The sequence below is a fragment of the Anoplopoma fimbria genome, chromosome 24 (assembly GCF_027596085.1).
Source record: "Anoplopoma fimbria isolate UVic2021 breed Golden Eagle Sablefish chromosome 24, Afim_UVic_2022, whole genome shotgun sequence".
Lineage (NCBI taxonomy): Eukaryota > Metazoa > Chordata > Actinopteri > Perciformes > Anoplopomatidae > Anoplopoma > Anoplopoma fimbria.
The window spans coordinates 19,808,682-20,078,699 of NC_072472.1; the positions used below are offsets into that span (position 1 = coordinate 19,808,682).

The 270,018-nt window shown below is 40.0% G+C and overlaps 5 protein-coding genes across 17 annotated transcripts in view; 3 read left to right on the forward strand and 2 right to left on the reverse strand.

Annotated features, from left to right (window-relative positions):
- The window catches only part of cblb (Cbl proto-oncogene B, E3 ubiquitin protein ligase), a 60,228-nt gene extending 37,548 nt beyond the window's left edge, over positions 1 to 22,680 (forward strand). The window contains exons 8-19 of the mRNA XM_054625543.1: positions 3,426 to 3,513; positions 5,305 to 5,436; positions 8,791 to 8,991; positions 9,564 to 9,758; positions 10,853 to 11,239; positions 13,250 to 13,341; positions 16,289 to 16,402; positions 16,499 to 16,554; positions 16,936 to 17,049; positions 17,772 to 17,942; positions 18,156 to 18,272; positions 18,677 to 22,680. Coding sequence (XP_054481518.1) covers positions 3,426 to 3,513; positions 5,305 to 5,436; positions 8,791 to 8,991; positions 9,564 to 9,758; positions 10,853 to 11,239; positions 13,250 to 13,341; positions 16,289 to 16,402; positions 16,499 to 16,554; positions 16,936 to 17,049; positions 17,772 to 17,942; positions 18,156 to 18,272; positions 18,677 to 18,930 — 1,921 coding nt within the window. The 3' untranslated portion in view covers positions 18,931 to 22,680. The remainder of the gene's footprint in view (positions 1 to 3,425; positions 3,514 to 5,304; positions 5,437 to 8,790; positions 8,992 to 9,563; positions 9,759 to 10,852; positions 11,240 to 13,249; positions 13,342 to 16,288; positions 16,403 to 16,498; positions 16,555 to 16,935; positions 17,050 to 17,771; positions 17,943 to 18,155; positions 18,273 to 18,676) is intronic.
- Positions 22,681 to 29,414: 6,734 nt separating this feature from the next.
- alcama (activated leukocyte cell adhesion molecule a) lies at positions 29,415 to 84,882 on the reverse strand. The gene is made up of 16 exons (XM_054626052.1): positions 84,615 to 84,882; positions 55,149 to 55,255; positions 52,951 to 53,170; positions 51,634 to 51,698; positions 46,715 to 46,802; positions 46,015 to 46,185; positions 43,139 to 43,263; positions 42,701 to 42,833; positions 39,910 to 40,022; positions 38,026 to 38,149; positions 37,678 to 37,799; positions 36,455 to 36,584; positions 34,528 to 34,554; positions 33,205 to 33,319; positions 32,776 to 32,894; positions 29,415 to 29,451 (listed from the first exon to the last, which is right to left on the reverse strand). Exons 1-15 carry the CDS (start codon positions 84,673 to 84,675, stop codon positions 32,810 to 32,812), a joined length of 1,686 nt encoding a protein of 561 aa, XP_054482027.1. The 5' UTR covers positions 84,676 to 84,882; the 3' UTR covers positions 29,415 to 29,451; positions 32,776 to 32,809.
- Positions 84,883 to 99,239: 14,357 nt separating this feature from the next.
- On the reverse strand, positions 99,240 to 111,135 carry zpld1a (zona pellucida-like domain containing 1a). Its single transcript, XM_054626527.1, has 11 exons — positions 111,128 to 111,135; positions 110,496 to 110,609; positions 110,147 to 110,367; positions 109,334 to 109,515; positions 107,723 to 107,795; positions 107,102 to 107,199; positions 102,776 to 102,856; positions 102,503 to 102,674; positions 101,624 to 101,726; positions 100,142 to 100,185; positions 99,240 to 99,506 (listed from the first exon to the last, which is right to left on the reverse strand). Exons 2-11 carry the CDS (start codon positions 110,599 to 110,601, stop codon positions 99,345 to 99,347), a joined length of 1,242 nt encoding a protein of 413 aa, XP_054482502.1. The 5' UTR covers positions 110,602 to 110,609; positions 111,128 to 111,135; the 3' UTR covers positions 99,240 to 99,344.
- A 10,516-nt stretch (positions 111,136 to 121,651) lies between these two features.
- picalma (phosphatidylinositol binding clathrin assembly protein a) lies at positions 121,652 to 159,817 on the forward strand. 12 transcript variants are annotated; one of them, XM_054625123.1, is made up of 22 exons: positions 121,652 to 121,731; positions 121,927 to 122,176; positions 136,778 to 136,920; positions 137,142 to 137,217; positions 137,327 to 137,429; positions 138,010 to 138,103; positions 138,256 to 138,367; positions 139,378 to 139,484; positions 139,565 to 139,606; positions 142,192 to 142,277; positions 142,618 to 142,741; positions 143,471 to 143,604; positions 144,802 to 144,887; positions 147,265 to 147,345; positions 148,611 to 148,721; positions 150,613 to 150,678; positions 151,732 to 151,866; positions 152,133 to 152,163; positions 152,248 to 152,347; positions 157,559 to 157,618; positions 158,089 to 158,193; positions 158,449 to 159,817. In XM_054625123.1, the coding sequence occupies exons 2-22, from the start codon at positions 122,047 to 122,049 to the stop codon at positions 158,461 to 158,463; spliced, it is 1,941 nt and encodes a 646-aa protein (XP_054481098.1). In that variant the 5' UTR covers positions 121,652 to 121,731; positions 121,927 to 122,046; the 3' UTR covers positions 158,464 to 159,817. The 12 variants fall into 12 exon arrangements, with proteins under 12 accessions (XP_054481098.1, XP_054481102.1, XP_054481101.1 ...); XM_054625127.1 differs by having other exon boundaries at positions 151,741 to 151,866; XM_054625126.1 differs by having other exon boundaries at positions 143,477 to 143,604.
- A 30,413-nt stretch (positions 159,818 to 190,230) lies between these two features.
- dlg2 (discs, large homolog 2 (Drosophila)) overlaps positions 190,231 to 270,018 on the forward strand; it is a 175,941-nt gene continuing 96,153 nt past the window's right edge. Inside the window, exons 1-4 of one of the 2 annotated variants that reach the window (XM_054625181.1) lie at positions 190,231 to 190,315; positions 192,479 to 192,610; positions 215,497 to 215,648; positions 222,418 to 222,483. In XM_054625181.1, the coding sequence (XP_054481156.1) occupies positions 190,297 to 190,315; positions 192,479 to 192,610; positions 215,497 to 215,648; positions 222,418 to 222,483 (369 nt within the window). In that variant the 5' untranslated portion in view covers positions 190,231 to 190,296. Of the gene's footprint in view, positions 190,316 to 192,478; positions 192,611 to 215,496; positions 215,649 to 222,417; positions 222,484 to 259,307; positions 259,407 to 270,018 lie in introns of those variants that run through there. The other variant, XM_054625182.1, reaches the window with a different exon arrangement.

Genomic DNA, 270,018 nt, shown 5'->3' on the forward strand with positions numbered 1-270,018 from the left:
TTAGCCAGTTTTTGCTTTAGCGTGCCATTTCATGCTTAACAGCACCTCCAATTGCTGTGTGGTAGGCACAGTGGTGTCTCAAATCCATGCCTAGGTACTCACCGACTTGTTTGATGGCGGTGTTGACAAATGGGAGCCATTGTCACTAGAAATTTTAGTCGGTATTCCCCACCTGGGAATAATTTCTGTCATCAGGGCTTTAGCCACAACGGCTGCTGTTTGATGTTTTGCAGGAAAGGCTTCAACCCATTTGGACCACATATCAACTATTACCAAGCAGTACTTCTTACCCTCAGCTGGACTTAGCTCTATGAAGTCCATCATAAGGTGTTCAAATGGTCGCGTTGGAGGAGGATATGCTGCTTGATGTGTGAACATGTGTTGCACATGTCATGCAGCTCTGGCAGTGTTTTTGAGCAAATACTGAAAAGCCTTTTGTGAACCAGTGTTCAGTCATCATAGATAGCATCCCCCTTTTGACGCATGGTCTAACCCATGAGTACATGGTCAGAAACAACAGCGAAACAACAGCGTAACCAGCTCTGGAGAGGCCAGTGACTGGGTCACGTGATGCAGATCCATCCACATAAAAGACAAGGTCAGGATTAGGCAATGGAACATCAGAGAGATCAGTTCGAGGAGAGCAAACATGTTGGAGTTCAGCAATACAACAGTGAGGTTCACGTAGGTGGGTGGTTTCCCATCTCTGCACACTCCATTCTCCCCCCTTCTACAACAGCCTGATGTCAATCTGCCTTTTCATGGTGGCTGCCTGTCCCGTCTCCTCCTTGGCCTTGTTGTCTATCAGGGCAGTCATATGCCCAATGCCCATAACGTCTGCAAATGTAGCATTGGTCTTTTGCAAGGGGAGGGGCACTTTGGTTTTGAGCCCTTCTCCCCCTTCCCTTTCCTCGTCTTTGCCCTCGTCCCACATGCCATGGTTGATGCTGATGCTGTTCTTGTCGTTGCCATCTTGTCAGTTCTTGTACCTGGTGATGTTGTTGTCCTTGAGGCAGCAACTTTATCTGTTCCAACTTGGCCTTGGATGGAGTTGTTGCGGGTGCGGGCCCTCCGCAGGCTTCACCCTGCCCTTTAGAGGAGGTTGAGCCCCCTCCATGGGAGGATGAGCTGGAGGGTCCTGCTTTAGGGGCTGAGGCTTTGCTTTGGGAGACGTTCCTTTCATCCTCGGCTTCGGCCTGCTGTCCTGTCGGTGGAGGGCTGTATGGGGGAGGATGGGTGTCCAGATCAGGGTCCACACCAGACAGTTCCTTAAACAGAGAAGCATAAGGTGATGTATCTAGATTTGTGTCTGGAGATTCTTTATTAGGAGTGACTCTAGTGATTCTAGACATTTGCTTGCGTACTTTCCTTCTTTCCCTACGTTCCGCTTCATCCTGCCACATTTTCAAACACTTTCTTTGTTCTTCTGCATTTTTTAAATCCTTAGTTCTGATTTTCCCTCATTCTTTTCTCCACTTCATTCAATTTTGTTTCTAATTTCTCTAGTTGAGTTTTGCTAAATGATCCTCCTTGAGGAAACCCATATTCTTTTATCCATATCCCAACACCTTCTATACTTCCTGCTCCATATTTGGACTTCATGGCATCAGTGCATCCCCCCTCAGGAGGAGAAACCTGAGCCTTGCTTTTACCTGAACCCATAATCGACGAGTTCTGGTGTGTGTACACAACTTTTTCTTATTTTTTATTTTATTTTATTTTTTTAACACTGCGTCCCAGTGAGGCCTAGGTTACTATAGCTTAACCAAGATAAAGCTAAGACAGACAATGAGTTACGCTTTCCGGCGCAGTCACCTCTCTCTCAAACACTGTGTGTGAACAACAGTCACTTTTACACCAATGTTTCTTAGGTCAAGAAACTACCACACTCAGATTCTAATTAATCTGAACGTCCATTTCTGTTTTCCAGTTCTCCTTTTAACTTATTACTCTCATCAAAAGAATAGAATTGTGTTATACCTTATCCTCATCAAAAGGATAGCATTACTCTCATCAAAAGAATAGAATTGTTTATGACTATTCCATAAATCAAAGATCAGAACTTCAACGTCTCACCCGGTTATCTGTTGCTTTGTGGACTCAATCAGGTTCTTTGGATCACAGTAGAGATGGCCCAGGGTCGTCGGTGGATCGGTCCTCTCTCTCTCAAAATGTCAAGGTAGAGGCAGGAGTGTTTTTCCTGGATCATCAGTCACCGTTCCTCCGTCTCCTCAGGGCGATCTGCTATGGATCCTGTTCGTGACGCCAAAGCTGTGGTGGAAGTTTTCCAATACAATTTACTATACTAATACCCAATTTGTACTAGTACTATCTATGTCCCGAGATGAGTCCCAATGAGCGTTGAAATAATGATCCAATGACAAATGAAATGTCCTTGCGGTATTTTATTTCTTTGCATGAAAGAGCCAGAAGTTTACAGAGTCACCGGGAGCCTGCAAAGTACTGAACTCCCGAGTAAGGCTGCTCACCCCTCTATATATGGGAGCCGGGGTGGCCAGGCTCAGTTCTGAGTTAGCATCTCCTGACAATGAATGTGTGATGGAGGGGGGTATGAAGAACAAAAGGGGTGCATGAATATCAAAGAAGAAACAAAGGAGAGGAAAATGACCAAAAGGTGGGTATGAGTCTCAGGTGGGGAGGAAGGACCAAGGTGTGAGAGGGCCAAAAGGTGGGGGCATGAATGACAAAGAGGTGAAGGGACATAAGGAGAGACGAGGTTCTTGACCTTTAGAGTACACATCATAGTACATTTCATTCAAAACCTTTACACTATATACTTCCAATTTACACTAATATAATTTTCCATTACAAGCCCCAGATCGAGGGAGATTATCAGTGGTCTTGTATGTCTTCCATTTTCTAATAATTGCTCCCACAGTTGATTTCTTCACACCAAGCTGCTTACCTATTGCAGATTCAGTCTTCCCAGCCTGGTGCAGGTCTACAATTTTGTTTCTGGTGTCCTTTGACAGCTCTTTGGTCTTGGCCATAGTGGAGTTTGGAGTGTGACTGTTTGAGGTTGTGGACAGGTGTCTTTTATACTGATAACAAGTTCAAACAGGTGCCATTAATACAGGTAACGAGTGGAGGACAGAGGAGCCTCTTAAAGAAGAAGTTACAGGTCTGTGAGAGCCAGAAATCTTGCTTGTTTGTAGGTGACCAAATACTTATTTTACCGAGGAATTTACCAATTAATTCATTAAAAATCCTACAATGTGATTTCCTGGATTCTTTCCCCCCACTCTGTCTCTCATAGTTGAAGTGTACCTATGATGAAAATTACAGGCGTCTCTCATCTTTTTAAGTGGGAGAACTTGCACAATTGGTGGCTGACTAAATACTTTTTTGCCCCACTGTATCTTGCTGCCTGTTTGTTATTTCAAACTTTTTTTTCTCATTCACAGCTACTTGTTTCCTGATGGTCGCAGTTACAATCCTGACCTCACTGGTTTATGTGAGCCAACGCCTCAAGATCACATCAAAGTAACACAGGTGGGTTTGTTTGTGTGTCTAAAAATCTTGCTCCATCTGGATAAGCAGAGTAATGTTCATGGTAATCACTGGTCATGGGATTTCTTAGACTCCAAAAGCCAGAATACATCATGTAAACTCAGGGTTTCTTTTGACATTTATGTGTGAAACTCTTTGAGACCTGCCTGAACTTGACCAAATGTGTTGCAGATCAAAAAAAGAGACATGAGATGTGTTGTGAAATTATTTGACATTTTTTAATGTGCCAGTTCAGCCATGTTGGCTAAGTTTCAACTCTAATTTGTAATGACATCTACAAACATGTGCACATGAAATCCTCCAACTCAGGAACAGCATAACTTATGTCAAAACACACTTCACAAAAACACAAAGAAATAAGCAATCGTCCTATTCCAGTACTTTTTTGTGTATTCAGAAAGGGATTTCTGTCTATAGTGAGGCTTGAACATGATCATCTTTCCTGAAGTGCCATCACAGTTTAAAAGTGACCAGTGATTGCTTAGCTAGTGGTATGTACATCTAATCAGATGTAGTGTTGATGTTTCAGAGAAATCATCAAGTGTTTTACTGCTCGACTACTATTAATTATTAATGATGTCTGTCATAAACGTATTTTTTATAAGCCTGACCAGATAATGTGTGAAGAGAAAATGTTTGGCTAATGTTGTGTGGCTGAGAATTTCAGATTTTATGACATTTTGTGAAGTGTATTCCAAACAGAGCGAGTCAATTTTAAAGATGGGTACATAAATTGTTTACATATGATTTGCTTAACTGAGATGAAAATTAGACCATTTTTCCCTTTTGACAGCAGCATTAACCTCGACAATTTAAGGTTATGGAATTAGGGACGCAAAAGTGAAGAGTAACAGCTCAATGACGTACAATCCAAACCGTGAGCTTGTTGAGACGTTGCACCACTACATGAAATATTTCAGCACCATACACTTTAGGCGGTGAAGTATCAAATATGTGTATATGGATTCTAGTTTTCGAGATAAGCCATGATAAGAGCTAGTTGAATTCTCAAAATGCTTCCTTACTTATCTCTTTTAGCCTTGGGAAAACTGGACCATCTGTTAGCAAAGGAAAAGAGTTAATGCCTCAAACAATTCCTTGCGTCAGCAACATTTAAAGCGACCCCCCATTCGTCTGTTCATGAAAACAAACGATCACCATGACACCCAATTAGGTTCTCTTTGGTGACAGTTAGTCTACATTCCTTTTTTGATTTAAGTTCCAACATGGTTAATGAGGTAAATCAAATAACAAATTAAGTGCACATGGTACAAGTGCCTTTAGTTGTCCATCTACAAAACATTGTAGTTTCACTATGGCAGATCCACATCAACAGCAGCCACCTTTGCATCTTAATTACGTAGCCTAGTGTAAGTGCTGTTGCATTCTCTCATCGGAACGGTTGTCTTTTCTTAAGTCCTTGGATGAAATACATTAAGCGTTCATCATTTTAACTCTATGGTCATAACAGCTTAACCTTTTGTGCTAAATTATTTAAATTGTCTAGGATTTGTGTTTCAAAATGTTTAAAATGATCAGTTAGTTGTTAAGTTCCTAAACATTTCTCCAGACCTCCCTGAAAGGTTGGGTCCGGTCCCTTATTATTGATGGAAAGTCTTGAAAACAAAGTTTAACATTAGGGCGTGGGTTGGTGGGAAACTTGCACTGTATCTATACTATTTTTGTGTCTTTATATTTTTTTGTGTGTTATCTTGTATAGTTTGATATGTGCATCGTTTGATGACTAACAGCCAATTTGCTCTGCTTGAACAGGAGCAGTATGAGCTGTACTGTGAAATGGGCTCAACCTTCCAGCTTTGTAAGATCTGCGCTGAGAACGACAAAGACGTCAAGATCGAACCCTGCGGTCACCTCATGTGTACTTCCTGTCTAACGGCCTGGCAGGTATCGTAATGAACCATACTGCATAAACTCATTTCCAGATGTAATATTTGAACAAATAGATGCATGGCACAGGTGTTATTTTCTGCAAATATCAAAGATGATTATTAATATTGATAAAATGTATATGAATGAAATCAGCAATATGTATTGATAATATTGTGTTACCAAAATGATGTTGGTGCTTTAGCCCAAAAAGGCATTCAAATGCATTGAAAGTTAGCTCTGCTGCCATTTTAAGTGATGAGTCCCAACGGTGGCTTTTGGCCATTACACATGATCGTGGGACACTGTGGGTTAATGCCAGTTACTCTACATCCTCTTCATCACATCCTCTCTGTCTCTCTTTGAAATATTCTGTTCAAGAAACCCTCACATGTAATATATGAATTTTTTCCTGCTAACAGGGTACTTTTTAGATTTACATGTAGGAATGAATCTGGTTTGACAATTTAAGAGCAACTGCATATAAATGAGAAGAGAGAAAATAACTCTCTCCGTCCCTCAATTCCTCGCAGTGTCCTTTCATCTGGCCTATTCAGATTTCCCAATCATTGAGTAGCGGATATGAAAACTGAGCATGTGCACACAGTATATTCTGGTAATTCTGCATGTCCACAACTCAGGACACAAGCCTAGGAAACCTGCAATTACTACTCTGTATCAAGGTTTTTGGGGGTTGGCTGACAATCCATTTTTTATAATTCTTAGAGCTGTTTATATCAAAGACTTCTAGTCAGCAGACATACAAGGCCTTATTTTGAATCCTTGTATTAGTATTGAGTATGTATGGAAGTGTTCAATGGAGTCATTCTGTTTTGTAACTGGAATATTTTCAAGTAGAGACCAACAGTGAATCTTGCATTATTTATATGTTTGGTGTTTTACACATCTACTTTAGATGTTTGTCAGTGGAACTTTTGCAAGAGAGGACATGGAAGATGATTCATAGGACAATGACTCAAGGTTTTCTACATATTTCAGTCAGTCAGCGCTATAAAAGTTTCCATTTATCATGAGCCTTTAGTTTGCATTGTGTTAGTTAGAGGAGCTGATGTATAAATGAGCAAACAATGAAATACATTTTATACCATTCAAACATGTTCAAATGGATTGCTATATGTTTTACTCACCAACGCAATAAATATGACGTTTTCTATTAATGAAAATGTGACAAGTCACTCCAGTAGCTTCTGTGATAATGCAGTCAGGTTGTGCTCAATGTCACAGGAAGTCATCCTCAGGGGTATTTTTATATTTCTGTAGACGTTTTGCTTCTAAAAAAACAACAAACGTATACCTCAAATTTTAACACAACTTTTGGGGGATTTATTACCCCTGATCAAGTGTTTTTGGTCACAATTATCACAAGAAGAAATCCTACAGGGGCTGCAACGCATTAATTAACTGGGGATATAAGGTCCAAAGAACTTAAGTCAAAAGGTCTGCAACGTGAGAGGTCTTGAAAAACCCTGATTTAAGTGTTTGAGCAGCTTTTGGAACACACACACATTAGTGTTTGGCTTGCTGCTCTTGTTTTCAGGTTCATTTTCATGCCTACAAAGCTGGAATGCTTTTTTTTGGGTGGCTTCACTCTGAACATAGCTGTAGGTTAAGTAAATGAACACAGTCCTTCCAGAGTTCAGTCCTGTGCTCTGTAAACTCTGGGACTTGGCAGCACCCCCATTACAAGTGTTTGTTTGTAATACTTCCTGTTATGACAACTCAACGTGACCATGCCTCCTTCACAACCTCAGTGGTGTTTGTGTGTGTCTATGTGTGCTTCAAGAATGAAGTATTTTCCTCCACATTAATGACATAGTGAGTTCTAGAGAGAGGGAACCCTGCTACCCTGTGACAGTGAGTAACCCAGCAGTGGTCCGTTCAGGTCATTGACTCAGTGATGGTTCCCTATCTTCCCTCTCAGTCTGTATATTAGTCAGCTGGGGTGGATCAGACATACGCTCCTCACTCACAGCTGGCTGATGATCTGTGTAATTCTACATCCTGTTTGTTTTTGGTCTCTGCACAGTATGAGATGGTTCCCTTGTTTTAGCTATTAGTTTATCCTGAATCAATGGAGTGAGGCATCACTGAGTGATTCACTGGGGCTAATCTGTCTTTTATTACCAGACTTTAGGTTCTGTTTGTGTATTTTAAGTGTGAATTCAACATTGTCCTGATGCCAATAGAGGCACATTTTTTTTTTTAACCCAACCTCTATCAATACCTTCATTTTAACAATGGATAAAATATCTATGTAAAAAGCAGGGTGTCTTATCTGCCAAAATAAGCAGCGGATGTCTGTTAATACACTGTGTTTCAACAACTTTCACCATTCACATAAAATCTACAAATGAAGACCACATTATATTGGTGGTAAACATTTCAAATTTTTACAATGACAACGAACATTAGCCAAAAACGAAAATCAATCAATGCAGGTTTAAGTGTTTAGACATCAAAGTTACATATGATAGTAGGCCACTAAAGTATATTTGAACATGTTAGTGTAGTCCCTTTGAAACAATGGTTATTTTAAAGTAGACATCAAAAAAATGATTATATTAATTGCTTAACCAGTTTAGCCGAGTTTTATACTGGACATCTAGACACGTGCAAGTTGCTAAATCAGGGAAGAGTATATCAACACCCTGTTGAACAAAAGGAACGTTTTTTTCTTTATTTCAGAGCAAAAGTTAAGCTGGAGAGGATTCCCCTTCACCATGACAGAAGCTCAGGATAATTTTTTTTTAGTTTGTCTCTTCAGTTGAGTATGTTGCTGACACAATGGCTTCCTTCAGTGTCTATGACCATCATACCATCTCCTCCCGTCTGGGTTCCCTTCCTTTTAACCTCCCACGCCTTCCCTTCTCCACCCAATCTAATTAGGATTCGATTTCAAACATCCCTTTGGTGCGTCACGCGCCAAGTCCCTTACCATATGGCCACCAGAAAAGCAGCTCTGTTCTCTGTAAATATGTTCTGCCTTTGATTGTAGCCCCTGACTCAGTGGAGAGAGATGCACTGAAAACCCAAACCTCTTTCATCCTCATCCGCATGTGGTATGTGTACATGTGGCCAATGAATTGGCAAAACAGTGGAGAGGATCCACACAAACATGCGTCCAGTGTCTGGGGAAATGAGAGTAAGATACAGGGCAGTAGTGCAGCGCATAACCTTAACCAGGCGTGTCCCAGCTGTATGCAGCCTTCCTCCTTGACGGCCCAAGTGATTCCTCATGGTGTACGTTTAAGGGGTCCAATGTCACCACCAAAGCCGCGTTTGTGTACGTCTGTGTGTGTTTGCTGCAAAAATATCCAGTGTCATGCTAACTCTTTCCCTTATCGGTTGCAGGAATCGGATGGTCAGGGTTGTCCGTTCTGTCGTTGTGAGATCAAAGGCACAGAGCCCATCATTGTGGATCCATTTGACCCACGCAATGAGGGCAACAGGTGCTTTTTCCTGGACCAGCACAGCTGCCCCATGCTGGAGCTTGACGATGAGGAAGATAGAGAGGACTGCCTGGTCATGAATGGTCTGGCTAACATCAGGAAGGTAAAGACTTGTCGTTCTAGCTGGTATTTGATCTATTGAAATCAGATATGCCTTTTCTCTTAGCTGCTTGTTATGCAAGAAAAAGTCTGGGGCTATATTTGTCAAACTTCTAAGTATTACAAGGACTAAAAAACTATGAAATAATATATTAAGGAGAAATTAGAAACACATGAAAAGTGATACCATACAAAATCAGTGCCATCTTTATTTTTGTTGTTTGCATTCCTGATGAATGAAAAAAGAAATGTAGTAGCCTCCCATAAAATGTTAAAAATCAAATAGAAAAACTACATATCTCGTCAGTCCAAAACATGTATTAAATGGTTTGCTCTCATCTCTCTTTCTGTACTAAAGTGATCTTGTTCTGCTCCTATTTAAGACACCTTTGGAGCTCTCTGCAATTCGAGATAATTAGTGGAAGATTTCTGCTTTTATCTCTCAACTAATGTGTGTATTTAAGCAGTTTGACAAATACGAACAGATTATTTAGTCTCTAACAATGCGTCAACAAAACAACAGCTGGTCCTAAATGACTGAACACCTCTTTAAGAGAAAATGTAATTTTCTCTCAGCACTGTGCAGAGCGTCAGAACTCCCCAATGGTGTCTCCCAGCTCTTCACCTGTCAACCAACACAGAAAGGTCCACGGAGGAGACCTCAGCCACTGTGTACAGCACCTCGGCCTTCCCCCTGTCCCACCACGACTTGACCGCATTCACAAGGGCGCCATCCGCTCCCCATCTGCCAGTCCCACCGTCTCCCCGAAGGTCAGTCACACCATTCGCAAGATACAGAGAAAAATGGTTTACTATTATTTCCCCTCTGATAGTCACCTAAGTCAAGCGTCCGTAGGCTTTCACATAATAACTTACAACTCATTTTATATCAAAGCAAAGTTTAGAAAGTGCTTTACAGTATGGTTTGAAAACAAGACTAATTTACATAATAGTTGACATCCGGATGATTTAAACACAGGACACAAACACAATTGTAGGTAAGAGGAAAAAACAACCCAGCAATAAGGCTGCAAAATAACTTAATATATCATATTTGGCTTGTTTTTTTTTGTTTTAATTTTATTACCAAGACATCATGGTATGCGAAAATTGTTAAGATATTCTGTATTGCTGGTAGAGTTGGAGATGGTTGGGGAAAACGTTTTCACACAAGGTTGAAGGCCAAAAGTTAAAGATAAAGTTTCATATCTCACTTGCACATTTTTCTTTGGCAGCTCTAGCGTGCCATGACGACCTGTGACGATATAAAATAACATAATGTGTGGTATCGTTGCATGGTCATCATATCTGCATATATGTATTGAAGATTGGTACATTTTTCTGTATTCATATTTGTAATTTTTGGTGGGATAGATTATTTTAGCATTTGAGCATTTAAAAACAGGACTAAGGATCATTTGTGCACTGAATGTACTTTACCAACTCTTTGGTTGATGCAATTTGCTGGTTTGTTACTCTTCTTAGTAAAATTTGTTATGTTTTTTATTTTTAACTTTTTGCTGTTTGGTTTATCTCGTAGACTATTTCTGTTTTAATGTGGTGCTTGCATGATACTTTTACACTGCGATCTTGGCCAGAACCCCTTGTAAATGAGATTCAAAACCTCAATGGAATTATCCTGGATAACTAAAGGTTAAATAATAAATAGATAGATAAATAAAACATTTTTATTCTTTATTTACATCCTCAGTACTTGTAGCTTCCACAAACAGTAGCTTGCTAGTCTTCCTAGACTCCACACAAAAACAATAAGAGAACAAAAAAAAGTGTGATGTGACTTAGAAATGAGAATTTAGATTGTCTTCTGTCTTTTTAGTGAACATACCATGTCTCCACCTCTCTAGTCTTCACCAGGAATGTCCAGGAAGCAGGACAAACCTCTTCCAGCACCACCTCCTCCACAGAGGGACCCGCCTCCACCGCCTCCCCCTGAGCGTCCTCCTCCCATCCCCCCAGAGTTGCGCCACTCTTGGCTCCCCGCTTCCTCTCCCTTGACATCTTCCATTTCATCTTCTATGGGCACGCTGTTTGACTCCCAAATGGCCCCGGAGACAAGATGTCCCAAAGACAGTCACTTTTCAGATGCCTACAGGACTGGATCTGACCACCCGCTCCAGCTGGAAGCCACATGCCCCTCCCACCTGAACAGCAGACCACTCAGTTTTCCGTCAGCTGGATTTGGGAGGTTACATCACAGAATGGAGGGGACAGGAACCTCAGAGTGCTCCAAGGTAAGGCTTATTTATCAGTTTAAAAATGTAAGGTGGAGACTAACGCTGAGTATCTAAAAGCCTGTTTCTTTTTTTTGTAAAAGCAAATAACCTATTACCATGAAATTTTGTACAGACATTCATGGTTCTGAGAATCTTAATGACTTGGGTGACCCTCAGCTCCACTTGTGGTTTTAAATGAAACTAATGCTGTGCCCATGGAGAATGGACCGAAACGCTTGGCTTCTCTTTTCTGGAGCTCCGCACATGCAAACAACTTCACTCTCAACACTGTGCTTCCTTTAGTCCTCAGCAACACACCGGCTATGACATTGTTCATTCACACACCCAAGTTGCAGCTACTCAAGATCAGACACACCGGTGAAATACACTCTGGTTCAAGTCCAAGAAGACCAGGGCAGATTTTAGCATTTAGAGGGTATGCAACAGTGATCTGTGGCCCCCAAATGAATAATTTCATGATCTGACCCTGGATGAATAATTAACCACAAGTTGCTCTTGCAGGCTGTACCATTGGTGTGTGAGTGTGTGCGAATGACCATTTAGATTAGATCCTGATAGGCAGGCAGGCAGGTCGTATGTCAGCCTCTGCCATCTCTGTACAAATGTAATAGGCGGCGTTGACATGTAGTATAAAGCAGTTTGACTGGTCGAAAGACTACAAAGGCGAAAGGCAAGTCGACTTACCAAGTACATTCATGGTTAAACGTTATGTAATATCAGGAGACGTTACTTTCTATGTAAAAACCTGTGGAGCTAACATTACATTAGCACATGTACTAGTGTTAGCACATCTATGCTACGCTAGTAAACAGGGGCATACTGAATATATACACATGCTGGTTTTGCTTTGAAATGATTGTAACAGTGAATAAAGATCTACTCGGCTTTACTGGAACAGTGTTGTTACCTAATTTTATTGTCTTCTGTCTCTTTTACCGGGTTATGTAATGGTTCACTTTTACACTCTGTAGGTTTTAGTGTCTCTCTCTGCTGAATGAGTTTGACATCCTGGATATATCCTTCAAACGCATATCATAGACCCTGCTGTCTGCTTCTCTATGACATCGCTTATTCGTTCTTAAAATTTATATTTCTTTATCATCATGCATGACCATCATTAATGGTCATGCACTGCTGCATTGAATTCCTTCTCAGCAGCATTGCTTTTCCGTGACATAGTATGTATACTATACTAATCCCAGATCGTAATTCATCCTGCTCAGAGGATTGGAGAAAGCATCCTTTATTACCAGCAGCAACAGGGCCTCTGGTATTTTTTCCTCCTTGTGAGCCTGTTTGTTAGTCATCATGGTAAAATGTGGTCCTAGAGACACCTGTAGAGAGAACTACCACATAAGTGGTTTTGCTTACTTTTCCTGGTGTTTTTACCAGCCACAACGCTGGTGTTGTTTTCACCTTGTGAGTGTGTGTGTGTGTGTGTGAGAGTCATCACGGCAAAATGTTGGAACTACCTCAGGGTAGGTTTTGAGTACTTTGCCATGTGTTTACATTTCTCTCTGTCTGTCTGCCTGCCTATGGACATATTTTGCCTCCTGGATAGTGCAACAACAGTGTAATATGCAGCCATGAAACTTTACAGGTGTGTTGTTGAGATCAAAATAAAGGAGAAGATCGGTGTGGTCTGAGCCAGGGCATTAGAAGTAGAAGGGTATGAAGTGTAGAAGAGGCCATTGGCCTCCCCACACAACAGCCCTGGTCCGATTTGGCACTCTGCTGGTGTGATCCCATCACAAGATGGTCTGTAATTTGACATGTATCAGGTTTGATTGAAACAAATCATTTCCATATAAATAGTCTGCATCCTTTAACCCACACTGCATTTTGTTACGGTGTCCCAGGACTGCACTACCCCACCAGAATCAGGGAAGAACATGACATATCGAAAGCATCGCTTAAGTTTATTTTAGTTTATCAGTTCAGTTTACATTACCTTTCCAGGTGTTCTGTTGCTCTTTTTATAACTCTCCCCTTCTCTTGTGTGTGCAGCCCTTCTCTAATGGTGTGCAAGTCAGCGATGAGTATGACATCCTTCCCTCTCGGCCCTCGCCAACGCAGTGCACACTTGCCAGTAGCCAAAAGTGAGTACACACACACACACACACCCCTGCCCAAACACACACACAGGCACACACACACATGCAAAGTTTCATTGGATATATCCTGCAAAAGTTTGGCCAATATTTAAATTATTTCTCTGAACAGCACATCTGTATAATACAGGCAGGACAGAGTGCAGCATAAATGCAGTGGTACATTACTGCAACCAGTGAGCTCCTGCTCAACTTGTTTATAGTTCCTCTGATGAGGCTGTTTTAGAAACAGTGTATGAAAATGAATGTCTGTGTAATCAATACAGCGATGAAACATGCTGGACAAAAGTCTGTTTAATCAGTGGAACATGCATGAAAAATCTTTTCGAGACTCAACTAATGACAAAGTTCTTTGATGTTTTAGATTTGAGTAGCATTCAGTTTAACACCAGCCAGTTACTATTTGTGTAAAGCCTTTCCTTTTATTCTAAAATTCCATCTGATCTGAACCTCTTTTCTTTTCTCTGTGGTTCATACTCAGGGATCTTCTACCAATGAGGTCTATTAGCCTTAGGGAAAAGTCCTGGTTAGACACAGCTTTGAAGAATGATGGCTGAACCTCTAATAGCCTTTTAGCTTCAGCCAGAATTAGATTAGGTATTTCTATGTATCGGGCTGAAGTGGAGTCAGGGGATAGAGCTGTCACTTCTGATGAAGCTTGAGCTAAAGAGGGAAGCTCTGGTCCTGCTGAAAACAATTCAGTGTTGTAAAATATTGTAAGGTTGATAGAGTGATGTACAGACACTTCCCTTACACAAGGGGAAATGAAGCTGCTCGCATTTTGAAAGCATAGGTTATATTCACAGGTTCACATGTTTGTATTACTATTTATATGATCATTCCAGAAAAGCCCTAACCTGAACCTGAATGTTTATTTGGTCATTTCTGCATCTACTGGCTCAGTATACATGCTCATGTTTAATATGTTACAGTGGTTATGGTTGGATATTAGGCTGCATAGGTGTTTCTTGTAACTGATTAGCCAATGAAGGTCTTGCATCATTCAACAGTTCTCTGTTTAATCATTACCTACTGAAGCGCAACTATTATTGTACTCTGTACTTTTGCAGCACAATTACATTGTACTGTATCATAACTGGTGGGCAACTGGTGTGTACTGTACACCTGTACTGGTGTACAGTACACAAAATGTAAGTCTTACTGAATTTGGCCTGATGGCTGTGGTCTACTGTCTGTTTTTGTGGAATCATAGAGACTGAAGTGAGGATTATTGTGGTTTTGGGATCCCAGCTGACATAGGTCGAAGGCAGGGTACACCCTGAACAGGTCACAAGGCTATCACTCACATTTACATCTGCGGGCAATTTAGAGTAACATATCTTTGGACTGTGGGAGGAAGCTGGTGAACCCGGCCACACCGACATGAGGAAAACATGCTCCACGCAGAAGAGCCGACCAGCGAGTCTGGGTCCACAGTGCTAACCACTACACTACTGTGCCTACTGTGAGTCTGATTGACTTCATTTTGCTACAAGAATGAAGAAGTCAGCTCAAACACATGATGTCAAGAACTGCACTACCACACAAACTACAGTGTTGGACAGTGATGGATGTTTGTCCCACAAGCAGCTAAAACTTGTCCTGTCTAGGGGCTCTAAGTGTTCAATTCAATTCAATTCAGTTTATTTTGTATAGCCCAAAATTACAAATTTGCCTCAGAGGGCTTTACAATCCGTACACATGTTACATCCTCTGTCCCGGAACCCTCACATCGGCACAGGAAAAACTCCTAAAAAAAAAAATACCTTCAACAGGGAGAAAAAAGGAAGAAACCTATGGGAGAGCGACAGAGGAGGGATCCTTCTCCCAGGATGGACAGAATGCAATAAATGTCATGTGTACAGAATGAACAGCATAACAGAGATACAACACATTCAATGTATATGACATAAATGATTCATATAACAGTAGTAAGCAGAGTAACGAAGGAAAAATTAAGAATACTTATAAAAGCAGCAATAACTATAGTAGAATTAAAATAATGATATAGGGAATAGTATTAGTAATGTAACTAATAATAATAATCGAAGTAGCAGTGGGTGTCAGCCGGGTCACAGCAGGAGGCACGACCACGGTCCAGGTACAGCCACGATTTATGGAAACCTGCGAGGCGAGAAAGTACAAAGACTCCAGGGTAGAAGCAAAGCCAATAAGCGTAATAGTACAGGGAATAATAATAGTAATGTGACTAATAATGATAGTGGTAGTAGCAGTGGGTGTCAGCAAGGCCACAGCAGGTGGCACGGTGACACCAAATATAACCCAGATTCCTGGGAACCTGCCAGGCGAGAAAGCACAAGGACTCAGTAATGTGCATAAATAGGAGATTAATACATAAAGATGGAGGGAGAGAAGAGGAGAGAGGAGCTCAGTGTATCCTAGGTAGTCCCCCAGCTGTCTAGGCATATAGCAGCATAGCTAGGGGCTGGACCAAGGCGAACCTGAACCAGCCCTAACTATAAGCGCTATCAAAAACACTTCAAGTGTACAGCCTGATTTAAGTTCTTTAGTTCAGCTCAGATTCAGTCAATTCAGACTGTTGAGAGTTGAGATATCAGCATTTTATGGGCTTTATTTACAGTGATAAATCTTTTCAGTTGTAATCTGGAACACTGGCGTGTATCTGGAAATGTTGCAAATCATAAAACATGTTGCCTTACTTACAACAAACAGCAAGGTTATTACATGATGTTTATTTTTTCCATTTGGACAATAAAATTAACAATGCAGTTTATGTGACCTTGTTGTTTTTAAGTGGTGAAACATTGTTAAAATGTACAATAAGAAATGTAAAATAATGAAACGCCTCCTAATGGGACTGTGAAAATGTCAGAGATTGCACTTTTAAATGTGATTACTGTACGAGTGAAACTAATGGAAAGGTTGGGTTGATATATCATGGTCATTTTTACAGACCCTGCAACCCTTTCAGCAGCCCTGTGGTGGAGAGGGTGGAGGACGACTATCAGATCCCTTCATCCAACCTCTGCTTGAGCCAGGCTCCCATCTGCATCTCTGTACCCAGCAGGTACTGGCATTCTTTCAATGTTATAAAGCTGCTATGCTGATACAGCAGTGATGGTTCCATTAGATTTTAATTGATTTAAGATTTCTTCTCAATCAGGCATCCAGAGAACGGCTCTCCAGAGCCCTCCATCGACGAGAAGCCCCTGGAGCCTGGTGAGTCCTGAAACCAGCAATCATCTGACTGATGATCAAACATCTCAAGTTCTAAATCCCATCTAAGTGAACGTTACAATTAACGGGGTGACTATGATGCCCACAATTAGTTTGTACAAACTGTAAGATCATATTAAGACACCTTGCTTAATCCACACTTGAGTCTTTTTATACAATCAGAAAGAGTCATTTAATTTGTTTCCAATACACATCCGTCTTTTGTTGAAATAAAGGATCTTGATAACGTTAGAGTGTCTACTTCTGCCTCATTTATTGAATCAGGTGAAAGTCCATAACAACCATGAGGAACTATCTAATGCCATCGGCAGCATTCTTTCTTATTCACTGAAAAAAAGTATGTTCTCTGCTTCTGCTCCTCAGGTGGACACTCTGATTCGGTCAGGGGGTTGGTCTCACAGGTGGCACATACGGCCCTCTGCCCCTTCAACGCCAGCAAGATACCCTCTGACTATGACATCCTGCTGCCCCTGAAAGGTAGCCCACCTCGACCTGAACACATCCCCTCACCCAGCCACAGCTACCTGTCTGTCTCAGCCCATCTGTGTTGTTGTACCTGTCTTAACTGTAAAATGTCACTCTTGTCACGTTAAAATCACCCAGTGTCAAACATATATTATTGACTGCATCCAATCAATCTCAGGTGATACATGAAGGATATATGTCTCTCTTTTTTATTCACATGTCATTTTATGTTGTGAAGCTCAGTGTGATACGTTACAGGAAGAATATCAGAAGATGATTAGATAGATTCATATACTCCAAAATATCATTAACTTTGTATCATTTTATTAAAATTCTATTCTGCAGTTGGTGAACAGCACTTTTACATCTTCATTCCAGTAACAGCCCCTTAGCAGAGTTCACATGCTACCTATTTGAATTGGAATGAATGTAAACTATGCTAATGTGTCGCTGTAGACAAATAGCACAGCTATATTTGATGTCTAATAAGCACCACCTCTGGGTTCTGTTCAGCCAGAATGCCCACAACAAGTTTTCTATTCAGCCTTCGTATACCCACTGTCCCAGTCCTAGTTCCCCTCTCAAAAATATCCTCTCTTTACTTTTCTCTTAAGGACAGCATGTCAGCTGCTCTTTGACATTGTTTAGACTGTATAGCCGCATCAGGCAGCTCCTCGTGGAATTAGAAGGAATTGTGAATCAGAGCAGAGAGTTCAGTCTTGTCTGTGTTTTAGCGTTAGAAGACCCTCCGTCCCAGCCTCCTCCTCCACCGGCGAGACACAGCTTCACCGACCTCTCCTCCTCTTCTCCGTCCTCATTCTGCAACTCCTCCACGTCCTCCTCTTCTGTCATCGCGCGGCCACACAGACCATCCTCTGGACACGAGCACTTGCTGTTAACCCCTGGTACGCTGGCAAACTCTTGACATCTCGTTCCGATCATCAAAAATGTTGTGCATCTCCTACAGGATAAAGCCAATCTAATGATTTTTCTCTCACAGGGGAAGAAGTGTTGATTATGCTCACCAAATTGTGGAAACATCCACATGGCACACAGCATTACTTTGTGTATCAACAGATAGCAACAAACTCCTTTACCTGAATGTCTCTGTGTTCTAGGCACGGTGTTTGACATGCTGAACAGTGCTGCTCCTCTGCCTCCAGTCAGACGACACGAAGAACATGGTAAAGGCTCCAGGGGCTGCCTGGATTACGACCACTTACCAGCCAGTCAAGGTAGGCACCTCAACCTTATCAACCTCAAGTATGACTTATAACATGAAATAAGATGACCATAGAAGTTGCTTTGTGCAGACATGCAAAGTTGTGTGAACCTTTAAAATCCAGATCAGCTTAATTGTGTTGGTTTCAGTTTTTTCATTTCCCAGAACATATCCTGTTTCCTTTGAAGCAGGCAGACCATGTTTTACCATCTGCAATATCTGCAGTGAATACCTGAATATCTGCTTACTAACTTTGTAGGACAATGATTACTTTATAATAAAGGTCTAAAACTGTTAAAGCTCTTGTTCTGTGAAATCTTCAGACTTCTCCCTAACCACTAATAACACTCAAGTTTCTCCGGCGTGCCTAGGGCATTTTTTCCACTGACATGATTTTTCTCCTTCTCTCTCTCCAAGTATCAATGGACTGTCCTCAGGCCCCTGCCAGGCCGCCCAAGCCACTGCCCAGGAAGATCCCCCCAGACATAAAGCCCGGCAAACCCCACAGCTTGGAGTCAGAGAACGTCGACGCCAAAATCGCCAAGCTAATGGGGGAGGGCTACTCCTTCGAGGACGTGAAGCGGGCATTGATGATCGCCCAGTACAAAGTGGATGTGGCCAGAAACATTCTGCGCGAGTTTGCCTTAGTGCCCCCGAGACTGAACCTCTAGTCCAAGAGACACAGCGAAGCTGTGCCTCTGAATGGACCGACTAAAAAGGGCTCCTTCATTCTGCTTGGCCTGGAACTGTTGGAACTACAGTGTTCAACAGAATTATTAGTTTTAACAGATTTGTCTTTTGTTGCTGAACAGAGATGACGATGCACAACAAAGTGGCTAAAACCCAATCACAGTAGAACACAGAGAATTAAAAAAGGGAGAAAAGACCATCTGTGAATGATTTAAACCTGTGAAAAAAAAGGACCCAGGCTTGGTGTTGTTTACAGTGAGCTTTCTGCCAGTGCTGGCCTCTGGTTTTAAAATGCTCCTGTTTTTCTCCAGGCCAGGAATGTATGCCTGTTTTAAAGCCCTGATCCTGCTTCTGCTGCTACTGTCCCTTCCACACCATTCCACCCTTCACATTTAGTTTGAAGGGCCTTACAAAAGAACACAACATCTTCAGCTCTTTGCAGCTTACATGCACAACCAATTTGTAGGGAGTCATTTTTATTTACAACCAGTGGGGGGAGCCAAACTCCACTGTTTCTCTTCTCTTACTACTTTTGTCACTTTCTTCTTTTCATGTTTCCTGTGAACCAACTCCCTTCTCTTCCCTTGTCAATTAGACTGTCTTCAGTGTTTTTCCACTGTCTGGCTGGCTTATCAAGATCTGGTGAGTTGGGAGCAGTTAGATGGAGCCAGAGGATGCCTTATTGATTCACTTGTTTCCCCCAAGACCTGGAGAAAACTGTACCACAGCTCCAGAGAAGCACTTTTTGTTAGACTTGGTATCTTACTCGGACAAAAGAGTGACGATTAGAGAGGGTGATGTGCTTAGTTTTGCTCTTTGTTTCTGTTCCTAGACCAGGGGTTTAATCAGCTTTCTTCATCTAAGGACAGCAAGCCTATAAATGTATTTGTTCTGAATGAATGAGCTGTACCTTTGTAAAATTTCCCAGGACAAAAGACGAACATGCCTGCATTTCAGCTCAAGCATTTTAATGGTAGAAGCGGACCTGTTGTGTCGATCAATGTGCTCTGCAGCCATCACACTGCAGCCTCCTGTCTCCAATTCAATTACACATCTATCATATGTCCACATGTTTGAGGAATCACTCTCAGTCGGATTTGGAGTGAAAGTTACTTGATGACTCTGCATCAATTGAACATTTTTAGAGTTGTAGAGTGATCACAGTAGAGAAAAACAGAATACTGCAGAGCATTCAAAGTACGAGATGAGATGAGATAGAGTTAAAACCCCCTTACCTCAGAAACTGGGGTAAGGGGTATTTCACCACAAGAAGTCTTACCAATGCATGATCAAATGCAAAAAAAAAAATGTTTTGTGCCTTTTTCCTTTAACATAGTATGCAAGATGTTGCCAGACTTGTTACAGTGTAGTTTGCCATAAATCGGCTGTGTTTACTGAACTATTATTCAAAGAAAGATTAAAGGATCATTCCAGTTTAATATTTGGGCTTTATTTTATTGTTTTGGCCGTAGGTTAAAATAACATTGTTTTCACCTAAATCATTTCTGAGATCTATTAGGAACACAGGAACATCACTACATTTCTTTTTTTCCTCCACATAAGTTTGTCTAACCTGGTTTGTTTAACCCAGGCTGCAACCTCCACTTCTGAAAAGTGAAGCCAATGTGGAACATGCATTCTTTCTACTGGCCATCAGGGGGCGTGACTCCTCTGGTTGTATAGAAATCTCTGAGAAAAAAATTCATGTTCTCACTCTCTCACTTGTTTCAAGTCTTCTTCAATACAGCATGATGTCCATTTTGTAAATGATGTTCCATTTAGAGTCAAATAGACCATAAAGTAGGGTATGCTTTAGGGCGGGGCTACATTTTGATTGACAGGTTGCTACCAGAGTCATATACGGCGTCACTTCTCTATAGTTTAACCAAGTTTGTTTAAACCCTGTCTTACACATGATCGCTCCTGTAACTTGTCCCATCCGCTATCAATGTTGCTTGGTTTCCAGATCTCAGCAATTTGTTATTCTTACAGATAAAAAATCCCAATTATCCTGGTTAAATCTGCAATTAAGATTGCTACCTGTAGAGTTTTAAATGTGATGATTGATGACCGCTTGAGTCCCTTAAGAGTATTTGCTTTCATGAAAGTCACCTAAACGGCGCTACTTCCTAACTAGTTACAGCTAGATTTTTTTAGTAAAGACATCTTTACATACCCAAATGTATTGTGGGAAACGCAGGGCCAACAGAGGTGGATCCGGACAGTACAATGTGATTTGTCAATATGATTTGGTTCTACCTTTTTATTTATTTATTTCATTAACAGTTGATGCACACTGAGCTAAGCCTCTGGGTCTGTGTGTGGGTTTGAACAAACAAGCAGAGTAAGTCTTTTTATTTCCAAGCTATACCAGGGGACGAGCCTAGTAAACACAGGGATGCATGGCATTGACCCATTTCCACCTCCAGGCTCTCTACACTCTGCTGCTATTATTAGGTTATCAACATTTATTTGAGATAATGTATTGTAGTTTTCTCCATGGAGGAGCATAGACATGTTCATGTTATGTCTACTGTGATTAGGTTCCTCACAAAGCAGATATTACAGTGTTTCTGGTCAACAATTTCACAGTCTGGCTGGAAAGGAGAAAGCTCAGTTTGAACATCTTGATACTACAGCAGGAGGAAATGATTAACCCATACCTAATGATAGAGTTACCTTACTTTTGTTTTTACATCCACGTGTATTCATAATGAGAGAGTGAAACCAAACTTGAGTTGTGTTTTTGTGTGTTGTAATAAGTCAGCCATTTTAACAGGTTCCATTTTCCCATAGCAACCAGGTTGTCAAAAGTTGCTGTGTTCATGTAGAAATAGTGAGTAGAGCTGTCTGTGCTGCATGGTCAACCATGGGAATAAAATGATGCTTTGTGAGCGAGAGAAAAATTCCTTGAGCAGTACTATAAAGTGGAACACCACAGTAATTTGAAATGAACGTATGTTAATCTCGGGGCTTCAAACAGTATATAGAGAATTAGTGATAACAAGCAGAACCAAGTCTCTCATTTCTGTTATCATCCACAGTGCAGACAGATTCACAAAACGTTTTTTACCCCATGCAGCAAAGCCATAATAGTACGTCAGTTAAACAAAAACACACAAATGAACATATAATTAAGCACTTGGATAATGCCAAGTCATCAGCTAAGCAGTTTTATCTGCTCCCCTAATCACCATAGTTATTCACATTTCAGCATCTAGTTGATATTTTTTGTCAAAATTGACAATCCTTTTCGTATTGAACCAGAAAATCCTCAGAATCAGATCTGCAAGACTGCTCTTCTTTTCTAACACAGATTAGTGTATAGTTAATGTTACAGATTAGACAATGATTTAACCTTGTCCGGTTTATTTTCATTTAAACCAGCAACGTCCGTCCAGATATGAAATTCAGTGGCATTCCGTTTTTAACTTGAGGCTTGATTTTAGCACTATTCTGTTCTCAAACTTGAGCTACTCTGATCTGAGTATTGTCCATTCCATTGGACTTCCTTGTGAAGGGGGTAAGTGGCCTTAGGTTGCAAAGTAAGCAGTTTTTATTTTCTAATGCCATTTACGTATTAAAGTGCTCTGGTGACAAAAACGTGATATGATGATAATATGTAAAGCATAGAGTAATGTGCAATTAATTTATACATTATTAATGCTTTTTTTCTTGATATATTATTTTCATGGATAACTAAATAAAAAGTCACTATTTGTTTTATTGAACGTTTTGTTTGTGTCTGTGTGTGTGTGTGTGTGTGTGTGTGTGTGTGTGTGTGTGTGTGTGTGTGTGTGTGTGTGTGTGTGTGTGTTGTGTGTGTGTGTGTGTGTTGTGTGTTGTTATACCATGGGAGGCTTCTAGTGAGTCAAAAGAGGTTTTTATTTGTAACAGTAATGAAACAGAATTATTAACAAGTGGTGTCACGCGTGATTATGACTTCAGGGAGCTTCACACTGCCCGCCAGCTACTGCAGTCAGAACAGGAGTAAGCTCTTTGAGGTACTGAATAAGGAAGGAATGCTGAAATGAACTGGAAGTTATGAAAGAAAGTGAGAAATTGTCCCATCGGTGAACTCATCCAAGACAGAATGCTTGTGGTGCTCAATGCTACTGTTAACACTCCCTGTGGACTGATGGTAACCAAGAGTCATTTTTTATCAACCAAAAAATCTCTGTGTTTGTCTGTACATTTTATGAGGGCATTTAAGAGTTTTTTTTGTGCAGTTCCAACCCAATCCTGATTCTACTTGATTAGGTGTTGTGTGTGTATTCGAAGCCTGATATACTGTATCTTCTTCCTCTCTGCCATGTTTATTATTCCTCACTGTCCTTCTGCCAGAAATACTCACTAGAGCACCAAATGCCGAACAATCCGCCGCTGAAAATAGTCCCCAAAAGTGCACTATTTCGTCCTGTTTGAGCACACGTTTGCTAAAGACTACAATAACCAACTACTGAGCAATTCTTTCAATCTGAGCAATTCTTTCAATCTAAATCAAACTAAATATTTCTGAACAGTTTATAAAGATTAACAACATGAGTAAAGACAAAGATGATACTTTATGAATGTGTCATTTCATGCTTTGTTGACATTAACAAAGATTAGAACATCACATATATATCACATTATAAAAAAAACACTTAATATCCCAGTAAAGTAAAATCTTAAATAATTCCTGAAAACGAGACAAGACCGGGGAGGAATATTAGCTGGCAGAAGTCTCTGGTACACAAGCTCTGCCCATAGAGAAGGTGCTTAAACATTCTGCAATAGTAGCATGCAGCAGTGGGATGGCCAACATATCATATAGACCTTTTTGCAGCCGACGTCATAATTACGTCACCGACGTGCAAATCACCTCAGAGTGGGCCAAAGTTACACTTCGAAAGTGCCATTTCGATTTGTGTATGGTGACAATCAATATTGCATACATTTGGGATGATAAATTGTGATTCTAGCTATAAGCGTTTTAGAGATGAAAGAAAGTTTTGCTAATACTTTACCTCCTCAGCCGTCTCGCTGCTGCACCACTGCTCACGCTGAAGGCTAAACAATGAGAGAGATAGTAAGAAATGTGGCTCATAGGCTAAACTATTACAGAGATGAAGAGATGGCCTGCTTTCGAGCTCATCCTCTGCAACCAGTCGCCAAAGCGTGGTGGAACCAGTAAGCCAACCAGCGGATGTCTGGTTATTTAGCTGGCCTGCTAATTCTGCCATGCTTCCACACAACACTGGTCTCAGAAAATGATCCATACAAAGTAGCAATTATCTTGCGATATCAATGTGCTTTCCTGCGTTGTAAAACTTTACTTATTTTGCAACTGGCCAGTTTTTCCAGCTACCTTGCTAATTCCACCATGCGCTGGGTCTAGGGTCCCTGTGAAGGACCAGGGTACACATAAAACGGGGACAGCAGGTAAAGGTGGGTCAAAATTGGGATCATATCCACCCAAAGTATTTACAAAACTTAAATGGGTATTGAATTGAATATTAACCATAAGGTGTGCACTCAATCTAGAAAGATAAAGTGGACCAAAAAAAGTGTCTGTGTGTCTTGTATCCAAATGATGTTACACAAAAGTAGTGCAAACATCTCTTTCAATATGCCAGGTTGATGGTGAAGCAAGTAGTTGCAGCTGCCACGGTCTAGCTAGCCAACTAGCCATCTCTGGAGTTGGACAAGCTATCGAGCCAATCCTGATTTTATCCATCCATCCATCCATCCATTTCCTTCCGCTTATCCGGGGCCGGGTCGCGGGGGCAGCAAGCTAAGGAGGGTCCTCCAGACGTCCTTCTCCCCAGCAACACTTTCCAGCTCCTCCTGGGGAACCCCGAGGCGTTCCCAGGCCAGACGAGATATATAATCTCTCCAGCGTGTTCTGGGTCTACCCCGGGGCCTCTTACCAGTTGGACGTGCCTGGAAAACCTCTAAAGGGAGGCGTCCAGGAGGCATCCTGATCAGATGCCCGAGCCACCTCAGCTGGCCCCTTTCGACGCGAAGGAGCAGCGGCTCTACTCCGAGCTCCCTCCGGATGTCTGAGCTCCTCACCCTATCTCTAAGGCTGAGCCCAGCCACCCTACGAAGGAAGCTCATTTCGGCCGCTTGTATTCGCGATCTCATTCTTTCGGTCACTACCCAAAGCTCATGACCATAGGTGAGGGTTGGAACGTAGATGGACTGGTAAATCGAGAGCTTTGCCTTTCGGCTCAGCTCCTTCTTCACCAAAACGGTCCGGTACAACGCCCGCATCACTGCTGACGCTGCACCGAACCGCCTGTCCATCTCCCGCTCCATTTTACCCTCACTCGTGAATAAGATCCCGAGATACTTGAACTCCCTCGCTTGGGGCAGTGACTCACTCCCAAATGATTTTATATACTTGCCTTTTTTTTTTTTTTTTTTAATGATTCAAATTTGGCTTGGTGGTTAATAAGACATTGTATTGTGGTGTGTCAAAATCAGAAGACATGGTTTATTACTTTTGCTTGGACTTGCATGCTGCACGGTGGTGTAGTAACCTTGAAGCCAGCGGCCTAGGTTGGATTCTGGGAATGGTTGGCCCTTCTCTGTGAGGGGTGAAGTTTGCATGTTCTTTCCGTGTTCCCTCTGGCTTCCCCCACAGTCCAAAGACATGCAGTTTAGGTTAATGTGTGAATGCATGAAAGGTTGTCCAGGGTGTATCCTGCCTTTGCCCAATATCAGCTGGGATCGACTCTAGCCCCTCCACGACCCTGAGAAGGATAGGTTGTTACAGATAATGAATGGATTAATGTACCTGTGGTTTGGTGACTTCTTCTTTTGGAGTGAAAACCAAAATAACATCTGTAAACACTCCCAACATGATGCTCAGTGTCCCCTGTCTCTCTTTGCAAAAGCTCACATACTACAACTGCTAAGAATGGATTTGATCCCACTCTGGCCTGTTTTATGTTCAACAGCACACTATTACCTAATGCAATGCCTTGGACAGTATGGTGGTGTTGCAATGCAAGAACCAAGAAGAGCCAGTCATTTTTTCCAAAGTGAGCCAAGCTGCATCATCCATGGAATGTGTCTGATCAAAATAACTGCTTCCTGGGGCTGCTGGGTTGGTGCATCTATATTTGAACACAATGCCTTTAGAATTCCATGCAAAGGATGCAGGGGCTTAAGGAATAGATTCCCCGAAAAAAAGAAGACGCTAAAACATGGATTAAAGGGGCTTCAAGGAATCAGTGAATCTCTGAAGCAGCAGGAAGCTAAACAACAGGGAAGAAGCTCATCCCCTCCTACACTCAGATCTACCAGGGCTGGAACGTCCTGCAGTTGGCACAAACAAAGTTGAATGTCATTCATGTCTTCCCATGTGTCTTAATGTCTATCCAGCTGGATACTTGGACACCAATTGGTTTAACTCTAGGTGGTGCTAGTGTGGTCTTCCTGCTGGGACAGACACAGGGCTAAAACTGGCTCACTGTGGTAGTTCTGGCTGCATGTCTACTGTGGCTTGAAAAGACAAGAATACTGTGTACAGCTCATTAAGTCCAGTATTGTGATACAAAATGACAACCCAGGTGAATAGGGTAAATATGTAACTAATAGCTTCCTCCATGCCACTTCCCCAGTTGCTCACTTACATTAAGCATTATCTCACAAATACACAATGTGTTCAAGAGTGTATTTGGATACACTCTTGAACACATTGTATACAGGAAGAAAACCGACCAAGGGTGTAATGTTTCTTTATTTATTATTTTCTTATTCTGCACCTGCACCTCAACTTTATGTATGGGTTCAGCGATGCTTTTTATATGTGCTCTCCTGTTCATAATTTGTGTATGTCACCAGGAGGGATAAAATGGGTTTATATATATATATTTTTTTTTTTGTGTGTAAATCTTTGAATCTGAAAAGTGCTATTTAAATACAAGAAGTATACACTACTTGGCTACTTATCTCTACTTTCTTTATGTTCGATGAAAAAATAAGCAGTTAAACAGTAGCCTATAGGATTTCTTTAAATCACTGCAGGCTCTGAATGGGAATTAACCTCATGTGTTTAATGTGGCACTACTGGCCTGTCAGTAAATTGTAAGTCTGTAAGTTGCCTATACCTGTTGCCAGAAGTACTTGGCCTGGCAGGGAGCCTTGCAGTGTTTGAGTAATCTTGTATCCCTAAATTTGTGCTGTTTACATGTTAAATTGATCAAGATAAAGGTTCTAGTAATGTCATTAAGTCATGAATCATTTAAAGATTACAGTTATTTTTTTTGTCTTTAAGTTACAATGAGGAACTTCAATTTTGTGTTGCTTTTGGTGGTCCCTGTAGGCAGAAGTGGTTGTGTTTCAGGGCACCAGGTTCCCTTCAGAAAACCTTCCATTTTACTGCAGCAGGGTCTGTCAGTCTGTCCCTCTCAGTCGTGGTTCTGGTTCTGGTTCTCCTGGGCCTCCCAGCATACGGCCTGGGCCTCCAGCAACATGCTGTCGATGTTGGCTCCCAGCAAGGAGAAGCTCAGCTACAGCACAGTACAAATCTGTCTCATTGCCTCTCGACACTCAAAAATGCACTCTCTTTTGTGTCCTTGCATATAAATATAGATTTATATGTTGTAGTATTTATTGACAAAAACCCACATACATCAGACAAAACACTCTTATTTGTTTCAAAATGTACACTTTATTGTCAACAACGTACAAAAACAGAAGTCTGTATTTACAACACCACTATGGCCTTCTCATCTTACCATCTTTGGTTTCACTGCTGACCTGATTATTTGAAAAGGAACAAAATGCATGAGGACTATGTACTTAAAGTGTTGATTGCCACCATCCCACAATATGATTACATTGCTGTCATACTGTGCGGGGGAGGTGTGTTACATTGCTAAATTCTACACAGTTAAACAAAAAGTGGAAGAGAATGGAATGTCATCCATTTGCTTTAGTTCGGACAACTGGCAAGACAACCAAAAGATCAACTGGTAGATGGTTCCTTCAAGTTAACGTTTATTGTTTTATGTTCAGCTAGCTTCTGATACTGGAATTTATTTTTCCAGGTGCTGAAAATCACTGCAGTCTACAAACAGTTGCACATGTCCGCAGTTGCTGCAAGATGAAGACTCACTTTATTATGAATCTGGCTATTGGCGACAGTCATAATCCACTGGTAAACTCGCTAATATGAACATATGGTTTCGGTGAAAGATAATTATATTTATCCGAACACCTTGAGTCATACATTATAAATGTATTCAGCAAGTTTACATGATGTGAACTGAACTATAAATGTTACCAAGGTTTATGTTTCTTCTTAGACTGTCTTATCAACCCTTTGTCCTTGGGGGGGTCAATTGGGTGAGCAACCATCTGTATGCACCTGATCTGATTTGCCAATCATAACCACTGTCTTCAGTATGGGTTATCCTTCAAACCACTGAGCTAGAAATGACACAATATTAATAACAACAATACAGCAGAGAATAAGCACAGGTACTGTATAACCTTGTTCAGGCTCATGTAACTCCATACCAAACAGTACCTTTTCAACACTTGATGATGCCTTCCACGCAGGCTTAAAAAAATTATTATCTTGCATGCTGCAGCTTCAAAATCCAGGGAGGGTGCACACAGAATATAAATACATCAAAAACACAAAAACAGATTTCTGAACTGGCATAAAGTGAAGCTCATCAAAAATGAAAGCAAGGAAAAGAAAATATAGAACAGGAATTGTTGAGGTGAAGACATGGAGATAACAATGTAGTGTATTAAACTAAATCAGCATGAGCTATTAAAATAAGCATAATGGCAAAAACAAACATTTGCATTTCTTACATTTTGTTTCACTTTTCTGAGGACAGATAAAACAATTTGCAACATAAAGGAATTTAAAAGTCTCTCATTCAAAATAATGATTAGGAGTCTTGTTGTAGAGGGCATCCATTCACTAGACGGATGATCTATTTGCCAGTGTTCGGAGGTTAAGAGATGTTGAGGTTATCTTAACGTTTGAGAACAGATTCAGTAGGGTTATACAGCAGTAAGGTGTTTTTTTTTCTCTGAGCACAGCCAAACCAAGGCTTTTCACAGACAGCGCACAAAAACATAGAAACAAACAATCAAAATGAACATTGGCATGCTCAGCGAGGGCAGACATATCATTGCAATTTGTTATACAAAAAGTGTACAAGAGATTTACATTTCATTGAAGAAATTCAAGAACGAACAAGCAAACAAAAAATCCTAAAAGAAGAATTAAGCGGTAAAAAAAACCCCCAAAAAACACCACACAGCCTGAGAGGAATTGCTCAAAACAAAACATTACAGGGAGCATTCACCAGGAACACAGAAACACAAAATGAAACAGTAACATGACTGACTTCATACAGTGAGGTGGGACAGAAGGCTGGGGGCAGGAGTGTTGCTGCTTTTGTGGAGCCTGATGGAGCATGTCAGCAGCCAACTGGAAGTCTGTATATTTATGTTGCATGGCTGCCATAACTGCTTCTTCCCCACTAAGATATACAGAGAAATACAGTCATTATCATCTCAATCAGAGAGAAAAAAACACCTATACACAATATAAATTCACATCATCTAAAAGGACAATTCCAGTTTATTACAACATACAGTGGGTACAGAAAGTATTCAGACCCCTTTAAATTTGTCACTCTTTGTTTCATTGCAGCCATTTGCTAAAATCGAAAAAGTTCATTTTTTTTTTCGCATTAATGTACACTCAGCAACCCATCTTGACAGAAAAAAACAGAAATGTAGAAATGTTTGCAAATTTATTGAAAAAGAAAAACTGAAATATCACATGGTCATAAGTATTCAGACCCTTTGCTGTGACACTCATATTTAACTCACATGCTGTCCATTTCTTCTGATCCTCCTTGAGATGGTTCTACTCCTTCATTGGAGTCCAGCTGTGTTTAATTAAACTGATTGGACTTGATTAGGAAAGGCACACACCTGTCTATATAAGACCTTACAGCTCACAGTGCATGTCAGAACAAATGAGAATCATGAGGTCGAAGGAACTGCCCAAGGAGCTCAGAGACAGAATTGTGGCAAGGCACAGATCTGGCCAAGGTTACAAAAGAATTTCTGCAGCACTCAAGGTTCCTAAGAGCACAGTGGCCTCCATAATCCTTAAATGGAAGAAGTATGGGATGACCAGAACTCTTCCTAGACCTGGCCGTCCAGCCAAACTGAGCAATCGTGGGAGAAGAGCCTTGGTGAGAGAGGTAAAGAAGAACCCAAAGATCACTGTGGCTGAGCTCCAGAGATGCAGTAGGGAGATGGGAGAAAGTTCCACAAAGTCAACTATCACTGCAGCCCTCCACCAGTCGGGGCTTTATGGCAGAGTGGCCCGACGGAAGCCTCTCCTCAGTGCAAGACATATGAAAGCCCGCATAGAGTTTGCCAAAAAACACATGGAGGACTCCCAAACTATGAGAAATAAGATTCTCTGGTCTGATGAGACCAAGATTGAACTTTTTGGCGTTAATTCTAAGCGGTATGTGTGGAGAAAACCAGGCACTGCTCATCACCTGCCCAATACAATCCCAACAGTGAAACATGGTGGTGGCAGCATCATGCTATGGGGGTGTTTTTCAGCTGCAGGACGACTGGTTGCAATTGAAGGAAAGATGAATGCGGCCAAGTACAGAGATATCCTGGAAGAAAACCTCCTCCAGAGTGCTCAGGACCTCAGACTGGGCCGAAGGTTCACCTTCCAACAAGACAATGACCCGAAGCACACAGCTAAAATAACAAAGGAGTGGCTTCAGAACAAGTCTGTGACCATTCTTGACTGGCCCAGCCAGAGCCCTGACCTAAACCCAATTGAGCATCTCTGGAGAGACCTGAAAATGGCTGTCCACCAACGTTCACCATCCAACCTGACAGAACTGGAGAGGATCTGCAAGGAAGAATGGCAGAGGATCCCCAAATCCAGGTGTGAGAAACTTGTTGCATCATTCCCAAGAAGACTCATGGCTGTACTAGCTCAAAAGGGTGCTTCTACTCAATACTGAGCAAAGGGTCTGAATACGTATGACCATGTGATATTTCAGTTTTTCTTTTTTAATAAATTTGCAAAAATTTCTACATTTCTGTTTTTTTCTGTCAAGATGGGTTGCTGAGTGTACATTAATGCGAAAAAAAATGAACTTTTTCCATTTTAGCAAATGGCTGCAATGAAACAAAGGGTGAAAAATTTAAAGGGGTCTGAATACTTTCCGTACCCACTGTAGGTCTTATTTCATTTGTTCTTGGCCATCAGTCCAATTAAATATGGCAACCTTGTACTCACCAGAGTGATTGAGGAGATCTGGGAACATAGCAACGAAGTCGAGCCACATAATGAAATAACTAATTTCTTCATAATAAAATGAAATTAGTTATTTAATTTTATGAAATAACTAATAACAATTTCTCAATGCAAGTTACTTATGCTTCCTAGAGTATATAAAAGTAGGATGGGAGCCAGAGCCTTCAGTTATCAAGTTCCTCTTCTGTGGAACCAGGTTCTAGTTTCAGTCCGGGGGGCAGACACACTCACCACTTTTAAGAGCAGGCTTTCCTTTTTGATAGCGCTTATAGTTAGGGCTGGTTCAGGTTCGCCTTGGTCCAGCCCCTAGATATGCTGCTATATGCCTAGACAGCCGGGGGACTACCTAGGATACACTGAGCTCCTCTCTCCTCTTCTCTCCCTCCTTCTTTATGTATTAATCTCCTATTTATGCACATTATTGATTTTGCTTCTTCCCCAGAGTCCTTGTGCTTTCTCACCTCGCAGGTTTCCATGAATCGTGGTTATATCTGGACTGTGGTCGTGCCTCCTGCTGTGGCCCTGCTGACACCCACTGCTACTACCACTATTATAATTAGTCACATTACCATTACTATTCCCTATATTATTATTATAATTCTACTATAGTCATTGCTGCTGTTATTATAAGTTGTTTTCATTTTTTAGTGAGCCACAACCACATTGATTTGAATAACTGAAGAAATCATGACGATGGTGATTCAGCAGAGATGTGGAACCAGGCTACACTTTATCAACACAATCTAAACCAGTTGTTCCCAACCTGGCGGAAGAATCGGAGGGCTTGCAAGGTGATTAATGGGGTAAGATAGAAAGAGCTGGCCTTTTTCAGCAACGCACTATTGTGTGTCATTGGTTGAATTGGTCTGTGAAGAGGGTCCAAAGTAAAAATATTTTTGTTCAAGGCTGACAAGGCAAGAAGGCAGGAATCCACTGATTTAAAGCGCTTTATCTGGAGAGTGCACCTGAAATGTCAGCAAGAACTCCTCATTACACAGGAAATTCTGAGGCTTAAGATGAAGCAGGGGGTCAGTCTGCAATGTAAGATGGATGTCTACAATGTAATATTTTATCATTCTCCTTTGTTTACTCTTCCTAATAAGTTTCACTAGCTTGTTTATTTGATCTGTCTGATCACCCGACAGATCGTATTTTGTAATGTTGTGAGATCCCAGCAACTTATTTGCGGAGGTGTCTCCCTTTTTTCCCCGTTTAAGTTTTTTTTTTAGGGAGTTTAAGGTCAGAGGATGACAGAGGATTTGTGATTTGTGATGTTAGGCTATATTAATTAAATTGAATTGAAATTGAACTTGAAAGTACTAAAAGGAATGATGACCAAACCTACAGAACGATACAAATATAAGACCCATGTTGTAATAAACTGAAATCATACTTGAGATGATACTAAGATGTATATTGACATTTAAATTAAAGCTGAACTGAAATGTAACTTGATTACATTCACTCTGCCTTCCTTTTTTGTGTGTACAGATTGTCTCACCTCTGTCATCCCATGTAGCACAGCCTGAGTTCCTTTAAACAGGGTGATGATTCTCCTCCAGTTTCTTGCTCTCCTCAGATGTCCCCACCTCCTTCTCACCAGTTTTCCAGCTTCCTTGTCTGTGTTGAATACAAAATTCCAAATAAACTTCACATCCTTCTGCAGTCGTCAGGCTACAGCAGGCCGCTTACGCTGTTCAACATCCACCCATCACATGCTTACGTCTTCTCCCTCTGCTACGTGATCGCTTCTTTGACATATTGTGATCTTTTCAGGGCAGACAGGAATGTTTGCTCAATCTATTGTGAGTGTGGGTGAAAACCTTGGCCACCTTCCTTATGATTATTATTTGATTGATTGTAATCCACCAAGCAGAAAACAAATTCAGGTTTGCCTACCAGCATGTGTTCGAGTGTGTGTTTTTTATACCTTGCATTCTTCATGTAGAGCCAGTAGATGAGTCCCAGCAAGGCAGCACCTATGAGGAGCCCTACCACCACTCCCACTATGAGTTTAGCCTGGTCATCTGAATCCTCCGGAGAGCCTGACAACATACAGCAGCACTGCTTTAGCTGTGGGACTAAGACTCACACAGAAACATTTCTAAAATAATTATTTGAAAGACTGTTTAAACCTAGCTGTGATGAGAAAAGAGAAATCGAAGTCAACACATGTAAGAGACAGCCAGGGTCCCACCACCTCTTCAAACTCTAGTTTATACTAAAGCAATAAAGTGACACTTCATCAGCCAACACGTCATTGCTTCGTCTTGTGTTAGTAGTTGGACAACGTGTTCTCGTTGTTACTATAGCTACATGAAACCAGACAGAGTAAAGCTTTGCTTACATTCCAAGAATCATGAGCAGCACTTGATGTAATGTTAGATATTTTGGAGATGATGATGTGTTCCTTTTATAGAACAGGAGAGGTTCATCAGTGTGTCAGGGGAGACGAGAAAATATAACAACTTACTGTGACTAACATTCTGCTCCATCACATTTAGCAAACACCCAAACTGTGTTAACTTTGTTCAACACAGCTGTTCTATAAATGCTAAAGGGCCACTGATATGTGTGCATAGTTTCTTTGTAACACAGTATAATTGGAGGTTACAGTGACTTGTTTTGTTGACAGGAATTAAAAAATGTCAGGTGATGAGAGACTGTGCGCAGCTACAAATCACCAGAGAACATGATTACTCATCTAACAGTTTTAAAAATGAACCATATGTATCTACACCAGCTATGCTGAGTGACTAGTGAATATTCTGTCTAATCTACTGATGTTTAATTACCAGGGGACCATATAATGTACTTTAAATAGAAAATGCTTTGACTAAATAATTGCCCATTATCCATGTGTATGTAGTACAGTGGCACATAGATCTGACTGTCTGTTGTCGTCATTTAACACAACTATGCACAGTCCTTCAATTATCTGACACTGCTCATAGTCTGTCTAATTTCATGCTAATCCTCTGCAGGACTAGGCCAGTTTGAAGAAGAATAATGAAGATGGGAAAGCTGAGACAAGGAAGACAGTATGTCTGCAGATAAAATGATGAAAGAGGCTCAGTTTATGCATAAAGAGAAAGAGGTGAGTGTTGGGCGCATAATCGGAAAACAGTTAAGTGAACTTTGCCAGGATAGCAGGTTTTACCCCAAGAAAGTAGTTTGATATATATTTTTCAACAGAGCCTCCTAAGAAAGTCTAGAAAGTAAAAGATAAGGGCAAAAGAAAACAAAATCTTACCTTTTTCCTCATTTTCCTCCTTAAAAACTGAAATCAAACATAAATAAATTAGAACTCATAAAAACAAAAGGCAAATCAAACATGTAAAAACTGTCTGTCTAAAATCTGAACAAAACTGTGAACTGATCAAAGTGGAGTAAGGCCTGGCCAGGCCTCCCAACAAGCAATATATACCTTGGAAAGAAGAAAGCAACAATACATTCTTAAAGCAACAATTGACTATGATTTCAGAGCATATTCCAGGCAGTGGCTCTTAACTGCAGGGAGACAAGGGGAGATGGGTTTAAAATCCCAACAGGAAATTCAGCCAAAGACGGTGAAGGAGGAGAGACAAAGGAAATTACTATTATCACAGATAGAGAGAGAGAATGAGGAGGAACAGCAATAGCACAGAACGAATGCATGACATGATACTGCTGTAGCATTTAGCCTTTCCTTAAATAATCCTCTTTGTTTTCTTTCATTCGAGTATCCACAAAGTAAGGATTCTGTGGAATAAGTGTGCCTACACTGCCATCATTTAAATGTTCCACATAGGCCAGTTTGACTATAAATAGGTATATATGAATTGCAGGAAATAGAGCAAGTGTTCTCAAAGGAAGAAAAAAGAACTTAAGGTGTCTCAATTTTCAAGTGCTGTCTTTAACAACAACAACAACAACTCTGATGGTATCTTCTCACTCAACCCAGGTGATGCATCATTTACCACCAACACCTGCTTAAATTGACTTCTTTACAAGGGACTATGTACAGACACAGTGTGGTTCTATAGTCCATGTGGATTCATTACAATATTAATCCATCACGAATGCTCCCTGATGTGTTTTTTTCTTAACTGAATGGCTTTTTGATCACTTGCCCTTGATCTTTGGTCTCCTTTATAATGACAAAAAGAAAATCTCATTTGGACTCATTTAAGCTAAGGTATCCATTGGATGATTTATGGTGGAGTCTAACAAAATGTATATGTTGTCAAACTGACAACAGAAGGAGGAAGGAAACCCAGTAATATAAGACTTAAAACATATGTGAATTCACTTCTTCATGGGAGTAAAGCTGCAAACAATAGCAGTGTGATGCAGAAAAACATCAATATTTTAGCTATTTTGACAGCCTTGTAGCGCTCACTCCCCATTGTTCAACCACAACGGCGCTCTGACGGGAGATGAAAATGTGAGAATACTGCTGACCACAATTTAAAGTTTTCACTGCTGACGTGTGTTCCCTGCCAGATGTACAAATATCTCTATACTTCTAATCCGATCCATATATTTAATATCATTATATTTATAAAAGCCCTCATATATACTCTGTTCTTGTGGTTTAGATTCAAGATAGACGATAACAGAGCTCTCACCCGAGCAATTTGCATTGCAGTGAGGCTTTGAGTTAAGATGTTGTCCTGTTTCATGCAACGCTTTTTTTCTTTGGAACAATGATTGCAGTGTTATAAAAAGCAGTCATTAATAAAATGAGGTCAAGTCACACTGGCAGTAAGACAATCATTGAGTCACCAGCAGCAGTTTGTTTCCGTTTGTTTTACAGAGCAGAGCTGCAGAAAAACTCTGTGTGTGTATGACAACGAGGTTATTGGCTGAGGAAAGCTGTCACTATCCAGCACATTTCTTTGATTCCATGCTTTACTTTCAAAGCCTTGCACAGAGAGTTAAGCTTTCATTTTTATTTGACTAATGTATCTCTCTCTATTTGCAAGTAATGCTGCCTCATTAGCCTGATTAGCCCCATGCATGAACTCAAAACAAAAAAAGGCAGTACCACAGCGAAGCATGTGAAAATATGTGATTCGTCTCTTCAATGCTGTATAACGTCAGTTTCTCCGCTACACAGAAGTTTCACCGCGTCTCTCATTTCCAACAATTGGGAATATAAAGCCAGCTAACCAAACTGCCGACATGTCTTAACTTACCAGAGGACACATTGATGGTCATGATATCTTCTCCCAGCTTGTTGGTGACGCTGCAGGTGACTGTCAGATTCACCTTGGGGATCACAGTGATTCTACGGGTGGCCTTGCCGTTAGTGTAGGATCTCTCTTCCTGGAGGCACAACGAAACGCAAAAACACCGGTTTCAAACATCTCAGGGAGATTAAAAAAAGCGCTATACAAGTACAGTCCATTTACCATTTATAGGATATTATGTATACAGTTTGTTGCTCAACAGGTGGGGTGATGGGAAGACAGATACTGGGAAGAAAATACTGCAAATGTCCACATCAGAGCGGAGTACTGAGCTCTGCTGCTAGCAGTGAGTGCCAAATGCAAACTTATTGTGAATGCAGACAAAACCTGAATCTAACAGAAACATAATGCTGCGTTGTTAGAGCATGACCTGCTCATGAACATCTTGAGAAGTACATTATTCAATAGAGGGAATCACGTTCTGCACTGAGGCTGAACCCACACAGTGTTGAGAAGTTGTCTCAGAGACTTATTCTCACTCAACTGCAACTGATTGCATAATGGCTCCAGCTGTTGCCTGTCAGAGAGGTTGCTCTCAAGTTGAAATACATTACGGCTGCTAATACTAATCTGCACTAATACAAAGCCTCAATGAAACAACACTGTGCGGATGGCTGTCATGATGGAGCAACAGTAGAAAAGAGGAAAACCTCAACAGGAGCTCTCTTCAGGCACAGGATCCTTGGAGAACACTGCACTGTTTGCTGTTATCAACAGCCACGACAGCCATGATGGTGATGTGTTCACCTAGTGAGTCTGTGTGTGTGTCGTCATGGCCAAATGTGGGAACTACCACAGAGGAGGGTTGGAGTACTTGCCACGTGTTTATATGTCTGTTGACAGCCTTTGTGACCGCGATAGTGTCACCAAGAGGAAGTCACAAAGACTTAGACAACTTCACGAAATGTAGTTGAGATCAAAATGAAGGCTGAGTTTGAAGATGGGTGTGGTCTGAGCCTGGACCCTGTAGGGGGGTAGGAAGTGGGGAAGGGGCCATTGCACCCCCCACCTTACGCTTCAGCGTGGAGGCTGGTGGGATCCCATAACAAGATGCTGCTTTATTTTCTCTACTAGGGATACTAATCACACACACACACACACACACACACACACACACACACACACACACACACACACACACACACACACACACACGCTCCAACACTTACATTTGTACTATTGATGCTCCATTGGAAGTTGGGTTCTGGAACCCCCTCAGCCTCGCAGGTCAGAACTTTGTAATTGGCATCATCAGCACGGTGTTTGGTCAGACTTGTGATCACAGGCTTTCCTGATGCAAACACATAACAAAATGTTATGAGCACCAGCATTTTCCAGAAAAAACCATCTGAAAACAGGAGAAAGCAAGCCCCTGTGCACTTTTTAACAACAAGAAAAGAAGATTAACTATAAAAGTTAGAAGTTAGTGTTCCATTCATTCCACCCAGGAGAGGACAGCAGTCTGACAATGACACACACACACACACACACACACACACACACACACTCTAACTCACCTTCTACGACCAGTTCAAAGCTCTGATGTCGTGTGAGGCCTGTCATGGAAACCTCACAAATGTAGAGTCCTGCATCAGCGTAGGTCAACTTGCTAAACACCGGCTCCTTCAGTGGCTTCCCATTCTGAAACCAAACAAAACATCTGCAATTTAAATGCCACAGTCACAAACAATGAGTGTCATTTTCACTTATCTGGCCTACCAAGTACAGCCTGAAAATGTAGGAACACAAGATGTCAGTTACATCTATCCGTTTTATCTCTCCTACGACCACTTCTCCTGTTCAGGATATACAGTAACCATATTGCCAATATTTCAACAGCTTTTTCTTGTATTAATTTAAGATAGATTTAATTGACCCAATACATCTACTATATTTTACTACTACTTCTACTGCCGCTCTACTTTTGGTTTTAGATGAGCCTTTGAAGCAATAGTTTCCTGTTAAGAACTGTGACGTTGTTGTGAATTGCATTGTGAACAGTATTCAGAGGATTAAATAGTAATTTGCCCAATAATATAATCACTTTGCTTGCTTTCCTTGTCTTTTAAAATAACGTATTTTAATTATTGTAGTGTAAATTTGCAAGAGGTTGGCACTTAATAGGTTAGGTTATATAATTGTTATATATTGGTCTTCATTAACTGATGACTTGTACAGTTCGGACTGTAAGGTATTGGTTTGCCGGAAAATATGACCACCTTACCTAGTCATTATAAATTTCCTATATCACTATTTTGATTCTAAGAATCTAACTGTACACCCTTCTTGTTAAATTTATAAGATATGATATTATAGTGGTACAACTGTTTGTTCTGCGATCTGGAGGCCAGGGTTCATGCCTGACTTTTACTTTTATAACTTTTTGTTGCTATAGAAACGTTGTTTTAGTCATCTTATTTATTGTAATAGGTTGATGATTTTACAAGATCACATCTTAACAAAAATCCCCTCAAACTTTCTAGAATAAATATTTTGGTATGAAACCATACAAAACCAGGCTGTGCCAAATATGCTTTTATTCAATTCATCTTGATCATAGATTCAAATTCAGTGTCTTTCAGACCACCATTGTAATAGCCGTAGACTGTATTAATGGAAGTAATAAATATTGGCGTCAACAAAAGGAGAAAGTGGTCACAATTCATATTTTTCTAATTTAAATACACTGTAAATACAATTTGAATTACATTCATGTTAAAACTGAAATTAAATACCTAGTTCTGATGACTATTCTTCACATTACATCACAAACATCACAGATCACATCCTAACTATGGTAGACACTCGCAGCACTTGCACTGCTTTGATCTGGCTTGACTCTTGACCGATTGGTCACAGAAATTTTGGGCTTACTGGCTATGCAAAACAGAGGGAGGGGCTCATTATCATAAGGAAAAACGACTTTAAAACGCAGTTTTTGACTGCTTTGAAACGGCATAAAATACGGCTTTTTAAAGTCCATGGGTAAAGCATCGTAAACAACGGCACTTTCTATGGTTGGAACAGTTGTAACATAAATCATGTGAAAATAGAGGCGTTTAATGGCACTTTCAGCTTTCCATACCTGTTAAATGCGGCGCGTGGCACAAGAGAGGAGCGCAAAGCCAGGCTGAGGAAAACAATGGTTTTGCGAGACATGTTTCTACCGACACATCTCGGTGTGATCGGCCCCAAAATCTATCACCCCCTCTATAAATGCAGTGTTAGGCTGAGCTCTCATTCAATAAATGTATTTACAACCACCGTCCAGCTCCTGAGGGGCTGAAGGAAAAATGAATCATTTACAGTATGTAAGAGTTCAGAGTGAGGTTAGTTACTGGCTTCACTTTGGTTTCATTGCATCACTTCTCTCCCATCGATGTCAATCTCTGGACCATTACCTTTGTCCAAGACACTTTAGCGTCCCCCGAGGCGCTCTTCTCCATCGTCACGAACAAGGTGTCCCCTACTGCCTTCACAACCTTCCCATTGGGAGTCAGACTCAGGTCCATGTCTGAGAAAGGAAGACAGAAAGAGGACGGATAAAAAAACTGAAGTTGAAATGGGGTTATGATTAAAATTGACAGAAGAACCAGCGGTAAAAGAGATCTCTGGGGTTGTGGGTGTGTACGGAGAAGTAAAAGAGAATTTACACAAATATACATATGTTAAACTATAGGAGATAATCTGGCCACTGGTTTCTGTCTATGGCAGGAAGCTACGCTAACTAGAAATTCGGAATAGGTGTTACAGAATTCTAAGTGAGCAGAAAAAAATTATCTATGAATAATATTCAATACATAACTGAATAGAGTTTTCAAAAACTGAATAGTTCATGAGTAAATACAGAAGGCAGTATAAACAGCATACATTTTAACGACAAACTGAGAATTAATGATAAAGGAATTGAGATACTATACACATCAGACAGATCCACATAAGATACATTTATGGAGAATTAAGGTACAGACGAGAAGGGCTGCGGTCGTATTTGGATCCGTTGTGTTTTTTGTTTTTTTAGTAATACTAACAGCTCTGATGTGGTGGATGCAGATTGTTGACATAGATAAAAGCAGAGTACAACGAGCGGCTGTGGCACATGAGGTAGAGCGCTTGTCCCGTAACCACAAGGTTGGTGGTTCAAACCCCTCTACCGGCAACATGCCGAGGTGTCCTTGAGCAAGACACCTAACCCCAAGTTGCTCCCCGGGCGCTTCATTGCAGCCCACTGCTCCTCCGGGATGGGTTAAATGCAGAGAAATAATTTCCCCATTGTGGGACTAATAAAGGCTTAATTATTATTATTATTATTATTAAAATTTCTAATGTCTCATTGTTAAAAGTGGATTACTTGGATTGTGCCTGAAAAATATGTGTTTAGTGAAAATACGTTTTTAGTGTCCCACTCATTAGTACCCCATCTATAAAAACAATAAACGAGTGTGCATCATAATATTGCCATATATGATCATATTGTTGTAAAAGAGAAGCCTGCTCAACCCTGTTGAAGGAGAGACTGAGTTACCCTCCCCCTCAGAATCACTGCTCCTGAGCTGCCTGAAATGGCTCGATTGAATTCTCCCCTTCACTTCCGTAACTTTATGAGGTCATAATGTTACAGAAGTGACGTAAAACTCCTTCCGGCTAGTTTGGCCCTCAAACAACAAAGAGAGAGATGGAGCTGGAGCTCCGGAGGAAGAGTTTTTTGAAATGTGAAACTTTGACCAATCACAACAGAGCGGGCTAGCTGACCAATCAGGGCAGACTTTGTTTTCTGGAGGGAGGAGCAAGCGCTACAACGGAGCATTTGAGAGAGGGTGAGAAGAGGTGCTGCAGGACAGCCAGGATGAGAACAACAGGAGGATTATGAGCATTAACGCATGTAAACGTGTTGTAACTGTAACTTGAGATAAAAATATTTACTCTGAAAATAGCATAATAGGGCCTGTTTGAGATGTGTAAAATGCACTGAAGCTGCAATATGGGACCTAGAGAAGGGACTTATTCTTTATAACAGGGGTCTTCAACGTTTTTCAGGCCAAGGACCCCCAAACTGATAGAGAGATGGAGCAGGGACCCCCTACTATATATATTGTATACAATTGTGTTTTATATTAAACTGGCCTAGTGCCATGTATAAACATACCTTGTTATTGTGCATTCAGTGCTATTCAAATAATACACAGGTTCATATATTCATGTTTTTAGTTTAAACATGTGCAAGGTACAGTGAGTAAGGTGGCCGTGCCACTGCCATTTATAAACATACCTTGTCAACTAATACCAATGCCAATATCAACATTGTCTGTCAATTGCATGATAATCGTTCATACAAGCTATTCAAATTGATGTTTTTATTTTAAACATAAATGTGGAAACGAAAATGAGTGATGGCCTATTAGTGCCACTGCCATGCATAAACATACCTGTTATCTTGCATACTGAACTATTAAAATAATGGACAGATTCATGTTTTGTTTTTTTAAACATACATGTAGGGGGACAGTGAATCCTCAAGCCATGTGGATGGCACACATAGGCCTAGTCCCACATTAGTGAGATGTCTGACCCACACAACTTATCTATCCTTGGATGGATGGAGGCTGCAATCTTGACCTGTATTTGTTTTTCAGGTAGGTGAGTGAGGAAAATCCACTTTATGTTGTTAATGTGTATTTAAAAACATTTCAATTTGTGGGGAAAAAATTGTGGGGGAAAAATATGAAAAATTGTCTTATCAACCAAAAAATTCACGACCCCCTGCAGTACCTCCGCGGACCCCCTAGGGGTCATTTCTGGGACTGTGTGTGTGTGTGTCTTGAGGAAACGTGCCCTCGCAAATTTCTTATTAGTTCTCCTCCTTCCAGGCTGGGCTCTCAAAGTTTAAATTTGATTACCATTACCCTGCTCCCATGACTTTATTTACAGTGAACGAAAGTGCCTTGTTATTTAGAAGGAAATAAATTTAAATCAGGGTGCGGCGGCTATGGCTCAGTGGATAGAGTTAGTTGTTTAAACAAAATTCCTGTTTGAACTTGACGATTGTAATAAAAGTTTAAGAGTATGGGGGAGTTTTGGAGGAGCAGCCGTGGCTCCAGTAAAGGGCAAAGCGAGGACGACTGTTGGTGTTTTTTGTCTTGCCCTTGTTGTGGTACAATGTGCTAAGGCTCTGCATATGTCACAAGTACTCACAACTAACGACGATGTTTTGGGAGGCCTCCATTTTCTCGTTGTTAGCCAGGGAGCATTTGTATTCACCCCCAGCTTCTCTACTGATGGCGGCCAAAGTGTAGGTGTCCGAATTTTCCACCAGCAATTTCTGGCCCTGGTGCAGAGAGAAGAGCAGAAGGAGGGAGAAGAGAGAGACACTGTTAGCTTCTGTCATTGTGATATAATATCTAGAAATGAGAAAGAAAGGAAGACAGAAGACAGGATAAAGACAGGAGTTATTTCTTGTAGAGATTCACTTAATAAATGAAAATGAAATACTTTTATAAAGTCAGATCGATATTGAACCATCATATCTAAATTCTAGCTTACTATCTGAATAGTATCCTTTCCACGTTCAAGACAACTTCAAAAGAGGAAATTCAAATTTGTGGTAAGTGGTAATGAGTGTCTCTGACTGACCTTGATGTGGAAGTTGAAGGAGCTGGGTGGGGGGTTACCATCAGCGTGGCACTTCAGCGTCACGTTATCTCCTTCTACAATGGGTCCCTTGGACATAATTTGGAGGCTCACCTTTTCTGAGGGATCTGAGGGGTTCCGAGGACAGTTGAGGGGAAATGGAAAGGAAGAAAAGCACGTGTGTCAAAGCTTCACAGACAATAAATAAATCACTTTCACACTGGATTAGTTCAACCTTCAAGCAGCTCAGATACACTAAACAATCCAATAATCTTCCATCACATTTCTCTCAGTCTTCTGATCAGCCAAGTGTGGAGACCACTCATGCTTCTGAACAGTGAGGCCAATGCAGGCCGGTGCCTTATAATTGCATTATTTCTAATAGCCAGCAGGGGGAGACCTCTCTGGTTGCATAGAAGTGTATGAGAAAATGTCCTCCAACCAATGGGTGACATCACAGTGACTATGTCCACTACATACTACGTCCACTTCTTATATACAGTCCATGAGACCACCCTGTTTAATCAGGACTAAACTACAGTCGCCTTAGTAGCTTACAAATGGAAATTCCCCCATGAACTTGCTACTGCCAAGGCTTCCAAGATCCCTCCTTTAATTTAGTGAGCCGAGCTTCCCACTCCACCTGCTCTTCAAAAGGTCAGGGATGTGCGTATGAGCATAGAAGGTTAACTGCCTTGAATTCCCCCAAATCCTCAAATTATGAAAATCCTTTTGCCAACCGCAGCGAAAGCTCAGCCAGCACATGGTTCACTGCGTCGCCATTATGTGCAGCTTCCAGAGCCGTTGTTCAACCCTACACACCTCCATGTTCTCAACCTACAACTATTTCGAGGTAGCACTGGCCGAGACCGTTCCACATGTGGTGAAAAGAAAAGTCATCCACACACCAAACGAAGCACATGGCATTTTTCTTCTCATGTTCCTTTTCTATACAGTACTGAATTCTTTTTTAATGCATTAATATCAAATCCGGCTCGTCATAAAGCTGTCTGACACCAAACAGTAAATTAATACATGTTATATTATATGCAGTCTATTGTAGCTTGATGTCTTGCAGCGTCCTACGTCAATATAAATGTATTATTTATAGTCATTAGCTATGATCAAGCATGGAGGGCTCCAGGTTTATTCTTTGTGAATACAACAGCCAGTTGATTCTGCATTAGATTTGTTTTGTGTTTTACTCATGACGTCTCTGTGGCTACACTGAAGGTGTCTTGGAAGAATCCCCTATTTCAGAGCTTAAAGTTCTCTTTACAATATATATGATCAAACAAGAATTAACGCTGGGGATCGGTTGTATGCTCCTGCCAACCAGTCAAGTTTCAATTTACATTCCGAGGCTGTCCAAAATCATCATTACTTTATCATTTTAACTTTTAGGCATTTACGTGAAATTGTCATAATTACTATATGAATCCTTTACTAATAGCTAGGTCACAGTGTCTTAGACCTTTGAGCACTAAAACCAGACAATCTTTGACTCCAGGTGGATGTTTGTGACAAATTTGAAGAAATTCCCTTCAGGTGTTCCTGAAATATTGTGTTTATGAGAGTGGTACGGCAGACAAACGACCCAGAATCATAATTTAAAATGATTATGCCTCCAGCCCCAGCTGTCGCCGGCGCTGAGGCAGAACAAAAAAGTAATTCAAATTGTCCTACTGTTCTAAGGCAGATTCATACTGAAACTTCATTAAACATCTCACAACTGGACTAGCTACGTTCCTGACCGACTTCCTTCTCTATAAAATTGATTTGGCTAATCAGAGCAGTTTGCAGGGTTTAATCGGAATGTTGCCACTCACAGCAGGTACCACATCTGAATTAAGGTAGCTGCTATTGTCAGCCAATCAGCCCAGAACTGAGAGGATTTTATTCTGTTCATTCAATTGAACAAATTCAACTCAGCCTTTAAGTGCATTAATCTGAAAGAAGCTTGAGCATTTTTCTTGTCTTGAATCGCAGTGTGTTTGGTGTGTGAATAATTTACAGGGAAGTCTATCTGAAGCATTTTACTTTTGTCCATTTCAGACATTCAGCTGTTGCTGTTTGACTGCTGACAGTGAGTGTGCTACAATTGTCATTGTCTTCCTCAAGAGCATGCTAACATTCATGGACACAACTTGATAGACTGCAATTTTCTTTGTGAAAATATGCAAATTCTAAATAAATTATATTTCTATCAACTTTTAATAGGATGGTTGTAGCCACTTCTTTAAAAAAAAAAAACATTAAGGAGGAAAGGAAGTGTTTATCTTTTACTGAAATTGGAATATTGGTTGAAGAAACAGTTGGAACTGTTAGCTTGTCCTCATCCTGAACAAGAAAGGCTGTAGGCTTATGTGAGGAAATATTACTAATATTTTATGGTGTTGTCAACAACATCAAAAAATCAATGTGGGAATTTTTTGGGTTTAACCTTTAAACTTCTTTGACTATATTGTTGCAGTTAACATTTAAAAAAATATAACAGGCTGACTTCCAGAAATACATTTTTTGATTGGCATTTCTGTGTGCACACAAATGTGTGTGTGAGTGTGTGTGTGTGTGTGTGTGTGTGTGTCTGCAGTGGCTGTTGGTATAAATCTTCATTCCCTCCTGTGCAGCGGTGCTGCTTCTCTTCCATTTCAATTGCATATAACCTTGGTGCAGACCTTAATTACAAAAGGACAAATACAGCTAAAAGTGCTGTAAAACCAATCAATATTCAATAGTGTCAGATCATAAAACAAGTATCACTCTACAACAGATAGAACACTCAATCCTCTCGACAACTTTTTGTGTTTCGGCCGGTAGAACAGGCAGAAGGTGTAATACAGCTATGGAGCCTGGGTGCGTCGCTGTTTGCCACTTACAGTGAATGGGAAAGGGCTCCAGCTCTGTGTTCTGACTGCCCAGTTTATGTGTGGACACACAGGCAAAGACTGCCACAGCGTCCTCCTTCGAAGATGCATACTGGAGGGTGGAGGAGGTGGTTGACAGGCCTGTGGCTGGATCCAGCTTCATGCTCGGGTTGATCACAACGGCTGAAGAGAAAGGGAGGGCCGGTCAGATGACAAACACACACAGGAACACAGCATAGCTAGTGTTGTAAGCGTAGCATTCAGACAACAATGTTGCAAAACAGCCTTCTCTGGTTGAGCAGCAAAACCAGAATTGTTGTATTAAACCATTCCAGGTGATGGAAAGTTAGCATGCACAGAAAAGTCTTGAAGACCAAGTTGCCTTTTAGGAACACTTCTATGATCTTTACTTTCAGGCAAACTCACGAGCCAAACTTTTACATAATGTTTATTCCATCTGTTAATGTCTGCTCCAAGAGTTGGTCCAGTACAAATGAAAACAGTGATACAAGATGCTGTATCATATTATTGCATAATTCAGTGACAAGTCAACATTAAAATACAAATTCTATTGTCTTGGGTAAATACTATACACTATGATTTTGTTTTCACTCTTCTGCCGCTGTACAAAAACACCCAGGGGGATCTCTGTGTGACAGCATCTAGTGTGAATCTTGGGTAGTTTCTGTGTGTGTGTGTGTGTCATTGTTACCTTTCCCATCCGCTACCAGGAGCTTTCCATTCTTTGTCCATGTGATTGTAGCTGCAGGGTTTGCATCGGTCACAACACATGTTCCCACCTGAACAAAATGATAAAACAAAGTCTGCACACTTCATTTCATTTCATTTCTGCTTTGAACTGAAAATGAATCAAGAATGCAGGAAGACTTGAAAGTCTCATTTATTTTATTTAAACTGCTTTTTATCAGTACAGAAGCATAGATATGTTTAAAATAAAAAAGGAAATCAGCTCAAAATACCTGCCATTAGCAGCTTCACTCTAAAACCCATTTCAGTGAAGCCCTAGAGTTGTATAATGTAGCGCCTGCTTTCCAACATTAGCAGGAGTAAGTTGGACGTAAGCCATAAAAGACAAAAAACCTTCTCATTTAGGAATTAATTTGTTTTTGTGTTCACAAGCACGCTGTCCCACTATCTCAATTCTGCATCTTCAGGAATGAAGGTCACCCACGGTAGCAGAGATACGCTGTGTGTGAACCCGACGATGAGTGAGTCATAAGAACATTCTTTCTCCCTATCCAGTACTACCGCCTGCACGTGAGTCACTACACGTGTCTCTGAGTCTTCTATCAGGACATTATACAGAATATAATATGGTTCATAAAAGGTTAAATTACATCTAGTCCTTCTCTCTCATTGAAATATCCAGAATCTATGAATGTGCATATTGCATATGCAATACTAAAAAGTTTAACTGCTGGAGATAAAGTGTGTTCTACTTCACTGAAAGTCCATTATTAGTTCCACATCACACTTGTGGTACCAACGTGTTAAACAGAGATCATAGAGAAACAGAAGAAGTGAGGGATCAATAAGAAAAATCTATTTCTGTCCATCTTTTCAATCAGCTTGTGGCAATTTCTTGAAATGTATTGAGAACAATTACATTTCTAGAGATAAGGTAGCATTTCATTTATCTTGTACTCAAATTCATTGTTAGCCAGTATAACCAGTCTTCTACTGTAAGTACAGCAGCTCCACATTATCAGGACTGCTGTCAGTAACGTTCACGACACACAGATGTAGAATTGCCATGTTCAACACTTGGAAATAATGTTTTCACGTGCTGTAATGGATGTGTACCGTAGTAAACATGTTTATCACCAGGTATGATACGTCACCTGAGCCAAGTTGCCCCTCAGCAACATTAAAGCTTCACTCAACTGGTACTGGACTACAGATCAACATGCTGACTGGCAGTGCTACAGCTTTACAGCCAGCTGATTTCTGGTTGAGCTTTGACTAGTGATGGGATGATATGGGATTTTATCACAATAAAAAACGTTTAATCTTTAAGAAAGTCACACTGCTGGTATTTTTTATATTTATTTATCCTGTATTTATGCAGAGGGAAATTATGAGTGATGAATTTCTGTTTTTCACTAAGCAGGACGTTCAAAAAAGGAGTCCTCTGTGATGCAATAAAAAATAGTTTACATAAATCTATGTTGAAGTGATTTATGTTGAAATGATTAAAATTAATCCATTCATTCTAACAGAGAATGACAAAGTAGGTGGTATGTATCTATGCCTGTTCAAAACACTCGCATCAATAAATTCTCAAATGCTTTATAGCGAAGCCAGTTACAGAGCAACTTACAAACTCATAGACCCGGAGTTACAGCAAGTAACTACCAATAACAACTAAATAAACCCCAAAATGTATGTTTAGTGTCATTTTAAGAGTTTTAGCCATATTTTGATGTTCATGGGGCTAATATCTTGAATCCAAATTAATTTGGCCAAGATAATAATGACATGAAATATTTATATGGTCCCATGCCTAGCTTTGAGCCAACCAAATGAACATCATCAGCATTTCCATTTGCACAATAACAACAAGTAATAAGGTGAATCAGCATATGTTTTGTAAAGAGGTTATATATCTCCATTCTGAACATCAGAATGGTATTGCTTTTTTCAGCTTGGGTCTTTTCAGCTGGCCGGCAGCACTGATCAGTTGAAAATGCCAGTAGGTGCAGAGCTATTGTAACTCAGTGTCTGGAATGCAGTGCACGGTGGAGCTTTATGTTCCGTAGACATCCCTACAGGTACATTATGATAACTATTTAATGTGAAGTAGAACAAGTCAGGAGCGTATTGCAGATTTAAGAGAGAAGTGTGTGTGTGTGTGTGTGTGTGTGTGTGAATATATGTGCATGCACTGTGGCTTTTATTGTCGGCTGGAGAAGTGCAGGAGCACCTCTTCAGCTTCCCTCCGTCGACAAATTACAAAGGCTTAAATTCCACAGTGTCAGTTGTGCTGCGCATTCTTTATTTCAACAAAATGCACTGACTTCAGCCAGTGTACTGTATAGTCTGATCTAACAGGCCAGGCTGGAGAGTGCAATACTATTCAACATGACCACGGGAGGAAAATAGATGAATGTGCAGTCTGAGTCAGACAACAAAAATTCCCCTGACAACCATCCATCATCAGATAGTGTACAGTAATACAGACTAAAGAGCTTTTAACATACTGTAGCTTCTGGAGGAGAGCTCTGTTTAAATGACTTACCATCAGGCGAGCACAGGCTCCCATCCAAGTTCAATGTGTAGCTCCTCTCTCCCACTCAGATCAACCTGACCATAACGCTGACTTTGTCCTAATGCAATATCCATCACATTCAAAGGAAAAATAAATGCTCCATCTACTCCTTCTTCACCCCCACGCTCTTTAAACGTTTTCAAAACAGTCTGACTGTGTGTAGTGAATGTAAGTGTAGAATGCACACACCACTCCTTATACTAACCCATAGTGGCGCTTAATATGTACTAAGGGTAACTGTGAAGGAGTAAATCAGAACACAGTAACTGTTGGAAAACATGACCCTTTGTAAGTCATTACAACACTGTAATAACCCTTGCAGGTGTCACACTGTCATTTTCAACCTAGCTTGTGTCTCAGTGAGTACGTGAATAGAAGAGTGTAAAATAACACAAAATTCCCAGACGTACGCTCATAGCCGCTGTGTCACTTTCACTCCATTAGCTTGGCACAAGCACTACGATAGAGAAGCTGTCTGGTGTCTTATGGCAAACCACATATCACATAAGAGAGATACACACGCACACACACAAGTAGTTAGCACTGTTAGGTTAGCTGCAAGCTGCCGGTTGAGACCGGATGAGAGGCAATAAAAAATGCGTCCACTCTTGTATATAGCATCTTAGACCAATTTGTTTTTAAATCCCCCAGTTTAGTATTTACAATCAGTATTTGAGCCAGTAATAAATGGTTTATAACACAGTATAATGTCAGTGTATTTGAGCCAGTAATAAATGGTTTATAACACAGTATAATGTAGGGGGAAGAAGATGTAAGGCTTAATGAATTTGTCAATAACTAACCCTCATATAAGCAACATTTGTGAAAGATAATCTATGAAAACATAGTAAAACAGTTGTAATAATATAAAATGTCCTCTTAGGAGAAATTATAATTGATGACATATACTGTACATCAATAAATATATTTTAAAAAAAATATCTTTATATCTGCATAAAATCTCTAAAAAGTAAGTGATAAACCATGTAATAAAAGTTTATGTCCTTATTATAAAAACTAAATGGCCAAGATATAAGTGTTCTAAAAGGGTTTAAAAATATATAACATGTCATGTCTTTAAATTGTTCTTTTGAACACATAAATTGTAGTCCAGGTATTAAGAAACATACTGGTTTTGTTTTTTTACCTGAAAATGAGCTGTAAATGCATAGTAAACTTTCCCTATGTCCTTGAGACACTGCAGAAACCGCCCGCCTGATTTTTAAGAACAGAATTTTGTACAGTATCTCCCATGAAGCGTCTGATATTGACAACTGAAATCAGCAGCATGGCTTACTTTACGTCTGTATAAAAAATATACACGGTCTGACTTTTGTGATCAAATGAAAATGTAACCTTGCCTAATCCACGGCTGAGACAGTTCAGACTTGCTGCATTCTCCACCACTCAACATGACACTTCCCACTAAATTGGAATTCCACTTGAGTATGAAGCAGCCGTGCCCTTCATCATCCCTCCTGCAAGTTATCAAAACTGAAATCCCTCTCTTCCACACCCACTTTTTTTCTTCCTCTAAATCTCTCCTTGTCTCTCTTCCCCTCACCACAAAATGCTCAAAGCTGTTCAACAGAACCAGATTTCTTAGGAGGGAATACAGATGGAGGCAGCAGCACTCCGTTGATCCATAATGAATGTGTATATGTGGTGGAGTAAATGTGCGCTGCTTGCTAGAGAGAGAAGGCAGATGACCACTGTGAATGTGTTCCTTTCATAAGTTGTCCCCTTTTTTTCAAAAGATACTTATCCAGTGTGTGTGTGTGTGTCCAGATTTGAAAATAAACAGCAAAATAAGGAGTGGGTGTTTGACTATGGATGAAAGTTAGTGCAGATTTTTAAATGTATGCGTTGTTCTTAAAGCACACATTTGTGCACATGCTTGTCACAGTCTGACATGTGTAGCGGTTGTGCATTTCAGTGGTGTCCAACAAAATAATTTGAATAGCAAACAAGAAGAGTCATTTTTATAAAGAGTTCAGTCAACATTACTCTGACCGCAGCTGAATCATAAATCTCATATCAACTACTCTACCAGACTTCCTCGAACGCCTCAGGCTGCTTGGACTGTGTATTCTCCAACATGTCAGCATCTTTCGTGTCCCTGCCGCCCTCATGGCAACTCATTCAATACTCTTAACATGTTTTCACAACACTTTCTGAGCAGTGTGCACTCAATTTTTACATTCAGCACATGACACTACAGGGGAAAAAAAACCACAGCCTTCACACGCATTCACGTGTGCAGAATTCATGTGGTTGGGCAGGACGGCCTTGCAACTCCACAGCACAGAACATTAAAATGTAAAGGCTGTAGTGAATCTTACCGTGGTCGTCTTGTTCTTCTGCAGTACTCCAGACTTGTCCATAATCTGAACTGAAGACGGTTTCTCTGCAAACACAAACGTTTTCAGAAAATTCATGTTTGGGAATCACAAAGAGTGGCTCGGGAGGATTCTCATGGATGTCCTTCTTCATACTGTCTAACTTCTAAAATGTACAGTACTGAGGGGCACAGTGAGCACAAATATGTAACCGTCAACATTCAGCACCTGGCTACTAGAAACCCTGGTTCAACTAGCTGGAAATGTATTGTGTTATTAATATTCAAGCTGTAGGACAACATTTCAGCTTGTCCTCCATTAACTTACACCTTATTCTCTCTCTAAGACCTATTGAGCCTCTTTCGCGCTTGAGATGGCAAAGCCCATGAGCAGGTAATGGGCAGTCTTTGAAATTCTAAAACTGTATCTTCTAATGCACAGGGGGTAAAAACAAGAGACAAACCCACAGTAGACAACATTGAGTTTTGATGCAATTTAAACCAAGCTGCTTGTTAGGAAACTGCTTCAATATGTCTGCATGCATCTTTAAATACGTTTGACAATGTAATTGTTTTTGGTTATTTGAGTCAGTGCTATTGATTTTTTTCTCTATTTACATCTTTGTAATTAAACCAAACAATTTTTGGTGACATTATTCACAAAATGTAAAATATGATCAGTCTGCTTGAATCTATTTATTTGAAAAGGACTAAATATTTACACAAGATCATTCTGATGAATGCATTGAATAAATATTAAAGTATTTGTAGCCCTGCATTCCCATTCTAGAACATAGAAGTGTACTGCAAATGCATTTCTACAATACAATGCTTCAAAATGTGATCTATCAATGTTATATATTTGCAGGTTTTGTATGATGAATATTGTGACAGTTTGAGTGCTTCTTTTATATATATATTTTTTTTTTTTACCTCTTTTGGGACATTTTGACATGAGTGAAATCTCCTTAACAGCGTTAAATTGGCTCATTTGCAGTGTTTCAGTTTTGAGCTCAGGAGATTATGAATAAGTGATACTGCTGCAATCATTACATTCATCTGACAGCATTCCATTCAGATTCATGCAGTGTTGGAGTGTAACAGAAATGTCACAGGTTGGCCCTCATCAGACTGCCATTGTGACTTTGAAGTAAAATCTCTCTAATGAAACGGAACCTTCAGATAGGACGAACGTGTAAAATTGCCGGAGCATTTACGTAACAAGGTGCATTTTGAAAAAAAGACCTTCAGAAAAACTCACACACATGCTTAGTTGTAGGATAGACATTGTTTTAGTGTTTAGTGCCAATATTGAGCTTACTGTAAACGACGACAGGGATGGGGTACTCCATGAGGTTGGAGACCGACACCATCATGCAAGTGAAGATCTTTTGGTCTTTGAGCGAGGCATTGGTGATGAGCAGGCTGAACTTGTCATCAATGCTGACCCGCTCGGCGTAATCATCCGTGGCCTGAACTGTGGCTTGGTCGCTGCGGGCCTGTTTGATCAACAGATCGCCAGGAGTGCCGTCATCTTTCTCCTGAAGAGACAGAGGACCAACAGGTTTGGTCATTTTGTAAATCTAAACATCACAGTTCCTCATTCCTCAGTTACAATTTAGGATGCATTACTCAACAAAGATGTACAAAATGAAACTAGAGTCATTCAACAAACCTCCAAAGAACATCTAACTGTGATATAACTGACAGCTTTAACTTAAATGTTAATTTGAGGATACTGCCAAGTCACATTGTCTCTTCAATAATCAGCAGATTCATCACCACCGATCATTATTTATATCATTGTTACTGTTTAATTACACTGCAGATTAGGTTGATCCTTGTTAACCCAACATCTTCGATATGACATGGAAACATGTTTTATTAGGGACACAAACCATTAAACCAGCTCATGTCATCTGTTGTAGTTTCTCTCTAAAGTTACATGAGCATGTCTGGCACTTTCTCACAATCTGCTCTCCGTCACACTGTAAGATCATGTTTGCACAGTGTTCTGGCTATTGTAGCAGTGCAACACAGTTACATACATTTAGATTGGGCTGGATAACTGCACACTACAGGCCTATTAAAGATGACACTTGAAGCAAATGAAGAATCAAAGACCCACCTCTTCATTTTCACTCCAATGCTGATTCTGAAATTAAATTCTACGTTTAAAAAAAAAAAAACAGAAACTACTTGAATGTCCTTTAAATTCAAAATAACTTTTAGAATATCCAATAACTGGATTTGAACAGTAGTGAATAATCAAAGAGGCAACCTTTAGGGCTGCATCAAATGATTCTTTTTTATAATCAATTAATCTGCAGATTTCTTTTCATCGAACAATTACTAATTTGGTCTATGTCAAAACATGCCAATCACTAAAGCACAGAGTCACATGACATCTTTAAATGTCTTGTTTACTCTGACCATAAGTCCAGAACCCAAAGATATTCGGTTTTCTATGATATGACAAAGAGATGCAGCAGACCCTCCATTTTAAAGGCTTCAACCCGAGAAACTACAAGCAAGACAAGTACATTTAGCTAGAACCTTGGTTGATAAATATTCACCATCTTATTAAAGCTGTTGTGTCCGATGTTAAGGTGATGACATAAATAATCTCTGAATTTTAAAATTTGCCAAAAAACACCAAACGTACCAGTTTAAGTTTTTAGAGGAGGGCAGGACTCAAAATGCTCACTTCCCTGTACAAGCCAGGTTGCACCTACATTATTTTACAGCACCATTTGGTGTTTTTTCCACGATGCTGATTTTTTAAGATGGTTCACATATAAGGAAAATCATCAATGTGTTATTATATAAACCAAGTTTTCTTTTTTAACTTTACCTTTAAAACTGTTTTGTAAAATAATTTCAAGTGGTACAAAACTTTGTAGGAATACATATAATATAATTTAAGAAAGTTTAAAATGAGGAATTTCAACATAAACAGTGTTACAACATAATTTGTCCCGAATACAACATGTTGCATATGGCTATGGGAATACTTTGAACGGAACGCCCTCGCTTTTCTCAGCAGACTTAATATGAGACCCGTTTTTAATCATATTATGACTTGTTTAGTGACGTCACAAATTCAACAACACTTATTATATGATGTGTAATAAGTTATTGTTGTAACAGTCTTTTTCGTCCTTTTTTGGCGCTCCTTGTACTGGTACTGTAACATCACGAATAGATGCACATCACAACCCAATGGATGTGCTTATTTATTAACGTTGCCTCTGTGATATTTATCTTCTCAATCTTGATGGTCACTCAGTTGTGATGAAACTGATACACCAAAGAAAAGCCAAATGTATTATATGGGCCTCCTTATCCTCTTTTTCCATGTCAGTGAAGGTCTTTAAAAATTTTATTTTTATGTGTCTCTTCTACTATGTAAACCTCCAACACGTCACAAGATATTAAAAAAATATTAAAAAAACAAATAGAGCTGTGACACTGTTTACACAAAAATGTTGGTAAAGACAGTATTGAATTTTTACTTACGTATTTCCACTTGACGAACATCAGATCCTCTGGTGCCGGAGCTCCACCGTTGCATGGTACAACAATGACCGCTCCATACACGGCAGTCACACCTTCTGTAGCCCCAACTGAAACAAAAAAGGTGACAGACTGTTACTATCATCAAACACATTCTCGACTATCACCTTTGCTATGGCAACGGCGGCGCATGTATGACTGTTTAGCCAACATCTTCACCGAGACCTGGCTCGGTCGTTCATCAAGGATCAAGCTGCACTTGATGGGTCGGACAGCAGGACAGAGAACAGGACTCCAGGGGACCAGAGGAGCTGGACTCTGGGTTAAAATCATGATGCTTGGTGCTGAAACACAGTGAAAGGATGGACAATTTTTTACCTCATGTTGAATTTTTAATGTGAAGTTGTCGGCCATATTACCTGCCCAGAAAATTGTTTTTGTTGCTGCTGTTTACATTCCTTATGATGGCAAATAAAAAAAAATGCACTACAGTAATGAACTACTGTGTTAGTCTTGCTTGTTTGTAATGTGTTTGTTGTTACAAATGGGCTACAACTGATATTGGTTGTGCATCTCTGTGTTGCATAATGACAATAAATTATCCTTGTTTCCTTGTATCCTTGGGGAGAGCAACAATCCTGACTTCTTGACTCAGTATTAGGTGTACAACAACAGTGGGAGTTGTAGTCCTGAGTGCTGCAGGTCGAGAGCCTGATCAGCCTTGTCTGAGCAGATGAGGTGAGCAATACGTACTCTCCCCAACTTCGAGTGGTGTCAAACCTCAAAAGTTACAACAGATGTTACAGTCACAGGGTGAGAGAATAAGAGTGCTTGTGGGATTCACAACTTTGTCTGATGAGGAGAAGCCTGATGCTTTGATCAGAGTGGGGCAGGAAGAACAGAAGAGTCAAATTTAATATGGGGCTTGTTTTCCTGTGAGGTTGGACTGGGCAGCTCCTCCCAAGTAGAAATATCTAGAAATGGAGGGTTGTGAACAAAGCAAATAAAGCTACACCACACTTTGTTGACACTCCAAATGTCACATCACCGCAATTTAAAGCATGCATTCGTTGGCGCCCAGCAGGGCCAAGCTCAGTGCTCAGTGTGCAACGCGAAGGAATGGTTTCCTCTGTCCACAGAAGTGAGGGAGCGCTGAGGTGGAGTAGTTGCTATGGCGGCACAGCCCAGTCATGTGCAACATGGGAGGAGGCAGAAAAAGGGATGGGGAGAAGATGGATGGGTGGAGGTCAGGGCAGAGTTGAGTGACACCAAGGTCTCCACGCTCCAACTCTTTCTCTTTGAGATTTTAGCAAAACAGGCAGAACAAAAATCGCCTCAGATTCTGGTCATTCCAGAGTGATGAGGCGAGAAAATTGCAACTGCTTTACCAAAGCCATGCCTGTTGCTCATCTTCTCTGACTACCTGATTTTTGATGATAACAACACAACCAAGTATCAGTTTCAATTCAAAGTAGATACTGTCGACAGTAATAAGAAAATTACCCAAATAACAAAACATAAAGTCATTTTTTCTCTATCATTATCAATAGATTACTCCAGCATCAGTGAATACATCACACATTCATCAATCCTGCTACTTGAAATCTACCAGCCTTGTGAAAAAGTGAGCGTATGACTTTCCTTATCCAAGATTTGTTAAATTGTACCATATTCTTTCCTTCCATATGATATAATGAGTAATGTCAGTTTTGATGGTTCTGTTTATTCAGAGAGCAGCCGGCGTTCTTTGAAAATCTAAAGAAACACAGAGAACTTCCAATAACACAAAGCTCCATTGTTTGTTTGTCTTTCTCTAAGGAGATCATGCTGAAAGCTGCATTCAAATGAAAGCAACCACATACACACAATACCCAAGACTATGATGATTGAGACCAGTGCCCCCCCACACAGGCAGAGCATGGTTGTAGTTTTTTTAGTTGAGCATGTATACACTCCCAGCTGTTTAGTTTGTCATACAGCTTCTAGAGAGAATGTGAAAGTTTGTTTCAGTGTAATGTGAAATATATGAGTTAGAAATGAACCACAATGACCTAAAGCTTTACATGGTCCAAATAAAGTTGTTCAAAGCAGTTATGACCTGTGACACTTTGACATAAATAATTAAAAGGTATATTCATGTACATTCAGATCACAAAGCTTTCATGCGGCTATAATCAATAAAAATACCAATGTGTTAAATGACAATGTGAAACAGCAGACACAATCGTATCCTCTTACAACGGTTCGCGTGATATCTTTTGAAAAGCTACTCCTCGTTTTTTTTTTGGGTGTTTTCATACGAAAGTCCAGCAACGCATCAATTTCTGGTCATTACAGGATTACGGTCTTTAAAAGTCTGCTTCTGTCTTCACAGGAAACAACTTAGTTAGGTTTCCGCAGCAAAACTACTTAGTAGGTTTAGGAATAGATCGTTGTTTGGGTTAAAATCTACTAGAGCTAGAGGGAATTTCCAAAAAGACGGTCCTAAGCAATTGCCCATTATCTTATTTTGGACAGTTTAACACAAGTTATGTGAAAAATACTTCAACATCTACTAGAGCTACAAGAGAGGGAATTTCCCAGAACGTACGTAGACGGGTCCTAAGCAGAATTGCCCATGATCCCCTATTATATTTTGGACCCAACAATGTGGTGCTCTGTAAACTCTGGACATTAGAAATGGTTCCTCACAGCAGTACAACTGCTATGTGCCAACACTTGAAGCCAAAGTGTCCCGGAATGATGTGTCCAGAAGGCAGCGGCAGCAAGACGGCACCGTATCCTGTTTCCTTTTTGTCACAGCCAAAGCATGATATATTTGGATTATCAACACACATAGTGTTTCTGTTAGTAGTAATCACTTGTAATTATTTTTTCTAAATGTTTTTTCATCGCCCCCATGTTAGAAGTAATTTTGGTACCTCTGCTGCTGGCCAAACAAATCTGTTTTTGCAGGATTGACAGCTGCAGATACTTTACGCCTTTCCTGGAAAATCTCAACAGCAAGAAAATGGTGTTTAATATCTGGAATATATAAAAGGAAGGCTTGTATTAGCACGAGCAGTAATCAAACTTTATCAACAGAAAGTCCAAATAATGAACAGAATCTCACAACAGAGGGAAGATCTGGAGACAGACACATTCAATCTGTAAAAAAATGTATCATCATGCACTATGCATACCAAACAGGCCATTTACTGATCACACATCAGCCCACCAAACAATAAGTATATGAGTGAGTGAGTGAGTGAGTGAGTGAGTGAGTGAGTGAGTGAGTGAGTGAGTGAGTGAGTGAGTGAGTGAGCCAGAGATTGTTTTTGTCTGTGTATGGATGCCTATCCGCATGAGTCATCACAGGGGTTTCTGCCATGGCAGTGATCAAAGGCAGACTGGGAGTCAGACTGTAGGGGGGATAAAAATGGAAGCTTGGTTGGGGGGGAAGCAATGATCCTGCTGTCTGTTGACTCTGTGTCTGTCGTCAGCATACGAAGGTAGGACATGTTAAAACGTCCCCCACACAATGTCCGTCGGCAGATATGAACTACAGACTTCCCCTTGAGAGGCCTCAGACCTCCTCCCCACCTCGTGGTAACATGTGTCCTGAATGAGGACTCTTAAACACAAACCTGAGAACCTAGTTTTCATACTTGATTGCCTTTCTTTTCCCTAAAGATGACGAGGTTCCCCACCGAGGGACACTGGTTAAAACTTCAGGGATTTTGGATAACTCTAAGAGGTAAATGATGGATTCAATGTCAGCACTTAAAGAGGACAATCCCGCACCATCTGCAGGGATCCTCACCCCCGTGTAAAAGTACACCTCTGGAGGCCTGCAGCCAAGCTGTTGGGGTCAATGTCAGTAATGGATCGAGTTGCTGGCACTTAAAAGATAATTTGTTGCCAGCATAAACGGCAATCAAAAGGCCATATGTACATCAATGCTTATGTCAATATCTCCCAGCAGCACCATCTGTCTCAGGCTGACATGAAGCGAAAGGGGAGACACTCACGTATTGTGGTCACACATTGACAACCATCATTTGTTATAACACCTCCTATGATATATCAAAAGGCCCATTTTTGATTGGCTGGCATTGTTTTCTCTAAAAACTAATTCACAGTTCACAAAAGCTTTTTAAATGACCAATATAGTTAAACCTCTTGTGGGACATGAGTGTGTGTGATCGTGGAGAGTGATGATGTGAAGGTCATGTAAACGTGCCTCTACAATATCCAGCAGAAGAGCTCGACACTTCCTCAGAGCGTTCAGCAAACGGGCCCAATAAAAGAGCAGCCTACAAGTCTGCTCAGCCTTTTATTCAAAAATACATCTTCAGTTCATAGACAAGGGAACATCATCTACTCTATACATGCCATCACTGACACATATTTGTGGTTTAAATTTTTTTTTTATGGAAATAACTAATAAAATACAAAACGCACATACAAAGAAATTATGCATTTTTTTTCCTACTGTTTTTTTTTTTTTATTATTGCTTATTTATAATACTTGTTTTATTTTATTTTTATTTTTCATTTTTTATTTTATTTATTTTTTATCTTATTTTTTATTTTTATTTTTAGCTTGTCTTCTTCTGCTATGTCTCTTGTGTGCACTTTACTCTGCGCTGTTGTAAGTCTGCAAATTTCCCCGCTGCGGGACTAATAAAGGATTATCTTATCTTATCTTATCTTATCACAAAATAGTATTACCAGTAAATATTTCTAAAGAGTCACATTAGCCAAACAGAGAAAATAACAACTTGCAGCACCTCTAAGGCAAGTTAGTGTGTGCTACTAATAAAATAGTAGCACACACTAACATAATATAATAAAATCGTACTAGAAGGGTGTGGCGGAGGCTGATTCTAGTAGCTGCCTGCAGGGTTAGGCTCACTTAGTGGTCACTCAGTGGCTTAACAATCATCCCTACTCTTCCATCTGCCCTTACATGTCTCACAACATTTTTCTCTATTCCACACACACACACACACACACAGTTTGCTGCATTCCAGCACAGGCTTTAAACATGGGAGCTGCTTGTTGGTTTAGGCACGTCTCAGCTCAAGATTTTAAACACCATCACTGCATACTGAGACATGCGAAATGAAAAATTAAAGCAAATTGATCTTCTTTTGCATGGCGTTGACAGGGGAATATTAAGTATAATAAAGCCTGGGTAGTCTGCAGCTGCACAAAGGGAGCACAGGCAGTCCTGAAATACACTTTGTTTACCTTTGCATTATTCTAATCTGCCACAGCGCTACCACTACAGAGAAATCCATCGGGTTACTTTTGGCAAGACAGCTCAGGTTTATGCAGAGAAAACAAAACAGTCAGCATGGCTTCCTGTTGCCAGCTGGATCTGAAGAATAAGGACAAGGCCAATGACTTGTGGTGTGGAGGTCAGAAGAGGCCTGGTGAGTCCCAGTGGATTCCTCTGGCAGAGTTTAAATTACTACCTGCCACCACCAGCATGTCTTGAAACAGAGGTTTGCTGTTCAATGCATTCCTGCCTGCTTTGTCTTTATCATGCACATACACATACTAAGTTTTGCAAAGAGTGCCATATACCTCCTCAAAATGCCGTTATGGATTTACAGGAGCAGTTTTTATAGCAGTGTCCTCCTCTAGCCCCGTGCTAATTCAATCCAGCACTCTCAAAAGCCTCTTAGCAACACTGCTATTGTTATTAAGATTGTGTAAACCTAACCAACCAGTGCATGGACTCATTTCTCATTTCTCTTTCTACGCCTCTGGTGGTTAGGGGCCGTATTTCTGGGGTTCCAGTGTAGCCAGCAGATATCTGGACCCTGACTCCTTTTTTTTTTTTTTTTAGATGTGAGACTGAAGTTGAGAGACAACGTGTATGACTAGATTGTTTTAAAAGTAGCCAGTTTACAAGCTAAAACTAATTATAAGCTAAATCATTATCAGACGATAGCCAATGGTTTCAGACATTAAACTACACCAATGCGTACTGCTTTTGGTCGTATAGTTTTGTGCACTCTGCTAAACTACCTGCGACACCAAAACAAAACAACAAAGTTGCCATGTCCGTAACTTGTCATGTAAAAATTCCACCGCATATTACCTACCAAATTTTGCCAAACACAGAGGACATGTGATAGTATTAGTCCCATGCAAATCGGCATCCCTCAAATTTACAATAGTAAATATTCCCATACTCATAGGGCTTCACTCACCAATATGGAAAAAAGTATTGAAAGATTTCTTATTCTCCACCTTGAAATTTGATCTTTTGATTCACTATGGACTTCACTAATGATGTGATATTTGCTTCAAGCTATTAAGTCACATCACCATCAATTTATTACCATTGTAAACTGACCCTGAGTCAAGATACTGCATGATACTTTCATAAGACACAGGCCTCTGTAGAAGCATAAACACACCTTGGCACATCCTATGAGTTCATAAGTAACAGTGCCTGCTAAACTTGAAACCTCAACTACCTCAGTCTCTAACCAAAATGTGAGCATAAATATCAGAGAATCCAATTCGCTTCAGTGCCATGTCATTCTTTTTCCAGTTACACTTACCCCTTACGTTTTTCTTGCTGTTACACAAGGTTGTGATTGTGATGATGATCATGACCCCAGTGTCCTTATAGTGTAGCAATGAAGTAGAATTCTAACCATCAGTAGCTAAACCCTGTCAGACCAACAGTAAGCCATTCTTGGTAAAAAAAATAATTAACAGATTACAGAGTACGAGTGGGCAGCCCTGAGCACAATACACTTTGTAATCTCTTCTCTCCACTCACACTAGCAGTGGATAAATACACTGCTTTCAGAGAGAAAGGCAATGGGAGAGAGAGAGAGAGAGGTTGAACAAGCATCAGTGTACAGTTATTGTGGAAAACCTTGTACGGGCACGTTGCCAGATGGCGCGCTTATCAAATGGCCCTGCAGTACAACACACAACCTGTGTTTCGTCAATGGATCACTTAAACGACAACAAATCCAATACGTTCATAAACCTTAGCTTCAGATGCACAGAAAGTAAAGAGAACGTTGGTAACAGAGATATGTGCATGAATTTATTTGACTTTCTACAAAAAGACATATTTCCACAGAGGGTTAGGCTCTAACATCCATTCACACGCAGACGTGGTTTCTTCTGCAGAGACATGCACTTCATCTGGACACTGACTGGGGCATTAAGTTGTTGAGAACAGCTCACCGCCTGCAGCTTCTGTGAAAGATTTTTCCCAACGCTGCAGGTGTTAGAGCACAGTCCTATCATTATCCGGCTGCCTCTGACCCTCCCTCCTGCTTCAGTCCCCCCCCTCTTTTGGTCTCTCCTGTCGGTTCCTAACCGAGTCTTACAGCCTGAATGAGTGCTTTGATCCGGCTCTAATCCTCCACCATGCTGCTTGAGAACTTTACAGTCGGGAGCAAATTGATTGACAGTTCATAATCCCCTTCTTTTGCATGCACTAACACACACACACACACACACACACACACACACACACACACACACACACACACACACACACACACACACAAAGTGCCTGCCTTGTCCTCACCCCCCATTAATCAAATCAAAAGTCCTGCACAAAGCAATATGTATTTTCTTTGGTATGAGGTTTGGAGCAGCTGGACAGCCAAACAAGTAGGGCTGGAGGTCGAGATAAGGCAGCACTCTTTGTGTTTGCTTTTGCCTTTGGTACTGAGAAGTAGACCTGACTCACACACATTGTGCTGAGTTAACACTCCCCCGGGCCTAACTAGATAACACAGGTATCAGGGCATGAATACACTCTTCAATTGTTTTTGTTAGGAGGTGTGTGTGTGTGTGTGTGTGTGTGTGTGTGTGTGTGTGTGTGTGTGTGTGTGTGTGTGTGTGTGTGTGTGTGTGTGTGTGTGTGTGTGTGTGTGTGTGTGTGTGTGTGTGTGGAAGGGATGTAGGAGGTCTCCTTATCTCAAAAAAACGTTCTTGAAATTTCAGATGTGCTTCTCATCCAAAAATGTAGCAAAGTGGTGAACTTTTAAACATGACAGACTTATTTCTTGTATTTTTCTTGCGCTCTATATACGTAAAACCAATTTTCCTTCTGGCACAAATAAAGTTGAAGTTGAAAGGTCAAGAACAATAGAAAAACTGTTCATGGTTGTTCAATATGTCTTAAATATTATCTTTAAGCACTATCGATAACACAGCTGAGACAGAGCAAGCCATCAATAACAGCACATAAAGCTCTTTGTTCCTCACAAGGACAGGAAGAGGAATGCCAGGGAGGACACGGCCTTGACTTGATTCAGGCTCTGAATGTAGCATCCAACCCCCCGCCCCCCCCAAAAAAAAAAAAAAAAAAAAAAAAAACAGCACTCCTCTGCTACAAATCATCAGGACCCAGCATACCAGGACCGTAAGCAATGGGACAACAAGGCTGGACACCAGGGATGTTTGGAGTCTTTTCATTCCTACATCAGCTACTATTGTTTGAGATCAGATTTCCTTCATTCCCACATACACCTGCCACTGCCAAAAAGACTCCTGGTACGCCACTAAGTAAATAAGACATGGGTTAGCTTGGTCAAAGAGAATGATTTAAAAGCTGCATTTTCAAATCTTAACTTGTTGTCAGATTTTAATGCAACTGGAGATATTGATATGAACCTTCTCTAACTGTCTTCAGGCTTGGTGATTTGACTTTGTCATCACATATCTGAGAGGCTTTTTTTTTCACCGTTTTATGAATGTGGTTATCCTCAAAAGTATTTCAGAAATTTTCTAAAGTATGATAGTATTCATGGAATGTAATTTGCAGAATATGGATTCATCTAGGATAGACTGCTGTACCACACAATAAAATGCTTTGTCGTCTGCTTTTTTTTTTTTTTTTTTCGTGTAGCAATTACAAAAACATCACCCTAGTAAATATTTACACCAGTAATTCAATTTGACTCCAGTGGGGAAAATATAGTATTCATTGAACATGAAATTGTAGCACTATTTTCTCCCCCTTTAGTCTGAGGAAAGAAAGATGTAAAAGTCAGGGTCTTTTACCATTCTGAGCTGAAAAGGTGTTGATTTGTTTGCTGGTAAAACCAGAACATAGGCTATGCAAATATAGCATGTGTGAATATGCACACACACACACACACACACACACACACACACACACACACACACACACACACACGCTGGATAAAATGTTGAACAGGTGGCTGCGAGCAAAACATCCCCATTTCTCTGTACGTGTCTCCCTCCAGCCAGGATCCAGCCAGGAGTCCCCACAAATAGAAGAAGTCACGGAGGTCAAACGAACTCTTCCCACTGCCTCTGAAGTGGCTCAATGGGGGGGGGATCTGAGGGGGTCGGCTATTTATGACAGAGAGAGAGAGAGAGATTGATTAAGGGACGGCCGTGGGTTCAAGTAAAGCCAGAACAAAAGGCGAATGTGATTTAAAAACCTATTGACCCAAGCAGAAATAGGTAGGATGAAGACAAAGAGACTCCTTCTAAAAAAGTACATTAAATATAGAAAATAGCCCAAACAGAAACCTGTAATCACTACCTCCAACACCAGAAGAAATAGAAAGTGTCCAGTGATTTTAAGATCTGGACTTTAAAAGCTTCTGAGACTATTTTTTGGGGGGTTAAATTCTAGAAAAGCCTGTAACAGATTTATGATACCAGTTGCGAGATGCTTGAAATCTTCAACTGTACTCAAAACAGAACATTGCAGGTCAAATAACAGATGATTGCTTCTGCAAGTTAAGCAAACAAATTGTTTTACATGAAAGAGATACAAATTTGATCTGATTTGACTTCAAATCAGTTCATTTTCACAATTTAAGCTCGTATTTCTGCTCCAGCTGGCTTTTCATCATATTATTTTTGTCATATGTCATCATCTATTTTATTGTTGAAAAGGGTTGTTTTGTTTGCAACAAACCTGTCGTTGGAAACACAACTGAGCTGCTTATTGAGCCCCTGTTCAACACTGAGGGCTTCCTTCTGAGACCAATTGGATGTGGATGTGGTTTTGTTCTTGCTGATGTTCTCATGGTTTACATTTCTCACAGAGGCCCCTGTTTTTAAAATCACATGAAATGTGCACGTCAGTGGCCACAGCTTTGCGTTATGGAATGGCAGACCACTATGCAACAGGAAGGAACAAAGACCTGCATCTCATGTTGATGTTGATGTCGTGTTCAGAACTCAGCTTCTACGTTTTTTGTAAATTTCCCCGCTGCGGGACTAATAAAGGATTATCTTATCTTATCTTTTCCTTCTGCATCTCTGAGGTGACCCCATGTTACAGCTGGCCTGCACTCAATGTAAAACACACACCCTTCATATGAACTTTCTCATCAGCTGTAAACTGGCCTCTGTGTGCCCTGCACGAGGTGCCTCTGGTAGGAGAAGGAGATGGAAAGACAAGTACCCTTGAGAATTGAGGCTAATTCATTCTCTATGGAAAAATGCCCTCTGCTCCTTCAGCAGGCTGCAGAGGCACCAGCATGTCTGGAGAGCAACATAATGCTCGTCAGCGGAGGTGGACGCAAACATGAGAATGCCTTTTGTTTAAAAAAATAAACCCTATTTACTTACTAACCACCTAATTTGCCAAAAAACAATGAGCGCTGCGAGCATTTGTTTCCTTAGCTCAGGAGTAAGTCTGAGTACTGCAATTAAGAGAGACAAAGAAATGTTGACCTTCAGCAGATGCCCTGCCATTATACCAGTTAGCGTGCGTGCATAAAGCATGCCTACTCAGCCAGCCTGTTGTCTCTCCCACTGCGTCAGCTAGCGACGCTTGGTCGGTGCTCCTTGGTGTCTGACATGACGCACTGAGGCAGCCGTATTGTCTGTATGCGACCCACCAGGCTGTCAACCAGCACCAACGTAAACACACCGAGTCCATTACCAGAAACACAGAGGGAGACAACGCCCCATGGTTATCAGAGTGGGTATTAATGGACACCGCCTGTCAAGAGATGCTCTCTAGCAAATGGTTAACAAAAGCGTCCATCAGCAGCTAAATGCTCAGGAGCTCCAAGCTGGGCTGATATGGAGGAAAGAGACACTGAGCAGAGCTGTGGAGGGGAACTTTATCCTGACAAGGTCTCTGGACGTTATCAGGAAAATACTAATCTAATCTAGCCCAGAAAGTAGGGGACTCAGGCCTATCTCAGCCTTATCTAGGAACTATGTACATATCAAAAGGATTAACTATTAAACACCACGGAAAGAATAGAATAGTTTGTGAGACGCTGACAATTAAGAGGGAAACCACAAACGGCTGCAGTAACGCTAGGTTTGAATAAACTTTTGGCTCACCTATTATGGACTGTAACACTTAAAAACAAAAATCCCCTCCTTGTTTTCTTTACTGTATCATTTATATGCTTCTATATCAGAACCTTTGACATACAGTGAAAATGATGTAGGCCACACTCTCATTTCATCCTCTTGCATCGGCCCTTCCCTTTGCCTCTCTCTCCCTGCTTTCCCTTCAGAAATGTGAACAAGGCAGCGGTCAGAAGCCTAATCTCCTTGATTCAAAATGACAAGCTGGAAACGATGCTCACTTCATGCACCATTACTTCCAACTGGAGTGTCAACTAAGGGACAAATTTGGTCCTATTTCACAATGCTAAATAACTAAAATAATAAGAATTACATTTGTAATTGCTACAGATATATGTTAAGGTGTTTTAGGACCTAAAATATGGGGTTCAAAATAGTCAAGATAGAAAACAATATGCAGATAAGGGATCAAACAATCTACAAAGAATGTAAGAACACAAACGTAGTTATAGTGAACTGTAGTGTTTGATGATAGTTAACTTGTTTTGTTCTTCAGCTCTCATCCCACTTTAACCTAATTATGCAGGCACACAGGCATGAGTATGTAACAGCCCCAGGTCTGAAATGGGACAAAGGTCAAACAATGGGGCCTTTAGCTGCAAAGGGGAAAACAAGTTTTAGTCATATGACATGTAAGATGTGAGACAGTTGTGACTAGAACAATACTGCCTGGAATGTAGCAGCCTGTGTTTTTCAGGTTTGTCAGTGTGTGAGTTAAGATGAAATAATGGCAAGAAACGCTGACAGCAATCTGTTCTGTTGAAAAGATGTATCCTCAAGGTGATGGCACCAATTTATACAATGCCAACAGCCCATTAACGGGAAATTAATAATTTAGTCGAGTGTGATTATGGGCGTCTGATTGTAGGCCGTCTGTAGCGCCAGACATCGCTTGAAGAGTAATTTGCCCCGAAGCACTGCATTTTACAGGAAGAGCAAGAAAATAAAGTTGTTCATGCATTTTTTATTTCTTTATATACATTGTATAATTTTGTGGAGCCAAGCAAACCTGATGAATGATGACATTCAAATGTTTTTTCATATTCTATGTACTCCTGACTGTAGAATATGTCACCATAAAATATATGAAGGCCAACTCATGCAATGGAAAAAAAAATACTGTGATAAACCATTAAAAAAAACCCAGAAAAACTGTGCTTACATCATCCACTTACTGCTCAAACCCTGTTTTACAATCGTCACAAACCTGAGAGTTCTCACTGTGAGAAAATACTCATTCTAAGTGTATTTAGTGTATGAAATAAAGAAACTATAGGTGGGGGTCTACTCCCTTTCTCTGTTCAGTCTTCCAAAAAGGAGTTGGAATTTTTGCCCCCAAGTACTCAACCGTTTTCTTTATATGATCAGCTCCCAAAAGAACTCTGCAAGTTTTAACTTGACCAAAATTCTCCAGGCAAAAAGAACAGACTGTTCTACTCAATATGAGTAGTCCATGCGCAAAATGACTCCTCATAATTTCTTCAGGTTGCCACATACAGTGCAGCCAGAATTGATCTTTTGACTGGGTTTAGATTTGTAGCAAAACCAGCTTTTTTTTCTTACTCTGTGGACACAAGCAATCCTTTTAAACTTTAAATATGTGAAATGACCGTTCTGTCACCGTCCCCTTCACGGCAGTTCTAGGGAAGATATGCAAAATGTGGATACTGTAAAGAGCAACAAACTCAGAGGTGGAAGGATGAAAATCCACTCATTACACCACCCATGCCACTGATGGGATGAACAACTTGACAGGTTAATTGCTCCTTAATCTTAATAAAGCATACATTTTTGATAGTTCTAAACAAAGTCTGCACTTTTTCACTCTTTGGCTCAACATTGCTAATCTTAAAACCTTTATGGACACAATTGTGAGTATTAAGTGACATTGGTGTGTCTCAACCAGAACTCTTTACTGTCCAACTCGTACTCAAGTCAACATCATTATGTTAGTGCACACAAAACATGTGGGTACACGCAGGGGCGCCGAAAAGGGGGGGTAAAGGAGACGGATTCTAGGGGCCCATGATGGAGGGGGGCCCAGAGAGGCCCCTAATGATGATGAAATTATAATACAGAAAAAATTCAGAGTTAGTGAGTTAGTATTCAGAGTGCTCAGTTCTTCCCCTACTGTACATGTCAACTGTCATGCTGTTCTTCTTTCACAAATATGGTAATGATAGTCAAAAATACCATTAAAATGCATAATTGTATGTAAAATAGCATCAAAAAATTTTGCAAAATTCTTTTCATGGGGCCCAAAATCCCTAGCGGCGCCCCTGGGTACACGCTCACTCAATAGTCCATGTACATAGAATCTGTTTTTTCCAAATAAGGACACTGGTGCCATCATACAGAACAGGACAATGTGAAAACAATATTAAAGAGTAGCTTAACTGAATGGCTGCACTTCAATAAAAGTGAGAGAAGTATACTGCATGTGACTAGTCAGAGAAGAGAGAGCTAAAGAAAGGCCAAGTGCAAGCCAGAGCAGTGAGGTCTGGAAGGGGGTCGGGCTTGAGATGGGCCAATTCCTCAGTGGCCTCAGGTTAGCTTTAACAGTCGCTGTGTATGTCAGCAAGAGACGTGTGCGTGTGCTGCACTTTTGCACTGCAGCTGTGTGGGGAGCCTCATAAATGAGAAAGGGGTACCTTTTCTCTCACAGCACGTTCTTATATTTGGGTGGCCATGGCAGAAAAACTGCACAATTGGTTTCAGTATCAGACAACTGTGAGACTGTTCTTTGTCCTGTTTTACCAGGAGGACAGAGAGATGGACTGTTCCAGAAGTATCCCTCAAAACAGAAATACCACCCTGCTTTCTTATCAGTGGTAAACATGCTCAGGAAAAAAAACTTGGCGTGGCTTTCACCGTTGAACGATACATAGCGAGAAAAATAAATGTCAGAAAGATTGACTCACAAGCCGCTGCTGCTACACACTGCTGTTGAATGTTGTCTCAAAGAGGCGGTAGTCCAGGATGAAATACCTGAGTGCTGAGACTATCCTGAGAGACAGCTTGGTGGTGGTGAATGTTATCTCTCACTGGTCCATGGGAGATCACCCTGGTATTTCCTCAATAAGGCCAAAGGAGGCAGAGCTTCCAGTGGTTCTCATCCAGTCCAGAGTTAAAATTAGACCTTAATACCCCTTGCCTCAGAGCAGAGAACAGCAATGTACAGCAGGTCAGGACCAGATGGAGTGGGGTTCTGACCTTAAATATATATGTTTAAGTATAACTTTGTATGGTGTTCCTCGATTTCCAGTTCAAGCCGTTATCTAATCTTTGGTGGGTAAATAGTTGATACGTTGAGAGCTAAAGCAGAAGGAGAGACAAAAGGAGGGATAAGGACAGTATGAGTGTGGGTGAGAGGGGTGTGTGTGTGTGTATGTGTGTGATAGAGAAAGAGAGAGAGAGCGAGAGGACAGTGAAAAGGGTTGTGGCCCTTTCAGCTGTCTCACTTGTCTTTGAACTTGTTCTTTTTGTTTGTAGTGCTCAGATTCCAGTTTAATCGGCAGTGTTCGGTTGTTCAGTCCCAGTGTGCACAGTGGACGGCTCTCTGCATGTAGTTTGAGCTGTGTGGTCATGGATTCAATCATTGATATTTCAGGGTCGTCTTGGGTTTGTTGCAGTGAAGGCTAAATAAAATCTCATGCTGCATACTTGTCATTCATGGCTTTGTTTTAGGAGGTTACAGAGCTGAGCTGGGTTATATGACTGTTAACGGAGTGTTGTAGTGATTTGTTTTCCCTGAGTATTTTGTCCTGACTGAATTCCAGTTTTTGGAATTCCCTGTTCTCTATTTAAATGAGTGTGATCCTGGGGTCAAGTCCGACAAGTGTATTTTCAATGGAAACAAGAGTGATGCTCACCTCTGTGCAGCATGGTGGCCTCGGAGATGCAGGTGGTGTTGAACCCAGGCGGGAGTCTTCAAGGACTTGGAGGGGAGCTGGCTTTGCCCTTTATTGTATCACCTGTTTTGCCTTTGTTCATGATTCAAAGCCTGTTAAAGGACTAGTGAATATATATCGTTCAAAGGGGTCCAGGTCGCTTGAGGCCATAGTTTTGAAATGGAGAAGAAACAAATGTTTCATGTCCAGGGGGAGATGTGTTTTAGGATCAGCAGACATGGATATTGAACCATCTCATGAGAGTTGCGTTCACAGTGGTATCAGTGACTCCGCCCCTCAGCAATTCATTCACCATGTACTGTTTACAGTGGGCGTTGAATATTTTAAATTATTGTAATACAGTAGTAAAACATATAAACTACAAGCTGTGCCTTTAGACTGCGCGTCGGTTAGCTAGCACATACATACAACACATAAGTTCTGTGTGATTATATAGATGTGATGAGTAAAGGGAGCCGGAAGTGATGTAAACAGAGCGTAGTATTTTTTCAGATGTCTGCGGCTTAAGATGGGTTAAAGTTACAGTAAGTAAATAAAAATAACGTTTTATCATAGTATCTCCCAGTTGCAAAGAGACAACTATCTAGTCTAGCCCGTCTCCAGGAGTTTGGCTCCAGAACCATTGCTATGCTTGGCTTAGCAATGGCTTAGGGGCGGCTGTGGCACATGAGGTAGAGCGCTTGTCCCGTAACCACAAGGTTGGTGGTTCTTAACATGCCGAGGTGTCCTTGAGCGAGACACCTAACCCCAAGTTGCTCCCCGGGCGCTTCATTGCAGCCCACTGCTCCTCCGGGATGGGTTAAATGCAGAGAAATAATTTCCCCATTGTGGGACTAATAAAGGATTGATTATTATTATTATGAGCCTGACTGTTGGTACCACTCTGCCTCTCGCACCAGCCCTGGTTCCTCACCCGCCAGAGAGGCCAGAGTTAGCTTTTTCTTGGTTTAAATTAGCTTATTACAGACTCTGACAGAAACTGTCAACAATGTCATCTGTACGCTCAACTGGAAACAAGATGAGAACCAACGAACCATGCTTCTCTCTGGACTGATCTGACAACATCTCACATTACAAGCATCTCATGCAGGTAACAGTGTATTGTGCGGTTTGCCTGGATCACAGACCTTAAGGCTGTTTTGGTAGGTTCTTTTGTTTCAGCATATTTGAGAACATATTTCTTTATTTCTGAAGCAAGAGGATGAAAGAGAGGAGCGAATAACGGGTCTCATTATTTATAGCATTGAGTCTCCCCTACAGGTGCAGCAGTGTGTTTGACAGCTCTTGGGAAAGTCATGCTGCAGAGCATTTACAGACGGGCCTTTGCTGCTTAAATTCAGTATGCTTAGAGCAGCTGATTCTTCATGTATTTGCTACATCAATATTTATAAGACAAACGCCTCTCTGTCACCTATTTGTTCCGTAAACTTTTAATCTGGAAAGGAAAAAAACATCTTATTTGAAGATGAATTGACACTCCTTTGATCTCAATTTGAACAACCTTATAGCACCTTAGGAAACTCAACGGGTGCTAACTAAAACTGTCTCTGAAAAATAGCCGACGTAAAGAAATTCCTAACAAAGAGGACAGTGGGACATAAATGTGCAAGACCATCTGAAAGACAAACTTGGGCTTGTGGAGCAGCAGTATTATGAGATGTGTCCCCTCATCTCATCTGGCAGCAGCTACCTGTCTCTACTGAGTCGTAGCAAGGACAAACACAGCACGAAACATCCCTAGACAGTCGTCTGGCAGATATTTCTTTCAGATAAGTGTTTCCTCAATATGAATTAAAGTACACACCAGTTTAACGTGTGCACAACAGAGCAATCGAGTTGTGAGCTTTTGAAAGATTAGACAGTACAAATTAAATCTACTGATAAAAGACTCAGTTTCATTCATGAGAACATTGATAGAAGATGTCAATACATATTGACTTAAAAGTTCCTTTTAGACCACATTGCTAAGCATATTGTCAAGCACATTGTTGTCTGCAATCTCATATGAAGTGCAAAAGCTGCTGTCACATTTCCTCTGAGTTACTCCTCAGTTACATTACATTACAGTCATTTAGCAGATGCTTTTATCCAAAGCGACTTACAGTCAGTAGTATATTACATATCATTCACCCATTCACACACTGATGACAGGCTACCATGCAAGGTGCCACCATCAGACTCTAACTAACATTCATTCACATCCAGTCCACACCGACAGCAAGCCTTCAGGAGCAACTTGGGGTTAAGTGTCTTGCCCAAGGACACATCGACTGCCGAAGCCGGGTATCGAACCACCGACCCTCTGATTGGAGAACTACCTTGCTCTCCACTAGGCCACAGCCAGTTAGAGAGGATCAGTGGCAGGGGGTGCAGTAACAGACAAACCATGTCCACAACAGACAGCATCCACTGCCCCGAAGTGTCCACCAGCAGAATGCTGAGTCCCTTCTGAATCACTACAGCACAAGGGCAGCTATTCTGTAGCTGAGCTGATATAATCAGAGGATCTTCCTACAGGAGCTAATAAAGAATGAAATGATTATGAGCGAGGTGTCACAGTTCTTCCTCCATACAGTCAGTAGCTCCATACTCCCTGTCACTCTGTCTCACTCTGTTCACCTGCCTGTCACTCTCTCTCAGTTCACTCTGGCCACTCCCAGTTCCACTTCCAGCTCACAGCCCCGCCCCCTCTCTCTCACCACACTCTCCCTCACTCACCCTCATGCAGTGCACCTGTCTGCCACACCCACCTCATCAGCACAATCCCTCTCACCTGCTCACTCTGCTGCACCTACACCCTGCAGTATAAATGCCCCACTCATTCACACACTCGCTGCCAGATCGGGCGTTGCATTTATGTCAGACCTTCCAGCAATTTCCCGTGGACTGATTTCCCGTTGCCGACCCTGCCTGCCTGTCTGGACTTCCCTGCCTTGCCTGTGCCCCGGTCAACGACTCAGCCTTCTGTCCCCGACCACGAGTTTAGCCTCTGCTTCCTCTGGTTTCCGTCTGCCTGATCCCCTGCCTGTTTCCCAATGTGAGTCTGACCCTGTCTGTCTGCTGTGTGCTCAGCTTTGAATAAAGCTCCAGAACTTTATCTGTCTCCTGGTCGTACTGCTTTTGGGTCCACACCACAATCTGTGACATGAGGGGAAGCAAGCTTTGTTTGCAGTGTACTCCTGAGACTGTGGCTCTGATGCACAACAAAAAAGAACAAAACTAGTTCTATGTTTTTAAATGCAGGAAACACCATGTACCAAGTAACCCTTGTCCTTATAAGATGATGCCGGTCGTGCACGGCTGGACTGACTGAGTTATAATTGGGTGCATGTAAGGATAAGGGAAGGGCAACAAAAAGCAGACAGAGATTATAGTCACATAAAGTAACTTTGTCTAGTTGGGTGAATTTAACCCAATGCCCATAAAAACTGAATTACTGCTAAGTTTGTGAAACTGTATTTCTCAAAGGGCTTTACAATTAGGCAAATTTTAATCATAAACACAAGTGTCGCCACAGTAGCATAGCAACCACCCTCCGGTTCCCCCCATGTAAGCACTGTTAGCTCCGTCAGCAGTGGCACTGTTGTCTGCACTGTTAGCGTTGTTGGCATGTTGATAGCCACTGAGAGGCGATCAAAATGCTACCAATCTTGTATCTTCTACCTTTTTAAATGAACATGTTCGACTGTAATATTCCACTTCACATCAAATCAAGCGCTTCCCAAACTAACATAAGAAGCCACCAGCAGGAGATGGAGCTGTCTTCACTTCTGGGGAACTGTGATGACTAGTCTTATCTTGATGCAAAGATTTGTATTTTAGCAGGAATGTAGCACCGCATGGAAGTGAAATCAATGCTTGGTTTATTTTAATGTGAAATTGTAAAAAGAAAATTGTCCCTGAAATCAATTATAATCGTGCAGGTCCTATTTTCTCCTATCAGAAAAAAGCCTGTGATGCAGAATAAACACCAGAAACAGGGCCAGAGGGAGAACCACAACCCTGGAGCTAGAAAAGCAGATTGACTGAGATAAGCCCACGGCAGTAAACATAAGTTTAAGACAAGCATAATGCCGGCTTTTACTGTGGGTCTTAGCACCATTCAATAGAATAATCCCTCAATTACTGTTCAGACTGTGTAAACAAACAGTGTAGCTCCAGCAAAGTGACGAACACAACTCATTCTGGTTGGGCATTGAAAGTGGGCATTGAAAATCAATTGTCCCATGGAGCTGTTGGCTGGTGTATTGAGATTAAGACCTAAAGACCTGTAAAGTTCTCATAGTGCGACGTGTTCCAGTTTGAAGTGTGTGTTGTCAGGGCTGTTAATTAAAATGGAAAGCTTCAAGACATTGAAGAGTTTGAGTCCTTCCATAAAAGAGTAGCACTCGCTTTCAGATTCATTACTTCAATATGATGCGTTGAAGTTAAAACATTAATATTGAAGACACTCAGCCACAGCTTAAAACATGAAAGCAAAAACAGACACAAGGCCAGTGACAGAGCCAAACTGCTGTCAACATTTCAAGGCTGCAGATTCTGTTTAATATTCAGCCAAAACTGCACAATAACAATACTACAGTATACAGCTGCCAGCACAGGTGTCCTGAAATTAAGACTATTCCACGAGCACACAAACGCACCACAATAGTTATGGAGGAAGAATAAAATATGTCAAATGAAATCCTAGATGTAGACTCTCAATCCAATATACCGTATTTTCCGCACTATAGGGCGCACTGGATTATAAGGCGCACTGTCAATGAATGGTCTATTTTCGATCTTTTTTCATATATAAGGCGCACCGGACTATAAGGCGCATTAAAGCGAAACAAAACAGTCAGTCAGTCAAACTTCCTCCACTTCCGTACCATTGATTCATTAATGTTGAATTCTCTCGCAGCTGCTCTATTCCCATGTTCTCCTGCGTGACTGATAGCCTTGAGTTTGAAGTCCGCGTCGTAAGCGTGTCTCTTGACAGGAGCCATGTTGGGTCCTTATACACACACACACACTGTAATATTATGGTGAAGCACAGTGTGTATTACTCCGCGACGCTCCTGACTACGGTGGCCGTGATGCTGCTGCGGTGCGGCTTTGTAGTTTACTAAGTCTACTAAAACATGTACAGAGCGCCGTGTACCACACAAAACCGCTTCGAGGTCAGTAAGCACAACCAGAATTAATCCATATATAAAGCGCTCCGGATTATAAGGCGCACTGTCGTTTTTTGAGAAAATTAAAGGCTTTTAAGTGCGCCTTATAGTGCGGAAAATACGGTAATTAACAGATCTTTCTTCAGACCCTGACTGTTGTCTGTCCTGAAAATGACGCAGTAACAATAACTGACAGCGAGAATAAGTAATCGGGTATGGTGCTATTAGCAGCTGTGACAGACACCTTTTCCTTCTTTTCTGCCTTGTTCTCTATAAAGCTACCATGTGTCCTCACAAATCAGAGGGAGGGACAAACCCTTTCTTTAATACTCGATAAATACAGATCTAAATGTTCTATGAATTGTAATGGCAGACTTCAAAGCAGACAGTTCAGTGATTATCCCCTTTAGATGCATTAATGTGAAACTCCTGTAGATTGGGTGAACATGAGGATGAGACCAGGCAGCATTCCTCCATCACAGGACTGAAACCTGAGAAGCTCGACAGCGCTGGAGATCCACAGCTAAATTCCTGTATGAAGCATTGTGTTGTAGCAGCAACAGCAGCCTCACAAGCACAGAGGTGGCTGTCAGCCTTCAGACCAAAAGCCTGCAGCTTCGGGCTGCGTGAGGTTTAGGATTACCAGCAGACACAGCGTGCTGGAGGGATAACAGCAAAAATAACAGCCGCAAGATTTTAAAGGAAAGTAAAGAGGAGCAGTGGAAAAATGATTGCAAATCTTGTCTTATGGAAATCAAAATGCCTCATGAATTCTAATACATTTAGATTTTAATTTTGTGACCATGTAAATACAAGGTTCTATCTGACTTTTTTTTGTCACAATTAAATCATGGACTTTTGACATTGCTTTGTGTTTTGTTTTAAAATCCTTGTGGGTTTAGTATTCCAAAGGATAGGGGGTACAGTTTTCCTGCTGGGATGACAAATCTCTCATGTTCAATATCTCAGGAGCGTTCTAAAAAAAAAAAAAATATCACAGTGAGAAGCTCGCTGTTCCTCCAAGCTCATGTAAGAGCAATTTGTAAAGTGGCCTCAACAGAGCCAGATCTTAAGTCATGGCATCTGACAAATTCTTACGGACTGTATCCCACTGACTGTGCATCTGAAAGCTTTGCTCATAAGTTGTTCGCCGATCTCTGTATTTGCTGAGGTTGCAGCTTTCCTTTGGGAAAGAGGAGACACATACATGCTTATGCAGATGAAACTTCCTTTCATCCTGATGTTAACTACCCGTGCATCAAGGTGTGTTTATCATTTGTACCGAAGGAACTGAAGAATTTGATTTGCATTTCCACTCACACAGAGACCTTGTAAAAAAAACAATGGCCACTTTGGCATCAATGCTCTCCTCCACACACATTGCTGTGTTAATTAAACAAAAGACTTCAATCCAGAATATAGTTGTACGTTTTGCCACCCTGTACTTTATCTCCCAAGTAGTACAACGTAAGAAATATTTCACAATAAAAGGAGTCCAAAATAATTCATCATGTCATCAGTGGCACATCCTGATTAGGAGAACATGAGGTTGTAAGCTGTGGTTCAAACTCCTGCAGGCTCATTCAAGTCAGTCTATTGAGTCCAAACCATCTTTGCTGTTGAATGACAACATCCAACAGCAGCAGCAGCACCATTATTTGGACTCTTACAAAGAATCGGGGAGCTGAGGTGCTGGGGACTAGGTAGGTGCTGTTAACTTTAGCTGGAAGTGCTTCAACACAAACAGGGTGATGTACAACTGCAGTGCTTTCATCGGGAATTAGGATCCTTCAGGGGAAAACATGAGATGAATGACTGCTTTGTGAAGCCACTGGGAAGTACCAATTAAAAGCAGCAAACAATGTCAACATGACCCACCTTCCTGTCTCCTCTGCTGCCCGTGTTGTCAGCCACCGCTCTCTGTCAGCCAGGCGGGGTTGCAACACTGCTCCACATCCCAGTGTACAGTATTAGGCCTAAACTGTACACTGTAAACTGCTGTGCCCTCTGCCCCTCCTGCATGTTTGTTCCCTACGTACATATACAATGTGTAGCACAATATTTTGGCAAGAGGAGAAATGCTTCTCTGTCAAATCCAGCTGTCTTTAAGGTGATCAGGATTAGTCGGCAAACCGACAGCCTGCTTGTGCCGAAATGAAATATTGTGAAACCAAAGCTGGATGGAGTCCCCGAGCAGACTTTGACCAGCTTAACAAACAGAGAAGAGACTAATAACATTTGCACCCTATGCACACAGTTTTCAGTATATCTGCATCAGGTGGACTTGAAGTTTCTTATGGCAAGAAAAATTAAGCAGGCAATGACTTCATTATCGTATTATAGAAGTATTTCATGAGGCAGCTCGCATAGCTTCATTTTTTAGCTCAACAGAACCCAGCTGACCTGAACCTCTTATTGACTGTCGGTCAAGTATGTTTGTTTAGTTTACAGAAAAACCTGACAGTCTGTTGGGCAATGAATCCATATCTGAGAGAATACACAATTCACTTTCTCCGGCTGGTAGCAAGTGTTTTCATATTAGTCCGTTGTACGTTTATGCACCTATGATCATTATCAGGCTGTTCAGTCTGGATTTCATAGATTGGAGTTCCCTGGCAGTATTCTTTCATGGATTTGTTCATCATTCATCTTTCTTATGTCCATTGGGTACATGGCTGGTTAAATGTCTATTCAGTGGAGTAATCACATACTTAAGGGATCACTGCTAATCGTGAGACCTGCATTTTTTTCCTGAACTCATAGATTAAGATACTGAATGCAGTGTCTCCATTTAGTTGGCAGCTTCCAAGTTCATTTTACCTGTGAGGCTGTAGAATACAGCCTTGTGAAACCTCCAGGGAGGGCCCCGCTGCTGAAGGCTCTTTCTCCAGACCTCCTTCTACTCAGTGGTAATGGAGCCTTTTCCCCTCTCTGGTTCCTTTTAGGGGCCACTCTAGGCTGCATACAGCTAACTGACATCTAAGGCTGCAGTAATGACCACTGGTTACAGGAGTCATCTCATCTGACATCTTTCATTGCTATGGATTTTCTTTGTGTTTTCGTGACTTATAATAGGATCCCGGAAGGTTACTTCCCATTCACTTTAACAACAAGAGAGGAGTCAGTCAGGAGCAAAGGATGATGCTGATCTGGATACTTGTATGTTAGCGCACTAAGTTAAAGCTTTCAGTCCTCAGTATCAGAGTTGAAGGTTTAGTTTCAGTCCAGAATATATCAGATGATAAGCGTTTGTGTGCCTGTCCCCTAGGGCGGCCCAGCGAACAGATCAGTCTTCACATTGCAAATACATTTATTCTATATTTTATTTAAAGCCCCTCTCTGCGCCGCATGGCTGGGGCTTCTGTGTAGGAATAACCTTTTATCTACCTACATAAATTATAGTGTTTGAGTGCACAGCATGCTCACTCTTACTCATTCATTCAGGAGCCCACACACACACACACACACACACACACACACACACACACACACACACACACACCAGCTTCTATACAAATATAAGAAAGAAAATATGTCTTTGAAACACCACATTGATACGCTTTTCTTCATTGGCAATTAAAGCTATTGCTGATAAAAACTTTCATTTTAATTTCCATGTGCATACAGTAGGGAGTTTGGTTCCAGTGGGATTAGGAAGCTCATTTAGTTAAGTCTAATAGAAGGCCCCATCTCTTCCTGTAAAAGGAAAAAGAGACCTTTGAGTCCAACCTGTGGACCACCAGCCACCATACTTTCCTGTCACTCTCTATTACTATCTAATGACATTCCTTTATACATAATTGTATTATTCCTCAGTACCTAGTTTCATTTTTACGGGGTATTCCTGAGCTTGGCAGAACAATTAAGTCTCAGCCTGTCACCAGGGAAAGTTCCTCCATCAATGAGCAGAATTTCCATGTCACAATCCTATGGGGGATTTAAAACATTACTTGCACACATGGTTAAAAAAACCCTCACTAGATTACATTCAAAACAGCTTGACTATTGTTTTACCCGACAGTAACTGAGTCAGTCAGAAACACAAATTTTCACATTGAACAAAGCTGCATCCCCCGCGCAGATGTTTCACTTCTTGTTTTGATGCAGTCATGCTGTCATTGACCTGTCCACAACTTCATTACAAATAGGGAAACAACCTAACGCTCACCATGTGGAGAAAAGTGCAACATGAATCATACTTCCTCATGTGAGAAGTGGTGTGTGAGTGGGCATGGGTTTACCCATGATCTCATTTGGTTTCAGCTACTGTTGTTGCTCCTCCCTGGATGTTTCGATGAGTAAGGTGCATTTTGTTGCAATAAAATGTAACTTGATATAGGGTTAGGGTAAGGGCTAAAAATGCTTTCTAAAGCAAATAAAGGAAAGTATAATTTTAATTTAAATATAATAAAGTTCATGATGTTAAAGTTAATGATGAAGCTGTGTAAAAAATCATCTTGCTCACAAATGTAGTTTTGCAGCTGTGAGAGGACAGGTTATTAAAGAGGTCTGCATTCCAGCCACCATGTGTTTAATTATTCCACAGTAGTTCTCATTAAACAAGTGAATGAATTCAATAGAGACATATAATGCCTGCCTGATATGCCTGCTTGACTGAAGCATTAATCCAGCTGGAGTGAGGAAACCATACAGGGCTCAGCAATAAGCATCAGCCTTTGGTTGACCATAAGGAAAATATGGTTGCCATGTAAACATGTCATGTGAATGTTGGCCATGCTTTGCGGTATGATGATCCTTCCAGCTCAAAGATGCTGATACTTCACAACGTCCTGGCAGTCCAAAACATTTGCATTTGATTGTGATGTTGATGCGTTTGTTGAACTTGTCACCTGGTTCTGACTGTAACAGCAGTATTAAATATCACTCATGCAACAAATGTTAAAATGTATTTATTTTGGAAAGCACATTTTGCTGTCCCTATTTTGATATGATATTGCACTCGTATTAGTTGTTGCTGCACTCGTATTAGTTGTTGCACTTACTGTATTTGTATCAGTTCGCTGCACTTATTGAATTTGTATTTGTTTACTGCACTTATCCTATTCGTAGTAGTTTGTAGCACTTACTATATTCGGATTAGTCTGTTGCAATTATTGTTTTCGTAGTAATCTGCCTCTGCACTATACTTTTGCTCTGGTTTATGCTTTAAGATGCTTGTTTAAGAAAGGAGATGCACTTATGACTTCTGGTGACTAGTAGTTCTCTTGAATACCTATGTTGAATACACTTCCTGTAAGTCGCTTTGGATAAAAGCGTCTGCTAAATGACTGTAATGTAATGTAATATGTTACACACTGATGGGAACCAAAGGCCAAGAATTGGTTGCCAATGGCAACCCTTATTGTTGAGCCCGGCAATAGTGCTTTGTCACTGATGTATCACCCTACTGTAGACTTGATACTATGACTACTTTTCATCTGATCAGTGATATTATCATGCTGACATCCCAAACCGCCTCAGCTTTTTCACATGTCCTTACCAGTGGAGGTGAAAACCTTGTTTCACCCAAATGTCAGCTTTTCAGACTGCTAATAACACACCGTTGCATTAAGCTAAAACTCTGAATGAATTTCATTCACGGTTTTGCATTGATTTCACCAGCAGCTCATGTGAGGTGGAGTTTTCTTAACCCACTGAGGAACCTTGTAAACCTTCAAACCCTTTCACATGATAATAGCTATGTTATGGGATGTTCATGTGACGTGTCTGAACAAGGCTTTCTGAACAACAATCAAACTCAAACTGAAGCCATCTGACAGAAAGATTTAGGAGGGGCTTCAAACACTCCATGACCTTTCAGAACTCGGCTACTGGGATAGTAGCCGAGCCCCCGTCTTCTCATATATCCACCCCTCCCCCCTACCCTCCCTTCCCTCACCACCACCGACCCCAACAAAGGTATTTTCCCTCCAGAAAGAAACGAGCAGGGCCATGCCGGGGCAGATGGAGATAGCATTTCAAACCGCCCCGTCCCCCAAGCTAAAGCAACTAGAAATGCAGCTGCATAGCCCATCCATTATCTTTTCTGGCTGACCCCACTTTCAGCAGCAGCCTACTTATAACCCCCTTTTTAAAAATGATTTTAAAGAGAGGACAGTTTGGTTTAAGGGAAATTAACCTCTGTGAATATTTGGTACTCAGGTACATTTCAAAGCACTTCACTGGCATGAATTATTATCTGTGCTAAGAAAGGATCAAAGCTTGACACTAGAGGACCAGGACTGTAATGGGGCTGAGCCCTCTCAGAAAAGTGCTGAGATTCTAATGAAAAACTTGAGATGATGATACTGCGATAAGATGGAGAAACATCATTCTGTTCACTAGCTTTCGCTTCTCCAGGTGCTTTGCCAGTGAAGGTTTCTATCATTGATCTTTAAGGCAGAAACAGGCCCATTTCTTATTTAAACTGTTTATCTACTGCTCTATTGGACAGTAAATATAAGCACCATGCAGTTTTAACCAAGATGAAGGACAGAAAACCACTATATGAAAGAAAATCACGGCAGACCTGGACGTTCTGGTTATTGAAACAAAGGCCATCTTATAAAGGGGTCAGGACTACAGGTCTCTATTATGGGGTACAGATGTTGCCTTGAGGTGCTGTCAGAAATATGGTTACTCTTAAATCCTTGTGAGGGTCAGCAAACAAAGCCAAAGGCTACAGTTAAAAGTCTCTGTTGTTGGGGGATTTTTCAGAGTATCCTGAACTCACATTGCGGAGAGCTTTGAGGCATTCACTTAACAATAAAAGTTATGTAAAGTAGACTACAGCAACTTTGGCACCAGGGCATAATTATCACAAATCACACCTCTAGCTTGCATTAAACAAGCAGAATCTCAACATGGGAACAAAGTGGAGGCTCATCTGATGATTGACAAAGTATTATAGGTTGAAGTGATGGATTATGCAGGCTATAAAGGTAGGACAATGCAAATGAACCCCTATTTGTTCTGGATAGAATCCATTTCCAAAACAGACTGCCAGTTGTTTCTGTACTTTTGCTGACTATTGCTTAAAAGACACCTAGGCTGTTTGATGTGGAAATGCATTAACCAGAGTTTTTAGACCAAAAAACAGCAAGGGGCTCCACTGGTTTCCCCTCTGGTAATGGTGAAACATGAAATATGATCCAGGAAGTCCATATTGAATAAAAGATGAGTTTGTAGGCTTATAAGACACAAAACACAGAACAGCAATTTATATTACTCTGAGACAGCATTTCACAACTCTACAAAGTTACCACGTTGACAATCAGTCACAGGTAGACATATGGCATTCATCTAACCAGGAATGTGTGCTTGTCTGCATGCCTTGCCCAATGAAGGAGCTACAATGAGTGTAAACACAACAGGGAAGCTGTTGAATTATGTGAAAGTGCTCTGGATTATATACATAACACACCTAATATGAATTTATCTATTTTAAAATGCCATTCTCTGTCAACAATTAGGACTTTTCCAAACAGTGTTTACCAGCATTCACCTCTTCTTTTTTTTCAACAGCCCACACTTTGTATCTGCTCACATCTGGGCTGGCAGCTCACCCCTCTAAAGTCACCCTGAAAAGCCTCCCATGGCTTCAAACTTCTGAGCCTGAGAGTCCCTTTGAAAGCATTCCCTCTTTGATGTGAGGAATGCTACAGATCAAGCTGGAAACTGACTTCAGCCGCTATCTGGAGGATAAATATGGATTTGATCATGATCGTAATGTGAGTCCCGCACACAACACACAAACGCACACAAATTGATGCGTTCCCTCCTCCTGTGGAGTCACTGATCCGGAGACAGGCCAGATAGTATCAAGTGATGGAGATGGTGACCAATCACCCCCTCCCACCACACACCCACTGAGCCACCAATCCCCCCCCTCCATCTGCTCTGACAGAGAGCAGCTCTGTGAACTCCCAGAGACGTCCAGTGACACAAACACAACTCAGAGATAAGAGCTGGGGGGATATTTATTCTGACTTATCCTGTGTAAGTGACACGAGACGATGTCAGCGTTGCCAGCGCTGCTGATAGTGTTTGAACTCTTTCAAAAAAGCCCGGCCCTGTTTTTTCTCACCACGAAAAGCCGTTCACTATCAGCATCAGAGATCATAGGCTACAGGACCCAACCACAGATTCCCAAACTAGGACTTTGCTAGCCCCAGGGACCTTTAAAAAAAAAAAAAAAAAAAAAGATTCCAGGTGGCACCCTTCAGTGCGATGAATATTCAGTGGCATTGTAAACGGATGACTCAACAACACTTAGATGGTGCTGCTGTCACACACAATAAGGAGGAGTGCCTATCTTCTATTTAAATAAAAGTCGACAGCATTCAGACACTGAGAGGGAAAGTGTGTGTGTGTGTGTGTGTGTGTGTGTGTGTGTGTGTGTGTGTGTGTGTGTGTTGTGTGTGTGTGTGTGTGTGTGTGTGTGTGTGTGTGTATCTCTGGCCTCTTATTGGCCCATTCAAAACACACAGACACAGGCTAGGATTACACTGAATTTAAACAACTACGTCATTAATTACAAAAAAAGAACTGAAGGCAGCACCCACATTCTCCCCCAGGGGTCCCAATCCAGCTCCAGCACAGTGATCTACGTGATCTACGTGGGGGGGGGCTTTACGAAGTGATCGTGGAGGGTACGCCACCTGTACTTTTGTCAACACGAGTTTGTCCAGCTGTTTAAGCACGCAGAGCTCTTCATACATGTATAGCTATAAAGTGACAATAAGGCGAAAGATGTTTTAGTTTAGCCCTTTAAACGGTAGGATGACATTGATCTTGGAAAAGAAACCAACGATGGGATTTCCCAATTTGATTCATTCTCCGCGGAAGTACGCCAGCGTAAAACAGAAGTGGATATGACGAAGCAGAATAACTACACACAGTCATTTACAACCTGCAGGTATACATTTAGGCGAAGTTACTAGTAGACTAAAGGAAACGTAACGTAGCTGCAGGAGGCTATCCACGTCGGTAGACCCCGAGTCCAGCTGTTCCCACAGGTTGATACTTTACATTAACGGGGGGGGGGGGCTTACCTTCGAGAAGCGTCCCGGCGGCGCTCAGCAGAGCCAGGAACAGGAGAGCAGCGGGATCCATCCTGATAAAAAAAAAGCAGCGCTGTGTTTCTGTGGGAAAACCTCTGGAGGTCTTGTAGGAATGAGAGGCTGAACTCGGTCTGGACTGTAAAAAAAAAAAAAAATATGGCCCGCAGATATGTCACTGTTGTTTGAAAGAGGAGTGGAAAGTCCGGAACATACCACAGTGTCAGTGGGCAGAGCAGGTGAAATACGGAGCTCTGACTGCGAGGACAGGAGGAGGAGGAGGAGGAGGCGGAGGCGGAGAAGGAGGCGGGGACGAGGATGCGGAAGCTTTTCGGGGTTTTGTTTTTTTTGCTTGTAGACTCCCTTGAGGTGCTGTCGGAAATATGGGGACTATTAAATCCCTTTGAGGGTCAGCAAACAAAGCAAAAGGCTACAGTTAAAAGTTTCTGTTGTTGGGGGGTTTTTCTGAATATCCTGAACTCACATTGAAAAATGGAAAGTACTTAGAGTATTCAATCATCTAATTAAGAATTTTTAGTGCACTAATTCAGATTTCATGAGAAAATTGAGTTAGTATATCCTTTGTATCAATTCAGACAACGTAATTGCGAAGGCTTTTTTGCTTTCTTTGTGTTATTCTGGTCAGGGACAGGCTTTCGGGATCTCAGGTGTCTCTGAGAGCATTACCAAACATGGAAGCAGCAGCACAACCTAGCAAACACACAAACTCAGCTGTAGGCTATGACAGCAAGGGGAAGAGAACAGGTATGTGCGAAGTTACAGACTACTACTCTTCTACTCACGACTCCTCTGAAAAGTGTACGAGCGGCACCCGAAGGCAGCATTGTTGCCTTGTTTGTCCCATCCTCAAGGCAACGTTTTCCATAGAGCATCAGTTAACTATTATTAAAAAAGCATCTCCTTTATCCTAAAAAATCTCATTGGTATTAAACAGACGTGCTGTTGAGTAGCTCCTTACCTGAGGTTATGTTAAACTACTTGTATTATTATCGTTATCAATATATTAATGGCCTCCAGCTGTGCTTTGGTATTGATTAGCCTTGATAAACTTCTCCCTAAAACAGCTATCAATTTATTTTGGAGAAGCAAAAACAGACACTGGGTCCTGAATACAAATACTATCATATAAAATATCCCAAATGCATGATGGAGTTTCTGTAAATAAGCTACCACTGAACAACTGCAGGGTAAGTTTCATTGCATCAATATCACAGGATTGTAACAAGTGAGTGGCGACTTATTAGAGGAACATTATAATTATTTTGTTTTTTATTAGGGGCAGCAGACAAAAACACTAACAACATAAATTAGATAACCTTTGCCACCAGAGTTTAACTTTAAGAAAAAAATGATATTAGGCAATGAAGTTAGTCTAACCTAATGCAAGGTGCTATAGCACAGATTCACGTAATTATTTTCTATCGTGGACATAATATGAGATTTACAAAAGCTAAACCCAGTAGCTTATACTGCAGAGTATACATTTATATTTTATTTTCTGGTAAAGCTCACAGTCAGTAAATGTATTATAAGCGCGTTACACCTTTCATGAGCTTTTTCCCAATTCTAGCAGTGATGGTAGATTTCAATGTAATCTTATTGATGTTCAATGGAATAGATTTTCTCTGTTCTTTTCAGCTTCTCCACACTGTAGAAATAATAAAATACTTTAATGATTGCTGTATTTTGCAGGCATATTTCCACAGAGAGGCCAGAGTCCATTTTAAAACTGCAGTGCTTGCTCAAGGACTCATCAGCAGGACCCAAGACATTCAGTTGAAGAGTGGTCTTTGACACAAAAAGCAAATAATATCAATGAATTAACTACTCCCAAGTGGAACATTTGGGTAAATTTAGCAAGAAATTCAGCAGACTGATAACAGTCATCACACAGCTTTGGTCAATAGTATTCAGAGTTGTCATGGTCAACATTTGGAAGAATGTGAACTCATGAAAAATCATCGGCATATGACATACATATAATATGATTCCATAATCTACACAGTAGTTAGAAACCAACAGCCCTGTAGGCTGTTACAAGTACACAGTTCACAATGCTTTTAGTGAATATTCAGTAGCATACTTTTGTTTTATGTAAACCTTACTAAAACTGGAAGAAGTACATTTATTAAGAGCAATTTTCAGCTGAAGATTTGGTGAACTACTTCCTGGCAACATGGTGATGTTGAGATGTTGTGTTGACAATAAGTCATTTTTTTAATATTACCAGACTTATATTTTGATTTAATTATTAGGTTGTTACTTTATTTTTAAAGGACATAACAATAACACTTTCTAAAGTTCTGTTTTAAGAATACACCATTGCTATTTATTCCTTCTGTTCAGTGACTCTTAGTGGCTTTGTCCCAGCAGAAACACATTTACACTATCCAACTTGTTTTCGTTTAGTGTTTTCAGATGCTTCCAATCCCAGAACTAACAATTACATCAACATTTCACTTTGTATGTCTATCAATATTTTCATCACTTACTGTAAATGTAAATCCTTAATGTGGGAAAAACACATAACACATGTTAATTCTCCTGATGTGTAAATTCTGTGTGACCAAAGACCTGTCTGTGTATGAAAGGTGATTCACAGAGGCTGTTGAAAGCCTCATTCTTGCAAGAAGGTAATCCAAAAAGATAACAGACAGATGTAACAACAACCAGCCTGGTCTCAACATATTGGAAACTGTCCACTATAGAGGAGCTCAAGAGCAAATGAGAAGCAGCTGTGCAGGAGGGCCTGATAAGGGGACAATCAGGTGGTCAACAGAGGACAGAAACTCACCAGTGACATCTAGTGGACATGTGTGGCATGACTGGCTTTGGGCAATTACACACAGAGGATGCATCTTGTTTTTTTAAATCTTTATATTTCCTCACTTGGACCTCTATCTTACCTCCTACTCCTCAGACAGACATTAAAAACATTCCATAATGATGGCACACCCATTCTATTTCCATATCAAGTGGGAACAGGTAAGACAAAGATTGCAGTGGACGGAGATTATATATTCTCTAACTCTAACCATATTCTTTCATTCTATATTTGTGTTAATTCTGTTATATTGAAATCTTAAATGTATCTTTGGGTGTGGTCCTCCTGGCAACCAGCTAATCAGCCTTCCCAGACTACATGCCTGCTTCTCATCAGCCCGCAGTACTTCTACCCTGGTTTTTCAACCCCTCCTTTCTCACCTAAGATGGTATTTTATGCTTCAATGATCACCATTTTTTTTATGTTTTCCTTGTGTTTCTTTGGAGCCTGACTCAAACTGTTCTCCTCACCTGTCCCTCAGGATCATCCTGCATGCTCCCCCTATGTAACCTCACCCAGCCTGGTCTGCTGTCTACCACAACTTGGCTTCATAATTAAACCTTCTTATCACTTGCCCATCCTGCATTTCGTTACTCTGGGCATTTGGTTTCCAACACAGTTAACACAGTTGAAAATCCGGTTCATACATAAACTCAATCCATGTATACTAGCTCTCCTCCACTGGCTGTTATACTAATCAATACGTTATTGGTATGTGCTTTCAGTTTTACCAACGTTCTCCTGCTGCTCTTTCTGTTTGTGACCAAAGTATCACACACAGGAAGCAAAAGCTTCTTCTCTGACAAGCCTGCAGTTTTCCTGGAGAACCACTCCATGTTAAATCTAAGATTTTTATTTTCTAAACGTTTGGTTTATTAAAATATCCTGCAGCTTGTGGGCACAAGGTTTTGAATCTCAAGTTTTTCATCAAAAGGCAGACTTTCAAATGTGCACTGTGTAAGATAATTTAGGATTCAAAATAAGTTCCACTGGAAGCTTTAACCCAGCAATAAATTAACTGAGAGAGAAAGCATGCAGGGCATTCTATGCAATGAAAATTGAAATTTCCAATCAAATTACAATTCAAATCTGGTTCAAATTATTTGACTCGTCATTTAAACAATTCTCCTCTATGGTAGTATGGGGTGCCCTTTACCAGAATTTGGCCAGGTCCATAAGAGTCAACCAAATTATATCACACATGAGAAACAAAACTATATCACCAATTGGAACGCACAAACAAAAACAAACAAACAAAACAAAATGCAGTGCTAACTGGCCCTTTAATACAGTACAGTGTGGAAGGTTATCTGAGCACAGGGACTGACTTTAATCATAGAACAACCTTTACAAAGTACAGACTTAGACTTAAAACAGGCTTTTACATGTTGACACTGTGTTTGCTGATTCCATCTTGGAGACTGTGCTTTGTCCTGTTTGAATTGCTGTGTAATATTACGGTCATGATAATGAAGCCTCGTTGAATTACATTTTATTGAATTGCTAAACCACATCCATCATGGTTTCCGTAGCTACTATCTTCTTTAAAGGAACTGTATTGAACATTCCGTCCGGCCGTGTGTGCTTCTTTGTGTGCCCTTTGTATGGCTCTCACACAGCGGTTTCGGCTGATAAACCCGTCCGACAGTGTTGGGAGTTGCATAGCACCCACCTTCCTGTTCCCTCTCAAGTAAACACTTTTAGCTCTGTTAGCACTTTGTTGTTTGTGTAGTGGTAGTATTTTGTTGATATGTATTGAATAACAGTAAATTCCCGCAGCTACTAAAGTAGACACTGTTATTTTGAAGGGGGGGTCGGCGAGTACTGGCGGAAGTGGAGTGGGAGTTTTATTTTGGCAATGACATTACCCGCGCTTCCATGGGTGGGGCTTCCTCTTTGCCTTGAACTCCCTTGGGAAGGTACGCACTTTTATCGCTCTTCTGACTTTTATTAGTTTTAAGTTGTAAATAACATCAGAAGTTAGTGTACGTGTTATATAATGTTGTTTTAATGATTTCATGTTAGTTTGTTGTGTTGCCAAATATTGTATTTGTGTAAACCTGCATGTGATGAAGAGGTGTGTCTGCTGTAGCGTGTTGCTCGTATAGGTACTGTTAGCATGCTTAGCGAACATTGTGTTTGTTAGCTGAAAGCTAAGGAACGCTATGTATATTGTACAGGCGATGAGCAAGCAGCCACTTCATCCAGACATTGTTTTGTTTCCACAATTGCAGGTATGTGAGTTTATGTATGTCTTGTTGTATTATTTTCTTAATGTCCAACACGTACGTTAGATTGTTTAATCTATGTAAAGTGTATTGTATTTACTTTATTTAATCTTATTTATGTTAATTACTTTATTTAGTTTTAGTGATAATTAATGTATATATGTTCATTGGGTGGGGCTTCCTCTTTGCCTTGAACTCCCTTGGGAAGGCGATGAGCAAGCAGCCACTTCATCCAGACATTGTTTTGTTTCCACAATTGCAGGTATATGTTGGAGGTCAGTGTGGAAGACAAACTCTGAAAAGCCTGTTATCGGTTTAGCTGTTGCTGGACAGACAATAAAAACAATTGTAAAGACGTATTCGAAGTGTGTCTTAAAAATACATTCACAACGCAGAAGTAAAGACATTTGCACTATAAGTGCTGTGAGCACCGTTAGCTGCTAAGCTGGCATCCGCTTTCATTGCCAAAATCTTGGTGCATGCGTTTTTTTCCCACTAGCCAAGTGTGAAGTCAATCATGTTGTATAGAAAGTTAGTGGTTTCATTACATTACATTACATTACAGTCATTTAGCAGACGCTTTTTATCCAAAGCGACTATCTAAGCCACCATCAGACTCTAACTAACATTCATGCAACATCCAGTCCACACCGATGGCAAGCCTTCGGGAGCAACTTGGGGTTAAGTGTCTTGCCCAAGGACACATCGACTGCCGAAGCCTGGTGTCGAACCACCGACCCAACTACCTTGCTCTCCACTACGCCACAGCCGCCCTTTCAGTGTTTGTGAATCTCTTAGGTCTGCTGTAAAACTATGCCTAATGGTTTTTATAGGGATTTCAATGGGTCATGGGCTAACTCATAGGAGTGGAGAATAGATACATCTCCTCACTCATTATCATTGTACTGGATTGCAACATCATCTAAGGTTGCTTCTTTGAGGAAATCCTTGAACATCCATCCATTATCCTATTTAGGATATTGAGGGGGTTTGAGCTAATCCCAGCTGACATTGGGCGAAGGCAGGGTACACCTGGACCGTTCATGCATTCATGCTCACATTCACACCTACGGGCATCAATTAACCTTAGCTGCATGTCTTTGGACGGTGGGAGGAAGCCGGAGAACCCAGCAAGAACATTCAAACTTCACTATGAGGGGCCATCCATAGCCGTGATCGAACCCTGGCCCTCTTTTCTTTACATCACTGGTAGATGAAATAATGAACAAGGGATGACACAAAGATGTAGTGGAACTATTAACATGAAATTAAGTTAACTAATGTTCGGGTGCAGGGCTATAGGCCTCAACCACATCTCTCATCACCTAGTCTGACCCACCGGACGTAGACTGTGGGCCTAAGTGTTCCATTAGCGATGTATCTCATTACCCTCCCCTTTCACTTTGTATGCCATCAATTTTGCAAGGTTACCATTGCTGCATCCTGTTAATCCATTCTCCCCCCGACCCCATCCCTCCCCCTGCGCATATATTTGCAACCACCCACCCACTCTTCCCTCCCTTCATCCCAGCGCAAACCTCTTCCATCGCTCTCCGTTTTCCTCGGTACCAACTGTGGCTTGTAACTGGATTACATAGAACCATCCCTGTCCGACCTAATTGGACAACTTTCCATGTCCATCCCCTTCCTCACATCTGTTCATCCATCCTCAACCTCCTATACTTTGTCACTTTATCAAACCTTCTTAATGCAGGGTTGTGTTGTGGTCCTTGCTAGTGAAACATCTATTAAAGGCTTAGTTCAATAAGATCAACAGATGGTATGCCATTTCACACATTTTAAACTGTACACCTGATAACATGATATGATAACACATGATAACCTGCATTTAGATACAAAGATACATAGTTTGTGTCTATGGAAACCATACAAGCACTGCAGGCAAGATATGTAAAGACAGTTTGTGTCATCATTACAGTCCAGTGGAAACAAGACTACAGCAGTTTTTACATTCAGTTGATATCAGAGCCGAGCCTCGACTGCAATGCTACCGTCATCTATCTCTGCAACAAATGTTAACATTTTAGAAGTGTCCGGACTCTGTCTGTGGAAGTTGTTCTGAAAGCACGTTGTGGAGAATTTGCAGCAAAGCTCTAGTAAGTAACAAACATTCAGTTATTTGTTTCTGTTTTTCCATAATGTATCTGAATTCACACTTGGTAGATTATCTCATGTGTGTGCAAATCTGTGTTTATCCTAGTGTTTCTTACCCTGTATTCTTTTATACGTCTTAGATTTGATCAACATATAGTTTTTATATTTAAATTTTAAATGTGCATCATTTACCCCCTTAAAATTGAATCATCGGGTTGTCTTCTTTGTCTTATTGTTTTCATCATTGTAACTGAGGAAATGAATGGGAAACAGTAATTATTTCAAGGTTACTAGTTATTGTATATGACATTGAGTACATTGAGTACATTGATGTCAAGAGCTGTTCGCAGAATTTCAGAAAGTAGGAGTGGTTGGAGAGAGACTGCAGAGGGCATTGGAGAGGAGAGCATGCAACACAGTGAACTTAGTTAGCTCAACAACTCCACCAACACCTGTAGACACATTTGCTGAGACAATGGGAGTGACCTCCTCACACATTCTGCACTTATTTAGCTCCTGATTTACTATATCATCAGCTCATTATGCACTCAGCTCCTGGGACCGACCTTTAGGCCCATTCTGCCAGTGAAGGACAGCCCTTAGACACAGTTTAATATGGTTACGCATTGGTGCAGGCCCGCTGGAAGACATCAGAAACATCCCATCATGTGAACACGGACAATGCACAACACAACATATACATTGGTCCAGACAGGATGTAGCCCCCACACACACAAACACAAATAACATCCAAAACATTCCTCATGATGAGGATATGCCACAACATGAGAAAAGGATTATTGAAAGTATGGAAATGGATGTTGAAAAATCTAAACATGTTATCATTAGCTGTGTTTATAGACACCAGATACATTCAAGGATAGATTGGGTGGTATGTTTGTGAATGACAAAAAGGTGCACATTACTTGCTATGATTTTAATGATGATTTCATTTGTTAAACCCAACTAGGCACAAAAGAACAACCGACCTTATTAACTAATTTGTGGCCACGACTAAAATTTTCAATATGCTTTAGTGGAAGTGTTCTGAGGCTTATTACAGAATGGGTCAATTGGCTAAAAAGTAAGTTTTTGTAATCATAGTCTTTGTGAACATGGGACTACTGTTTTACTAGTCAAAAACAGACGCTTGGTCAGTGCCCCTTTGCTTCGGAAATTGATTCGTCAATATACGAGGAGAGCCAGGAGGACCACACCCAAAGATACACAGATGGGGAGGGGCTGGAAACCACCCCGGCAGGGGGTTTGAATTTTAAATGAAAATCAGCAACTTAATTGGTTTATACTTTTAAAGTCTAAACTGATGTGTCAATATACGTTTGTTACATGCATAGTGTCATTACATAAACTTCTGTCTTTAAAGGAAGATAGGTTTAGTCAACAAAACCACTTAGGTTTAACGACTAGCAACTGACGAGACTAACAACACTTACAATACTAACGACTTTACTTTCAGTTTTGCACGGGACATAACCGCGTCCTCTTGGACAAAAGTCCTGTGTTTTTTGTATATATTCCATATAAGTAAAAGATCCAAAGTACTAATAAAAGTCATACAGCAGGCTAACACAGTCGCTTGAGGAGCTATTCTCCATTAGTTTCAATTGGTTTCAATGCATATTTAACGAGTATGTCTGCTTCTATGTCTATGTTTGTGTCACACACACACGCGCACACACACACACACACAAAGTCATGTTTTTATGACTTTTGGGGACATAACAATTGACCTTTCACACCAGGCCTTTTATGTCTGTTTATTTCACAGACAATAAAAGTTATGCACTGTGACACAATCATTGATTCATAAGTTGTTTTTACTATAATATACCCACATTCAACTTTACACATTGGAGACGGGCCAAGTTTGCAAGACTGCATAGAAAAATGTGGTCGCACTTCCTATCAAGCACTTTATTGTAACAGATGTAAATGCTGAGCTTTATTGCACTTGTTTTTTATCATTAATGACCTGACTGAATCATATTTATATGTGTTTATTATTTTGTGATACATGGCTTATACAAGGCTTTATGTTCAGTTTATAATGGTCAGCATAGAATACCTCCAGGGAGATCTATGGATTTCTGGAGGAAAGACAGTGAGCTCATATGTTCTTATGTCTCCATTGCCGGTAATAACATGAGGGCTGTAGGCTAGCGAATAGATTTGAAGCATCATTCATAACATTGACATAGGAATTATTGTTATCTATAACTTACAGAAACATGTTGTGCAATAGTCCTCCTTCTCTCTCTCTCTCTCTCTCTCTTTCTGTCTCTCTCTCATACATAGCAGTGCAGCATTAATTTCACTTCTCTGTAATTGTCTCCAGCCAAATATATTGAAAACATATGGATGTAATCATTTCCAGAATTCACAAAATGTTTAAATATAAATAAATATTCTGCTTAAATCCATATTTGTTGGCGTTTAGCCATGCAAAAAATATTTGTTCACTGTGGTCAAAAAACGTTTTGCTCTCTGACTTGACAGCTGGCACGCACCTGGCTGTTGTCTTTAATAATAATAATGTTGTGAGATGGTATGAGCAGATACTGATGTCCCAACAAATTTGATTGCATGAGCAAAAGTCATTATTTTATTGGTTGACTTGTTTTTAACTCTCAGACGCCTAAACAGAAAGAAAAACTCCACTGCACTGCCAAATACAAAAGTTTCATATTTAGTGTGGACAGGCTCAGAGATGGGATCTGGTTTGTAAATTGCTGTATGATTTATTCGCACAGATTATTCCTGTTAGGTCTGAAATTACCTTAAGGAAGGTGAGTCCCCACAATGTGACATGCTACAAAACCTAAAACATCCAAAATACACTTTTTGACAGCTGAAAGAGCAGAATACATCATTGTAGATTCTCACGGCAAACTACTTGTTTCTTTTTATGCTTTTCAAAGCCAAAGAGCACAAGTGCATAACACTTACGCTTTTAATCATATCATGCAGCATTTCTACTATAACATCTCTTTGTGCAAAGGTTCTCGCTGTTCATCTTGCATTCCAGATGACTCTATACAGTACATTTCTAGTACAGCTACAGCCACCCAGGTACATGCTACACGAGAGAAAACACATTAGGAGCAATATAAGGGTGAGCTTAGTTTCCTTTTCCAGGTCTTGTGGGTAAAGTTGCTGTGCACCAATTCATCAGACAGGTTAGTTAGTCCGCTTTAATAGTGTATTGATCACTGATGGTATCACTAATTAATAAAGGATTTCCACTATCATAGAGATATGACTTAGATGGAGTAAATGGAGTTTTAATGCAGAATTGATTTGATTTTGAAAAAAAGTCAATTTAATTTATCGGATTTGATAGTATAAATGAATAAAATACATGTCTGACTTTTTCCCTATTTGTTACAGATGTTAAAATAAAATACTTGCATGAATGCCACTTTATTTATTGCCTGTAACAAAACAAACTCATGTGGACATGCAACAGGAAAAACAACTTACCAAATGTTGATATAACCAGTTACACTGAATTCCTTTAGATAGAACATGGGAATATGAAAGCTTTAGCGGTGTTAGACTAACTTTACAGCCAGCACCTTATCATAAAACATCTCTGTCTCAACTTACACTGAATAGTTCCATCCTTAAAGTACTGATGAAGCTTCCATTGTTGTCCCTTACTGCAATGGAAGATGCTGACCTAAATGGGACAAGGGGTGTTGTCAGAAACAGTGTATACCAGCACAGGCAACCACACACTTGGTCACAATTGTTCAAGTGACCACAGTGACACATAAGAGAATAGTTTACTTTTTTAATTTTGCAACCTTTTCCTATTTACTATGCCTAAAGCCAAACACATGCTTTTGTTTGTCCTGTTAATGTTGTATGTTGAACGGTTGGTTAAGCAGCATCTCTCAAAAGCAGATGAATACACCTTTTACAGCTGAGGTTATAATTTTTTGCATGTTTAACATAAAGATATACATTTTGTTAGTAAACTTTATAAATATAAATAAATAAAGTAAAAATCCTTAGAAATGATAGTTTGTTTGTTTGTTACTAATTTTGTTATAAACTCATTTATTTGCTTATAGCGAAATAGGTTACCTCATAAGTCGGATTGTGTATTTCCTGACTTTCTTGGATAATGTTTCTTCATCGTACAGAGAACCAGAGATTGAGCCAAACTAAATTAAATTCATAATTTATCTTGCTTTTAAACTGCAACTTCCTCATAAATCCAAAATATCACAGCTGCCATTGAATAATTAGCATCAGAATGGTCAGAGACAAGGTCGATTTCCCCATGTTACAACATCGGATAAAAAGTAATTTGGAAGATATAAGCAGGGATTTTCAATTGATTTTGAAGGTGATCTGGGCCTTGTAGAATAACTTCAGTTTTGTCAGAGTTTAACATCAAGAAGTTGCAGGTCATCCAGGTTTTTATGTTCTTAAGACATGCTTGAAGTTTAGTGAACTGGTTGGATTCGTCTGGCTTAATTGATAGATATAACCGGGTATCATCTGCATAACAATGAAAGTTTACTGAGTGTTTTCTGATAATATTCCCTAAAGGAAGCATAAGGTGAATAAAATAGGTCCAAGAAGAGACCCTTGTGGAACTCCGTGACTGACTTTGGTTTTCATCGAGGTTTCATTGTTTACATATACAAACTGATCGGTCTGATAAATACGACTTTAACCAGCTAAGTGCGGTTCCTTTAATGCCAATTAGATGCTCCAGTCTCTGTAATAAGATTTGATGGTCAATGGTGTCAAACGCAGCACTAAGGTCTAACAAGTACAGAGACAAGTCCTTTGTCTGATGCAATTAGTAGGTCATTGGTAATTTTCACCAGTGCTGTCTTTCGCTATGATTCACTCTAAATCCTCAAATAAACTATTGTTATGAAGAAAATCACACAGCTGATTTGCGACTGCTTTCTCGAGGTTCTTAGAGAGGAACGGAAGGTTAGATATAGGTCTATAGTTAGCAAACACCTCTGGATCAAGAGTAGGTTTCTTAAGAAGAGGTTTAATTACAGTTACTTTGAAGGCCTGTGGTACATGGCCGGTTAGTAAAGACAGATTGATAATTTCTAATAAAGAATTACTACCTAAAGGTAAAACTTCCTTAAGCAGCCTAGTTGGAATCGGGTCTAAGAGACAGGTGGAAGGTTTAGACTTAGAAATAGTTAAAGTCAATTGTTGAAGGCCGATGGGAGAAAAGCCATCTAAATATATTTCAGGTTCTACAGCTGTTTCTAAGGTTGCTGTATTTGAGGATCGATCGGTACTGGTTGAGGGCAGGAGATTATTCAATTTCTCGTAAATAGTTAGAATCTTATGTCATATTTTAAGACTGTCCCGCCAGACTAACCGAGATTCTTCCAAATTGGTGGAGCTCCATCTGCTTTCAAGTTTTCGCGATGTTTGCTTTAATTCGTGGGTGTTAGGGTTATACCATGGAGCAAACCTCATTTATTTTATTATCTTCTTTTTTAGAGGGGCAATAGAGTTTAGTGTCATTCGCAGTGAGCCTGCAGCACTATCGACAAGATGGTCAATCTGGGATGGACCAGGTCAGTGGGTTTATGTACACACTGACAGAAGCCAATCGAATCTAATAATAAAATAAACGCAGTACTGAGGTTATCATTATCGACATCCACATTTATATTTGGACTGTCATCGTGCCACCTGCTGTGGCCTTGCTGACACCCACTGCTACTACCACTATTAGTATTAGTCAAATTTGTAATTTGTGATTTTGGGCTCTACAAAATAAACTGAATTGAATCGAATTGAATGGACAGCTCCTCAGTAGATGAAAAATTTGGGTTTGTCTCCCAAAATCCACCAAAATATAGTTTATTTGAAAACCGTATAATAACACTTGTAAACTCAAAACACAAGGTATTTGTCATAGTCCACTAATGCAGGCTAAATAGCCACCCGGTGTGGTGGAAATGTTAATATAATCTCTGGCAATAAAGCAGCCCTGCTGACAGAGCTGGTGGATCTTCTTGAGAGAGAAGCAATCTCACACGTCCCTCCAGGAGAGTAGAATTAGTGGTTTTTGCAATTTTTTTACACCAAAGAAAACAGGCAGGATGAGGCAGATTTTGGACCTGGCTCTGTTCAACAAGTGCATTATGAAGCGTCTGATTCACATGCTAACAATCAGACGTGTTGGAATGTGTTCGCCCCAGCGATTGGTTCGAAAGTTCGATTGGAATGAAAGTTTAGGACCCTTTGGATTGGCTTCACTCACACACAAGGGTGCAAAGAAAATTTAAACAACTGTGATTGATCGCTGGGATAAACCCAATCACTAAAGCTCTTAGAGGGCTAGGCCTATATTAGATTCCTTAGTTACAATACCTTACTAAAGTTCTGGCCATATAGTACACCTAGTGAAACTTTATGTCCCTTAAACTGTATGTGTTTTAGGACTTAATCTATGTTTTTATGTTTGTTAACCCAAATGTGTTTTAGGACTCAATCTTAGTGTTCCTTAGGATTTATAATCGTTTGACAAATTTAGTTTCTCACAGGTACGCTAGCTAACTAGCTCTTGTAGCATTTGTCTTTATTTTATATTAGAGGCCAATCTCAAACTAAAATCTATGATGAACCTCTCCCAAGGTGGAGATCTGGACTTTTCTATTTTTATTGAAATACCTCATTGTCTTTCTCCCTGTTGTCTTCACTAAAATTCTCCAGTCGGGTTTATGAGTAAATTCATACTGTATGTTTAGAAATATGACACCGGGCATGTTTTAATTACAAGTCAAAGTGAAATATTTGCAATATGCACAATTTGTACATTTCAGGAATAGATAATCAATGGCATTTTAAGAACACAGTTTGGGAACGTTATACACAATTACATTGGGTACTTTAATTTCTGCCACATTGCATAAACTTTAAAGAGTGAGTGAATTACATATTTAGGTAGAACAGACCTCTGAAATGATTAATCACAAGACTACCTATCTAATATGTAGCAATATTAATAAATTAAAGATGTATTCCAATTATTATATAAATACACTTTTAAAAGTACGATTTTATGTTGAGAAAACTTTAAGCTTAATATCCAAGCCTTTCTGTTAGTTCACTGAAGGCAGGAGGTGTTAGTTTTACCAACAGATCATGCACTATTATAATGTACTGTAGGCCTTTTTAATTGATCCTATACCCTGCAATTGAAAGCTGTATAGCTGAGGTATTGAATTTAGTTATGAGTCTCCCCGCTATGTGGGTCAAAGCTGCATGACAAATAATTACAGGCAGGTTGAGGCCTGGCCTGCTACATGGTTGAAACACAAAGTACAGAACAACATATAAAAAGTCCTGCTTTATTTCTACACTAATGCACATTGCACAGACCTATGTCAACATTTAGCTTTAATTCTCCTGTAAAAATGACTACATGCTATAACATCATGTTACATTATGTTCTCTGCCACTCGCTGAGCATTGTCGGTTGTGGAGGAAAGTCTGCAGTGAGTTGCTTTTATGTGCTCAGTTGAAGGCAGGGTTGCGGACTCCAGACAGGGTGCTGACAGGAGCACTTTTGCCTTTAAGGAGAGTGAGGGAGAAGATGAAGAAGCAAACACTCATGACGCCCAGGATGATCACGCCGGAGATGAGCGCGCTTGTCACTGTGTTCATCTGAAACACTGGAGCTTTCAGATTGGCTAGAGCAGCAAAAACACAAAGAGGCAATTAAATCTGATGCATCTGCATTTCACAGTCCAATTTTTTTTTACGGTTTGTTTTTCTTGTTCCTGAGATATTTCCAGCTCAACTACAGTGGTGCTTGATAGCAGAAAATGATTCAGTCAACTTAAACACCAGGAATCAAATGCTAAAACATTCAACAATCAGGGGAAAGAAAAATCCATCATCACAGCAGATATACCAATTTCTTCATTGACAAAGGACTAAAGTTGACCAGAATATAACTAAGTGATAATACATGCTACATTTGGAGCACAGCAGCAACTTCTGCACCTTTTTTTTCAACCAAATAATAACTACGCTTACTTGCAATCATGACTCTTGTCTGAATGTAATAGTTTCTGGTATAGTGTAGCAAAATAACTAATTTAAGCACAATAAGTAAAGGCGGGGGAGAGGGGCTCTTAATGTAACTCACGAGATGCATCAAACATGACAGGATGATAAGATATAATTGTACAGAAGAGAATGTGAGACTTTTTCCTTTTTTGGAGACTTTTACTATTTTAAATGGCTCACTTCCATATCAGTGAAAGACAACACCCCTTTAAAAGTTATCTTGCAACATAATGCACAAATTGTGAGGGCTTACCCAGTTGAGAGTTGTTGGTTGGCGTTTCATCTGTGAAAAAAAAAGTAAAGGGCTTTAAGGTTAACAGCAATACAGTACCTAACTGTCCAATTGTGTGTTGTTCATTTCTTGTACAGTACATGAGTCAACAGGATGCCTTCCGGAGCACTCTAAACATCTAGGTCCAGATAATTTATCACCATCAATCAACATCCTGAGGTTTGACACACTCTTAAGATATACATTCTGAAAATCAATGCAGATATAAATAATTCATAGAACTGTTAAAAATCACAAAAAGAAAAAGACTTGTGAAGTTTGAAAGGATTAAAAGGGCTCAATCTGGGCTCAGACTACAGGAGAGTTCAAATCCAAACAGATTTTGAGATCAAGCATCAAAATATTATTAAGATTATCGTGCCATATGGAGCAAAACGGAGGTTGTGTCAAAAAGGACATACTAACATGCTATTTAGTATGTCCGATGCAAACTGCATACTATTTTAAGAGAAATATCATGGTACGCAAACACTGGACACCATGCAGTCATAAACATCCCACAATGCAATGTGGTAGTGAGGACAATGCTCATAACAGACAATGGCAGACAGCTCTGTTAAGTCAATACCTCTTCAATGTAAGTAAGTATAAGATTAAACTTAGCGAGGTGTTATATATTTCAGCTCACAAATCATCCTTTTCTCATAGTAATTACAGTGCAGTGTCCGAAAAGATACATACTACTGTGTATTCACACCAAAGTATGTTGATTGATAGTACACAAATTAAGTTTGTAGGGCGCAGTATGCGAGGAGTATGCGATTTCGGACACAGACTTGTTGCTAGAACTTGTTGTAATGATGCTTTTTAGTGATAAAAAAACAAAAGCAAAAGGTAAAACGAGTATGGGTGAAAAAAGATTCTGGGGACACACAGTCAACATGAGGCGTCTCTTCTTCAGCAAGACTGTCTGTTTGAATATCTGTCAACGGTGGAAGCCTAGCTAAAGTCCGCCTCAAGGGCTGTAAGGATTACCGTTGCTGGAAAACACCATCAGCTACAGTTATTATGAATCCCACTGCTCTTCTGGACAAGAACTGCCCCGTGTAGCTGGTTGATGCAGAGATGATTGGTTCAGGTCAGGCATTGACCTTGAGTAGTTACCAGGACCTCGGCAGGCAGGGACGCCTAGCCAATGCTAACGCTTGATTTGGCTGATTTGGGATATTAATGGGACTTCTGCGATAAGGCTGCAAACACTTTGGGAAATTTAAGACTGGATTTGTAAAGCACTCACATTAGCAAATAATCTGGTTGGGTGGGGTAAATCAGGGATAAATCGGTCCTGTTATCTGAGCCTGGCTTCGTGTATTGGGTTTCACGTAGGAAGAAAAAGGCCCCTCAGGCAGTAGCAGTGCAGTTTGGATTATGTCAGAAGGATAAAAGTGGTTGTAGGAAACAGACAGTGAGAGAATATCAGAAACTGTACCACTCCGAGTGATGATTGGCCCCGCAGTCAGGATGGCATTCCCAGATGCAGCGTTTGATTCCTTTCCCTCTATGACATCTCTCTTTTTCCTGCTGCCACAGATCTGTGAAAAATGGTCAAGAGAGAATGTGTTGCACTTACTCATTCTTTTTTTCTCAGCAATGTCAACAATTAAGAAATTAAAGAGGGATAAGTGGAATATGTGCTGATGAAGGATAGACCTGTTACAATATATCATGCCATTGCTCTGGCTTTTTATAGATTCCAATTAGACCCTAGCTGCTATAAGGAATATAAGTGGCCTGCTCTGTACTAACATCTGATAAATATATCAGACGTTTTTGTTTTTATTGGCAGAAAAAATCTGAAGATTTACTCAATGGAAGGTACATGTTTCTATAAGAGTTATGTGCAATTAAATAAATGATATCCGACTGTAAATAAATGTCCAGAAAGTCAGTAAACACCTCAAGATAATATATTAGTCCTGGTAATCATGTTACCAGGACTAATATGGTAATCAGTTTTTCCTGTGCCGATGTGAGGGTTCCGGGACAGAGGATGTCGCATGTGTACAAATTGTAAAGCCCTCTGAGGCAAATTTGTCATTTGTGATTCTGGGCTATACAAAATAAACTGAATTGAATTTAATTATCATTACCTGAATGATTACTTCAAAATTCATATTTTGTTGTCCCTAGAAACTTATGGGTGGCCTGGCATGCTAACTTGGTTATTGATTTTGTCCAGTTATCAGTGGTGAAAGAATTGAATGGAGCTGTAGATTGGTTTAAAATGCATACTGACAACATATGTGTGTTATATTTTATCCTAATAGTTTGTCATGCTATGTGTGAAAGTGTCCTTCATTAGTCTCACTGGCATGAGCATTGGACAGTCATCTGCTCGACACAGTTTGGTGACACAGTGTAGGAAGACAGTGGACATCTTCTGATTCTTGTGCTTTACAAAGCGGAATACTTCAAAGGCGAAGCGGCCCATTTGGCTCTTCCCATTTTCAAAGACGGCGGTCTGGGGGTCTTTTTCACAGCTGGCTCAGGGAGGCAAAATCATAAAGAGTAATTAGAAAGGAGAGCAACACAAATTTAAGATCTGAACAAAAGCATAGATCTGTTTTTAATTTTGAGTTACCTAAAGAAAAGATCATAGCGGAGGTCATCGTTGGGGTTTCCAGAGGGTGTGGTGTAGCAGTAGTCCATTAGAACATTCCATCTATTTAGCATTAGAGATTAGTAAATCCAGAGTTGATGGATTTAAATGCAATCAAGATCATGTAAATGTAGATGTAAAGGGCTACTCAGGCACTTTTTTGCTCACCCCTCCTGCATATTAATTTTGTATTGTTTCAATGGATAGATCTATTACAACCCTGTCTCCTAAAAACTATATCTATATATTACTTATTTGTTTTTCCCAAGTATGTATTGCATAGAAATGTACTTGCTGCCTTGAATACTTTTTTTTGTGTAGGAAGCATTACATGTATATATCATTAGTTCCACTAGAAAGGACCACACAACCAACAGGTCGCGTTAAAAAAATGATTAATGAAAACAACCCCCAAAACCCCAATTACTTAAGACAAGACTGAGCTGATCTGAGCTCTTTGAGATCTGAGCGGATGTAGCGATGGTATGCTTGAGAGGACCAGTGACCCTGGATTTGAATAGGGTGTTCTCGGACACCATTAGGGGAGGCCTAGATAGCAGCTCTAATCTTAAAGGAGTGTCCAGAGTAAAGAGCAGGAGAAATGCTAGATGAGAAGAAAATGTAACAGAAGTGCTGATGGAACCAGAATCTAATAGCTACGTGACTGAATTCTGAGATGAAGAGAGGATCTGTTGGTAATAAGCTCTGCGATTTCCAGAATTACAAGTAGTTAGCTCTAATGGAGTCAGGGATGACTTATTTTGGAGTAGAAGACAGGTGTTAGTTGGCTGGTTTGATTGGTTTTGGTCTGATATGCAGGCATGGCGGTGTACGTCGAACTGTAGGGTTGAGGCAGGGAACTTAGAACATCTGAGGAAACCAAAATAGGCCCAGTGAGAACCTGGCTTCCAAGGTTAGAACAATGTGAGGATTGCTGTATCTGGAGCGAAGTCAAAAGTGAGGGGAAGGCGCCATTATTTTGTGTGGGCTCTTTACGTAGAAGACCTTTAAGAAGAGAGGCTAATTGAGGATGGCTTGAGGCCGGGCATGGACTGCCGTTTAAGAGTTTGGAGAAGAAGCTAATGCAGGTGTGTTGATGGCCAATGAGCCAATGTAACAAAACAGGTCATGGAGACCAGATCGAAACGACGGGAAGGTTACATTGTACTGGTCATGGAAGTACTAGAAGCTCTTCCAAGCTGTCCAGTAAGACGAGAGAGTTGAGGGCGATAGGCTATCGATGAATGAGTTTTGTGAGTTTACAATCAGCGGTGAAAGGGTGGGGTTTACAGGTTGAACGTCAGTGCCGAAATTTGAGGATAGAAGGACAATGAGGTTGAGCTTTTCGGTTGGCTGTAAAAACCTAAATCGACTTTATGTCAAGAGTGATTCCGAGAAATTCAAGGGATGTGGATGGCCCTCTGTTTTCTCTGCACACAGTGGAACTCAAAGTTCGGAAAAAAAGCTGAAGTCAGGGTGACCAAACTGGAGGCAGGTGGCGATGAGGGAGGGCAGATGATGAGGCAATCGTCCAAAAGATGGACAAGGAATGGAATTTTATGGTTATAAGACAGGATCCAGCAGAGGGCTTCTGACAGGGTGTCGAAGGTTTAAGGACTGCTTTTAAGGTCAGGGTGGATAGGGAGAACTTTGAAAGCACTGGGGATGTCAGCTTTCGATAGCCATAACCCCTTTCCGGCGAGTTTGATGAGGGAGATATCATGATTAATGGTGGAGTAGTGAAAAGGTGAAGTCTTCGCTCAGAATCAAGCTGTTTGCGTTATGGTACTGCCGTAGGGTGCAGATAGATAAAAAATGATAGGTTTCTTTCCTAGTTTCCTGTTTGCGATACAGATGGGGCTGATACAGTAGTTAGGAAATAGAGGTTGAGCAAATGGGTCAATCATAAAGTGTTCTTTCACTTCCTTAGCAAGTCAACGGACCCAGGTTAGTTTAAGGCCTACTAGTGATTTTTTAATTGGAAAGGGATGGATGGTTGTGTGAAGAGTCCAGGATGGCAACATATTTACCGGTTGGGACTAAGCTTCGGAGGCGTAGGTGGTGGAGAGGCCAAGGGTGGTAGGCGAAAAGAAAGTTGAAGTTCTTTTATGAGCTAGCTGTGGCATAGCATGGGCGGGAATAGAACAGAAACTGGCTGGGGGACATGGGGCACTGCAAAAAGAGCATGAAATGGCTGCACGGGCAGCAAAGAGGCAGTCAATCTAGTTGTCAAGCGCCCAAGTATGTGTCCTCGATGAACTGCAACAGACGGGCAGCAGCTTTTGAAGCAAAGTGGATATGGGATGATAAAAAAACATCTCTGAAAAGAGACGTAACTCTCGTATGGAAGGGGTTGTGTCAACAAAGTATTTCACGGTATTTTCTTATATCTGACTAAGTAGCTTTGTTTCCGAAAACTAACATATGAATTTCATGATCTTTTCTTAAACCTGACTAGGTAGTTTTGTTTTCCGAAACATAACTAAGTATTATATGATTTTTTCTAAAACCTGACTAAGTAGTTTTGTTTTCCGAAACATAAGTATTTCATGATCTTTTCTTAAACCTGACTAAGTAGTTTTGTTGCCTGAACCTAACTAAGTTGTTTCCTGTGAAGACGGAAGTTTATTTTTAAAGACATTGTGCATGTTATGAGTACAAATTGACACGTGTTAGTGGCTTTGGTAGGAAAATGCACAACAGATGAGGAGTAAGGTTTCATAAGATATCATACGAACCGTCTTATAATGATAAGTTGAATAAAGTACATAACGGGACATTTATTTACTTATGATTTTTTCAATAAAAGTCCCCATCCACTCAAAAAGGTTTTACTGAACCTTCCTTCACTTGGATTGTGACACTTAAAGGCTGTTTTCCCATCTATCCGCCGAAGGGGGAAATATTTGCTCATCTTAAATCCCAGTTTAAAAGCTGTAAGTACCAGTAGGGTTTCTGTGATGTTTGTGGGAAAATGTGCAATTTACAAATGTGTAATGTGGAAAATTGAAGCCTCTAGAGCACATACACTCAGAGTGCCCTTTTCAATGAAGAAAGTATTGTTTCCAGCAATACAATTTATGAATTGAGCAATACTTGCATATTCATAGATTATTAATTAACAAGATTTTGTCATTGTATTAATAGAAAACATAATTTGCAATACTTTCATAAGGGATTTGCTGTTGCAAATTTGTAGTTTACCAACATATTTTTAGGAGACAGGGTTGGAAATTGGCAAACAATAGACATAGCTTATTTATTACTGGTTACAAAGGAAGTAAGGTTGAGTTTATAAACAATGAGCCATTTCCCCTAAAATCTGTGTAGTACCCTTGTGCTGACTCCCACCCTTCAGGCAAAGTCACTCGCCCAACCACCATCAGATCGAATGACCACGATACAAAGGCTTCACATAGTCAAATCATGTCACGTTCAAAACAAAAGGGGAGATAAGTCTGTCTGATAGAAGTCATTTTTAGAAGCAATAACACAAAATTCAAGTGATTTCCAAGAAGGTGCTGCTGCTGGTTACTTATTATCAAATTTAAAAACACCTGTTCTACTCAGAGAACATCAGGGGATTTGGTCAAATTCTCTGGAGAGGTCAGGCGGACTCAGCAGAATGTATTTCCAACAGCGATCACAGAGATAGAGGACCAGCAGTGTATTGTACGATGTGGTTTTTATGCTTTTCCACAATTTGTAAGTCTTAAAGAGACTCTGTCAGAATTCATGAGATCAGATAGAAAAAAATGTCCAAGATCAAAGTCAGAGTCAAGACCAGACTTTCAAGACCAGTGCACCCCTGCACTATATGTGTCATAAACTGGAGTAGTAAAACACAAAAGTTCTTCTCAGGTTAACAAAATAGAGTTAAAGAAGAGTTAAAAGCCTAATGCTTTCTCTGTCTCATGCGTATTTATAGAGCGGGCTGGTTTCATTTATAGACTTTCTTTTTTTACTTTTACTGTGATCTTGCATAACTTAAGTAAAGAACAGGTCAAAACTATTAGAGGAAGGTGGAGTTGTGCCATAAATCCCTACTCTGCTTCTATATCACCTAAATATAGGTCAGTGGAGTTGTTCTTCAAATTGTGTTGCACCCAAAGGTGTCAATTAACAGCCCTGTGTATTGCTCTATATGGTCAGTATGGGTGTAGGCTGCTTACATTGTGCTTGTACCAATGGCATTATTTAATAATGGACAACATAAAGTGATTTGGTAACCTACTCTCCCTCTAAAAAACTGTAGTTTTGGTATAAAGTGACTCATTCAGATGGAATGGCTAGATGTTGAATGAATACCTCCTATCCAGGTTAGTAGCTTTTACGCCTGCAAACACTCGTGTCTTCAGGGTCAGTCCTGCCATGGGGATGGACAGCTGCTGAATGTATGATGAGTCCTGTACATAAACAACAGTAGCATTTTAGCAAGTTTGTCACATTTCCGGACTCCTTCCCTTCGTCCTGTTGAGGATGATGTTTTTTCATTTTCACTAAACTTCATGAATCCCATCATATTTATTATCTGGTATCCACACTATCCGATTTATTAGTGTTTGGTTCAAACTGAGAAAAAAATGTAGCGTATGGTGTGACATGAATTGAGGGTAAATTGAGTATAATCTTTTCTAATGACAGGATTAAAGGTCATTTGCTGACTACTTTGGCAGCATAAAGGCGTTTCTGAACCTTTGGTATCCTTCCCATCTCGTACATAGATCATCATCCTCAGAAATCATTGAAATTGCAGATTTAAAAAGGTGTAGATTGATTTAACACAGCTGCAGAGCTTTGGATGCTCTTTGATGCTGGCTGACTTATTACAGCTTTGGTATATTACTTTGTCTCCAGTGCAGCAGAATATAAGGTCCTCTGCTGTGCAGTAAAATAACAGATATTTGGACTCAACTGATGTGAACTTACATTGTAAAGCAGTAGATTCAACGTGCTGATGAAAGTACCATTGCTTTCCTTCACTGAGATTGCAGCTGCTGACCTTCAATGAAGATAAAGAAAAAAAACAAAGCTGCCAAAACATTTTGAAAGTGATTCCAATATTTTAAGTGACATTTGCCTGATGCTGGCATGAGCATTTATTTTTATCAGAAAATAATTCTGTAAGCTAAATGGTGCTCTTTACTTGCTAGTACTCTTTACTTGCTAGTATTCACAATTACTATCCCTATTTTCATGGCTATAATTCTACTGTAATAATTGCTGCTGTTATTATAAGTAGTCTTATTATATGAATCATTTATGTCATATACATTGAATGTGTTGTATCTCTGTTATGCTGCTCATTCTGTACACATGACATCTATTGCATTCTGTCCATCCTGGGAGAAGGATCCCTCCTCTGTCGTTCTCCCATAGGTTTCTTCCTTTTTTCTCCCTGTTAAAGGGGTTTTTTAGGGGAGTTTTTCCTGTGCCGATGTGATGGAAGGACAGAGGATGTCGCATGTGTACAGATTGTAAAGCCCTCTGAGGCAAATTTGTGATTCTGGGCTATACAAAATAAACTGAATTGAATTGAATTGAATTAATAAAGAAGAACAAACGTGCTGCATCTTGTGTTATCATGTTAGTGCATGTGAGCTTGCCCCACTGGTTTTCTAACAGCTCTGCACTGCACTCATACGGTGGTTACAGCTGATAACACTGTCCCAACCCTCTGTGTTATCCTGATGCATTGCACTCATCCTCTGACTCTCCCTCAGGTAAACACTGTTGCAGTTGTTTGCATTGTTTAGGCTGTGAGCAACGCTAGCTGTGAGACACCGGCTCAGCTGTTGCCATGTTGAGACTGGTGTGATCTGAATTTCATACTGAGCACATTAAACTTCGGTTTAAAAATTTTGTGTCAACATTTGCTCATTTGAATTTAGCCATGTTGTATATATTGTCTCTGGAAAATCCTTACAACACCTGATCCAGTTTTTTTTACATACAGGAGGTTGACACAACCTAAACCCTATAAATATATTTTGAAGCTGAGAATGGTCGAGTTTTGTCGACTCTGTCAGAGACATGTTTATCCAGCTCCATGTTTTTTTTTAGGTTACATTTTGTGTTGTTGTCTCTGAATGCATTATACTTATACTTAACATTTTGTCCATCATGGAAGACAAACTCAGAGAGACAGCAATTCAGTAGTAGTGTGCAGACAGTATTAATTATGCATTGGAGGTATTTTTTATTTTGTTCACTATGTTTGCATAATGATTCAAAATTGCATTTTTTTTGCAAACTACATCCTCAGAAATTAGCATACAGATTACCTAGCACCTCTCTGAAACAGAGTGGGAAAAAAATGAACAATATAAATTCTTAAAAAGACTACCTTTCGAAATGCAGTGCTTTAAATTGTAAAGTTAGTTGTGGTATTTTGTCTGTATTTCAGTAGACAAAATGTCCCTCAATTACTTTTTCTTGTCCCATTTGTAAATAAGTTGAACTCATTTAAGGCTTGCTGACTCTCTGGAACACCCGACAAGAGCACTTTTAAACCAATCGCAAAGTGGAAGTTAGACTTACGAGGCCAGCTGTGTGTTGTTGACCAGGTATTCCAGTGGGTAACTGCAGCTGAACTTGTACAGCAGACCTGGCAGGTAGCTGATGGTGGTGGGGGGATCCGGTGTGTCGATATACCCTGATATGTTTCCAATCTGCACCAGCGACAGGTTCCCATAAGCGTTGGGTCCTTGAGCCGTCGAGACCTGAGGCAAACAACACCAGTGTGAGTAACACTCCTCCTCCTGGCTGGCTCACCGACCAGCCTTATCTCAATGTGGGCACACCGGACCTAACTCAATCCCTGCTCGTTGCATCCAGCTAAACACTCAGAGAAAACATGGGGGAGAGACAGCTCGCTCTGAACTGAATCACTTTAAACTTCCATTAAACTGTTTTAGATTTGTTTTTTTACTTATCATATTGACAGCCTTGAGGATCCAACAGCAGCCTCTTTACAGAGATATGCAGGATAAATACAACTTGTCAACATCCAGACATGGATCCTGTGCCTGGCTGAAATAAAGGCACATCTGATCTTTTTCTACAAACAGCTGGGAGGCTTTTTTTTTACAAAGGTAACTTTTAAGTCATCTAAGACATGAGTCATTTTATGACACTTTTCAGCAATTAAACTGTACATTACCCAGCCTTTACAGTCAACTATATTTTCATCAGCTTTGATACAGTTTTCTCAAAGCTATTGTTATTTAGTATTTCTGGCAGCACAACAGTTAAAGCTTCAAATCTAACTCTACATTAATAGTGTCAGTAATGCTTCTAGTAATACTGTAAAATCTGCTAAACAAGAAATTATACCATTCCTGCTTTTCTTACCACTAGGGAATTGCCACAGGACTCCAGCGTCGCCAGGCTGATGCTAAAGATTACTACAGTGGGAAATGTGTTGTTATTGATGAAACCACGGCAGTGGGCATCTCCATGACGACCATTGAGGGCCAGGTCAGTGTCTGTGTAGCCAGAAAAGAGGACAGGGCAGAAGTTGATCTTGAGGGTGATGGTCTGCACCCCACAGTACACACTGATATCCCTCTCCGCTGCAAGACACACACACAGAGACAGGTGCATTAAAAAGAGTCAGTTTGTGGAGAAATTTACTTCAAGGAGACATTCGCATGTAAATTCCGTTCAGTTAGTCTTATAGAAAAAGTGTTGAGTTCCTCACCAGGGAAGCGGCTGTGAAAGTTGGCGTCACAGTTGTATCCATTGAATTGGGCTCCCACTGATGAAGCCTTACTAAACAGTAAAAAAATCAGAAATATATGTTCCATTTCAGCACCTGAAACAGAGCAAGAATGTGCACTTAATGTAAGAAACACAGTCTTTCTGTCACACAGAAAGTGAAATACTTCATATATTAAAAAAAATGTCCTAAAAAAACAGAAGATATTCTTTCCTCAGAAATTTCTGTTATCTTGCAACAGTTTTGATTTCAGAGGAACATTTTCATGTTCCTGCCTAGCAGAATCAAAGCAGACACATGTCACATGTAATTAACTTTGAAAACTTTGCAGCTTTGGCAGCAAAGTTATAAGGAATAATGCTGGATAATTTGCTGATCAAGTATAATGGCTTATCTCTGTGTGCACATCTCATTGTCCTTTGATAACCTCTTTTCACAGAACCGTTGTCAGTCACAGACTCGGACAGACTTTCAGTCCTGAGGAAACAGGTAAATTAAAGGAGTAATTGCACCAAGTTTGTAGTAAGCGTCTCTAGCTCTGACAGCAGACGGTGTTCCTGACAGCTTGAGGCAAAAAGACAGATCGCTGCTCTAGGTAATGTAGAATCACTCACCCTGGTTCCTGGAAGCCAACGAGTCAGCGGTTCTCCATAAGCTTGGGACAGACGATGGAGTGGTCTGCACAGCATCCCTACCCGACAACTAGAAACAGGACTCGGGAGCAGGGGGGGAAAAAGGGATCTACACATAAGAGATTCATTATTTGAACATGTCAACAAAAAAGGGCTGTCCAGAGTGAACATGGGAAAGTCCATCAAATCTGAATGTGTTATACAAATCCTTTCACGTTCACAGAAACATGAGCAGGTTTTGAAGTTTCCCACTCATATCCTTTCGGCCCAATCTGGCTGTGTCACTGCTCACAAATGGTTTGACGCCGCATGAGGTCCAACGGCGGTGGGGGGGAGAATTATCTTTTCATCGCTCCAGTGGCCCTGGCCTGCTGACTGAGCCGTTCCTTTCTCCCCGGGCCGGTCAGGGATTGCAGAGCCCACCACGCGGGCTCTCGGCCCCCGGAATCCACACTTTTCATGCTTTGTGTGCGGCAGTCCTCAGTCAGCACAGCAGCAGGCAATCTGCTTGGTGGGGCTGTGAGCTGCTGCCGACCTCCTACCTGATCCCCAAACTTTGATTCCTGGTCACAGGACTCCCACCACAAAAAGAGAGCAGAGAAAAAGAAATCAAAGTTCATGGAGTTTCAAGGGATTAGCCAGTCCTCGCTGTCCCATCTTCCATATGGACGGCAGTATATGTGATGTCAACACCTTTTTAACAGTTGGCAGTTGGTTTGGGGGTAACTTTCTGGAATCAATAATCATCTATTTTATTATAGGCACATTTACATGAAGCCACGGCCAGCCCATGATCCTGTACCTTGCCTTCAAGAAGACTAACACAAAAGATTCACCAGGAAACGTTAAAGCTGCATAACAAAAGATTGTGTATATATCTTCACATATATTAAAGTTGTTTGCTCCTATATTCATGTTCAGAATGTTAAATACAGCTCCTCTGAGCTGTGCCTATTCTTGTAGCAGCTACAACACTTATTAGTGTAAAAGATGAAAAGGAGGGGGGGGGAGGCAGCAACCTTGAGAGGAATGGGTGTAAGAGTAGAACACCGTTAACACTCACAAACAGTGTAACTTATCACTTAAAAGTTCATTATTCAACTAATAATGGGTAACCATCCAGTTTAAAATAAAAGGTAAGGCTCTCTCTAAGCAGGAATGGCTCATTGGTATTTAATGCTGAAGAGAAATCATTAAATAAGAGTCTGGCAGGAGAAAATGCTGGTACAAAAAATGTAACTGTTGAACGGCAGCATTTTTCAAACCTCTACCAGTCCTAGACACAAATTATAATGGATCTTGATCGGAGAGATTGTGTACAGATACAGTACACATATTTCAGTCTGTGTATGTACTTTTTGTACAGTTTGTCCAATTCATCTCCAACATTTACAGGTTAACGTTGTATTTCATAACATTTTATGTTAAAGTTCTATCTTTGCCTTGTAACAGCAGAGGCAGGAACTTAGATATGAATGTGACCTATTTAGAGTTTTCCTTTTCTCTAGTTTGTGACTTTTAGAAACTAAGACATGCTGCCTAAAAAAGATATTTAGGGCATCATGACCAATGCAGCAATAACAGGAAAAGCTATGAATAATTTATTATACAAGACATTTCATGGAGGCATACATGTCATGTGAAATGTATGCCTCCATTTAATTCAAGAGTTTGCAAACTGAGAAGGACTTTAAAAATTCTTGGGTGAGTGTGTTGTTTGTATTCATTCAGTCTGACATTAGAGCAGTGGTCAGACTCACTCGGTGGAGATCTGCTCTCTGCTGATTACCCCTTTCTAGTTAAACAAGTGGTTTATTTTGATCCCCATTTTTAGTTACCTTGGGAACAACTTCTACTCATTGAGTTCATAGTAAACTGTACGCTCTAAACAACAAATATTTACGCGTATTCTGCATACAGTTAAATAAAACAGGTACAATATTACCACTACAGATCCAGCCCTAATAAAATGGCATAAAACCATATACAATATGGCTTACGAACAAATAGAACAATTGACAGTAAAACATAAAAATAACTGGAAGGGGGAACTCACACCAACAGGTGGAGTATTTTGGGGTTTTGCTCAATCCAAGCAGGCAGCCGACCACTCTGTTTGAACTAAGACTGACATGCTGCAAGCAGTTGACCAACTGCAGCGGAGTGTGATGGTGACGGCATTGACCGTCATGCATGAGCTGCCATTCATGGCCGCATGTGTCACATGCAGAGGTGATTTGCCAGCCTCTGCTTGGATGCCAAGACGTAAAAGTGACTCTTGGGTTACTTATCCCCCATCGGTAGATAACGACCTATGCTACTGGGGGTCGCCAGAACACCTGTTGAAGGGAACATCGCTGGGAGGAGTGACCAACTACATCACGGGGTTCATAATTGTGTTCCTATTCGGGTGGGTGGGAATCTGCTTAGGGAGAGCAGTTGGTGATGTGTGGCCTCCAGCTGAGGACCGACACATCAACCTCCACGAGCTGCAGGCAGATCTTGGTCCTCCAGCACTTCAGACTCCTGATACAGGGGAAGCATATCATGCTGAGGAGTGACACCCTTACCTATATCAACAGGCAGGGCGAAGTCGGGTCTGCTGCACTGTTAAGGACGGCAGTGAGCTTGAAGTTGTGGGCCTCAGTGTACCTGTGGCACTCCACATTCCAGGCCTTAAAAGGCCCTCTAGGATGACCCCTATAACATGAATGGAGGCTTTACCCAAATGTGATGAAGCAGTTTTGGAAAGTGGAAGTGGATTTTTTTGCCAACCAACAAACACTACCGGCTTTGGTTCTCCCTGGCACAGAATGATGATTCACCCCTGAGGTCGACGCATTTGCACATGTGCCATGGCCAAGAAAGCTGCTCTTTGCCTTTTCTACCAATCCGCCTCTTTACTCTCCTGCTGCAGAGATAGAGGCAGGCACAGTCGTCAGTCATGCTGGTAGCTTCAGGTCGGTGCTCGGTGCTATGATATGCAGAAATGACTCAGATGATGGCGGCCAAGCCCCGGACCATCCCCTATGTCTGGGGGGCACTTTCTTAGGAGGCGGATAAATTAGGCCTGCTGCCCACTATGGGCCATCCTCTCCAGGCTTGGCTCCTGAGGGGGACAGGCTGAGAAGGTACTGACTGTCTGTACAGGGATTTGACAACAGGCTGGTCTTTGGCCAGCCTCTTATGAAGCGTTTTTTGTAATGGGTCAGTAGGCAACATCTGGTGATGCCTACTTCCTCCCCACAGTGGGAAAGGCCTGGTGAGGGGTTCCTAAGAGTCTCTGTAGCACTCCTTTTATAAAGGACTTAAAGAGTTATTTCAGGTCGAGGGTTATACAGCTGGATGCCTTTTGTCTTCCACATCATGCAGGGAAAAGTGAGGCAAAGTCACATCTGCATTGCCCAGCTCACGCGTTGGCATGTTATGTTGACCGCACAGTCCGCATCACACACTGAACAGTTGTGTATGCATAGAGACCAGTAGACTAGTTGTGTGAGTTTGAAAGGTTACAATATTGTAAGCCCAGTTCTAATTTCCCCGCTGTGGGACTAATAAAGGATTATCTTATCTCTTAAGCACAGGCAGAGCCCTCTACCAAGGGGGCCCTACCACTCCTGGGCCGCTCCCTAAAGAGGGTGTAGGAAAGTAAGGAAGCAGGGTGTGCTGCCTTGTATACTTCGGGGTCTGCACGTTTCTGGGTAGGCATGTCCGCATAGGCCGGCTAGGCTTATGCAAATTTTCAGTTGTAGAACACATGCTCTTCATTGAAGACAGTATTTACCATAGAGTCCAGTAGAGGGCTTCACCTGTACTTATAGAACTAGGTTTACAATATTGTAACATTTGATTTTGATTAGAGCCGAGGGACTCCCAAGTGTGAAGTAGATCGGAATCATGGGGTTTCAAGATGTAAAAAGAGACAGACAGACATTCCTTTTTTCATAATAGATACATAATTAATATTTATTTTCTAACAGAAGATGGAAAATGCCTAAACGCTGATGCTACCATCTTGTATTCCACCACAACTGCAGCTGTAGTATTCCACTACTGCAAACCAGTCCTTCTCCAGGTTACTGTCTGCTTTTGATGTCCCCCCAGACCCCTTTTACTATTTTAAAGCTAATTTTAAAATCCAACAGCCAAATTGCATGCATTTCACAAGAGCACAAGGCTTTAATGTTCCTACTCAGTTCCATACCTTACCTACAGCATCATAGGTACTTAGGACTTTGGTTAGATAGCAGATTATCCAATAAAATTCACATTGAATGTTGCTTTAAAACAAAACAATTGAATTGGATTATGATACCGGAACAGAGCTAGTTTCTCCTTTTGAAACATAAAAGCAAATCCACTATACTGTCTCTAGTAAAAGCAAATCCACTATACTGTCTCTAGTGGTTTACGGGGATACTCGATAGGGTAACCCGGTATGTGAATGCTACAACAACTGCTATTAAAGCATTAGATGTCATTCCATTCATTATTACAGACAGATGTCACTCTCACCATCGTGAGTTATATGTAAAGGTCAGACATCATCACTGACCCCTAGAAGGCATCAGCGTACATTTGCTTTCATTCATATGACCGTGCCATCAAAGTTGCAGAAATATTTTACATCCTTAAGTTCAAAGCTAGTAACAGTGAGATTTATGCTTCTTGGTACTGATAACATTCATATTTGTGATGATAATTTGGCTTTCATTTATTCTCATCATGTGGGTGTTGTTATTTTCAAGATGTTTGAGGGCTGAGTGGATCAGCTCTGTAGTGGTTCTCTTACCTTTCAGACAGACCTTTGTCAGTTGCCGTTTATAAATATGCCTCATCAACTCATTCAAAGGTTCTGTCCTGGGTCATTTCAGGGGATATAATAAGTTATCTTAAAGATATTTCCTATGCTATGCAGACGATATGTAATTAGACTTTTCGTTAAGTGTTAAGATCTGTGGACACATATAGAAAATGCATCACCTTTTGTTAAGCTTCAGTGACTTATTTAATCTTAAATTTTGAAAATATATATTTTTAGCTTGATGTCTTCCTGTCAATTGCTTTGACTTTTATTGTGAAGCACTTTGTGATGACTGCTCTTGAATATGTTCTGTATAAATTAAGCTTGTTACTTAATATTTAAATTTGGTACAGATTTTTTAAATGTTTTTGTCAATGCAAGAACTATGAAGAGATATTTCATATTTGTGTGTTTCGCTAAATGTAGGAAAGTGTGTTGTTGTGTACATGTATTGTGTAAGCATGTATGCATAACTGTGACCAGAGGACTGTGCGAGAAGGAGGATATAGAAGAGTGTGTGTGTGTGTGTGTGTGTGTGTGTGTGTGTGTGTGTGTGTGTGTGTGTGTGTGTGTGTGTGTGTGTGTGTGTGTGTGTGTGTGTGTGTGTGTGTGTGTGCGCGCGTGTGCGTGTTTGTGTGTTATTGGTGTTTTGTATGAGTGACTCATCTTACACTGAAATAACATGCAGATGTAATTTGCTTTCAGTTCTCTCTTTCAAAAAAATCATGATCCTAACATCCTGAATTAATAAAGGAAGCTAATCATAATTCTTAAAAGTGCTTTGGTGACAACTAAATGCATTTAAAATGTGTGACAACTTCCATGACTATGTTTTTAGTTGTTATATCATTCTGACATTAAATCCCTGTCAAGTCATTTCACATATAACAAACAGTTATATATAAACTATAAACTAATTATTTTCATTCTTATCCAGTTGATTTGTTTCTTTGAAAGAGGTTTGAGGATTGATTTGTAATCCCTGGGTGAAGTTATCTTGGTTTGCAGTGTGCTCCTGAAATAAAGGAAAATAAGTGGAGGGTTGAAACCACGAGCAGCATTCGTATAACTGGCTGAGTGTTGATTGTTTGATTACTGTTCCATAAGGTAGGTGTGTTGAGAACCATCCCAGCATGCACTGAGGCAATTGATTCATTCATGATCTCTTTTGAAGTATGCTCCTGTGTTAGTGATGACATTTTGTTCTACATTGTGCACGATGTTTCCACTGTGCCCACAATTTCATGACTGTTGAACAGTCTATAATGTGTATGATGTGTGCGGTCCTCCTGGTGCCAGTCAACAACAGTAAGAACCTTTTTTGCCTCCATTTCTCAAAAAAAAAAAAATGATTTGGTTACAGCTGTTATTCATTTTCATTTTGCTAATTTGATTTGTTTTAACATTTTCATTATGAACATTTAATAGCGATTATTTAGATGATGGAGATTTTGCAATAACCTGCATAAAATATTTTTTATGTCATCACGTTCATATGATAAGAAAGCAAGCCATGTTCATTTGAAAATGGCTGGTAAGTGATTAATTGTGCACATTTTTTTATTTGTTTTTTTAAACAGATCTTGTTTGTTTCAGTGTAAATCATCGTTGCATTTCAAAATCACTATGCCACCTTGGCAACTCAACTGAATCCTGATACCCTTCAAGCTGTCTTTCTTGCACATACATCCTTTCCCTGTGCATCACAGTGGAACTCTTGCATGAGGTGCCACATATACAGTTCACAATGAGTTCAAGTTGCTTTTGATTCACAAATTCCGACACTGTAGTTAAAATAACAAAGTTAGTAGGTCAAATTTATCAATGGCCTCAGTTTCGGTCGAAATATACTACTTGAAGAAGGTCACAGAAGGCAGTGAATCATCCTATTTTTCAAAACTCCGGTATTTGGTTCAAACTATGACAAAACTAGTGATGATCTTTCTCAACAGAAAAAGATCTGAGGACCTTTTATATGGAGTGAAATCAATCTAGACTGGGTGCCATCACACTGAGCTCTCTTTAGCAGTTTGATTGGCACACAAGTAATTTTCCGTGTTTGACAGAATGAAAGGGCAAGTCTCTCAGCTTTTGTCGGATAAAATGTCATCACTTGGCTCACATACAAGTAGCCAAGTCTTTGCATCATTTTCAGTGTCCCTCAGAGAGTATCTGTGTAAAAGCTTGCCCTCCCTGTTGACATAGCCATTATATACATGACAAACACATTCTTCAGAGGAGGATGCATTATCAGCCTGAATGATATTGGGGGGGAAAAAGCAGCTAAAGCATGGCTTCAGTAAATTATATTCAACATAGGCTGAAATTATCTATAAAATGAAAAATATATTAAAAAAAATGAATAAATACTTTAGGTACATTTTTCTTATATCTTTTGATCAATTTGTGAATAAGTCGGGTTCTTCATCATGGTACTGGTGTCTCAGCTCAAGTGCCTAGTTATCATTACTCTCACATATCTGAATCAATCTACACATGTATCAATATACAACAATCATACAAGGAGAAATTCATTGCAGAACAGACCCAGGTACTTCTCTCTCTCTCTTTGTCCCTCTCTCTCTCTGTTGCTCTCACACACACACACACACACACACACACACACACACACACACACACACACACACACACACACACACACACACACACACACACACACACACACACACAGAGAGAGAGTAAGTTGTCCCTTGCCAGAATTCATAAAAGCCCCTAAGGATACCCAAGCATTGGATATGATAATTTCAAAAATATGATGTGACATTACTCTGGTCCATTAGTCCATTTTATGACCATTTACTGTAAGCCCATGCATTAACTAACATACATAATTAACTAGTTATATTAACAAACCAATATACAGGTAGTACCATTGAAAGATAAAGTTAACTTACCTTCAACCTCGACCCATGGAACAGGGTCCATGGTGGTTGTTCAAAGACATTCTGGGAAATGTAGGAAACACTTTGACAGAAACACAAAGTTATTGATATTGGTTCTTCTAAGTGAAGAATCCCAACAATCCAACACAGATGCCAGGAATGTATTGATCATCACAGACTGATGATATGCAACAGTTCCAGAGTATCCTGATGTGGGATTATGTTAAACTATTTCAATAATTGTTTGATCAAATAAATTAATTTGGAATTCACGGTGAGTAAGAAATGTGTCATACACAAAACACATCTGTTGACCTGAGGATAATATCTCTGTTGGTACTGTGCATTCAGTGCCACAATTACAAATATTGGCCACTAGATGTCCTCATAACCAAATGTTGTGACGGTGGGGTGAAGGAGAGCTAGTTCAAATTCTGCCAGAAATATCAGAACTAAATATTTTGGAGTAAGCATGGAGGAGCCAACACATTGTTAACTGATGAGGCGCTGAATGAAAAAGTTGTGTGTGGTATCCGTTTTACCAATAAGTAATAACGAGAATAAAACACAGATGCTAAGGCAATGCTAAAAGTGATTCAATCATTACATTACATTACATTACATTACATTACATTACAGTCATTTAGCAGACGCTTTTATCCAAAGCGACTTACAGGAAGTGTATTCAACATAGGTATTCAAGAGAACTACTAGTCACCAGAAGTCATAAGTGCATCTCCTTTCTTAAACAAGCATCTTAAAGCATAAGCCAGAGCAAAAGTATAGTGCAGAGGCAAGTTACTACGAAAACAATAATTGCAACAGACTAATCCGAATATAGTAAGTGCTACAAACTACTACGAATAGGATAAGTGCAGTAAACAAATACAAATTCAATAAGTGCAGCGAACTGATACAAATACAGTAAGTGCAACAACTAATACGAGTGCAATCATTGTAGCCTACTACTTGGGTCTCGATTTGAAGACCTAACAAGGCCTTACAGGAAACATCTGGTGTAGTTCCCCAGTGATACTTCACGTGCTCAAGTTCCTATTTTTTTGTATGTAAGCTTGAAAAGTAGACTTTTTCCTATATTTTCACCCTTTGAGACTTTTTTTTACACCAATGTGTATGGTGTGCAGATGAACATGTAAGCTACTTTACCCTATATTATTACATTACATTACATTACAGTCATTTAGCAGACGCTTTTATCCAAAGCGACTTACAGTCAGTAGTATATTACATATCATTCACCCATTCACACACTGATGACAGGCTACCATGCAAGGTGCCACCATCAGACTCTAACTAACATTCATGCAACATCCAGTCCACACCGATGGCAAGCCTTCGGGAGCAACTTGGGGTTAAGTGTCTTGCCCAAGGACACATCGACTGCCGAAGCCGGGTATTGAACCACCGACCCTCTGACTGGAGAACTACCTTGCTCTCCACTACGCCACAGCCAGCCCAGAGCAAAGCTGTCTCTGTCATAGGACCCTTTTGGTTTCCTCGCCCATGGGGTCAGGACAGAAAGCCCTCACTAAGGAGGCAATTTCTGGAAGCAATCCACATTAGCACTTAATGTAGGAAAGGAATGACTGGCCCAACTGAACTGAAGATTACTTTTATTCAAGAGTTCATCAAACAATGAAAAACTATTCCTACCCTGATCACAGCAACACCGTATCCACTACATCACCAAGCCACTATGATTTAGAGAATGTGTGTAAGTTGTGTAAATTTAGAATAGTGCATATGCAATATATAAGCAACTAGGTCCTTTATTAGCTTCATGAAAGTTGATCAAATTTCTAAGTGATTGTGGAAATCCTGATGAACACAATATCAATCAAACACACCTTTGACCCCCAAATGAGAGGCCTAAGGATATACATAATAAAGTACACACGTGATGGAAGCAGATGGAAAATGTAACGGGATTATGTTTTGGCTTTCATGTCTTTGATTGGTAATGAAATCATCAAACTTGATTATCGGCCAAGTGTCATCGAAGCTAATATCGATCTATATCCAATAATGCCCAGATACTAAGCCATGTTCTCAGATCAGGTCAGAGATAGTCCAGTGCCTCACTTCTAGCTCACAACAGGAGCCTGTCCTGAAGTATGTACTTGCTACTTTATGTGCACTGCAAACGCTGTGAGAAGTTAGGGGGCTGACCCGGAAACACACCCGCCATTTTCCTTCAAACCCATCAGCCCATTTAAACGCCGATATATGGCAGCCCAGCATGGGGGGATAGGCGCTGCTAAATAATGGACGGAGTTCAGCGTGGGAACCAAAGTAAGCGAGATCAAGTTAGACACAATTAATGGCAACAAGACCGGCAGGGACATATGTGGACTCCAAAATAAAGGCTCGAGCTATCCCTTATCCAACAGTGTGTTTAAAATGACTTTTGGCGAACCCAATAAAATTGTTTGTTTGTTTGTTTGTTTGTTTGTTTGTTTGTTTGTTTGTTTTTACCGAAAATAATGCCGCGTAAAGATATTGGGGACTGAATATGTAGCAAGCCAACAATAACACAAACCGTGTGCTCGTAAAACAAACAAAATATATAATATATATATATGCCTACTATTATATTATATTATTATTATTATTATTATTATTATTAGTGCAGGTAATATTAGCAGGTCCTGGGCGGGGGGCATACAGTAGGCTTCTGTATTTTATTGTCACCTGATTGTCTTCATTTTTCCTCAATGGAGCTTTTATTGTGGAAAATCGTGTCCGGAAGTAACATCTATTTTTATTCTGTCTGTCTGTCTATCTAACGCCACAGTAAGTGAGACTTCGTCCGGGAAGAGGAGAAGAGACCAGACGTGAGGGATCGATCATAAGACTGGGTTCGTATCTTACAGTCATGGAGATTGTATGGATGGTTCGTACTGCAGCTTGAGTCAGTGTCTTTAACTGAATTCGTATGGGGGGGGGGGTTTGTAGCTTCCTTTAGTTAGCTAGCCGGCTAACCGACATCGGAAACCTTATCGCTTGCCGTCGTCTCATTATTTCGTGTCTGTATCTCTCTCTCTTGTCTCCAGTGTTGTCAGGTGGCACAGCTCCTTTGAAGATCCACACCGTCCACGAAACTCGGGCTGTTATCCGCAGGATTTTGGAAAACGTTTCTGTAGCGGTGAGCGTTTATTTGACCCGATACAAGGATGTCTGGACAGAGCATTACAGACAGGATCACCGCCGCTCAGCACAGTGTCACCGGGTCGGCGATATCCAAAACTGTGTGCAAGGCGACCACACATGAGATAATGGGGCCGAAAAAGAAACATTTGGACTGTAAGTATCTTTGATTATGGATATATATAGCTGTGTATATACATGTTAAATATGTCAATTCGGTTTGGATTTTTTTTTTTCATTTTTTTTTTATTAATGTCAGAATTTGAATGTCGTGCCTTGGCTATGAGGCCTTCACATGTAAGTTAACTTAACCCTAAGGTTAAGTTACATTAACTTAATAATGCCGTGTTAGTTAGTCTAGCTATTAAAACTACTCCATGTGTTTTCTATAGATTTTCAATAGATGTAAATCCTTCATTTGATCTTAAATGCTAGCCAGGCTTTGGTACCTGACAAGCAGTCTGCCAATGACATGGACTTAGCTAGCAGCTTGGATCCTTGTTCATGCTAATTCATCGTAACGCGTTATATATATATATATGTGTGTGTATATATTTTTTAAATCAATAACCACATCCCCTAAACAGCCACATGATTTACTTGGGCGTTGCACAAAAAGTTAAAAATAGTTTGATCCCAGTAGGAAACCGTGTTGGCTAGCTAACGTTAGCTCTGGAGAGAGTGACTGAAGTCAACATAAGATGTAGCACGGTAACAAAAGAGTTAACCTACTTTGTTGAAACGCGCTAACTTGTATAGTCTATTCAATAATAATGTCAGCCTTTTTTCTAATTTTTTTTTTTTTTTTTTTAAATGAATCACACTTCATTTTGCCATTCAGGTTAACATGACACCAGAGACCTCGTATTAAAGTAGCAAAGTACATTTTTTAAGCTTTTAGAATGGCCATATTGGTCCCACTGCTGAAACATACAATGCAGCTGTCAGCTAGTCTATTCCAAAGCTTGGCTATTTCAGATGAAATAGTAGCTGCATCATTCATAAAGTAAACTTTGGCTTTATTGAGTCGGCATCCAACATTATTAAAAACATAAAGTTAGGTGTTTTAAATAGTTTTAGAGACTTGGCACATACTAAGGAGGATGAGTAATGCGTAGTAGCGGTGGACTTACACAGCTTTATGAAGAGCCCACAGGCTAATGGGCGGCTGTGGCGTAGTGGAGAGCAAGGTAGTTCTCCAATCAGAGGGTCGGTGGTTCGAACCCGGCTCTACGGTAGTCGATGTGTCCTTGGGCAAGACACTTAACCCCAAGTTGCTCCCGAAGGCTTGCCATCGGTGTGGACTGGATGTTGCATGAATGTTAGCCTGATGGTGGCACCTTGCATGGTAGCCTGTCATCAGTGTGTGAATGGGTGAATGATATGTAATAACTACTGATTGTAAGTCCATTTGGATAAAAGGTCTAATAAATGATTGATGTAATGTAATGTAATGTATTATTCAGCACGGCCACGACCAGATCCATACGGGTATTTTAGTTCTGAGCTGTTAATGAATTCTCGTTATTGACGGGTTCTGTCCAGCGGGTAGGACTTTTAGAGTCGCTCTCTTTTAGTGCATTTGGAGCTTTGGCTGCTGGATAATTGACACAGCCTTTGCTCTACCTGACCTTTGGGTCATGTTTGAGTGTCTATCTATCTTTTCCCAGATCTCTGTGGTGCTGTCAGGGGCAACTAAGTCAAACTGCGGGGCCCCTTACAGACTTCCCTGTTTTCTCTTTATTATTGTCAGTTCATACGCCACATGCATAGGATAGCGTTGATGACGTTTGCTGAAAACACATTGCTACATTGTAACTTAGAGGATTTTGTCATGTTGTAGACTTTGCCCTTATTTGTGAATCAGTATTAACAGGATTTTCCATGGACTGTCAGCTTATTCGTATTATGTATTATATATATTCATAATCAGAATAGCTGTCAACCCTGTTTCTAATGTAAAAATATGTGCTCTCAGACAGCTGAGCATGAATGTGCTGCTCCACTCCGTATCATTTAAACAGAGTGAAAGTAAAGCACACCCATTATATATTCACATATTGACATGTTGGAGCTCAATTTCATTAGATGTGATAATTTGTTGCCCTGCAGGTATTTACTCAGTGTGTGTGTATCATTCATCTTTCATCATTATCTTTTTCCATTCAGTTCTTTCTCTTCAGGGATAGACTGTCTTAGATTTTGGCCTACTTCTATCAGCCTTGCAAATGATATAAGGGACACATACACACGGCACCAAGAACACGGTAGCGCGTTGGTCCACAAACAGCAAACATAACGTGCACCTACTCAGCAAATTAGTCCTCGCAGTTTAATTTGAATAGCAGGCATGGATCAGCCTGTTGGATACTTGGTATAAGGTTCTCAATGAATTCCCTGTCCTACACATGATCTATAAGCAAAGATCCTGTTAAGATAATTATTGTAAAGAATTGATAAATATATATATATATAGTGCGTGTTTTATGACAGTGCTCTTTTGTCTTATAAAGTGGCTCAGCAACAAACAGCATGTGGCATGTTGCAGGCGGCCCGTCGGTACAATGTGGAATCCACTCGCCTTTAGCTCCTATTTTTAGTCACAGACCGCCATGTTTGATGTTGGAACATGTTTCTGAATAGCTACACCTTTCAGCTGATGGAGTATGCAGTAATGAGACCCTGTCCCAGTGACCTCGCTGATACCAGACAACCAGGTGATGTGTGGCTCATCTGTGGAACTGTTGAACTGAAGCCTCTCCCTGAGGTAATCTAGAGACCCACAGCCTAGCAGGAATCTCACTTAGGTTTGAGGTATTTAAAGAGGGCTGAAGGGTGCTCTTGTGTTTGGAGTTTCTCTCACCAGCCAGGTATTTCTTTAATGTGTCTCGCTCCCCCTCTGTGTTCCTACTGTGTGGGTTGCAGGTGAGACATGGCCCTTTGCACCACCTTTTGTTGAGTTTACGCTGGACCACAGTTCACCTTCTTTAACACGGGCATGCTAGATAAACTTAGTCACATAACTTAAGAGACTCTTCAGTTACCAGACCGGGATAAGTGAAGGGTGAACAAATCAACCTCTAATGCCAGCTTTAGCTTATTTATTCGCATGTTTGTTTAAAGTCAGTGTGACATTTCCTGTAAGTTGGTGTAAAGTGCAGTATGTTTTTGCAATAATGGTCTATGCAAGTTCATGGCAGCAATCTTCTTTTTGTCCAGATGAATTGCCATTGGACATCATAAATTCATCACACACTGCTTGTGTTCAAAGGTCTCTCATAGCGTGATGACTATATGAAGTCAGCAGTAGCTGTTGACCTTTGGTACAGTTATAAAAAATCTTGATTCAAGAGGAAGTAGCCATAGAGTTTGTAGGCCTATGAATGGTCCCTGTGATGCCATGTTGGCCATGGTGCATTATTTAGAAGCTGCAGGTACCCAAGTGATAATTGATATTGGTGTGTCACATGCTCTAAAATCTGACATACAGTGTTTTCATTAGCTGGTCTGCTCTTTATATAGAATGTATTATCTCTTCCCTTCCTGTCTCCCTTCCCAGTTTCTTAGATATTACTTTAAAGGTATAGAATAGTAGGTCATTTGTCAGTGTTATTTTGTTACTTTTGTCACAGAAAAGTGAGTGAGAGACTGCACACTTGTGCTCCCATTGGTCAATTATTTGAGGCAGATGTGAAATACCATTAGAGTTGACCAATTCCTACATTTTTTTTTTTTTTTCCAATAATGTGATGACTTTTTTCACTTGAGAGAAATAGCCTTGCAGTAGAGATACTTGCCTAGCAGTTCTTGTACTGGCTAACCAAATGCTGCATGTGTGTAAGGTGTTGGTGATTGTGGGTTTTTATACACGCTATACATCTCCAACAAGACATTGCACAACTTCCGGTTAGGTGCAGAGGGTTTGGCCAACAATGTTTTCGATATGTGTGTATTTGACATGCACATTGTTTGTATCCGTTACCAAAAGGGCACTTTAATAGTTGGGACATTATCAACTACTCACACAGAGGGCAATAGTTGATACTTAAACTGAGGTTTTTTTTTTTGTTTAAAAACATCTCTATACATGAACTAATCTTAGGAAAGACAAAGTACCGTATTTTCCCGCACTATAAGGCGCACTTAAAAGCCTTTAATTTTCTCAAAAAACGACAGTGCGCCTTATAATCCGGAGCGCTTTATATATGGATTAATTCTGGTTGTGCTTACTGACCTCGAAGCGATTTTGTGTGGTACACGGCGCTCTGTCAACATGTTTTAGTACGACTTTGGTAAACTACAAAGCCGCACCGCAGCAGCATCACGGCTACCGTAGTCAGGAGCGTCGCGGAGTAATACATACTGTGCTTCACCATAATATTACAGTGTGTGTGTATAAGGACCCAACATGGCTCCTGTCAAGAGACACGCTTACGACGCGGACTTCAAACTCAAGGCTGTCAGTCACGCAGTAGAACATGGGAATAGAGCAGCTGCGAGAGAATTCAACATTAATGAATCAATGGTACGGAAGTGGAGGAAGTTTGACTGACTGACTGTTTTGTTTCGCTTAATGCGCCTTATAGTCCGGTGCGCCTTATATATGAAAAAAGATCGAAAATAGACCATTCATTGACAGTGCGCCTTATAATCCAGTGCGCCCTATAGTGCGGAAAATACGGTAGTAAATGTTGAGAGGCCTCCCCATTTCTACCCTTGTACATTTGTTCACTGGTTGTAGTCTATGAGGTTATGAAGTGAGGCGGTTATGTTCTGACCGTTTTGCCAACAACTCAGACCAACAAGCAGATCTGTATGGAATGAAAGATCTCATTAAAATCACCTGTTTTGAGTTTGAAGGCTGGATTGTGGCATTGGTTTCATCTTGTTCTCTGTTGGGGCCCTTTAAGTTTTGCCCACTGGATTTGTATGTCCCGTTACTATGTCCCCAGCATTTGTATGGTCGGACATTGTTGTTCTGAAGAACTACTTAATATAGGAATCTGGGTTAAGCACACTTCTGGTTTGCAGAAGTTGTGGATGTAAACTTAGGTTTCTGTATATGTGCACTGCAAGATAATTTAAGTGTTGATGAAAAATGGCACGCACAAGCAGCAGATTTAAACGCTGAAAATATGTTCTAAAGAATAGAGCAGCTTTATTTGAGGAGTTGAATATGATAATATTGCTTTTGCATTTATTTGCACGCGCTTGTCCAGCATTAAATATAGTAAATGAGTGCACCAAAGCTTCACCCTCCCCCCACGCTGAATACTGTGCCGCTCCACTGCAGTGGCATCAAGTGACCACCCTTAAAAAGAGTGCCGACGCCTGATCCACCAGCCCGCCGTGACTCTGACGGGCCTGTGAGATTCAGTAGCACAACTCATACTAGCTAACATGACGCACTTGCTCCTGCAGCCCACCATAGCCCGTAGTTATGCAGGGGAGAAGTCTTCTTAAGTTCTCAAGTCTTCTTCTTTACACTTAAGCGTCTCAGTTTTATACAGTGTTCTCACATAACACAGAATCCTTCTAGGGCTGTCATGGTGAAGGAAATCCCCTGTGGTGCTACTAATTGGTTCAATGCGTGATATGCTGTATAATTCTTTTTATTTTTTTTATTTTTTTTTAATGACTATCTTGATTTTATTTTGAGGACCTATATTAAACATTTAAACACCTATTTTCTATGTAAACAAATAGTGGAGTAATGTCTACCTGAGTAGACAATGAGTCTCTCATAATGCCGTCATGACTGACGGTGTTGACTCGCAGTTCTGTGTTTATCATTTTCTAGCATGCATACACCTTGTGCTGGCTTCACTCCGTCAAGTCTAGATAAAGCTAACTGTGAGATGTTGAGAGCCATTGAGAGGGAATCAAAATGTTCCTATTCCTAACTATTAGGTATATTGTTGCTGTTTTAATTCCAAACATGTAATATTAGTTTATTGTTGAATGCAGAACACATAAGGGCATTGAGGTGCAGCAGGGTTTTTTTTTTCCAGCTGAGACACTTTGGTTGTATTTGGTTGCTATGATACAGAATATTTTTGCAGAAGTAAAAATGTCGGCACCGGGTAGAGTGCTGGATCTGGAGGCAGAAGCACGTAGGGAGATGGGATGGACCGCCGGTCTCTGGGGAATTCATTTCTCCTCTGTCGTCGTTCACACTCTTAGGCTTCATGTGGGACGAGACGGTTGTTCTTTGTGGTATTTGGACGGCTGGGTAAAAAAGTGACGTGCGTCAGGAAAAAAACCACTTTGAGGTACAGCTCTCAGTGCAGCATAGACGCCCAGTGCATCACACGGCTGGTGTTTGTAGCACAGTGTAAATTCACGGCCCTCCCGCTGAACAGAATTTAAAAAAAAAAAGGAAATAATAGCATGCCGTATTCTGCGGTTGGCTTATTAACAGCTCATTATTGTAATATTGCGGTTATGTGACAGCCTTAAATGCGTCACAAAATAATAACTAGCAAGTACTGTAGAGCAGATTATAGCTATCCTTTAGTCCTTCACACCTCTGTCTCCCACATCATGTCTGGAGCAACTGGATTGTAAAGAAGTGTTCCTCTCGTTCCTAAAGCCAGCCTTGGATTGCCTGGGGTAAACGGCCAACAGGAAGTTATTACTTGACCCAACCCCTCTCCAGAGCAAAGGGGAGCTGTGCTGATCAAATGTGAGATTGACCGGTATACTTTTGATGCATTTCCTGGCAATTATGCTGCTGATTACAAGCGTACACGATCCCAGCTGCCACCCTTGACCGTTGGAATGCCCGTCATCATGCAGTCATGTTATAATCATGTTATCTTAGAATTTCACAGGATTTACAAACTGCTGCATCTAATTGAGATTTGCTTGGGCGTGATCAAGAAAGGAAGTACACACATTTAGCAACGCTGCCAAAGTAAAAGCTAGAATGAAAGCGCCGACCACTGTGTCGTAAAGCAGCGACATGTACCACTGATCTCTAATTACAGGTCAGAGGGTCCTTTTTTAAGCTTCCATCTCTGGCGGTTTGTATTTTGTGCATTTTCATCCTTAAACATGAAGAGCTTTGCCACTGCTATCTTGCAACCTTTTTGAACCAACTTTGTTCAGTTTAATGAAGCTTCTTATTTAGCAGATGCACTACAGTTACAACACAACCTATGAAATGTGGCTTTTAATGCATTTATTAGAACTTACTGATTTAATTTATACAATAACGTATAGATCTTTTTAAGATCTATATATTATTTTCATTTAATTTAAAATGAAGTTATAACATGGCTATTTTGTTTCACCACTAGCGATCACGATCGAAAGAAATCAAAAGAACGTTTTACGACAGTTCTGGTTTAATGTGGCCACTTTGTTTGCATTATAATACTTTGCCTCAGATTTAAAAAATGCAGTTGTTATGTAATGTTAAGTACCTCCTGAGGCCAGAAAATAATTGACTTTTATTTTCATTCATTCACTCAAATCCATTACACACATTCACAGTTGGCTTGTTTGTCCCTAGTGGCCGGTATGAGTCATGGCACGTGCCGTTAAATAATATCTTTGGCATGCTTTTTTTTAACCGTTTGACCCTGTTTGTATAGAACATAATAATAATGATAATATATGCTGATTTTAATCTTCCACTTTAGCAGCTGGTCTGCACACAGGCCACACACTTTGAAAAAGTTATTTTAGCAGGATAGAAAGGATGGTTGTAGAATGGCCATTTATTATTTGGATCAGCTGTTTTTTTATTTTAGTGACAAACTAAACTGAGAACCGCTGGGCCGCCTTAACAGTCCAAGAGCCAAGGTTGTCGTTATCTTCGTGGGTAGCCCCCTACTCTTTTATCAGCAGGTGGCTTGGGTCTTGAGGAGTTGTAGCTTTTGTTCGCCGACAGCAGGTACTCGCTGTAGCCACAGGTCAGCCCTGTGATTGACTAGAGACCTGTCCAGGGTGTACCCTGTCCTTTGCCCTGTAAAGCTAATGGATATTTGATAGAATACATTAACTATATAATTACGCAGTAGCTCAAATTGAAGTGCTGAAAGGAAAACATGTTTTTCCAATGTGTGTTAATTCACGCCGTGATCACTGCAAATCCATTGCACAGTAGCACTTCTCCTATATCCTCTTTGCGAAAGAGTTTACTCATCACTTCCTTTCTCATGTTCTCAGTGGACTTCCAGTCGGTCCATCTGTTGATGCAGCCACTCTCACTGAGCTGCTTAAATCCTCCACAGTCATTGCTAGTCCTTTTTTTTAAATCCTCCATGGACACGAACCTTTTCAAAAACCTGAGAACCCATGCATCTTACAACTAAGTCCTCGTCTGAGTTCTACCAGCTGCCTGGTTTTACACTGACTTCCCGCTGAAGTTTTCTACACGTTTTCTACCCCTTTCACATGTGGTCACAGCGCTCTGTATCAGTTGAGATATCCCTGAGATGTTGGCAGAGTTCATGGTCACCAAGATGCAGCCTTCCATGAGCTTGCTTGCTGCCAGGTGCTGCATTAAATGTGCTACCATGCTCTCTGTTCAGGACTATATCTCCAGGTTGCAAAAAAGTTATAATAATTTATTTACTTTCCCCCTGTAGTTTTCATCTAGTTAAACGTCCCTTACACTTATCAGTCTGCCTTGTAGTTACATTACATTACATTACATTACATTACAGTCATTTAGCAGACGCTTTTATCCAAAGCGACTTACAGTCAGTAGTATATTACATATCATTCACCCATTCACACACTGATGACAGGCTACCATGCAAGGTGCCACCATCAGACTCTAACTAACATTCATGCAACATCCAGTCCACACCGATGGCAAGCCTTCGGGAGCAACTTGGGGTTAAGTGTCTTGCCCAAGGACACATCGACTGCCGAAGCCGGGTATCGAACCACCGACCCTCTGATTGGAGAACTACCTTGCTCTCCACTTCGCCACAGCCGCCCCGTTACAGTAATCCAAGGACAGGGGTCAGCGGCTCTTCAGCCCCTCTGTTGCGGCTCCCTGAGGCTTTGACAAAAAATAACATGCGGTAAATAGCGGTTATTTTTATCTCATTTTTTTGCACAGTGGACAATCTTTCAAAGGGAACACCTCTTATCTTGGAGTTTGACGTGACGTGTCACTGAAAATATATATATTTTTAATATTTTGTCAACAAAAATGTGCGTCACATCCTATTACGTTGCTGTCAAGCGCCTTTCCCTGCAGGTGGCTAATCATGATTTGCAGACCCCCCCGCCCTCGGTAAACTATCGATGGAGAAATCCAAAAAAGAAAAGTCATGGAGGAAAATGGAGATTTTAATTCTGCGTGGACGTATTAATTTGCTTTCACTTCCAAACGATGCTGGCTTACCTGTATGCTTGATATGTGGCGAGAAATTAGCAAACAACAAAAAAATGTAATGTTGAAAGACACTTCCAGAACAAGCACACAGTATTTGCTGAAAAGTATCAAGCTGGAGATGAGCGATTTCTTACTTAAATACAAACTGGCCTATTTTTGTTTACTCTTTTTAAGATATTAGGCTGCAGCTATATGTTATTGGGGCGGCTGTGGCGTAGTGGAGAGCAAGGTAGTTCTCCAATCAGAGGGTCGGTGGTTCGATACCCGGCTTCGGCAGTCGATGTGTCCTTGGGCAAGACACTTAACCCCAAGTTGCTCCCGAAGCCTTGCCATCGGTGTGGACTGGATGTTGCATGAATGTTAGTTAGAGTCTGATGGTGGCACCTTGCATGGTAGCCTGTCATCAGTGTGTGAATGGGTGAATGATATGTAATATACTACTGATTGTAAGTCGCTTTGGATAAAAGCGTCTGCTAAATGACTGTAATGTAATGTAATGTATTTATTTCAAGGTAGGCTACTTTTTTATTTAATATATTTTCCACAAACATGGGGAGGACCCAAATAGACCTGCTTTGTTCTGTGTTTAATTCACTTCTGCAGCTATATGTTATATTTATTTCAGTTATTTTATTTATTTTCCACAAATATGGGGAGGACTCAAGGCCTGCATAGTTCTGTGTTTAATTGACCTCAATGTAGACCTTTTCTCTTCTTCATAAGAGTTTGATATTGTTATAACAGTTAAAATAGCAATACTATGTCAAGAATTGGCTTTATTGTTGTTCTATAATTTCATATATATATATATATTTTTTTTTTTTTTAAATATATTTATAAGCTGTGATATCAAACAGCTTTTGCAGCTCCAGACGAATTTCATTTGGTGGAAAATAGGGCAAAATGGCTCTTTGGATAGTAAAGGTTGCCGACCCCTGTCCAAGGAAGTGAAGTCCAAACAGCCTGTATATGGTACTGGTGGTATAGAAAATGATGACAAATGAAGATCTAAAATGAGCCTACAGACCAGCTAGAGTGCATGCAGTCAGGCCATTCCAGCCCACAGATAGTGTGTGGGTTCCATACGCCTCTTGTTACAGATCATTTAATGTCATTTTAATGTGTGCTTGTAGTGGCTTAGCCAACATATGACAGAGATCAGGCAAACAACGCTTTTTTTTTTGTCTTATCTTGCACACTGTGTCTCAGGAATTTTGCTGATGTTAGACTTTTCGATAAAGTATTTGCCAAGAGCTGTGTTAATGTTGTCTTTGGAAATAATTGCGAAAGGATGTTGATTTTCAGAAAAGCTGCCTTCAAAGAGAATGTATTTTTGTGTTTGGCTTTTTGACAATTTCACTTCTGTTTCAGTAAGAAAACATTTTCGGGAAGTGGTTGGTTTTTGAATAAATTCCACACAATGGCCATTTTTACAAACGGCTGCTTTGTCACATTCTCAGAATACCATAAGATGGGCTCAACCCACCAGCGACATTTAGCAGCAGAGGCAATTAGGAGAGACGGAGACAGCGTTAGAAGAAACAAGCCACTGGTCTCTAACCACAATCACTGGTGCAAAGTGGAGCTCTGCCTTTGGGGAGATGACTCTTTTTGAACTAAAGCAGAGCAAACACGTATATATACATAGAAGTCATATCATGTCACTCAAATCATGCAGCCTTCAAACTGCAAATTTGTTATGGAGCTATGTGCAGCTTGTTGGCTTTGGTTACACATATATTACAAATTCCGTTTAAGATTGCAAGGAAAACATTTCCAGGCAAAAACATTGTTTTTCATGCGCTGCTCAATTTTGAGGTTTTGGGCTTTCATAACATGTCTTGTTTCAGACTAGTGTAAAGAAAACATCCAAAATGCATGTGTAGGTGTTTTGTAACTACTTTAGATATTTATGTCAGTAGATTTCTCCTAAATTCACCAGTTAGGATTAGATTATGCCTTATTAGCATATTAAAACATAACATTTCAAGTTTATTGGTCATTATAAATTAGTTACATTTGTTTACCATACTCCCCTGAAGTGTATCCCAAATATCTGTCATTTTACAAAACATTTCTTTAAAGTCTGTTTTCTCTAAATAATTTTTTTTCTCAGTTTCTTAACCAGAAATCTCCACTCACGTAGCTCTTACGTGAATCACACTTTCACTTTCATTCCCATCTATAATCTAAAGGTTTTTACAGAGGGGTTTGTTCATAAATCATTCATAGCCTTTTAATTATTTTTTTTATGGATGTTGAGTTTATTTCTGATTTATGGAGTGATTTAAAAACCGATATCAAAATTCCTATAACCATTGACTCCAATATGTCATCAGAACAAACAAAATTAAATCTTTAGATATCTGTCCTGGAAATGTAGGCAAATAGGCCAATATGTGATTTTTGCATGTTTAGAACACAATTTCATAAAAATTGCAGTACAAAAATATTTGTGTTTCATAGCAATATCCATTATTTATACATTTTTAAAGCTGAATGTCGCTAGTCTACTGAAATGGGACAAGAAACCAGTGGAATTTAATGTACAAAACACCACTTTTCCACTTGTTTATCTGAGCGTGATGAAATCAGTGGCTTCAGTGATATATAAATGGTTTACCTATTCAAGATATTGTATAATGGGATGTGGAAATGGCAGTAAAAAATGGTCCGCAGCAATTATTTACACACTAATTAGCTCCTCGTGATTTATAGATGAGGCCAGCTGTGAATCGGGTTGCAATAATTTGTCATTTTTTAAAAGGTGGCTCCCCAGATATAAAGTTTGGGAAGCACAGTTTTAGAGTATTATAACTTGTCTATCTGACGCGCAAGAGCTGCAGGTTTATGATTTGTGCTTGTACAAAACCATTTTCAGGAACGGCATTGGAGAATTTCTCCTCCACAGCCATTTCATTTGTGTCTAACAAGGTCTTTGTTGTCACATGGGTGGCCCATTGTGTATGTGAAAAGCAAAAAGCCTTTTGTGTGGCTTTCAACAAACACTGAGGAGGATTCATAGACGACCCGTGTAAACCTCTATGGGCAGCACAGCCGCCGCGTACACGGTTAACATTGTCTATTTACTGAAACGAGCTAGTTCTATCATTTCATTGATGTGGCTCAAAAACCCTTCCTACTATCAGAGTTAATTTTGCTGCCTTATTTCAAACTGCACTTTTTCCAATCTAATTAGAGTCAACAGTTATACGACAGCCAATAAAGCACAATTAGAACCATGCAATGGGGATTATAAAATGGAACTTGTAAGTGTTGCCCTGTTTTTACATCTTGAGGAATAGTCAAGGCCTGGAGAGGATCATTCATCTCCCTTCAAATATAAAATTCACATAAATATTTATTTACATTGTCTGCCAAGCCTCTTTTTTGGCATTTGAAGGGAATTAATATTTGATAACTGGTATCATTCTCAGTTAATCCGTCACGTGAATTTCCATTCTTTTGGCACCTCGTCAACATTTGATAATATCTGATAGTGTGTCCTGATTAAATCGTTCATTAAGTTTTCAGATGCATCTCATGAGTTTGGTTTTGTTTAATAATGTCTTGTTTCTGTGTATTTGTTATATGGGATCAGCAATCAGAATAAAGTCCAGGCTTGTGTTAGTTGGTGATCCTATGGCGACGCTTGTTTATATCAATATTAAGGGAATATAAACTAATTTGCTCTGGTCTCTAGCATCTGCGTCCCCTTCTGTGCGTTTAGAGATGTTTCTAGTAGAGCAACATGTTTCCCCACTGAGCCCCGACGATCAGCACGAGTCATGAGGGAATGTGAAATCCTTAATTGCAAACCAGTTTGCCGTCTCTTCTCCATGTATCTGACAACCACATCTCCGTTCTCCATACGTCTGCTCACCAAAACTTCGCTGTGAACTCCACAAGTTTGCGTCATAGATAAGGTTCTTCTTGAATTACTTTTTTTTTTTTTTTTTTTTTTACACATTCAAAGCTTTGATTGAGTTTGTCTGTCATATTTTATTGTTGATGTTTGATGTTTGTCATCGTTTTGTGTTATTTAAATGTAATTTATGCTGCCATTAGTTGGCTGTTAGATCACCCCGTCAATACAGATGTGTGCATTGCTCATGTAGCTGCGAGAGAAAACCCGTAAAAGTACAGCAAAATTTATTTCGCAACTTCCCTATCAAACACAGCGTCGCCTTACCTCCCTTTTTCTGCTATCTGCTTCCATTCTCATCTGACTCAATCATTTTCAGTATCTAAAACACAGTAAATATTTCTCATCGAAGGAGCTGTGAGGTTTTTAAACGAGCTTTTACCTTTTAATATATTTCTATTTCCAAGTATACACTGACACACATAATGGATCAAAACTTGAGGCATCAGAGGTTATTGCCACGTTCAAGATGTGCAGAGAGAGAGAGGCTGTGTGTGCGTGAAGATAAACAGGCTTCATTGATCAGTCCCATGGCTTTGACGGAGAGAGGAACCAGGAGGCGCTGCATTTGCTTTCACCTAAGGCCAGATGGTTGTGGCACACTGCCAATGGCAGCCAAGCTGAGAATGTATGCCCTGTCAGTGGACAGATCAGAGGTCCTCTCATGTGGGTAGAAGTGTGAAAGGAAACGTACTGGGTATCGGCCTTGGCTTTTTCCAGGGTAACACTGGGTGGTTTCTCAGTAACAGTGTGTGGATACATTGTAATCTCACTTCCTGAAATATTACCATACATCCCGTCGCTTTTGCTATCACCTTCTCTAAATGTATTTAAGTGTAATGTATCCGGGTTTTCAGACTTGTTGATTTTTAAAGTGTGTTTTAAGTACTTATTGAATTCCACCCCAATATTTGTTTACTGCACTTATCCTATTCGTAGTAGTTTGTAGCACTTACTATATTCGGATTAGTCTGTTGCAATTATTGTTTTTGCACTAGTAACTTGCCTCTGCACTATACTTTTGCTCTGGTTTATGCTTTAAGATGCTTGTTTAAGAAAGGAGATGCACTTATGACTTCTGGTGACTAGTAGTTCTCTTGAATACCTATGTTGAATACACTTCCTGTAAGTCGCTTTGGATAAAAGCGTCTGCTAAATGACTGTAATGTAATTAAATGTAAAGTAACAAGCAACTGATGAAACCATCCACCCCCAATACGTTTGTAACATATTCCTGTCCTTTGGCTTTCCAGAACTGTTAGTTTGTTCTGAAAGTCTCTAGTTTATTTAAACTAAGAAGTACTCCCTTCCCCTCCTGTATTTCATCGATTTCTTCACATCATGGCTGTATAAAAAGGAACAGATAAAAGAAACGAGGACTCTTCCTGGAGATCTCTGCTTTCACTGAACAGCAAACTTCTGTGTTTGCACAACTCCTGAGGTTCTTCCTTTTCTCCCTTTCCTCCTTCCTCAGATTTGATTCAGTGCACAAATGAGATGAATGTCAACATCCCTCAGCTGGCCGACACGCTGTTTGAGAGGACCGCCAACACCAGCTGGGTGGTTGTGTTCAAGTCCCTCATCGCCACACACCAACTGATGGTCTACGGCAATGAGGTCAGCATTTCACTAACAACTCTTCTCCACCTTTTGCTGAATTGGATGGAAATTTCACAAAGGATATATATTTTTTTAACTGTTTAAGGTTTCCCCACCTGTACATTAAAAACATACATTATGTCGGCACGGTGTATGTTACGAGCCCACAATGACATTGCGCAAAAGTTTGGTGGTTCTAAAGCCTCAGTTGTGGTTCCTCATATGTTGTTTCTCTGCAGAGATTTATACAATATCTGGCCTCAAGAAACACACTATTCAACCTCAGCAATTTTTTGGACAAAAGTGGCCTACAAGGTATTTTTTACCAACAATGTACACATTGTGCTGCAATAAGCCAATACTCATCTGTGTCACGGCCTTGATATTTCCCCCCCCTCCCTCCCTTCTTTTCTTTGCAATGTAGGCTATGATATGTCGACGTTCATTAGGAGGTACAGCCGCTACCTGAATGAGAAGGCCGTGTCCTACAGACAGGTCGCGTTTGACTTCACTAAAGTGAAAAGAGGGTAAGGAGCTTTCTCTTCTTAGCTTTTCACTGTAACGTCATGTAGTGTTGGTGTTGACCTGAGCCACAAAGCCTTATGCTGTTGTTCTAGAAACATGAAACCCTAGTGAAGGGTATCCTTCAGCCCTGTGGCAGAGGAGGTTGATTGGCACTGAAGGATAAAATACATCGGAACAGTTCTGTTATTAGTTACATACGCTCATCATATGTATTTGATCTCCACAGCACCATAAGTTCCTGTTAACACTTCACTTTGTCATTTAAAAGTTAAAATACTCCTACTGCTAATGATTTTACTTTTCATCAAATCTTCAAATGTTTTACAGATTGGATTATGCTCTGTGGTGGGCTGGGCATAAGGGGACCTACTGTTACTGAATGTTTAGCTTCTGTTGCAGTGTAACTATAGATATTACTCTGTCCAGTGGGACTGTTGCAGGTTTTTGACCATTTCATTGTCAAACAGGACTTTATGCTGCAATAAGTGATGTTTTCACTCATATTGTACATATTTTATCATAAGAACAAAAGGATGAGCCGTGTCCTTTGCATGAGATTACATCTGCCTTTTCTCTCCACAGGTCTGATGGAGTGATGAGAACCATGAACACAGAGAAACTCCTCAAGACAATCCCCATCATCCAAAACCAGATGGACGTGTTACTCGATTTCAATGTGAGTGCTCCGTGTGGGCTGCACTGCTCGGCTTCTAAAATCTATAGCTGACACTTGAAATCAGCTTTTTTTTTGTGGGTTTTCAGTTGGTGTCCAAATGCCTTCCTCTGATGGACTTTAAACTGATCTCAACACCTCCACCTCTCTTCCAGGTCAATGCCAATGAACTGACAAACGGTGTGATCAATGCAGGCTTCATGCTTCTGTTCAAAGATGCAATCCGACTGTTTGCAGCGTACAACGAGGGCATAATCAACCTCCTGGGTAAGAACAAGCATTTGGAACTCTTCTGCTTATCCTTACTGTCCTATGCATTATACTCGGAGAAGGTCACTACGTATGACGAGGTGAAAGTCTAAATAAATTACTGCAGCTGCTTTGCAAGTATTTGATACTTATTTTTATTTTTTTTTCTGTCTGTAAATATTATATTTCAGTTATTGTGTTTTTCTACTGTTTTTATTGCTTATTTATAATACTTGTTTTTTTTTTTTATTTTTTATTTTTCATTTTTTTTTATCTTGTCTTTCTCTACTATGTCTCTTGTGTGCACTTTAACTCTATGCTGCTGTAAGCCTGCAAATTTCCCCGCTGCGGGACTAATAAAGGATTATCTTATCTTATCTTATCTTAGCTTTGAAAGCAAGGGTGTGCTTAGAGAATGTTCATAAGCAGTCCTGCAAAGTTCATATAGGTTTATAACATAAAAAACTGATGGATTCATAGAACTGCAGACCTCCAACACGCTTAATCCTAAGAAAGTTTAGGGGGCTGTTGCAAACCATTTCTTTACTGACTCTAAATCTAATAAGCAGCAAGCTTTCCTTTCTCCTGTTTTAGCAGAATGAGCATGCTCTGCTCAGATACTACCCGCCATGGTTTCACCTTCCTGTTTCTGTAGGTCTTGTTTGGACACCATTAAACAGGAAAAACTGCTACACTTAGTAGTTTGAATAGAAACTGCAGTTGTACAGTAGTCCTCAACGCTCATGATCATAGGATGGAACATCAGTATTTGCTATTCAAATCTCACAACATATATATGAATAGGGATTTGTGTTCATTGTTCTTATTTACCTTTGCCCCAAGATGGAATTTACCAGCATTTATCATGTCTGCTCCCACCTGTTAAATGAAGGAGATACTGCACCCATAAGACTATGAACTGTGTTCTGAAAATATAAACTTAAAAACATCAAATTAGCAGACAAAACAGAGTTAAGGGAAATGATGATGGTTGTTTGTCTTGATCTTTTGTCTCTGTCTCTAAACAGAGAAATACTTTGACATGAAGAAAGTCCAGTGCAAAGAAGGACTTGACATCTACAAGAAATTCCTTACACGAATGACTAGAATCTCAGAGTTCCTCAAAGTTGCAGAGGTGAGACAGGACCTGGATTTATAAGTCTTGACAGTTTTTTTTTCGATCCCATTCTGATGGTCTGTGTTCTCTTCATGCAGCAAGTCGGAATTGATCGAGGGGACATCCCAGATCTGTCTCAGGTAAGCCTTGATACCACATCTAAAGATGACCATTTGGATTCTTTGCAATTATTTAACTAACTCTTTACTGGCTTAGCTTAATTTAAAACAGCAGAATGGCCAACTGGGGATATTAATTGATAACGGCTCACGAATGTGGTTTTCAGCTCAAATCATCACTGAATAATGTGATGACTTGATGAGTCTGTCCACTATGCAATTTGCTAGTATCAGTGAAATATCATAGCTATTATTAGTTGACCAAATCAAGAAAAACAGTTTTAAGTCATTTAAGCCAACACTCATCCAGCTAGGCCATAGTTTCTGTTTTATGTGTTGAGCTTTTAAGATATTAACCTCTGAGAATTTGCTTGCAACTCCAATCTACTGGATGTAAGTGGAATCTTTATTTGTGCGACATTTGTTGTTGATAAAAAACAAACCATTGCTGTTGAGTCATTGAATGTTTCAGGGCACCCCAAACTAAACACCTCTATTGAACTTGGGTACCAGCAAAAGTTTTCTTATAGGTCAACACCTCAAGACATGACACCAAAACTATCGGCTTGCAAATCTGGTTTCGGTGAACCAACCCTTTCAAATGTATGATGAGCTTATGATTGCATTAGCCAGTACTCAGATCTCTAAATGACTGAATAGTGTATATTTATTGTAAGCAGCTACCTACAGGGGTTATGAAATGTGTGGTTATTTTATTTATCTGTTTTAGTTTACCCTGTAACACTTCTAGGACCCCTGTTAGACCCTAATGTGCACCAGTCTCATTTAGAGAGATGGCTGACACAAAAGCTAAAGCAACAGAACTAAGCGTTACTGTACAAACTCCTGATAACTTAGTAAGATGTCGACTCTTTAAGAATGTACTCGCGTGCAGTATTTTGTTTCCGGCTTTAATTACCGTATTTTCCGCACTATAGGGCGCACTGGATTATAAGGCACACTGTCAATGAATGGTCTATTTTCGATCTTTTTTCATATATAAGTGCCGGACTATAAGGCGCATTAATCGAAACAAAACAGTCAGTCAGTCAAACTACATTACCCATGACCGTTAGCGGTTGATGAGTTAATGATGTGGGACGGGGGAACCGTGTTGTGTTTTCAGAGCGAATGCAGAGTGTGAAATAAAGCCGATTTACTCCGTCCACAAAATTATCCTTTCAGCCCTTATTTTTGCCTGTCCACATATAACTGACAGCCTTTTAATAAAAGAAGTCTCAGCCCTTTGACAGTGTGTGTTCCCACAAGGACAACATGGCTCCTGATAAGCCGCTTGACTACGGTGGCCGTTGATGCTCGCGACTTCAAACTCAAGGCTATCAGTATTTTATATATTGTAGGACCGAGGTTGAGTTCCAAAAGGGCCAGATTAGAAAGGCTAATTTTGTGGACGGAAGTAAATATAGATTATGGTTCAAAAGTCAAATGGTTTATTTCACACTCCTTCGCTCTGAAACACAACACGCGCTCCCCCGTCCCACATCATTAACTCATCAAGCCTTTCGATTTCTTACAGTTTGGGCCGTTGTTGGCCGTATACGCTAACGGTCATGGGTAATGTAGTTTGACTGACTGACTGTTTTGTTTCTTAAGGAGGACTTTCCGTCAAGTTATGCGCCTTATAGTCAGAAACGGTGAAAGCCTTATATATGAAAAAGATTGAAAATTTCAGACCATTCATTGACAGTGCGCCGGATTATAATCCAGTGCGTTCTCCTTAGTGCGGAAAATGTTGACAGAGGCCGTACCACACAAAATAGACCGCTGTAAGCAGTTATTTTAAGTTTATAAGGCGCACTGGTTTTTTGAGAAAATTAAAGGCTTTTAATTATATTGACACACGGTAATATCTTTATCTAGGTGCAATCTTTCAGTGCATATGCTGGTGGTTAATTCCGAGTGCTCAAGTGCTTAGTGACCTCCATCATATGCAACTTGCAAAATGTGGCTATAATTGTTTTTTTTTCAAAGGCTGCTAACCCCCTGCAGCTTCAGGCCTAATGAGTTTTAACACCAAGTGCTGTGCATGCTAGGCAGGCAACGCATGTGCCCTCTGTTGCTCTCACGAAAACCCTCCAACTCACACTCACTCCTGACCTTGCACGCCGTACAGCAAATAAAGGTGTGAATCAAGGGTTCTAGGGTGTGATTTGATGGAACCATCTTGTATAGACCAGTGACCTGTTGGAAGTGGTGCGTTATGTAGAAAATACAAGTATTTGGAGGCTCTGTTGTTCATTATGTAGTTGGTAGAAGTTTAAAGCTGTAACAGATAAGCCAGAAGGGGAGAGCTTTCTCCCAGAGGTTTTCTTTTCTAACATCTTGACTGTTGCCACCTTTATTTTCTGTATTTTTCCCTTCCTTCTATCTCTCCGTTTTCAGTTTACAGTTTGTGTAAGTATCTGAACCTTTTCCTCTCTCTGTCTCTGTGTTTGGGAGTATCTCTGTGTGTGGACGCTTGGCAATAACTAGGCATGCTTCAGTGTTTTCTTTTTTTTTTTTTTTTCTTCTTCTTCAGAAGAAATCTTGTATTAGGCTTTCTATAGTCTTTCAAACCTAATGTGTGTCAATGACATTCACACTAGGCCCCCAGTAGCCTCCTTGATGCTCTGGAGCAGCACTTGGCCTCTTTAGAGGGGAAGAAGGTCAAAGACTCAACAGCAGCCAGCAGGTAGGTCTGCTTCACTTCACCTGGCTCCGAGCAGAGCCTGGTGTTTGCTTCACAAACTTGATAGTTTTGGACTGATTTGGATTTTTTTTTTTTTACAGCATGGACGATGCTTAGATGCACTTTCCTTTTTGAGTTAAACTATTCATTTATGTGTCACAATTCTTAAACAAATAACAGTAGAAACGAGACATGTTTGACACCACAGAGAGGTAAAGCAAAAAGCGACCCCAAACGGTTGTTAAAACGTATATGTGCAAACCTCATTGGAGTTTCTTCATAGCCCTGAGATGATCCTTGGTTTGTCACTGTTTTTTGTGTTTTTGTGTATCCCTTGATTCAGGGCCAGCACCCTGTACAACGCGGTCTCCTCCCTGGCTAACACTGGCATGTCTTTCACCAAAGTGGACGAGAGGGAAAAACAGGCAGCCCTGGAGGAAGAGCAGAGCCGCCTGAGAGCACTAAAGGTTCCTCACTCATCTACATTTCTTTGTGTTCTTCAGCTCTGCGAGCATTTTGCTTAACTGCAGTCCTGCAGATAGTGTGTGTGAATGTTAATTGCTACTGATGAGCAGCCACCAGAGTATAAATGTGTGAATGCTGACTTGTGTTGCAAAGCTCCTTGAGTGGTTGCTGAGACTACAAAAGTGCAGACATTTACCCCAGCCCAACAAAAGCCCCAGATCAGAGGCAAATCAGCATTGAGTGCTGTGTGTGTGAAAAGATATCTAGCATGCTAAATATGTGGAGCTGTCGGGAAGCTATAGCCAATGAAAGGAAGTGATACGACATTAACACCGTGATATTATTGCAATCTTGGAGACCGGACACACTCATCAGGGATTCCTCCAAGTCCTGTGGTATGCAAGCCTACAACTTCAAAGCCCCTTTCACACTGAAATTCTGCAATTCTCCTAAACGTTGCTTTTTCTCTCTGAAGCAATAATGCCACCCCAGTGTGTGATTTCAGGTAGCACGCTGGCATCACGAGAGAAAAAGACAACTTTTCTGCATATAGTTTGACATATAACATACACCTCAGTCAGCTACTTGAATCCCAAACAATAATGGCGGGTGAACTGAGCGTTGAGGTCCTCTGCTGCTGCTGCTGTTAGCTGCTAACTGCTGCTAGTGTATTCAAAGTCCTCGACGTGTAGTGTGAACTTCGCCTAAGTCTGTCCTCCTGATGATTGAAGGAGCAGCGTCTTTTGGAGCTCCAGAAGAATCCTTCCGCAGCAACCACAGACTCCTCCCCTGTCTCCACGTTGAGCGGGACCATCAACTCGACCCCTGCCATTGACCTCTTCTCCACCCCCAGCTCCACCAACAGGTGAGGCCACAGGGCTAATTCATTTAATCTTAGATTGCATCCACACTATTATGTTTTTATTCTAAAACGGCAGATTCTTTTTTTTTAAATCCAGTTAAAAAGGTTGCCTAAAGTCTGGCTCTATCTCTTTCTCACATATCCCATTTACCTTTTTAAAAAAATGAACACCTACAAGTCCAAGTTTTACTAGATTATTGGTCAGGAAACTGCTAGCATAGTCTTCTGCCCGTCTAGACTAAACAAATCCTAGAGTTTTCACTCAAAAGAGCGTCAGCAGCTTTTTCAAACATCTCGGAAAAGCAGCGGTAGCGTGGACGCTAGGTGCTAATATGACAAAAGTTATGTGTTTAAAAACAACACGAATAGGTGTGGATGTGCCTGATACTCTAATGCAGATATATTAAGTAAAAAAACCCACCCAACCACGACCTGTTCACGCTGCGGCCATCAGGAAAGAGATGCAGAAGTAGCAGCTGCCGAACCACCAGACCTTAAAACAAATTCTTTCTTCAGGCTGTTAGACACCTTAACTCATCACCCACCCTCCATATATACAATCTTTTGTGTTGTTGTTTTCTTTTGGATATTAAACAGCATAAATGAAAGTTTGGACATTTAAATATAACCAAACTGAATTAGATAATTTTGGGGATTTGTGTCGGGTGATGTGAATGAGCTTTTTATGCCTTTCCAGCTAAATTACTGTGATGAACTTTTAACTGGTTTTGAAACAGACTCCATTTAATCCTGGTGCCTCTATATGTCTTTCATAAGTAAACTAGACCATCAGTGATATTATACTATATAGTTCATTTTAATGCTTGCTTTAAATGCAAGTAGATGGCTAACTTATTTTAAAATGACCAGACAGGTTCTGCGTTCTCTATGATTAGATTAAACTTGATCCCTGTATGGAAACCGGGCGCTACAGCAGCCATACTGATAACATGCCATCAAAGTTTAAACATGTGTATAATATGCTGTCAATGCAACACTCCAACATAACACTGACTTCTGTTTAAACACCAGTATTTGAAACAGAAATAAGAATGAAGACGATATCTTTTGGTTTCCCTTGCATTGCTCAGGACAGAATGTTTTTCCTAAAGGTAACCTTATGTTTTGAACCTACTGTTTAGTCAATGAGTGACTGATTTATCCTCCGTGCCCTTGTTTTACTGCACGTTTTCCTACCAGCGGCTCCAAGGCAGCCAATGAGCTGCTGGACCTGCAGCCGGCTTTCCAGCAGTCTGTGCCTCTGTCCACCACCAACACATGGGGAGGTGAGGGCTCCGCTCCTCTTCACTGCACTTCAGTCCACACTGCTCCCACATGCACAAACACACATCCTCATTAACACACACACACACACACACACACTCACAGTACACACATTCAGTAGAGTGATTGCTTCGAATGGATGTTAAGGACCGAGGTTAACAGAATTATTGAATATTGTATATAGATACAGAAGAAAAGACGAGTGGGAAAATAAAAAACTGTTTGTAATGTTAATGTAATCTTTTCTGGTGTTGGCTGTGGGTTTTAAACTGTAGTTGATGTTTCTGTAAAACATCAACTACATGCCCTATAAACACAATGTCCTCTTTACTCATGCAAATAACAGCAAGTGTGTTGTGGAGCTGGACAGATATTTCACAGACCTAGGCCAATAATCAGGCACGATCAGTAATAAAGTCTGTAAATCATGTACAGGATTTCTATTCCTGGGCCATGTGTTGAACCGTTAACAGCTCGAACTGAAACAACAATGTTCCTACATTTGCATATCAGATTTTGAGTTCATGTTCAAGACATTCCAGTGCCTGCTGAGCACTCTGCAATTTTTTTGCGTTTAATATAGGAGAATAATATTGACTTGCACAGCGGCAAGTGTTAGTTGCAACCTTATCTCTTCATAATGTTGCGTGCTTTCCATGTCAAAAGGTTTGGAAATATTGTGGATGGTAAAGATGACAGCCTGTAATTTTGAATATTAGTGAGCAGACTAAAAGTATAGTTTTAAATTAGGCCACAGAGTCCATGCTTATTCATTACATTAGTAACTTTAGTTATTTATAAATATTAAAAGCTTTTCCAAAATAAGGCACCTTTTGCTTTTTAGCCATTCATGCCTGACAAAGATCAACATTTTTCATGAAGGCAAAGGCAATAACTACAAGTTTAAAATATATTTAGTAAATGGACTTGGCAATGCTATTTTCTGGTGAGTACAGCCATCTTTGGATATCAGAACCTATGGACTCTGCCCATTGTGATAGTGAAGACTCTTAACCTGGTGACTGGTGGACTGCTCAGTGTGCTTGTGATATGTCCAATGAGAGACCTCAGCGTCTCTCTATATCTTAAACACTGCTTTAATCCTTTCCACCTGCGTCACTCTCATTATCCCCTGCACCCCATCTCGCATGCACTTTTTTTTTAACTTTTCGTTCATTTTCTCACCTTCCTCTCTGCCATAATCTCTCCGTTCCTTCTCTTCCTTGTCCTTCTTTTCTCCCCCTCTGCTCACTCGGATCCTTTCATCTCTGCTGCAGAAGCTGTGGAGGAATCCATTCCAAACGCAAACCCTTTCCTCACACTTCCTGTTGTCAATGCTGTCCACCTGTCGGCGGCGGCGTCTTCGGACGCTGGCACCCTGTCCTCTAGGACACCCAGCCACGAAGTGTTTGGTGGGATTGTTTTTGCTGCATCCTCTCTTTTTCTTTTACAGTCTAGATTTCATTTTGTGCTTTACTGCTGTCACTAGTCCCATAACATCACCCTGGCCGATGGTTTAATGTCAATTAAAAATGGGTACCGAGTGAATACAATGAACTATATTACAGAGCAGTAGGGAAAGAGAGTGAGGAAATGCCTAAAGTGGTTTAGGGTCATTGGTCAGAACTTTTCTTCCTACTTTTCTCCCATTCACCAAAGATCTGGCATGCTGCCCCACACCAAATATTTGTTTTTCATTCCACAATCGGGCTATCTTCCTTCTGTTTATTTCCTCAGCTCTTAACTCTCTGATTAAGGCTGCTGTATCTTTTATTTGCTTTCTCTCTTTCTGTTTGTACTTCAAAGGCCAAAAGTCTTTGTTGCAGAATGTCCTTCTTTACCAGCAGGCTTTTTTGTCTTTCTCCAGATCAATACAATCCCTTTTTTGACTCAAACTCTTCACTGGTATCTGATCTTGAGTCTTCCATGCAGAACGAGACATTTATCACAGGTACAGATGACTGTCTGATGTGAGAGTAGTGGGATTTTTGGTCATGACTAGAACTAGATTGACACTGTGTCTGTGGGTGAGGTCAGAGTGTTAACACAGAGCCGCCCTGCTGAAAACGCCGCCTCTCTCCCTCGCTGCTTCCTACAAGCCTACGGTTGTGAGCCTGCATTGTTTTGTGGTCAGTCAGTAGTTTTGCCTTGTATTTAGTCTAGACACGCGATGAGTGCCGGCTTCCTCCACTTTTGTGCTGCAAATCCCGATCTTTGTTTTCCCCCTCCGTTAGAAAGCCATTCCCACAGTTTGCTCGGCTTCCTCGCTGCTCTTTCACAGCTGTATTATTTTCTGCTCTCGTATCTTCATAATCTTCTCCGCTCTTCCTCCGTCTGTTTCTTTGCCCTTCTGCTGCTGCTGCTGCTGCTGTGTGTCAGACTCCTTCTGTGGGCCAAGCCCTTACAGCACCACTCCCCTCTTCCAGTCTGACTCCCCTGCTGTAGCTGGTCTATTCAGAGGTAGGTATCCCCAGGTTGATCAAGGTGAAATCTAACCTAATGCTCCAGACAATAAAACACTGTGCAATAATAGTTAATATAGTTTTGTTTTTTTTCTGTCTGTAAATATTATATTTCAGTTATTGTGTTTTTCTACTGTTTTTATTGCTTATTTATAATACTTGTTTTTTTTTTTATTTTTTATTTTTTATTTTTTTTATTTTTATTTTTATTTTTATTTTTATCTTGTCTTTCTTTACTATGTCTCTTGTGTGCACTTTAAGTCTATGCTGCTGTAAGCCTGCGAATTTCCCCGCTGCGGGACTAATAAAGGATTATCTTATCTTATCTTATCTAGATGATCCTAACTTGTGTTGTATTTGTCTTGTTGCAAATATGTCAGTGATGTAAATGAAAACAGATGGTGCATTCGGTGTAAATTCTTTAGCGCCGATACTAACAATTATTTTATTGTAAAAGGAGTGTCTCCTAAACTTTCTTACCCTCAACATATAAGAGACAAACAGTTCCCCTGGCTGACATCGGCCTCACAAGACCAAAATCCAACACAACCTCACCCTTTTTTTTTTTTTTTTTTTTTTTTTTTTTTTTTTTTAAAGAACTGGCTCAAATAAAATAAGAAATAAATACCAAAATATTTTAGTATGTAGTTATTTAATAAAGAACAAATATACAAGGCAAGTAGGGGGGGGGGAATTAGTAGAGGAAGCAAAATCCTCCAGAGCCCCTGAAAATCTAAAGAACATAAGTGATTATCTATGTGTTACATAGCAACACAGTCGTGTAGCTTAGCGTCATTTGTTCACCTGTACAGATAGAAGTTGTAGTGAATTAACAGTACCAGGATGTGCTGATGTAAAATGTGATTTAAAAAACTGTTGCTTTTTGTAGTTTTGATGGGTGAGGATGCTGGGAAACAGAGCAGTACCCTGACACAAGGACCTGTGTTCAGATACCACCAATGTGTGAGACGATAGACAGGGAGCTTGTGTATATGGTATACGTGGTAGTGTCAACCTTTTTTATCTATGGTCTTAGCAAAAAAAATTCTGCAAAATCAACAATGAAAATACAGCGCTGACAGTGGTCAGGATGGTTTTGCGTTTTTTTTTCAACATAGAAGATTCTTCCTTTCAGAACCAGTCACATTATCCACCTTTTCCACAGAGTTGGTGTTTGTCTACCTGCTTGTGTTGGGAGGAACAGAGGTATCATGTTGTCAATATTTGGATACTGACAGTTCATTTTCTTTTTTGCCTCAACAGGGTTTACAGCCTCCCCGACACCCCAGCAGCCACAGGACTCTCGAGGCCTTAATGTCGACTTTGACTCAGTATTTGGCAACAACGTGAATGCTAACAACCTGGATGCTACAGGTAAGAGTACATTACATTACATTACATTACATTACAGTCATTTAGCAGACGCTTTTATCCAAAGCGACTTACAGGAAGTGTATTCAACATAGGTATTCAAGAGAACTACTAGTCACCAGAAGTCATAAGTGCATCTCCTTTCTTAAACAAGCATCTTAAAGCATAAGCCAGAGCAAAAGTATAGTGCAGAGGCAATTACTACGAAAACAATAATTGCAACAGACTAATCCGAATATAGTAAGTGCTACAAACTACTACGAATAGGATAAGTGCAGTAAACAAAATAGGATAAGTGCAGTAAACAAATACAAATTCAATAAGTGCAGCGAACTGATACAAATACAGTAAGTGCAACAACTAATACGAGTGCAATAAGTGCTACGAGGAAGGCTCAGGGTTGCACTCCTACACACACTGACACTGTATATCCCTGTTGTTCTTTATTTATTTTTTTATATTCTTTATTTTTATGTCAGTTATCAGTTATATTCAAAAACATACATCAACCCAAGTGGCAATTTTCTTTCTTCTGCTGTCAACTTTTTTTCAAAATTGGGTAACTTTGTACATTTTTGGAGAGATATAGTGTGTAGAAATAACCATAGATAAAAAAATTAAAAGAAAAAAACCATGTTAGGGGGTGACTTGGGAGAGAATGGAATAGAGGTCGAAGAGGCTCGCTAAATTAAAGCAAAAATACAGGGTCATCCATTCAACACCTCCACAAAATCTGGCTTTAAGGGTTTTACATATCTCACCCAATTGTTCCATAATTGAATGAACACAGTTTTCTGAAGACGAAAGGAAAAAGTAATCCTTTCCATAACATAAATGTCATTTACTATATCCACTACTTTACCGTGGGGGGGTTCAGGAAGCAGCCACTGCCTTGTGAGCGCTTTTTTTACAAGCTGTTATTAATATGCCAATCATATATTTATCTGGGCGCCTTGTTTGGAAGTCAATTCTTCTAAAACTAATGTGGTAAATTGCAGGAGCAGGCCAGTGTTAAGAATGCCTTTTTAATGCTTTGTGAAACTCCGCCCAGAAAGGTTTTATCACTGGACAATCCCAAAATATATGCCAGTGATTTGCTTCCTGAGTCCCACGTTGTCTGCAACATATGGGCTCCCCTCCAGCAAAATGTGCTTTCTGTGGGATTTTTTTTTTCCCATGAGGCCTTTGTAGAATCTAGAAATAACTCCTTTATTTTAATCATTATGTTGGGCAACAAGAAATATTCTCAATATTGGATCAACAAGGTCTGTTTTTTTTCCTAATGTTATGTTCAAAATAACTGCGTATCTGGAGGTACCTATAAAAATCCGATTTCAAGACAATATTTTTTTCCTCAGGTTTTCAAAGTCCTTTAATTGGCCCGTCTCTGTAAGGGAATAGAATGTCGTTATACCTTTTGAGATCTAGAATTTAAATCTATAATCAATTTAATTTGGCTTGAACCTGGGATCATAAGCACACCACTGAAGTATTTGTAGTTTATGATCTAGCTTATATTCTCCTCTAATTGTATTCCAGATTTGGAATTGGAATTTGATCCATAGATTTTGCACATTGTCTATAAGTTTTCCAAATTTTTTTATATGACAATTGGGGGATCCTTCATAATGGAGAGTTCAATGTCTTTCCATCTGGAACAAAAAGTTGGGGTACATATGTTAAGGGTTTAGTCTGGCCAGCGTAGAAGTAATCCTTAAAATTGGGTGGACCCATTCCTCCTTGCTCCTTTGGGAGTTGTAGAGTTTTAAATTCAACCCTGGGTTTTTTCCCTTACATAATAAATCTTGAAATTATTTTTGTTCAGTTCAGAAAATAGTTTTGAGGGAATTTCTACAGGAAGTGCTTGAAATGGGAATCCCCGTTGTTCTTTAAGGGCTCCAGCAGGTCTCATGTACTCTGCTGCCACCTGAAGGTTCGGGGGACAGGTTGCATGTCCACTGTGAGTGTTGGACTTTGATTTGTTTGTCAGCTTGTGTGGTTTATGTGGTCTCAGAATGTTCTCAGCATATCCCAAATACTTCACTGATTAGGTGATTTGACTAATTGTTGACATGATTGCCCATTGCTCCTCGGTTAACATGCTCATTCAGTCCAATTTTAACCCTGGCTGATCAATCCAGGATTTTACTACAAACCTCACAGGCTCAATGAGAAATCCTTAATGACAGAAAGACATTTTACTACTATGAAGTTGATTTTACAGTCTAGCGCAATAAGTAACCTTAAGACAATGACTTAAGTGGGAGTTGGCTCATTCATCACAGATGGCGTTCATCAGTGTTTCTTATTGTTGAATATCCACTTAATTGTCATGTGCTTCTGCCATCTCTCCAAAGTATTTATTTTTTGCCATACACAGGTGCAGAAAATGACACTGTTTCATTGTGTGGCCGTAGAAATAATTTCAGCCGAGATGGTCTCACTTTCACATTCTTTATCGTTTGTTGTCTATAGTCGTTTTCAATGAGCTGCATACCTGTATTTTAACACTGTGTGCCAATCACAAATTTTGATATGATGAGTAATGAGTCTTAATTTGAATAAAACAATGTCACTGGAGTGTGTCTGAGGACTGTAAAACCATCTGACACACTCATTGTTCACTGGGATCTCAGCTGCTCACGATCTCACATCATTTTGTTTCTCTTCTCCCTTGTCCGGGGGGTTAAACACACTCTCTGGGGGCCTTGGCTTTTTGCATGGCGTGTGCATGATTGGGTGAGTTGACTCAACACACACTCCTCTCACACGGCTTGATTGAGTTTTTTTTTCACCTGTGATTCATGCTGTTCTGCCTCATCCACGCTCAACATGCTCTCTCTGTCCGTGTGTGTGTGTGTATGTGCAATGTATGTACCGTCCTGTGTTTGTCTTTGTGTGTTGCTGTGTTATTGTCTGTTGTCCTCATGTGTTGTGGCCCCCCCCCCAACCTCTCACCCTCCCCTCGCCCCCCCCCCCCCTTTCCCTTTTGTCCTGCCCCCTTTTGATTAAGCTGTTTTAGGTGGCATCCTCAAACCCACAGTGGCATCTTCACCCAATCAGGGTATGGGCATGACCCTGAACGGCCAACAGCCCCACAAACTGGTGTCCCACGACCTGGACTCATCACTTGCCAACCTTGTCGGCAGTAAGTTCCATTTTTTTTTTTTTTCACCTGCCATAACCACAGAGATTTACTAAATGTAATTGCGCCAAAATGTATACCCAACAGTAGCAGTAAAGGATAAAAAATTATAGCATGGAAATAAACAAAAACATACATATTAAATGTGCATAATTTGCATAAAATGTAAAGAGTACAGGGAAATGACATGATTCTTTCTACATTTTATGCCTTGTTTTGTTTTTTTGTGACATTTGAGCATTAATTACATTGCATCTGTCCTCTTTTAGATCTGGGAATTGGCAACGGCACAGCAAAGAAGTGAGTCCACTCAAGTTAAATTGACCTACATATCCCTGATGCTACATACTAAACGTGACCAAAATTTTGACTTGACCTCTGTAGTGATATCCACTGGAGTCAGCCTGGTGAGAAGAAGCTGACTGGTGGAAACAACTGGCAACCCAAGACCGCTCCTTCTACCACCTGGAACCCTGCAGCCATGGTAGGCCTCTCCTCCCACCTGTCTGCTTCCATTCCCAAACCAGTAAGCTTCCACAAGGAGATCAGTTGGGCATCAATGGTTTGGCTCTCTAGACTGAAAATAAGTTATGTTTGAAAAATGTAAGATTATACGCGGTGTGACATAAACAATAAAAGCTTTATTACAGTAAGTGAACACCAACTACACTACCATTTTCCGTCCAACTTAAAGATGTCGGGATACTTCGACCTCCCAACAATTCACAAATTGACTTTTGGGATTTTTTCCAGCTTCATCTGGTTCTTTGAATCAATTTGCACATTTGTTGACATGTTAGTTGAACTTTTCACCAAACAACTTCATTTGCTTGACCGTTTTTTATATGTTTAAAAGATGCGATGTAGACCAAAGGCCAAGGATTTGTTGGCCAATGGCAGCTTGGCAACCCTTACTGTTGAGCCCTGGTCTTAGAAGTCCTAGGAATATTGACCCCTCCGTCCTGGCTGGACAGTGAGCCAAACAAATCAAATTACCAGCATTTAAGATGTCATACTAGGGTTTAGCGACATGTTAGAATTGTCCAACTGGCTGCCAACAACCATGTTTGCCAAGAAAAGCCCAGTCCATCTGCCCCTGCCTGTTCCTCTCTTGTTGAACTCTTGTTGAAGGCTTTTCCTGGATGGCCTGCAGTTTTTCCTGTTTAGTGTATTTACTGTGCTTTCTTGGCTCCAGAGTGGCCTTTCCTCTTGTTAACCCGTGCCATAACAGCCACTAGCTCTTGTGTGTGCCCATGATGTCCTGTTGAATGGTTGTTGAAATGACACTGTGTCTAGAGCTTTGGGTCATGTCCTCTTAACTCTTACTGTTTCACATAACTGCAGATTGATTTCAGACTGAATGCTTTTATTGTTGTTATCCCCTGGGTTAACAAACTCAATATTTTGAATTATTTGAGTAGATGCCAGTCAGATCAATGAACTGATTGTTGCAGTAAGGAATAACCACCAGAGCAATGATGAGGTCCCAAATCCAACATGACATTGATAAATATCTCATGACTTAAACAGAATTCATTGGATTTTTTTTTCTTCACTCAAACATTCTCTAGGAATCACAGTTAACTTTAGTTCTGAAGTTGCTGTGTAATCACTAGAGTGCAGCTCGGGCCGTCGATGTCTGAACTCAACTCCAATCCGAGTAATAATTGAGCACGACCCAATCCTTACGGTATTCTGTTTTTAATGTCCAAATGAGTACTTGTGTGTACTTTTTTTTACTTGACTCGGTGATCCAAAACGCAGTCCGTCATTTTACGAATTAACGTGGACAGTTTCATGCCCATCCAAGTTGTAGCCTCTTTTAAAATTGTAAATTCTAAAGAATGAAAAGGACTCCCACTCTGGGCTGCTTAATATAATTACCACTTTTTCTGTTGCAAGTCAACATTGTAAAACCAAACATTTTTTTTATTTACCAATATGGACAAGAACTGCGTTGCGTGTACTGTATCAGGAGGAACTCCAATGTCACTGGAACTGTCACCATAACTGGTCACGTCTAGCCGTGGGTTGTCATCAACCTTTACAGAAATGAGAATACAAAGTGATAATGTGAATCTCACTGATTAACTCACTGCTTCTCATGTCATTCTCTCTACCTTCCATTTCTTCTGTTTCACAGTGTTGTTTGGGGTTCAGTGTTTTCCATATGAAACATCCAATCTGTAATCCCCCTTTGTCCGAATTTCCTTTTGAACATTTTTTACCAGTGATCCCGAAGAACACTTTCTCACTGTGCTTTCAGTGCGTGTGATCGTGCTGAGAGCACACAAGTTATTGACGATGTGGCCAAATGTCAGCTGATGATCAAAAGCTGATGAGTGTTCGCTGAGGAAGCCAGAGAGAAAGAGATGGAGACGTGAAGGAAACCGATCCACTTAAGAAGCAGAGACACAACATCCATCAGTCGTTAAAGATGACCCCTAATGTGATGCAGGGATCCAGCCTCATCATGTAGTTTTTGACTGGCTGAGGAACGCTGAGTGAGATGTCCCCGAGACAAACCAAACATTGTCAGCGAGGAGGAATTCTGAAGGAGAGCTCTAGGTGCAATGAAACAAGCGCGGTCTGTGATGAAAGCACCAATGTTGGCACCAGCGTCACGTCTGACTCACTTGTGCCTCCCGCGCCAATAACTGAATAGTTAATGAAATGGATCCTTCCCGAGAGGGCCGGGCGTCAGACAAATCTGGGTTTGTTATTACTGCAGGGGCTGTTGGGAAGTGAGGAAAAGGAAAGGGTCTGTACTTTCTTCTCTCTAATCTCTTTCCACAAGGAGCACCTGCCAGTAACCGACTTCTACCGCCAGGACTCAACACACTCTCCTTTTTGATTCCTTTACTTCTGTCATTACTGCTGTTAAAATAGATATCTGATCTGACTCTGATAAGATTAGAAGCCCTTTAGGTCTTTTGGTAGTGTTTTTAAAAAAAATCCAATGGAAAGGTTCAGTGTCTCATGGTATGAAATGCTTTTTTTTTTTTTTTTTTTGGGCCTCTTTCCACCTTCATGTTATGTGTTTTAACACTGGACATGAGAAGTGTCTGGACCCGTTAACAATATTGATCAAATAATACTTATTTGCGCCTGACTTGTTGTGTCCACCTCAATCCTAAAAACTTCACTTCTGGGATTCAGTGGCTAGAAAATGGATACACCCACCATCAATGTTTCCACATCCTGTCTGTAAATATTAATATTAAACGGTAAATGGTTTGCCCTGATCTCAAAACCTACAACATACAAGATAAACGCAGAAAAATCATTTTTGATCAGCTTCTGGCGTCAACCACAGCTACCAGTCTATAGAAGCTCTGCACAAAGAAGGCTCACCTGGATTTGGACTCGTTGCAGAACAGTTTGAGCTGGGAGAGTTTGTTGGTTTACACTGATGGACTGCAACCTTCAAGTTATTCCACTGATTTAAGATAAGAGATAAGATAAGATAATCCTTTATTAGTCCCGCAGCGGGGAAATTTGCAGACTTACAACAGCGCAGAGTAAAGTGCACACAAGAGACATAGCAGAAGAAGACAAGCTAAAAATAAAAATAAAATAAAAAATAAATAAAATGAAAAATAAAATAAAACAAGTATTATAAATAAGCAATAAATAAAAAAACAGTAGAAAAAACAACAATAACTGAAATACTATATTTACAGACAAAGAAAAAAAACAACTATTTCAACTACTTTTAACTTTTTTAACCATTATTGCACAGTGCAATGTGCAATGTATTGCACAGGTTTCTATTGTCATGTTATTATGTTATTATTGTCCTGTGGTCATGTGGTCTGCTGGGAGCAGAGTTGGTTGTGCAGCCTGACAGCAGCTATGGGTTGTAGATTTAAGGCCCCTTGGCCGTTGCTGTAGCCTCCACCTTGTTGTAGCTGGCCAGTCCGCGCTAGCTTTGGGTCATTGACCTGTTGGAATAGGAATTTCCGACCCATTTTCAGTCCTCCTCCAGACCCCTCGGGTTCTTGTCCAGAATCTCCAAGTATTTTGCTCCATCCATCCTCCCATAATTATGTCTCCCCAGTCCCCTCAGATGAGAATCCTCCTCACAACATTAAGCTGCCACCACCATGCTTGTCAGGATGGTATCGTTTTGGTAATGGATGGTGTTGGTTTTTCTTTCCAAATGTATCGTTTGGCGACAAAAAGTTATATTTTAGTGTCATCATAATAATAATAATAATAATGGATTTTATTTATATAGCACACTTTAAAATACAAAGAAATCTCAAGGTGCTGCACAGGGTAGAACAATCACAATAATCAAATATAATAATAAAACACTAAAAACAAACAAAAAATAAAATAAAAATTTAAATTAATTAATTCATTTAATCATAATGAAATCTAAGAATATCTATTAAAACTGAACAACCACCCAAACACAAGCAATCTAAATTATCAAGACCTTAGGGGAAGGCAGAGAGGAACAGGTGAGTTTTAAGATCTGATTTAAAAGCGGTGAGGGAGTCTAAGGCCCTGATCTTCTCCGGGAGCTTATTCCACAGGCGTGGCCCCAGTGAAGAGAAGGCACGATCTCCCACGGTAGCCAGCTTTGTCCGGGGAACCGCAAGGATGTTGGAGTTTCCTGACCTTAGTGTCTTGGATGTGTCATCAGACCTCAAATCTTTCTGCCCAGTTAGTTCGAGGATCCTAAGCTGTCTCTCTGCAAACTTCAAACAGGCTTTCAGATGGACCATCCCATACATGTCTGCATCATCTTTGACATTATGTGATGCACATGTTGCCCATCTGTTGGCCTTCTCTCCTGATCATGTAGCCTACATTGACACCCAGATTTTGCTCGACAGTGGATGGTGCGGTTCACTTTCCATCCTTTAATGATGATCACTACGGTGCTTCCAGGTATAGGTCGACATCTGAATATTGTTCAAAGAGGTTTATTCCTTTCTATCCACTGTAAATCTTAAAATTGGCTGAATCCTGCAGTCGTTTGCTGTATTCCATTTTCTTCCTTCACGCTCCATTCAAGCTGCATTCTTGATTTACTATGAAAATGAAACGGTGAAAAATACCAGCAAGCTTAAAAAGTCTGAAAAGGGTCATCTTTGTCATGTGACTGCTTTCCCGAGAGGGGAAAAAAACTCCTGTTTGATCACCTTTGACTGATCAGAGATGAATGGGGCGGCTGTGGCATAGTGGAGAGCAGGGTAGTTCTCCAATCAGACGGTCGGTGGTTCGATACCCGGCTTCGGCAGTCGATGTGTCCTTGGGCAAGACACTTAACCCCAAGTTGCTCCTGAAGGCTTGCCATCGGTGTGGACTGGATGTTGCATGAATGTTAGTTAGAGTCTGATGGTGGCACCTTGCATGGTAGCCTGTCATCAGTGTGTGAATGGGTGAATGATATGTAATATACTACTGATTGTAAGTCGCTTTGGATAAAAGCGTCTGCTAAATGACTGTAATGTAATGTAATGAATATGAAAATGATTTAAATTGGTATTGAGTAGATTGTCCCCCGAAGCCTTCGTCATGACATCATCCTGAATAGATTCAGTTGAGTTACTGTTATTACATGTATGCTGAGGTCTGACTTAAATGTGTTCCTCTACTAAAAACACTGTTGACGGTGAGTTGGGTTTGGCCGTGTCCTCATTCTGTAGAGGGAATCATCTTGTCTCTTGTGTCACCTCAGGCACCATCTGTTATGGCCTTCCCTGCAACCACACCAACAGGCATGATGGCATATGCAATGGTAAGTCAGCAGGGACTGTGACACACACACACACACACACACACACACACACACACACACACACACACACACACACACACAGACACAGAGACTCTTTAGGCTTGCAAGGAGGAGGACATTTTCTAACATGTTAGTGTGTGTGTAGTGTGCAGTCACTTATTTTATTCTGTAAAGTATATGTCAACATGAACAGTATTTAATTATCATTAAACTTGAGTGTTAGTACTTTGATGTGATATCTCGGAGGGGATAAATCTGTGTCTGTTCACTAGATGACAGTAAATGTGTCACCTTCTGCCAGCACAACAGACTGGATTGAGAGCCCTTTTAAAGTATCTTGGTGATGAGTGATGATGCCCAGAAACTGCATCAACTACCCCTTGAACCTTTATATAGGAGATGTTTTTTTTTTTTTCTGTTCAGATCTATTTTTGTGCCCAGGTTGTATAATCTCTTTTCTCATTCCTCAGCCTCCCAACGTGGGCTCCATGATGATGACGACACAGCCCACTATGATGTACACCCAGCCTGTGATGAGGCCGGCCAACCCCTTTGGCCCCAGTCCAGGTGCACAGGTAACGGACGTCTGCATCTACAATGTCCAAATCCTTCTACATCAGAACTAAGAGCCTGTCGGAGCCAGATTAAACCTTTGTGAAAATTGAGACTCACACTTGTATTTTCTTGCAGGAATGAATTTCATGTACATGGACATATGTTAATTAAGTGGTTTTGTCTTGTTGACAGCAATGCAAAGCAGCAGGACAAAATCAGAATGTGACTGTGTGTTCCCTTCAAGAAAGATGACACCGTTTACTTTATATCACCAGATGCACTTTATGTAACCTGAAGGGGGAGGAGTCTTTCCCGTCCGAAGATGATTCACGAAGACAACTATCTAGGCAAACCTGCAGTTTGCTTCTACTGAACTCTTCTCTCTCTGGGGGAAAAAAAAAAAGGCCCAAATAAGACTTGTTGAATAAAACCACGGTGACTAGGAGCGCCTCTGACCATCGCAGACAGGCATCACAGGGACATTGTGCCTACCCTGTCGCAGTCATGGAAGGAGAAGAGTGTGTGCTGCCATTCAGAACCACATGGACAGGGTTCAACCCCTACTTCATCCTGGACTAAGAAACGCGTCACCCACGAGGAGAGCTCTGTGACATCATGGTTCAGTACCTGGAGAAAAAAAACAAAACAAAGTTGGGTTGTTGTTTTACATACACATTGTTTGAGTTGTGTTCTTTTTGATTATCATGATACATTCTTATCAATCTCCAAATTAGGAAAGCAATTGCAAACTCCTCTTTATACCACACTTTTGTATGTATTGTTTGCAGTAGACATTCCTTGTGTATTGTTTGTATTTATTTATGATTACCTAAAAAAAAAAAAAAAAAAAAAAGTAAATCTAACTAGTCACTGATCTCTGTGGACGGTCGTCAGGTTTAAACATAGGTATGATTGATTGTAGAATTGGATTTTGAGTGATTGTGATGATTTTTTTTTTTGTCAAAAAGAAGTTAATATAAAGAGAAATAGATGACATGTTTTCCTGTTGGGGCGCTAAGTATTCTCTGTACTCGCATGATGCCTTGTACAGTTATCTGTGGCTCCAGGGCTCCCTCTGAAGATGTGAATGAACATAGTTCATTAACACAGTCAAATCAATGAGGTAGATTTCTACAAATTTGGCGAGGGAACATTTTTCACTATCAGCAAAAGCACTAAATTTGTGATGGAGGCAGCATTGTGTTGGAAAGAAATCTGCATTTATGCTTTTGATGCTTTTGACGCTTTTGGCATGCCATTTATTCTTGACTTTAACAAAGCTGGCAGCTGCCCTGTTCCAGCCTGAATGTGCAGGGTCCCTTTCATGCTCAGATCATGTTTCCATAGGAGAGCACTGGGGCATTCAGGACTATGTGGGGGCATAGTGAGACACCGGGTGTAGGTTCGGGTCAGACTGGTAATGGGGGGGGGGTTCTAGTTGTTCAGAGAATAGAGCACTGTTGATCGGTGCTTTGTGTATATAAAACTTTCCCTGCCAATCACATGAACGGGCAAGTCCAGATATGAAAGATGGTCTGAACATTAAAGTGGCCCTGAATCCATTAACTGAGCATATTTGCTGCATTGTCCCTGCAGATTATATTTTGTTTGTTTGATTTTTCCAATAAAGTGCAAGCTTCCACACTTTGGCTCCGTATTGATTCATCAAAAGAAAGTGTTTGACAATATTTATTTAGGTTTGCAACAAAAATACTTTTGTCTATTACCCTCCACGACCCCAATGGGGTCTAGTGGTGGAGGAGTAAAGCCAGCAGGAGGTTCACTGAAGCTCTCCTTTCAAACTCGTTGGACATCATGGTGATGATGGGGAAAATGTTTTGGGGACAGATTGTGTAAGAAATGTATTTGCTGCTAAATGGTGTCTATATATGAGCAGGAATGTAGCCTGAACTATAATAAAATATAATGTTCATTTAGAGACTTGTTAGACTTCTGTCCGAACATAAAGGGGTTTTGTCATTTGCCAGTGAGAAGCATTTCGGGGGACACATTAGTAGAAATGGTATAAAGTGTTAATTTCTTTGTTTTCATTAGTGTACATTAACCTCAAACTAAGAATCGTGTTTTTCAGAGCTGTAAATGAGCTGTGTTGCACCCCCATGTTTCTGTGGTAGACCAGAATGGACAAACAAAATGCTGGGTCCACAGAGTGCTTTTCACGTTTTTTTTTTACCTGAAGGCCACCGTAGTTCTCAGACATTGTGAAGCTTGTGAAACTGCAATAAACGTGAGCCACAGAGTGTAAAACTGCAGTACCGCCGGCCACCGTCTCACTTCCGTTGTGTTTTAATAGTGTCATTATGGTAAAGTTGACCTCTGAGCAAGGCACTGCGTTACTATGGCTTTACACTGGGCGGCTCACACTACCACAGTTGTGGAAGGAGGAGTGAGCAGAGGGTATTCAGGACGCTGCACCACCACCATGTAGGATTTGGTCACATATGCAAAATGCACTTTTGAATGGCTTTTTTTTTAAGCCACGGAAGACATTCTACAACAAATCCATGGTCATTTAATTAATAGAGTACAGTATTGCAAGTAAACCGTTCTTTTTGAGTAACATTTGTGGAGATTCCCGTAGAACTTAAATTTGTAGAAACAGCGGTAAGGTGATCCAAGTGGTGAGGGGTCCCACTCTTCATCATTATGGAGTCTTCTGCTTCTGAACCCACAGGTGCATCCATGTGCAACACACACACACACACACACACACACACACACACACACACACACACACACACACACACACACACACACACACAGAATGACCTTAATATAAAAGCTACATCCTGCTTGGCAAAGCCTCTCCACCAGCAATGAGAAGACACTTTGTTGTGCTGCCACTTCCCCTGAGTTTGCATGCAGCAGTAGAAAGATGCAAGTGTGTGTTTGTGTGAGACACTGACTTTCAAGATAGAAATAATTGGCAAGTCAATAAAGGCCTCCCTGTTTAACTGAGGCCTTTCCTTTTTCAGGAAACCTTATGTGACTATTCCTTCCCTTCCTAAATGAGCTGGTTTGGACTGTTTCCTCTGGATTAGGATTCTCTGTGAAGCTGACAACGTATCTACATTACAAACGCATGTAATAAAAAGAGCTTTGATTTCAACCAGACATTTCAATAGTCTGAATGTGCCATTATTAACACAAATGCTTGTAAAAAGGATTATGAGGAAAAAGAAAGCAAGACATTTTTTTTTGCCTTGTGAATAAAATCCCTTTCCTGTTCTATGGCCATGCGGTGGGGTTCTTGCTTCTCCTTCTGCCAAGAATCACCCAAATGTCCTGAGGTGCAGCGATGAAGCCTCGATCTGGTCCAGCCCTTTCCAGATGCTCTGACATCCCCCTCATCCATCCCTGTCCCTGTGAACCACCCCGGACATGGACAATCATACGTGAAGATGAAGATGGTGGAGGGTTTGCTTTGGTGTCAATGATCAAAACAGACACTCTTCATGGTGTTGACTTACACTAGACGATACTGAACTCTTCTGGCCTCATTAGGAAGCAGTTAGACGCTGGATGAACTAATGTTAAGACAATGGTAACTGCCAACGGAAGATGTGTATCTCCTGGGCCCAAGATGTTAGTTAGTTCAGCACCAAAATAGATGTTAAACAGGGAACTTGCATAAGAGTCCATTGCAAATATATTATTTCTCCCCCGTGGGGTCTAATGTACAATTTGTATCATTCATTATATAATAGGTTGATGGTTATGTTAAATTCTGGAAATGAATAATCAATCAGAGCCTCAGAAATCAGTCAGTGGACTAGAAACGAGTGAAGCTCTTCTGCCACCTTGTGGTGTCATGGTGTTTTGCTGTGTTAAGTTGTGTGCTACTGCTGTTACATTACGTGTGTTCTTATTAGTCTGTGCTGCTATTGTTCTTGTAATTATTTGATTTAGTAGATTACTGGACCCTTGGGTCATGTACACAACATTTACATATCATCACATTTTCAATTAATGTGGATGTGTTGCTTATTTTCGCATGCATTTGATTCATTTGGCTGTGGTGTGTTCCCATGATGAAAATAAGTCCAATATGTAAGTCCAATCTTTTAGCCCTGTTTTTGGTCTCCACCTACGCCTGAAGAAATACCTGTCTCATTAGCTAATTGATGTGTTACTGAATTCTGAACAGTGAAACACGTTTGCATTGTCACACAGGGACTCCGGTCATCAACCCCAGAGTGGAGGAGGTGCTGGTGTCTGTTTGGGAGGGAACCTGTTTCATGGGGGAGGTTGTGTTGAAGGCTGAACTGAAATAAATGAACAACATTCTGATGTAGGTGTTGTTATTTTCTAGGCTATGGTCTAGAATGTTCCTGATAATACTAATCTGCCTACACCTCTGTTTGGTCCAAATTGTACCTCACAGTTCTGAATGAACTATGTGGTTTGCCTGACATTTTCTTATCAGCTGTCCCCCTCCATTGTTATATAAGTGTATATGATCATTTTGGAGTAATTACAGCAGGTTTATAAAATCCTCTACAGACTTCATTAACCCATCTTCCCCCCGAACCTCTATCATTGTTATTCAGTAATTGTCACACAGTACCCTGTAATAACAAAACAGGTATCAGCAGTATACATTCATTGGAAGTTCTCACACTGTTTAACCCTTTATTCCCTGATTTAAAATGAATTAAATAGAACTCTAAAGTGTTCCTTATTTTATTTATATCTGAATTTAATAATATGAGTATTATAATATTTAACAGTTATAATAGCAATGCATTTATGTTTAATGAAAATCAAAACACACTTAATCAGAATTATCACAATATTTATTATACTTAAGATTCAATTCAATTCAATTCAGTTTATTTTGTATAGCCCAGAATCACAAATTACAAATTTGCCTCTGAGGGCTTTACAATCTGTACACATGCGACATCCTCTGTCCCGGAACCCTCACAAAACTCCCCTAAAAAAAACCTTTAACAGGGAGAAAAAAGGAAGAAACCTATGGGAGAGCGACAGAGGATGCAATAGATGCAATAGATGTCATGTGTACAGAATGAACAGCATAGCAGAGATACAACGCATTCAATGTATATTACATAAATGATTCATATAATAAGACTACTTATAATAACAGCAGCAATTATTATAGTAGAATTATAATTATGAAATAGGGATAGTAATGTGATTAATAATAATAATCGAAGTAGCAGTGGGTGTCAGTCGGCTCACAGCAGGAGGCACGACTACGGTCCAGGTACCACAAGGATTCATGGAAACCTGCAGAGCGAGAAAGCAAAAAGGGCTTCAGGGTGGAAGTAAAGCTCAAATGCTTAATGGTACAGGTAATAGTAATAGTAATGTGACTAGTAATAATAATGGTGGTAGCAGTCGGTGTCAGCAGGGCCGTAGCAGGATGCACATCCACGGTCCAGGTACAGCCACGATTTATAGAAGCCTGCGAAGCGAGAAAGCACAAAGACTCCAGGGTAGAAGCAAGTCAATAAGCGTAATAGTACAGGGAATAATAATAGTAATGTGACTAATAATGACAGTGGTAGTAGTAGTGGGTGTCAGCAGGGCCTCAACAGGTGGCACGATGACAGTCCAAATATAACCCCGATTCCTGGGAACCTGCGAGGCGAGAAAGCACAAGGACTCCGGGGAAGAAGCAAAATCAGTAATGTGCATAAATAGGAGATTAATACATAAAGAAGGAGTGAGAGAAGAGGAGAGAGGAGCTCAGTGTATCCTAGGTAGTCCCCGGCTGTCTAGGCATATAGCAGCATATCTAGGGGCTGGACCAAGGCGAACCAGAACCAGCCCTAATTATAAGCGCTATCAAAAAGGAAGGTCTTAAGCCTGCTCTTAAAAGTGGTGAGTGTGTCTGCCCCCCGGACTGAAACTGGAACCTGGTTCCACAGAAGAGGAGCCTGATAACTGAAGGCTCTCGCTCCCATCCTACTTTTATATACTCTAGGAACCACAAGTAACCCTGCATTGATTGAGCGCAGCTCTCTAGTTGGGTAATATGGAACTATAAGTTCCTTAAGATAAGACGGTGCCTGGCCAGTTAGAGCTTTGTAGGTAAGTAGAAGAATTTTAAATTCTATTCTTGATTTAACAGGGAGCCAGTGCAGAGAAGCTAATACTGGAGTAATATGCTCTCTTTTCTTAGTTTTTGTTAGAACACGTGCTGCAGCATTCTGGATCAACTGTAAAGATTTAAGAGACTTATTAGAGCAGCCTGATAATAAGGAGTTACAGTAATCTAGTCTAGAGGTAACAAATGCATGAACTAGTTTTTCTGCATCGCTTTGAGACAGGATTTGCCTGATTTTCGCAATGTTACGTAAATGAAAAAAGGCTGTCCTTGAGATCTGTTTTATATAAGAGTTAAAAGATAGATCCTGATCAAAGATAACTCCAAGGTTCTTAACGGTAGTGCTGGATGCCAGAGCAATGCCATCTAGAGAAACTATATCGTTAGATAATTGATTTCGAAGGTGATCTGGGCCTAGTAGGATAACTTCTGTTTTTTCGAAGTTTAACGTAAGACACGCTTGAAGTTTAGAGAACTGGTTAGTTTCGTCTGGCTTAATCGATAGATATAACTGGGTATCATCTGCATAACAATGAAAGTTTACTGAGTGTTTTCTGATAATATTCCCTTAGGGAAGCATATATAGGGTAAATAAAATTGGTCCAAGAACAGACCCTTGTGGAACTTGTGAGCCTGGTTTTCATCGAGCTTTCATTGTTTACATATACAAACTGAGATCGGTCTGATAAATACGACTTAAACCAGCTAAGTGCGGTTCCTTTAATGCCTATTAGATGCTCCAATCTCTGTAATAGGATTTGATGATCAATGGTATCAAATGCAGCACTAAGGTCTAGCAATACAAGTACAGAGACAAGTCCTTTGTCTGAAGCTATTAGAAGGTCATTGGTAATTTTCACCAGTGCCGTCTCTGCGCTATGATTCACTCTAAATCCTGACTGAAAATCCTCAAATAAACTATTGTTTAAAGTCACACAGCTGATTTGCTACTGCTTTCTCAAGGATCTTGGAGAGGAACGAAAGGTTAGATATAGGTCTATAGTTAGCCAACACCTCTGGATCAAGAGTAGGTTTCTTAAGAAGAGGTTTAATTACAGCTAGTTTGAAGGCCTGTGGTACATGGCCCGTTAGTAAAGACAGATTGATCATTTCTAATAAAGAATTGCTAATTAAAGGTAAAAGATGTCATCTTGTCAGATTTCTGAATTACATATATGAAAGATTATGATATTGTTTCTCACAAAAAGTACTACTATGAAAGTTTGTCTTACATGTATTGCATTACACTAGAATGATGACCAGACTGAGGTCATGTACATAGCACTGCTCAGTTTACACAAACATACTGTATTCCCCGTATCAAACTGAATAGTTTTGACATTTAAGAAATAATATTTCTCATTCAGCCTGAACAGCCTATCTCATTCCTGATTTCTGAGTACAGCTGTAAAGAGGTGGTGACAACTTCCTGCGTGTGTGAGGAGCTTCCCAAACCTCCAGTCCAGAAGAAGTTGATGGAATCAAACACTTTCCTCTGCTGGTTGGAGACGGAGCTCTCCTTATCCTCACAGCTGGTGGTGGAAGCTGGTGATGCCGTAGGTAGGGGTGGAGAAGCACTCACTTGGTCTCAGACTCACTTGGGGGCTGAGAGTGGTTCGGTGTTCTTCTGTGGTTCTGGGTCTTTCTTGGGATTATGGTTTTTTTGACATCCACAGAGGACTCCTGCTCTTAGAATCAAAGACACAAGTGATGAATACTTTTCAACTCAACAACCTTCACATTGTTGTGTTGAATTTGGCCTCCGATGATGGAATGATGTTATAAACAACGTAATAATATTCAAGTGTCATATGAGTTAAGGTGACTTTAGCTCATCACCACTTTATGTCACTACTGGTACTTCTAGGAACTACTTAATCAGCCCACTGAAAGAATCTGGCACTGTAGTCCTCCATCCTACTCATCTACAGAGTAAACACATCTTCTCTATCATCAAATAAATCCTGGATGTTGAGTCTCAATCTTCCATGTTGTAGCTTCTGATTGAGAGGTTCATGCAGTGTTTATAATCCTGTTGTGGCCACCTCAACCTTTGTGAAAGAGACTTGGAGACTTTCTTTATTGTAGTAATTATAACTTAATCTCTGTCTAGTTCGGCCACCTACACCTAACAAAAAAATGATAGACAGTGAGTAAATAAACAATCTTTGAATTACTGGTAAGTGAGGCTTTCATGAGATTTGTCTTAATGCTGTCAGTAGGTTTTGACAATTTTTTCTCTGGTATAGACGTCTACTTTTATAATGAAAAATAACATAACAGCATAACAACCATACATGGTTAATTTACCTCTGCTATCAGCAACTAGCATAATCAACTACTACTCAAACGGAAAATCCAAATAAGAAGACTGTGGTGCAAGATGCTACCTATTGCCAACCCCACCTGACCCATGATAAGGCTGCCTGGGGCTTCTTCAGTCCTGCAAATGCAAAAGTGTTACAATACTGCAGCAAACAGGGTTAACTGTCTTAATCTGAGTCTTTGTTTTCAGCCCACTGCAGTGAAGCTGTGTGTGGAGCAGCTGTGGCATAGTGGAGAGCAAGGTAGTTCTCCAATCAGAAGGTCGGTGGTTCGATACCCAGCTTCGGCAGTCGATGTGTCCTTGGGCAAGACACTTAACCCCAAGTTGCTCCCGAAGGCTTGCCATCGGTGTGGACTGGATGTTGCATGAATGTTAGTTAGAGTCTGATGGTGGCACCTTGCATGGTAGCCTGTCATCAGTGTGTGAATGGGTGAATGATATGTAATATACTACTGACTGTAAGTCGCTTTGGATAAAAGCGTCTGCTAAATGACTGTAATGTAAATGTAATGTAATGTAATGGAGCAACAGAGGCCTGAATGGGAAGTACATGGCTCCTCATGGCCTTCCTCACAGTTCTTCACACTTACCTGGTCTGGTCAGACCTCCTCCCTAACCAGCTTTGTGCTGCTCCTATATACAGTTTATTGTTTTTAATTTTGGCATGAACAACATATCTCCATCTGGAAAGACAAAAAGCTCTTTTTCAGCTCTTCATGAAAACAAATAAATAAATTCAATATTTCTTATCAGAACATACTGTGTGTATCGTTGAGGTCTAATAAACATGGGTTTCCTCTAAAAAAACATTTGCAATGACAATTTTTTGAAGAGCGACCAATAGGTTACAATAAATTGAAAACACACTGTGAAAGGGTTAAGTTCTAAAAACCCAAACACTAGTGACCTGTCAATCTCAAGGTGGCCACGCCCTAAGACAGACCTGGGCATTGTACGGCCCGGCCCGCGAAAGATTACATGATAATTAGAAAATAAAACATATTTTCTAATTATCTTATGGGTGGACTAAAACCGCATTGCTTTTATTTTGAAGCCCATTTATTCTCACAGTGCACGCAATCGTGCACGTCAACTGTGCACGTGAAATGCGTGTGATTGACAACCTGTCTTCCTTCCGTGTCACCCCCTGAAAAATGCGAACATGTGGGCTCATGCCAGAACCAGCTTTGTGATAGCCCACAAAATCGCCCAGAACAGTGAGCCATTCTCGGAGGGGGAGTTTGTGAAAGAGTGCATGGTCGAGTCTGCAGCACTGCTATGCCCAGAGACAGAAGAAGCGTTTAAAACATCCCGCTGTCCCGCCGCACCGGGACGAGAAGGGTGGAGGACATCGCAGAGAACCACAAGTGAAATGGGACACTTGATCTTTTTCTTTTCTTTCTTTTTTTTGCACAGTTCTGAAAACATTAAATGTTTAATATAGGCATGTAAAGTCAAAAAGGCTACAAAACTGGGACACTTTTCTTTACACAGTTACACAGTTCAGTGACATTGTCTTGTTTATTTTGGCTACAAAGATGATGTGATGTCTTTAGAAAGCTAAGAAAATCCTTGTTTCAATAGTATATGAAACTCAAAATGCCCTTTGTTATTAATGTGACTGAAAATGAGTCAAATGTTTCACATTTTGTTTATCATTTTGGAAATTCTATTTGAATAAATTATATTTTTGAAAGCTAACCTCACCTTTTAATTGCCAAATAATAACATACACTCTTACCAGCGGTCAAAACAATGCCATTTACTGCTTTTTTATATAGAAATAAAATGTAAGCAATGTCCAAACATGATCCAGTTTAAAAAAAGGTTCAAAGCAAGGATTTTCAAAAGGTACAGGGATGAGGGACAGAAGTAAGAAGGAAAATATAAAAAAAAAATAATAATATTAATATATATATGAAATAATATATCAAATATAGTATAAAGAGAGATTATGAGGAATACAGGAAGTATATATTAATTAAATAAATATTAATTATTGAACTGTGGAAAAGGGGTAGGATTAAATAAGTGTTACACTTCTTCCTACTCCTTTTCAGACATATCAATTGAATGTATGTAATTTTTTTTTTCTTTAGTGAAATAATTGGCACATCGCTTTTGTTTATTGTAGTGTCATGTTTTTTATTTTGTTTGGTGTTATTTGCGATGTTTGATTTGTATTTTGATATGTCTGAAATAAATAAATGAAATCAAAATGAAAAATGAAAATGAAAATCAAATATTATGCATAATTGAGTTCGGCATTTTGGCCCGGCCCTCCAAAATAATTGCCCACCCCTGCCCTAAGACATGCCATGTGTTGTCATCCATCTCCCTCGGATCAGCCGGACCGTCCCGCTGCTCTCTGGCGCCCCTGCTGCTGCGGGTCTGCACTGCAGCTCCTCCCAGGTGTGAGCAGCTCCGGGTCCAGTTGCAGGTTGGTTTTCATCCAGCGAGGACCGCCATCGAGAGGTGAGCCCACTGCTTTCTGACTTCACACACGTCTTCTGTAAATGGTGTCCTCTCCTCTCCTCTTTGTGCTGTTGTTCTTACATAGCACTGATGAACTACAATATTCCTGTTGTGGTAAACTGGTCACATAGCAGATCGAAAATGTAACAACATACTTATTAGGTCATTGTGTTAACTCGATTAAGTCATGTTAAAACACCTAAGGAATAAGGTGTAGATTTTTTTTTATTAGGAAACAATAGGAAAATTCTCATAACTTTTTTATTTCTTAAAGTTTCTACTTTCTATATATGGTTGCTGAACACTGAATTCAAATCGGTGAACCATTTAAATGCAGTTGAACATAAGTCAGATCCCAATCCAGACTTTTTTGGGGGACAGAAACAAGCCATTTAATATTTTGACTCTAATATTTTAATATGCAATCATATTTGAATTCATATGAACGAACAGCAACTTCTAAAAGTCTGCAGGGGCTTAATATTAACCAGATGTCTGCTTTATGTCACGCCTACGATCTACATTACATTTAACAATTCTTAACCTTATGTAAATGCATTTTTATACTTATGAACTGCAGTACAATCACATTAAACCATATTCTGTCAAGAACCTTGAGTGGCTGAGGTTTGGGAGTGACGCAGTGGTCATGATTTTTTAGATTTTGTTAGTCATCGTTTTGTAAGGCTTAGTGTTCAAACTGTGTAAATTACATTAAGGATCTGGTGCTACAGAGACACAGAGATACCATCCAGTAGTTTGTTTTTATGTCAATAGTCAGGTCACTTTAACAATAAATGTATTTGCAAAAACACAGTAATGTAGCTTCTTAAATCTTCAGTTTTTTCTCAAGGAAGTGCAGTGATGAGGAAATAAATCATCACTATCACAACAAGGAAACAAGTCCTCTGTCGTTCAGCTAGACTTTTCTCCATTTAGTGAACAGGACATGCAACATTTTTCTTTGTTAAAAGAAAAAGTACCCCCACATCAACCAGCTAGAGTAACCAGGAAAAAAAACATGTTTTTAAGGACTTCTTACAGCTTAGTCTGCATGCAGCCTTGAACTCCAGAATAGGAGGCGATTACAACTTTCCTGACTTGGATAATGAATAAACAATGGGAGAAATCATTGTGCAACCACAACCATTTCTAAGTCACAATTACATAAGTGCCATTTTCTCCAAAGCAGCTGAATGACATAACACTTATTACTTTAGCAAAGAGAACATTCACCAAATACAGCTGTGCTTATTTTAACACAATGAAGTGTTTTCTCAGGATGAACATCAAACAAATTCCAACAGATTCCAACAGATTCCCACAGGTTTCTCTTATGTGGGTGAACATGGGCAGTGTTAGAACATGAAACATTCCTCCCAAAGATGTGATCTTCTCTTAAAGGAAAAGCAGTCGGTCGGCTGAGATAAAGTAAAAAGGAAGGAGTGTTTTAGTGACAACAGCTGTTGTAACAGGAAACACAGATACATGGTTTAATTGTGTACTGTCATTATGACGGCGGCCAGGAGAGCTCAACACACTGTAAATAAAATAAAAAAGAACCAAATACAGTAACACACTGCAAGTAGCACACAACGGAACGGAAACTGTTTCCAGGGGACAAAAAAAGTGATGCACACGGCCAGGGGCGCCGAAAAGGGGTAAAGGAGACGGATTCTAGGGGCCCATGATGGAGGGGGCCCAGAGAGGCCCCTAATGATGATGAAATTATAATACAGAAAAAATAATGACACTAAGTTATTAACTAACATATAATCACAGAGTGCTCAGTTCTTCCCCTACTGTACATGTCAACTGTCATGCTGTTCTTCTTTCACAAATATGGTAATGATAGTCAAAAATACCATTAAAATGCATAATTGTATGTAAAATAGCATCAAAAAATTTTGGCTGTGTTGGGGGCCCTGTAAAGATTCTTTTAACACATGGGGCCCAAAATCCCTAGCGGCGCCCCTGCACACGGCTGGGACACGCCTGTAGTTGCCATGGTTTTTGTTGTATGAAGTTATTTAAGTCTGCTTTCTGTCAGTGGTTTTAGAAAATGAACTAAAATCTATTTTTAAATATATATATATTTTTTTTAATATAACATTGCCATCGCATGATTGAGATGTTATTGCAGATATCTGCTGTTAGCCTAGCATTAGCCTTTTGATTCTTATTAGCATGCTTATTGAAATAACCTGACCAAATACACACAATGAATTATGAAACAGGGTAACGTTGTGTTAGATCTTTCTAACGCAACTAGGAGATAATTGCTAAATTTGACTAGGGGTATTAGATTAGAATCGCTGACTGCACCTTTAAAGTAAGAGCTTTCTATCCTTGTAAAGATTGTTGAAGTTTTCTTTATGGCCATAGCTTGAGCTTGTCTTTCAGTTTTTTTCTCAACCTGTAGGACCCCAAAAGTCCTGTGATATTTGACATATTTTATGAGTTTGACAAATGACTTTGATTTGACCCAACTGTTAGTTTCAATGTATGCACACTATCACACTAGCACCTGTATGATGCATTAACATTAATCAGTGTCTCTCCACATTAAATCAGTGTAATGTGAAAGGTGTTTTGGAGTGACAAACTTGCCCAGAATGGTCTAATAATCTAACACTGTAGTTGCCTTCTTCCCTTTTTAGTTTCCCCTGGATACAGTTGAAAGAGTTTCTGAATTGTTGTGTGCTACTTGCAAAGAGTTTTTTTGTTTTGATCTAAATGCTGCCCCCGTGTTGTCATGTTGGTGAAGATATTTTTTTAATTGGCTTGTGTTATGGCTTTTTTTTGTATGTGTTCTCTTATTTTGCAGTGCGTTGAGCCGTATTTTCCTATAGACAGCATGTTGAAAATAGTTTTTCTGTGTCTGCTTTAAATGAGCCGAACTTTAAAAATTGAGAACTGATCTGCGATATGTGTTTCTAGTCATAATCTGATTCCCTTTCAAGGGATGAGACTATTATATAGGATTTAATCGCAGATTGCAATAAAAAAACACTCTCAATAAGAAGTTTGTGTTGAATTTCTGTTCTTGGGATAATTGTGAATATCCTCACATGAGTGAGTTGAAAAAGCTGTCTAACTCAATATCAAAGTGTAAATAGCTAATTCAGAAAATACTAGAATTACCATGTAAGAAAGCACAGACTCTAACAATGTAGCTCTTTTTTTATTTATTTATCCTTTATTTATGCAGCTGGACCTTATGATTTATGGTTACCTTGATATTGTTTGTAATTCATTACAGAAGGATGTTCACTGAAGCATAAAAATCATTGTTTCTTAACAAAATGTATGGTAAAGTGATACCTGTATGTTTTAGTGCGATAATATTGTGAATCGTAATTATTATCGAAACATGACATTTTCATATCATCCCATGCCTATCTATATCACGTTCAGCTTTTGTCTCCTGTCTTGAGCACTAGCTCTTTACAGCTTATTACAGTACACCTTACTCATTAACCACCATTGAATATCACAACACACAATTAATATGATTTCTTATCTAGCTGTCAGTGTATTCTCATCTCATAATGTTGACAATGTTTGGTGTAAGTTACAGCTGAGAGGCTTATTAAACTGTTAAACAACAAGGGATGCAGCTAATGATCATTTTGATAATGCTTAATATGCAGATCTTTTTCTTAAATGATTTAGTAAAAAATTGCCCTTCACAATTTAAAACCCTTATTGACATGTTCAATGTTTGTAAATCTCAGATAACAAAATCAATGATTTTTGCTGTTCTTTCAGGTTCAAACTGGTCTAGAAAGAGTCAAATAGGGCTGCAGAAAACAAGCCCATCTGAAGCAGAACATAGTCTAGGATAAGGAGCATTCATTCTTAGACAATAGATAAAGCCCAGATCACATAACCACTCACACTGACTTGAAGAACAGGACAAGATCTTTGGGAGCTTCAAGAAGAACCGTATGAAGCTGTGATCATGTTCAGATCCACTAGACGCTAACTCAAAGCAGTGGAAAGCCGAGGACGCAGCGAGTGCAGCAGTCACCATGATTGACCTGAGTTTCCTGACTGAGGAGGAGCAGGAGACCATCCGGTCCGTGTTGAAAAGAGACGCTGAGCTGAAGAAGGCTGAGGAGCAGCGTGTCCAGTGAGTTCCATCTTTGAAGCTCCGTGTCAAAGCACAAACTAGCCCATAGCTCTCTAAGCTTGAGCTGTCACAGATGAGATGGTGTAGAAGGACACACATGTCTGTCCTGAATCTTACAGAACTGTAGAAATAACATTTATTTGCTACCTAGAAGTTCCAGGTGCAGGTGGAAATGTGGCTTGCAGAAACATTTTTATTTATCTTTTGAAAAAAATCAATGTAATCAAATACTTCATATTCTTATCATTTTGAAATGAGTGCTCTGAATAATGAAGTAATGACTGTTTCAATGATTTCTGCATTCAGGAACCTACAGAAGACGGTGAATGACAAGGGGCGGCTGAGGTACATGACTGGAGAATGGTTCTACGAGACCAAGCAGCTGCGACATCAGGATCGCATCCATGGCGCCGAGATCATCAGGGCCTCCATGAGACACTCACATAAACCGCTGACTATATGTGAGTCCTCTTTATCCTGATATCTATTCTCAAAATCACAGATCCAACCTATGGAATGAAATCAAAATGGTCACAAATGTGTATTTCATGATCTCTTATGATTTTCTTGTTTTTACAAATGTTCACAACGATTTATGCGTAATTTCGGGTAGTCACGAGGTCGTGTTACAATCTTCCCACAAAAATTAAGCGATTTGAACACTTGTAAAACAGTTTAACAAAATGCACACATAACCACCTGAATACATATTCATATTTTATATGCATATTTTTGACTTCAACTTCACAGATCTGATCATTTTAACCTCAAAAAGGTCATTCTTTTGTATTTATAAAAAAAATAGTTAAATCTGTGCTCACGGATATTCTGGTACACACACATCAGGTTACATAAGCGTGTGGATCTCTAGATTACTATATTGTAATGGATATAAACAGTGGGCTTTACAATGAATGGTTAACATTCTTTAACAGTAGCTGTGTATTGTGTGCTACAGTGGAGCTCTCCCAGATAATGCCTGAGAAGCCCAGTTTCGTCAGGAGTGAGAACAAAGAAGTGTTTGTCCCACCTGCACTCTGTGGAATCCTTCAAGAGCCACACATGCAGCTCAGCACTGAAAGGTAGGCCCGAGAATCAAAGCAGGAAGTAGTCCATGAGCAGAAGAAACACAGTGAAAATGTCCTGCTTTGTGCCCATAAGCAAAATTGTTTTAGCAATATAGTTTACAGCTTGTTTAGCTTTTTAAAGGGATTTTTTTGTTTGTTGCCAAAAACATGTACAAAGGATGCATTATCTAAAGGTTGCATTTAGAAAATGATAGATATTTATATGTATATATTTATATATATATACATTGTTAGCAAGTTCAAAATTCCATTTAGGTTCACATAACAGAAAGGGTACATTGAAGGAAAAATCCTACGGCTCTCAATAATCCCCGAAGTACAAATCTCAAACTCCTTACACATTTGGAATACTCCACACAGTATAAACAACACATCTGGTCTTTGTAGTCTGTTTTGAGCACCATCACATGCTGCACTAGTGGAGCAGATTATTTTGGTGTGATTGCCAGTGAGTGGAGTTGTGCACAAAGGAAATGGATACTCAGTAATTGGCCCTGTAGTAATCTTCTTACAAGGTCAGGTCTCACATGTTCATGTTGTCCATTACTTCTGAGGAGTATCAGACACGTTCTGAACTTTAAGTTGTGAGAATTTACCTGCCTGTTCTTGATAGCAACTATATGTAACTGTAATCACTTGTCCCAAAGAACATTAGATGAAAAGTATAGTTGCAGCATGCAGTGAAAAACAAGAGAAAAGGCATTGTTTATGAGATTATTATTTCATTGACCAAAACATGTCTGTTGTATAGAAGGGAGTGTAATGCGCATTAATTAGCATGTCGATTTTCCAAATCAAGATTAGATTAATATATTTTTTTAAATCCCCTGAAGTTTTCCTATCTTCAGAAGTTGTCATTGCATCTTGTTTGTTTATTCTGATAGGTATGAAAACCAGAAGCCACGTAAGACACCACAAGAAACACTTAAACCAGTTTTACAGTCACCCACAAAGGTAGGATTTTGACTGGAGAAATCATTTAAAAGGTTATGAATGTGAGTCCATGTAGGTGTTATATTTATGAATCTTCTTTTGTTCAAGCAAAGACAAAATCCATTCAACAGTGATGTCATTCAAAGTCAGAGTTTTGAAGACAAGGACAGTCAGTTATTGGATGGAAAAGTGGATCAAACCCTGACACAGAATGAGGGTGAGTTTCTGTATGTTAAGTCAGTTTGGGCTATTTTATATATGTATTGTTAGTGTGACTGGATTTCTTGATCTAATGATACTTCATGTGTTTTGAATTGAGTGGATGCCTTGATGGACAAATCATGAAAGCAGTTAAATTACAAACCAACGTAAGTCCGGTTTCTAGCCATCGGTTTGACATTCAGGTGTGTGGGTCCTTTAAGCTTCAGCAGTTTCAACCTTTCCTGTGAACAGCATGTTGGCATGAGCAGTGGTTTGCATGGCAGTGGAAGGCATGTAGGCTTGTGATTTCTTACAATTGTATCATCTGATTTCATTCCATCTTATTTTTGTTGAAATTACAGAGAAGGCATTTTTACAAAGTGTTACGGGAAGAGAGAAAAGTAAAATTCCATGCAGGTTCTTGGTAGTTAACAGTGCTGGTTTCATAATATGTAATAGCTCATGAACCACAGCCATTTGCTAATTGTACACTACAGAGATGTTTCTTATGAATTCATTTAAGTTCTTGCTGAAGTCTTTGTGATTCTTCCAACATTTCTAAGTGTGTTTTCTTCCAGTCCCTATGAAATGAACCATTGAGCTGGGACCAAATATTTTCCCAGGGGTTGTCAAGCGAAGGGAAGTCCTAATACACGAGGCTTCCCGACTAGCCAGAGGATTACACAGAAATACATGCCAGAGCCTAAATCTTTACCGCATGACTTGTGGCTGCTGGAAATATTTCACAGGAGCTATGAAAAATACAATAACAAGGAAACAACCAAGACAAATAGTAACAGTTTAGACAAGGTTTTAGGTATTAGATAACCCATTAACCTGTTGTGCCTTGTCTAAACTGTTACTATTTGTCTTGGTTGTTTCCTTACCTACATACTGAAAACTGGACCAGTATTATGTATGTGCATTAACAACAAGCACATGACATAAATAGATCTTAAAACCTTCATGATAAAGATTAATATTCTGCAGAGTGGACTTCTCAATCATTTGTTCAAGACATAGCAGTAGGCCTTGCTTATGTGCAAGGCACAGTGTTAATCAGAAATGGTGAAACAGTAGTTTGATAACTTTATTTAAAAAACAAAACAGTTATGGTTTTTAAAAGTAAAGCACTTCCCAAGACATTAACTCTTTGTATCATAGTATACAGACACAAAAAGAAGTCTCAAGTTTAAAGGTGGTGGCCCGGGTCATCCATACTAAAGTGGAATAAGTATTAAAATCTTTAGTTACTTAAAGGTGCAGTGTGTAAGATCGTGCGCCATCTAGCGGTGATGTTGCAGATTGCAACCATTTGCTTGTAGGAGAACTAAGGTGGCCGAAGTGAAAACACGAAAAGGATTTTAAGTAGACTGTAAATTGCAGTTTTTTTCAGTAAATTAATGTTACAGCTCCTCAAGAACAACAGAGGTTTCCTGTGTTTTATTTTCCGGCCCTGGAGACCAAGACAACGGTGACCCCCCCTTTGTTTTGAATGAATAGATATGAATATGAATGAATACGAATGAATATGAATATCAGCTTTATTGGCCATGTACATACATAGATGCATATATACACGAAATTTCCCTTCTGCATTTAACCCACCCCGAGGAGCAGTGGGCTGCTAAGAAGCCTTTGTTTTCCCACCAGGGGAAGCCGAAGCAAAAAACCTGTGTCCTCTTCGTCTGAGACCGAGACATGACCGAGTAAAAAGCCGTCGATTTGGAGACAGGGTTGAAACCAAGAAGATCTTGAGCATGCCAGTACCGCATTGCAGAAATACTCGGCATGTAATGATTAATGGGAGAGGAAAGAACAACTTAGGAAGTTATTGAGGATGTGTCTCTTTGATTGAACTGCCAACATGGTCATCTGGAAGATAACAAGGAGATATAACTAAATCAGACTTCACAACTCTAATGAAAGAGTGGAGTCAAAGTTATAATGTAGGTTGTGAAATTTCTCAGAAATACGTTAATGCAGGATTAAACAGAGATGGTATTCCACATGATTTTGTGTTTGAGAGTTGCTGAAGGACACCGGTGATTAAATAGTCTTTTTTAAAAAACACTTAATGACATGTGTTGTTGGTTAAAATGGTGTTCATTTGTCTTTGTTTCTTTCAGAGCCTTTGCCATCATCTGATAGCTGCATTTCTTATGCAAGTAACCTTAAACAAGACCCTAATGATAGCCCAATCCCCCAGAATGCATCTATTTCCATGCCAATGCCTAAAAACAGTGCAGTCAGCACCAGTTCTCAGGACTGCTTTGTTAAGGAAGAATGGCCAGGAGGTCAGCAGACTAACTCTGCTGCTCAGCGGGGAATCCTCAAGCACTTGTCCACTTCTAGCTCCACAGACTCCTTGTTCTCTTGCCTAGACATGCAGAGTGCAGTTAGCCTGGATTCTCCCACTGAGACCTGGATAGACAGGAAGCAGGTGAGGTTCAGCTCCACAGTCAGTCAGAGTGGAGTGGAGTGGCAAGATGGGAAGGAGCTGGGAGAGAACCTTTTACTATACGTCGACTCCATCACTCTCTATGAGGCAGAAAATAATAGTGACCTTGAGGATACTGGCAGGGCCACTGTTAGCAAACGTAGGCGTTTACTCAATCAGAGTCAGTTGGATTCACAGGAAGGTGAACTCAATGGCAAAAATGAGGCAAACCTCCAAGAGCAGGAAGCTGGCCAACACCTTGGTGGTAAGAGTTTTATTTAAAACCATTGAGTCAACTAAACCCCCAATCAATAAGTCAAACTACTGTAACAACCAATGACTTCAGTATATGCATATTCATAAACATTAAGACATCAGACAAGATTATCAAAAAGTAATGTTCATATTCATGTGCTTGTGCATGGTCTTGCATGCAGCTTATAGTGGTGAATAAGAACAGCAAGAAAACATCTCTTTGTATTGTATAGTTCGGGTTCTGCACCTTGCCTTGGCATTATGCAATTTTGCTTTTAATGTCTCATGTGATGTGTTGGACTTTTCCATTGGTTTATTGTATTACTGTGAATTGAAGTGTGACATTGCGAATCCCAAGGTATTCTGTTTGAGTGTGTGAGAAAATTGGACACACTCCATGTATTTTTTTCAGTGTACCTGGGTCAGATCTGCTAGTATGTGCATTGATGTTTGCCCAGTACCACTGAAGGACGTCAAAGTTACAAAGTTTCAAATCTTTGCATAGTGGCCTTTAAAATGCTGTCAGAATTATTTTTTTCCATGTATAAGTGCAATTACAATACAAAATAGCCCACTTAATTTGACAGTGATATGCCAAAAGAAAAGTCCTTCACAGTTTTTTTGTTATTATACTTTGCAGTGTAAGTAGCCATAATGTACATGCTTGATCCAATATGGGGTTTCTGTTTCTTCAGATGTCTCAAAGCACTGCCACTCAGAGTTCCAAAGCCCCTCAGTGTCCGGACTCTGCAGGGCTGAGCAGGAGTCAGGTAAGACTGTTCAGCCTGAAGAGGACTGTTACTCGCAGGCTAACGCCACAGGCTGGCCAACTGGACACAACATTTGTCACCAAAAGCTGCCTGAAGAAAGAACTGACATCTCTGTTGAGGCCAAGAAAGAACCAGGCAACACCCAGAGTCTCTCTCAAGGGGCGGCAGATAGGACCCCGGACAAACCGGCAAGTGTCAAACAAGAAGCTAAACCTTTTGAGATGACAGAGGTCCGAACACTACAACTTACAGCACTGCAGAACACACTGTTTAAAGAAACAGGGACCTCAGTAGATAAAGACACTCAGCAGGAGGCCACAGAAGGTACAGTTGCTCAGCCTCCGGAGAGACTATCCTTTCTGAAAGCTTTCTGGGAGAGAGAAAACAGTGGTCCCAAAATAATATTTACCAGAGAAGAGATAAGAGGCAAAGACATCTTCAAGAGTGGAGTAGAAGCTCCACATGGCTGTCAGACTAACTCTGATGTGGAGAGCATAAACAATAATCTCTCACCTCAAATGGAAATGACAGTTGAGGACACTGCTGTCAGTTCACCTAAGACTGACTGTAGCTTCTTAGTAGATTTATCTAAAGAAGATGGCACATATAGAGCTAATCCAGTCCTCATCTATGAAGAGACAGATGACTCTTTGACAGGTTCAGGGACAGAGTCACAGATTTCTGAGCAACAGGATAACGTCATCATTCCTCTACCTTCCTTTGTAGCCTTCAACACCCAAAAGCTGGAGAGGAATTTTCCAGTACCCCTTTCCAGGCATTCTAGTTCCAGTCCTCAAGAGGACAGGCCAGCCAAGATCAGTGAGGCTCTGCATTTTTGGGAAAAGGAATATACAGGACCCAGGATAATTGCTGCAAGAGTCAATGAAGCCTCACACAGTTCAATACTGGTTTCTCCACAGTCTGATATGGAAACATCCTTAGATAACAGGGAGAATCCTGAGGAAGAGGCACGGACGTCTCTGTGCAAAACTAAGTCTTACGTTGTCTTGAAATCATCAAAAGTGACAGACCAGGGTTATGTCAGTCCGACTCCAGACAGGTCACAGATGAGGAGTACTGGGGATGTACAGTCAGCATGTCAGCCATATCAATACAAGGATGATACTGAGTTTCAAGAAAGGCCCCTTAGTCCTCGACGATCCCAAACTCCAAGATCAAAAGACCAGGATGACGAAGTCATGAGGAGTCCATCTAAGACCTGCCATCCAAGGGTCCTGCCTAGAGAATCCTCCAGTCCTAAGAGACTCCGGCTTGAAGGTTCTCCCTTGAAAACCTTTCCAATAGACATCGATCCCCAAGCTAAGGTCGTTGAAGAGCAACAAGGGAAGCCAGCACCAGTTCCAAGACAGAAGAAGAGTCTCACACATGAGGCAGCTCAGACGGTGCTGACAGACCCTAAACCTAGCACAGGCATCCCCTCTCATCCTCTTCATTCACATCCAGAGGACAGAGGGGGTTACCTTGGTAATGCGAATACACATCAAAGTAGTTCAAGCTCCTCTACTTCACCACAATCCAAAAAAGCCTCAGAGAAGAAGTTGATGCCCTTTCCACGCCTCGCCAGATCTTTCATCCCTCAGGATTATCAGCACTACCTTGGGCCGAATGAGAAGTCCCATGTGCCTCTTTTTCACCAAGAGAGAGCCGTTGTGGCAGAGAATGATGCTTTACACACACCGCAAAATGCCCTCAGAGACTTTGTGGGAAACCAGAGTGACAGTCCCATTGAGGGGAATCCTCGAGGCATCAGTTCTTGGATTGTGCAAAATAAAGATGGAAACTCCAGCCAAAACACAATGACAAGGGCCTGGTCTTTGTCTCGGGCAAGTTCAGGCAGTGAGCTTTTAAATTCTCTCTCCATTTATATTTCTTCAAGATAACGATTGAGAAATGAATACCTCAGTGATGTTTAAACAAATCACACAATGTTTACACAATAATGTTACAGTGAGTCTGATTTGACTTGACAAAATCCCTCCATTTAAAAATGATTCTATGTATATGTTTATACAATCTGCTGTGTTCATTGACCTTAATTCTTCTTTTGTATTTCCACTTCAAGCGTACCTATACACAACTTCCCTTTAACCAGTGTAAATCAATAGAAACATATTTTGTTTGGTTTTAAGTTAAAGCTATTAAAGTTAGAGCTGCTGACGCAACATGTGCAGCTAATCGCTACCGTAAAGATTCAAATGGTTGTTACCAACAACAAGATTCCTGTTGATTCATCACAATAAAATGAAAACACTGTAAAGTTATGTTCCTAGTGTTTACCATGATGATACAGTAGCATTTTTTTTTATTCTAAACTCATTAGCTAAGCATTTTACTTGCCTGAATTGTTTGACCAAAATAAGCACTTATTTTTGATGCATTTTAAAAGAAGTAGATGCTTGCTAAATAAATCAGAAATTGTGTAACATCTATGTCAAGACCTTTTTCCAGAGCTGATTTCTTTTTTGTGCGTGGCAGGTTATGATGACAGTTCTAGTCCCATCATTTCAGCCCTTAAACGATTATCTTCAAGAAACACGTCTTCATCCAAGAGCCTGGAAAACCTCACCTCACAAACAAGTAACAAAACTTTCTTTCTTTAGTGACTGTAGTTTTTGATACAGGTGACGGTCATAAAGCTGTATTGTATTCCCAGTGCATTATTTCATGTAACATGTATGTGTCACAGGTTAAGCTACTGTCTCATGGCTCTTTTTCTTTGTAGGGGAAGAGAAGATCCAAAATAACTCAAGAGAACAAATGAATAAAACTGTGGATAACGGTAAACATGTCAACATCTCTTTATGTAGTGGATGCATTACTAAATAAGCTTACTAGGCACAGGCCTAGGGGCCCATAGTGTCAGGGGCCACCCTGGACTTAACCTACAAAATGTCACACACAACTTTTTTCTGGGCTATACAAAATAAAAAAAACTGAACAACCAGGAAGAGACTAAAATGACCACAAAGACACATGAAAACACAGAGAGACACAAAAAGTCTATAAACAGACCACCACAAAGAGTTGTGAAACAGCTGCGAAGAGACCACAAAAAGACTCACAACAGCTGTGAAACAACCACAAGATACACAAAATGACTACAAGGAGACTCAAAATGGTAACAGAGAGACACAAAACAACTAAAGGGGACACAAAATGACCACAAAGACACACAATATAATTATGAAATGGGGCAAAACAACCACAAAGATACACAAAATAACTATAGAGAGACAAAAAGCAACTAAAGGGACACAAAAAAACTACAAACAACTACAAAGACACTCAAAATGACTACAAATAAACACAAAAATACCACAAAGACACACAAAAGAACTGTGAAGGGATGCTAAATGACCACAAAAAAGGGCAAACCACCTTAGAAAGATACAAAAACAACTTAAAAAAGACCAAAACAATTACAAAATAACACAAAGCAACTACAAAGGGTAACTGAATGGCCAAAAAGAGGCTAAATAACTATTTTACCTATTATGTAGGCCAGATGTCTGTGCCCAGGGGGCCCTTTACTCAGGAAATACAAAAGATGATTTATATGGTCATTGAAAGATTCAAAGTGATATCTTTTCCCCACCATCAGCCTCTACTCTCTCCAGCTCAAAGCAGATGAAAACCAGTGTTTCCATGACTGCTCTTCAGCAGGACGAGGTAAAGTAATCGTACTTTCAAAAGTATTAAATCTAGTGTTCAACATCTGCAGTCATTTTCCAACTTAACCTCTCTTATAAGAGTAAAATGATTAGTTTACTCTCATGGCTGATTAAGTGATTTTATCCTCCTCACTGACTGCTTTTTTAACTGAAATTGTTGCTCTTTTCTGATATCAGACGGACAGTGACAGCACTCTTGAGACCAGCATGGGCTGGAGGAGGAACACAGGCGGCTCCACGTCCAACTTAAGTCTCTCCTCTGGAATGGCCTCCATGTCGTCTGTAAGTCCACATGCAGCTCAATTGATAATATGTTTCTGATAAAACACAGTTTATTAGCCTGTGTTGAATATAAGTTGAATGTTTTCTAGGATCCAAGATCATTTTTAACTTAAATAGTCTTAATCTTTTAACCCTTTGATAATGTATGTGTTATTTGACAACCAAGTTTCTGATTAGATTACTTCACTTTTCAAAGATCAGTATGCAAACACAACAGTTCTAAAGAAAAGTCACTTTCTGACTCCCCTTCCCTGTCTGTCGCTCTTAGCACAAAGCCTGTAGGTTCATACGGAAGAAGTACATCTTTAAACACAACTCTCAATATAACGTTATTTGAAAGGGTAATTTCCTAAAACACATCTGTTGTCTACTTCTTGCACGATCAACAGATTTTCACTCCCAGCTCATCAAATACAGCAGCTTGGAAGTAAAGTTAAGGCAACAAAATCACTTAGTTAGGATTAGGGAGAAATCGCTGATTGATAATAACTTTACTGACTAAGTGACTACAGAGTGACTAACTACTCACATGACAGACAACAGAGAGACCAACGACCCATGTGACTTGCGGCAAAATTTGTCAATGTTGACTTGGTTTTACACTGGACATGAACAGCGGTTTCCTGGGTGAATGTCCTGTGTTTGTGTGACCCATGGATGTATAAAGAGAACTGAATACAGCCTGTGAGGCGGAGCCCCGTTCAGTCCTCTGAAATTTGCTTAGTGCTGCATGAAGCCAAAAAAAGTTCAACTTCATAGTATAAGATTCTTGTATAATAAAAACTTGTTTGCATTGGGTGAACTTCTGCATCCAAGGGCCCATAAAGCAAGAGAACTAGCGTTTCCTTTAACCCGTCTCCCAGCCCTCGTCCAGCCATTCGTCTCGGGGTCATTCACATCAATCGAGGAAGGAAAATATCTAATGTGTGCGTACAAACACTATTCAAGTGTTTGTACTGGGAAGTAGATTCACCTAAAGTAAAAACAATCCGCTGAGTTACATACGTCTCTTTCCCCAATGTAAGTGTGGTATATTTTCAGCTGTTGCACGATACAGCGAAGGCCACACGTGTCTTTGTTTTAGATAAGAAGTAGATGTACAGGACACCAGGGTCCAAAGGGCAAAATGTGTAGAATGAGGGGCCCCATACATGATCTGGACTTCAGCCCAAATGTGAATAACATGTACTCTATATAAGGTGGGGTGAGAGCACGGAAAAGTAGGATTCTCACATTCGACTCGAGACCTCCGGGCGCTCTAGACGTCCGTCATGACATGTGTTGCTTGTTTGTAATAAACCTCATTATACCAGCAAGAACAGTGTCCGCGGAGCATCCTTCCTCATCACTTCAACAGCACTGTCGCATGAAAGATACGACATAAGTCTACGGGAAAAGTATTTTTGGGCCCCATGACATCACATGATGGACCTGAGAATTGAAATTCCACGGTTTGGCCACTATGTCAAATTTTCTTCAGAGCCCGACGCTCTTTCTGGGGTCTTAATTTTACCCATCCCCGGCTCCAATAGTGGCATGTGGCTTGCCAATGTGTCCTTTGGCAAGACACTTAACCACAAATTTGGGTATGTATGTTAGATAGTCCTGGTGGGCAGGTGACACTTTGCATGGTAGCCCTGTCATCAGTGTATGAATGGGTGTGAATGGGTGAATGATGACATGTGAGTGATAGGAAGACTAGAAAAGCCCCATACAAGTCCATTTACCATTTTTCTCGTATGTGTCGATTTGAACAGGTCAGCGGCAGCATCAGCAGCCTTTACTTTGGAGACATTGAAGTCCAGGGAAGCATCCAGTTTGCTGTGAACTACATCCAGAAGCTTGGAGAGTTTCACATATTTGTGGTGCACTGCAGGGAATTGGCCATGGCCGACACTAAGAAGAACTGCTCCGACCCGTAAGTGTTTGCTATACTGTATGATCAAAAGGCAAAGGTAGAGCAAATGTCAGCGATATTTGTGAAGTAAAGGTTCGAGAAGCAGACTGGCAGATCAGAAAAGAGGCTGAAAAATGACATGGACCGTGATATTTGTCAGTTGCTGTCATTTGAAGAATTTCAAAAATGTCACCCTCTATGTTCTAGTTGAGAATAGAAAGGTAACTTCCCTGTCTTTTGACAGGTATGTGAAATGTTACCTTCTCCCTGACAAGACAACTTTAGGAAAGAGAAAAACCACTGTAAAAAAGAAGACTTTAAACCCCACCATCAATGAAATCCTCAGGGTAAGAATTACATATTTAGTGTTTTACATATCTCTCATTATATCTATTCCATATATTAAAAACATATTTGTTTTCTTTCTCCGTTCATAGTTTAAAATCATAATGGAAGTGTTGAAAACTCAGTCTTTGAACATCTCCGTGTGGCACAACAACACTTTTGGGCGGAACAGTTTCCTGGGCGAGGTGGACCTGGATTTGTCAGAGTGGGACTTCAGCAACACACACATAAATGAATATGCACTAAAGGCCAGGGTAAAGGATTCATTTCTATACACCGTCTGTGTGTTTGGTAGAAGTGTAGTAGATTTGTTAGACTGTCACTCACCTCGGCTCAATCTTTTTAGGTATCAGCAAAAAGTCATACGGCTTCTCCCTCACATCTGATGGACAGCAGAGGACAAATGAGAGTCGCTCTGAGATTCCTGCCGCAGACGTCCCGCAGTGAGCTGATGACTCCTCAGATTTCATAAATTCTTTACTTTGAGTTTTTCCAAATAATTTTGGTCTGACACATCCACAGGTAAGAGAACATCTAATATGGAGACTGGTGAGGTGCAAATTTGGGTAAAAGACTGCAAGAATCTTCCTCCAGTCAGAGGAGTTGTTATCGACCCGTTTGTGAAATGGTAGGATTTTATCCACACTGTAGGCCACTGAATGGAGACCTTAAATGTTCAGAATGAAATAGATGAATCAAACATTATGAATCATAAAATAATAATGACAAAATATAACTGTGAAATAGTGAAATAATCCAATACATTTTAAGAACATTTCATTTCCTTTCACACAATAGTTTTCACAATTGCAGGTGATTTTAATTTAATTTCATCAGTTTTATAAAAAAAAAAATCTGTCAATCAATAATATTTCATACCAATGAAATTCACAATGTTATGGTTATGTGACGTATTTTGTCTATATGATGTGATTCATTTATTCCTTTGTATTATTTCGTTTTATTGGTAATTGAACACCTTGTTTTGTATGGTCTTTCCAAATGAAAATACATTCGATCTCGCTCCTTTCTCTCTGCTGCAGCACCGTACTTCCTGACACGAGCCGGAAAAGCCGGCAGAAGACGCGAGTGGTGAAGCGGACGGCCAACCCGATGTTCAACCACACTATGGTGTACGATGGCTTCCGATCAGAGGACCTCAGAGAGGCCTGTGTGGAGATAACAGTGTGGGATCACGACAGACTGAACAACCACTACATTGGCGGTCTGAGGCTTGGCTTAGGGACAGGTAAGGTTCAATTCCGCTGTGATTATTTTCAACATGGTAACAGCTGCGATCTGGATATACGAGTTTGAACACCTGGGATTAAAGTTTGATTCAACGCCTGGGATTAGAGTGTGATCTGAATTTGGATACACAGTTTGTATAACACTGTCAAGATACATTTACACTATCTGTAACACGTTTGCTTCATCTGGAGATGGTATGGGATATCAACTGTTTTAATTTCTCCTATTTGTTTGCACATGTAAAACATGCATTTTAATATCATGTATAAATTGGGTCTTTCATTCGGCCTCACATACAAAAAAATCAATTTATCTAACATTAGTTTTTCTTTTTTTATAAAACTTCCATTCCAATTATTATTTTTATTTTACTATTCAAGTATCACCTTCATATTAATACAATTATTACTGGGCCTTTCTGTGCAGGGAAGAGTTACGGGTTGGAAGTGGCCTGGATGGATTCAACGACAGATGAAGCACATTTATGGCAGAGGATGTTACAGTCTGATGGTGAATGGGTGGAGGATGCTTTACCTCTGAGAATGTTGGTAATGGCAAAAAGCATGTCAAAGTGAAGTTGTACACAATGTGTGGATAAATGTGTGGAAACTTTATTAGAGGACAGTGCATGCACACTTGGATAAATCTACTAACTCTAGTGGAAACAGCAGCCTTAATGAGCAATGTATATGCATCTGTATAGTTAATGATCAATGTATGAGAAGTGAATACACAAGGTACTTTAATTTGTATAGCCCAAACCACATGTGGAAATTTTCAATTTAAAAAGAGTGAATTATTTATAATAAAATGTAAGTTATGCAACATATAAATTGTTTTGATCTGAGCATTAATGAATTGTATTCAGTCCTGTTCGAGCTATTCTATCTTCAATAAACAGAGCATTAATGGGACTTGTGATTTGGTGTGAAGATAATGTGTGAGTTGTTTCATTCATGTTTCATTCATATTAAAGAAGTCAACACTTGGAAATAGACAGTATACAGTTGAGTTATTCATCAGATAATAGCTGTCATCATAATCATAAATATTCAACCTCAGTAGTAGCAATGAATCATTAGACTTCTAGTAGTTTTCCAGGACAGTCAGACATGTGTATTGCAGCTGCAGTTTAATGTTAATTTCTGATTTTCTTCAATACTGCAAAAATATTAACATTATTCATCAAGGGTAGATGAATAATTACACTTGGCTGGAAATGGCTGGGAGGGACAGGAAGCACAGTGAAGCTAGAATTAAAGGCTGGCTTTGATTTTATTGTTTATTCTCATCTGTATTTATGGTGCTGTTATATTCACTATTTTTAAGTTAGTCCTCAACATGTTTAATTATCTTCATTCACCACTAGAGGCCGCTGTTGGGCCACAAATGGCAACAACTCCTGGGAGAAACATTTCAAAGCCCTTTCGCAACTCATGCCATTTACCACCAAGCAGAGTAGAGACAAGACACTTGGTCTTGTTTTCTGTTTTGCAAGCTAACATTGTTTTATCTCTCTATTTGACATACCGTAAAAGAAGATGATTCAAATTTAACTTGATTGAAACACGAGAAAACATATGCAAACTTTAAGAATACACATGTATTTATATTTGAGATTTCAAGCTTTAGTTTAGTTCTTTTTTTAATTATTTTTTCCACTAAACACACTAATAATAATAATAATAATAATAATAATAATAATAATAATAAACCTATTACAAGCCCAGTCAGGGAAGTCAGAATACAAATTAGTAGAATATTAAGAATGTTTATATTTCCTAAAGAACATTTAATGCAGCAATATTCCAACTCTCACCTTCGCACAGGTCTAAAGCCTTGTCATTGGTTGATTCGCACTGATGCGACAAGAAATTGTATTATACGATTGGTTGTCGTGTCTTGTCAATCTAGACGGGAACCAGCTAACCAGCGACCAGCCTCTGCGTTGCTAAGGTAAGTTAAAGAGCTGCGTCAAGCTCACCGTATTTAGCCCTACAGTCAAGCGACTATGCCTTCAAAATTAAATAACTACTTTGAGAAATTAAAACGATTGATGCGGACTATTATTGGGTTTATTAGATGCAGATAAGATAAGCATTTCATATATGTAGTGTAATCCTGCGCCAGAACAAGGCGATCATCAAATGAAAGGATAAGGAGAGCTGCCATGTTTCTGAAGGCATGAAATGTTGAGAGTGGTGGAAAGAGAAAGTTAGCAGCCTGGACCACCATCAAAATCATATTCCACTATATATATATATATACCACCATCAAAATCATATTCCACTATATATATATATATATATATATATATATATATATATATATATATACATATATATATATATATATATATATATATATATATATATATATATATATATATATATATATATATATATATATATAACCACGATGGCCTATGGGTATTCATGTTTAAAGATCTAATTTGTATTCCATTGGTTGGCAATTCAATTACTTTATTTATTTATTTTTGCTCACAGTGTGTCTCTTCACTATACATTCAGCATATCAAAGTAAAATCTAGACAGCCGTTTTACTAAAGCTCCACATTTGTTTCAAAGCTGTAAATATGGATCGAGTGTATTATTGTGAAATCAATAAACGGAAGTGCCGTTTCTTTTTGCGGCCAGCTTGTTTCTGGCACTTAAAACTGTTGGTGATGCTGTCAGTTCGTATGGCTAGCGGTGCTGTACAGTACCTGGTGAAAGAACTAAGAGATGGGGCAGCTCGAGGATAGTGCTGTTCTTCATCAGGGGAAATGTCTGGCTAATGCACAGTTACCATTTTACGGAATATGAAAATTACATGGAGTCATTTGAGAGCCATGCGTTTTCTCCCACAGTTGGCAGGCAGGTATTTTCCTACAGCCAGGCGTCGCACGGGGAGTGCATTTCATTTAGCCCCGCCGCTGGCTGCCCATGTAGCATGAATGCTAAGCTAACTAATGAACAACACGCATGTCTGTGTCAATCCGGAGGAGCAGCGTTAGCAGGCAGCGTTAGAGGTTTTTAGTGTTTTTTTTTTTTTTTATATGTCTGGGATTGTCTTTACCCGCCTCATGGGGGGTACACAGGACACATGTCCACCCATAAGTCCCAGCCTCCAGACACTGTCCCTGGATTGACTGTCGACAACTGAGTGACATTCATTCTGGTCTTTGGAGTGTGGTGGAACCTTTCGTCCAGTGTTCTAGTCTGAGAAAACTTAATGTATGTCAGACAGGATCACCGATGTAGACCAGCTCCTCAGAAGGGACCGACCCGGGGTCTGTGTGTGTCACTGTGGACGCAGTTAACCCGACCAGCCCTCAGACCTGACAACCCCTCACTGGCGGACACCAGACCAGCTTCTCCACACTCTCTTCTTCATCAGGACTGTGAGGACTTCTGGTGACCCGGATGTATGTGAGATGGATGTTTGGACCAGCATTGGATCAATTATGACAAGGCACATCTTTGGTCTGCCAGCTTTTACAGTCCGGAGGAGGACCCAGACAGAAGTAGAATACACAACCTCACCTGCAGAATGTATTTACAGTCAGTAAATCAGTCTCATCATCAGTCTCACTCAGAGGACCCTTGAATGACTCCACGGACACAGTAGATAAGAGCTGATGAGGCATCGCTGCAGGGGATCTTATGTGAGCTTCTCGTGGATTACTGTTGGCACTGTCATCTGAGACAGAGACACCTGTGATCACATTACATTTGCTAAAATCTAAGTCTGTGGAATTCATCTTCCTCACTGGACAGAGACCCCCCTTGGAGACATCGACCCCTGGACTCCTCTGGTTTTAGTCCAAACCCTTCCTGTTTTCTGTAATCGCACCAGGAAGAAGAACTTTTGGACGATGCATTGAAGGCCGAGCTGGAAGCTCTTAGGGAGAGTCAAGTTTACACAGAGTCAGCCATGCCTATCAGAAAAAAAGGTGAGTCACTGTAATGAGTCTTTCATCAGACCCTTGTGGAAAAAGTCTATGATATGGATGCAGTCACAGTTTGTAGTTGCATTCGAAATTCCGGTTTGGTTGCTCAACCTTTAGGCTCCATTAGACTCAGAATATACATCTACTGTATGTGGCCAAAGGTATGTGGACACCTCTCCCCATATACAACCAGTGTCCCTCCAACTTCATTTTCCTTTCCTGCACAAAGTCAGCTCCACAAAGACAGGTGTTTTTGTGGTTTGCGGTGGAAGACCTTGATTAGCCTGCAAAGAGCCTTGACCTGAACTCCATCAAACCTGTTTGGGATGAACTGGAATAATGAGCGCAAACCAGCTCTTATCGCCCCGAACTCGTGACCTTAATGCTCTTGTGGCTTAATGGTAGCAGATCTATGCTGCCAGCTTCCAAAACCTGGTGGAAAGCCAACAACCATGTTGTTATTCATTTGAATCATATTTCTAACATTATTACTGCCACTATTGCTGCTATTTTTCATGATATTATATTATTGCTGCTACTATTACTACTACTATCTTTATGTGTCATTTCTTTCAAATGGATTGACTGTGTTGTAATTCTATTATGTTCATTCTGTACACATGACATCTATTGCATTCTGTCCATCCTGGGAGAAGGATCCCTCCTCTGTCGCTCTCCCGTAGGGAAAAAGTATTGAACACGCTTACTGAAATTTATTTAATACTTTGTACAAAAGCCATTGTTGGTAATGACAGCTTCAAGACGCCTCCTGTATGGAGAAACTAGTCGCATGCATTGCTCAGGTGTGATTTTGGCCCATTCTTCCACACAAACAGTCTTCAAATCTTGAAGGTTCCGTGGGCCTCTTCTATGAACTCTGATCTTTAGTTCTTTCCATTGATTTTCTATTGGATTCAAGTCAGGTGATAGGCTGGGCCATTCTAGCAGCTTTATTTTCTTTCTCTGAAACCAATTGAGAGTTTCCTTGGCTGTGTGTTTGGGATCATTGTCTTGCTGAAATGTCCACCCTCGTTTCATCTTCATCATCCTGGTAGATGGCAGCAGATTTTTATCAAGAATGTCTCGGTACATTTTTCCATTCATCCTTCCTTCAATTATATTAAGTTTGCCAGTGCCGTATGCTGAAAAACAGCCCCACACCATGATGTTCCCACCTCCAAACTTTTGGGGTGATGTGCAGTGCCATTTGACCTCCAAACATGGTGTGTATTATGGCATCCAAAGAGTTCAATTTTGGTCTCATCTGACCAGACTATATTCTCCCAGTATTTCACAGGCTTGTCTAAATGTCGTGCAGCAAACTTTAAACGAGCTTCAACATGCTTTTTCTTCAGCAATGGAGTCTTGCGTGGTGAGCGTGCATACAGGCCACGGCGGTTGAGTGCATTACTTATTGTTTTCTTTGAAACAATTGTACCTGCTAATTCCAGGTCTTTCTGAAGCTCTCCACAAGTGGTCCTTGGCTCTTGGACAACTCTTCTGATAATTCTTTTCACTCCTCTGTCAGAAATCTTGCGAGGAGCACCTGGTCGTGGCCGGTTTATGGTGAAATGATGTTCTTTCCACTTCCGGATTATGGCCCCAACAGTGCTCACTGGAACATTCAGAAGTTTAGAAATCCTTCTGTAACCAATGCCATCAGTATGTTTTGCAACAATAAGGTTGCGAAGGTCTTGAGAGAGCTCTTTGCTTTTACCCATCATGAGATGTTTCTTGTGTGACACCTTGGTAATGAGACACCTTTTTATAGGCCATCAGTTGGGACTGAACCAGCTGATATTAATTTGCACTGACAAGGGGCAGGATTGCTTTCTAATTACTGATAGATTTCAGCTGGTGTCTTGGCTTTCCATGCCTTTTTGCACCTCCCTTTCTTCATGTGTTCAATACTTTTTCCCTGTGTCATTCCATTTTATTACACATAACTTAATTTCCTAACTCATTTGTTTTGTTTTCATTGTATGTATGGATTACTTGGGTTGTTACCGACATCTGGTGAAAATTTCATGTCAATAGCACCTTTAGAAATGTGTTTACTGAGAAAAATGGTGACGTGTTCAATACTTATTTTACCCGCTGTATATATAAAATTATTTATATACAGCACCAAAGCCTGTCTTGTCCTATCTGCCCCCCCCCCCCCAGACACAGCTCGAGCCCTGGGGCTTTTGGAGGAGTTCTGCACTAAACTGAGGAAGCCGGAGGAGCAGCCGCTCAAAACTGCCATTCTGAGAGTGATGGGGATTTTCAAAAGCAACCTGTTTGAAGCTCTTCTTGGTGAGTCAGCGAAGCACAACCAATCCATCAAGCAACTGTTTATTTCCTGTCAACTTAACATTGTAGTGTTTATTTAGAAAAACGAAAGAATTTCTAATATTTTTGATGCATTAAAGGTCCATGACAGTGGTGATGGTTGTCTGCTAGTGCACAGTGACTAAACCGATAAAACACACAACTTTCATGGCAGATGCAGAGGATCACAGCATGGCTGCCGTCTGTCCACGGTTTGGACTTTACACCACACACTCGATAGGTAGGCTACATGTGCAGACCAACTGCTTCAGGAACGCTGGAAGCCAATCAAAATGGGGCTGAAATAAACTCACTGCAGTTAATAATCACCGCATACAATGACGTCATACAAATTTTGCACAAAAATAATAATTGTTCTTATATTAATTAGAAGGTTTTGTATAATGTACATACCAAGATGTTAACAATAATGTAGCCCTTTCATAGATCAAATTTTTTTTTACAATGGTTAAACTGAAAGCACACTAGCATTTTACATATGGCCCTTTTTTTTTAAAACAGCTTCAGCAGCATACAGTAAAGCTGTAGGCCACTACTTGCACCAATGTGATCTGGTTTCTCTCTCAGCCTGGACTAACTTCTCACCGTCTTAGTGTTTATCAGACTAGGACTCCTTTTGCCTAATATATTATGAATTTTAACAGCAATCAGTGACTGTGATCAAATCACAACTTACCTCAGAACTCAGTTTGCTCCGTTGTGCAGTCTGTGCTTGAGTGACAGGGTGTAATACTATAGACCGTTTATTCCGGAGTCCTCTGCTTCTGCTGAGCCTGGGTGGAAAGTGATATCCTGCTCCCCTGCTGTCCGTAAGGAGGTGCTTGCCTACCAGCTTCCTCCATGCAAAGGACTACCAGGTGCTTAACTAACATTATGTGAGTCTGCTCTGTCTTACATGATGATTCTCCTCTGCCATGATAGAGAGCTAGGCAGCTTTTTCAAGTCACTCGTGACTATATTCATAATTATACTGATCAAAGAAATTCACCATAACCAACTTATTGTGTGTTTTCTATTGCGATCCCCGATAATTTCTTATATCGCCCTATCCCTAAGCAGGTACAGGCACATTGTAGGGACTAGTTTGCACCCTTTGAGTCACCTGCACATACCCGCCCTTCCACACTCATAGTAGCGGGCTCCAAGGTGAGGTGTATGTCAGTACTTTCAGTACTTTCAGTCAGTACTTTCCTGGAGCCCAGCTGGCTGACAGCAACCTGCTCTTGTAAAAAAAAGTTCCCTCTATGAGTTTCTTTTTTAATTCATGCTGGCATCAATGATGTTTAACTTCAAATATAGGAACTGAGAGGACTATTCAACTGAATTGCTCAGTCTCTAGTGTTGCTAAAACGCTATGTTTTTTTTTTCTCTGGTTCCCTTCCATATCTTAGATTTCCAGCTGCCTGTATGCTCTGGAAACTTGGGAATGTATAAATGGTCCAACTTTAACCAGTTTGGTAATTTAATGAACTGGGATTTATGCATGCCAACCACAGATCAGATGGTTTGCATTCAGGTGGATTAAGGGCCCAAATGCTTTCCGAAAACATAAGTATGTGTCTTCAATTGTGTCATCATTATGTATCACTCCATGCTAGGGGTAACGGAGTCCCCTGCTGGAAAGGCAAGTGCAACGTGAATGGTAATAATCTGGTCCCTGTCAACCTGCTGCCTCACCTCCTGCCTCCTTGGCCAGTCCTGCTCCACATCATCTTCTAACCTTAAGCAGTGTTTGTGTTGTTAAATGTCAGCTTTCTAGCAAATAAACTGTTTTCTGTCATCTTTTATGCTGTCAAATCAGTAAGATTTCCTTACTGAGTCCAGGTGACATTATTTTCAGGATCCTGTGCTTTCGGGTCGTGGAGGTTGACTGGCTGGGATTCACAGAGATCATTTTAAATGTCTCCTGTACTCTCTTAGAAAGGTTTCCTCATTTGAATCACTTGGTTTAATTATAAATGGCAAGGCCCCATTACTTTGTGTTTTAATCTACAGACGCCTAAAAAAAATCGAAGTCAGGTTTTATTCAGGAATCTTTGATATTTTAGCTTTTATTACGACTTGTTTAGATACAGTCTTGATTTAAGGTAATTTTACCATACACTTATGCTGCCTGGCTCTTCTATTACTATGGAGTTTATGGACATTGTCAAATCTTGTAATCTTGCTCAGTCAGTTTGAAGGTCCCACTAACTCATACAGACACACTCTAGACATTATTCTTTCCTCTGAAACACGTTGATCTCTGTGAGACTATCTGGAATGTTTCTGAACACAAAGCTATTCTTTTCAGGCCCTTCTTCCATCTCCTGCTCCACAGTGTCTACTTATGTTTCTTCTCATGTCCTCAGTACCAACTCTGCTGACAGCTTTCATGCGGCTTCCACCACTGCCTCTACACAGAACAGTAAGAAAAACAAATATGTCTACAGATCAGGGTCCAAAATTAGCAAAACAAGAGTGTTTGGCTGTTTACAGTGACGTCATACAAATTCAGCACAAGAATAATTGTTCTTCTATTTATTAGAAGGTCTTGTATAATTTACATACCAAGATGTTGACAATAATGTAGCCCTTTCAATGTCCACCTGGACTTGAGGATGAACTGATTAGAATTTGGTGGTCAAAAGGTCAAGGTCACTGTCATCTCACAAAACACATTTTTGGCCATTTCTCAGGAATTTATGTAAAGATCATGACAATTTCACACAAATGTCTAATAGGATAAACTTATAAAGTGATGACATTTAGGACAGACACAGATATAGTGCAACTTCACTTGTAGGCATACAACCCAAAGGTGGTAATTCTTGTTTTCCTATGCGGGTTTTAAAATATTTTGACTGGTACATTTTTTCAGTTTATCATCCATTGGATGGATCAAAAAGTAAATTTTGGACCATGCTACAGATGATTTATCAAATAACTTGGAATAGAAAATGCAGACAAGCGGAAGGGAAATGGCACACGAAACTCTGAGAGACTTAATCTCCACCTATCAAAAAGCAGCAAAAGGATCTGACTTTCCAACATCGCTGCAAACCGTGCAGAACTGTCACAAACAAAAGTCCTTTTTAATAACCTTCGACTCTGTAATTACCTCTCTTCCTCAGCAGGAATCTGAAGCGAACCCCTTAGTCTGTGAGAAATGTCTAACCTTTTCTTCACATGCATTGCATTCTGTCCATCCTGGGAGAAGGATCCCTCCTCTGTCGTTCTCCCAGAGGTTTCTTCCTTTTTTCTCCCTGTTAAAGGGGTTTTTAGGGGAGTTTTTCCTGTGCCGATGTGAGGGAAGGACAGAGGATGTCGCATGTGTACAGATTGTAAAGCCCTCTGAGGCAAATTTGTAATTTGTGATTCTGGGCTATACAAAATAAACTGAATTGAATTGAATTGAATACATAATAAATGTAATCAAACTGCAACCCCTTCTTCTTCTCCCTTTAATTGTGCACCTTATTTATTGTACATTACTCTTAAAAACAAAAAAGAGACCCATCTCTAAATTCATATATTTGTAGAGAAGGTTGTTTGCCTCAATGTCCCATATTGTAAAAAGTGAGATAACTTTGTCTTTTTTATTATGAAGAAGGTCATAGTGCTATATATATATATATATATATATATATATATATATATATATATATAATATATATAAATATATATATATATATTTTTATTATATATATATATATATATATAGCGTGTAAGTATCGAAACGCTCAATCCATCGAGAAATACACACAGCAGATATTCAGAAACTGTGCCTCTAAGAAAACGTAAACATCCTTAATGTGCCATGGATGCATTTTACAAAAACAAATAAAAAAAATAATGTTATCCATTATTTTGTTATTGATCATCTATAGTGGTTATTTGCATAAAAAAACACACAATTCAAATGCTTAGGAAATAAAATATGTATTTTATTATATATTTGCATTTACATTTTTTTAGGGGATATTAGTGGTTTTTATTAGTGTATTATAAGCTGCCAGGAAGCAAGGAAGTTAAACACGTCATAATTCATCGCTTAATATCTATTTTATATTACTGTTTAAACACCTTGTTCAAACAACTGTATTTATTCAAGCTAATTTTAGCTAGGTTTTACATAATTAGCTAAAGCTAACAAAAACGCCATTTTACAGGATTACATCCTGAAAACTAAGTAATTAAGCTTTTTCTCAATACTTCTTTTTTTCAGTTTGAAGCTTGAATGCACCATTATGTAACTCAATGGAACCTCCGTACATTAGGCGTCAGCTCCTTTATAAGCAGGAATGTGCTAGGCAGAGACTACGTACTATCAGCAGGAGAGCCGGTCACTGTGATTACTCTGAGCAGCATGTAATTAAGCCTTTATTAGTCCCACAATGGGGAAATTATTTCTCTGCATTTAACCCATCCCGGAGGAGCAGTGGGCTGCAATGAAGCGCCCGGGGAGCAACTTGGGGTTAGGTGTCTTGCTCAAGGACACCTCGGCATGTTGCCGGTAGAGGGGTTTGAACCACCAACCTTGTGGTTACGGGACAAGCGCTCTACCTCATGTGCCACAGCCGCCCCAATGATATTATATTGAATGAGTTACAATATAATAGGTCTACGTGTCTGATTAAGGTAGTTGTTCCTAATGTCAGTTATGCATGTGAATTCAGTTACATTAATAGGAAGACTCCCACAGCCAATAAGAACGGAGAATCGGAGCCTCGCTCTGATTGGTCAAAGTGTACATGAGCGGTGGCAATTTTTGGGTGCGGCCCACAGAGGCAGGGGAGAGCAAAGTTATGAGCTGTGCTGCTCCGTGATTCAGCTAAGCAGGACTTTGCTGTCAACCAGCTGCTTACAGACTGCGCTCGTTTCTTTCCGATTTGAACTTATTTGTTTTTTTTAGCAATGTAGCATTTTCAGGTACGGCTCACAATTGCACATTTTTATTGTATATTGGCACCATAATAGAGATTACATTTATTTTTTTACTTGTTCCATCTGACAACCGAATAAGGCGTTCCAGTTGCCCAAACACAGAGTTTACTTGCCCGAGCGAGCAAAAGCGCTAATATCGTGCCCTGCCATAAAGCAAGGCGATAGCGTGTCCTTTAACCCCGCCTCCCAGCCCTCGACCAGCCTCGGTCTTTGAATCATTCACATGAACGGAGGAAGGAAAGTGAACTCTGGATGAAGTTGAAATTCCACCATTTGGCCACTATGGCAAATTTGCTTCAAAGCCTTGCACTCTTGTACAAGCAGTAGAAACTTGAATAAATACAGTTGTTGGAGGGAGGGGTTTTCACAGCAATACAAAATAGATATTAGAGAAGGAAATATGGCTGGTCTAACTTCCTAACAATTTCTCGGTTTTTGACTAGCTTTCGGCCGGTTAAAATTATTTTTTGTGGAAGCTTTGGAAAAAAAAAAAGCAGCTATAACAAAACAAAACAAAAAACGATCGGTATCATTAGCTATAACCAAATCACTACATCTTAATGAAACAGACTGATTATACAAATGGCCTGTAAGTTAAAACTAGGACCACATTACTGTTCATTTATGTTGATAGTAGCACACCACAGTTACACTTCCACTCTAATGAATAAGTAACTGCTGGATTGAACTTGGCTCTCTTCAGGAGTTGGACTCAAAGGATGATCAGTTCTCTTTTGGTTGTTTTGTATCACAGGTACCTAAAAACAGTTCTCTAATACCCCTTGATGTGTGGAAGAAGTACTACAGTAATAGACATTTTGATAATTAGTGCTTACATAAAAAATAAAAGCTCCATTTTGACCCAAACATTGGTACTCATGTACAGTATTAGCCTACATATAAATACACCAGCAAAAAGGGGAAACACAATAGACGTTACCCCCATACTTGAAACAGATTTACATAAAATCTTCACTGAGGGGTACTCATCTGTGCAAATAATGTAAAACTAGTTTTCATTTTTACTAAAACATAGACTCTCTTTAATAGACTCAGTTATCCCTCACAGAGGTCATCTGAACTTGTTTGGCAGTACTTTAGATATTAGGTTTTACATAATATGTAGGCTAGCAGCTGGCTGGGTTCCTCCTCTGTGACATTCGCACTGAAGAGTTTGTTGTCTTTTTTTTTTTATATATTCTTCTCCCAGATATTTAATTAATGTGGTCCTGATAGCTCTTAATTCTGTGCTAAATTAACTGCTAATTGTAGCACTGAACACTGCGTTTACATAAAGATGTTGACAATTTTTCATTACAGATATGGTGATTAACAAAAATGACACTTTTTCCATTTCACATGTATGAGAACTAAAGTGGAATTCATTTGAATGAATGTGTAGCCTTATTGTAAAATATGCTGTGGTATTGGTGACGTTCCTTTCATTTCAGACAGTTGACAAACAGCCTCACCTTTTATCTATGATTTTCCATCACATTGCTGAACCAGAATGCTTCTGCACATTACTATTCAGATGGTTTGGTGTCATTATTGTCAGTTCAGCAAAACTTCATACACTCCTCCATTTTCCTTTGACAAACTGAACAACAATAATATGGTTGTGCAATCAGGAATGCAATAGATCAGAGTGACCATGCCATTTATGGATGTGCCTTGCTGGAGAAGAAGGTACTCTTGTCTTAATGGGCTATATTATAGGCCTGACTTTAGAGTGCACATGCAGACAGTGGTTAAGCTATAGGGTTCTGTTCAGGCTCTGTGGGTCAACCTCATGATCTGCGCATCAGTTGAAGGCTCTGGCCACCGTCCTCTGTGAGGGTTTGAAATTGTCATTTCCTAAACCTTCATCTAGCCACTGGGCCACAGAAACTGATTTCCTTATTATGTGCATTAGAGACAGAGATTTAAGGGCAGGCGGCAACCTCTGGTTCTGACAAGTGAAGCCAATGCGGAAGTGTAAAACTCACGTTATCTCTACTGGCCAACAGATGGTGGCTCCCGTCGGTTGCCGGTCAGATTTTATGGAAGTCTATGAGAAAATTAGCCTACTTCTCACATGATTTACTACCTCAGTAAATTCCCTCAGAAAACATTTTAAACATGAGTTAATGGTCTCAAACGTGAATTTTCAAATCTTCTTCAATACAGCATGATGTTCATTTAGTAAATTATGGTTCATTTAGAGTCAAATAGACCATTAAAGCAGGGTATGCTTTAGGGCGGGGCTAACTGTTATTGACAGGTCTCTACAAGTCACTCTTCCTCAGTCCAAATATAGTCACTTCCTTTCACTGGTTGATAAAATCCAAGATGGCGATGGTCAAATCACTTGAGGCTCCAAAACGGCAGTCAACAATCCTAGGTGTTACGTCACCATGACCAGGTCCACTTCCTATATACAGACGATGCTTAAGGAACGTTAGTAAACCTGGCTAACCACGTATCACAGCGTGTGGACATCTTTGTAGAGCTACTGGAGTTTTTTTACCTAACCCTGACACCTGAAACCAGCCCCCTGCTTGCTAGCATCCTCTCATAAACCCTAATGGCTTAGTTAGATTTCTGCAACTCAACGTTTCCTTTATTCCGTCATGTGGCTGGTTAGATAAATTGAATAACACCAGTGCTAACCAGGCCCAGTCCTGGAGTCTGGATCCCGTATTGCTCTCAGCTAGTCCTGGTTGTATGTCACTCCATTTCCCCAACAACCAAGGCTATAGTTTTGCATGATTCCCCCCCTTCAGCTATACCAGTGGTGAAATGCACACATTACATTACATTACATTACAGTCATTTAGCAGATGCTTTTATCCAAAGCGACTTACAGGAAGTGTATTCAACATAGGTATTCAAGAGAACTACTAGTCACCAGAAGTCATAAGTGCATCTCCTTTCTTAAACAAGCATCTTAAAGCATAAGCCAGAGCAAAAGTATAGTGCAGAGGCAAATTACTACGAAAACAATAATTGCAACAGACTAATACGAATATAATAAGTGCTACAAACTACTACGAATAGGATAAGTGCAGTAAACGAATACGAATTCAATAAGTGCAGCGAACTGATACGAATACAGTGAGTGCAACAACTAATACGAATGCAATAAATGCTACGAGGAAGACTCAGGGTAGTGCTTCTTGACACACCTCACTCAGAATGACCTCTATTGTTATACATGAAGCAAAAAGCAAGTTTTCTCTAATTGTCTCCATCCTCAGTCCGAAAGTCAGCATTTATTGACAAAGACAGATGTAATCATTTCCAAGTGAACACAATAAAAGGATGATCAGCTTGTTCTAACCTCTGACGCCACTCCTCCTATGCCATATTCACAGCCAGCAGCTCCCTGTTCCCAATGTCATAGTTCTTCTCTGTAGGGGTGAGACCATGGGAAAAATAGGCACTGGGGTGGAGCTTGCCATCATCCAGAGAACAATTAAAAATACATAATAAATATTAACTGCGTGGACAAACTCCATTAGGAGTCATTTATGTGTGGATTAAGTTTTTATAATCTTTCCCTACTTTTGAATTCTTGCATAATATCCTGCAGCAGATGTTCTCCTGGAACAGGCTCATATCTTTCACTCACAATGTTGTCCCTCAAATGTTCTAACTTCCATAGTCCACAAGCTGTCATTACAAAGTAATAATTGTTATTATTTATCATTCACCAATACAGTGTGCCACTTAGTTAAGTAATGTCATTCATTCATCAGAGACCAATACTTCTCATCAGGATATATCAAGTTGTAGTGAGAGGAAGCGTTACAAAGATTTTCTGAATGTTTGAGTTAGAGTGTTGTAATTGTCTTTAACTGGACACAACTGCATTTTCACGGCTTCTCGTTAGTTTTTTCTTCATCATTGCGGGGCTTTGTTAGTGGGAAGGCAGAGTTGTTAAACACTCATTACTACTTGCCCAACAAAGATGGACCCTTAATGTCTTACCCGGTTCCTTTGGGACAATAGGTCTATGAAATCAAACACAGTTACAACTCTGCGGTATATAAATGCCTCCTGAAATAGATGTAATCATCTTACAAAGCATTAGGTGCTGTCTAATCTGGCCAGTGGCGTGGGCACTCCAGCTAAAGCCCATCACTGCAGAGTTGATCCGTGTGTGGATTAACCCATTCATCATCCCCACTACTACTCAATCACTCATCTGCACAGTTGAAGGACTTACGTATGTGCTTCCAGCTCTAGCTTCATATGTCCTTTGATTCACAATGTTTTCAAGGTTCTAATATTTTCCCAACAGATACTTAATTCTCAATCCTAAAGATGAGGATTATTATTATCTTTTTAACCTGATGTGAATTGCAACATATGCATCCATGCCCACGTTGATTCGAATAGATTTTGTTTTAAAGGGATGTTGGTTCTGATACTCAGACTTAAACAGTCACCACCACTGAAGTGCCCTTGAGAGAGACCCTTAACCCGAACTGCTCCAGTGGAGCTTAGAGGCCAGCAGATCAGAATGGTTGTACTGGGCAGCTTCCAGGTGTGAATGTGTGACTGTGCGAATGCGACTAGGACACGCTCCTGAAGAGGGATCAATACTCTCGGTGAAACTCCTCCCTTAATAAATGGTAAAAAAAAAACGGCTGTTTTCTCCAAAATCGCCCACCCTAGCTTTAATAAATGGTAAAAAAAACCCATCAAAAAACAATTCCATTCGTAGCGTATTGTAGATGTATTAAATTGTTTGAGAAAGATGAATCCTAGGGAGAAACCTGCTGTCTTTGGTGATCCTCTGACTGTTCATCTAGCACTAAATACTTAGAAGTAGGTTGACCATAGTGGAGCATATGTTCTAAAAGTTGTGCTGTAAAACTGTGTGATATGTTAAAGATGACTGTTCTGTGTGCAGCCTAGCTTAGTTATCAGAATTCTGGAATGCAGGTTATTGGATATTGGATATAATATAATGGCTGCCGTGCATTTGTTCATTTTATGGTGTGTATCTTTGTGTAGCATGTTTTTTTTTAGTGGTGGCCACGCATGAAAAAAGGTTGTACCTGTGCTGTTTAAAAGTACTAATCTCAATGATGACAGAGTACTTTTGAACATGTTGTAAGGTTCTGACAGCCATTAGCTACGCTCTTATGCACGATGACTAGACTTTGTCCAAACTACTTGCAGTAGAACTCAATATCTTGTCTGCATCACAGTCTACCTGTAAGACGCTCCAATGGCATGTGCTCACCTGAATGAATTGCAAGCTCAGGGGGGGATTCGTAGGGTCCTGATCTCATAACGGTTGTCTGCCAATACGCCCCACAAAGAGTTCTAATGAGCTCTATGTGTCATTGTCTGATGAACATGTGTGTCTTACTGCTCTGCTGTTTGAGAAATATCTTTTCCTGGGAGGCTTGAATTTCTCTAATCAACTCTCAGTGTCATTGAATCTTTCCCAGGCAGACTGAAAAAAAACTTCTGTAGAGTGCTGATACTTGTAGACAGTCCTTGAAGTTTTGGGTCCCCTGTTTTTTCAGTGCTGTGATGAATTAGTATATTTAAACATCTGATATTTTGAGAAACTTTCTGACATTTTCTGGATATTCATTTATCCATTTAAGGTGATTTCATAAACTTTTTGGTGTTTTCAGGTGGCTTTGGTCCGGTTCTAATCAATCATTTTAGCATTAATGTAGTCTATTAACATCCACCGGTGATCGTCAACTGTTAAGACGAAGATCTGTATAAGCTATATGTTAATGCAGGATCATTTGGTTTCTGGATAACATGTATGTGCGTAAGGATTTTTCTTGATCAATCAGAAAGTGAAAAGTAGTTCAAACATGATTCTGTCCTATCATGTATTTTGCTCAATAAAGAAGTGAAATGTAGCGACAGTTACATATTATTCTTTTTTTATGTCTTATGCAGTCTGGACTAATAATGCCCGTAGTGAGTCAGCTCGTGTGACACCTGAGAAGATTAAAAAAAAAAAGAAAAGTAAAATACAGAATGCTCTGCTGCCAGAATTTGATTTCCTCCTCACATGGAGCTGATGATGCAGGATGATCAGCATCACCAATACTGGGTCATTTTACATGACTTCATGTTTACAGCTCTTGGTTTGTTTAAAGCCAGTGTGAACACTGAACTGAAAAGCAACAAATTAACTTGTTTTTCCTGGTCCAAACCAAATATATATTTGTAAGAACTATGCAAAAACAGCCCTCTGTTTCTCTTACTAAAACCTGTTAAATGCAGAGATTAAATTTCAGCAGCTGTTTAAAATATTTCATTACATAAATAAGGAGGTGAGGTCAGCACATATATTATAAAGTTCTAAATCACTGATTTTTATCCCTTTTTCATTGCTGCCTAGTTGGCAAATTTCATATGTGGATTAGAGTGACTCTTACTGTTTCAAGCCATGTCAAAGGTTAAAGATGTCATTGGTAGGTTTTAAGGGTTTCATGTGTACTTAACGGATTACAGGACTCCTCTTGTGCTTTACATCAGATAGATGATCTGTTGGAGCTGCTGTTAAATTCAGGGTACATTACAATCATTTACTTCTGTTTGTATGTTCTCGCATTATGTCCGTAGGAGTACTAACAAAAACAACAACAACATGTGTGAGTCTTCACTTCATTTAACACACCTCTACATCACTTTTACACTGGAAAACTACTGTCTGCAAAGACAGATTCATATTTTCACATAGTTCTTCAATGGGAATTTATGCAAGCATTTTATTGAATATTTTCTCTTTCCTGTGATTTTCAATGACTCAGTTTCCCTGAAAGCAACAGTGGCTGTGACTGATATTTAGATAATCACAGCTCAGTGATAATTGATGTAGACTAGGCTGCCATCTTGTGAAGAGAGGGAGAATTGTAATGAATCATGCTATTAGACAAATCCTGTCCCCCAACACTTAACATGGTATATGGAACATCTTATATATCAACCTGTTCATATACACTTATCGTGGCTCATTGTGGTAACTTTGCATGTGTCAAATGTTAAATAAGCCTGGTGTGTATTACATGACTCTGAGTGAGAATGAATAAATTGAGAAGACATTTGCTTTCAAATACGCAATAGAAAATCTTAACACCAACATTTGTCGTCACCATTCTAATACAATTCAAATTCCATCAAGGATTTTGAGCGAAGAAACAACACAATGTTCATCAGTGAAGAAATCAGAAACTTTCAAATTTGTACTTTAATGTATTTATTCATTTAAACCTCCAGTGTATTTTATTTATATAATACTTTTCAAATGCCATGCTTCATAGAATCCCAAAAATTTTAATTGGACTGAAACAAGATTAAAAAAGAGCGAGCACATTTTAGGTATGTGGCTCCATAAGTGAATCACATGTTTCTATATTTATCATTTGGAATCCTTCACCCTAATATCTATAATCTGTATCTAATCTATGACAACATGTTGACACGAGCAGTCACAGCAAGATAGCTTGAATATATCATATTTGTTGTGAAATGTTATTTATTATTCAGACAACGAATGTGTATACATAAAATAAAAAAGGCAAGGAATAAAGTAAATTAAATATGTAAATTAAAATAGTGAACTTATAATTAATAAGTAGATAAATAAAAAAACAATAACATAAAAATAATAATAATTTTCAATTGTAGTGGAACCACTTGACTGTTTAACGCTCCAGTTGTACAATATCATCGTAAAGAATTAAAGTGGCCCTATTTTGCTTTTCCACTTTTCCCCTCTTCTTTAGTGTGTTATATATGTCTTTGTACATGTAAAAGGTCTGTCGAGGTCTTCCGTAACTTTATGAGGTCATAATGTTACGGAAGTGACGTAAAACTGCTTCCGGCTTGTTTGGCCCTCAAACAAGAAAAGAGAGAGACGGAGCTGAAGCTCCGGAGGAAGAGTTCTTTGAAATGTGAAATGTTGACCAATCACAACAGAGCAGGCTGGCTGACCAATCATGGCAGACTTTGCTTTTTGGAGGGAGGAGTAAGCGCTACAACAGAGCATTTCAGAGAGAGGGTGAGAAGAGGTGCTGCAGAACAGGCAGGATGAGAAAAACAAGGAGGATTATGAGCATTAATGCATGGAAACATGTTGTAACTGTAACTTGAGATAAAAATATGCACCCGGAAAATAGCATAATAGGGCCTGTTTAAGTAAATAAAATGTTCGGGTCCAACTTCTGAAAATGACAAATTTAGTGTCAGCTTAAGCTGCACATGGAATTTGAATGTATTGGAGGTGAACAACAGGACTAGAACAAGAAAGAGAATAAGAGAGGCAGGGCAGACAGAGAGGGATGTGAGCAGATAAACATCCAAAGAGTAACAACAGCATCACAATACTAAAACATATGCGTATATGTGTTTAGAGCAGAAGAGCAGGGTCAACTATTGAAAATAAATTAAATAATAAAATATTGAGATTTCTCTCAGCCCTAAAAGCTTTGAGCTACTGTGTTCAACAAAAACACCCAGCCAATGAAGAAATGTTGGATATGTTCTAGTGTCCATTTAGTAAAACATGTGCAATTGCCATAGTGACTAGTGAGTGAGGAAATGTGTTGCTGCAGTGACATGCTTATAATGATGAAGGTCATTTGCAATGTCAAGCATTCATACCTGTCCCCACATAACACTATATCTCTCTCAGTACAGTTTCAGGTGTATTTATTCGACTCATCTGCTACTGTATGCAACATCTGATATTAAGTTGAGATGTAGTAATGTGTGTGATATGTGGAATATACAGATATAGTTGGAGCTCCAGTAGAGGGAGCCATAAGACTGGGCTAACTTTTGTTTATGTCCATCTTCATCTTTTGCACAACATTCTGCCTTTGTCGGGAGTGATCGAAGGAAGACTCCCATCACAGTTTTTGAGCTAAAACATCTGGAGTTGTCCAGATCTGAGGTCTGAAGACTGTTTTTGTAACGGCTCTGAATTAGCTTTGAGTGGTTGACTGTCCACATCGCTGAAACAACAGCAAACTCTGTAGCAGTTCTTACTGATTGAAGTGTGAGGCAGACATGGGCTTTAAGTTGTATAATGTGAACATCCTTTGTTATGTAATACTAGATGTTGTGCATCTGGCATACTGCATGATCGTCATAGCAAGAGCTGATCTCAGTACTTCACTATAGTCGGCACCGTCAGCTAAGTCATTCCTCCCACTCTTGTCAGGTTATGAAGACACCCACACACTTAGCTGACCCTGCTGCAGTGGACTGTGCTTTACCTCAGCCTCGTGGTTGACCTCACAGGAAATTGCAGCCCAACACGCACAAGAGATACGGTACAAATTACTCTTTTCAGACTCCCATCATGCTCGGGGCAGTGAGTAGGCATGGAATTAACATGAGGCTGTGAGTTATGATTCATCAATTATCGTGTTCTTCTAATGCAGCACCTCGGCTGACTCTCATTTGATCCTGACATCTGCTACGACTGTTCCTCAATCTGTTTCTCAATCAGTGATTAGGCAAAATGATGATGCGAGAATTTCACATCATGGTTATAGTGACAAAAATGATCACATTTAGCAGTATCATCGTGGTATTGTTAAAATGAGTTGAAATGTTCCAAAAAGTACTGAAATATACAGTTAAATTAATATTGTTATTTAAAGTAATATTATTATTAATCTTTCACACACACACACACACACACACACACACACACACACACACACACACACACACACACACACACACACACACACACACACTCCCTCTTCTGTTTTGTATTTGAGTAATTGCGATGAACCCAACAATTGACACAAATACAGAGGAGTCTTGAAATCAAAGTCAACCACATGGCTGAATAGTGGGTCCGCCTCAAAAGTCAGTCCACCTTAAGGCATAACGTTGTTTCTAACTTCAGGGCTAACCCTCTTCACTTTAATTCTGAAATCAGAAGGTGGCAAGCAAGACATGGGAACTTGGCTCGGATCAGATCATGTGAAGTTGAAGCATTTATTCACTGACACACAGTACTGCTGAAAGCAGAGAGTAAAACAAAGTCCAAGGATCCTGTATACCTCCAGTCTCAGATCAACTGGTTTCAGAGGCAGATGTCACTGGGTGTCATGTGTGTCTGGAGAGCAGTGGGAGTTTTGCATGATATGAATATATGACAGGCTTGCAGGAAGACCAACAAACAAATGTATTTCTGCCTTGTCACAGCATTGGTATTATTTTCATAGTTTTGGCCACCATTCCTGTCAGCGATGAATACAGTGTACTCATCAGGCTAATCTTTAAGATCTGGGGACGTGGCAACATAACTAAATAGAAGTCACATGGGACAAAAACACAAGCAATCAGACAATAAGAAGTTTCCGTCCAGTGTTGACAAATGTATTTGGAGTAGAAAATGATGCTGAACTGTACAGTTATTACCCAAACATTCATCACAGTTTACAGAAACACGTCCTCGTTCTGTCCCTCGTCCCCCTAGCAGTGCTGACATACAGTTTTCCTTTGCAATGAGAGATTGTTAAGGACATTATTAATCACAAAGTGATGGTGTTACTATTGTTGTGGCTGTACATGAGCTCATGTAGAGCCCCCAAACACTGCTTTCTTCAAAAATCTTTTTTTTCTCCAGTCAAAATCTTCAGGTCTGTGTTTTCATGCGTTCTCAGGAGAGAAGTGGATTTCAGTGTCGTTTAGCTCCTACAATGTGTTGCTGCCCAGAGTCTCATGGCGTTTTTTCAGAGTTTAACGGTTTAAAAATTGTTTTTTAAAAAAAGCTAAAGTTTCGGTGCTAACAGCGCTAACGGTAAAGACAACGGTAACAGTGCTGGCAGAGCTAACAATGTTTCCCTGAGGGACAAACAGATGGGTGCTAAGCTTCTGTGATGTTACTGTTTGTTGGGACGTATTTATCAGCTGTAACTTCTGTATGAGTGCTATGCAGAGCAGCCGCAGTGAGCTAATCAGTGGGGAACGCTAAAGTGCACAAAAAGGCACACAAAGCCGGCCCGGCTATGACAACAAAGTACAGAGATGCTCGGGTCACAACACACACAGAGGGAGAGAGATTTCATTTCTGCTCAGGTAGACGGCTGTGGCTCAGTGGAGAGCAGGGTCGTCCTCCAATCAGAGGATCGGCGGTTCGATCCCTGGCTCTGGCAGTCCATGTCGATGTGTCCTTGGGCAAGACACTTAACCCCGACTCCCGAAGGCTGTGCCATCGGTGTATGAATGGGTGTGAATGATTAGAGATACCCTGATGGGCAGGTGGCACCTTGCATGGTAGCTCCTGTCATCAGTGTATGAATGGGTGTGAATGGGTGAATGATTAGTTATGTAAAAGCGCTTTGAGTGGTCGGAAGACTAGAAAAGCGCTATACAAGTACAGTCCATTTACCATTTAGACATTACTCCACTATATCTTTACATAGACAATAGTTTGATGCGTTATTAATAGAAAATGCTATAGAGAACCTTTCAAATAAAATGCAGAAAATAGGGTGAGTCAGAGCTTAAAGTGTTAACTTCTTGCAGTCATTAGTTTTAATCCTCCTCTCACTGTTCCTTCAAATTGGTGTTAACCCTAAGTGGAGTTATCCACCCACTATACACTGTTCCTCTGGTATACATTCAGATATTCCCTTACTTTCTCCAGTGGTGAAGCTGCAGCTTTACAAGTGTAGAAAAAAGGATGTGAACTCGAGACTCAATGGTGTGGGATATTTGGGGACAAAAAAATTATATTTTTCTTTAACTCTTGTTCTCCAGCCCTCGCGTTACAAAAATAGAACAACTATGATTCATATCCTCTTTATTTACACCATTCACAAAAATTGTGAGAGTTGTGTATTGGTCAATAACCTGTACTTCAAAATGCATTCCTTCACATATTCTTTTCATTTTAACAGCCCCGATTTGACTATTAAATGTTATTTCCTTGAGGGGGGTGAGAGCCAGAGGAGTGAGCAGTGATTTATTACCAATAATTGGTAGCCTGTGTGTGTTGGGAGTAGAAGGATTAGCTGGCACCTTAGTCACTGTGGAGGAGGGCTAGCTGTAGGGAAGGGATGCAGCTGGAATAATTGCTCCCCAAAGAAGCACAGCTACACAGGAGCCATCGCTATGAGTCCCAGCCTACTCCACCCACCCGTTATGTAAGCATGAAGAAAGCAGATCAGCATTGTGACAATGGGTATTTACTGTAAAAATGCTTTGTGCTTTGTTGAAGTTGAATTTTGTACTTATAAAAAAACATGCTTCAAAGAGGATGCAAATCTCCTCAGATTCACCATCGAGTTGCTAAGCAAACCCAAAAGGGCAAGAGTAGCAAACAGTCGCTGTCAAGGACTTGAAAACCAAAAGAAAGGATGTGCCGGAGTAAAGTAGTACCTTAAAATTATAGTGGCGGCAATGGAAATTAGCTATCCACTGAACCATGTAAGTTGGGAGATTCTAATAGGGGGCACTACAATGAGCTTTACTTCTGAAACTCATTAAAACAGCTTTATAGTCTCCAGTAATAATACATATAAAAATGCATTTTTAATACAGTCACTGGTGGAGAGTAATGAAGTATTCTCAAGTACTGTGTACTTAACGCTAGGGTGTAGGGCTGGGCAACAAAATCTTCTATTCCTATATAGGTCATTTCATAGGTCAGTTCAACATTATGAACTGTATATATTTATTGCATGTGTCCTGGTTATAATACTCCATATGAAATAGCCACAGGGTAAAGTTGATCAGGTATACTCCTATGTGAATTAAATTCTTTAAAAACTAAAAATATTTTTTTCATATTATTAAGAGCTTTAGTTTGTTAACAGTTTAAGTGTAATTATAGAGACAATTTACTGGTCAGTATTGCATGTGTGTGCTGAAGAGCAGGATTCATGCTATCTAGCCCTGCTACCAAAAATACTCACCAGATTGGGATTTTGTCATTGTTTTTTTTCTGATAAAGCCTATGGATTAACAGTTAATGCCAAGGCTTAACAGATACTTCCACTGTAAAAGTATAATTACATGATTACACATTTTAGCATGCATGTTATCCTGTTATATAACTTTATTTTATTTTATTTATTTTTTTGACCCACACTTTAACATACTGCCCAAATCTGTAAAAGTAGACCGTAGCATCAGTGAAGGCTTGATACCTGAACCACAACTTTGGAGGACATTTGTACATGATAGAGTGTAACTGACAAAGCTGGACACTACTCTTGTTAAAGTTTGAAGAGGTATAATGTGAACAGTGTAACAGTCTTAAATCTAAAGCTGATAAAAGATAATCTCAGTAGGATGACAGTAAGACTTTGCTGGCACAAGCATTATAACAAAAATTTGCTAAAAGTTATAACTACTGTTTCCCCACACAAAACAAATATTTGTTGTGTATAGATGCACAATAAAAATGAAATGCTGTTTTGATTAAAATCATATTAATCATTAGTTTGATGTGCTGTTAATGGAAAGTGGCAAATCCATTAACTGATTAGACAATATTTGAAAATGGACACTTCTTCGTCTCTCATCAAGAGTAAAAATTCCAGTGATTTGCAGGTTCAAGCTTCCCAATGTGAGCATTTGCTGCTTTTTTCTGCTTTACATAATTTGAAACGTAATATCTATAAGCTTTTGGACGAAATCACCCTGGACTCTGGGAATTAGTAGTTGGGTCCCACTCTTGTATGTCATTTTATAAACACCATTACATTTTTTTAGTTGCAGCCATTTTATGTTGGTTACAGCTCGTACCAGGGAATCGGCTCTAAATGTGATCAGTTAACCATCTCTCTGAGGCTTACAAATGGAAATCCCCCTTGCCAGTGGAGATTTCCAGCATGAACACATTTATTAGACACACATACAAGCTGCATATAGTAGTGAGTTCTCCTCTGCAGGGCTCATGATGCCTTTTTCATGCAGGCTATGCTGCCTTCTTTAAAGCAGCAGAAAGTGTGAATGGACCGTTCCAGAGCTGCTAGTCACTATCTTTGTGTCAAGTTATTTTTGCCTGACACAAAACTTGTACAAAGCGTGATGAAAACACTATACTGGTGTGACAAGCAGGCTTTGTAGATATCAGAGGGAAGGGGGTGGAGAACGGGATGCCAGGTTGGACAGATGTTCAACCACTTTAGAGTGGAGAAGTGGAGTTTTTTTTCATTAAGGCAGAGTTGGAAAGGACTGCTGGCAGAGTTAAGCACAGAGGAGGGCTGAATTAGAAATCAGCTATGCAGGGTGTAAGGTCATTGTCTGCATTGAGGGGAACAGGCGGCCTCTATGTCTGAGGATTAGGCTCAATGTTTGCGTCCCACCAGGCATCTGGTCCTCTCACAGCACACTGTTTCACAGGATAGCACGCTGCAACCTGACCGGAGAGAGCAGGGAGCTTTTACTGCACTGTGAGTTACTCTTGACAACTTTCTGTCTCTGTATTTCTCAAACTGAAACTACGGTCACTTTTTTCCCTCTGTCCCTTTATGCCTAGCTATTAATTGTCACAGTTGATGGTTTTGAGTGGAATGTACCGTAGAGAGGATAGTATTTAAGACCAACTGTCACTTCTCATGTGGACATTGAGGTGAGCGCTGCAGATGAATGTTTGGTTTCCTTTTGTAAACTATTTTTTATTTAATTCATTATAATGGATCAAAAGTCAGATATAGTTTATCAGTGTAAACACAAGCTACACTGGATGTCATGTGCTGTATTGCAACGTTTATGTAAAAGTCTACTGCATAACTTTATTCGGTCATAATAATAAATAAAAATAAATAAATGAGTGACAGCTCACAACGACTGGTTTTGTACCATAGAGTCTTACACATATACTCACCCCGCTGTAAACCAACCATTCAATAGCCTTTGGGGATTTGCATACATTATACTGTTTTAATTTGCATCCATAATAGCCTGTTTTCATTTGAATTACAAAACAAACTTGTTTGTTTGTTTGTTTGTTTGTTTTACCAAAAACTTCAATATTAATTATAGATTTTTTCATTTATTTTCTGAACACTCGTGCAATCTTTTTTGTGATAAGATTGGGACAGAAACATGACCCTGTATCTGCTGGTTTTCATTAAGATATATTGAAATGTAAATGTATCCCATCACTTGTTAAGGGTCTGGTTCTTCTGTAGAACATCACCAGCCATTCAAGAACAATAGCACATGAATTGAATGCCAAACAAAAAGCTTACTTGAGTCATGCAATGCATATGCTTTGTGGTAGATAACGATAATGATGCACCAATAGATGTTCAGTCCATCGCTCCAGAAGATTCTAATGCAGTGAGGATCAAACAGCTGTGGCTCATGCAGACGTTTAGTCAAAGCAGAACATACAGAGCATTCACCCATACAGTGACCTGGCTGAATGTAAAATGTACATTTCATATGTCTGTCCAAAATTCAATTCAATTCAGTTTATTTTGTATAGCCCAAAATCACAACTTACAAATTTGCCTCAGAGGGCTTTTCAGTCTGTACACATGCGACATCCTCTGTCCCGGAACCCTCACATCGGCACAGGAAAAACCTTTTAACAGGGAGAAAAAAGGAAGAAACCTATGGGAGAGCGACAGAGGAGGGATCCTTCTCCCAGGATGGACAGAATGCAATAGATGTCATGTGTACAGAATGAACAGCATAGCAGAGATACAACACATTCAATGTATATGACATAAATGATTCATATAATCACAGTAGTAAGCAGAGTAACGAAGGAAAAAATTAAGACTACTTATAAAAGCAGCAATGACTATAGTGGAATTGAAATAATGATATAGGGAATAGTATTAGTAATGTGACTAATAATAATAATGGTAGTAGCAGTTGGTGTCAGCAGGGCCACAGCAGGAGGCACGACCACAGTCCAGGTACAGCCACGATTTATGGAAACCTGCGAGGCGAGAAAGCACAAAGACTCCAGGGTAGAAGCAAAGCCAATAAGCGTGATAGTACAGGGAATGATAATAGTAATGTGACTAATTATAATAGTGGTAGTAGCAGTGGGTGTCAGCAAGGCCACAGCAGGTGGCACGATGACAATCCAGATATAACCCCGATTCCTGGGAACCTGCGAGGCGAGAAAGCACAAGGACACCGGGGAAGAAGCAAAATCAGTAATTTGCATAAATAGGAGATTTATACATAAAGAAGGAGGGAGAGAAGAGGAGAGAGGAGCTCAGTGTATCCTAGGTAGTCCCCCGGCTGTCTAGGCATATAGCAGCATATCTAGGGGCTGGACCAAGGCAAACTTGAACCAGCCCTAACTATAAGCTCTATCAAAAAGGAAGGTCTTAAGCCTGCTCTTAAAAGCGGTGAGTGTGTCTGCCCCCCGGACTGAAACTGAAACCTGGTTCCACAGAAGAGGAGCCTGATAACTGGCTGATAACTCTGGCTCCCATCCTACTTTTATATACTCTAGGAACTACAAGTAACCCTGCATTGATGGAGCGCAGCTCTCTAGTTGGGTAATATGGAACTATAAGTTCCTTAAGATAAGACGGTGCCTGACCAGTTAGAGCTTTGCAGGTGAGTAGAAGGATTCTAAATTCTATTCTTGATTTAACAGGGAGCCAGTGCAGAGAAGCTAATGTTCAATTCAATTCAATTCAGTTTATTTTGTATAGCCCAGAATCACAAATTACAAATTTGCCTCAGAGGGCTTTACAATCTGTACACATGCGACATCCTCTGTCCTTCCCCTCACATCGGCACAGGAAAAACTCCCCTAAAAAAACCATTTAACAGGGAGAAAAAAGAAAGAAACCTATGGGAGAGCGACAGAGGAGGGATCCTTCTCCCAGGATGGACAGAATGCAATAGATGTCATGTGTACAGAATGAACAGCATAACAATACTGGAGTAATATGCTCTCTTTTCTTACACGTGCTGCAGCATTCTGGATCAACTGTAGAGATTTAAGAGACTTATTAGAGCAGCCTGATAATAACGAATTGCATTAATCTAGTCTAGAGGTAACAAATTAACTAGTTTTTCTGCATTGCTTTGAGACAGGATTTGCCTGATTTTCGAAATGTTACGTAAATGAAAAAAGGCTGTCCTTGAGATCTGAGTTAAAAGATAGATCCTGATCAAAGATAACTCCGAGGTTCTTAACGGTAGTGCTGGATGCCAGATCCATGCCATCTAGAGAAACTATATCGTTAGATAATTGATTTCGAAGGTGATCTGGGCCTAGTAGAATAACTTCAGTTTTGTCGGAGTTTAACATCAAGAAGTTGCAGGTCATCCAGGTTTTTATGTCCTTAAGACATGCTTGAAGTTTAGAGAACTGGTTAGTTTCGTCTGGCTTAATCGATAGATGTAACTGGGTATCATCTGCATAACAATGAAAGTTTATTGAGTGTTTTCTGATAATATTCCCTAAAGGAAGCATATATAAGGTGAATAAAATTGGTCCAAGAACAGACCCTTGTGGAACTCCGTGACTAACCTTGGTTTTCATCGAGGTTTCATTGTTTACATATACAAACTGAGATCGGTCTGATAAATACGACTTAAACCAGCTAAGTGCGGTTCCTTTAATGCCTATTAGATGCTCCAGTCTCTGTAAAAAGATTTGATGGTCAATGGTATCGAACGCAGCACTAAGGTCTAACAATACAAGTACAGAGACAAAATGTTTGCGTAAGAACCTTGGCTGCTTTCACAAACATTGTCCTCACAAAAAATTTGGATTATGCCCATTTTGTTATGGCATGTGAATGTTATATAAAAAAACTAAATTGATATTGAACTGTGAGATTGTCAGTACCATTATTTGAATGAATAGTACAATGGTTGTAGCGCTGACTCAGGATGTTCTGGTCTCCACATCAAATGAGTTTATTTTAGTTTACTGCGTTGACTTTGGAGAAGTTAACCAACACCTGAGTCATGTAATATCTCTGTTTCCACAGATATCCAGGAGTTCTATGAAGTGACGCTGCTAAACACACAGAAGAGCTGTGAGCAAAAGCTGGAGGAGGTCAACCACATGGCGGACAAGTGGGAGAAGAGTGTTTCTTTACAACACCCTGAGATTGCCTGTCCAGTGGAGGAGGTGAGTTCAGCCCAGCTAAACCTTAGACATACCTGGGCTGAAGAATACTCTGTTTAACTAGTTTATCTGCTGAAACCATTAAAAAAATGCTGCAGTAAAGCAGGTTCAGGGCTGAGGTGCAGACATTTCTTGCAGACAGCATCAGCACTAACAGCAGGTAAGCATGAATCAGCAGACATGCTGGATATGAGGTCCAAAGCCTTTAAATAGATTTCCATGTAACTGTAGGGAGATGTGCTGTTTGTGGTGCTCTGTAAGGTAAACAGCATATTGTGACGCTTGCCATTCAGTTTTCTGTCAGAAGTTGCTTGAATAAAATAAATTAAATCATAGGCTCTCAGTCATGAAGTTATACATAAAGATGTCCAATTTTATAGTAAGTAAAACCGATTATTTTGAAACGACTGAAACTCCTTGTTACTTTAAAGTGGCCAGTTTCACACAACGACTTCAGATTACTCATAAAAATAATTTTTGAGTTACAATTAGAGGAGCGGAATTGAAAGAAGTGGACAAAGAGAGGGTCTAATGAAAGACACTATCAAGTTGCATTATGGGAAATGTACTATTCCATGTTTCTGGAGCTTCACCCACACTAGAGACTTAAAGTGGCCCTATTATGCTTTTCCACTTTAGCGTGTTATATATATTTTTGTACATACGAAAGTCTGTAGAGTGTAAAACCTGAAGTCCACGCCTAAAAGGAGTTACCCTCCCCCTCAGAAGCTCCTGAGCTGCCTGAAACGGCTCCATTGAATTCTCTCCTTCACTTCCGTTTTACGTGAAAACTCCTTTCAGCAAGTTTGGCCCTCAAACAACAAAAAAGAGAGACGGAGCTGAAGCTCCGGAGGAAGAGTTTTTTTAAATGTGAAACGTTGACCAATCACAACAGATCGGGCTAGCTGACCAATCAGGGCAGACTTTTTCTGGATGGAGGAGCAAGCGCTACAACGGAGCATTTCAGAGAGAGGGTGAGAAGAGGTGCTGCAGGACAGCCAGGATGAGAAAAACAAGGTTGATTATGAGCATTAACGCATGTTAACATGTGTGCTAACTAACTACTGGCATTGATTTTGTGTTTCTAGGTACGTTATTAATACATTTGTACATCAGACACAACTACAATGCTTTTACTGTTTCATGAGAAAATCTCCATGATTTAACAAATTTAAAAGCCAGTATGTTAACATGATTGCTGTTTGTTGTTCCTATACCAGCTTGCTACAGCAAATGCTTCAAAGACTACTCGTTGCGCTTGGAAACATTTGTTTAAAGGGTCCAACCATCTAAACCTTGTCAATGAGCCACTCTTATCTCTTGGGTTGATGGAAAACCCACTGAAGTTTTTTAAAATCATGGCAACAGGAGTTTTAAAAAAACAAATAAAGTCACGAGCAAGGGTTGAATATAAAATAAGTCTTCTTGAAAGTGTATTCATCAGCACACAATACTGGGAACATCTTGCTACTGAATTTCTGATAGGACTTAGGACTGTTGGTCAGTTTGTAACCAAGTTTAATGGTTAGTTCACCTGCAAGTTGTCGCTAAAATAGAATTAAAATTGAAGTAATTTAAAGCAGTCATCTACATTTTTATAACAACTATGTGTCAAAAGATAATGTGAAAGATGTCTCTGGTAGCTATGAACCTTTAGACCACTATCAGCTGAATTTTCAGCTCTCCTCGGCTTTACGGAGCTTCATGGTGAGTTTCACCACATTGTTTACTGTCCAGGTACAACTTTACTGTTTTGGTTCAAGTTCATAACCTTGTTTTCCGCTGAAGCAGACAGCTAGTGAACATAGAGCAGAATTTAGCGGCTAAAGAGACACATGTTTTATCAGAGGTTGGTAAAGACTGAAAACAGAGCTAAATTAGAGTTGTATTCATCCGGTGGCCAGAAGCACAACTCCTAATAAATGATTACGTTGCTCCGTAACGGCTTGATGTGTCAATATCTACAGGCAGTTCAATGAGGCAATTTTTTCACCTGACATTCAAAGAGAACAGTGGTTTGAATGTGGCTTAAAATGTAGATCACGGTATAATTATGAAGCAAGGGTGGTAATGGAATATATAACAGTATATTTGCTTTCCTAAAATTCTTCTGAAGGGGTAGAGCACTGCATGGCATAATTTCAACCATCCCTAAGTCAATGTAAACTGTCAAAGATTCTAAATGTTATCTTTTTCTTTGTTATTGTTATCTATATTGAAAAATGCTTAATTCAAATGAATAGGAAATCAATAATTGTATTTTTATTTAAACATTTGCTTGATTAAAACAAACCTTGGCATTTGTAGTTTTAATGACGTATCATAAGCTGCTTAGAGTTAGGGTGAGGACTGCTGCTTAGAGTTAGGGTGAGGAAGTTAAAGAGGTCATATTTCCATCCCTAATATTTATTTTTGAATTGCTGTGAAAACATCTTTAAAACAACTTGATTTATTCAAGTCAATCACCAAAAACTACATTTTATAAGATAACTTTCAAACACATCCTGATAGTGTTATAATGTACCATCGCCAACGCACAATGCAAGTCAACTCATTCTCCTTTAACGTTAGCTGTTATAAGCAGAACTGTGCTATCAGCACAAGAGTCCGTCACTGAGATAACTACAAAATAAAAAAATTACAAATAATTCATGTCTGATGTTTTACAGGCTGTTCCTCAAGGCTTTCTTCACTATCATGGAGCTGCTGCACACATGCTTAAATTTGACTTAGTTAAATATGGAAATGATCTTCTGGCCAGATGAAAAATGTCCGTTTTGATCGGTGACCGATTGATCTGTAAATATAATATTTCAGTTATTGTTGTTTTTCTACTGTTTTTTATTGCTTATTTATAATACTTGTTTTATTTTATTTTTATTTTTCATTTTTTATTTTTAGCTTGTCTTCTTCTACTATGTCTCTTGTGTGCACTTTACTCTACGCTGTTGTAAGTCTGCAAATTTCCCCGCTGCGGGACTAATAAAGGATTATCTTATCTTATCTTATCTTATCTTATCTTATCTTATCAGTGCATCTCTAGGTTCTACCGGTCAGCATGGCGGAGACAAAATTCATACTAGTGTACTTTTTATACCTTCTACCTCTAGTTTGCATTAAGCAAAGGAATCAAAGAAAATGTTTCAGGTTTGGGGTAATATTGTAGATATGATGCCTTTTATCTACAGAGCACGATTATGCCGCTGAAATTGAAATTGCGTACAAGAAGACATCAACGTTTGTTCACATTGCAAATGATTTGTGAAAGCCTTCTTTGCTGACTGTCAAAATGACAGATTCTTTTTTTTACACTTTACAACAGTTGCCAAATGTGTGGCAGTTGCAGCTGAAACCCGGCTATTTAAGCATTAAAACCCCCAAAAGCCTTCATCAACCACATCTAATAAAAAATTCCAACTACACATAGCCTTGAGATCATTTACTGCAGGTGTTATAATCAGTGAGAGCTCATGGCACAGCTTCGGGGAGAAGACTTTTACATCATACTGTACAGGCGCAGCTCAGACTCCAGCGGGACAGAGAACTGTGACTAACTGGACAGGTTCATCAATGTACATCAGCTGAATGTATTTACAGTTTGATAAGACAAAGGTGCTCTTTGTTAGAAATGTGTCAAGATTAAGAGAGACGGTGTGTGTATGTGAGGGAGAGGGAAAGAGTTGATGAATGTGAACACGCTCAAACTGTGACATTCTAATTAAGGGGAATGAACAGAGGCCGCTGAGTGGTAGAGCGCCATGAAGGACTGAAAAAGCATGAAAGATGAATCATAATGAAGCTCTGCCTCCAAGAATTATCGTGAAAAAAAACAAGTGGCCTCTATAATTTGGTTCTTTATGCCTCTTATTTAGTCTCTTGGTAGCGCTTTTGGTCTTATAGGTGATTATAGATCAGCACTACAATAACACTTTTTTACACCAACCTCATTGTTCTGTCCCAATCATTGTCAAATCATGCTTTGTTGTCAGTCCTTCATAACAGGTAAATGTGGTTGAGTTACAGTGAACCAAAACTAACAATTCAATTCAATTCAATTCAGTTTATTTTGTATAGCCCAGAATCACAAATTACAAATTTGCCTCAGAGGGCTTTACAATCTGTGCACATGCGACATCCTCTGTCCTTCCCTCACATCGGCACAGGAAAAACTCCCCTAAAAACCCCTTTAACAGGGAGAAAAAAGGAAGAAACCTATGGGAGAACGACAGAGGAGGGATCCTTCTCCCAGGATGGACAGAATGCAATAGATGTCATGTGTACAGAACGAACAGCATAACAGAGATACAACACATTCAATGTATATGACATAAATGATTCATATAATAAGACTACTTATAATAACAGCAGCAATTATTACAGTAGAATTATAGCCATGAAAATAGGGATAGTAATGTGACTAATAATAATAATCGAAGTAGCTAACAATACTAACTATATCAGTAATACACCAGTAGGTTACTAACAGGATGTTTGACTTGGAATGGGACCAACCAGTTTGGTAATCCACTAGTAATCCTATTTGTCAACAGTCACTTGTCATTTTATCTGCAACAACAGTAAGAAATTGGTTATTGTGACATTAACAGGTCCTGTGTACAAGGTCTTTCAAAAATAGCCCCTCTGTAACAGCAGGAGCTGCTGAGCCACTTTGATGAGGTCATCGAGTAGTACCAGGATAGGGATAAGTGAATGGGATTAGAAGAGTCCTCAGAGGGTGATGACCCCACTGTGAGTTCAGCAGTCCACTGCTGTTACGTTTCCTGCTCTGTTACCACAATCATCCCTCTGAAGATTACGCAGACGTCCTGTCAAATAATGAGACGGCAGATCGCCCACCCAAATTTATTAACAGGGTCCACATGGGTCATTCAGATATAAAAAACAACTATTGGATACATGCTGTATGCAGTTTGTAAGCTAAGTAATCAAGAGTGTAGTTCAGTGACGCAAAATACTTGACATGCAACATGTTCAATAACTTATCAGTAAGTAGTTTTCAACGTTTTCTTTGTGAACGACAATGGCTGCAAACGCTCCTGTTTCAGATTATGATGTAAGAGTCGTACCCAGTAACAGGTCACCTTTTTTGGAAATAAAAGTAAAACATAAATCACAGTAAGGTAATGAATAATATCAGTGGTGTTAAAAGTCAGTTTCTAAATGTATGCAATGTTAAATAAACATAATTAGTTGCTTGAGAAGAGATGATTCTTCTTTCATATTACTTTTGTAAGAGAGGCACTGACTGCATCATTAGGTGTGAATATGTGGTCATTGTTGTGCCTCCTAACGGCCACTTGGGGGCAGATACAGTAGACTAGTCATGAGATAAACAGTTTAGGGGTTGAGGCGCCAACCATGAACCGCAACATCCCGGGTTCAAATCCCTCCACAAGGTCCCCAGTATAAAATGACCAAAAGATAATAAAAAAAATCTTAATTAATGAGCAAGTTATTTTCTGAATAAATGGTTATTTTGCATCTAAAATGTTGTTAAATATAATGTTAAATTGCCTATTTGATATTCTATTCTGACCAGTTTGGTGGACTTATCTCACCAGCAGATCGTGCCAGGTTTTCCTGGAGTAACATGATACATGAAGAGTTGAATGGCTAACACACCTTATACAGTATGACCTACATTGATGCCAATGGCAGTATTTCACTCCTACCATTGAGTTTTTTTTATGTTAATATGCATGTTTTATTTTAAATTAAAGTGAATAAATGAACGTGTTTGCATGTATTTGAAGTCAGAGGAGCTTGCTGCTATAAACAGAAGAAGGGATAAAGCAAGCCTGTGTGTACCAAGGGTTTGTAGAGTGTCATAATGTGCTAGGGATTTATTTCTGGTTGCCACGGGCACATGTAGGCTTACGCTATCCAAGCTTCTAATTAAAGACTTACCAGAGCAGCAGCAGACAGACCAACCAGCCAATGATGACTCACTGCCAATTCTTGCATGATTGTTACAACTACATCCTCCTGTTCTTTTTTTCCCATTTCAATTGAATGTGATATACATTTTGATTCAACATTTACAAATTCCTAAAAATTGATTACGATTAGATTTATTTACCATATGCAGTTAGAGCAATTGACATATAAGACTGTATTTTGTATCATCAGTGCTTTTTCTTGCATTTTTCTATGTAATGTAGGCTTTTTTTAAGAATCCCTGTGCTCTCTGTCCCAACTCAAATTCACTGATAAACTTCTCATACAGTGCACACACCTTTAGCAGAAGGCTTGAACTAGTCCTATCATTACATTACATTACATTACAGTCATTTAGCAGACGCTTTTATCCAAAGCGACTTACAGTCAGTAGTATATTACATATCATTCACCCATTCACACATTGCTACCATGCAAGGTGCCACCATCAGACTCTAACTAACATTCATGCAACATCCAGTCCACACCGATGGCAAGCCTTCAGGAGCAACTTGGGGTTAAGTGTCTTGCCCAAGGACACATCGACTGCCGAAGCCGGGTATCGAACCACCGACCCTCTGATTGGAGAACTACCTTGCTCTCCACTACGCCACAGCCGCCCTAAACTTCTCATACAGTGCACACACCTTTAGCAGAAGGCTTGAACTAGTCCTATCCCGATGCATTCAGGCTATAAAGTAGTCCTTACCTAAAAACTGGTCTATTGTTTACCTGATCTATTGGTTGTTCCTCAGGTCAGTGTGTTTCAGTTTGACGTGGTGGTGTAGAGTTACTTATGCCCACATTTTGTTTTCTCCAGCAGAGGGAGCAGAGCAGCTCAGAACCCGGTGGGATGGGGAAGGGAGAGATCAGTGCCAAGACGTCTGAGGTGAGCTCCCCTTTGGAAGCCAAGCCTTCCTTCTGTGTGAACGGAGTGTGCGTGTCTCCCATTAGCTTTTTTTTGGGATCATTGACATTCTATTACACCAGCTCCCCCCTTTGTGTTTACATTACCAGCATCCATTTTCATTCTGTGATCTCATTTTTTTGATTTTACCCCATCATCACTCATGGCTTGGTGGAACACTGTAGTGACATGAGCTGAACTTTTTTCTGTGTGTTGGAGAGCAGTCTCCGTAAAGATGAGAGTTTATTCTTTTCTCCTAGTTACTCTGGAGGAGTGGAGGATACAAAGTGATTAGGACCTGCAGAGCTTCTTTATTTCATATGGAAATTCAAAAGTTTCTGTGCAAGTCAAGTTTGCTGTCATTGAGAATCTTACTTGAATTGAGTGCAGAGTGATATCAGCCAGATCTGTTTCAGAGTGCAGGTTGTAAAGCAATGAGACAGTAGTGGCGTCTCCACTGAACAGTTTCAAATTGATAAACTACAAAAAAACACACTATCCTTTATATTTCAGAAGACCTCTTCAGCATGTATCCATAGCAGTGATTCCAGGGAATTCCCTTTGTGTATTGTATGTTGTGGTAAATGACTGATTACATGTGATCTCCTGTTCAGTCAATACGTTGTATTGCATGTTATTTCTTGTGTTTCCTGTCACTCTGTGTGCTGTTCAGAAGATGGGAAAGTAAGAAACTTTTCTTTAGAAAAGGTGACATTTTATTTCATTTAAGAACACGTGGGATTGAAATAAAAAGCCGGTGCAGACATTTTGACTGCTATATATGCTTCCTGGAACGAATACAGCTGCATAAGTGATTTATCTGCATATTTTCGTCTAGTTTTACTGTGGTAAAATCTGAGAACAGACCTGAAAATGACTTATGAGGAGATCGTATTGGGTCAGGTAGAGGCCAGCTTCAAAGTCAAGGATTACAGCAGGCCTTTGAATAAATCCTTCAAGTAGTACTGTTGTTCATATAAACAGACAAATCCAAATTTATCACACCCAGTCTGTATATACGAGCAACAGCCCTAACAAAGGAGGTTAAAGCATTCCTCCTCTCTAATGCAATAAATGGAAGCTGCCTGAGCCGCATCACCTGGGAAGATTAGCCCTGCTGCTCTGGCAGAAGGAGTCTGAGCCGCTGATTGTGCTCAGTGAGAACGAGTTGGGACATTGGGAGTGTAGGGGTCCTGCTTCGTCCACAAATGAAAGCAGTAATCAAGGTCAAATTCTGCAATACACCTCGTCAACAGGATGGATCCAGCAAACAGGTACCGGGGTAGATGAGATGGGGAAATACGCTGCAGTTTAAGAGGCTTATAGTCTCCACAGAGGAACGGTTTGGACATCGGTGTGGCTTAGTTTACCTGGAAGTTACTGTCTGACGGGGCAGTCGACTGATTCTTAATGTACAGCACTACGAGACTCGGATAGAGCTTTTCAAAAAAGAACATGTGGTGCTGTAATATCTCACATGGTAGTGCACTGTGCTTGTAGGATGGGTACATGCATCCTGCGTATGAAAAAGCTGAACTGAAGCAAAGCTCTGTTTCATGTTTAATTCCCCAATCCAATAGTAACACTGTTTTGAGGCGTATTTTATTTACTTAATTGATTAGATCAATTTTGCCTTTTAACAACACATCATTTTTTTTTTTTTTTCTTTTACATAATACTCGAGTTGCATTTGTTTTTTTGAAAAACTGTGATATCAATTCCACGTTGCATTTTTGCTGTTATATTCTGTGTCTCATGAAATACTTTTAGATAAAAGTGAACAGTTTGCAACTCCTGATGATTAAGAAGCGGTCCTGTCACTTTGTGTTGACAATACACATCTGGAGACAAGAAGTCGACGCTGTATTTGTGGGTGGTGGTACAATGTTCTGCTGGTTTCACTGCAGGAAAGTTGAGGTGAAAGCATTGCACTTTTTGAAAAAAACAAAAAATCAGTTATTTTGGAGAAAAAAAAGGAAAAACACCACAACGAACTGTTACATAACTAAGTTATAGTTAGTACAAGTATGTAGTTCAATTATTTTTGTTTCATTCTGTCATTACTGCTTTCATCAGCTGTGCATTGCAGTCTGTATTTTCAAGTCATATTTGGTACATCAACATTGTGATAAGAGGAGTATGGTGTTAGAGAGCTAAGGCACAATGGCCTGTTGTTAAAATGCTGAAAGCTTGTCTAGCTTAGATACAATGGAAGTCCTCCTTTTTAGTAGAATTATTTAGTGTTTCAAGTTTGTTGCCTGTTAATTAGATAACCTTATGCTGCATTGTTATTTGTAATTGTTAGTTTTTGCATAATATTATATATTACTTTGTTCTAGTCTTTAATTATGGTGAATATATTTTAGAAGTTTCGTTTTAAAGATTGATCACAACAGTTCATAAATTAATTTTTTTCTCTTAGTGGAATTCATAATCTGCTGCATTATTATTGTTGTTGGTCATTTGTAATAACCTGTGTGAAATTCTGAAGTGCACATTTTAAGAGGGCTCACTTAATCCTGTAGATTATATCTAATTTTGTATTTTCTCTTAATAAGGTAGGTTTTTTTTGTGGTTGTTGCATAATGATGTTGTCAGTCTTGCCAGAACAAGATGGGACCTTCTTGTCAAATCTAAATTGGGTATAATACAAATTATATGGACAAAATCTTGCATTACTGGAATCTATTTTGATGTGAATGACAGATCCCATAACTGTTAGTTTTTATTTGATTTATTTAATCATTTCTCTGTCAGGGTCAATGCATAAAGCAGATGTGTATGCATGGACACGGACATACACACAGTTACCTGCAGCCTGCAAGCATTTTTGCTTGAATTATCTCACACACACACACACTCACAGTAAAAAGTCTGTCCCCACGTCATTGGAGATGAAATTAAAGCCAGTGTGTTATTATTAAGATCCAGCAGCTAATAGCCAGCGAGACAGAAAGCATGGGAATCTTATTCATTCCGCTGAGCTGACGTTGTCGTCCTTCACTCTCTTTCCTCTCTCTCTCTCTCTCATCCCATAACAATGCTTAGTGTGTGTGAGAGAGAGGTAAAGAGGTAGAGAGAGAGAGAGAGAGAACTGAAAACAAGAGACCGAGGAGAGAATGAGAGGGAGAGAAGCTAAGGAATGATTTTGGGTTGTTGGGGGAGGCCAGTCAAGCTGCTAAGCGTTTTCAGTGTGTGTAAGTTTGTGTGTTTGTGTGTGTGTGTGCATGTTCTGGCTGATGACGCATGCTCTGCTCTGAGATGGCGTTAGTAATCCTGATCGCCTTCAGCGCTGTGGAGGAGGCATCCCAATCCTCACAAGGGGCCCACATGCAGTAACGTCTGTCCGCCGTGGCTTCTCCCCCTCGCCAGCGTGTGTGTGTGTGTGTGTGTGTGTGTGTGTGTGTGTGTGCGCGTGCGCGTGTGTGTTATTATTCTCATCTCCACCCCCTCTTCTTCTTCTTCTTCTTCTTCTTCTTCTTCTTCAGCAACACCTACCTTTTTTATCTTTCCTCCTCGCTTCCTCACACTGGTATCTTTTTCTTCATCTTCCTCCTTTTTTTTTCTCCCTCCAGTGGTTTTATTAGTGGGGATGAATTTGGGCATCGGTTGAGAGCCTCTTTTTTTTGTCCGGCCAGCATGGATTGTCTTTGTATTGTCACCACTAAGGTAAGAGACCCAGCACGATTGAATGATTCACAGGAACCGAGAGGGGATGAAAGGCAGACATGGACTGAGACTGTGGGAGAATGAGGCATGCAGTGAAGCAGGAGGAGAGAAGCTCTGTCTACACATCCATTATCTCTCAATGTTTGCACGTGCACTCTCGTTTTTGTCTTCCTTCAGGGTGCCGCTTGTCTCGATCAGCTTGTCGCTTTGAGCTTCGGAGTGAGGAGTCGAATGAATGATTCATTTACGTTTGTTATAGGTTGCTTTCAGTGTATATTTGCTGTGGATTGTTATCATCTTGACAAAGAGTTTTTGTATGTGTGTGAGGATGATTCACTTTTCCGCCTAACTACAGTACGGACGTCCGAACGTGGCTGCCTATCTGTTAGGATATGACAGCAGAAGTTGGGTTGAACTTCAGTCAGCCAGCTCATGGTTCTGCTGCAGCACTTGGCAGTTTCCAAACAAAATCTATTTGCATTATTAGAATACACAAATACTTATGCAAGCGGCAGAACAAAAAACTGACCTGTTGGACTGTATGCTCTTTACTGCGTTAGAGCTCATTGCATCACTGGAGAGGGGAATCCTCCGCTCACAGCAAGGCAACAAGTATGTTCTAGGCCACTGTATCTTTCTCCTCATAGAAATTTACCATGAAATTTAATAATTTCCTCCACATCATTATGGTTCAATCATAATCCTGATGTATTACTGGTTTATTTATGGTAGTTAAATATACTAATATATATGTTGTACTCTTTGTATTATTTGTTTAGTATCTCATGTAGATTTTTTTATTTGAAAATGATCATCCACATTACACATTACTAAATGAGAAAGCAGGTACCATGAGGCGTTCATTGTTGTGTTAAAGTGAATTACAGGGAGAACTCTAGTTTTCTGTTCCATCATCAGGTCAATCAAATCAATTTGAATGGGTCAAATACTTTTGTTTTATGACAAATGGCCTGCAGAACTAGAGACATTCCCATCAGCCTACAATTTAGTGCTAATTAGCAAATGTTAGCATGCTAACTCACTAAAGTAGGATTATGAAAATGGTTCACATTGTTATTGTTAGCATGTTAGCCTGCTTATAGTAGCATTAAGCTGACAGCACAGCCTCCCTCTCAGTCCTGTTTACGAACTGTGAGAAAAGCAATATCGTGAATACATAGACAATCGTCATCATTTCAAGTTTATGAAATATTTTATGATATAAGTTAACAAAGCTTTCTGCATGCAGACAGCCATAATGAAAGCAACCGTGAGCATGTAACTTCCTCAGAAGCAGCCTACCCACTATGTACATCAGGCTAAGGTCCCAGCCACCTTTTGCATGGACCATCCTAAGTGGAACTGACAAAGCTCTCTTCCTCATTTGTGCGGAAAATCTCTATTTAGTGGTTTGCAGCCTAAATATAGGCACGGTCTACATCCAGTAAGAGAGTTACCCCAGAGTTCAGGTTGGAAAGTGCTAAAGAGGGACACTCTTCTTTACATGTTGTAGAACACACAGAGACACCTTTGGTCAGTTAGCATTAGGGCTGTAAAGTCCTAGTCGACTGGTCGACTTATTGGTCGATACGTTCTGGGTCGACCAAAATTCTGATTGGTCGATTTTTTGCCGTGTTAATTTCATAAAGTCGTCATCAGGAGGAAAGTACCAAGTGCTAATGGGGGTGTTTTCAGAGCCCTGTTTCACAGAAAACAGCCTGTCTTCAGAGAACACCCCCCTTGTTTTCACTATTTTGGATTAGCCCAACCCACTAGAGACAGGTAGACTGAAGAAGGTCCATGTTATTCAACGTCCGGTGGTTTAATTGCTGAATATTTATTTTTATTTTGAGCGTTTCATTTAAGTTTCATTTGAGTCCTCCTCCTCTACCATCCATGTCAAAGACATCGGCAGTGTGGCAGAATTTTTCCAAAATAGATGGCGGGAAAAAAGTCGAATGTAAAATTTGCAAACAACAGTTTGCATATCACAGCTCGACTACAAACATGGCGTATCATCTAAAAACGGTAATATTTCAATATTATAGCCTATTAATATCATATTAAACATATTTCAATATTTTAGTCTAATAATCGTTTATTCGTTTTATAACTGCAGGATCCCTCCGATACACCCAGACCACGCTGGATGTTAAGCCTCCTCTATCATCCAAACGCAAACATGATATCACAGAAGGAATTGTCAATGTTATTGCTCAGGATATGAGGCCCATTGGTGTCGTGTTTAATAAAGATAATTTTCCCTGAATTGCCTTTTGTGTTTAATTGCCTTCTTGTGCTGATATCAGTGTATATATTTTCGGTAATCATGGGCTATTATATTGCGCAGATGCACGTGATGCCTCTCCCCCCCCCACCCATTAGTCGATTTTTAGTCGAAATTTCAGGTTTTCAGTCGACCAAGAATTTCTTTGGTTGATTACAGCCCTAGTTAGCATGTTGGCATCCTGAAAGCCATGGTGAAATATTCATGCTGTCTTAGCATTAACACCATTATCAAGTCAGCCATCCACTCAGAGTGCCTCATACTTCTGTGAGAAGGATAGTGTTGTAACATGAAATGCAGTGGATCGATTGAGAGCGTTTTTAGTTTTTAAAAGAAACATTTAGATGGTCCTTTCCTTTTTACAATCAGTGCAGTATGGAGGGAGTGAAGTAAAACAGCAATCTGCCTCAATGTGCCGTACAGGTGCACACACAAACGGAGTAGCAGGACCTGCGTTTATAATGTTCCACAGTTCATTCACACAGTAAGTGACATGCTTCACAAGTAGCTCTGTGCCAACATATTCTGACCATTGGCTTTGTCATTAAAAGGTATTAACGGTATTGCCTTGGTGGCTAATATTTGAAGCAATTAGAAAAATGTAAATGTGCTCATAGTCTGTGACTGATGGTCTTGAGGGGGAGTCTACTGCCATGCCACATGCAATAAATCAAATCGAAAGAAAGACTTGCCTTTCAGAAAATGAATCATATGCTCTCCAAACTGTGATTGCAGCATATTGTATACTAAGCTTTGGAATGGACCTGGAGGAGTATATGACAGCATTGTTAACAAGCTTTATATAAGGTTTGAGCCCACACAATGCTAAACCTCAGATACGATGTCCTCCATATCCACTCCTCTGTGATACAGGTCTCACAGGACTGCTGTTAAGAAAGTGTTGTAAAGCACTACAGTGAGAATTTGCTATATTGACAGCGTCGATATTAATTGTGTCGTCATAACAACCAGCTCTTCTGTGTATACCATGTGATTCTGGTTACTAGAAGTACCTTGATTCATGAAGAGTCCATAATACCAAAGTCATACTGAGCTTTTCAGAGGCTCTCCCTCTTAGTGCCCCTGTTGTGAGTGTGTTTTATGACATTGTGAATTTTATATTCTGCTCTACTATCTTAAGTATTCAGCTCTGCATAATGAATGTGCACTGCATAATGATATGAAGTTTTCATACGTTATGTAATACTTCAGGAGCAGGATGAGTACTGTGATACCATGCCATTGTAGATGTTTTTTCTTGATTCTGACTCCCCATTGGGGATGTTATGCAGCCAAGGGTTTTCAGTCAAGTTCACTTGATGCTGAACAATAAAAGACTTGAATTGCAATTTGAAAGAGTGCAGTTTTCAAACTGCAGGAGGTGTGTTTTTAAATGTAACTTACACGAGTGGAAGTTGAAGCTGGTACATGTATTTATGTGTGGATATTTCCATAACATTCATGAAAGCTGGCCATACAACAAAAATATGCTGTTGCCTGGCCAATGAGCCCTCTGGTGGTTTATTTACTATAAATGCTCTCCAAATATGGTTGTGTGGAAGAGGAAACAGAGCGATGAATGAAATACTGACAGAATAACAGACTGGTAAACAAAGCACACTTTATTTATATACCATATTTCATTCAAAGAGAGATTCTACAAACTCAGGACTTTCACCCAGGAGACAGCTGTTGGTGTGAAACCAAGTCAACGTTGTCTATTATAGCCGTATTTTATTATTTAACTTTTGTACTCTCCTAACATCAGTACCGTAACAAGTGTAGTTATTTAACTTATTTTAACCTCAACAATGATTATTTCCTACGCCTAGTTTTGTTGTGTAAGTAAACTTAAAAACTAAGTAAATCTGCCTTGGAAGTTTTTTTTTTTTTTTAATAAACTGAATATAACAAGCGGAAACTGACAGACCATTCCTGACACAGTCAAAGCTGATGCTAGAGGGATACTTAGAGCATCATTATTTGAACCAGAACCTGTTTTTGATGAGTTGCGAGTGAGAACGTGTTACTGACAATGCACATTAGAACAAAAACTGAGCCATTAGGTCAAAGGAACTGCTTGTAGAGCTCAGATACAGGATTGTGTTGAGGCACAGAACTGCGGAAGGCTACAAAAGTATCTGCTGCATTAAAGGCTCCCAAGAGCACAGTGGGCGCCATAATCCTTATATGGAAAGATTTCTGGAACAACCTGGACTATTGTCAGAGCTGGCCACTTCGCCAAACTGAGCAGTTGGGGTAGAACGGCCTTAGTAAGAGAGGTGACCAAGAACCTGATGGTTTCTCTTTGTGGAGATAGGACATCATCACCGCAACACACTGATCCTGGCTTTATGGCAGAGTGGCTAGTCCTCAGCCTGTCCTCAGTGAAAGCCTGTTCGGAGATTATAAAAAAAACATGCAAAAGGACTTTGAGGAACAGGATTCAGTGGTCTGAAGAAACCAAGATTGAACTGTTTGGCCTCAACTTTAATTGTCATGTCAGGATGAAACCAGGCACCGCTCACCAGGACAGAACAAGGAATAGAGGTATCCTTAATGAAAACCTGATCCAGAGAGCACAGACCCTCAGACTAGGCCAAATGTTCTACTTCGAACAGGACAGTGATGCAAGCACACAGCCAAGACAATGCATGAGTGTCTTAGCTAGAGCCCAGACTTGAACCCAATCAAACATTTCTGAAGCGACCTGGAAATGGCTGTCTACCAATGGTCTCCATCAAACTTAACAAAGCTTGAGAGGATCTGCAGAGGAAAAAAAACAAGATCCAGGTGTGCAAAGCTTGTCTCGTCAAACCCAAAACAACTCAAAGCTGTGATCACTGAGAAAGGTGCATCAAAAAGTATCAAGGGTCTGAATACCTGTCAGTGCGATGTTTCACTTCTTTCTTTATGGGGGTATTGGGTGTAGATTGATGAGGGGGGGGAATTAATGAAAAAGATTTTAGCATAATGCCTCAAATGTACCAGTCAAAAAGTTTGGACACACCTTCTCATTCAATGGTTTTTCTTTATTTTTATTTTTATATTTTTCTACATTGTAGATTAACATTGAAGACATCCAAACTGTGAAGGAACACATCTGAAATTACGCGGTAAACAAACAAATGCTCAACAAACCAGAATATGTTTTAAATTTTAGATTCTTCAAAGTAGTTGAATGAGAAGGTGTGTCCAAACTTTTGACTGGTTACTGTACGTGTATGTGTATTCATATACAGTATACACATATAGCATAACTGTTGGAGGTCCATAACAACAAGCATAGCTTTTATTTTATCAGGTTCTAAAAAATGCTTAAAGAGAAGAGTTTGTGATAATGCTGGTGCAATCATATCCAGTTAAAATACAATGCTAAAGGTCCCTCTGTGTTTAGAAGATTGAGCACACCTATGGTTTTTGAAACCCCTAGTTATTTTAATGTGACACCTGGTTCGCCTATATATAAATGTCTTGGTCTCACCTACTACATCTTATGTTCCATTTTTTTCTTGGAATTAAGATTCAATAAATTCCAGTTTACTGCTTTTGGAACCAGGCAAGTGTCAAATAATATCAGTTCAAAATGATCATATGAATGCTGCAGGTATTCTGCACTTTAGTTTAGTCAGCTAGTAAGCTACCTATACAGAATGGCCTTGACCTTACTGGAGTCTTTGTACACTACCATGTAAACCTTCCCCTCTTTAATCAGTCCCTGGGTTCCAGCCCTTTGGAACCTGATGAGTGGACTTTGAGGTCAGTCAATAACATTGATTCACAAATTACAACTGAGGAAAACAGGCAGAACGAGTGGATTACGAGTGAACGAGGAGTTATTCATGATAACAGGCATGTAGGGTATTTTTTATTCCCATTACACTTACAACTTGATCATTAACAGCCTCACAATGAAGCTCTACAGTTGGAGTGTGCTGACAAATATTTCTGTCAGAAGATTACAAGTAACATGAAAAGTATGAGGCTCAGTTTTTCTGCTTAATCACCTGTTTCTGCACCTTTTTCAATTTTTTGTCGCAGTCTTTGGAAATCGAACATAGTTCACTGTCAGTGAGCCCCTCTGGGCTTAAACAACACATTTTATTTTCACCCAAAGAGCTTGAAACAATACCCCTACTGTTTCTCAATTTACTGTTCAAAAATATCTCAGTTTGGGTTTGATCCAAAAGACTTCAAGTAGGTTTGAAGCCTCACTCTGATCAAAACCCTTTCACCGAGCTATGTGGTCACCAGTGTGACCTCTGGTTAAGCTGCTGACCTCTAGCACCCTATAGAGACATATCCTGCTGCTGCCCCCCCCCATCAGCTAAAAATAGAGATTGGGTCTACAGGCTAGTGGCTTCCATTGTGATCTTCTGTTTAATGTAGGTAATTAAGTCACACATTTAATCGTTTAAAGTTAACAATTGTTGACAGCTGATACTTTTGTGAATGTAGTCTAGGAAGGAAATATTGTAGTGACATTTTAACATCATTATTATTGTTATGCATTTATCATTTTATTAGAGAAATAGGAAAACTATACACTACAACACCATAGGCCAGTGTACATAAATGTGCATTTATTCATATGTGCAAAAAAACCTGACTTAAGCTCTCATTGTTGTCATGAGTCAAGTCTTTTGGAGTAGATATGACACACAGGTGGGAATTGGTATAAATAATTTCAAGCCTTTACCTCAGGGTAGGTTTAATAACACATCTTTAGGAAAAACAAATGGTTCATAATTCAACCAGATACACCCTTAATATAATGGGAACATTCCATTCAATCCGAAGGCTATATATAGTGCCAACAAACACACAAACATAGTCTTAATTCAAATTCCAAAGGTTTTCTATGGATTGCAAAGTTTGAGATGCATGACTTTTTTGTTGTTGTTGATTTAAAGTTTAAATGCGCCCAAACATATGGAGGTAGACAAAATAGGGATTCTCTCCACGTCTTTTTGCATATTGTCCCGTAAACTTATTGCCCGTTGGTGTATCTTGAGGCTCTACTTCACCATTATAACCAGCAGATGAACTCCCAAAGCCTCTCTAATCAGGAACAGACACCACAGTGAAGCACTGACAGATTGTACGGCTAAACGCTTCTTTTCACTAACAGAGGAACATGTCCTCCCAGTACATGTCCACACCACTGAACTCTGGCACCACTTTGCCTCACTCGACTGACCGTCTCTGTGTGGTATGGTCATTGTGTTTTTACCCTCCAGGGTAGAATGTATGTTACTAGGGCTGATTGTAAGAATTTTGACTCTAATCAGAAATTATTCTAGTTTTTACAAAAACCTGATTAGAGTTGCTAAACAAATATGGTAATATATTAATCTTAAAAGCTAATACTTCTTGTTAGAGCATGGCTATGGTGGAAACCATGTCCCCTGCAATAATAAAAAAAACTTTGCTCCCACTACAGGGGGAGCAAATCTACCCCTGCTGGGGAGATTTGTGTTTGGTTGTGTTGCCTGGAAACAGCACTGTTTCTCAAAAGGGGTGAAGAGGACAGACCTTCAGAAAAGGTCACATAGCCAGATGTCTACTGATTCTGTCTGCACCTCTTTCTTTGTGGTTTGTGTTGAGTCAGATAATTGTCATAGGTGATTTCAATGAAGCGTTGAAAGTTGCCAGTTGGTTAATTGCTCCGACTTGTTTGAAACACACTATTCAGAAATGAGGAAGACTCTGCAGAGCACCGTTCTCCTGTCCCTGTGTGTGCTCTGTTAGAGGTGCTTGTTGGCTTTCCCCTCATCAATTAAGCTTCTGTGTAGGGAGATTGTGTTGGGAGTGTGTGGTAGGTGGTTGCCTCATTCCATCAACACCAGAAGTCAGTCCACTGCCAGGATCTTGATCAACAGAGAAGGATCAGGGTCAACACCTAAGAGCACTCAGAGTGAGGACATGCAGGGTATCAGGAAGGGGGAGTTACTTCCAGTGAAATGGAAGAAGAAAAAGTGGAGCTTTACAACAAAATGATAATGTATTTCAATGAGTAAGTGTCAGATCCATTCTGAAATGGATCTGACATGGATTCTTGAAATACATTATCATTTTGTTGTAAAGCTCCACTTTTTCTTCTTCTTTGCTAGGCTAGTTGAAATTAAGAGATGCAGAAATAGAGAATTATAGAGCAAGTACAACTTTACCAGAGGATGAAAGTAGGTGTAGGTCTAATATGTCTGTTTAATCAAATGTCTGAGTGGTTTAGAGGGCTGTTGAATGAGACGTTTTCTGTGTTAAGATTTGACTCAATTTGGAAGTTTTTCGAATGAGAAAGAGGGTCGGCTGTGTTGTTTTGACAAGCATTTCACTTCTCAGGACTATCAGCAATTTGTTGTTAGGCATCAGCATAGATTTTGTATTTGCAGAGCAACAAAGCATTCACAGAAGCTCCCACATGGATACTCACTGCAACAAACTTCTCTTTGAATTAATAATTATTTCCAGTGTTTCCCACAGGAGTTTTGGGGCATTGGTGGGTGGACCCCGGACCTGTCCACCCAGGGGCATGCTCCCTCTGAAGACAACTTTGTAAACTTGAAAGTTAAATGCATCAATCTGTTGCAATTTGAAAGAAAAAGAGACTACATCTACGAAGAACTTTGTCCGCTCGTAAACAATTTTGGGATCTTTCAGGCGTAAAGCTCCTGTTTTGAAAAGTGAAACTAATTCTGACGTTCCTTAAACCTACATTTTTTCCTAACGATTATCAACAAGAAAGGCGACTCCACTGTTTGTATAGAACTTCAACCCTTTCGCAGTGTGTTTTCAGTTTATGAAAGTTTACTGAAACCCTTTTGGTTGTCTAAATATGTCTTATTCAGCGTTCGGTTGAACTCAGCTCCCTCCTCTCATATCACTTCTGATTAGAATTCAATGATATTATAAATATAATTCTGAAATGGGCCAATCTGCTTAACGATTACTTTTACTTTTGCTTCATAAAGTTTATTTTATCGCTGATACTTTTGTACTTTTACTTAATTAGGCGACATTTTGAATGCATGGCTTTAACTTGTAATAAAAGAACAAAAAAAACTTCTTCCACCACTGTGTTTAACAACAACAATCATAAACATTGGTTGTTCTGTAGATATGAATGATGATTACATGGCATAAAAGTCACAAATCAGGGTAAATTCTGGCCCATTTCAGAATAATAAAAACTAGAGTTCCAGCTGAACAATATTCAGTATGGTGACCTGATAATCAGAGCACAGAATTCTAACATTCTCGGTAAATATTTCTCTACGTAAAAAAAAAAGCCTGTTTTATGACTTCAATGGATTCAATTCCATTCAGCATAGTCACAATTTCCTAAAGCTAGAAACTACCTCTACCTCTACCCTCATTATTATCCACTCTACTTCTGTTCAACATAATGCTTTGTATTAGTTACTAGTTAGGCTACAGTTAGTCTACTTTGCTGTCCTATAACAAAATGTAAATTAACTAATAAACTATGAAGTATTATTATGAAGTAGGCCAGCGTGGAGGAATTGCGGCAGTCAAGGGCCAGGAAGCTCACCCGTTGAGAATATTTTGGGTTCATTACGAAACTGTGGAGGGACGAAACACTGGATTCATGAATAAAAATGATAAAACATTCCGGCTAAAACATAGGGATATCAATACATTCATGTTACACCCTATGAAGCAACACAAAGGTGTCATGAAGATTTTTTAACGCTTGACTTGGATACACATGCACCAGAGTAGTGCAATAAACAATCCAGCCAATGGTTTCACGATTTTCACTGATGGACAGGCAGTGGTAATGCTCCAAGACACACAGCAATGCACCAACGAAGAGGAAGAGGAAGAGGAAGAGAAAGAGTGCTCAAGCAAATAGACAGAGCAATGCAAGTGCACACCTCCATGGGTAAAGTCACTTTACTTAATGTAACAACACAGACTTTGTACAAAGTCTACAGTAAAACATGTTGAATGTATGTTAGCAACACTTAAGAGAGCATAAAAAAAATAAAAATATATATATATATATATATATATATATATATATATATATATATATATATATATATATATATATATATATATATATATATATATATATATATATATATATATATATATATATATATATATGTATATATATATATATATATATATATATATATATATATATATATATATATATATATATATATGTAATGCTAAAAGTGGTAATCAGTACCTTCAGTAAAAAACCTCAGCTTACAAAAACATATAATTTTACAGGAAATAATTATTTCCTAATTTATTTGAGTACAATGCAATATGTAGTATTCTTGTTTTTTATCTCAGTAGTTTATGTGATAATCAGTATGGGTTGGGATAAGGCCCTTATACTTTCATCTGACAAAGAATAAAGTGTTGTCATGTGATGTTCAAAAAGAAATACCAAAGGGAGTTTTGAAGCGTCTCGTCTCTGCTTCAGCTTGTCAGTAAAGTGACCCAGTGCACTCCAGCTGCTGCGTTGCATTCACAAGCTGTGTGGTTTGAAAAACAACCATGAAGTAAATATAAGAAAACATAGTTCAAACAATGTTTTTTCATAAATTACAATGGTTTCTTGAGATTTGAATAAAATATCTGTATAATTATAAAACAAGTGTTGAAAATATGAATACCCAATACTGATACAACTGGGGAAAAAAGGGTACATTGTGCAACAATACATAGTGATGAGTCAGAATCGAGCAGCTTGGTCCAGAGTTGACCTGAGCTCACACAGGGGGCCTCAGTCAAGTAACCTTCCAGTGATCACATGACCCAACTTTACTGCTGCGTTCAGTCTTGGTAGAGGTTAAAGCACTTTTGCATGAAAAGTGATGATTATAAAATAATGATTAAAATAGTTGCCAATACATTTTCTGCCAATCTGCTAATTGATTAGCAGAGTAATCTTTTCAGCTGTACATGTATATACTGTTGGGGAGTTTGATTTATCACAAAATATCATCTTAATATGTGAAAGTACAGTATTTCCTTCTGAAATGTAGTAGATACTCAAGTAAAGGACAAGTACTGCACCTAAATACAGTACCTAGTAAAATGTAGTCAGTTACAATCCAACACTGCTGCTCTGAGCAGTACAGTGTGGGAGGAAGGAATGCAGCAGAGGAAACTGTAAGATCTGCCACACAGTTTTTTTTATCAAACAAGCACAGAGGAGAGAAAAACACAAATGAAAAGTTGCATATCAAGTTGAGGTGATCTCCACTCAGCACCAGAACACAAGACAAGAGAGCAGCAATGCAGCGATCTGTTTATTTTTCATACAGTGTTACCTTTTGGTTTTCATCGGTGGCCTTTTTTTTATTTTACATAACATCAAATGGCTCACTGTAGCTCCAGCCCAATGTGTTTGATGAAGTGTATTGTACTTCACTCAGAAACTTTCAGGCGTCAGTGGGATGACTTTGATAACTGCTTGTACTGGTCTTTATTTGTAAGATGGAGGTGTGTTTCTTTGCATATCGCAGAAGGCGCTCCACTTTTTCTGTTCTCTGAGTTTGGGTTTGCTAATAGCTCTGGAGAGAGGTTTCTCACTTACAGCCATACACAGTGTATTTCTGCTGCGTTCCTGCTTGCATGTATACTCTGGGCAACATTGTGGTACGTCCTCTTTACGTAGAGCTGCATGTCGTTTAACAGGCAGATTTTCTTTTCATGGAGATGTGACCCTGTACCTATGGTACTGGTGTTTATTTGCACCACTGCTTTATTAAATCTACAGAGGCCATTTTATTTCAGTTGGTAAAGTTTTGTGAATGATTTTAGTTTGTTTTTGGAGACTTGCAGTCTTAGTTGTGAAAGTGCAGACAGCAACACAAACTTGCAGTATAAACCTGCCTTGCTGAAACACATTTGTTTGACATGAAAAAAAAGTGTAAAAGATACTCAGTGATACTGATAGTTTCTAGCTTACCTCATTGGACAATTGCACAATAGAAACATAGTGTATAGTTCATATGTTGTGTAAATCAAAAATGATTTGCACCCCAGCATTTCTGAAGGATTCAGTGGCCTCAGCCCTGGTCGATAGAGGACCCGGAGCTGTGGAGCTCAGACAGTTTGTGCCTGCTGAGTTGTCTCTCAGTACACATGGGGCTATTTATCCTCTAGATTCAGACGTGCCAAGTCAAGGGCTGTGTTAAGGATGCCAAATTCAGTCATTTATGAACAGTTTCATGTTCATTCCAACTCATCCACCCCCAGATTTCTTCCTCTACCTTCCTTCTCCACTCCTCATTGAAACACCCTCTCTCCTCCACTTCCTCCTCCAGCTCAACTTCACACTCTCTGGGGAAGAAATGAATAAATATGGAATGTTGGGGGCCGGGGATTCGTTTGGTTCTCCGTTCACTACTGCTGCTCGATCGATGGACAGTTACCACGGTAACAGCAAGGCTGGAACCGAAAATATATTCTATACAACATCTTTAAAACCTCCCCCTACATTCAGTTTGCAGACTGATGCATCTTCCCACATCCACCACTGTGAGCTCACTCCTAAAGCAAGAGGCATGTTGTTGTGTTTATCTATTTAACTCCAAATGAGAAATGAAGGAACACACAGCAGTACATAAAGAAGTGTACGTAATGTGAGCAGCATGTTGTAGGAGTGTTTTCATTCTGATTATTACTGAGGATGCTTCCTTCCTTTTTAGATCCCTATTAATGTTTTTGGGATCCAGAATTTGTGAAAGCATAGGACCATATGCAAAGCTCAAAGTGAACGTCCGTTTCATCACCTGCTGGTACAAAAAGCTCTTTCTTAAGACTTTGACCTTCAACAATTTATATGTGTTGTTTTAGTTGTAAGACTTTGGTGCACAGTGTTTTTTTTATTCTAATACACACCAGGTAAAATCAATCCACTGTGTTGCCTAAAGCTACCTCAGCTGACTTCAGGTGTGTGCTAGCTGCAAGACAAGCTGAGCCCGGTGCTGCAGCTGCTACACAACATCTAGATCTACAGTACGGTACTTTCAGCGGTCCGTCAGGCTGTTCACGATGGCTCGATCACAGATTCCAAAATGATCATGAGTTTGAATTGAGCTGAACTCTTGTCAATAGTTATGGATTAAATTATATAATCTCAAAAATGCAGCTATTCAACAAGAGTTAAAGCTCCAAAGCGCGTGGTGAGGAAATATGACCCTGAACACATTCAATTTGGATTCATATTGGCAGGCAGTGGTGGCTGAGGGTAAGCAGTAGAGCTGTTATGAATAGATAGAAGCTTAAAAGCTTCATTCAACATGTTGATATTGCGATAATTTATTGTCTATTATTTATTTTATTTTTTTAGTCTCTGTAATTGTAGTATTGCATAGTCATTTTTTGGGGGAAAAAGATTTAATGATTTTTTATATAACAAAATATTCTGCTTCGATCCACATTTGTTAGCATCTAGTCTTACAAATACAACATTTGCACTGCGGTCAGAAACGCAAAGGGAGGCTCGTTTTTTACGGGGTGCTCTAGCAGCAAAAGTCACAATAAATTACATTTATACATTCAGATAACCATATATATACCATTTATATATCACATCATTTTATATATATTTTATATATATATTTTATATATATATAAATATTAATGGTGAATATATAAAGACAGACGTTCAAAGTTTCATTCAAAAACCTCAATCAAAGCTTTGTGTTTATAAAAATAATTATATTTGGTACAAACCTAGCAAACTCAATATTTATTTCACTTAAACAGTTGTGGCATGACATATATTTACATTATGTCATTTACATTATATATATTTGTTTTACTCTGATTAAAGCAGGCTATGACCATTTAGAGCAATCACATCATAATGCATTATTACAGCGATTATAATGGTTAATAAAAAGACTAAAATGTACATATACGGTACAGTATATATATATATATATATATATATATATATATATATATATATATATATACTGTACCGTATATGTACATTTTAGTCTTTATATATCACATGTGTCTTTATATATATATTTATATAGATATAGTACTAATAACTAATACTAATTTGACAGTGCTAAGTAGATAACAACACATTATAAGCATGTTTATAATGCATGGGCATCATAGAAAGTAGTGTCCCGTAATGTTTTTGTGACAATATGTGGACAAGACATCTCAGTATTTCTCTCTTCTCTGCTTTAACACTGTTTTTTAAACTTTTAAGCTTTCTAGTTCTCAGATGAAGCACCATCTTTGTTGAAACTGCTTTGGTGAAATCATGACGTAGTACTCTTTTTCTTCACAGCTCTGTGGTAGTGACAGTGTGGGGTATTGCGTTTTATGTAATGCAGGTGTGCAACATGCTGGAAATAAAAACACTCCCCATACAGATACACACACTATTCATACAGTAAGCCAAACATTATTCTTATCACATGTGCACATCTTTGTGGACACACACCTCACATGTTCTCTGATCTTCCTTCAAATCCCATTGGTTCCTGAATTATGTTCCCATTCAGCCGTTTGCTTTCTTCTTATCCCCTATGCTACTGTGCTCTCAGATCAGACATGCAGGTAAGGGCTCCCAGGAGTGTGTGTGGTGTGTATGAAAGGGGAAGTGGTGTGGGGAGGATGTGCATGTGACTCAACATGAACACCACTGAGCCAGTGGAGGCAAACTCGTTGGTCTGTAGAACAGGTGTACAGGTGGTGTTTGGTCTGTTTATTTGTTTCTTCTGTGTGTTTACCAGCTCACTTGTTATATAAGTATTTTCTAAAACTGGGGGGCTGTGTGAGTACAATTGATTAACAGCTGAGCTTTTATAATGACCATCACTTTCTTCTCTCCAAATTGCCATTTCTTAACAATATGATGTGGTTTTTATCATTTTTATTCAAGTCACAACCGTTTTAAATCCATCTGCACAAATATGTGCCCTATAGTCACCTCCACCTTCATCCTTGGTTGATTTCGGAGGTAATGCAACCTGCTAAGTAGGCTCAGTGTAAGGGTTGATCACTCACTACTGCAAAAGCTCAATGGAATTAGCTTCCTGCCTAACAAGAACTAGCGCATTATATTATTCCATGGTATGGGTGCGCTGTTTCCGTGATAAATTAGAACTCCTGCATCAGAGTTTGACGTTTAAGGCACAAATGTCATTGGCATGACTCATATTGCTGCTTATCCAGGCCTCAAGACACCCGCACAATTGATCAGATTTTTAGACTCTCATGCAATCGTTTCAGATGTCTTCAGGTCTTCAGGCTGTAACTGTGGATTTAGAGCTAGTCCTGGTTAAACGTTGTGAAATAGTGATACTCCTTACCCAGAGAGGTTGGAAGAAGATATGTATGTTTCTGAAACATTAGAATTCTCCCTTACAACCTGTGGAGCTAACATTAGCGGTGTATGTTAGCACATCTATGCTAGGCTAGCTACTGAAGGTTTACTGAATGTTTAAACATGCTGCTTTTGCTTTTCAATGATTTTCACAGTGATAAAGACCTATCCGGCTCTACTGGAACAGTGTTGTTGCTTAATTTGATTGTCATTTTATTTTGTTCTGTCTTGATCTGCAGGTGATGTGTGTGTTAACTTTTGCACTGTGATCTGTAGACTTTAACTACTAACTTTATCTATTTAACCTGTTTTCCATGCTGAATCAGTAGGACATCCTGGATATATCCTTCCAACACATATTGTAGACTCCTCTGTCTGCTTCTCTATGAAATCACTTTTTAGTTTTTCAGATAAAATCAGATAATATTTCTTCTGAAAGTGCAGTTAGTAACAGTGTGGGCTCCATGGTAGCTCTGACAGTTTGACAGAGTAGCAGCAGGGGGCGGGGCTTTTATAAAAATGTAATTAATAGACTTGTGTCAGAGATTCTGAATCAAAACATCACAATGAGAGCCACACCACAGGGCGGCTGTGGCTCAGTGGAGAGCAGGGTCGTCCCCCAATCAGAGGATCAGCGGTTCGATCCCCGGCTCCGGCAGTCCATGTCGATGTGTCCTTGGGCAAGACACTTAACCCCAAATTGCTCCCGCAGGCTGTTTCTGCGGTGTATGTATGTGTATGAATGTTAGTTAGGGTTCTGATGTGCAGGTGGCACCTTGCATGGTAGCTCCTGTCATCAGTGTATGAATGGGTGTGAATGGGTGAATGATTAGTAATGTAAAAGCGCTTTGAGTGGTCGGAAGACTAGAAAAGCGCTAATACAAGTACAGTCCATTTACCATTTACACCTGTTTGTGCTTTGAATCTCAAAGGTTAAGGAGGGAAAGAAGAAGCACAGACCAATGTGTAACATATGTTAAACACCAACTATAAATAACCTCAGGAGGAAATTAATTCCATTATTTGAACATGATCTCTTTGCAAAAATCTCTGAAGTAACCTATGATAAAAACATGGAAAAAAATATTCTAAAAAATAGAATGTGAATTGCCGCCATCCCCAAACTGACATAACAAGATGAGAAAGTTTTCTTATGGTGATGAGAAATGCTGAAAAGGTCCTGCCTTTCCTGACTGTATGTATATAAATACAGTCTGGTTACCAATATGTAGAATACAATCTTTGTGGGAATCTATCAAACATATCAGAATACCTCTTGAAATCTCTCTTCAAGTTAGAGATGAAAGTTAACTTCAAACTAAAATACATCAGATTAAGACTTGAAGCTTTCTACCCTTACTTTCAGCAAAAGAGGGACGACTCCTGGAAGTTAAGTGTGACATTGAGGTTTTAAGACCGGAGTTGCATGGTAGAAATTATAATGATTAATGAATTTCACAGCTTGTAACGCTGTAATAAATGTATGACAAAATATAAATAGTGGGTCATTTGACTCAGCTAAAGTTATCATACTCATCCCATATAATCACATAGTTTTTACCTACAATATTGCCGCATTATAATGCGGTTTGATATTGCCCAATATTGCCCTTTGTGTGCAAGATTGTATGCAATCTTGCTAATTTAATATTTTCCTCTCAGCTACACTCTATGCTAACTTAGTTGACCTTACAGGTGGGAGAAATCATTTCTGTAATGTCACCCAGTGTTGGGAAATCAACCATTTGGCCTTTATCATCAGCAATGGCTTTTTGCAATTTATAAACTGGGTTTAAATAAAAGTTGCTCTCAATAAGGGCACAGTAGGTGAGGGGCTGTAAGAGCAAAGTTTGATTTAATACTGCAGATTGTTTTGCAAAGACATCATACCAATTATTCCGTGTCAGAAACATCTGGTTTGGTTGTGGTGTGCAGACCCACAATCATTAAATTCCTGGCAGTCCATGAGACCTGACGAATACTAAGTATCGGTGTAGACCTTGAACCTAATTTGGCTCAGTGCTGCATTGGTGGGTGATGAATCATCACATTTAACAAGTTATCCGTTCCTTTGTTGTCTGCCTCCCTGCACAGAAGAGGGGCTAGACTAAGCAATGTTCCCATTCGCTCTCCGTGATCAATAATTGATTGATCCATTGGCACGGTTTTCAGTAATTTATGCTCTACCCACAGGATTCAGTAATGCCGTTCAGAATAGAGATGATGTAGGAGCCATGTATTTGATTTGTGTTTAAGTGTAAAATCCCTCCTAGCACTAGGTGGTGTAACTGGGTGGTGTGTGGCAGAGGCATGGCTCAGAGTCAACACACTGATGCAAATACCCTCGTCATGTAATGCATAAGTAGCAATATATAGCCCCGTACCTTACATCCCAGTAATCTTTAAGATTAATTATTTCTCACTTTAATATACATGTCATAGCAAATTGCTGGCGTCCCTCTACTTATCCCCTACGACACATCGTGAGTTGTTTTTTTTCATTTTCATTTCATTTGAGGATTTGGGAATGTCTAGGAAATGCCATTTTATGTCTCATCTATTTATCAGTGGAGGCATACAAGCTTTTAATGCACATTTTTATACATTTTTAAAGAAAAGAAGGTACATCCTTATTGAAGGTATTCAACTCTGCTTAATACTACAGCACTGTCTTTGCATTTTTTGTTGTTGTATCTGCTCTAGGTGCATAGCAAAGGAACACACTTTTGTAAATAACTGTTTAACTACTGGATTCTACTGCTACTTCCTGGCTGAATATTCCTACAGAGCCACAACGTGAGAGAAATCAGGGCTCTTTGCTTAGCAACTGTTGCTACTTGACAGGTTTCACTGGCTTGGCAGCAGTAAATGTACAGTAGCAGGCAGCGTTTCTTCATGCAGTGTCTATGTGCATGTTTAGGAATCACAATGTATATACGCAAACAGGAACACAATGGACCTCATGCAAGAACATTTTCATATATATTTCATTTTCCTTCATGAGAATTGTAAATTAGTAAAATAAAGTTAAAAAAGTTAAAAATCCACAATAACTAAAATATTATATAAACAGACAGAATAATAAAAGAAATTACTCCTATGACGTCTGGACTACCTGTAAATGTGTCCATAAAAAAATGAAAATTCAAAAAACAAGTAAATTGGTTCTCCTAAATCATGCGTACATCCACTGAAGAACAAATCTGTTCTTACAAGTGGTTGTTGCATTAGGCCCATTGGGGCGACACAATTCAAGAACATGGAATAGCAAGATTAGAGTGAGATAAAAAGGTCTGATGAAAGAGTGTGCTTTCACCATAAGAAACTTTTCTCTCACTCTTCGCTTACTAGTCCTAAACTGGGTGGTGCTCTGGTTACTCTTGGTCTGGCACCTTGCATGGTAGCACCAGTGCATCAATGTGAGTGTGAATGGGTGAATGAAGACATGTAGTGTAAAGCACTTTGAGTAGTCGGAAGACAAGAAAGGCCTCCATACAAATACAAATCCATTTACTGTTTACCATTTAGCTTTCTTATGTTGAAAAAAATCCCCAAAATGTTCAGTTTCAATTGATGTTGTGGTTGTGATGGCTTCAAACACTCATTTGAGAGAGTACCAAGACATATTTGGAATAATGTGTCATTCATATTTGTACATCATTAGCCTCACACAATTTGAATTTGTTACACCAGTGCTATGTGTGCTGACTGTTTTCCTTCTATTTCCATTGTTTATTGATTTGAATGTTCATATATCTAAAGTAATAGATTTACTTTTTAATTAAGTTTAATTGTTGAATCATTTTCAATTTCTGAAGTCATGGGAAAGTATGAGAAACCTTACAAATGAAAATACATCAAAGACAAGAGATCTAGATTTTAGCAATGGAAAAAAAATACCCTTCATTGTTTCCACATATCAATGTTGAAAACACGTACACAAACAGACTTTTATATGGCAGAGTCACCTGCAAGCACATCAGGTGCAATTTATAAGTGTTAACAAAGTTTACCATTCTCCTGCTGAAAACAATGAAAATCTTGTTTGCTGTCATTCACCTACAGACACACTGTGAATGCAGCATTAGGTTAACCTTCTTTTAAAGTGGCCCTATTATGCTTTTCCACTTTTTCCCTCTCCTTTAGTGTGTTATATATATTTTTACATGTAAAAGTCTGTAGAGTGTAAAACCTGAAGTCCAGGCCTAAAAGGAGTTACCCTCCCCCTCAGAAACACGGCTCCTGAGCTGCCTGAAACAGCTCGATTGAATTATCTCCTTCACTTCCGTAACTTTGAGGTCATAATGTTACGGAAATAATTTGCATAAACCTCCGTTAGTTTGGGCCCGCCCTCAACCAAAGCTACAGAGAGAGACGGAGCTGGAGCTCAGGAGGAATAGTTTTTTTAGCTGCCGTCATGAAGAGAAGACGCTGTGTTCTGCTCTGAGAAAGGAAATGTTCTTTGTATGAACCCCCAAAGGAAGATGACTTGAAGAATAAGTGGCTAAACTTTTACCGAGGACAACTTTCAAAACTGGACACAGTTCATGGCTGGATTTTCGACAGGATCACAACCTGTAAGTAGATTTATTATTTGTGGATGATTAATGTTTAACACAACAAAGGTAGCTAACGCTACTCGCCGGGATTCAAAAGCTAACACAGTGCTCAGATGTAACCTCGGCTAACGTTGGCAGCTAACGTTATTGTGATCTAATGGCTCTGCTAATCAGCCTTAGCCCCACTGGTAACACTGTGTAGAATATGAGGACTGAATATGTCCATCGTGAATAGTGTTCAAGTGAGGTGATAGGTTTATGATTACAAGCTGTAATGTTACTGCCACTGTCCACTTTGGTTTGGCTGACTTTGTAGCTATTTTCATGACTGTTACCCTGCTGTTTCTGCTCTGAGCCTCTGGGCTCCTTTCATTAAACTGCCAACAATAGGTCAACTAGACACTTCCCAGCATAAGATGAACAATGTAAAAGGTGTGCATTAGCTACATAGTGCAGTAATTGATTAAACTGTTAACAACTCACCACTGAAAAGTCCTGCTCCAGCTCTGGTTGTGACGGTTGTTTGGGTCTATCGGCTCCTTCCTCCTGACTTTAATAACTGACTCACATTCATACTGGTAGGGCAGCACAGATAATATCGCCAATGCCGCTAATATGGCTAATCAAAGCTACGACAGTGTTTTGGGGCTCAGGGAGCGGAATTCTGTTGGTGGTCCGACTCATGCACTGTGCGGTTGACCAATCGCAACCGAGCGGGCTAGCTGACCAATCAGGGCAGACTTGGCCGTCTGGAGGGAGGAGAAAGCGCTCCAACAGATCATTTCAGAGAGACGGTGAAAAGAGGTGCTGCAGGACAGCCAGGATGAGAAAAACAAGGCGGGTTTTGACCATTAACGCATGTAAACATGTTGCAACTGTAACTTGAGATAAAAATATGCACCTGAAAAAGAGCATAATAGGGTCTGTTTAAGATACCAATAAGCAGTCAATAAAGCAGCTGACACAATTGACAAGCTTCTATTCCTGTGCTTTCATTCATAAACACAACGTATGCAAGCTCTGCTTCCATAAAACAACATAACATAATAGATTTACGCTCACAGCCTCCAATTTAAATGATCACGTTCTTGTATTTTTATTCGTAGTCCAACTTTTTTGTGCTCTGGTGTGCGTAACCTAATAAAGTGTCCGTGCTGCAGCAGAGTCGGTCCTGCCTGTGGTTCCCTCTTGGCTGAACTCCCTACAGTGGGGCGGGGTGTGGGAGGGAACTTGTTTGCCGCAGTTACAGATGCAGCGATGGGGAAGCAATGCATTGCTGCCCTGCAACACTGACAACGCTTGCACACACACACACACACACACGCACGCACGCACACACACACACCCACGCGCACACACAGACCGGCACAATGAGCAGCCAGCCTGAGTGCTGCCAGAGAGCAGGCTGTAGTTTGAAGAGAGCACTTCACAGCTAGAAAGATAGCAGTGTGAACCTCCACACACACACACACACACACACACACACACACACACACACACACACACACACACACACACACACACAGACAGTCTTAACACACATCCTCACACACAGGCATGCAGGAGGAGAAGGAAAAGAGCGTGGAGGTAAGGAAAGACTTTGAGGCCGTTCACAGTTTCAGTATTTATGTGGGTGAGAGGGAGAAACTGTTTGTGTGTGTGTTAGACTGTCTGTGTAAGCATATGTGTGCATTGTGTGTGCCAACTCACCCTGCTGGGTGGTAAGGAGCCTGAGTTGTGTTGCAGAAAACTGCACCGAAGTCTAATTTCCTTCCAGTGTCTTGCCCACCAGGGTCCCTCTCTGCTGTAGTCCCCTATTCTCACTGGCGTTTTACCACAGTGAGCCTCAGCTATACAGGCTGATAGAGCGGAGCCTCTGAATCATTCATATATGTAAATCTCAGTGGTGAGCTACTGTAGGCCCTTTTCTGTGCTGCTTTATTAGTGACACAGTTCAGTAAAAAGCAGGAGATTTCCATCCACTGAACACAGAGAAAACAGCCAGTGTTGTAAGGAGGGATGTCGTGCTGAAACACTTCATTTCTTAGTTGATTGACAGAAAATTGATCAGTTACAATATTAGTAATGTATTAATTGCTTAAGACGTTGATGATGTAAAACCACTAAACTAGTCATGTTTTCATCTTCTCAAATATGCAGACATGGAATCTAGCATGACTGACTTTAGTGCTCTGAGACTACTAGTTTAACTTTACTAACGTTACCATTTCACCTATAATTTAGCCCTCCTCTCGCCTGTCAGCTTTGTCTTTGGCATTCTTCTCCCGAAATACACAGAATCTCTCCTTTCAACATATCCTCAGACAACAGTTGGTTTGATATGAAATGAAAAAAATTACTTCTCATCTTTCGTGCGTTTCCCAACAAAAGTCCAGCAACATGTGTCAATTTCTGCTTGTTACATGCATACTGAAGAAAAAAACTTAGTTAGGTTTAGGAAAATATTGTGGTCTTTTCTTGTGGATAACATTGGAATTAATTTCATCGGATACCTTCCAATTATAGCTCATTCATGTTCGTATAGCTACGACCCCTGTAAGAGAACAGCCAGCTACATTGCACATCTCAATCTTGCCTCTCTCCAAACCCGAGCTGTCTCTCTAATATTCTCATTCCTAATCCTTTTCATCCTTGTTACTCCCAACGAGGATGGAAAGACAAGTCTCCTCGTCTTTGTTCCTCGTTGTCCAGTTGGCACCTCAAGTTCCTCCCAAGCTCTCTCCCTCACCACTTCTGCAGTAGCTGCCCAGCCTTCAGGCAGCTCTTCACTATCATCCAGTGCATGTCTTAGCTCCTCCTTGACGTCACTGCAGTCTTCTTCTTCAACTTCCACCATTTGATCCTTGGCTCTGCCTTCACTGTTGTCCTCTTCTTAATCTCTAAAGTCATCCTATGGATTACCATCCAATGCTACCTAGCTACGTACTCCCCTGCCTCCACTTTGCAGTCTCTAATCTCTTTCAGATTGCACCTCCTGCATAAGAATTTATACGTGTGTACCCCATTGCCATTCTTTCCCAAAATCCACCACCATCTTTGCTTCTAAATTCTTCTCCTTGATTCATCACCTCTCGTTCCCCTCACCAACATGCCCATTGAAGCTTCTGAAGGCTCCGCTCCAATCACCACTCTCTCCTCCTTGTGGACACTCTCCACCACTTCATCCAACTCACTCCAGAATCACTCTTTCTCTTCCATCTCACTCCTAACTTATGGGGCATTTGCTTTGTCAACATTCATCAGCAACTCAGTTTCCCACTTCATACTCATCTGTCTTACACACTCTTCACCTCCAACACACTCTTGTCATACCCTTCTTCCATTTCTTCACCCATTTACACCATGTAGAACAGTTTGAATCCATCTCTGATGCTCCTGGCCTTGCTCCCCTTCTACATGGTCTCTGGACATAGTATATTTATGTTCATTCTCCATCATATCAGCCAGCTGTCTCCTTTTTTTTTTACCACTCGTAAAGGAACATTCCAAGTTCCAACTATCAACTTCACACTCCTACCTTCTCTCCTCTGGTGCTGCCTCCGGACATACCTTCCCCCTCTCCTTCTCCTTTTGTCACCCGGGCCTTAACCGATCCAGTGTGGAATTCTGATTTATGATCCGCATATAAGTTTTGAAATAGGTTTTATGCCGGATACCCTTCCTGACGCAACCCTCCACATTTATCTGAGCTTGGTATTGGCACAAAGAATGTACTGGCTCGTGCATCCCCGGTGGCCGACTTATAAACCAGCTCAAATTTAAAGGAAAAATGTGTTTTTAGTTAAAACTTATTCACGCTGTATTCCAATTTCTGCAATTACTTTCATGTGCAAAATATTATCTACTGGCCAGAATGACAAGCTACCTTTTTACTCTTTTCATTCAAACACTAACTCGTAGTCCTATTAGTTTTATAACAAAACATTGGCCACAGACATGTTTTCATCTTGACAAAATCAGAGCCAGCTGGAGCTGTCCGATATTTGCTAGAAAACGGTTTGTGTTAATGACTGAAAAGCATGTTGACTCCTCTTGTTTCTGTCCCACGGCCTCCCTTTGTGAGAGCCAAAAAGTGGCCTCTAGCCCATTGATGCTTTATCTCTGTCTTCCTCTCACTCTCTCTCTCTTTCTCCCTCTCTCTTTCTCCCCCTCTCTCTTTCTCCCTCTCTCTCTCTCTCTCTCTTCTCTCTCTCTCTCTGGCTCGTCCTTTGTCTTGTCAGAATGCAGGTATTGTTCAGAGGGGAAAGCCCCTATGTTTTCTGGACTGGATGTGGGGGGGTTTAAGAGGTAGACTTGTATGAGAAAGAGAAAGGTACGGCAGCTCAAACTGAATGGAAGGAGAAATAAATCATTCCCCAGCCTTTGAGCTATTGTTGATATAAGCAACATTATGCTCACTTGGTGAAAGATAATGTGGCTAACCAAATTTCAGTTGCTATTTAAAGAGACCCGTGCCTGTACTACAAATGCACCTATTGTATAGTCCTACAAGAACCAATAACAAATGGCACAAACCAGCCTTCAAACCAGACTTCAAAAATCAAACAATAATTCTGGTGATATTTTGTATTTTGCTCATTGTCAGCAGATCTCATGTGCAGACCTAAACCAACAATGAATGCATCCTTAGTAGTGTGTGTATATCCAAAACCTGATATATGTTCTTACTCTGTGCCACAGAGCGCCATTGTTGTCCAAAAGTGTTTAAACACACATCAGCCACTGTAGAACTTGCTAATATGTTTCTTCATGACCATAAACACACCGGAATACTCACTAATTCACCCAATGTGGTGATTTGTTGACAAAAAGAAAACATATAATACTGCCAGCCTTTTCTAAGCTGTTGATTAACAGCTCTGTCCTCGACAGCCCCAGTGTCTCATTGCTTATCTCAGCCTGCCTCAGCAATATGGATCAAAAGGGATAAAGGAACACCATCTTTAACTCACTACGACTGAACTCCTGCTGATTCCAGTCAGTGATTTTATTCCGCACAATATCAGTCTCCCAGCTCAGCTCCACTCTGCCTCCTCCAACAAAGTCTGCAAGAAATCTAGGCATCTTGTATGGCAGCAAACAAATGATAATCACAATAATTATTTTAGCTTCCCACAATTAAATAAACTCAATAGCCTGCGAGATTTACATTAAAAAAATGAATGCTCTGCTCAACGAAAATCATGTAAATAACAACACAGCTGAGGACTCCACCCCTGCTTCTCCTCTATATAGCAGTGTGTGCCTTCATACCAGGCAACAGATCTTACATTTATGCATTTGTTTTCCCAAACTCTTGCAAGTAATTATTCACAAAAACACACACGGCCATCAGGGACACGTCTAAGACTGTCTAAAAACTGATGCTAGAGCGTCAAGTATGAAGTGACGGACTCTGACCAAGCATCCGTATTTGACGGGGTGAGAGTGATGATGTGTTGGTATTTCTTTAATGTGAGACACAGTGGAGGGACATGGCTTCATTCTGTTGATGCATAAACAGCCACTTGTGAAGCAGTGTTGATATTTCTCTTGAATGGACATATTTGTAGTTGTGTCTTTAACCTAGTGTGGGGGAAGTGCTGTGTGTAAACATCATTTATCAGCCACAGAGTGGGTTCAGTTCACAGCACGGATTCCACATGGTATCTTTCTCTGATTCAAGGGCTCTGCGGTGGTGGAAATCTGGAAGGTTCATTTCAGTATAAACATGTAAAAATGTGATGGAACTGACATAAGTACAGAGTATACGAGCAAATCCCCAAACTTGCCTCAAGTGGCTTTTCAATCTGTACAGCATACAACACCCTCTGTCCTTAGAACCTTTTTTCAGATAAGGAAAAATCTGTAAGAGACAATCTGAGCCCATCAACTTCCTTCAGGAACTGCTCTCATGACCTATAAGAGCACTTAGTGGTTGGACTCTGTTTTTACCCTGTGCCTGGACTATCTGAAGATAAGACGTTGGGTCACTCTTGGGGTCACTCCATGTTTTATGACCCCACCTTTCTGGGTTTTGTGAGCATCCCTAGTCCAGAGGACAAAGAGAAGCAACCAATTGTAATAAACAAGTTAAAGAAACATTTTCTTGATATTTTAGTTCTAGTCATAGTAAGTCCCTATATCTTATAATCTGTATTAAAACATCTGAGTTTATAAAGTTATGGATAGTTAACTCTGTTTGCAATTATTTTAGTTTCATGCCATATAACCTTATCTCAACCACAGCACAGGACAACAGAGGGGGGAAGGACTGTTTTTTCTCCCCCTTTTCTTGTCTCTCATACAGAACACTGATGGGTGCTGAAATGTTGAGAATATTTGTATCCATTCATTTATTTTGCATATAGGTACACATACATGTATATCTACATAGCTCTGTCTGTGTCATGATAACACTGTCTATCTATGTTGTGTAATTGTTTAATTCATTCAGTGTACAGGTTTTATTCAGTGATTCAAATCAAACTATTTGGTATCATGAGAGCTGAGATAGCACTGAGTTCAAATATGGAAGAGTTAAAATGACTTTTTAAGTAACTAGTATTAATTTAGCAAAGTAAGGTTAAATTAAGTAATCAAAATAGTTGGTAAGAAGGGAGTGGTTTGCTCATGCCCCCAATACAACTTCAACCCCCTTTCTCAAGAAGATAGAGCAACAGAGGAGCAGAGGGGGGGAACCTCCAGCCAATATGAGATGCAACAACCTGAGAACTGCCTCCCTTCACCTGGTTTCTAAAACACTACAATGATTCTACTATGGTCAATAACTATGAATCCTGCACACCAGATCTCTCCCTCATGGCTCTGCCGGTTCTGCCTCTTCTCTGGTATTCCGTTCCTGGTCTATCTACGGCCCTCCTATGTCGTCTAATGTGCCATGCAGCTCCGACCTGCGACGCACCAACGTGCTGAAGATTAATTCCAGCAACTATTGAGAGCAACAGACTCTTAAACTGGCAAATATGCCCTAATGACCCCTGCTGCTACAAAGGGGGGTGAAGAGAAGATTCATCCTTCTGCTGAGAGAGATGAAGATGAGGAAGAACGGTTCAAGCCGAACCTCAACGAAGAAGACGACCAGGTTACGAAGACATCAGAGAAAGCCGAATCAACTGCCACTGAGCGAGAGCTGGAAGAGTGTGATTCAACCAACTACAATCATCCAACCAGATGCAGAGGCCTTCAGAGGAACAGCTGCCAGCTTTACCTCCAATCTGCCCATCAGAGCCGTCAGGTGAAACAATACCATTCCCAGATGTAAACGCGTTTTTAATGTTCATAGGCCAAATACATTTGAGTGGCATGATAAGATAATCTTAGATATGAATATCTCCGACCAAAAGATCTACATTCAATTTAAATGAAAACTTATATAAAGGTGCTTCTTAATCTTCCCTGGTGCTTCTCAAACTCTCAGCTGCTTAATGGTGCATAAATCACTTGAACTAAATTGAATCTAAAACGTCAATCGGTGAAGTTAATTTATTGGTCATTGATATGAGTCACTGATTCTACCTGGTCACAACTTTTCATTTAGTTGTGGTTCATTATGCATTGTACTCTTCATCCTATTCTTTATTATTTCCTTTTTTTTTCTGTTTACTCTTCATCCTATTGTTTATTCGTTCCCTTTATTCTGTTTATTTTTATCATTTAGTCATTTATTTTATGTTTAGTAGTTTAGTTATGTAGTTTGTCTAATAAATGTTTCATTTAAAAAGAACTTGATCATTTGATATGTGTGTATATGAAATAATAGGTCACTGTACACCTTGAGAAGAACTCCGCAGCAACTCTGAGATTAAGATTAGATTGATTAATATCACATTTTGAAGTTTTCCCTGTTTTTCAAAACAGGGTGGCGTCCAAATTAAGTCCTATGTCAAATTCTGTTAGGTAAACTAATGGTGGAAACTTGAGTACCATCGTTCTTTTATACTCATAATTTAGTTATTAATACTAGTTACATCATAACTACATTATCCTGATATTAATTACTTATTACTTATTAAATCTGCTACCAGCAACAACGCTACAAGGGGAAAAAATGGAAGAAACTTTGAGAACAGCAACAGAGGAGGACAGACTTGAGAGAGCAGACAGAGGAGCTTAAGTTTCAGTTGACAGCCTTGAGGATGGAGAATAAGATTTGCTCTGGTTTTGTCCCTGTTAGGGGAGACGTCCTCTCAAGAACTGCCCAGTTGCTGATTGCTTCGTAGGGTTTTACCAAGTCTAGTAACATCACAGAAGTGCTCTCATGCTGTTTGAGTTTAGGAGTCACTGTGGAACACTACAGTTCACACCCTGGAGTGTGTGGCTTGTGCATGTATTCACATTTGTCTCACAGATTCTGCTATTGTATATGAAATGTGCTGTGAAATTGTTTCACAGGCATCCTTATCAATTAATACACCTCAGTCACTGTTTATTAAAGTGTAATTGAGTTTTTAGTTACTGGCTCTCTGTGTTCCACACGTTAACAGTGTTATCCTCAGGCTGAAAACTCACCTCTTCAAGAAGTACTACCCTGAGCCTGTAGCCCCGTGAGTGGTTGTCTGTCTTATTGCACCCTGTGATTAGTTGTTGCACTTACTGTATTGACAGCTGGGATCGGCTCCAGTTCCCCCGCACTTATTGAACTTGATTTGTTTACTGCACTTATCCTGGATGGATGGATGTGTAGCACTTAGTTATACCCTGGATTAGTCTTTGCAATTATTGTTTGTCTCACAGAATCTGCCTCTGTACTATACTTTGCTCTGTGAATGCTTTCACAGATGCTTGTTTAAGAAAGGAATGCACATATGACCTCAGTGACTGTTTATTAAAATACCTATGTTGAATTTTTAGTTACTGGCTCTTTGGATAAAAGTTCTGCAAATGACTGTAATGTAATGTAATGTAATCCTCAGTGTTATGGGTCCATCTAGTGGTTCAGGTCAGGTAACACTGTACCGCACTGTATACTGGTGAATCAGGATGCAGGATACAGCTACTGCAGCTGTGTTACTGTGATAGTCCTCACACAAGTACGGAATTACCTGCCGCAGTTCTCCTGCAGGCAGACCACTTCAGAAGTGTAGTCAGAGAGAGAGAGAAGCTAAAATACAGACAGCTGTAGCAGGGTGACATGTTGTTTTGTATCTTGGCATCAATTTTGAGACCCAATGTGTATTCATGCAGCAGATGCTAGAGCAGAAATCCACCACCAGGATGTGCTTCACTAATGTTCAGTTTCATGTTAGTATAAAATGAATGGAAAACAGTGGCGGAATCGGGATTTTAAATCTTAAATGCTGTGGCAAGTTTAGATAGATGATATGTATATAAGTGTGTGGCACTGAACAGACTAGAACCCAAAAGTAGACACAAACACAACAGTAAAGAGCAATGGTTCTCACCAACTTTAATCTAGTAGCAACTGAAGGCATTTCTCACCGGGCAGGCAGATTATACAATGCTCAAAATGAAATGAACAGCTTGTATTTTCCTAGAATGCCTTATGCTTAAATCAGACACATGCAGACACACTGTAGAGTAGAAGACTAATAATGTCTATAGTGAAAGTCACTGTTGCAGCCAATCAGCAGACAATCAGCTAGCATTACATTCTGACAGAGAGATGTAGTTAGATCCAGCAGGTTGTAACTTGTAAAAAAGATATTAACCTACTGCGGTTTATAATTTCCTCCTGGTATGAACACACATCAGCACTCCACCAGGCGCTCGTCTCTTACCTGAACAGAGACACGTGTGCAGCGTCAACCCCGTTCTCACTTCTAACCTGTCGAACCGGATGCTTGGCCAGTGACCCTCGATGTCTGATACCGCCAGACAGAGTCTTATTAGACGCTCAGGGCGACTGACGTAGTACACAGAGCATGAAAGTCAATTTAAGGAGGAGGCTGGGAGGATGGTCGGGTCAAGGAAACATAAGCTTCGACCCAGAAGACCACCGTTCATGTCCCCAAACCAAGTCAACACTTATTTACCTTACCTTACTTTTGTTACGTAACAATATACGCTAAACTAACGTGCGTATGTAGGTTACGTAACAAACATATTTATTTTAACCCAAACCAAAAACTTTTCCTAAACCTTACCCAAGTGGGTGCAACGTTTATTTGAAAAGAGACTGTATGCATAACAAGCAGAAACTGTATATTTCCTGTGAACATGGAGGTTTATTTTGAAAAGACACTTTGCATATGCATATGCAACGAGCAGAAACTGACCGATGATTATAACTCATGAATAAAAAGGTTGTAACTGTGATGACAGAAACTGACTTTTATTGATAGAGATGCAAGTTGTAATGTGGATATCCTACATGTAGAGACTATACAAGAATGTTTATTTCAAAAGAACAATATTGCAGAAACGAACTCAAATAGTAGATTGACTGACCCATTCTAACATGACATCCTTTAGCTAAATTCCAACAGAATCTGTTTTTATTATAGATTGACCAAAATACAACCAGATCATCTCTGATAGATAATCCCATATTTGGACTGCATGCTGTAGTTAAGATTCCAACATCTTTTACTCAGAGTAAATGCCTGATAAAAAAACACCTCAGGTTAAAGCAGTCCCATGTGAACTGAAGTCCTTGTTAGGCATCAGGCCAGTGTTGTCTCCTTTGTTTGGGATTAACATGCGGGCTTTCAGTGAAGCTGTTGCTTCTCTGCAACTCGGCCTGGTGCATTAATACTGTACCTTTACTGAAAACACAGATCTTCTTATCAAAGTGTTTATTCCATCAGCTGAACTATGTTCTCTAAATGGCCTTTGCCCTGCATACATAAACCCTGGGACCACATCATATTATCATGTTACTATAATTATAATGTTTTGACATAATGCATAAATTGTCAGACCTTTTTTGGTATGTATAAATGAAACACTGCAGTATGAGGATAATTATGTATTATATGATATATCATTCTCTCCATGATCAGGTCACTCAGATCATCTGTAAAACATTCTGTTGAATCGAGAAAAAACATTTGCAGAAACATTTGAACGGAGGAGAAGCAGGGTGTGCGGTGATCACATTACTAAATAATATCAAGTGATTTCAGTGTGAAGAGGAAGAACAAAATGACAAAGAAAGATTTTAATCCTATAAAGTTCCAGTGGTAAGTGATCCCAAAATAAGTTTCTGAAATTTGATAAATGAGATTTAAGGGTTGTTACAGTTGAAATATTGTTTATTTTTGTATTTATAGCATTATCCATCTTCATGTGCATTATTTTGAGCACTGAGAAGCATTTAACTTAAATATTTTTACATTGTCATATTCTCTGTTTCTATGACTTTTTTTTTTTTATAAAACCCAAGCAATATGTCATGAAGAGAAATGTTACATAATAAGTACAGCGACTAAAGGCTGGAAATGAATGTATCAAACGTAGTCATAATCTATCAGACCTGTATTTTGATGTGATGCTGAAGAGTATGCAAGTTGTCACAGACTGTAGGAAATCAAATTCATCCTTGAGCTTTAGTTTTGAAGTGAATTCTGCTGTTGTTATTGGGACTTAAATTGTATCCACAGGGTCTACATGAGGAAGAAAATGTTTCTTTCAACAGCAGAACAGTTTGCTTGCTTTGCTCATACCTTCAATATGTTCAGCGAGGTTGATTCACTAGGTATGCTACTCTGTGGGCGTGGGATGCTCTCTGGCTGGGAAGCAATAAATTCACTTTACTACAATTACGCATCAATGCGTCATTCTGGCAGTCAAAAAAATTCAGACTCAGTTTTGTTATAATTCAGAAATTATAACAAAACTATTCATATTCGTGGGACAATCGACACAAAAGTAGCTGTTTGCAGTTTGAATCTGCAGCGTTGGCCAGCTGGGGGCACTCTGCATCAAGACTGAGGGAAACCGCTCGGTTGACCTGCTGCTACATGTACACAGCAGCTGCATACTCACTATATGAATATGAATATATATATATTTTTTTTCATAATACAAATTTGCACTAGTTAAGGACAAGTGGTATGGCAGATTATTCTGGTAATGAGTTCAGAAATGAGACTAACATTAGGAGGAGAATACCGTATTTTCCGCACTATAAGGCGCACTTAAAAGCCTTTAATTTTCTCAAAAAACGACAGTGCGCCTTATAATCCGGAGCGCTTTATATATGGATTAATTCTGGTTGTGCTTACTGACCTCGAAGCGGTTTTGTGTGGTACACGGCGCTCTGTCAACATGTTTTAGTACGACTTTGGTAAACTACAAAGCCGCACCGCAGCAGCATCACGGCCACCGTAGTCAGGAGCGTCGCGGAGTAATACATACTGTGCTTCACCATCACATTACAGTGTGTGTGTATAAGGACCCCAACATGGCTCCTGTCAAGAGACACGCTTACGACGCGGACTTCACACTCAAGGCTGTCAGTCACGCAGGAGAACATGGGAATAGAGCAGCTGCGAGACAATTCAACGTTAATGAATCAATGGTAGGAAGTGGAGGAAGTTTGACTGACTGACTGTTTTGTTTCGCTTAATGCGCCTTATAGTCCGGTGCGCCTTATATATGAAAAAAGATCGAAAATAGACCATTCATTGACAGTGCGCCTTATAATCCAGTGCGCCCTATAGTGCGGAAAATACGGTACTCAGGAGGAGAGGTATAAAGACAGTGGGCATTCCTGACAGAGAGAGAGAGAGAGAGAGAGAGAGAGAGAGAGAGCCAGTGGAGGGGAATGTATGTTGGGGATTGAGTATGAGTGTGTCTGTGTGTGTGTGAGAGCAAAAGCCCGTATGCAAAACCTTGCTCTCAGAAAGCACGGACCTTCTTTCTAGCTTTCTTGCTCGGTCCGACTGAAGCTCTTCGTCTCTCTGCCTTGAAGCTCCGTGCTGCTGCAGAGTCCGTCCGACGACTCTTCTCTACAGGAATGTCTCCCATAGTCAAAAGCCCAGAGTGCACCCCGGTGCTGTGCCACTGCAAAGTTGCCTGCACCAACAACACTTTGTCGCTGATGTTTGGATGCAAGGTAGGTTGCAGCACCACTCTGTTTGCTTCAGAGGAGCAAGGGGACGTTGACAGTTGCTGAACTTAAGTAGTACTGTGCTAGAGATTTTTCTATCAGACTTATTATCCTGTGCTACTCTCTGTATTATTGTTTGCTTGGTACCTGATGGAAGAGAATCTATATGGGATGAGGTGTACGCCGTTGGTTGTGTCCGTCCCTGTACCACCCTTCATATCGCTGTGACAGGCCTTTAATTTGCTGTAATTAGTAGGAGAGTTGTTCATTTTTAACAGAGGTTTGTTTCATTTGTCAGCGACTAGCAGAACTGCCCCAGCAAAGGACGTGTTCATACCAAATGGAAGGCAAATTGCGGAGATTTTTCTCATTCGCTATATCTTGCTAGCCACACCTCGGCTGGTTTCCTACAGCGGGATGAAACCAATACAAACTGATTTGCTGTGATTAAATTGAAATAAACAGATAAAAAAGGGTGCTGAGATAATGATGCATATTCGTAAAACGTCTGAATTCATGCTTGTAATGTCTGTCCGCATGACGACAAGCAAACAATGTTAACATTGCAGCTGCTAATCTAGTCTTAAATAGGTAGCAACATTATTGTTTGTACCATAGACAGTCTATGGTTTGCACACATGAAGTTTCAACTGGTCTCTGTATAAATATGAGGTCCTATCGTAGAGCCAGGTGCCAACAGACGGCTACAATATTTTTTTTCATGAGCATGATTGATAGTCTACAGCAATCATGCAATTTGATAAACAGCCTAAACATATAGATACATGTTTCACAGAGTTATAAAATGGTTTTGTTCAAACCATTTTTTACAGATACATACATTTAGGATAAAAAGGCACTGGGATGGACTGAGGGATGCACTGATTCACCTTTCCATTCTTTCATTTAGTTGGTTATCAGCTGATCCCGAGTACCAATCAGATAAATGAGCTGTGTGCCTCACTGTGTGGGAGAGACGGGGATCATTCTATGTGTAAGGAAGCATCAGGCTTGACTTGAATATTATTTTCTTAACTTTGTAAAACAAATTGTAACAATTCCATACATAGATATAAATGTACTGAATTGTTATTTATTAAAATTATATCAGATACCTGATTGGCCCATTTACACCCAAACCTGATCCAGTCAGTATCAGACCAAAATCACTGTGGTGCATCCCTATTGGATTGGTAGTCAGTATCGCATTTAAGGGACACAGAGTCAGACTCTTTCTTCTTTAACTGTTTCCATTTTTACAGTTTCTCTTTAATAACTAAGTTGTGATAAACAGATACAGTGACTCATATCTGTAAAATGGCGAAGAAAACAAAAAGCAAACCAAAAGCAGGCAGGTTAGGATAAAAGTTCATGTTTTCTGTTGTCGAATAACAGCAAGGAAAGAATGGGCAAACATATCTGAGAAGGAATTAAATGGTGATGATGACGGTGAAGGGAAGCAGGTGAGTAGGGAAGGTCATGGTGATGACAATGGCAGGAAAGGGGTCGCTGCAGGGCTGGAGGGAGAGGCTGGATCTGAGATGACAGGTGGGTTAGTATGTGGCAGGGAAAATACAGTGCAGTCAATAGAATGAACGGAAGACCAAACAGTCATTTAGCTATAGTGAGTTATTCATGGCTCATACTGTGAATCACTCTCAGCCCAGGTTTTTCTAACTGTGGTTTCTCAGTACAGATTCACGTACTAAAACAATTACTCACATGTTCCCTATAACCACTTCAAATGTGACCGCTGATTCTCCTGACTGTGATACAGCTTAAACAATCAAACATTCCGCTGAGGTACCATTCAGACCTGAACTGTCTTACCTCTCCTCATCTTTTCTGTCTCTGGAGAATTACTTTTCCAAAAGTGAATTTTCTCCTTTATTCCATCCACTGATTTCAAAATAAAGGAATGTATTTGTCTGCATCAGTCAGTTTAAAGGGAAGTGATTATACAGTTTTGTTTCCTTCTTTGGTTGTTCTGAGATCTTTTTTTTTTTACTGGTGTTGAATATTGCCCTGATGTCACTGTGACTACATTTCCTGATCTAGCCTTTCTCTTCACATACAGACTCTTATATAATTTACATACACAAAACCTCTCTTGTACAGTACCTGATTAAAATGATTCAGAACACATACCTGAATGAAAACAAATTAAGAATCAACAGGCATCAACTACAGTACATTAAATTCCAAGAGTATAGCCAGTGGTCTTTTTAGGACCATATCATTATTCCATGTGAACCCATGAATAACTGTGACTGAAAAAACAACCAGACAGTGTGTGGGCACAAAACCTATTGCTCGCCTAAAAAGAGTCTGACACACTGAAGCTAAAAAAAAACACTAGATGACAACAGAAATGTGTGTGTTTGACTGTAAAAGAGAGAGAAACAGAGGGCAGGTGCTTTTCTTTTTCCCATAGCTCAGCTCTCCCTCCTGCTGTCCGTAGGAATTAGGACTGTAGCAGAAAATGGGGGAAGAGAGTCTAACTGGAGATATATGAATCCACAGAAAGAGGTCAGTGCACACAACGGCTAGGAGATTCCACACTGAATTTGCACAGAGGCTCTGATTCGGCCCTCGGCCATGCCAACACGCATTTCCATCTCGTCTCGATTCTGCTGTAGTGAACATCATAGAGAAGGGATCCTCTCAGTGGAGCATGACAACACCACACGTGAGCGGTGACGCTTTGCACACAGCTCAGCCCGACCAGCCCCACAGCAACAGCATACTACAACCCCAAACGTTGAGAGGCACAGAACTGCAGGAGGAGAGTGTGCAGTGTGTATGGTTTGCTGACTTTATCAGGCTTCACCAAGAAAAGGAATTGGTTGTTGATGTTGATCGCCAAGAAGTATAAAATATATAAATATAGTAACAAGTAATGATGAATGAAACATGGGGAACAATTTTTGAATGCAAATCAACTTCTTTGAGTACTGTGATGCGTGACTAATGTAAGATTTCCATCAAATCATATGCATCATACCCCAATGTATTACCTATTATGCGTGTGCTGTTGCCAGGCAAACAAAACCAAGAAGCTGTTAAAAACCTTTTTTTTTACCTTTTTTTTTTAGGAGTGAGTGGGTTGAGATGGGATCATAGTGAATTGGTAATTTATTTTAGGAATTATTGTCATTTTTACTGTAGCTATTCTGCCCATAAGTGATAGTGGTAGGTTCATCCAGCAGAGGAGGTCCTCATTTATTGTTTTAAGTAGTGGAGTGAAGTTGAGTGTGAACAGCTCTGACAGCCTAAGGGAAATTTTTATTCCTAAATATGTAATGGCACCTGTGCATAAAGGGATAGGTGGTGTATAGGCTTCCACATCCCAACTGTTACTATCTAATGGAAGGATGGAAGATTTGTTCCGGTAATGGAGTAGTCAGAGATATTAGAGAATGATTCATAAGTTTAATAGTTTCCTGGAGTGATGAGTAGGGGTTTTGAAGAAAGAGCAATATATCATCTGCATAAAGACTAATCTTATGATGTGTTGAGTGTTTGGATTTCTTTTATATATATATATATTCTGATGAATGGCTGCAGCTAATGGTTCCATGAAAATGGTGAAAAGTGAGGGAGAAAGTGGGCATCCTTGCATAGACCCCCTGTGCAGTGTGAAGTTTTGTGAGGTTTGTCCATTGGTGATGAAGGTGGCTTAAGGTGAGTTGTACAGAATCTTAATCCAGTTAAAAAATGGTTCCCCAAAGCCAAATCTTTGTAGTTTGCTTAAGAGAAATGTCCAGTTTAGTGGATGAGTGTCTGCCTTTGATAAAGCCGGATAGATCTGTTTGAATTATCGATGGAGAGGCTTTATTCTATTATGTGAGCTAGTGCCCTAACAGATATTTTTTATATCTACGTTGAGAAGAGAAATGGGGCGGTAACTTGATGGTAAAGTTGGGTCTTTGTTTGGTATGAGGAGTTGTGAAATTGTGGCTGTGTTCATGTTTGCTGGAAATCATGAATTTTGTTTTATTTCAGTTATCATTTTGCAGCACTGTGGGCTTTCCTTTTAGAGCCTGTGATAGTTCATAGTCCAGACCACATGATAATGTATTCTCCAAAAGTGCTCTAGTTGTATCAGAGCCCGTCTACGAAGAGCCTGGGCACTCCCTATACGCCCCATTGTACCGATTTTGGTTGTAGTTCCATGAGACATCCACTGGGGGTGATCGCGGGCGAGTCCAGATTGAATGGGAGTCTATCGGGCTAAACGGCTAATTATGCCTCTTTCACCTGCTTGTCGTTGAAATATCGCAAATTTTATTGTAGATTCCGCAAGTTCAATATAGATTATGGTTCAAAAGTCAAATGAGTGAGTACTTATGTCCTTTCGATTTCTTACAGTTTGGGCCGTTGTTGGCCGTATACGCTAGCATTCTGCTAATGAATGCTGATTGGTCAGGGACGGACTTGCGACTGATTACGACCAGAGACCCCTCTTGACGGCATCTGAAGCTGAAGCGCATCGGAAACATTATCTTAAGGAGGACTTTCCGTCGAAGTTATTTTTGCGTACTGTATTTATATTATATATATATATATATTATACTATTATATGTTAATAAAAGGAAGTGCCGAAGTGATTCAGAAACTGCCGTAAAGCAGTACCTCTGACAGTGTGACGTCATCGCATTTTTTGAACACCTTTTTAGAACAGATACGTGACCTTAAAAAATGCAATATTCAGCTGAGTTTATTATTTTAGCCCCACCCTTTGATAGCAACTTTCAAATTACTTGACAAAAAATTACATCGTGAGAAAAGTGGATTCTGAGGATAAAACCCCGTTGGCTCCCATTCATTCTGGACTCGCCTACGAGCGCCCCGCATGGTCAAAGATTATTACTGCAACCAGTCCGGAAACCCGGAACTAACCCGCGAGTGCCAGTTCTCCTCATATTAGACATTCTCTGGTTGTATCCACCAGTCCGTTCCTTAAATGTGTCATGGACTTCCCTGTTAACCCAGGGCTTCTGACTTGGTCATGTTCGTACAGCAGTCTACAACGTCATCATTGCAACCGCGATGAGCCAATGACTGTGTGCCTGTATGTGTCAGTGTTGTTATCCTGAACGGGCGGCTGTGGCACATGAGGTAGAGCGCTTGTCCCGTAACCACAAGGTCGGTGGTTCAAACCCCTCTACCGGCAACATGCCGAGGTGTCCTTGAGCAAGACACCTAACCCCAAGTTGCTCCCCGGGCGCTTCATTGCAGCCCACTGCTCCTCCGGGATGGGTTAAATGCAGAGAAATAATTTCCCCATTGTGGGACTAATAAAGGCTTAATTGTTATTATTATTAATCATATACCACTCTAAAGCAATGATATAGGGCAAAGTCCAAGACCAGAGCCTATATTTTTGGCCCTTTAGAAAGGCAGTTGTAGAACTGAGGCGTGATCTAATTTGCTGAATGGAGGACCAGGCAGGGCCTTATATCCTTCCTGGAATGTAGACTTGGTCAAGCTTGGTACTACGGCTGTAAGGCGGTATTTTGGCAAGTTCTTTTGGCACCATTAGGTGTCAGTCCTGTGGATAACTCCATACAGTTTGTCCAGTGCTCGGTTGGTGTCAGTGTGTGGGGGAATATTCACTGCTTTGAGAACCACCAATGTTAACTACCTTGGAGCTATGAGGATGGCATCTAATCATAAGATGCTCTAGGTTAGAAGAACAGGCTGTAGAAATGATATTCACATCAAATCACGAGTTGTTGTCAATCATGAAGCAAACACCTCCAACCTTGTTCTTCCCCAACTCTAATGTCTGGTCCAGGTGGTGAATGGAGAGCCCCTTTGCGACAACCATTTAGCCTGCATTTAATTCAATTCAATTCAGTTTATTTTGTATAGCCCAGAATCACAAATTACAAATTTGCCTCAGAGGGCTTTACAATCTGTACACATGCGACATCCTCTGTCCTTCCCTCACATCGGCACAGGAAAAACTCCCCTAAAAACCCCTTTAACAGGGAGAAAAAAGGAAGAAACCTATGGAGAACGACAGAGGAGGGATCCTTCTCCCAGGATGGACAGAATGCAATAGATGTCATGTGTACAGAATGAGCAGCATAACAGAGATACAACACATTCAATGTATATGACATAAATGATTCATATAATAAGACTACTTATAATAACAGCAGCAATTATTACAGTAGAATTATAGCCATGAAAATAGGGATAGTAATGTGACTAATAAAATAATCGAAGTAGCAGTGGGTGTCAGTCGGCTCACAGCAGGAGGCACGACTTCTTCCAGGTACCACAACGATTCATGGAAACCTGCAGAACGAGAAAGCAAAAGGGCTTCAGGGTGGAAGTAAAGCCAATGGTACAGGTAATAGTAATAGTAATGTGACTAGTAATAATAATGGTGGTAGCAGTCGGTGTCAGCAGGGCCATAGCAGGATGCACGACCACGGTCCAGGTACAGCCACGATTTATAGAAGCCTGCGACGAGAAAGCACAAAGACTCCAGGTAGAAGCAAGTCAATAAGCGTACTAGTTAAACTGGTTATATCTACTGGAATCTATTTGTGCCAAAGTTATTATGCTTTAACTTGAGTCCATTAAGTCTAAGCAAACCAAGTAAGTTAAGCAGTGCAGTAGTTCACAGTGAGCTCACTGAACACAAATGAAAAGAAAATAATTTACCCTCACCTCAGGCTTCATGCACACCAACAATGCTCCAATAGTGCTCACACTCCTCTAATGTTGTTGTGTAACCAGAGCCTGGGTGATTTCACCCAGTGCTGTAGCTCTTCTCTCACACAGTATATTGTAGGTCACTGGGCTTCTCTCAGGCTTGCGGCCTTGGATTGGTACAGTAGATATGATTTTTAGCTCTGAGCGTTCCTGCATCATTATAGCAATTCCACTTTTGGCTGCTTATCAGTCTATTATGGCCTAAAATAGGCTATTGTGACATTAAATAACGTAAAGCCTATGCTACAGTATTGCTCCTTAACTTTATTCCATGTTTGTGTTGGTATTGTTAAAAATGCTAGTAGATGAAATATAATGCTGCATTTTATTGGAATGTTGAATATTGGAATAACAAAATCACAGTGCAGTTTTAGAAACCATTCTTCACCAATTTTATTTGTGTTTATTTGACATACTGAAAGACATGAGCACAACTGCTACACAGAGACTTAATATTGAATATTTGACTGCCGGAAATAGTTAACATTCATGGAGGATATTTCGTTCCAGGTCAAGAGTTATTTTAAAAACTGACACTGCCTTCCTGTCACTGTTTACGCTAACAGTCGCAAGCAATGGAGGTGTTTGATGAAGAGTGTGTGATGTAACCTGATGGATGCAAAAGGCTGAAGGGCCAGTGTTGTACATCAGTACAGCATTTTCAACTTCACACTGTAAAGCATAGTAGATGTGTCTTTGCCAGTAGAAAAAAAATGTGAATGAAACTCACAATGATTCATTTTAATTTCAATCAATTGTATCGTACAGTCCAATATCATAACTCCTTAAGATGTGACAATTTAGGGTTTTGTAGGTGAGGAGAAGGATTCTGAATTATATTCTTGATTTAACAAGGAGCCAGTGCAGAGAAGCTAATACAGGAGTAATATGATCTCTTTTCTTAGTTTTTGTGAGAACACGTGCTGCAGCATTCTGGATCAACTGTAGAGATCTAAGAGACCTATTAGAGCAGCCTGATAATAACGAGTTGCAGTAATCTAGTCTAGAGGTAACAAATGTATGAACTAGTTTTTCTGCATTACTTTGAAAGATAACCACTACGGTGGTGCTGGATGCCAGGGCAATGCCATTTAGAGAAACTATATCTTTAGATAATGGATTTCGGAGGTGTTCTGGGCCGAGTAGAATTGCGTCAGTTTTGTCTCATCTGCATAATAGACCAGACCAGATAGTGATAGACCATTTAAGGATACGTGTACTCATTAGAATGCCACAACCAATCGCAATGCATGACCTGAGCTCAGCTGACTATAGAATATACATGAAAAATGAGTAATGTTCTTTGAGCTGGTGACTGTGTAATAAAGCATAATTTCAGCTATGGTGTGCTTTTAGTCTCTATATTTAGATCCTATCCTCTCGCCCATTAGTTTTGCTTTGGTAGGCCAAAAAGCAGTAGTAGCTGCAGACACCTGCCTCCTTCCCCCTATAGCAGCACCCCAGTGGACACAACATCTGTGTTTGGGAACTGCCTATGCAGCCTTATGGCAGACTTATACTACTTCTGGCCTTGTGTCGTCGTCTGTTGAAAAGACGACTAAGATCAAGTGAGTGCACGATGTACTGTGTGTTTGTGTGGGTGTGGATGTCGTTGTAGCTTTGTTTCAAAGACTATGTTTGACTTGTAGATTTTCAGACATTTCTCTGACTGCACTTAGTTTGCTGGTCCTCACATTGTCAGCAAGTTGATGCATCATTCTGGACAGGGGTGTCACAGGTCCAGTCTCGTGGACAGGGAGAAGGTGGCGAGGGGGCACTGTCATAACACAACTGCATGTAAGTTGTGTATTAATTCATCAACTACTGCTAGTAACTCCCTTTACTCTTAATTGAGACAAGGCAATGATTTTGAATGCAGATTTAGGCTAGTGAAGTGTGAATGCAGAATAGTATTTGAGTGTGTATTCAGTCAAGATTTTAAACATTTTAAAGAAAGTTACATTTCAAGAGTAAGCTAATTTATTTTTTCTTTTGGATAAGAGAGAGGGAGAGAAACACAAAGTGCACATGTGTGGGCGAGAGAGAGGGACTGCATTAATTGTCAGGAGGGTAGTGAAACTGAAATTTGACTTTCAGTAATGTTTACAACAGCAAAGTCACTCCATAAAGTCACTGATATCCCGCTGGAAACAGATGTAAAATGTTAATAAAATAAATTTAATTTCTGATTGAAGTTTATAAAGAATGAAGATCACAGACATCCAGCAGTAGCATCCCTACCCTCAGATGAAGTAAAACGCAAATGGCGTCCACAGTGTCTGTTCTGGGCTGCTCTAGAAACATGGTGGTGCAAGATGGCGGACTCCGTGCAAGAAGACCCACTCCCTATGTAGATATGAATGGCTTTTTCTAACCTAACGAAAACACTATGATTCTTAATTTGAGGGGGTTATTCACTGATTATAATATAGATATGAATATTATTTTCCAGTTCTTCTAAATTATATGTAACACACTGTTCCTTTAAGTTGTCATCTTAAGACAATATTAAATGTCTATCTTAGTTTGAGCAGTTTACAAGTAAATGTTTGTACGGGTAGTAATAATAATAATAATAATAATCTTTATTTATATAGCACATTTCATACAGACTATGTAGCTCAAAGTGCTGTACATTTCAAAAAATTTAAATTAAAATAGATAAAATAAATAAATTTAAATAAAAATTGTAACAGAATAACTTGCTTGTACAGAGCATGCTTTTTGCACTTACTCTTTGCAATTTTGTTTTCCGAGGTGTTTTGAGGAGTTATAGTTCGTAGAGGAACATAGAGCAACAGGTAGTCTGTGATGTAGGCCGGTCCTTAACCGTTTAGAGCTTTGTATACGGATTCATGCTGTTACTGTCACTTATCCAGTCAAGCTCACCATTGCTGTTGTGTACCGCCCACCAGGCCCTCTTGGTGAGTTCCTGGAGGAGCTTGACACACTAGTCTCGCACTGCTCGGCGACTTCAACATCCAGACTGATAAGTTAGAACCACTGCTTTCCTTCCTCTCCTCCTTTGACCTCTATCGCTCTTCTTCTCCTCCTACCCACAAGGTCGGCAACCAGCTGGATCTTATCATTACATTACATTACAGTCATTTAGCAGACGCTTTTATCCAAAGCGACTTACAATCAGTAGTATATTACATATCATTCACCCATTCACACACTGATGACAGGCTACCATGCAAGGTGCCACCATCAGACTCTAACTAACATTCATGCAACATCCAGTCCACACCGATGGCAAGCCTTCGGGAGCAACTTGGGGTTAAGTGTCTTGCCCAAGGACACATCGACTGCCGAAGCCGGGTATTGAACCACTGAACTTGAACCACCTCTGATTGGAAAACTACCTTGCTCTCCACTACGCCACAGCTGGCTCTAGTGGGTGGCATTGTCTTAAATGCTGAAACAAATTGCTGGTGTTTCCTGTTTTAGTAGCTACGTTCCTTCTACATATTTTGCACAGTGTATTACGCTGTTGTTCGTCCGACTTCAAATACCCAAAGTACCTCCAAGCAGCGAACTTCTCAGACCCTTCTTTTCAACAATCTCCTCCTGGGCAGTACTATCATTTAATTGCTGTTCAGAACTCCCGTCTACAGAGTTCTCGCTCATTTTTAAAGTCTGAACTGTCTTGCTGCAAACTTAACTGCGGCTTCGCGCTGCTGCTAGCTACACATGTGTGTATGTTGTTGTGTCTGCACAACCAAACGTGATGTGGCTCGCTTCCAACTGATTGGTTACGTGCGGCGCTGTATTCGGTCTGTGAAAACATTGATTTTTTTTATTTTTTTTGAAGGCGTCGGCTAATCGAACGTCTCATTTAAAACCGTAGAAAAAAATTACATCGCGATTAAAATCAAAATCGAAA

What these genes read in the sequence shown, in the direction of transcription:
- alcama (XM_054626052.1), bottom strand. Translation starts at nt 84,675, where the DNA reads ATGGATCCCGCTGCTCTCCTGTTCCTGGCTCTGCTGAGCGCCGCCGGG. An exon ending in CGCCGGGACGCTTCTCGAAG is followed by an intron (nt 55,256 to 84,614) that starts GTAAGCCCCCCC and finishes TTTTTGTTTCAG; the next exon opens with TTGGGGCTACAGAAGGTGTG. An exon ending in CTAAAGTGTCTTGGACAAAG is followed by an intron (nt 38,150 to 39,909) that starts GTAATGGTCCAG and finishes GTTTGGTTTCAG; the next exon opens with AATGGGAAGCCACTGAAGGA.
- zpld1a (XM_054626527.1), bottom strand. Translation starts at nt 110,601, where the DNA reads ATGGAACATATATTTCTGATTTTTTTACTGTTTAGTAAGGCTTCATCA. An exon ending in CTTTCACAGCCGCTTCCCTG is followed by an intron (nt 110,368 to 110,495) that starts GTGAGGAACTCA and finishes TGTGTCTTGCAG; the next exon opens with CGGAGAGGGATATCAGTGTG. An exon ending in ACTGTCCAATGCTCATGCCA is followed by an intron (nt 101,727 to 102,502) that starts GTGAGACTAATG and finishes CATTTTTCACAG; the next exon opens with ATCTGTGGCAGCAGGAAAAA.
- picalma (XM_054625123.1), top strand. Translation starts at nt 122,047, where the DNA reads ATGTCTGGACAGAGCATTACAGACAGGATCACCGCCGCTCAGCACAGT. An exon ending in AGTTCCTCAAAGTTGCAGAG is followed by an intron (nt 139,485 to 139,564) that starts GTGAGACAGGAC and finishes CTCTTCATGCAG; the next exon opens with CAAGTCGGAATTGATCGAGG. An exon ending in CCTGGAACCCTGCAGCCATG is followed by an intron (nt 152,348 to 157,558) that starts GTAGGCCTCTCC and finishes GTGTCACCTCAG; the next exon opens with GCACCATCTGTTATGGCCTT.